We start from the raw sequence: 244,554 nt of genomic DNA, 5'->3' as shown, positions 1-244,554 counted from the left end.
TAATAATTAAACTGGACTCTGTGACTTCTTGCTCTATTGGGTTGTCTTATCCACCAATCACAGTGCTGTCTTTATCAGCCAATCAGAGTTTCAAGAAACAACTCTACACTTAGTAAAAGCCTCTTCAGTGCCAGCCTTATGCTGGACTCTAGGGATAGGCAGGAAAAGGGGAGATTCTTTGCCCCTTCTCTGATCACCTGAAGATTTTACTAAGTTGACCCAGGAGTTCTTTACCCAGCCTAGTGGAGGCTCCTTAGAATCAACTGGGAGAAACTTTCTAAATATTGATGCCTAGGCTTTACTCCCAGAGGCTCTGATTCAGTAGAGAGTGGGCTCTGGATATGGATGTTTTGAACCTATGGTGATTTTTATTGGGGGTGACATGGTGTATATACATAATGAAATTTCTATAAGGCCTTTTGAAATAATAAAAATCGCCTGTGAACTGAGGGTCCACTTGGTTCAGTTTCCCTTCCAGGCGTAAGGCTGTCTTCTGCAATAACCCTGAGGCCAGTCAGCCTCAATTTGAACATGTCCCTTCCCCCAGAGACAGGTTACTCAGTCCCCATAGAGATAGCGTGATCAGTCTCAGAACACCTCTGCTTGCCCCTAGCTTTTCCCTTGCCTTTCCGTGTAGCTTCCTTGTTCCGCTTCCTGCCCAATGGCTCCTCAGCAGCCAAGTGGAGTTTCTGCTAAATGAACATCTGGCCTTAAATTCTACCAGTGCTAGGAACAATTACAGGAAGTTTTCCTGAGGGAGTGAACTTCCAGCATTTGATGCTTTATGCCATGGAGATCAATGAGGGGCTCTTATCACACACCCTTAGGACTGGAAGGGGCCTCAGAAGTTTTACACACACACACACACACACACACACACACAGAGTCGGTTCTCAGTTTTTGGTGGTATTTATGTTCTGAAAGTTGCTGTGAACACAAATTAGTGAATACTGAACAATTGCTCCTAGGGGAAATACAGGGTTAGGCTCCTGCCAAGTTTCTGCCCACAGCATTTTTTGTCAGCTGATCAATACATAACCTTCTTTTATGTGTGTTTCTGTTTAAAGACATCTTATTATTCACATATATATATTAACATTGAACTCAGAGCCAATAGCACTATAACATGTTTGAACTAAGTTCATGTATTTTCTTCATAGTGCACCTCACACCCTTCTTGTATCTAGGTATACCAGATAGCATTTCAGGCACCATGCTTGGGGACCACTTTTAAACAGTGAAATCATCAACAAAAAACACAAAAATGCGAATAAGGTGGCACTAAATAAATCATGAGAAGCACCTTGGTTTACAGCATGAGGTGAAACAAACAGAGCATGGTTCTTGCTTAACCTCAGCTGCGAACAGGCACGTGGGGCAACTCACATTTTCTGCCACCTCAGGGGTTCTTCTAATATTGATTTGGGGGTTACAAACACATTTTTGTGAGCAGGAAAATCTGCAAATTCAAAATCAGCCAATAAAAAGCATCAACTGTATATATCCACAGTATACTTACATATATACATATTCCTTCTATTCAGTGCGAAAGGCTTTGTTTCTATCACCTCGTTTAATCCTCACAAAACAACACATGAGAATGAGTTTCAGAGAGGTTGAAAAAGGTCACAGAGCTAGTGACAGAACTTTGGTTTTCGTTTTAGACATTCATGTAATAAAATCCGCCCCCCTCCCCCCAGTGTACAGTCCTATTTGTTTTACCCGTGCAGTGACTCTTCTAACTACTATGACCAACAGGATACAGAACAACTTCAACACTCCGAAATTCTTCCTGAGGCTACCCTTTTGTGAGTCCGGTTTCTGGCCAAGCCCTGCCCTCAGCCTCAGGCCTTGCTCCAGGCCACACTCCCTCTCAGCATAGAGAACCTAAACCTGAGGGTCTGGTACCAGGCTATAAAGCTTTTTTGCAAAGGCTGAGTGGGCCTGGGTCTCCAGCCCACCTGTGAACTCCAGCCTTGTCCCCAAAGGATTCCCTAACCCGCCCCGCCCCGCCAGGCCACCGTACGCCCACGCCGCAGGCGCCTCGGTGCACGCGCACGCGCACGCGCGCGCTCCCACGCCTGCCCGCCCCGCCCCCTGGCCGCCTCCCGCCCCGCCCCCGGTTCTAATTGCTCCGGCGCAGCAGAGGTTTCAATAGGTCTGCGGGCGCGTTAGGCCAGTCTTTCCTACATTAGCTGCGGCTCCCGTGCCCAGAAGTGTCCGAGCCATGCATGTGGACATCTCACAGTCTCCGCTCCGGAACCGGGTGTTTGTGGTGGGCGTTGGGATGACCAAGGTAAACAGAGCCGTGGGTCCCCGGAGGCGGGCTCCCTGCTCTGCTCTGTCTGGGTGAGGCCTGGGGAGATTCGAGGTGACCGGGAACCGGGGGTGGGGGAGGGTGAGAATCAGATTTGGGGCTGTGCGTCGGTCTGTCCTTCCTACCCGGAGGGCGCCCGGGGCGTCCCACCGCGCAGCTTGGCTTCTTGGCCCTGGGGGCATCAGAGTGGCGACTCGGGTGGGTTGTGATGTAGGGTCTGTCTGCGGGATCGTAATATCGCAGGGTTGTTCCAGCGGCCATATCTTCCTCCTTTTTTCCTTTTCTCCCTGGGGCGCAGTTTGTGAAGGACGCCCTAAGATGACCCAAAGTCCGCACCTCCTTTGAATCTGGGTGGAATCCTAAGATGTGTGGACCTCTGACGGAGGCAAGGTCCGCCTCACACCCGAAAGGAAAGCAGGTCGTGAATGTCGCCAGCTCTGCACTTCCAGTAATACTCCTTGTAGGATCCCTTCTCAGGGACAGTTCCAGTGTAGATGAGGAGGAGAATCATTAGTGATGCTCAGCGTCTCGGCACAGGTGGCAGGTTTTCTGGATCCTCCGACCTTTGTTGTTCCTCAAGTGGTACTCTTCTTGGTACTCAGGAGGCCAGAGACTCCTGCAGTCTCACTTCTTGACATCCTCACCACCTCTGTGCTCTAGTGATGCCAAACTGCTTTTAGTTTCACCCCAAACTTTTTTATGCCTCTGTTGCTTTGCTTTCTAGTGTTTTCTAGTGTTAAGTAGTGTTTTTCCCACTACTTAAGACCGTTTGTCTTCACTGGTTAACTTATTTGCATTTTTATTTTTTTTAAATTAATTTATTGACTTTTGGCTGCGTTGGGTCTTCGTTGCTGCACGCGGGCTTTTCTCTAGTTGCGGCGAGCAGGGGCCAGTCTTCGTTGTTGTGCGCCGGCTTCTCACTGCGGTGGCTTCTCGTTGCGGAGCACGGGCTCTAGCTGCACGGGCTTCAGTAGTTGTGGCACGTGGGCTCAGTAGTTGTGGCTCGCGGGCTCTAGAGCATAGGCTCAGTAGTTATGGTGCACGGGCTTAGTTGCTCCGTGGCATGTGGGATCTTCCCGGACCAGGGCTCGAACCCATGTGCCCTGCACTGGCAGGCAGATTCTTAACCACTGCACCACCAGGGAGGCCCTTATTTGCATTTTTAAAAGATCAATTCAGACCTTCTCCAAGAAGCCTCCTCTGATCCTCCTGACTTTCCCACATGTTAACTTAGTACTTACTATTTTATCTTGAAATTCTGTTTTTATGTCTATATTCTTCTTTTGCACGTAAGCTCCTCCAAGGTGAGTACCATGTCTAATTCATTGCTGTACCTCTAGCACCTTGAAAATGCCTTGTGCCTGAAGACCTCAGTGAATGTTAGTTGAACAATATTAAATGGATATGCTTTATGAAAGAGAGTTCCTAGGGGAAGTTCTCTTTCTGAGAAAACAGCCTTAAACTTGTTCTTATCTTACCCAGTGGGCTGAGAGTACACAAAGCAATCAAGACGTGTAAGTAGAAAAGTCAGCTAATATGTTATGAAGCAGATACTTGGAGATCATCTATTGTTTCATGGGAAAGGGGACTTCTGGTATAGGTGGACAGTAAAACCTTTTAAAGTATGGTATAAATACAGTCAGATCCTCCACCACTGGCTGTTAAATGTCTGGTTATATTAGCTATATAGAAAAGCACTGAGCTTTGGGAAGTAGGAGATGTATTTATTTTTCCTCAAGTCGGGAGGTGGAGGTGTGGGAGGTGTTAGTTACAATCTTCAGGGAAGAGGTTGGGACTATGGAGAGCAGCTTTATTGATGTGCTTACTAGGCCAGTGTACTTCTCTCTGGGTTTGATCTTTTGGAACTTGGGGGAGGGTTTAATGAAGAGGGAGAAATTTAGCAGATAATACTTTAAGCTCTGTTGGTAGATCTCAACTGGTTGTGGTTCTTAATTTGAATAGCTGAATTCCTAGACAACTTGAAGTTCTCTTAGTGAGGTTTTATTATCCGTGTAGGAAATTAATTCCTATGGTAAATTAGAATTCTCATGATGCATGTCAAGAGGTTTTAACACAACTAAATCACAACTACTACCTGGCTGACAGCAGGCCGAGTCCCTTTGCTTATGCTGCCTACCTCCTGATATGCCCTCTTTTCATCAATTTAAATTCTAGCTATCTTCAAGAACTGGTCTCTCTTAGTCTGTTAAGGCTGTATAACAGCAATGCCTTAGACTGGGTGGCTTAAACAAGAAATATTTATTTCTCACAGTTCTGGAGGCTGGGAAGTTCAAGATCAAGGCACAGGCAGATTTGGTGCATGGTGAGGTCCTGCTCTCTGGTTCATAGACAGCTGTCTGTGGCAGAAGGGGCAAGGGAACTCTCTGGGCTCTTTTTTATAAGAGCACTAATCCCATTCCTGAGGGCTCCATCTGCATGACTTCCCAAAGGCCCCACTTCCAAAAATGAAGAATTAGATTTGTGAGTTAGATATCAATATATGAATTTTGAGAGGACACAGACATTCAGTCTATAGCAAGAGTCCAAGTCCTGTATTTTCTTAAAACTTCCTCAGACTGCTCTAAGTTACGTTGGCCACTTTTTTTTTTTGGAAATTCTGGTGCCATTATAGTCAGGACCATATAATTAAGCATTTGATTTTTCTATACTTTTATATATAATTCCACAGCCCACAGAAAGAAATATATCTTACATCACAACTCCGTACACACATGCACTCACAAAACTGAAACAAGCTTGCTAAAGCAACACTTATTATTATGTGTGATGAACTCTTGATATTTCCTATTTTGTTTCATTTTTTAAAATGCTGATCACAACCCACAACCCTTAAAATTAATTTTGTCACCCTCTACAAACCTACGGTTTAAAAAATATTACATTATCTTGTTTAATCCTCACCATATAAGGGATTATTATTATCTACATTTTATTGTCCATCTTTGTGGCTCAGAGGGGCTAAGTAATTTATCTATCTTGATACTGCTCCTAAATTTTGAAACTGCATTACTTAAAATCTCATGTTTCTTCCATGCTATCTCTAACACACATTAATGTTATAGGGTAGTTAATTCATCATTTAAGAATATATTCAATAAACATAGTATGTGCTATATGCTAGGAGTACAAAGATGAAAAAAGCAAGGTTCCTGTTCTTAAGGAATGTATAATATGGAGGAGGAAAGGATAAACAGGTAATTTAAATACGATGTATTAGGACATTTGGATAAGAATGGCAGGTTGAAAATATGAATTTATCTCTATTGATGCTTTCCAAATACCACTAAAATGGCAGTAAGGGTGAAGTGACTAGGAGAGGAAACAATAGCAGAAAGATGTCAGAAAAACATTGGATGATTAAAAGCTGATGGAAAAGTGGTCATTGACTCTGAACAGAGAAACCCACAACCCAAGTTCCTGAAGAGGGGTTATATTGGCTGAGTCTTCCTGCAGAACTCCAGAAGGCTCAGAACCTGCATGTACTAGATGCCAAGTAAGGTGGGGATGAGAGGAGGGAAGGAAAACACTTCTATGGAATAATTGGATTCCAAGATCCTTTTTACCACTAGGTGACTATCCCTTCCTTGTCAGGGTATTGGAGGCTTGTTCTCTGGAGAAACTGAACAGATGAGTCTCTAGAATCATCTGACCATTAGGCTTACTGGAAGGCGGGAGTGAGGCCCAAGTTGAAAAAAAGGGAATCAAGTGAAATTCTGGATACTAAATGATGGTACTTCCCAGCCCTGTTCCCAGAACACTGGCAATCAGACACATACCAGCTTCCTGGCAGAGGTTTGGAAAATTATGTGAAATGGCTCCAGAGAAAAGCCAGATTACCACTCCACTCAAAGTGCAGGATTTTCTTGCTTCCTTGGAGGGATATTGCTTCCATTCCAAAGCATACCAGACCACCACGGTATTTCTGAGAACCCTCTTGCATTCTTCCGTGAACAAAATGTGGGGTTTTGTTATCCTTTTTTTCCGTGCCTGCAACTGGTCTGGCACCAGGACTTTGATTCACGGTGCGTGGTGGTGAATCCTGACTTTACAGTGTTTCTCCTCTTTGCATCACCCGGCCTTCTGCTGCTGTCACAGCCACCGCCCCAGCGTCTCCTGGAGACCTGGGTTTCCAGATCTCACTGCATGCGCTGGAGTGCTGGAGTTAACCTGTTGGTGCCTCAATCTCGGCTATTTGGGGTTTTCGCACTGTGGGACCCCCGCCCCCTCTTGGCCTGGCTCCAACCCAGCCCAGCCTCTCGGGGGTGTCCACCCGCCTCCCTGCCTCCGCAAGCAGAGCTCTGGCATCAGCCTAAGGCAAGGAGAGCAGACGCCTGGTTGCTTTTGATCTCATGTTTTACTCTTGGACCTCTGTTCTTCCGAGGATCACGTCAATTCCCCGGGTGTCACGCACCCCAGCAGGCCTCAGCACAGACACCGGCCCACCCCATGCAGGGATCCGTCTCACCAGGAAAACCCCACTTGCCTGCGATATTTGGGACCTTCAGGATGACTGGATTGCGGGCTCTTGATCTTCCTAAGCAATATTATGGAGAAAAACCATATTTATTGTCATGTAGGATTTGGTTCTGTGGGTCTTTTTTTTTTTTTTTTTGTAAGAGAACAAAAACTGGTTAAATGAGGTCTGCTGAAGTTGTGACTTGAACCACACTTGACCCTCCAGCAGGTAGGAGACAGACCACTTCACAGTCCTGCCTCCCCATAAGGGCGGGAGCCCACACCTTCTTCCTCCCAGGCAGGAAGTGGAAGCCACCTTGGCTGGAACAGCCTGCCACACCAAGCAGACCCCAAGAGCTGGTCATTGTCCTTCTGGGCAGGTCTCTGCCCAGCACATCAGCTTCTCCATGCTACATGTTGCCCAGTTCTTCCGTTTGCTGCCCCACCAGAAACACTGAAGACTGAGGACTGGAGCGTCTCCTTCACGGGTCAGCTGCTCTCAAGAAGGACCATGTTGGCTGGGCCATTAAGCTGCTTCCCTACTGCTGTCCCATAAACCTGTCACTGGAGGGGCTCCGGGACAGCCCCACCCTGCATCCTACCCGTGTGGACTGATGCTTTTGCAGAAAGGAGATGCCAGCCATCATCGGAGCACTCAACCGCCAGCAACTCAGCTGAGACCCCAGCAGGGGTGCGGGATGGCCACTCCCACCCCACTGGCTGCCGTTTCTTCTTCCTCAGTCACTTGCTTGGGCTAAGGGGGACTGCAGGATGGAGTGTGAAGCCCAAGTCTGTTTCCCGACCTTATTTATTGAGGAGTGCCTCTTCCCTGTCCTCCCCAAGACAGTCCCCAAACCCAGTGTGCACCAAGTGGGGCTTGAAGGATGAAGCTGCTAGGCCCCAGGCAACTCTTCTGCAAAGTGACCTGTCCTTCCACCACAGCGTCTCCAGGACACTCCTGTTACAGGCACTGCAAGGGACCGACTTCCAAAATGTACATCCTGGTTTACAATTAGCCTTGAGGGACACATCTTCCTGGGAATTTCTGTACAGATGTTAGAATGGCTGATATGGTAACTTAAGTTTGCCTGTTTATGTAGTGAGAATTAGTCACTCACCAAACCCGTCTGTACCTTCCCTTTAGTGTGTTGCTTCCTTTTTAATAATGTCAAGAGCTGCCACTGTGTGGTACTCAAGTGAAGCCAGTATTTAAGGTATTAAACTTCAGCCTGAACTCTGTCACCCCCTAGAATCAGCCCAGACAGCTGTATCCAGGGACATGGGGCCACTCCCTCAGCTCCTGGGAGGCGCCGTGGACTTAAATGTGTGCTAGGTGGCTATCTGACCTCACTGTCTAGTCCTGTGTCATGAATCTCTTTGCAGAAAGTAATGTATTTGTGCTTTAAGTAAAATTTGGTTTTGCAAAAAAAAGTGCAAGATTTTAATGCACTTGAATATAACAAGAATATGAAAAGTTCATTGATATTGTTTTAAATGCAGCATTGCAACTAACCTGTAAGAAACTCCCACTTGTCAAGTTTTAGTGTAGTATAAAAGAATATCCACAATTATGTAAAAAGGCTATTAAAATGCTCCTCCCTTTTCCAATCACATATCTGTGTGAGGTCAGATTTACTTCATAGACGTCAACCAAAATAGCATAACGCCAAACGCTGAATGAAGAATCAGCTGTGAGAATTCAGCTGCCTCCTGTTAAACCAGACAATAAAGAGAATTGCAGGGGACTTCCTTGGTGGTGCAGTGGTTAAGAATCCGCCTGCCAATGCAGGGGACATGGGTTCGATTCTAGGTCCGGGAAGATCCCACATGCCATGGAGCAACTAAGCCCGCGAGCCACAACTACTGAGCCTGCGCTGTAGAGTCCGCGAGCTGCAACTACTGAAGACCGCGTGCTCTAGGGCCCGCGTGCCACAACTACTGAGTCCGCGTGCTGCAACTACTAAAACCCATGCACCTAGAGCCTGTGCTCCACAACAAGAGAAACCACCACGATGAGAAGCCCCTGACCGCAACGAAGAGTAGCCCCTGCTTGCTCGCTGCAACTAGAGAAAGCCCGTGCGCAGCAACAAAGACCCAATACAGCCAAAATAAAAAGAGAGAATTGCAGAAATACAAAACAATTCCACTCATCACTTTTTCGAGGGGGAGATATAGTTATTTTTCATAAAAATTATGTTAACATGTAATGGGTTTTTTTTTTTTTTGAGTGAGTTGAAAGTTATTTTTAAATGTCCTATTTTAAGTGCCAAGAGGGTAAATACTGGTAAATATAATCCTCATAATCAAAAGCTCTTTGGTATCTTCAGTGATCTTTAAGAGTGTAAAGCGGTCTTGAGACCGAGGGGTTTAGAGAATTGCTGGATCTAGTCATTGAGCACCAACAACTGTTAGCAACACAAAGAGCAAAAATAATCAGATGTTATATGCTTCCTTATGAAAGAATACACCACCACCTATAGTTTTGTCAGGGAGATAGAATGTGAGTCTGCAAGCTTCTGGATCCAGCTGCCAATGTGTGGGAAATAAAGAGAACAGAGGAACATGTTGAACTGCATGAGTATGCAATCTATAAAATCAGACTGTGGGAAGCTACAGGCCAAATGCTCTGGGTTCTTTAACAGATACATTGAGAGGAAAAGAAAGTAGTGGAGGGGAACCTGTAGATTAAAAGAGAATTTAAAAGGCTTATAAACACTTTAAAAAAGGGCTGAACTATAGTGTCTACAGATAGACACTTGGGTGATAAAACTATGAAATACTAAAAGGAAGTGATTATTGTAAGAATCAGGATAATAATTACTTTAGGGGTGGAGCGGGGTTGAGATTGGAACAGAGTGCTTAGAGGAGTTTGTGGAGGGGCAGGCAGGGTTCAATTTTTTAGTCTGGGTGGTTGGTGTCAAAGATAAAGGTAGACACTAGGTAAAGTTTTAGGACAGATTTTCATTAGTAATGTGCTATTGCAAAAGGGAAAAAGTCCAGTGTGAACTGAACTAACTTTATACAGATGTGACTGGGTATTTTAAAGGGATAATAAGGGAATAGGGAGGGTGGTGAGTAGGGACACAATACAGTAGTCCCTTGGTATCCCTGGGGGATTGGTTCCAGGATCTCTCTTGGGTACCAGAATCCGTGGATGCTCAGTCCCCTTAGTTGGCCCTCTGTATCTGTGAATGCAGAACCCACGGATGCAGAGGGCCAGCTGTAGGATCAGGGAAGTGAAAACTTAAATAAAGTGGGGAGAGGGGAGGCTAGTTCACATGAAACCCATCTGGATTTGCTAACTGGCGCTTACCCAAGCTTAGGCTCCTACCCTCCCACAGAGACTGGGAGACCAGCCCTATATTCAGGCTGGAAGAAGCAGTAAATTCTTTTGACAGCCTTGAGTTTTCTCAGGCAGGTACTTTAAGCGGGGCTAGGGTCCTCCTAGGGACTTGGCCTTGAGCAAGTTAGAACTCATAAAAACTATGTTAGTGTTTCAGTTTTTAGGCCAAGGTTGAGACCTAGTAGAGAAGAGGACTCAGAGGAGCTTGGCTAGAATTTGAAGGAGAGAATCTTTGTCAATGGTTACAAGAGTGTTTGCCTTAAAATAATTCATTAGGAGATACATGTGTGTGTGTGTGTGGTTTTCTGTATCTCTGTTATTTACAATAAAAAGGTTAAAACTTTAAAAATGAGGCAGTTAACTCCAGGAAAAACAAAGCAAAACAAAATTGTACAATAAAGCACATGTAATCATAGTATACAACCTGCCCCAATACTAAGAAACATTAACTTTATAAGGTAAGCACTATGTACTGATTTAATAAAAAAAATTGTGATTCAACTGTATAAGGAGGATGGGGGAACTGTAAATGTATATGTGAGGTGGCCTGAGAGACCTAATTCTCATTGGCCCTTATTAGAGACTATGATATAATTTCTTAAATTGATAAATAAAAAAATAATAGTATAAGAATATTTAGAAACATGGCATTTTATAAAAGAAGAAATATCTAAAAGAATTGAAAATGGATGTTTTGGGAGCAAGTAAGACTAGTGGGTGGAGAGTAGTGGAACAAGATTGCTGTGTTTATTATAAGCCTTGAGGTAGGTTTTTATTTTTATTTATTTTTTGCATTTCTTTGATTAAAAAAATAAAAACTAAAAAACAAATATAAACAGAACATTACCAGCACCTCAGAAATTACTCTGTGCCTTCTTCCAGTCACTGACTCCTTGCCTGCAAAGTGTTACCATTATCCTGACTTCTGACCTTTAATATCATAAATTAGTTTTGGCTTTTTCATTCAATATTATGTTTCTGGGATTCATCCTTAATTTTATGTGTAGTTATAGATTGTTCATTCTCATTGACATAACATAGTCCATTGTGTGGACATTCCATAATATATCCAATTTATTGTTAATGGACATTTGGTAGTTTCCACCTAAACATGCTTTTCATTTTGAAGGAGTAATGTTGTATGTGTTTGTTTGCTTGACTAATCTTTTAAAAACTGCCTTGATTTCAGTAAGAAATGAGAAAGTGCAGTCATTTCACTACCTGGATGATAATGTGGTTATTAATAGGTATTACTTGGTGGAGCCTAGTAGCACAGTACTCTCTCCTTACAGTAAGTGCTGTCTATACTACATGCTCTGATTGTAATTAGTGAACTGAAGAGTAACTACAGGGGAAATAGGTAATTTGGGGCTGCTGAATTAGGGAATTATGAAGGATTCCCTAATTCAGAAGTTATGAAGAATTGGGGTGGGTAAGAGGAACAAATGTTAAACGTTTTGTTTTGGTTCAGTTCAACAGATGTATTTTGGCACTGTGCAATAAAGTGTGGCATTTAAGTCTAGTATCTATAAAGTGTTTCAAACTGGGTTTTGTGATCCATTGCAGGGGTAGTGACGTCTGTTTAGAAGGTTGCCTCTAGCATTAAAAAATTGAAATAGAATCGAAAATACTGTATCAGTATAACAAGGATAAGTATTTCATGAAAATTTTGCTTCAATATGTGTCTACTGGGTCATGTTGTATGTTATTGTGGTTTGCAGTTAAAAATTTTTGAAAGCCAATTCTCGTTAGCACAACCTCTGACTAGCAGACCACTCCATCTTATCTAATTGATCACTGTATTTGGTAGATTTACTTCACTTATGCTTCTCAAGTCTCTCTGCTTCTTTCCATTTTTTCTGCTGCTATCTTAGTTAACTCTCACTTGGGCTATTTCAGAATTATGCCATTTGGTCTCACTGCCTCCAGCCTTGCTCCGTTCATTCATTTCTCAACATTGCATTTAGAATGATCTAACGTGCACGTCTTCTCAGCCCAGTCTCTCTCCCTCTTTTTTAAAGTAGGGCTTTATTTTTCAAAGCAGTTTTAGGTTCACAGCAAAATTGAGCAGAAAGTACAGAGGGTTCCTACATGCTCACTGCCCCCGACCCCTCCGAAAAGCCTTGCCCACTATCAATAATCAGCACTAGAGTGGCACATATGTTACAGTCAGTGAACCTGCATTGACACATCATTATCACTCAAAGTCCCTAGTTTACATTAGGGTTCACTTTGGTGTTGTATATTCTATGGGTTTAGACACATATGTGGTGACACGTATACATTACATCATCATACAGAATAGTTTCACTGCCCTGAAATCCTCTTGCTCTGCCTCTTCATCCCTCCCTCCCCTCAGTCCCTGACAACAACTAATTTTTTTTTACTGTCTCCATAGTTTTGCCTTATCCAGAATGTCATGTAGTTGGAATCATACAATATGTAGCCGTTTCAGATTGGCTTCTTCACTTAGTAATATACATTTAAAGTTCCTCCATGTCTTTCTGTGATTTGGTAGCTCATATCATTTTAGTGCGGAATAATATTCCATTGTCTGGTTTTACTACAGTTTACTTAACCTTTCACCTGCTAAAGACATCTTGGTTGCTTCCAAATTTGGCAATTATAAATAAAGCTACTATAGGGCTTCCCTGGTGGCGCAGTGGTTAAGAATCCGCCTGCCAATGCAGGGGACATGGGTTCGAGCCCTGGTCTGGGAAGATTCCACATGCTGTGGAGCAACTAAGCCTGTGCGCCACAACTACTGAGCCTGAGCTCTAGAGCCCGCGAGCCACGACTACTGAGCCTGCATGCCACAACTACTGCAGCCCGCGTGCCTAGAGGCTGTGCTGCACAACAAAGACAAGCCACCGCAATGAGAAGCCCATGCACCGCAAGGAAGAGTAGCCCTTGCTCGCCGCAACTAGAGAAAGCCCACATGCAGCAATGAAGACCCAATGCAACCAAAAATAAATAAATAAATAAATAAATTTAAAAAATAATAAATAAATAAAGCTACTATAAATATCCGTGTGCAGGTTTTTGTGTGAACATAAGTTTTAAACTCATTTGGTAAATACCAAGGAGCACAACTGCTGGATCATATGTTAAGAGGATGTTTAGTTTTGTAAGAAACTGCCAAACTGTCTTCCACAGTGGCAATACCATTTTGCATTCCACCAGCAATGAATGAGAGTTCCTGCTGCTCCACATCCTGTCAGTGTTTGGTGTTGTAGTGTATCTCATTGTTTATTTCAGTCTTTGTTTTTTATTTTTATTTTTAAAAATCCACTGTCTTCAGGATAAAGCCCAGGTGTCATAGGAGGGCATATAAGGTCACTTGTGAATTGACTCTAGAACCAGGTTGAAGTTTCAGCTCCACTGATTATTAGCTGTGTATCCTTGGGCAAGTGACTTAATCTCTGCCCTTGTTTTCTTATCTTAAAATGGTGATAAGAATAGTACCTACCTCTGAGGGTTGTTGTGAGGATTAAACAAGTTAATACATGTGAAGTGCTTAGTACAGTGAGTAACAACAGTAAGTGCCCAATAAATGTTAGTAATTATCATCGTTTGGTCCTCAGTAATTTTTCTGTCCTTATCACTTGCCATTTCAAATCATGTGTTTCAGCCTCTGCAATATAAAATTGTTTGCATGTAAAATTGTTATATTCTGTCATTTCCAGGCCTTTGCTCTAGAATTTCCTTTTCTTTCGCTTGGCTAACTCCTACTCATCCTTAAAGACTTAATTTAAACGTCAGTTCCTCTGGGAAGCCTTTCTAGTCCTCCAAAGCTGGGTAATTGTCTCTCCCAAATCATTCTGTACTTATGACACTGTGGTGTAATTGCCTGTTTTCCATTAGACGGTAAGCTCCCGGAGGGTACAAACTGTATATTATTTATTATTAGAGTCCAGAAACACGATAGGTGCTCAGTATGTTTTTGTTTAAGTGAATAGACGAATGAATTTCTGCAGTTCTCTGTTGTGAAAAAATCTAACTATATTTGTTTCTATTTATTATCTCCTTCTATATTTCTAGTTCACAAAGCCCGGAGTTGAGAATTCAAGAGACTACCCTGACTTGGCAAAGGAAGCAGGTAATACAGAACATTCAGATCTTTGAACATTGTAGTTTATTGTGTGGTCTGTCTTGATTGTGGAGCAGCCTTGCAACCTTAACAGGAAGCTGGGTCAAAGGAGATGTTTTAATTTCAGGGCCAAGCAGTCTAAGCTTAGGTATCAGCTGTTTAAGGGAGTGCTGGGAAACACAGGCTTCCCACTCATGGAGACCTTGGGAGCTTGGTGGTCCCATGAAGTTGTTCAGGTACAGTCCTCCTCCTAGGAAGCCTTCCGCTTCCTCCTATTCTTGCCAGCTTGTTGCCAGCAACCCAAAAAGGGTTACTGTGATTTTTAATTAGACACTGCTTGTCTCTACAAGTACCTTGTGCACTCAGTGTTCATAAATTAGGTTTCATTTCAACTCCATCATTCAACTCAGTATTTAGATATTACTATACAGGGAATCAGAAATCTCTGTCCCCCAAAAGGAAGGTTCATGAGATTTGATTAACTGATGCTGATTTTTCAGGTATACACTGTTCATTTAATGTTTTTTTTAATTTTTATTATTTTTATTTTTCTAAATTGGTTTTCTTTTTTTTAATTTTTAAATTTTATTTATTTTTTTATACAGCAGGTTCTTATTAGTCATCAATTTTATACACATCAGTGTATACATGTCAATCCCAATCTCCCAGTTCATCACACCACCACCCCCACCTCCCCGCAGCTTTCCCTGCTTGCTGTCCATACGTTTGTTCTCTAAATCTGTGTCTCAATTTCTGCCCTGCAAACCGGTTCATCTGTACCATTTTTCTAGGTTCCACATATATGCATTAATATACGATATTTGTTTTTCTCTTTCTGACTTACTTCACTCTGTATGACAGTCTCTAGATCCATCCATGTCTCAACAAATGACCCAGTTTCGTTCCTTTTTATGGCTGAGTAATATTCCATTGTATATATGTACCACATCTTCTTTATCCATTCGTCTGTCGATGGGCATTTAGGTTGCTTCCATGACCTGGCTATTGTAAATAGTGCTGCAATGAACATTGGGGTGCCTGTGTCTTTTTGAATTGTGGTTTTTTCTGGATATATGCCCAGTAGTGGGATTGCTGGATCATATGGTAATTCTATTTTTAGTTTTTTAAGGAACCTCCATACTGTTCTCCATAGTGGCTATATCAGTTTACATCTTGGTGTATTCTATTTTAATGTTTTTTTCTTGTGGCTATCTGGGATCATATTCTATATGTAGTTTTGTATCCTGATTTTTTAAAACTTATTATTATAAACATTTCTCCACTTAAAACTGGAAAAAATTAATTTTTGCATATTTCATTATATATTTATGCCGTAATTTTTGTTGGATATTTGCTTCACAACTTTTTGATATTTTAGAAGAATTATAGTAAACATATTATAGTAAACATATTTTAGAAGAATTATAGTAAACATATTTGTTCTCATCTCTAGTTATTGTTGAGGACAAAGCCTAGAAGTAGACTCACTGGAACAATGAACATAAACAGTTTTAAGACTCTTGTCAGATTATTTTTCAGACTGTTTATATTATTAGTTTCAGTAGCAGCATATGAGAATGCTCTTTTAAACATAATCTCATCAACGTTATTATAAGTAAAACATTAATTTTTTTGCTCATACATTAAGCAGGAAAAGATAACTAGTCTGACTAAACCAATCCCATAATCAATCATATATCTTCTTAAGTTATAAAAAACTTCAAAGTAATACATTCATATGGTTAAAACACACACACACACAGATGGCTTATACTTCCCAGGCCTCTTCCCCAGCGGGCAACTTCTTTTAACAGTTTTGGCTGTAGTTCTTCTGGTGATTATCTCCATATCTCTAAATATTTGTTCCACCACACTTATTCCAGTTTTTGATTTATCAGTTTTAGACGTCTGTTTGCTTCTCACTATGGTAGATGAGGATTTAGGTTACACCTGATCTCTAGTTTCCACTCTCCTCTTCCTAGTTTATTTTCATGATTTTTCTCAGTTCCTCCATTGGTCATTTCTGTACCTTTGGATAGCATCCTTAAAGCTTCATTTCTTTTTCCATAGAGAGGGTCATCTCTTGATCCTGGCTTTGTAAGATGACCGTATGAGTGCTCCCATACTCCCGCTCCTCAACAATAACATTCTATCCTATTTTGTCCTCTAGATGTACGATAGAGCCACAGAGATGAATAACACACCTTGACATTAAGGAGCTTTAAGACTCTTGGGATTTAATATATTGATATTTATAGTTAGGTGTACAGTTAGAATAGGAAATGTTAAATATCAAAAAGGCGGTATGAAAAAGTGTTACAATAGCTTAGAGGAAGAAATGATAACTTTTGAAAGGTAAGATAACTTCTGAAAGTCTGAGATGATTTGATGAAGGATTTGTCATTTGAATTGAACATAGACTAACTAGAGGTAGATTTATTCTGGGAAAACTCTAAACTTATTTTTACTCACTTAAAGTGCTATGTGATAATTTTTTTTGTTTTTATAGGCCAGAAGGCTTTAGCAGATGCACAGATCCCTTATTCTGCAGTAGAACAGGCATGTATTGGCTATGTTTATGGTACGTAGTAAACTATATATTCTAAAAATTACAGCAACTACATAAACAATGCAGAGGAATTTGTGAATTTAACCCTCAAAACTCAGAGTTCAGGGTCTTATTCTCATCATTCCTAGATTTCCCTTATGTGTCAGCCTAGTTTAGTATGTGTGTGTGTGTATATATATATATATATATATATATATATATATATATATATATATATATATATGCCATTATTGTACTGCCAAAACAGTACACTTTTTATTAAATTAAAACACTTTTTATCTTTTTGTTCTTGTGTTAAAATTTGTATTTATTGATTTTTTGTGTCTAGTAAAATTTTTTCATTAAGATTTTTTTCTAATTAGAAAAATGATATATACTATTGTAATTAAAAAAAGGAAACACAGAAAAGCACAAGAAAAAATAAGTCACTTGTAATCTCATTATCCAGAGATTATTACCATTACTTTTTTGGTGTAGGTCCTTCAGTGAGTATGAATGTGTGTGAATACGTATGTACACATAATTTTCTCTTCAGTTTAGGTCCTAGTTACATACTTTTTGGTAACCTGCTTTTCTCATTTTATTGTATTCAATATTTCCCATGTTATTCAGTCTTCTTTCATTTCATCATTAATATTTTTCAATTTTTTTTTTCTGGAATAGATTAAATATTTACATGGTACAAAAATACAAAAGGTAGATGGTTATGTAGTGGAAAGTCTCACTCTTATTCCTGTCTCCCTGTCTCATGATTCCCTTTCCTTAGACAACCAATTTTACTAATTTTTTTTTATTGAAGTATATTTGATTTACAGTATTGTGTTAGTTTCAGGTATACAGGAAAGTGATTCAGTTATATATATATTTTTTCAGATTATTTTCCATTATAGGTTATTATAAGACATTGAATATTGTTCCCTGTGTTATACAGTAAATCCTTTTTGCTTATCTATTTTATGTATAGTAGTGCAATTTCACTAATTTCTAGTGTATCTTTTCATAGGTAATTTATCCATATAAAAATAAGTATATGTGGTTGTATAAATACCCCCTCCCCCTTTCTTTTGTTACACACATGGTAGGATAATATACACATTATTTTGTATTTTGCTTTTTTTAAAAAAATTATTTATTTATTTATTTGGCTGCACTGGGTCTTAGTTGCTGTGTGCAGGATCTTAGTTGTAGCATGCGGGATCTTAGTTGTGGCGTGTGGGATCTTTTAGTTGCGGCATTCAGGATCTAGTTCCCTGACCAGGGATTGAACCCAGGCCCTCTGCATTGGGAACGTGGAGTCTTAACCACTGGACCACCAGGGAAGTCCCTATATTTTGCTCTTTTTAACTTAGTAGTTCTTGGTGACTATTCCAAATTGTTTCATAAGGAGCTTTCTTGGTCTCTTTTAATGATAGCATAGTGTTCCATTGAATAGATACATCATGATTTATTTAATCTATCCCCTTTTAATGGACATTTAGAATGTTGCCAGTCTTTTTACAGCATTTTAAATTATCTCATGATATTCTAGTCTTGGGGATTTACTACAGTAAATTATTTAGCAGTAGGAATGATACCCTATTCTTGGACATTTTAAATTATTTCTAATTTCTAGTTATTATAAAAGGCTATAGTAAGCATTACTGTAGATGAATCTTTATTTATATCTATGATTATTTCTTTGAGATTTCAAGATATCAAGAGAATTCTTGAAGGGAAATTTACTAGTTCAAAGAGATGCACAATGTATTTATGAAAGGGAGGTCCTGAACCTTACTGTTTTCCCTGAAGACTTCTGGAGAGTCTGTATCTTCAGGTGTTTCCATCATACTGCTCCAGCATGTCTGCCTTGGTGGACATGTTCCTTGGGAAAGGGAGTCAAATGTGTTTTTACTTGGATTACATTCCTCTGGAATACCCTGGCATGTAGAATCTTTTAACTTTTTGAAGTTATGAAATTTTACATGAAGAGAAAAATCATGGCCTTTTAATCAATTAGTTTAGTTTTAAAAGATTTATATCTGACAGTATACATGAAATATTGCTGCCTATCATGTAGCCCTAGCCAGATTGAATTGTTTGCTATTACTTGGTCATGTCTCTACTTTCCTACCTCTGTATTGTGTAAAGAAAGTGCATATATATTCTGTGTTTTGAGAATTTTTATATTTGCAGAGTAAATGATGCTTCATGCTAAAACTGTTTCTGAGTAAGATGTCAATAGTATATTTATTGTTCTGCCCATGTTGTATGTTAGACAAAGACATAACACTGGAAAAACCATAATGTAGTATTATGTTGCTTTGCAGCTCCATAATTCTCATGTTGCGTATATAAATTTTTTTTTTTTTTTTTTAATAGGTGACTCTACCTGTGGCCAGAGGGCTATCTATCACAGTTTGGGACTGACTGGAATTCCTATAATCAACGTCAACAATAACTGTTCTACTGGTTCAACTGCTTTGTTTATGGCCCGGCAACTGATTCAGGGTGGTGAGAAGTGCCTGTTTGTCTAGTGAACTTAAATAGATGTGGGGTTATTGCCCCCCTTTTATTATTTCTCCATACGACCATCAGAGGGATTGCTTTATAATGTATTTCTTTTTTAAAAAATAACAATTATATTGAGAGGTACTTTATATAACATAAAATTCACCCTTTTAAAGTTTACAATTCAGTGTTTTTTAGTATATTCACAGGTTTATGCAACTATCACCACTATCTAATCTTAGAACATTTTTATCACCCCAAAAAGAAAGTGGTGCCCATTAGCAGTCACTTCCCATTTCCCTCTCCCAGTAGCCCCTGGCAACCACTAATCTACTTTCTGTCTCTATGGATTTACCTATTCTGAATATTATATAAATGGAATCATATGATATATGGCCTTTTGTGGCTTCTTTCACTTAGCATAATATTTTCACAGTTCATCCATGTTGTAGCATGTATCAGTACTTCATTCTTTTTTGTGGCCGATTAATAATTCATTGTATGGATACACCACATTTTGTTTATCCATTTACATGTTGATGGACATTGAGTTGTTTCTACTTTTTGGCTATTATGAATAATGTTGCTGTAAACACTTGTGTACAATTTTTTTTGTGGCCATATGTTTTCAGTTCTCTCGGATATATATCATAGTCTATATTTCCAAATATTCTAGGCTCTTTTATTAGGCCCTCTGTTCTTTCTTCTGATTGACTGTTGATTATTGCTCTACTCTTTGGTGTTTTAATTGTTGGAGCTTTATAATGTCTCACTATTGGATAATACTAGTATCCCCTGTGCCCCCTACGTTGTTATATTTTTTTTCTTTTTTTTTAGGAAAAATTTTGGCAATTCTGCTTGTTTTGCTGTTTAGTTGAACTTTAACATCATTTTTAGGTGCCCCCTCCCTCCAAAAATAATTCTGTTGAGATTTTGATCAAGATACTTTAAAATTTTTAAAAATTTTACTTAATGTTTAAAAATTGAAAATTAGCTATTTATATTTGTTCTTCACTGGAACATATTTCCACATTAATCAAAAGTCTTACTAACACTGAGAATCAAATAAAGAATTATATACTTTATTAATTTTTCCTCTTATTTAGAAGCATATAAGAATTTTCTCTGTAATTTTTCACTTATTAAAAATTTTATAGGATTATACCATGTTTTTACATTTTGTATAAATTGACATGCTTATTTAAATTGAAGTATTTAATGATATTTTGTTGGGTGTCTGGAAATTTAATTTTTCAAACTAATTACATTTTCTTTCAAGGTCTGGCAGATTGTGTCTTGGCTCTTGGGTTTGAGAAGATGGAAAAGGGACCCCTTGGATTAACAGTGAGTCTCATTTATTCTTATTTTGGAATTGTTGTAACACTATGAGAAAACTTTGCCCATCTGACTACCATAAATGGAGCTTGCAAAAGCTGAAAGGTGACATTGCATATATATGCAATAGATCCTGCTATTTTAGACAATAAAGAATCATAGAGATAATTTTGTTCAACCCCTTTATTTTGTGAAACTGATGTTCAGACAGGTTAGATGATTGAATCTGAGGGTGACATGTCTGTTTAGTTTGAAAGTCATTCGTTCATTCATTCAAAAATTATTTCCGTTCAACAAACTGAAGAGCGTTAATAAGGTTTGGGACTTCTGTTTTTGGTAATGGCAAGCCAGGTTTTTGAATCATTTCTCCTACTAATGACAACTAAAATATTTGAATGGAATAGAAACAAGATATCCTAAAGACACTGAAGAGCTAACGAGAGAGGAATTGCTGTTGAATGTCGGAAAATTAAGATCAGCATTTGAAGCTGCTTTTGCCTTGAAGGCCTTCGCTGATCAGGAAGCTGTGAACTTCAATTTTGATGGCCCCCTACATGAAGAGGAAAGTAGTCACAGCTCAGGTGCCCCCAAGATCAGAAGTTTATTACCGACTCTCCACATTAAACTGGTTAGGGGTAAACCTTTTTGGTAAGGGTGAACACAAAAGTAAAACTACCCCCCTCCCCTACGCCCTCTTTTCCCCACTTTCAGTAGATTACAGGGAGAGTTGCTTTGGCACTGAGCAGAGCAAGGGAGAAAAAAAAGAGAAGAAAAAAATAACCAGAAAACCTTTCACTGAGAATTAATAAACCACTGGGATTGCTGCCAAAATTCTCATTTACCTGGGTGGTCAAAGAAACGTCAGACCATGAATTGAGTCTTAAATTGGTTCCAGTTAACCTAGGCACTTAACAGAAGCAACTGCAAATTTTCTTTTGGAGGAAAGCTTTGAGAACTCAAGAAGGCTTTGAGAACTCAAGTAAGCTTTCAAGGACATGCAATTAAAGATAATCAAGCATTAAAGAAACAAGGCACCATATTTGAGGACCAGGATAAAGAAGGAACAGTAAAAAGTAATCTCTGCAGACGTCAGAAACTAGATTTATTGGATCTAGTTTTAGGCATGCTTGCTATGTTTAAAAAAATAAAAGGCAAGCTTGGAAATACCTCAGGGGTATAAGAAACTGCAAAAAGGGACATTACAGGCATTGAAAAAAAAACCAAATAGGATTTATAGAAAAGAAAAATGAAATAATTAAAATTAAAAATTCAAAAGATAGGTTTGATAGCTGATTATGCATGACTAAAAGAGAATTAGTGAAACTGGACTAGAAGTGATTATTTAGAATACACTATAGAGAGAGAAAAGATTGAAAATCGGCAGGAAGTTATGTTATATGGAGGATAGTGTGATAAGGTATAATAAATGTGTAATTGGAATTAATGAAGTGGTGAGAGAGAAAACAGGGTGTAGGTATTTTGTTCATCTTTTCAGAAAATCAGCTCTTAGTTTCATTGATCTTTTCTATAGTCTTTTTATCTCTATTTCATTTATTTCCTCTCTAATCTTTGTTATTTTCTTCCTTCTACTAATTTTAGGCTTAGGTTATTCTTCTTCTAGTTCCTTGAGGTGTAAAGTTAGGTTGTTTATTTGAGATCTTTCTTGTTCTTAACGTAGGCGTTTATTGTTACGAATTTCCATCTTAGAACTGCTTTTGTGGTATCCCGTAAGTTTTGGTATGCTGTATTTCCATTTTTGTTTGTCTCAAGATATTTTATGATTTTTATTTTGATTTCTTCTTTGACATATTGGTTGTTCAGTAGCATGTTGTTTAATCTCCACATATTTGAATTTTTTAGTTTTCTTCCTGTAATTGTTTTCTAATTTTAAACCACAGTGGTTGGAAAAGATGCTTTCTATGATTTCAATCTTAAATTTATTGACTTGTTTGTGGCCTAACACATGATCTGTCCTAGAGAACATTCCACGTGTACTTGAGAAGAATGTGTATTCTGTTGCTTTTGGATGGAATGTTCTGCAAGTGTCTGTTAAGTCCATTTGGTCTGGTATCTTGTTTAAGGCTGATGTTTCCTTATTGATTTTCTGTCTGAATGATCTATCTATTGATGAAAGTGGAGTATTAAAATCCCCTACTATTATGGTATTGCCATCTATTTCTCTCTCTTTTTTTTTGGCTGCGCTGTGCTGGGGCTTTCTCTCTATTTGCAGCGAGTGGGGGCTACTCTTCGTTGTGGTGCTGGGCTTCTTATTGTGGTGGCTTCTTTTGTTGTGGAGCATGGGCTCTAGGCACGCGGGCTTCAGTAGTTGCAGCATGTGGGCTCAGTAGTTGCAGCACGCAGGCCCTAGAGCATGCGGGCTTCAGTAGTTGCTGCGCGTGGGCTCAGTAGTTGCTGTGCGCAGGCTCTAGGGTGCATGGGCTTCAGTAGCTGTGGCTCGCAGGCTATATAATAAATAAAGATAAAAATAAAGTAAGGATAATTAAAGATCGGGGAAGACAAGATCTTTCTGGGTGTTGGAGAAAACATCATAAGCCAAGTCATGAATGTTGGAGTGAATATAGTATGTTCAGGGAACAGTTTGAAAAACTGGATTGGAGGGTGGCAACTGGAGAAGATGCAAAGTAAGATGATTAGGTGTTGCCTAACAGAAGTGCCTAACATTTATGACACATGAAAAATAGATGTTTTTCTTCCGTAGTTAATGGCAGGTACCTTGATAACTTTTATTTGAAAATTATTAAAAACTATAAAATAGTAAAATTCATCCATAGTCCCATAATTTTAAAAAGGATATATATTAAAAATCCTTATTTGCCTGTTTAATCTTGTTCTTCAGAGGTAACCAGTGTATCTATATGTCCTTTCTTTTTTCCAAGTTTATACAGACATATCTAACTAAGCATTCATACACATATACATGCATATACATGTTCACAATGTTAAAAAACACTGATATGTTCATGAAGAAGATTAATGATTTTATACATGTTGCTTTTTCACGTGGCAAATGGACAGCTTTCCTGGCTAGAACATATTGATATACTTCCTTATTTTTAACAGCTGCCTAGTATCCCATTACATGGCTATAGGGTTTTCAATCAGTCCCTTCTGCTCTTCTGATGAGGTTGTTTAATTTTAGTTTTACATGTTCTTTTTTTTGCTATTGTAGTGCTCCAGTCAACATTCTTGTACATGTATCTTTACTTTCTCAAGCCATTCTTTCTTTTTTTTTTCCCCCTCCCACCCTCCTCAAGCTATTATTTCTATAGGATAGATTCCTGGGGCAGGCAAGCAACTTAGACAATGTTTTAGCTAGAGATGGTCCTGAAGATATTTTATAGGTAAAGTGAATCTGTGAAGCCCAGAGTGAAGTAATTACCCAGTGACATTGGACCCAGTTAGCAGTTAATGATTCAAGTGAGACCAGGTCTTTTAATCCAAATAAACTTTTTGCTGTACCTGGAGAACCTATCATTTTCTCCCTTCTCTTTCACTATGAGTTTCTTCTCCATTTCTCTTTTGTACTTTGTCTTTTCCTCCTTTTTATTTCTATCCGACATGAAATCCTTTTGTTGGCATTTCACTACCCCCCTACTTCCATATACATCTGCACTTCTCCTTTTTTTCTTGCTCTTTTTCTTCTTTTCTTCCCTTATTCATTTATTAATTATAGCAATTTGTAACAGAATTTATTAAGATTTTGTATTTAGAATCCTAAATTTAAAAATCAGGTGATTGAACAATCTATTTGAATGTAACAAAAATAACTTGCTGTTTCTGTTTATGGCCCCTAGGTGGCTCTCTATAGCAGAGGGCTTAACTTCTCACTCCTGCATTGCTGTTTTGGTTTCTATCTTTGTCCTATGTCTTTCCCTTCAGATCATGTGTCCTAACTTCCCTTTTTATGGGTATGCTGCAAACAAAGGTAATAATTTCTTATACAAGAGAGAATTATTACTTTGAACTAAAAAGGATACTTGTTCCACTGGGAATACTATTCACAACAAACAATATATGTGGCTACTTACCTGGATCAAATATTTCTGATAAAAATTTAGCATCCAAGTTGAGATGTGTTGGAACCATAGAATATACATGAATTTTAAAGATTTCATATGAAAAAAGAATGTAAACTGTCTCAACAATTTAAAAATATTTCTGTATATTTGTGCCAGCACAATACACATAATTGATATTGTTTAAATAAACTACAACATTGAAAAAAATAATTTTGGGACTTCCCTGGTGGCACAGTGGTTAAGAATCCGCCTGCCAATGCAGGGGACATGGGTTCGATCCCTGATCCGGGAAGATCCCACATGCCACGGAGCAACTAGGCCCGTGTGCCACAACTACTGAGCTCATGTGCCACAAGTACTGAAGCCCGTGTGCCTAGAGCCTGTACTCTTCAACAAGAGAAGCCACCGCAATGAGAAGCCTGTACACCGCAACGAAGAGTAGCCCCCACTTGCTGCAACTAGAGAAAGCCCACGCGCAGCAACAACGACCCAACGCAGCCAAAAATAAATAAATAAACAAAACCACTCTTACTTTAAAAATATATATATATATTTAAAAAAAATCTTTCTTTGAAATTATAATATTTTGGATATATTGGGTTAAATTAACATATTCAAATAAATTCTACCTGTTTCTTTTTTTTTAATGTGGCTGCTTGAAAATTTATAATAACATATATGGCTTACACAGTATTTTTTTCTTTATTGACCTGAGTGTAGCCAAGAAAGGGACTTAAGAGGCTGCTGCTCTTATGAGATCAAATGGATCTATGGTTCCCATTGTTGGCACTTCCTACCAGTTGATTTATTTTGGTTAGTTTTATAATTTCTTCAGAGCTGGAATGTTGCCACTCAATTTGGCCTCTGACCACTTATTTTTCGGTCCATCTAAGCATGTGATTTGATGTGATTTCGATCCTCAGGTCAGCAGCAGGCAAGGAGGGAGTGCTGAAGTCAGCTCTTGGTTGAACTTTAGGCATCAGGAAAAGCCTGGGATTGGCTGTTCATAGCACAGACAAGCATAGGAGAAAATTAGGAGTTAAATTTACCAAAGAAGTAGAGGAACAGTGTATTCTTGTTCTTTATTTTTTGCCAAGACATCTCTTCATTATCTCTTTAAGCTGAGAACAAGGGCTGTTGCTTTGCTTTTAACTTCCTAGGGTGAACTAAACGTTTTTATCCCCTCAAAATTCAGATGTTAAAACTCTAATTCCCAAGGTGATGGTATTAGGAGGTGGGGCCTTTGGGAAGTAATTAGGTTGTGAGGGTGGAGGAATCCTCATGATGGGATTAGTGCCCTTATAAAGACATGAGAGAGTTTGTTTCCACTCTGCTGTCTGCCATGTAAGGATACATTGAGAAGACAGCCATCTGCAAACCAGGAAGTGGGCTTTCACCAGATGCCAGATGTGCTGACACCTTGATCTTGGATTTCCCAGCTCTCAGAATTGTGAGAATATGTTGGTTAATCCACCTGGTCTATGGTGTTCTATTATAGAAGCCCAAACTGATTAAGACATGGGGTGAGGAGCAAAAGAGATATTTCATTCCCAGATATTTAGAATGACAGATGCCAAACATTTATGAGTGTTTGTATATATGTTTGGAAGGATTTGCATAGTTACTTCTTACATTTTCATGGCCCACTCTTACAGGAGCTGCTTATTTTAAAATTTTTATTTTCCTGGAACTTCCTTGGTGGTCCAGTGGTTAAGACTCTGCACTTCCAATGCAGGGCACCTGGGTTCCATCCCTGGTCAGGGAACTAGATCCTGCATGCCCCAACGAAGATCCTGTGTGCCGTGACTAAGACCTGGCACAGCCAAATAAATATAAAAACTAAAAAAAATAAAAATTTTATTTTCCTTGTTGTAAAATCATAAAAAATGGAAGAATACAGAAAAAATAAAGAAGAAATAATCATCTGTAATGACAAACGTCATTAGTGATTTGCTAATTTAGCAAAAAAAAGTCGAGATTGTGCTGTATCTATAATTGGATTTACTTCATTTTCACTTAACGTTATTTTTTGAGTATGTCATGTTAAAAATTATTTATAAGCAAAAAATTTTTAATGTCTGCATTACAGTTTATCACATGGCTGTGTTATAATTTACTTAGGATTGCTCCTATTATTGGACATTTAGATTTTTCTTTATGATTATTGTAAAGTATGCTGTGATGAACATAACATCAGCAATATTTTTCTGCACTTGATCCTTTTCTTGTGACAGATCTCAAACATATTATTTAGTAAAAGCTATGAACTTTTTCTTTTAAAGACTAATGACTTTATTATTTTCAGAAAGGAATTCATGCTAATTATAAAGAAATTCAAACAATACAGTAAAATCCAAAGGGGAAAAAAAGTTTTCCCAAATCCCAGTTTCATTAACACCTATTACGGGTGAGAGAGCGAGAGAGACAGAGAGAGAGGGAGGGAGAACAAATTATCTTTTCCTTTTCTTCAGTCCTAAGGAGGAGGACCCCACCCTTATGACCTCATTTAATCTTTACTTCTGAAAAGCCCTTTTCCCCCCAAATACAGTAACATTGGGGGTTAAGGATTCAACATAACTGTTGGGATGGACAAAATTCAGTCCATAGCAATGAAGGTTCCAATTTTGCCACATCTGCCAAAATTTGTTATTGTCTGTCTTTTTTATTATAGCTATTCTAGTAGGTGTGAAGCAGTATCTCCTTGTGGTTTTGAGTTGCATTGCCATGATGGCTAATGACGTTGAATATCTTTTCATGTATGAAAGGCCATTTGTGTATCTTTGGAGAAATGTCTACTCAGATCCTTTGCCCATTTTAAAATTAGGTTGTCTCTATATTATGGAGTTGTGAGATATATTCTAGATACAAGTCCTTTATCATATAGATGATTTGCAAATATTTTCTCCCATTCAGTGGCTTCTCTTTTCACTTTTTTAATGGTATCCTTTAAGGCAGCAGTCCCCAACCTTTTTGGCACCAGGGACCAGTTTCGTGGAAGACAATTTTTCCACGGATGGGGTTGGGGTGGGGTGATGGTTCAGGTGGTAATATGAGCAATGGTTCAGGCGGTAATGCGAGCGACGGGGGGCATCAGATGAAGATTCGCTTGCTTGCCCACCGCTCACCTCCTGCTGTGTGGCCTGGTTCCTAACAGGCAGAGGACTGATACTGGTCCACAGCCCAAGGGCTGGGGACCCCTGCTTTGAGGCATAAAAGTTTAAATTTTGATGAAGTTCAATTGATCTATTTTTTGTTGTTGTTGCTTATGCTTTTGGTGTCATATCTAAGAAACATTGCCAAATTCAAGGTCATGAAAATTTACTTTTATGTTTTCTTGTAAGAATTCTGTAGTTTTAGCTTTTACAGTTAGGTCTTTGTTCCATTTTGAGGTTTTTTTTAAAATATAGTGTGAGGTAGGGGTCCAGCTTCATTCTTTTGCATGTGGATGTCCAGTTGTCCCAGCACCATTTACTGAAAAGACTATCCTTAACACCCATTTACTTGTCTTGGTACCTTTGTCAAAAATAAATTGATTTTGGGACTTCCTTGGTGGTCCATAGGTTAAGACTCCATGCTCCCAATGCAGGGGGCCTGGGTTCGATCCCTGGTCGGGAACTACATCCCACATGCATGCTGCAACTGAGAGTTCGCATGCCGCAACTAAGAGCCCACATGCTGCAACTAAGACCCAGCGCAGCCAGATAAAGTAAATAAATAAATAAATATTTTCTAAAAAAACAAACCACACTGTCAAGGGTAAAGACTTAATAAAAATAATATTTTAAAAAATTGATTTTAATTGTAAGAGTTTATTTCTGTACTCTCAGTTCTATTCCACTGATCTATATAGTCTTATGCTAGTTAATACTACAATGTTTCGGTTGCTGTTTTTTTGTTTGTTTTTTGTTTTTATTTTTGGCCACACTGTGTGGCAGGCGAGATTTTAGTTCCCCAACCAGGGATCAAACCCATGCCCCCTGCAGTGGAAGCACGGAGTCCTAACCCCTGGACCACCAGGGAATTCCGTGGTTACTGTTGTTTTCTAGTAAGTTTTGAAATCAGGAAGTAAGAGTCTTCTAAATTCTTCTTTTTCCAGATTGTTTTGGCTGTTCTGTGTCCATTGAATTTCCACATGAACTTTGGGATTGGCTTATCAATATTTGCAAAGAAACCAGTTGCGATTCTGATAGGGATTGTGTTGACTGTATATTATTTTGAGGAGTACTACCATTTTAACCATCTGAAATCTTCCATTCATGAGCGTGGAATGTCTTTTCATTTATTTAAAAATAGATCTTTCATTTCTTTCAACAATGTTTATAGTTTTCTGAGTGTAAGTTTTACACTTTTTTTGTTAAATTTATTCCTAAGTGTTTTAGTGATGCTTTTGTAAATGGAATTATTTTCTTTCTTTTTAATATTTATTTATTTGGCTGTGCTGGGTCTTAGTTGTGGCATGAGGGATCTTCGTTGCCACGTGCGGAATCTTCATTGCGGCATGCGGGATCTTTTAGTTGCAGCATGTGGGATCTTTTAGTTGTGGCATGTGGAATCTTTGGTTGTGGCATGCGGAATCTTTAGTTGCAGCATGCAAACTCTTAGTTGCGGCATGTGGGATCTAGTTCCCAGACCAGAGATCGAACCTGGGCCCCCTGCATTGGGAGCATGGAGTCCTAGCCATTGGACCACCAGGGAAGTCCCTATTTTCTTAATTTCATTTTGAGTTGTTCTTAGCAAGTGTATGGAAATATATTTAATTTTTATATATTGATCTTATATCCTGTAATCTTGATGAATTTGTTTATTCTAATAGATTTTAGTGGATTCCTTAGGATTTTCTATTTGCAAGATAATGTCATCTACAAATAGAGATAGTTTTTCTTTTTTTTTTTCAATCTGGTTGCTTTTTATTTATTTTCTTGCCTAATTCCCCTAGCTAGAACTTCTAGTACAATGTTGAATAGAAATGGTGAGAGCAGACATTCCATCTTGTTCCTGCTTTTATGAGGGAAACATTCAGTCTTTCACCATTAAGCATGTTATCTGTGGTAGATGCCTTTTATCAGGTTGAGGAAGTTCCCTTCTTTTCCACACTTTAAAAAAATTTTTTTAAAATTAATTAATTAATTAATTTTTGGCTGCATTGGGTCTTTGTTGCTGCGTGTGGGCTTTCTCTAGTTGTGGAGAGCGGGGGCTACTCTTCGTTGCGGTGTGCGGGCTTCTCATTACGGTGGCTTCTCTTGTTGCAGAGCACAGGCTCTAGGGCGCGTGGGCTTCAGTAGTTGTGGCACACAGGCTCAGTAGTTGTGGCGTGCAGGCTCTAGAGCACAGGCTCAGTAGTTGTGGTGCACGGGCTTAGTTGCTCCGCAGCATGTGGGATCTTCCTGGACCAGGGATCGAACCCGTGTCCCCTGCATTGGCAGGCAGATTCTTAACCACTGTGCCACCAGGGAAGTCCCTCCATGTTTTTTTTAAAAGTGTTATTTTTTTATCAGGAATCTGTTTAGGATTTTGTCAAATGCTTTTTCTGTGTCTGTTGAGATGATTGTGTGGTGTTTGCCCTTTATTCTATTGATATGGTGTATTACATTAATTGATTTTTAGACATTAAACCAACCTTGCATTCCTGGGATAAATCCCACTTTGTCATGGGGTTTTTTAATGTGTTGTTGATTCAGTTTGCTAGCATTTCATTGAAGATATTTTCATATACATTCTTAAGAGATATTGGTGTATAGTTTTCTTGTGATCATCATTCTTTTAATTTTCTTCACACAGTGGGTGTACAGTGGTATCTTATTGTGGATTTAATTTGTATTTTCCTAATATTTCATGGTGTTGAGCATCATTTCATGTTTTTATTTGTCATTGGTATATCTTCTTTGATGAATTCAATGACTGTTCAAATATTTTGCCCAATTATTAGTTGGTTATTTTCTTATTATTGTGTTGTAAGAGTTCTTTATATATTCCAGATAGATACAAGCTCTTTTCAATATGTTTTACAAATATTTTCTCCAGCTCTCTGGACTTGCCCTTTCCTTTTATAAATGGTATCTTTTGAAGAGCAAAAGTTTAAAATTTTGATGAAGTCTAGTTTGTCTGTTTTCTACTATTGTGCTTTTTGTATCCTATTTAAGAAAATTTTAAGTTTATTTTTGTAAGTGGTAGGAAGTAAAGATCAAAGTTTAAAATTTTTTTAAAAATGTGTATCCCATATTTCATACAGCCCCATTTGTTGAAAAGATTATCTTTTCCCCATTGAACTGCCTTGACATCTTTGCTGATAATCAGTTGACCATGTAGTGTGGATCATTTTTTGGACTCTTCCTTGATCAGTCTTTATGCCAATACTTTACTTTCTTGAACACTGTAACTTTATAATAGCCTTGAAATCAAATTGGAATGCATATTCTCCAACTTTGGTTTTCTTTTACAAAATTGATTTGGCTATTCTAATCCTTTGCATTTCCATATACATTTTAAGAATTGGCTTGTCAATTTCTGTAAAAATGCTTCCTGTAGTAGATTTATAGGTTAATACACAGGAATCTCCACATTTTTAACAATATTAAATGTTCCAGTCCATGAAAATGGTTTATCTCTCTTTATTTAGGTCTTTGATTTCTTTCAGTAATGTTTTTTAGTTTTCAATGTATAACTCTTTTACATATTTTATTAAAAATTTCCCCAGGTATTTCAAGTTTTTTATGTTATTAAAAATAGCACTTATTTTAATACCAGTTTCCAAATGTACATTGTATTTTGTGATCTAGCTAATCTCTCTTCCTAGTCTAGTGGCTTTTTTAAGATTCTGTAGGATTGCCTGCATAAACAATCATATCATCTATGTACAAGACAGTTTTATTTCTTCCTTTTCAATCTGTATGCCTTTTATTTATTTTTCTTGCCTTATGATTGCACTGGCTAGGGCTGTCACAACAAATTGAAATAGAGGTTGTGAGAGCATTTATCGTTTCCTTGTTTTTTTTTTTTTTTTAATTAATTTATTTATTTTTGACTGTGTTGGGTCTTCGTTTCTGTGCTAGGGCTTTCTCTAGTTGCGGTGAGCGGGGGCCACTCTTCATCGCGGTGCGCGGGCCTCTCACTATTGCGGCCTCTCTTGTTGCGGAGCACAGGCTCCAGATGCGCAGGCTCAGTAATTGTGGCTCACGGGCCTAGTTGCTCCGCGGCACGTGGGATCTTCCCAGACCAGGGCTCGAACCCGTGTCCCCTGCATTGGCAGGCGGATTCTCAACCACTGCGCCACCAGGGAAGCCCCTTTTCCTTGTTTTTGATCATAGGGGAAAACATTCAGATTTCACTATTAAATATGTTAACTGTAAGTTTTTCACAGATGTTCTTTTATCAGGTTGAGAAAGTTACCTTCTATTCTTAGTTTGCTGAGAGTTTCTGTCCTGACTATATGTTGAATTTTCTCACATGCTTTTCCTGTACCTATGAGAGATCCTTATTTTGTTTGTTATTCTTAATTTAGTTGGTTAATATGGTGAATTATATTGATTGATATTTGAATATTAACCCATCCTGTATTCCTGGGGTAAATGCTTGGTTGTGATGTCTTATCTTTAAATGTTGTTGGATTTAATTTGTTAAAATTATGCTAAGGATTTTTGTTTATATGTTTGTGATGGTGTTGATTTGTTTTCTTTTTTGTTTTAATGTTTATTTACTTTTGATATCAGGATAAAACTGGCCTCATAGAATGGTTGAGAATTGTTCACTTCTCTTCTTTTTTTTTTTAGGAAGAGTTTGTTTATATAATTGGTATTTTTTTCCTTAAATGTTTGGTAGCAATAATCTAGGTCCTGTATTTTTTTTCCTAAATTATTATTAACTAATAATTTTTAATACTACCCGTATATTTCACATATGGGAAGGTTTTGAAGTTCAGTTTCTTTAGTAAGTATATTACTATTCAGGTTATCTATTTCTTTTTTTTTTTTGAGTGGGCTTTGACAGTTTGTGCCCTTTAAGGAATTGTCCATTTCATCTAAATTGTTGAATTTATTGACAAAAACTTGTTCATTTTATTCCCATAGTATCCCCTTAAGGTAGGATCTTGAGATATGTCCTTTCTCTTCTTCTGATGTTGGTAACCTTTGTCTTCTCTATTTTTTCCATGATCAGTATAACAAAAGGTGTTTACCAGTCTTATTGATCTTGTCAGAGTACCAGCCCTCGTTTTCACTGATTTTTTCTCTTTTCTATTTCATTCTACTAGGACCAGCCCTTGTTTTCATTGATTTTCTCTATTTTTTTCTCTTTTCTATTTCATTCTACTAATTTCTATCCATTCTATTTCATTCTGCTCATTTTCTGTTTATATCTGCTGTGATCCTTAATATTTCAATTCTTACATTGGGTTTAATTTACTCTGTTTTGTAGTTTATTAAGCTGGAAGCTTAGGTCATTGATTTTAAATCTTTTCAAACATGGGCATTTAATGTTATAGATTTCTTTTAAAACATTGCTTAAGCAGCATACCACAAATTTTTTATGTCATGATTTCATTTTCATTTAGGTCAAATTATTTAACAGTTTCCATTGTGATTTCTTCTCTCACCCATACATTAGAAGTGTGTTGCTTAGCTTCCTAACATTTGGGCATTTTACAGATACCTTTTTGTTACTGATATTTGTTTCTATTTTAATTATCTGTGGTCAGAGAATATACTTTGTATGATGTGAATGCTTTTTCATTTATTGAGACTTGTTTTTTGGCTCAAGATGTGGTGTGTTTTGGTAAATATTCTTGTGCACTTGAGAAGAATGTGTACTGTACTGTTGTTGGGTGGGGTGTTCTATAAATTCTAGGTCAAGTTGGTTGATAATATTGGTTGCCTTCTATATCCTTACTGGTTTTTCTGTCTACTTGTTCTATCAGTTATTGAGAGGGAGGTATTGAGATCTGCTGCTAAATCTGTGGATTTGTCTATTTTTTTTCAGTTTTATCAGTTTTTGCTTCATGTACTTTGAGGCTCTCATATTAGGTGTATTACCATTTAAGATTGTTATGTCCTTGATAAATTGACCCCTTCATCATTGTGAGGTGATGTGAGGTGTATTATATCATGAAACTGAAAACACATTTGTGAAAGTTTTTATGGATCCCAGCCAGGTACTCCCTTTGTCAGACCCTGCCTTTTGAAGGATCTTAGGCTACTTATAAGAATTTATCTCTTGTAGTGTTCTTTGATGTTATATCTATTTTGTCTGATATTAACATAGCCATTTCAGCTTTCTTTTGAGTAGAATTAGAATTGTTTATCTTTTTCCATCCTTTTACCTATTTCTGTCTTTATGTTTGAATTATGTTTTTTAGGCAGCATTTAGTTGGGTCTTGCTTTTTAACAATATAATAATCTTTGCCTTTTAATTGGGCTTTTTATATCCTTTCCACTTAATGTGGTTATTGATATAGCTGGGTTTAAATTAGTGGTTAGCTGAAACTGATGCCTACTGGCTTGTACCAGCTTGCAAGATCTGATTATGCATATCTCTTCTCATCTTTGCTTTCAGTGACATCATGCTAGTAGATTCAAATTGGCCATGGTGGGAGTATTTACAACACAAAAATAGACAAATGCTATCAATAAGACCTCCCTCACCCCCCATGAGCCTATTAAACATTTACTAGGACACCACTGATTTAAATCTACCATCTTTCTACTCGTTTTCTTTTTGTTCAATATCTTTATTCCTTTTTTCCTCTTTGTCTTCTTTTCTGTTCATTGAGAATTTTTTATAATTTTATTTTGTCTGTTTTATGAGCATATTAACTATGCCTCAGGTGTTTTGCTTTTAGTGGTTGCTTTAGGGTTTACATTCATCTTTAACTTATTCACAAACCACCTTTAAGTAATGTTATGACTGTTCACTATAGTATTACATGAACCTTACAAAGTATTTTTTTGTTTACCTTTTCCTAGAAGCACATTTTACTTCTATACATGATATAAACCCTACATCAGCTATTGATTTTGCTTTAAATAGTCAATGATGTTTAAAAGAATTCTTAAAGTAGAAAAAAACCCTATATTTCTCCACACGTTTATCATTTTCAGTGATCTTTATTTCTATATTATTGATTCCAATTTTCCTCTAGGATTATATTCCTTCTGCCTGAAGATTCTCCTTTAACATTTCACATAGTGCTGGTCTGCTGGTGATGAATTTTCTCAGTTTTGTATGTTCTAATAAGTCTTTATTTACCTTATTTTTTTTCATTTTTTTTACCTTATTTTTTTGAAAGATATATTTGCTGAGTACAGAATTCTAGTTTAGCTTCACTCTTTTTTTTTTTTTGGCTTTCATTGTTTTCGATTTAAAGTCTGCTGTCATTCTTATTTTTTTTGTTCTTCTATACTTAATGTGTATTTTTCTTTGGTTACTTTTAAGATTTTTCTTTATCACTGGTTTTGAACAGTTTTATTATGACATACCTTGGTGTAGTTTTATCGTGTTTCTTGTGCTTGGGGTTTGTTGAGGTTCTTGGATATATGAGTTATAGTTTTCATCAGATTTGAAAATTTTTCATCCATTATGCCTTAAAATATTTTTTTCTGACTTTTGTCTCTCTCCATTTTCTCTGTTTCTGGGACTCCAATTACATATCTACTAAACTTCTTGATTGTTGTTCCATAATTCACTGATTTTATTCATTTTTTCTAGCTTTTTTCCTCCTCATATTTTAATTTGCTACTTCTCCAGGTTTACCAATCTATGCTGCATTGTCTAATCTGCTGTTAATTCCACTGAATTTACTTTTCATTTCAGACAATGTATATTTTATCTCTAAAAGTTTCATGTGGGTCATTTATTTTATATCTTCCCTATTTTTCTTTGTCATGTTCATGCTTTCTTCTACCTTCTTGAACAGATGGAGTATATTATAGTAACTGTTTTAATGTTTCCATCTAATTCTATCAGCTATATCATTTCTGTTGATTGATTAATCCACTCTTTACAAGTTGTACTTTTCTGTTTCATTGCATGCCTTATAACTTGTGATTGAATGCTAGACATGTTAAATTTTACTTTGTTGGGTGTTGACTTTTTATGTTCCGTTAACTACTTAGGGGTTTGTTCTGGGGTAGGTGTTTTTTAGAGGTGGTTTGATACTTTTGAGATTTGCTTTTAAGCTTCGTTAGGTAGAATCAGAACAGCCTTTATTATTCTAAGACTAAACTGACCCTGCTACTCAAGCAGTAACCTCAGGATTCCATTGATGCCCCATATGTTAGGAGATATTTTCCATTGTGATTTTGGGAATAAGAACTATTCCTGGCCCTGTGGGAACATTGGGAATTATTCTGCGTGCTCCTTTCCAGTGATTCTTTCCCTGGTCTCAGTAGTTTCCTCATGTTCCTGTGTTGATTAGACTCATTGAAAACTCAAAAGGAACTCTCTTCAGATCTTCAGCTCTCTCTCTCTCTCTTCTCTCCATTACTCTTCTCTGTGAGTTCTTTCAGAGATCGCTATACTAAGCTTTATGTTGTCCATTCTCTGAAAACAGTTGCTTTGTATATTTTGTCCAGGTTTTTAGTTGCTTAAGATAGAAGGGTAAATCTGGTTTCTATAGCGCATCATGACTAGAAGCAGAAGCTGTATATCATTGTTTTCATTCACATTCCTTTTTAACTTAGGTATGAACATTTTCTGTATTTTTTAAATGTTTTTTTTAGATTTCTTTTGACAGAAAAAAATTTACATCTATGGAAATCCAAAAACATAATTATATATACTTGTTTTTAAGATTTCTGTGTTCACAGATTCCACAGATCCCATTTATCAGCTCATTTTGTCTTTCTCCTTTGGATTGTCAAGTTGCTTATCATATCTAACTAAATAATTTTCCTCTTGTAAGCCTATTTTTTCTTAATCTTAATTTTTTCATAGCATTCCCTTTAGAACCCCTTTGTGCACCAAAAAAAATCTTCATTTATTTCATTCAACAATTATTTATGGAATGTTTACTATGTAACAGGCCATATGCTAGGCATTGGATACACATACAGAAGTATATGAAGCAGAGTTCCTGCCCTCAGGGTGTTCATAGTCTAGTAGGTAAACTGGTAAGAAACAGTTAGCTTTCCCTTTGTAGAATGTTTGCAGTAGGAACTGTGTTTTTCTATCCTAGAACCATGGAAACAGAGGTGATTGCACTCTGAGTATCACTTTATCCTAACCCTAATTCACTGTTTTTCTCAAATACCCAAGCCTGCTTCTGCCTTAGGGTCTTCATTCTTGCTGTTCCCTCTGCCTAGAATGCTCCTCTCCCAAAGGTGTCCAAATGACTTGCTCCTACTCCTTCACATCCCTGCTCAAATGTCATTTTATCAATGTGACCTCCCTTGACTATTTTCTATAAAGTAGCACTTCCCACTTTCAATCTTTATCCCTTTACTTGAATTTATTCATTATAGCATTACTATTTACATTTTAATTAATTTTCATCCCCATTACTTTCTGTCCCCTCCTCCCTCAAATGTAAATGCCAGATGAGCAGGGACTTTATCTGTTTTGTTCACTATTTTATCCCCAGCACCTTGAGTAGTTATTTGCACATATGGATTCTTTATACATGTTTCTTGAAAGAATTAATACCTCTTTGGTCACTTGATTATTTTTCCTTCCCATGTTTCCCTGCAAAGCGTTTTCTGACTGATTTTATTCACATTGTCCATTTTTGGCTTACTCTGCACTTCAAATAAGCAAATGTCTTAGTAACGCTGTAATAGTTAAAAGAGACACCTATCATGTCAAGTACTTATTAAATTTTGTTTTTTCCCCTCTCTTAGTTTTCAAATAGGACCAATCCAATTGATAAACATCTCGAAGTCCTGATCAACAAGTATGGATTGTCTTCCCACCCAGTTGCTTCTCAGATGTTTGGGTTTGCTGGAAAAGAGCACATGGAAAAATATGGTATGTTAAAAAACGTTAAGTCTTATTGGTAGTTATATACATGTTTGAGAAACAATAGGTATTTATTAAGAAACTGTGGGGGATGCCAAGATATATAAAATATGAAATGGTTTTTCAATTAAGTTGAAGAAATAGTCTGTATAGAATTCAGTTTTCTAAAAGTATTTATACATAGGACATCATATGAGAAGTACCTAGAATGCTCCAAAACAAGACATTGAAATAGGAAAAATAACATAAATCTTGTCTCCTTTAATCATAGACTATAAATTGAAGCTCATTAGTTCTGAATATGGTAATGAGACTTAAAGCTAGCTCTTGGTAATAGATTTATGTAGCCAAATTTTATTCTCAGTACTTGAATCCATCAGGAGTCCATTATCATCTGTCAATCCATAGTGTTTTATGAGATTTAAAATTTCATAGTTGATTTTTATTTTGTAGGTAAACATCCTAGCTTTTTGACTGATGATCAGTGATTGGCCTGCCTTAGCCAGTTAGGTAAAACATGGGATAGTGCAGACAGAGTTTTTGATTTTGTTTTTGTTTTTATTGTATGACCCTGAACCAGTGCCTTGTTGTGTACTGTGAGATAAGAAAGAAAATAGTTGTGCTTGAAAGTTCAGCATTCCTATTCTTTGCAGGAAATATATCCCAGGTTTCATAGCCAAGATCAAGTAATCAGAAAGGAAAGAAATCTTCAAGGAAGAATGGTAGGATGGTATAGAGGAGCACTGCCAGTTTGGGGCCATGGAAATTTTCTTTCTTGTAGCTATTTCTTGCCATTTTAAACTCAGTCCATTCCAATCTGGCTTCTCTTCTTTCTCAAGGCTACCACTGATCACTGTGTTGCCATATCAAGTAAATGCTTTTCAATCCTATTTTAATAGACCTCAGCACCATTAGTCCCTTTTGATCATTTCTTTCTTAAAACATTCTCTTCTCTTGGCCTCTGTGACATCTCGTTCTTCTGGTTTTCCTTACCTCTTTGGCTATTCCTTGTCCATTTCCTTTTTAATTTTTTAAAATGATTTTTTAAAAATTTATTTATTTATATTTTTTATTTTTGGCTGTGTTGGGTCTTCGTTGCTTCGCATGGGCTTTCTCTAATTGCGGCGAGTAGGGGTTACTCTTCGTTGTGGTGTAGGGGCTTCTCATTGCGGTGGCTTCTCTTGTTGAGGAGCACGGACTCTAGGTGCATGGGCTTCAGTAGTTGTGGCTCGTGGGCTCTAGAGTGCAGGGTCAGTAGTTGTAGTGCACAGGCTTATTTGCTCCGCGGCATGTGGGATCTTCCCAGACCAGGGCTGGAACCTGTGTCTCCTGCATTGGCAGGTGGATTCTTAACCGCTGCGCCACCAGGGAAGTCCCTCCATTTCCTTTTGAATTAAATAATTCATTTAAAATATTGAGCTATTATTATATTGCAGGCACTATTCTAGGCACTGGAATATAGCAGTATATCAGTTAGCTATTGCTGTGTAATAAACCACTCCAAAACTCAGCAATTTTAAACAATGATTATTTATTATTATAGCTTACAAGTTGGTAGATTGACTGGGAATCAGCAGATCTAAGTCATGCTCAGCTCTTTTTGTCTGGGTTGATCATATGACTGTAGGTTGGTTGGAGGCTCTGTTTTAGTCCTGTTTAGCTGGGTCATATGTCCCTCATTTTCCTCTTGGGACCGGAGGGCCAGCTCTGGCATGTCCTTTTCATGGTCACGGCAGAAGCACAAGAGAGTGATCTGCAGCATGCAAGGCCTTTTGAGACTTGACTAAAGCAAGTCACATGGCAAACTTGGAATCAAGGGATAGGGAAACATACTCTACTTCTTTTGTGGTAGGAAACTGCAAAGTCAGACCATAAAGGATATTCAGGAGGGAAAAAGAATTAGGGACATCAGTGTATTCATTCACAAGCAACAAATAAGCAAATGAAATGTGAGGTTTTTGCTTAAATTTCTAGTCGGGGAGAGACAGTAGCATATGAAAAAAACTACGATAATTTCAAACAATTATTAGTCCTGTGAAGAAAATAAAACAAGGTAAGGCACTTGTGGGGAGAGGGAGGCAAACTTAGGATAGTCAGTGATGGACTCTATACTTGTGTATCCAGTTGGCATCTTTGCATCTCTGCTTGTGTATGTAACAGATGTCTCAAATCTCACATGTTTAGATGCAAACTCTTCATTCTGTTCCCCCCATATCTTAAATTTGCTCCTCCTCTACTTTTCCTCATCTCAGTAAGTGGCATTTCCATCCATTCAGATGTTCAAAACAAAAACATGAGTCATCTTTGACACTTCTCCTCGCTCTTCCCCTACTCCAGTCCCTCACTATGTCCTATCAGTTCTACCTTCAAACTGCAAATTATGGTTTTTTTTCCCCCAGTTTCTTTTACTATCACAGCTCTTATCCCAGACCATAATTTTTCAAACTTTGATCTGTGACCTGCTAGGAAATTAAAGAATCAAAGTAGTGATTGAACCCAGCATTTTAAAAAAATATGACATTTGTTGTTGTTGTGTATTATAACTCAAGTCAGGGAAATGCACACAACATAAATATACGGCTTCGTGAATTCTCACAAAGCTCATAACTGTGACCTGAATTACCTCCCAGGTCAAAAATAGAATGCTAACACTTAAGAATCCTCTCTGTAGATAATTTTTATCTTAAGAACTTTGTGGGTCTCCTGTGAATCTTGTTTGGTCATGCCATTAGTCAACAAGCTACACCTCTCTCTTAGCAAATCTCTTTGGGCTAAGTGCCTTTCTACCTTGGGTCCTTTCTGAGGTGGCTGAGGAGCAACATTCTTAAGCTTCCTAGCAGCCCTTTGATTGAGAGGATTTGTGAGGCACAGGTTTTTTCTCCTTAGAGGGCTTTTTTCTGTCTGAACAATATTCTGAGGCATCACCTTTGATCTTTCTGAGGTCTTAACAAAAGATTTGTCACAACATGGGCTTCAGTTTTGGACCATGTTTTCCTGGCAATGCCCTGGATTTGATCTTTGCTCAAAGACTATTTCTTTTTTTTTTTTCTAACATCTTGATTGGAGTATAATTGCTTTACAATGTTGTGTTAGTTTCTGCTGTATAACAAAGTGAATCAGCTATACATATACATATATCCCCATATTCCCTCCCTCTTGCGTCTCCCTCCCACCCTCCCTGTCCCCACCCTTCTAGGTGGTCACAAAGCACCGAGCTGATCTCCCTGTGCTATGCGGCTTCTTCCCACTAGCTATCTATTTTACGTTTGGTAGTGTCTATATGTCCATGCCACTCTCTCACTTTGTCCCAGCTTACCCTTCCCCCTCCCTGTATCCTCAAGTCCATTCTCTAGTAGGTCTGCGTCTTTATTCCCATCAAAGACTATTTCATCAAAGACAAAAAACATCTTTTACCACTTTGAAAGGCTGAGAATTTTCAAAACTATCAAGTCCTGAATCCTTTTTGTTTAATAGTCCTTTCTGCAATATAGCATTATAGAATTTTACTATAAGCAGCCAGAAGAAACCATGTGGCAGTTTCAATATTTTGCTTATTAACTAGTTTCTACGTAACTGCAAGTAATAGTATTACTGTAATCTCTGCTTCTATTTTAAGAGGGCTCTCCTTTCCTCCAGTTTTCAGTAAGATTTCGTCCTTTTGCAAACTCTCACCTGCAGCATCCTCAAAGGACTTCGAGGCTACTACTAATGGTTTCTTCAACGCACTTTACGCTTTTGCTAGCAATTGTTCCAAACTTTGGAACTAGAATGGTTCCAAAGCCATTCACATATCTTACATTTTTGTTCAGTGTAACTCCATTTCCACTATATTAGTTTGCTTGGGCTGACATAGCAAATACCATAGACTGGGTGGCTCAAAGAACAGAAATTTATTTCTCATAGTTTTAGAGGCTGGGAAGTCTAAAATCAAGATGCACGATAGGTTTTATACTGAGGCCTTTCTTCTTGGGTTATAGGTGACTGCCATCTCACTGTGTATTCACATGATCTTTTCTTTTATGTGAGTGCAGAGAGAGAGGGAGAGAGAAACATCTTTGTCTTCCACTTTTTGTAAGGATTCTTATAAGGACACTAATCCTATCAGGAGGGACTCACCCTCATGACCTCATCTACCATAATTACCTCCCAAAAGACCCATCTCCAAAAACCATCACATTGAGTGTTAAGACTTCAATAAATGAATTTTTTTTTAATATAAATTTATTTATTTATCTTTGGTTGAGTTGGGTCTTCATTGCTGAGCGTGGGCTTTCTCTAGTTGCAGTGAGCGGGGGCTGCTCTTCGTTGCGGTGCACGGACTTCTCATTGCTGTGGCTTCTCTTGTTGCGGAGCACGGGCTCTAGGCACACGGGCTTCAGTAGTTGTGGCTCACGGGCTCTAGAGTGCAGGCTCAGTAGTTGTGGTGCACGGGCTTCGTTGCTCCGCGGCATGTGGGATCTTCCCGGACCAGGGCTCAAACTCGTGTCGCCTGCATTGGCAGGCGGATTCTTAACCTCTGCGCCACCAGAGAAGTCCAACAAATGAATTTTGAGGGGACACAATTCAGTCCATGGCATTCAAGTACCAAAATATGTATCAGTATTTTCTATTACTTTGTTACGGTGAGACTCTCTTTTTTTTTTTTTTTTTAAAGATTTATTGATTGATTGATTGATTGATTGATTGCTATGTTGGGTCTTCGTTTCTGTGCTAGGGCTTTCTCTAGTTGCGGCAAGCGGGGGCCACTCTTCATCGCGGTGCGCGGGCCTCTCACCATCGCGGCCTCTCTTGTTGCGGAGCACAGGCTCCAGATGCGCAGGCTCAGCAGCCGTGGCTCACGGGCCCAGTTGCTCCGCGGCATGTGGGATCCTCCCAGACCAGGGCTCGAACCCGTGTCCCCTGCATTAGCAGGCAGACTCTCAACCACTGCGCCACCAGGGAAGCCTGAGACGCTCTTTTTAAAAATCATTTCTTGTTTTAATTCCTGTTGTATAGTCTTCCTATGTGTAACCTCACTGGCTTCAGTGTGTTCGGTAAGCCAAACTTATTCCCTGTGCCCCAGTCTCATATTTTCTTTGGCTACAGTGCTCTTTATTCTTTCAAGGTCAACTCTTTTCATGCTTTAGGTCTTAAAAAATCTTATCTCATATCTCCAACACTTTACAAAAGTATTTCTGCTTGGATGTCTAACAGGCCTTTCAAATTTAACAGGTCTAAAACTGAAGTCCTAATTCTTTCCTTGAACTTCTACCTTCCCCATCTGTTCCTCCTGAAGTTTTTCCTATCCGGTAAATGATAACTCCATCTCTTTAGGACCTTTGGCCAAAAAGCTTAGAGCCATTCTTGATTTTTCTTATACTCAACATTCAATATATCAGCAAACCTTTTTACACGTTTCTTAAAATATCCAGAAATATGAGAAGGAGAAATGTTTCTCCACATTTTCCCCACTTCTACTGTAGTGAAAGCTATCATAATTTCTCACCTGGAGTATAGGAATCTCCTAAATGGTTTTACTGCTTCTGCTTGTGTACCTGTACAGTCAATTCTTCACTTTATGTCCAGAGCAACGCTTTTAAAATATAAGCAAGATCATTTCACTCCTCTGCTAAGAACTCTATTGTGTTCTTACCACACTCAGATTGAAACCTACAGGTCTTATTATGGCCTACAAGCTTCTATATGATCTGACCCTCGACCCTCATTAGCTCTCTGACCTCATCTTTTACCATTTTTTCTTTCACCACTCTGCGCCAGCCACACTATCCTTTTGGTTCCTCAAACACAATAAGCACATTCCTACCTCAAGCAGGGCCTAAGCCTTGCTATTTCAACTTCTGGAATACTTTACCCTAAGATATCATCAGTGCTAGCTTTCCTACTTCCATCAGGTCTGCTTAAATGTCATCTTCTGCTTTCTTTCATCACCCTCCTTCCCAGAACTCCCTATCCTCTGTCTCTTACCTTATCATTTTTTTTTTTTTTTAATTTTTGGCTGCATTGGGTCTTCGTTGCTGCACGTGGGCTTCCTCTAGTTACGGTGAGTGGGGGCTACTCTTCATTGCGGTACATGGGCTTCTCATTGTGGTGGCTTCTCTTGTGGTGCACAGGCCCTAGGCGCACGGGCTTTAGTAGTTCTGGCTCATGGGCTCTAGAGCGCAGGTTCAGTAGTTGTGGCGCACGGGCTTAGTTGCTGCACGGCATGTGGGATCTTCCTGGACCAGGGCTCGAACCTGTGCCCCCTGCATTAGCAGGTGGATTCTTAGCCATTGTGCCACCAAAGAAGCCCTTACTCTATCATTTTATAGAGCACTTATGAAAATCTGGCATATATATTTTTTCTTATTTATTGGCTGTCTCTTCCAACGAGAATCTAAGTCTACAGGGGCCTGATTTTTGTTTGTTTTATTCCCTGCTCTTTGACTGTTACCTAGTAGAGTGCCTGGCACAAAGCAGGTATTCTGTAATTAATTAATCTTCAAAGAAAGACCCTCCTTGATCATTCAATTGAAGTGAATCCCTCCTGTTATTCTTTTTCATAGATAGTTTCCTATTGCTTTCCTTCATAGCACTTAGCACTATTTATATTCATATATTTATTGTGTGTGGTTTTACTTGTTTAATTTTTGTCTTCCTTATTTGTCTTATAAACTCCATGAAAGCAGGAACCATGTCTGTTTTGTTTACCTTCAGTATATCCAGCCTAGCACAGTGGTTGGCATGTAATCTGGCCAGAAGAAAGTTTTTTCCCCCTTCTCTTCTACAATCCCTAGCATATTTAAATACTCAATAAATATTTGTTGAATGAATGAATGATTTTCCATACCCATATTATCTCATTCAATTCTCACAACAGTCCATTATGGGAGGTGTTATATTAATAGTTATTGATACTACTTTTAAGTACAATTCTGGCTTCAAGATCTCATATATATATTTATTTATATATATTTATTTATTCATTTATTTATATATTTATTTATTTAATTGTGTTGAGAAAGTATTCAGCAATTTTTATTTTCTTGAGTTTCTTTTTCTTTCAGGAATGGGTATTGAATTTTTTCAAATGCTTTTCCAGCATCTGTGGATTTCATTATGTCCTCCACTTAGATCTAGTAGTAGAATATTTTATTAATGGATTCCTGATATTGCATCAACGTTGCATGTCTGGAATGAATGCCACTTGGTTATGATGTATTGATTTTTTTTTAATGTGGAGTTAGACTCTGTCACTATTTTATTTAGTACTTTCAAATCAACATTCATAAGTGATATTGGTTTTTAATTTTCTTTTTTTTAATGTCTTTATCAAGTTTAGGTGTTAATTTTATACTTACTTCATAAAAGGAAGTAGGAAGCGTTTCTTCATTTTTGATGCTTTGGAACGATTTATGGAGCATTTGGACTACTTGATCTTTGTAGGTTTGCTATAATACCCTGTGAAATCATCTGGGCCTGTTTTTTTGGTGTGTATGGTTTGTTTGTTTGTTTGTTTTGGTAGTTGCTTGGTAATTATCTATTTCTTTATGTTTAAACATTCCATCTCCAGTGGGGTCAATTTTGGTAGTCTTTATTTCTCTGGGAAATTATCCGTTTCATTTAGAGTTTCAAATCTGTTTGTATAGAAGTCTGAAAAGTAGTCTTTTACATAAAATTTCTATTTCAATGGTATTTCTCTCTTGTTATTTCTTGTTTTTGTATATATATGCTTTCTGCTTTTTTTCCTATTAAATTAGGGTAGCAGTTTGTCTCTTTTGTTAAATTTTTCAGAACAATAGGATTTTGATTGATTAATTTTATCTATTCTTTCTAATTCTTTATTCCATTATTTTCTGCCTTTATCTTCCTTGTGCTTTTTATTGGTTTATGTTGTTGTTTTTTTTTTTAGTTTTTTGAATTGGGAATTTAATTCATTTTTTATCCTTTTAGTGAATAACAGCTTTATTGAGATGAAATTGACATACCATAAAAATTCATTCTTTTAAAGTGTACAATTCAGTGTTTTTTAGTATATTCACAGAGTTGTGCAATCATCACAACTATCTAATTTCAGAACATTTTCATCATCCTCAAAGGAAACCCCATACCCATTAGCAGTCCTTTCCTCTGAGGCACCTGGCAACCACTAATCTAATTTCTGTTTTTATGAATGTTTGCTTATTATGAACACTTCATTTAAATGGACCATACAGTATGTGACCTTTTGTGACTGGCTTCTTTCACTCAGCATAGAAAACATTCACAGGGGGCTTCCCTGGTGGCGCAGCGGTTAAGAATCCGCCTGCCAATGCAGGGGACACGGGTTCGAGCCCTGGTCCCGGAAGATCCCACATGCCGCGGAGCAAGTGGGCCCGTGAGCCACAATTACTGAGCCTGCGCGTCTGGAGCCTGTGCTCCGCAACGAGAGAGGCCGCGATAGTGAGAGGCCCGCGCACTGTGATGAAGAGTGGCCCCCACTTGCCACAACTGGAGAAAGCCCTAGCACAGAAACGAAGACCCAACACAGCCATAAATAAATAAATAAAATTTAAAAGAGATAAAAGAAAATCAATAATTAAAAAGAAAACATTCACAGTTTATTCAGGTAGTAGCATGGATCAGGACTTCATTCTTTTTAATTGATCAATATGTTCCATTTTAATCATTCTTAGTGTTTAGTGCTATGTCCTTGCTACAGCTTTAAACATATCACATTGGTTCTGATATGTAGTGTTTTAGTTTTCAGTATCATTTTTTTCAGAAGCTTTGCAATCATTTGTGTTTCCTCTTTTTGCCCAAGAGTTGTTTTATGGAAATAGTTAAAAAATTTCCAGGTAGACTTAATTTTTACATTTTATTAATAGTTACTAGTTTTATCACATTGTGATTTGAGAGCGTTCTTTTAAATTTGGAGTGATTCCTAATTCTCTGATGTCCTCTTATGTCAGTATAGTAAAGTCTTATTTCTGTAGTGGATTTTTTGAAAGATGGACTGTGTGTCCTCTGATTTCTTGTTTCTTTTTTGTTTGTTTGTTTTGTCTTGTAGGACCCCAGAAATTTCCCTGTTTGCTTCTTTTCTCTTTCACCATCCAGTTGCCAAAGGGACCTTCCCCTCCACATTTTTTTTTTTTTTGCCCTCTTTTCTTCTCCTAGAAGCTATACCTTTCAAAGATTACCGCCTTGAGTCTCCTGTGCTTTTCTAACCCTTCCTTGTAGTCATGTTTTGATCTACAGGAATATTTTTTCAATATTTTCACTCTTGTGGGGAGTCTTTTTCTTCCTGGTGGTAGTTTCAGAGCAATTGTAGGCCTGCCAGTAGCTCCCCTCTTCTCTCCTGTGCAGTATTTTTCAGACTGCCCTTCTTCCCTAGGAGGCTTACTGTGGGAGCGTGAATGATTGCTGGCAGGGATTTGGTCACTTTTTCCCTTTCCCTTTTTTTTTTCACTTACAGATAATTTGAAGTTTTGTGTTTTCTTTTGTCTAGTTATGCTGAGGGTATGGTTTTTTGCAGTTTTATATGTTTTTCTTGTTATTCTATATTTTTTTAGAGGATATGAAGAGAGATTTAGGCAGCTTCCATTGCCCTCAGCTAGCTGGAAATCTGTGTTTGGTGTGTTTTCAACCTTTTCTCAAGTTTTACATTACTCAGAGTAGTTGGACAGTTTTTTCTAGTCTAAAGTCTGAAGTGTAAATGTGCAGTATTTTAGTTGAAATGTTATTCTTCATCCAACAGATTTCTAATGGATTGTAGAATTTCATAGAATTTTAAGTTGTTGTTTGAAATTGCTGTTTGTGAATGTGCTCTAGAAATGAATATGTAAGAATGTTTGTAGTAGCTTACATTCTGCTATAGAATCAGGAGACTTTTGTGGCTTCAAGGTTTGATTCAAAGAGATTGAGATCTTTTTATACCACTCATATTCTTAGAATAGCCAAAAATCTGAATTGGCAGTTCAGAATCAGTAGTCAACAAGCCCTTCATCAGTGTCCAGGATTAGTAAATACATGGTAAGTGATTGGCAGAATATTTTTCAAAGGGCTCCTATCTTCTGTAGATTAACTGGATCCCATAGTAAGGAAACAAGAAGAAAAGACATCAATACCTACTGAGTGTCTCCTATGTCAGACACTATGCCAAGTGCTTTTATATAGTTTAGCTGCCCTTCTTCCTACAAATCCGTTTGTGAATTGCTTGTAAATCTAATAGATGACAATAAAGCATTTGTACTTCCTGTGACAAGAAACTTGCCACAGAGGCTACTCATTCCATTTTTTTGGTGATTCCAGTTGTTACAGTGCTCTTTTTCATGTTGAACTCAAATCTCTCTCCCTATAGTTTCTGTCTTCTGAGACTCATAGAACAAGCCTCTTTCACCTTACAGCCCTTCAAATATCTGAAGCCAGCTTGACCTTGTTCCCTTTAACTGTTTCTTATTAGACTTGTTTCATGACCCATCATCCCAAGACTGATTACTGTACTGTGATCGCATGTAAGCTTTTCTGGTAATCACATCACACTGTTGAATCATATTGAGCTTATCATCGAACAGAACCTCAGAGCCTTTCTCATGATTGCTGCTCCTTTTCTTAGGTAGTTTTGGGTGGTCAAGAATAGAACTGGGCATTTAATTAATTATATTCTGATCCATCTCATTGATAAACCTCACTGAAGTCTATTTGGATCCAACATTATAGCAGTCTCTCTCAGCTTCAGGTTTGGTGAGCATACCCTTTAATTTTCTTTATTTTGTTTTAAATAAATTTATTTATTTATTTATGGCTGCGTTGGGTCTTTGTTGCTGCGTGCAGGCTTTCTCTAGTTGCGGTGAGCGGGGGCTACTCTTACCCTTTAATTTTCTAATCCAATTTTTGGTAGAAATATTAACCAGAGCATGGCTGAGGTTAGAAGTTAGCAGTAGAGACTTTGTTCTAGGTTAATACTTTGATCAGTGCCTGTCATTGATCAGTGCCTATGTGTTCTGTTGACTCTTAAGATGCTCCATGACGTAGGTCAGTTAAGTTGGAAAATGCTTCATACTTTAACTCTCTTTTGGGCAATCATAATACACACGCAATAGTAAAGGAAAGTCTCTTAATGCTCTGCCATAAAGAAATTTGTTTAACTTTGTTTAAACCAGTGTTATGTAAACCTAACAGAAGAACCCTCATTTTTATAGTAACACCAAAAAAAACCCTGAAAAACAAAAGGGAAAAAACGCCACACTACAGTATTTCCTTGTCTTGTCCCAAAAGGTGACCTTAAAAATTTTGTCTCTTGTCTTGCTGATACTAGATACTATGTTTCATTTGATCTACTAGCCAATACAATAAAAAAGATAATTAATTTGGGTGGATTGGTTCAAGATGGCGGAGTAGAGGGACGTGTGCTCACTCCCTCTTGCGAGAGTAGTGGAATCACAGCTGACTGCTGAACGATCATCGACAGGAAGACACTGGAACTCACCAAAAAAGATACCCCACATCCAAAGACAAAGGAGAAGCCGCAATGAGAGGGTAGGAGGGGCGCAATCACAATAAAATCAAATCCCATAACCGCTGGGTGGGTGACTCACAAACTGGAGAACAATTATACACAGAAGTCCACCCACCGGAGTGAAGGTTCTGAGCCCCACATCAGGCTTCCCAACCTGGGGGTCCGGCAATGGGAGGAGGAATTCCCAGAGAATCAGACTTTGAAGGCTAGCGGGATTTGATTGCAAGACTTCAACAGGACTGGGGGAAACAGAGACTCCACTCTCGGAGGGCACACCCAAAGTAGTGTGCGTACCAGGACCGAAGGGGAAGGAGCAGTGACCCCATAGGAAACTGAACCAGACCCACCTGCTGGTGTTGGAGGGTCTCCTGCAGAGGCAGGGGGTGGCTGTGGCTCATGGTAGGGACAGGGACACTGGGAGCAGAAGTTCTGGGAAGTACTCCTTGGTGTGAGCCCTCCCGGAGTCCACCATTAGCCCTACCACAGAGCCTGTAGCCTCCACTGCTTGGTCGCCTCAGACCAAACAACCAACAGGGAGGGAACTCAAGCCCACCCATCAGCAGACAAGTGGATTAAAGTTTTACTGAGCTCTGCCCACCAGAGCAACACCCAGCTCTACCCACCACCAGTCCCTCCCATCAGGAAGCTCGCACAAGCCTCTTAGATAGTCTCATCCCCCAGAGGGCAAACAGCAGAAGCAAGAAGAACTACAGTCCTGCAGCCTGTGGAATGAAAACCACATTCACAGAAAGATAGACAAAATGAAAAGGGAGAGGACTATGTACCAGATAAAGGAACAAGATAAAACCCCAGAAAAACAATTAAATGAAGTGGAGATAGGCAACCTTCCAGAAAAAGAATTCAGAATAATGATAGTGAAGATGATCCAGGACCTCGGAAAAAGAATGGAGGCAAAGATCGAGAAGATGCAAGAAATGTTTAACAAACACCTAGGAGAATTAAAGAACAAACACCTAGAAGAAATAAAGAACAAACAGAGTTGAACAATACAATAACTGAAATGAAAAATACACTACAAGGAATCAATAGCAGAATAACTGAGGCAGAAGGAAGGGTAAGTGACTTGGAAGACAAAATGGTGGAATTCACTGCCACAGAACAGACTAAAGAAAAAAGAATGAAAAGAAATGAAGACAGCCTAAGAGACCTCTGGGACAACATTAAACGCACCAACATTCGCATTATAGGGGTCCCAGAAGGAGAAGAGGGAGAGAAAGGACTCGAGAAAATATTTGAAGACATTATAGTTGAAAACTTCCCTAACATGGGAAAGGAAATAGCCACCCCAGTCCAGGAAGCACAGAGAGTCCCAGGCAGGATAAACCCAAGGAGAAACAGGCTGAGACACATAGTAATCAAACTGACAAAAATTAAAGACAAAGAAAAATTATTGAAAGCAACAAGGGAAGAATGACAAATAACATACAAGGGAACTCCCATAAGGTTGACAGCTGATTTCTCAGTAGAAACTCTACAAGCCAGAAGGGAGTGCCATGATATATTTAAAGTGTTGAAAGGGAAGAACCTACAACCAAGATTACTCTACCCAGCAAAGATCTCATGCAGATTCGATGGAGAAATCAAAAGCTTTACAGACAAGCAAAAGCTAAGAGAATTCAGCACCACCAAACCAGCTCTACAACAAATGCTAAAGGAACTTCTCTAAGTGGGAAACACAAGAGAAGAAAAGGACCTACAAAAACAAACCCAAAACAATTAAGAAAATGGTAATAGGGACTTACATAATGATAATTACCTTAAATGTGAATGGATTAAATGCTCCAACCAAAAGACACAGGCTCACTGAATGGATACAAAAACAAGACCCATATATATGCTGTCTACAAGAGACACACTTCTGACCTAGGGACACATACTGACTGAAAGTGAAGGGATGGAAAAAGATATTCCATGCATATGGAAATCAAGAGAAAGCTGGAGTAGCAATACTCATATCAGAATAGACTTTAACATAAAGAATGTTACAAGAGACAAAGAAGGACACTACATAACGATCAAGGGATCAATCCAAGAAGAAGATATAACACTTATAAATATATATGCACCCAACATAGGAGCACCTCAATACATAAGGCAAATGCTAACAGCTATAAAAGAGGAAACTGACAGTAACACAGTAATAGTGGGGGACTTTAACACCTCACTTACGACAATGGACAGATCATCCAGACAGAAAATTAATAAGGAAACACAAGCTTTAAATGACACAATAGACCAGATAGATTTAATTGATATTTATAGGACATTCTATCCAAAAACATTGGATTACATTTTCTTCTCAAGTGCACACGGAACATTCCCCAGGATAGATATCTTGGGTCACAAATCAAGCCTTGGTAAATTTAAGAAAATTGAAATCATATCAAGCATCTTTTCTGACCACAGTGCTATGAGACTAGAAATAAATTACAGGGAAAAAAAATATAAAAAACACGAACACATGGAGGCTAAACAATACGTTACTAAATAACCAAGAGATGACTGAAGAAATCAAAGAGGAAATCAAAAAATACCTAGAGACAAATGACAATGAAAACACGACGATCCAAAACCTATGGGATGCAGCAAAAGCAGTTCTAGGAGGAAAGTTTATAGCAATACAATCCTACCTCAAGAAACAAGAAAAATCTCGAAGAAACAATCTAATCTTACACCTCAAGGAACTAGAGGAAGAAGAACAAACAAAACCCAAAGTTAGCAGAAGGAAAGAAATCGTAAAGATCAGAGCAGAAATAAATGAAATGGAAACAAAGAAAACAATAGGAAAGATCAATAAAACTAAAAGCTGGTTCCTTGAGAAGGTAAACAAAATTCATAAACCTTTAGCCAGACTCATCAAGAAAAAGAGGGAGAGGACTCAAATCAATAAAATTAGAAATGAAAAAGGAGAAGTTACAACTGACATTGCAGAAATACAAAGCATTATAAGAGACTACTACAAGCAACTCTATGCCAATAAAATGGACCACCTGGAAGAAATGGACAAATTCTTAGAAAGGTATAACCTTCCAAGACTGAACCAGGAAAAAACAGAAAATATGAACAGACCAAACACAAGTAATGAATTTGAAACTGTGGTTAAAAACCTTTCAACAAACAGAAGTCCAGGACCAGATGGCTTCACAGGTGAATTCTATCAAACATTTAGAGAAGAGCTAACACCCATCCTTCTCAAAATCTTCCAAAAAATTGCAGAGGAAGGAACACTCCTAAACTCATTCTATGAGGCTACCAATACCCTGATACCAAAACTAGACAAAGATACTACAAAAAATGAAAATTACAGACCAATATCACCGATGAATATAGATCTAAAAATCCTCAACAAAATACTAGCAAACAGAATCCAACAACACATTAAAAGGATCCTACACCATGACCAAGTGGGATTTATCCCAGGGATCCAAGGATTCTTCAATATATGCAAATCAATCAATGTGATACAACATATTAACAAATTGAAGAATAAAAAGCATATGATCATCTCAATAGATGCAGAAAAAGCTTTTGACAAAATTCAACACCCATTTTTGATAAAAACTCTCCAGAAAGGGGGCAATGAGGGAACCTTCCTCAACATAATAAGGGGCATATACAACAGACCCACAGCAAACATCATTCTCAATGGTGAAAAACTGAAAGCATTTCTTCTAAGATCAGGAACAAAACAAGGATGTCCACTCTTGCCACTATTATTCAACATAGTTTTGGAAGTCCTAGCCATGGCAATCAAAGAAGAAAAAGAAATAAAAGGTATACAAATTGGAAAAGAAGAAGTAAAACTGTCACTGTTTGCAGATGATATGATACTGCACATAGATAATCCTAAAGATGCCACCAGAAAACTACTAGAGCTAATCAATGAATTTGGTAAAGTTGCAGGATACAATAATTAATGCACAGAAATCTCTTGCATTCCTATACACTAACAATGAAAGATCAGAAGGAGAAATTAAGGAAACAATCCCATTCACCATTGCAACAAAAAGAATAAAATACCTAGGAATAAACATACCTAAGGAGGTAAAAGACCTGTACTCAGAAAACTATAAGACACTGATGAAAGAAATTAAAGATGACACAAACAGATGGAGAGATGGACCATGTTCTTGGATTGGAAGAATCAATATTGTAAAAATGACTATACTCCCCAAAGCAATCTACAGATTCAGTGCAATCCCTATCTAATTACCAATGGCATTTTTTACAGAACTGGAACAAAAAATCTTAAAATTTGTATGGAGACACAAAAGACCCCGAATAGCCAAAGCAAACTTGAGGGAAAAATACAGAGCTGGAAGAATCAGACTCCCTGACTTCAGACTATACTACAAAGCTACAGTAATCAAGACAATATGGTACTGGCACAAAAACAGAAATATAGATCAATGGAACAGGATAGAAAGCCCAGAGATAACCCACGCACCTATGGTCAACTAATCTATGACAAAGGAGGCAAGGATATACAATGGAGAAAAGACAGTCTCTTCAATAAGTGGTCCTGGGAAAACTGGAGCGCTACATGTAAAAGAATGTAATTAGAACACTCCCTAACACCATGCTCAAAATTAACTCAAAATGGATTAAAGACCTAAATGTAAGACCGGACGCTATAAAACTCTTAGAGGAAAACATAGGAAGAACACTCTTTTTTTTTTTTTTTTTTTAGGAAGAACACTCTTTGACATAAATCACAGCAATATCTTTTTTGACCCACCTCATAGAGTAATGGAAATAAAAGCAAATGGGACCTAATGAAACTTAAAAGCTTTTGCACAGCAAAGGAAACTATAAACAGGACAAAAAGACAACCCTCAGAATGGGAGAAAATATTTGCAAACGAATCAATGAACAAAGGATTAATCTCCAAAATATATAAACAGCTCATGCAGCTCAATATTTTTTAAAAAAACCCAATTGAAAAATGGGCAGAAGACCTAAATAGACATTTCTCCAGAGAAGACATACAGATGGCCAAGAGGCACATGAAAAGCTGCTCAGCATCACTAATTATTAGAGAAATGCAAATCAGTACTACAATGAGGTATCACCTCACACCCATTAGAATGGACATCATCAGAAAATCTACAAGCAACAAATGCTGGAGAGGGTGTGGAGAACAGGGAACCCTCTTGCTCTGTTGGTGAGAATGTTAATTGATACAGCCACTATGGAGAACAGTAATGGAGTTTCCTTAAAAAACTAACAACAGAATTACCATATGACCCAGCAATCCCACTACTGCCATATACCCAGAGAGAACCATAATTCAAAAAGACACATGCACCCCAATGTTCATTGCAGCATTATTTACAATAGCCAGGTCATGGAAGCAACCTAAATGCCCATCGACAGACGAATGGATAAAGAAGATGTGGTACATATATACCATGGAATATTACTCAGCCATAAAAAGGAACGAAAATGGGTCATTTGTAGAGACGTGGATGGACCTAGCGACTGTCCTACAGAGTGAAATAAGTCAGAAAGAGAAAAACAAATATCGTATATTAATGCATATATGTGAAATCTAGAAAAATGGTACAGATGAACCAGTTTTCAAGGCAGAAATAGAGACACAGATGTAAAGAACAAATGTATGGACACCAAGGGGGGAAAGTGGGGGATGGGGGTGGTGCTGGGATGAATTGGGAGTTTGGGATTGACATGTATGCACCAATATGTATAAAATAGATAACTAATAAGAACCTACTGTATAAAAAAAATAAAATAAAATTGAAAAAAAAAGATAATAATTTGATGTGGCTTGTTCTTACTGGACCCGTACTGACTGCCTTTGGATCAGTCACTACTCTCATTGGTATGAGATCGCTAGTGTGGTTTCTACCTTTTTCCATTTTTATTAGAATTGAGAGAAGATTTGTTCAATTACATGTATGTCATTTCTGCTCTGAAGATCACCCTCCTTGACAGAAAAATAGAGATAAAACAGAAATGGGGACTCTCCACTTTATTGTGCTGTGTATTAACTTAATATTATCAGCTCCGATCAGTGCACTTTTTCATTCCTTGGTCTTTCTAGTTCCAAAGGAGGATTCAAAACCTATTTTATTCTGTTTCATCTTCTTAAAAATAGTAAACGAGGTTTTTGCAAATTTTACTTCATTAACGCGCTTGCTTTTATTTTCCGACACTACTCTTTAAACTTTCTGTTAAAGAATTTAAAAAGTATATATACACTTTTCTTTTTTTTTTTTAAATTAATAGCTACTCTATTTATTTATTTATTTATTTATTTAGAGCTGTGTTGGGTCTTCGTTTCGTGCTAGGGCTTTCTCTAGTTGCGGCAAGCGGGGGCCACTCTTCATTGTGGTGCGGGGGCCACTCTTCATTGCGGTGCGCGGGCCTCTTACACTTTTCTTGTTAGACTGTAACTCTTCTGAAGACCCTTCTGCCTTATCATAAGGAAAAAGAAGTTCAGGCCCTAGAAGGTGTGAATTGTAAAATTCACTTAATCCAGGGATGTTGGGATGTTTTGGCAGACTCCTTGAAGTATTGCTGGCAGTGCTTTCCTGCCTTATAACCACTGTGGTCCTAGGCTATATTTTCTGGGTTTTGAAAGTATACCCTAGTTGTACTAGGTAGAATAGGCCAGTTTGAACTATTTTCATATCATACAGTTATTTGTTGATTCAATTCATTAAATGCACCCAAGTTTAATTATAAAGAAATGTTTATGTGAGGGATCAGTGTTGAAGTTTCCAGTACTGGTATCTATGCATGGGAAAATGTGGAAATATTAGGAGGATACTGAGTATCATTGCAACATTTGTTAACAAGCAACAGGAAAGCATTAACCCACTAATAGAAGTTTGCTTTCTCTACAGGAACAAAACTTGAACACTTTGCAAAAATTGGATGGAAAAATCATAAACATTCAGTTAATAACCCGTAAGTATTTCAGAGATACGAAATAGTGAGAATCTGGGTTATCCTGCTATGTAATATGCAACTTTATACTTGAAAAGCAAATGTAAGACCTCAAAGATGTTAACTAGAATGGTTTTTTACTTATGAAAGGCTTGTGCCCACGTAAACTTTTGACTACTTTTCAGTTTAGGTTTTGGTCTATTTATGTTTAAAATGCCATTTAAGCTTAGTTGCTCTTTTAAGAAAGAATGTGAACGGCTGGAGTTAAAAGATGTAATTGGTCATAGGTTCTAACTCTAGTAAATGAAATTTATTATAATAATTTTAATTGGAAATAACCAGGCCCCATTTTAAACCATTTTTTAAAACTTTTCTTAGTTTGTTTTGATCAATTAAAATGTTTGTAAAACACGTATTAGTGGTTGTTTTAATTATTTTATATTAAATTATTTGCATTTTAATTATGTTAGTGTCATTAACTCTTACTCTGATAGAATAATATGGTTATTTATATCCTAAAAAGTAGTCTGAAGTAAAATTACATCATGTGTATTACTGGTAATTAATCTTTGAATCCCTAGTGCCTAGGGCAATGCATGGCTCATAGCATGTACTTAATGGTTGCTGAATAAAATTGGTTCACTGGGAATTGAATTAGTGCCACACAACTAGAATCTCTGCAAAAGCAAACCACTAGGCAATAAAAGAATAGTAGCTAACTTTATTAAATGCCAACTCTGTGTCACTGTGCTAGGTACTTTTATGTACATTTTCATTTAATCCTCTCAAGGACCCTATAAGGTAGTTATTTTTATTCTTATTTTATAGATGATGAAAATGAGGCCTACAGAAATTAGGCAACTTGCTCAGGCTCATTCTAAATAGTGGTAATATAATGTTTATATTTTTCCTTCTACTAGATTATAAACTCCTTGAGGGCAAGAGCCATCTCTTATCTTTATGTTCTTAATGCTTAGCACAGAATCTGGAACATATTTGGTGCTCAGTAAATTGTTTCTGAACTATTAAACAAATTTTGCCATGTTTAATAAACATAAAAACATGACAAGGGACATTTTATACCACAAGTGGGTCATTACCACATATTTCTAATACTTCATGCTACTACTTGTTCTCCTCATTCTTCTGATTCTGAATTGATGTTTGAATTCAGGATATACCTAATTAACAAATAATATCTACTCCCATGCCCTAAATTTAATGGTATTCTGTGAAAGATCTAAGGGTATTGTGGAAGCTTTGGTTAATTCCCTTGCTTATATAATAAAATAGAAATTCCTTCATATGAGATAACAAACCTGTTATAATTTGGCCTCATTCTACTTTGCTGGTCTTATTTCCTACCACTTCCCTGGTTATTCTCAATCTCATCTCTCACAAGATCACTTGGTATTTCTTAAGTGTATTATACTGTGCTTGTTTCTGTGTTTTTAGTTATGCTGTTAACTCTCCCTGGAATATCCTTCTGCCTTTCTTTTGTTTGGCAAGTATCTACTTACTCATCAAGTCCCAACACAAATATCATTGCTTCTCTTAGTACCTTCTTAAATGGGCATAATTATTTTTTCTCATGAGCTTCATTGTACTGTCTGTATATGTCTGTTATAACATATCACACTGTATCATACTTATTTATAAATCTTTCTCCTCTGATGATGATGATCCTTGAGCAGAGATTATGTCTCATCTTTATATCTTCAGTACCTAGTAGGGTATTGGAACATAGTATATGCTCAATAAAACTTTGCTGTTACTGAATAGTAGTTAGGATAAGCAGTCTTAAACCCATAAATATGATCTAGAGCTGATTTCTTTGTCCTTAGAACTTGGAGAACCATTAAAAATCCTTGTGATTTCCTGAAACTAGTAAGGAACTGTACCAACATATTGAGGAGTTGACAGTACTGCGGTTTCCTGGCTTTGAGGCTCCAAAGAGCAGCTCTTGACCTTCCCCAGAGAAGCAAAGCTTCCAAGTCTTTCTTTTACTTAACTCCCTGCCCAACCAGGTACTCACTTATCCACTCATTACAGCATTCTTCTAAAGGATTTTCATTCACTCAGCTATTTATATATTCAGTAACCTACTATGTGCAAGACTCTGGTAAAGCTGCTAGTGATATAGCAGTGAACAAGATGGATTAGTTCCTTGTCCTCATGGATCTTCTGCTATGTATTATAAGTTCTCAATTATGTTGAATAGGCAAATGTTATTTCTGAATGTCAGCTTCATCATTTAAAACTCACTGAAACAGCCAAGAATAGCCTTCTAGGTTTGGCTCAGAAATTTCAGATGCTAACTTCTTACACTAGGTTTTGCTTGACTAGTGAAGAAAGATAATTCTGTGTTTGCTGACCAGTCATTAGAGATAACCTGTTACATATTTCTAAGAAGGTTGAGTTAAGAACCTTCTCAAGTGCTTCCTCACAGATTATAAGAATACCTAAAGGCAGTGAGAATCTGTGATCAATAGTATAAGATTAGGGATAGCTTCTGCCACTTTAGCCTTCAGACCTGTGTCTATAACTCTCCCTCCTTACTATCTCTTGAATTCATTACTTCTTTCCATCTTTTTTTTTTTTTTTAATTTTATTTTTTGGCTGTGCCACGCGGCATGTGGAATCTTAGTTCCCTGACCAGGGATCGAACCCGCACCCCCTGCATTGGAAGCACGGAGTCTTAACCACTGGACCTCCAGGGAAGTCCCGCTTCTCTCCATCTTTTACTTCCAATTCCCTATTTTAGGCTCTTATCATTTCTTGCCTTAATTATTGCCCCAATCTCTTAGTTGGTTTACTTGCTTTTGGTAATGCCTTTTTACTGTCCCTTTTCCATACCACAGCTTTCTTGCTGAAATACAAATCTGGTCATGTCACTCCCAGCTTAATATCCTTTAGTAGTTTCTCATTGTTTTCAGTATAATGTAAACACCATATACTGGCCTTTCATGATCTGATCCTTGTTCATGTCTCCTGCCCCCTCTTCTTCATCTTGCCTCCATATTCCTTCCCAAATGTCACACTCTAGCTTCAATAAACTATTTCACCTCAAGAGGCTTTGCATGTGCTGACCCTTGTGCCAGGAATTCTCTATCTCCTATTTCCTCTTATTTGCCTAACCTCAGAGAGGAAGCCCCCTTTAGTATCTGGGTTTGATGTGTATCCTGTTGGTCCCATGGCACCCTGTATAACATTTCTATCATGGCATTTATCATACTAGAATGGTGTATTTATTGCCATGGATTCAGACTGAGCTCCTTGAGGGTAGGGACTGTGTCCATGTCCCCACTGTCTAGTACAGGATCTGGCTTAAATAAAGCATTTTTTTGAAAGTTGGTGATGGTCAAAGTTAACTTTAGAAGCAAAGGTGCAGACGGTAGTATGCAGATCTAAGTTACATGGGCTTGATTTCTAAACACTGTAATTGCTTAATTTCCATACCAGTTGAAGTTTGCTTTTAGAAACTCCCTTATTGTATCTATTTGTGCTGCTGTCTTTCCAGAGCAATTTCTGAAACCATCTGATTATATTGTTAGAGGCACCAAAGGGGATGAAAATAAGTTTCTTCTTGGCAGTGATGAGAAAGGAAATGTTTTGAAGAGTGCAGATATTTTATTATAGGTTTTATAAAAACCTATAGGTATTATAGGTACATTTATTTAAGAACGCCATTAGCCTTCATTAAATGTAGTTGTATAATATTATCACCACAAAAGTTGGCTGAATTGCAAGTCATTTAATTTTGCTTTTAAGGAACTAATATTTTTGTAATTCTCCAGGAAAAAAAAAAGGTATTTTATTTTAACCTCCAACTGGTTTGACACCAACTGGGTGTACTGCAATTTAATTCTGGCACCTGCCACCCAGAGTTAATGCAGACTCTATGAATTAAGACTCCGCAAGACTGCCCTCACTTTAGATGCCAGTTGAAGTAGGATCCCCAGGCCACCTGCACTTCTGACCAACTGACTATAAATTTAGGGGTTCCCATGATCCTCTCATGTTTGATAATTCACTAGAATGACTCACAGAACTCAGGAAAGTACTGTACTTACTGAGGAACAGCCAAATGAAGAGGCACATAGGATAATGACTGGGAAGGTTCCTAGTGCAGAGCTTCCATGCCCTCTTCCCATGGAGTCAGGGCACATCACCCTCCTGGTATGTGAAGGTACTCAGCAACCAGGTGGCTTCACCAAGCTTCAGTTTCTAGAGTTCTTATTGGGGCTTCATTATGCAGGCATATTCAATTAAATCATTGGCCACTCGATCTCTAGGCCCCCCTCTTCTCCCTAGGGGTCAAACTGGTTCAAAAGTCCCAATCTTGTATTTGCATGGTTGATCTTGCTGGTGACCAGACCCCTGGCTCATCCCTCCCTTATCCCCCAGCTAACAAGGGGACCACCACAAGTCACCTAATTAGCATAACAAAGACACTTCTATTATTCAGGAAATTCCAAGGGTTTTAGAATCTCCATGCCAGGAACCCAGGACAAAAATTAGACAAAAGTTTTTTTATACAACATGATATTTTGGAGTTAGGAATTTAAAAAATTCAATTCAAATAACTTATTTATTGTAGATTGAAATGGTTTATGAAAGCCTATCTTTCGTTTGTGGAAAGAGTATTTACATATTATTCTCTCTTTAACTTCTGGACCAGAACATCTTCAACAAAAATTGTGATTGCTACCTCACATTCTGTAACTACTTATTTTATATTTAGGTATTCCCAGTTCCAAAAGGAGTACAGTTTAGATGAAGTGATGGCATCTCCAAAAATTTTTGATTTTTTGACTATCTTACAATGTTGGTAAGAAAAACACATTTTAATATTTAATAGAAGTACTGTGCCTTCTCCCCCCCACCCACCCCCTCTATCCCTTGGGTAGACTGTAGGCTCTGTATCTGGGTGTATCGGTATCTGTATCTGCTTTTATAGAACTCCTACCAAGTATAGTCCTTACCCTGGAGTGAGCACCCCTGCTTCCTATTCCTGTCTAGACACAGATTGTCTTTTCTCTTGGAAAATTATATATTTTACTTCCTTTTCTCATGACTTCCACCTCCCCTGTTTTAATAGTATTTATTCATTTAAATGTGGCTTGGGAGGCCAGTGGAGTCCAAAGGTTTTTCCCTTGACCATTTTGTTTCCTCTGCTGTATATTTCTACTGTAGGAAATTTTACTCAATCATAGTAACTATGAGTAAAGGTAAAACAAGAAAAACAATCAAAGCTCTAATAATGATAGTAGCTCTGTCTTGAAAATTGCTTGACAATATCTGTCTCCTGGAAGACTGAGTTAGTATTGCATAGCTCCTACCTGTGCCTAACTCTCACCTGGATGTGTCCTGGAGTTACTGTCTGGGATGCAAGTGAACAAGTGACGTCCATTTTTATCTGTTGCAGTATGAGCGTCTGCCCATTTTTAAAGTACAGCTCAACTCACAGAAGGCTTCTTGTGTCTGCTGCCTTCCTTCACAGCTGCTCTAAGAAAAAGGTCTATTTTGAGGAGATCTCAAGAGTCTTAACCAAACCATGGGCTTTCTGGTATCTCCTATTCCATCCTTTCCCAGTTTCCAAAAGGATTCCAAGACCGATTATTTGGGAGATAGCAAAGTTGGAGCTAGTTAGGCCTATACTAGAATCTTTATTAGCTCAGGAATAACCTTGTGGGACTCCTCAGAAGTCACCAGAAGATACCTTATGTATCTGCAGAGGCAAATCTGGGATTCTTTGCAATAAGAACTTTTTGGGAGAGACCCTTAGAGATCAAGCAGTGACTGATAGCATTTAAATTCTTGATAGAAGTTCAGTCTTCAGGTGCGAAGCATGTATAATTTTTAACTGCAGATATTACAAAGACAGTCCAATGACCAGTAAGCATACCCTGCCTTTCCACACTGAAAGAACTCCTAGACTGAAATTCTAGGATCGAGGTGAACCAGGTGTAAATAACTATTTTCACCTCCTCTTAGTCCCACTTCAGATGGTGCTGCAGCGGCAATTTTGGCTAGTGAAGCATTTGTACAGAAGCACGGCCTGAAATCCAAAGCTGTGGAAATTTTGGCTCAAGAGATGGTGACTGATATGCCAAGCTCGTTTGAAGAAAAAAGTATTATTAAAATGGTGTGTCTGAGATTCTGTTTTATTAATCAGTCAAGGGATTTCTTTTTCAAAATTTCAAGGTGACATCATGTCATCAGCTCTGAACGTTATTTACTTGAAAAAAATTGGTCTAGAAAATTTAATATTATAACCCATCCTTAAGAATCTGTTAAGGGAAAATAACTGATAAGAACATATGCATGCACTTTTAACTAACTAGTGTGCTATTTTAAAAAATTTTGAGTTGACTAGATATGCCCAGAACTCCAGTCTTACAGAGTTAAGGGAAAAACAAAGATATTTTCAGGAACTTTTTTGCACTTTAAAAATCACTGATTGAAGATTGAGTACAAAATGGAGGAAGTAAAAAAGATGAGAATTCTGACCTAGAGTTAGTTGAATATTTGAAGATACATACATATATACACATATAAAAATGTGCATTATGTACACACACATATATAAGTAAGCATATGGTTTACGTTAGAGTTTACAAAATGATTTTACAACAATGCTTTGAATTTTAAAATGTTTCTGTAACTTGCCCAAGATCACACAAGCTAGGGTGTGGCAGAGGTAAAACTTATACTCAGGTTTTCTGATTGTAGTACATTTTCCATCACATCACAATTTTATTCCTTGGAAAAGAGGTGAGTTTGCATGTTATTATCTGAGACCAAAAGGGTGTTAATAGCATGAATATTGGAAAAATGGTTTGAATCCTATATGATCTTCTAAAAGAAGATTGTTTATTTTCATATAGAAATTCACCCATATTTTTCAGTATATCTGAATCATAATGATCTCTTGATAAATCTCTTCATCCTATCTACCACAACTATATATTGTGGTTTGATAGACTTTTTGTAACTTAGCACAGGATATGGCATGAGGAATTGTACGTCCTTTTTATAGTACAAAATGTAATGTGTATGTTCATTCTCCCTCCTGGATATTCTTTTATTTGGACTTTCTGTGTAATACAGAATTAACTGAGATTTCAATATTTATGGTCAGTTTTCAACTGTTAAGGTTATACATATTAATCTCATATAAGCCTTATATAAAAGTCCCAGTTTTGATGCCCTTTATTTATATATGGTTTTGGTTTTAGGTTGGCTTTGATATGAGTAAAGAAGCTGCCAGAAAGTGCTATGAGAAATCTGGCCTGAGACCAAGTGATATTGATGTAATAGAACTTCATGATTGCTTTTCCACCAATGAACTTCTTACTTATGAGGCACTGGGACTCTGTCCAGAAGGTAATATCTTTGATGAGATGCAGATTAATTTACTACATGTCGCTGAGAACATTTCACTTTCATCATTAAACAAAACAATTCACTAATTGCCTTTCCCTCCATGTTGGCTCTGCCACACTGTGCAAAGTGAATGTAAGCTATCTTGATCTTGGACTTTTAGAACATGTAGTCTTGGACAGTACCAAATGAGATGACAGAGTATATAAATAATTTGTTTTATGTAAATCAGGGGTACTTGTAATGCACTGTTAAGTAAAAAAAAAAAAAAAAAAGGATAAAAAAAATCACATATGTAATTCCAGCTATTTCAAACTGTGTTTGAATAAAGACCTGCAGAAAGGAAAATGGAAAAACTAGTTGGTGGGATCTGGAGGATTTTTTTTTTTCTTTTTGTTTTTAAAGTGGTTGTACCATTTTCCATTACTACTAGCAGTGTGTGAGATTTCAGTTGTTTCACATTCTCATCAACACTTGATGTGGTCAGTTTTTAAAATTTCAGCCATTCAAAAGAGTATACAGTGGTGTTTTATTTTAGTTTTAATTTGCATATCCCTCATGACTAGTGATGTTGAGCATCTTTTCTTGTGCTTATTGGTCATTCATATATCTTTTGTGAAGTGTCTGTTCAGATCTTTTGCCCTTTGATTATTGGGTTACTTGTCTTCTTTATTGTGTTGTAAAATTTATATAAATGTATATTCTGGATACAAGTAATTTGTCTGATATATATGGGCTGTAAATGTTTTCTCCCAGTCTGTGGCTTACCTTTTTGTTTTATTAATAGTGTCTTTTGAAGGACAAATTAAAAATTTTTTGATTATCAATTACATATTTTCTTATCAATTATTTTAATGGTTCAGGCTTTTTATATTCCAAGAAACTTGCCTACTGCAAGGTTGTAAAGATTTTCTTCTATTTTTATTCTAGGAGTTCTGTAGTTTTAGATTTTACATTTAAGTATATGATCTATTTTGAGTCAATTTTTATATTTGGTGTAAGGTAAAGGTTGATATTACTCTTTTTTTCCCCATACACATATTCACCATTTATTGGAAAGACTTTTCTCTCCCCATTGAATTGCCTTGGCACCTTTGTCAAAAATTGCCCATATATGTGAGGGTCCGTTTTTGGATTCTCTGTTCTATTCCAATGATCTACATGTCTACCTTTTCACCAATACCAAGTTAGTTTGGCTACTGTGTTTATTCTACTACACTCTACTATACTATATTATATCAGATAGCATAAGTTCTCCAATTTTGTTCGTTTTAAAAATCATTTTGGTTATTTTAGGTCCTTTGCATCTCCATGTACATATTAGAATTAGTTTGTCAATTTCTACAAAATAAAAAGCTTGCTGGAATTTTCATTGGGATTTCATTGAGTCTGTAGATTGATTTAGAGAGAATTGCCATCTTAACAATGTTGAATCTTCCAATCCATTAGATGTGTATATGTTTCCATTTATTTAGCTCTCCTTTAACTTCCATTAGAATGTTTGTAGTTTTCAGTATAGCTCTTAGGTGTCTTTTGTTAGGTTTATTCCTTGGTATTTTATGGGTTTTGGCATAATTTTTTTTTTTAACCTTCATTTTCCAATGTTTGCTGATAGTATATAAGAATACAATTGATTAAAAAAAACTTAGAAACTGTAACTTTGCTAAATTCATTTGTTCTAGTCGTTATTTTGCAGATTGAGTGATTTTTCGTATAAATAATCATGCCATTTGCCAATGACAGTTTTATGTCTTCCTTTCTGATCTTTTTTTTTTTTTTTTTATAAATGTGATTCATTCTGGTATTTTCCATTCTATTTTTTTTTTTAATTTTTATTTATTTATTTATTTATGGCTGTGTTGGGTCTTCGTTTCTGTGTGAGGGCTTTCTCTAGTTGCGGCAAGTGGGGGCCACTCTTCATCGCGGTGCACAGGCCTCTCACTATCGCGGTCTCTCTGGTTGCGGAGCACAGGCTCCAGACGGGCAGGCTCAGTAATTGTTGCTCACGGGCCTAGTTGCTCCGTGGCATGTGGTATCTTCCCAGACCAGGGCTCGAACCCGTGTCCCCTGCATTGGCAGGCAGATTCTCAACCACTGCGCCACCAGGGAAGCCCTCTGATATTTTTATTTTTTCTTACCTTATTGCAATGACTGTGAGCTCTAGTACCATATTGAATAGAAGAGGTGAAAATGGGCATCATTACCTTGTTCCTGATCTCAGGGGATGCACTTTAATCTTTTACTATTATGTATAATGTTAGCTATAGGCTTTTTGTTGATACCATTTATCATGTTGAGAAAGTTCCCTACTATTCTTAGCCGGCTGAGGTTTTTTGTTGTTGTTGTTGTTGTTGTTTTGTCATCAAGGGGTGTTGAATTTTCAAAAAATTCTTCTGCATCTATTAAAATGATCATATGGGTTTTGTCCTTTATTCTTTTGACATGGTGAATTACATTAATTTTGAATGTTAAACTAACCTTATTTTTCTGGGATTAATCCTACCTTTTAATATATTGTTAGAATCAATTTGCTAGCATTTTGTTAATGAAATTTGTTTATATATTCAAGAAGGATATTTGTCTGTAGTTTTCTTTTTTTCCAAGTTGTTTTATTCCGGACTCATAAAATAAATCGAGCAGTGGTCACTCATTCTCTATTTTCTGAAATAGTTTGTGTAATTTTAGTGTTAGTTCTTCCTTGACTGTTTCATTACCAGTATAATCAAGTAGATTAAAGTTTTCTTTAGGGGAGATGTTTTCAATAAATTAAAATTTCTTAATAGATATAGGCCTGTTTATAATTTTATTTATTTACTTATTTTTTAACATCTTTATTGGAGTATAATTGCTTTACAGTGGTGTGTTAGTTTCTGCTTTATAAAAAAGTGATTCAGCTATACATATATGTATATCACCATATCTCCTCCCTCTTGCATCTCCCTCCCACCCTCCCTATCCCACCCCTCTAGGTGGTCACAAAACATCGAGCTGATCTCCCTGTGCTATGTGGCTGCTTCCCACTAGCTATCTATTTTACATTTGGTAGTGTATATATGTCCATGCCACTCTCTCACTTCGTCCCAGCTTACACTTCCCACTCCCCGTGTCCTCAAGTCCATTGTCTACATCTGCATCTTTATTCCTGTCCTGCCCCTAGGTTCTTCAGAACATTTTTTTTTTTAGATTCCATATATATGTGTTAACATACAGTATTTGTTTTTCTCCTTCTGACTTACTTCATTCTGTATGACAGACTCCGGGTCCATCCACCTCACTACAAATAACTCAATTTCATTTCTTTTTATGGCTGAGTAATATTCCATTGTATTTATGTGCCACATCTTCTTTATCCATTCATCTGTCGATGGGCACTTAGGTTGCTTCCATGTCCTGGCTATTGTAAATAGAGCTGCAATGAACATTGTGCTACATGACTCTTTTTGAATTATGGTTTTCCTAGGGTATATGCCCAGTAGTGGTATTGATGGGTCGTATGGTAGTTCTATTTTTAGTTTTTTAAGGAACGTCCATACTGTTCTCCACAGTGGCTGTATCAATTTACATTCCCACCAGCAGTGCAAGAGGGTTCCCTTTTCTCCACACCCTCTCCAGCATTTATTGTTTGTAGATTCTTTGATGATGGCCATTCTGTCTGGTGTGAGGTGATACCTCATTGTAGTTTTGATTTGCATTTCTCTAATGATTAGTGATGTTGAGCGTCCTTTCATGTGTTTGTTGGCAATCTGTATATCTTCTTTGGAGAAATGTCTATTTAGGTCTTCTGCCCATTTTTGGATTGGGTTGTTTTTATTTTTGATATTGAGCTGCATGAGCTGTTTATATATTTTGGAGATTAATCCTTTGTCAGTTGCTTCATTTGCAAATATTTTCTCCCATTCTGAGGGTTGTCTTTTCGTCTTGTTTATGGTTTCCTTTGCTGTGCAAAAGCTTTTAAGTTTCATTAGGTCCCATTTATTTTTGTTTTTATTTCCCTTTCTCTAAGAGGTGGTTCAAAAAGGATCTTGCTGTGGTTTGTCATAGAGTGTTCTGCCTATGTTTTCCTCTAAGAGTTGGATAGTGTCTGGTCTTACATTTAGGTCTTTAATCCATTTTGCGTTTATTTTTGTGTATGGTGTTAGGGAGTGTTCTAATTTCAGTCTTTTACATGTAGCTGTCCAGTTTTCCCAGCACCACTTATTGAAGAGGCTGTCTTTTCTCCATTGTATATTCTTGCCTCTTTTATCAAAAATAAGGTGGCCATATGTGCGTGGGTTTATCTCTGGGCTTTCTGTCCTGTTCCATTGTTCTATATTTTCTGTTTTTGTGCCAGTACCATACTGTCTTGATTACTGTGGCTTTGTAGTATAGTCTGTAGTCTAGGAGCCTGATTCCTGCAGCTCCATTTTTCTTTCTCAAGATTGCTTTGGCTATTCAGGGTCTTTTGTGTTTCCATACAAATTGTGAATTTTTTGTTTTAGTTCTGTGAAAAATGCCATTGGTAGTTTGATAGGGATTGCATTGAATCTGTAGATTGCTTTGAGTAATATAGTCATTTTCACAATGTTGATTCTTCCAATCCTAGAACATGATATATCTCTCCATCTGTTTGTATCATCTTTAATTTCTTTCATCAGTCTTACAGATTTCTGTATACAGGTCTTTTGTCTCCTTAGGTAGGTTTATTCCTAGGTATTTTATTCTTTTTGTTGCAGTGGTAAATGGGAGTGTTTCCTTAATTTCTCTTTCAGATTTTTCATCATTAGTGTATAGGAATGCAAGAGATTTCTGTGCATTAATTTTGTATCCTGCTACTTTACCAAATGCATTGATTAGCTCTAGTAGTTTTCTGGTAACATCTTTAGGATTCTCTATGTCATGTCATATGCAAACAGTGACAGCTTTACTTCTTCTTTTCCAATTTGGATTCCTGTTATTTCTTTTTCTTCTCTGATTGCTGTGGCTAAAACTTCCAAAACTATGTTGAATAATAGTGGTGAGAGTGCACAACCTTGTCTTCTTCCTGATCTTAAAGGAAATGGTTTCAGTTTTTCACCATTGAGAATGATGTTGTCTGTGGGTTTGTCATATATGGCCTTTATTATGTTGAGGTAAGTTCCCTCTATGCCTACTTTCTGGAGGGTTTTAATCATAAATGGGTGTTGAATTTTGTTGAAACCTTTTTCTACATCTTTTGAGATGATCATGTGGTTTTTCGTTCAATTTGTTAATATGGTTTTTCACACTGATTGATATGTGTGTATTGAAGAATCCTTGCATTCCTGGGATAAACCCAACTTGATCATGGTGTATGAGCCCTTTAATGTGCTGTTGGATTCTGTTTGCTAGTATTTTGTTGAGGATTTTTGCATCTATGTTCATCAGTGATATTGGCCTGTAGTTTTCTTTCTTTGTGACATCTTGTCTGGTTTTGGTATCAGGGTGATGGTGGCCTCATAGAATGAGTTTGGGAGTGTTCCTCCCTCTACTATATTTTGGAAGAGTTTGAGAAGTATAGGTGTTAGCTCTTCTCTAAATGTTTAGTAGAATTTGCCTGTGAAGCCATCTGGTCCTGGGCTTTTGTTGGTTGGAAGATTTTTAGTCACAGTCTCAATTTCAGTGCTTGTGATTGGTCTGCTTTTATTTTCTATTTGCTCCTGGTTCAGTCTCGGAAGGTTGTGCTTTACTAAGAATATGTCCATTTCTTCATGGTTGTCCATTTTATTGGCATATAGTGGCTTGTAGTAATCTCTCATGATCCTTTGTATTTCTGCAGTGTCAGTTGTTACTTCTCCTTCTTCATTTCTAGTTTTATTGATTTGAGTCTTCTCCCTTTTTGTCTTGATGAGTCTGGCTAATGGCTTATCAATTTTCTTTATCTTCAAAGAACCAGCTTTTAGTTTTATTGATCTTTGCTACCGTTTCCTTCATTTCTTTTTCATTTATTTCTGATCTGATCTTTATGATTTCTTTCCTTCTGCTAACTTTGGAGGTTTTTTGTTCCTTTTTCTCTAATTGCTTTAGGTGTAAGGTTAGGTGGTTTATTTGAGATGTTTCTTGCTTCTTGAGGTAGGATTGTATTGCTGTAAACTTCCCTCTTAGAGCTGCTTTTGCTGCATCCCATGGGTTTTGGGTCGTCGTGTTTTCACTGTCATTTGTTTCTAGGTATTTTTTATTTCCTCTTTGATTTCTCCAGTGATCTCTTGGTTATTTAGTAGTGTATTGTGTAGCCTCCATGTGTTTGTATTTTTTACAGATCTTTTCCTGTAATTGATATCTAGTCTCATAGCATTGTGGTCGGAAAAGATACTTGATACGATTTCAGTTCTCTTAAATTTACCAAGGCTTGATTTGTTACCCAAGATATGATCTATCCTGGAGAATGTTCCATGAGCACTTGAGAAGAAAGTGTATTCTGTTGTTTTTGGATGGAATGTCCTATAAATATCAATTAAGTCCATCTTGTTTAATGTGTCATTTAAAGCTTGTGTTTCCTTATTTATTTTCATTTTGGATGATCTGTCCATTGGTGAAAGTGGGGTGTTAAAGTCCCCTACTATGATTGTGTTACTGTCGATTTCCCCTTTTATGGCTGTTAGCATTTGCCTTATATATTGAGGTGCTCCTATGTTGGGTGCATAAATATTTACAGTTGTTAATATCTTCTTGGATTGATCTCTTGGTCATTATGCAGTGTCCTTCTTTGCCTCTTGTAATAGTCTTTATTTTAAAGTCTATTCTGTCTGATATGAGAATTGCTACACCAGCTTTCTTTTGATTTCCATTTGCATGGAATATCTTTTTCCATCCCCTCACTTTCAGTCTGTATGTGTCCCTAGGTCTGAAGTGGGTCTCTTGTAGACAGCATATATATGGTTCTTGTTTTTGTATCCATTCAGCCAGTCTATGTCTTTTGGTTGGAGCCTTTAATCCATTTACATTTAAGGTAATTATCAATATGTATGTTCCTATAACCATTTTCTTAATTGTTTTGGGTTTGTTATTGTAGGTCTTTCCTTCTCTTGTGTTTCCTGCCTAGAGAAGTTCCTTTGGCGTTTGTTGTAGAGCTGTTTCAGTGGTGCTGAATTCTCTTAGCTTTTGCTTGTCTGTAAAGTTTTTAATTTCTCTGTCAAATCTGAATGAGATCTTTGCTGGGTAGAGTAATCTTGGTTGTAGGTTTTTCCCTTTCATCACTCTAAATATGTCCTGCCACTCCCTTCTGGCTTGCAGAGTTTCTGCTGAAAGATCAGCTGTTAACCTTATGGGGATTTCCTTGTATGTTATTTGTTGGTTTTCCCTTGCTGCTTTTAATATTTTTTCTTTGTATTTAATTTTTGATAGCTTGATTAATATGTGTCTTGGTGTATTTCTCCTTGGATTTCTCCTGTATGGGACTCTCTGCGTTTCCTGGACTTGATTATTTCCTTTTCCATATTAGGGAAGTTTTCAACTATAATCTCTTCAAATATTTTCTCAGTCCCTTTCTTTTTCTCTTCTTCTTCTGGGACCCGTATAATTTGAATGTTTGTGTGTTTAATGTTGTCCCAGAGATCTCTGAGACCGTCCTCAATTCTTTTCATTCTTTTTTCTTTATTCTGCTCTGTGGTAGTTATTTCCACTTTTTTTTCTTCCAGGTCACTTATCTGTTCTTCTGCCTCAGTTATTCTGCTATTGATTCCTTCTAGAGAATTTTTAATTTCATTTATTGTGTTGTTCATCATTGTTTGTTTGCTGTTTAGTTCTTCTAGCTTCTTGTTAAACCTTTCTTGTATTTTCTCCATTCTATTTCCAAGATTTTGGATCATCTTTACTGTCATTACTCTGAATTCTTTTTCAGATAGACTGCCTATTTCCTCTTCATTTGTTTGGTCTGGTGGGTTTTTACCTTGCTCCTTCATCTGCTGTGTGTTTCTCTGTCTTCTCATTTTGCTTAACTTACTGTGTTTGGGGTCTCCTTTTTGCAGGCTGCAGGTTCATAGTTCCCATTGTTTTTGTGTCTGCCCCCAGTGGGTAAGCTTGGTTCAGTGGGTTGTGTAGGCTTCCTGGTGGAGGGGACTGGTGCCTGTGTTCTGATGGATGCGGCTGGATCTTGTCTTTCTGATGGGCAGGACTCCGTTCGGTGGTGTGTTTTGGGGTGTCTGTGACCTTATTAAGATTTTAGGCAGCCTCTCTGCTAATGAGTGGGGTTGTGTTCCTGTCTTGCTAGTTGTTTGCCATAGGGTGTCCAGCACTGTAGCTTGCTTGTCGTTGAGTGGAGCTGGGTCTTAGTGTTGAGATGGTGATCTCTGGGAGAGCTTTCGCCATTTGATATTACGTGGAGCCAGGAGGTCTCTGGTGGACCAGTGTCCTGAACTCAGCTCTCCCACCTCAGAGGCACAGGCCTGACACCTGGCTGGAGCACCAAGACCCTGTCAGCACATGGCTCAGAAGAAAAGTGAGAATAAAGAAAGAAAGAAAGAAAAAAATAAAATAAAGTTATTAAAATAAAAAATAAAAAAATTATTAAAAATTAAAAAATTAAAAAGTATTAAAAATGAAAGAAAGAAGAGAGCAGCCAAACCAAAAAACAAATCCACCAATGATAACGAGCACTAAAACCTATACTAAAAAAACAATAAACAAGAAAAACACACAAAAAACGGACAGACAGAACCCTAGGACAAATGGTAAAAGCAAAGCTATATAGACAAAATCACACAAAGAAGCATACACATACACCCTCACAAAGAGAGAAAGAAATATATATGTATATATAAAAAAAAAAAGGAAGAGAGCAACCAAATCAATAAAAAAATCTACCAATGATAATAAACTCTAAATACTAAACTAAGATAAACATAAAACCAGAAACAAATTAAATGCAGAAAGCAAACCCCAAGTCTACCGTTGCTCACCAACTCAATTTTGGGATGATTCGTTGTCTATTCAGGTATTCCAGAGATGCAGGGTACATCAAGTTGATTGTTGAGATTTAATCCGCTGCTCCTGAGGCTGCTGGGAGAGATTTCTCTTTCTCTTCTTTGTTCACACAGCTTCTGGGGTTCAGCTTTGGATTTGGCCCCGCCTCTGCATGTAGGTTGCCTGAGGACGTCTGTTCCCTGCCCAGACACAATGACGAGGTTGAAGTAGCAGCCCATCGGGGGCTCTGGCTCACTCAGGCTTGGGGGAGGGAAGAGTATGGAATGTGGGGTGAGCCTGCGGCAGCAGAGGCCAGCGTGATGTTGCAGCAGCCTGAGGCATGCCGTGTGTTCTCCCGGGGAAGTTGTCCCTGGATCCCGGGACCCTGGCAGTGGCGGGCTGCACAGGCTCCCGGGAGGGGAGGTGTGGATAGTGACCTGTGCTTGCACACAGGCTTCTTGGTGGCTGCAGCAGCAGCCTTAGCGTTTCATGCCCGTCTCTTGTGTCCGCACTGATAGCCGTGGCTCGCGCCTGTCTCTGGAGCTCGTTTAGGCAGTGCTCTGAATCCCCTCTCCTCGTGCACCCCGAAACAATGGTCTCTTGCCTCTTACACAGGTCCAGACTTTTTCCCGGACTCCCTCCTGGCTAGCTGTGACACACTAGCCCCCTTCAGGCTGTGTTCATGCAGCCAACCCCAGTCCTCTCCCTGGGATCTGAACTCCGAAGCTGGAGCCTTAGCTCCCAGCCCCCACCAGCCCTGTTGGGTGAGCAGACAAGCCCCTCGGGCTGGTGAGTGCTGGTCGGCAGCAATCCTCTGTGTGGGAATCTCTCCGCTTTGCCCTCTGCACCCCTGCTGCTGCACTCTCCTCCGTGGCTCCGAAGCTTCCCCCCCGTCACCCCCCGTCTCCACCAGTGAAGGGACTTCCTAGTGTGTGGAAACTTTTCCTCCTTCACAGCTGGCTCCCAGAGGTGCAGGTCCCATCCCTAATCTTTTGTCTCTGTTTTTTCTTTTTCTTCTTTTGCCCTATCGAGGTACGCGGGGAGGTTCTTGCCTTTTGGGAAGTCTGAGGTCTTCTGCCAGTGTTCAGTAGGTGTTCTGTAGGAGTTGTTCCTCATGTAGATGTATTTCTGATGTATTTGTGGGGAGGAAGGTGATCTCCACGTCTTACTCCTCTGCCATCTTGAAGGTCTGATCTATAATTTTTGTTTCTTCCTGTACCTATTAATTTTGGTAAGATACATTTTTCAAGAAAATTGTCCATTTCATTTAAGTAGCCAAATTTGTTCACTGAAGTTGTTCAAAGTATTCTCTTATTATCCTTTTAATATCTGTAGAATCTGTGGTGATAACCTTTTTTTAAAATTCCTGATATTGATGGTTTTTGTTCTTTCTCCTTTTTTTCCTTCATCTGTCTAGCTAGAAGTTTGTCAATTTTGTTGAGCTTTACAAAGATTCAGCTTTTGCCTTTGTTACTGTCTTTTTTTCCCCCTCCATTTCACTGATCTCTGCTCTTTATTATTTACTTACTTTAACTTACTTTGGGTTTACTTTTTTTTGTTTTGTTTTGTTTTAAGTTTCTAATGATAGATCCTTAGATCATTTATTTTAGATATTTCTCCTTTTCTAATGTAAGTATGTAAAGCTATACGTTTTCTTCTAAGCAGTATTTTAGCTGCATTCCACAGATTTTGATATATTCATTGTCATTTAGTTCAAAGTATTTAAAATGTCCCTTTAATGTCTAATTTTGTCTTTGACCTGTAAATTATTTAGAAGTGTGCTGTTTAATATCCAGGTATTTGGAATTTTCCTAGGTATCTTGTTGTTATTGCTTTCTATTATAATTTTGCTGTAGTCAGAGATTATGCTTTGTTTGATTTTGATTCTTTTAAATTAATTGAAATTTACTTTATGGCTCAGCATATGGTATATATTGGTGAACTTATGCACTTGAAAAATAATGCAGATTCTGCGGTTGTTAGATGTAGTGTTCGATATATGTTAATTAAATCAAGATGATTGATAGAATTTTTAAGACCTTCTGTGTCTCTACTAATTTATTTGACTTGCTCTATCACTTGCTGAGAGAGGGGTGTTAGAATCTCCTACTACAATTGTGGAACTATCTCTTTCTTTCTTTAGTTCTGTCAATTTTTGCTTCATTTATTTTGAGGCTCTCATTTATAATTGTTATGTCTTCCTGATGAGTTGTGTTTTTTTTCATTATGAAACATTCTGCTTTATCTCTGGTTATATTCTTTGTCTAGAAGTCTCTTTTATCTAACATAGCATGCCAGCCTTCTTATGCTTACTGTTTACATGGTATATCTTTTTCTATCCGTTTGCTTTCAACCTATTTGGGTTATTTATTTATTTACTTATTTATTTATTTGTCTGTTTAAGGTGTGTCTCTTGTAGGCAGTAGTGTATTGTTTTTTATCGACTTTGTCAGTTTCTGCCTTTTAACGGAGTATTTAACGGAGTGTCGTCTAATACAGTAGCCACTAGCTCTATGTGGTTATTGAATCCTTAAAATGTGGCTGGTCCAAATTGAGATGTGCTGTAAGTATGAAGTACACATCAGATTTTGAAGATTTAATATGAAAAATAGAATATAAAGTATTTCATTAATAATTTTTTATATTGCTTACATTTTTAAAAAAATTTATTTATTTTTGCCTGTGTTAGGTCTTCGTTGCAGTGTGTGGGCTTTCTCTAGTTGCGGCGAGCGGGGGCTACTCTTTGTTGCAGTGCGCGGGTTTCTCATTGCGGTGGCTTCTCTTGTTGTAGAGCATAGGCTCTAGGCACGTGGGCTTCAGTAGTTGTGGCGTGTGGGCTCTAGAGCGCAGGCTCTGTAGTTGTGGCACACGGGCTTAGTTGCTCCACAGCATGTGGGATCTTCCTGGACCAGGGATCGAACCTGTGTCCCCTGCATTGACAGGTGGATTCTTAACCACTGTGCCACCAGGGAAGTCCCTATATTGGTTACATTTTGAAATGAAAATATTTTGGATATATTAGGTTAAACATTATAAAATATATATTAAATAAAATATATACTAGAAAATTTTAAATTACATATGTGATTTGCATTATATTTCTGTTGGGCAGTGTGATTTAAAGAGCATTAACATTTAATGTAATTACATATTTATATAGTAGGATTTAGGTTGACCATTTTATTATCTGTTTCCTCTATTTGTCCCTTTGTTTTTTGTTACTCTGTTTTCTGTCTCACCTGCTGCCTTTTGGAGTATCTGAATATTTTTAGTATGACATTTTAGTATGTATTGGCTTTTTGGCCATATCTGTTTATTCTTAGCTTAGTTTTTGTTTAGTTTTGTTTTGTTTTAGTGGTTGCGGGGTTTCTCAACCTCAATACTGTTGACACTTGAGCTAGATCATTCTTTTTTGTGGGGCTTGGACATTGTAGGATGTTTAACAGCATTCCTGGCCCTCTACCGACTACATGCCAGTAGTACCTACCCCCACAGTTGTGATAATCAAAAATGTTTCCAGACATTGCCAAATGTCCCCTGGGGGACAAAATTTCTCTGGGCTGAGAACCACTGCTGTAGGGGGTCTCCTTAGCGTTAATATTGTACCACTTCACATAAAATGTAGAAACCTTGCAAACATATATGTCCATTAACCAATTCCCTTCTGCCTTACACCCACCTTTATGTTAAATTATCATATGTATTACATCTATGTACATTAAAAAAAAACCCCAAAGACAGTGTTATAATTTTTGTTTTCAATAGTTGCACATATTTTAAAGACCTTAAGAGGAAAAAAGTCCTTTATATTTACCCAGATATTTATTATTTCTGTTGTTTTTTCCTCTTTCTTGCTGATCCAAATTTTTCTAGAGAATTTACTTTAGCATTTCTTATAAAGCAGGTCTTCTGGAATGTTAATTCCCCAGTGGAATATTCTGATACTTCATAGGATTGTATGTATTATGGAAAATCATGCAGTAAATTATTCACTTCTTGGGGTTGGTTTGTGTTCAGTCTGCTATTACTCGGTATAGTGACAATATTTAACAATATGAAAGCAGTAATAGCAGATAGTTTACTTGTTATGACTAGAGCCTTGTATCAGGTTCTATGTTAGAAACACATCAAAAAATAGAAGAATGTCTCAATGGATGGTTTTTAATCTACAACCTAGATTTAAAATCAAATTAAAAGTGTTAAGTCATCTAAAATTCTGTGATTAGTATGTTTCATTTTGCCAGTAGAGAAACGCTCTTGTTTTTGAAGGCAATAAAATGTGTTGGCTAAGAACACAGGCTATGGAGCCAGGCTGCCTGAGTATTCTAGATCCCCTGCTTTGGCCTTAGATTGGTTACTTAATATCTATGTGTCTCTTTCCTCATCTGTAAAATGGGAATGATAGTACCTACTTCATAGGGTTGAGGATTAAATTAAATTATGTAAATATATGTAAAATAATGAGAACAAGGCCTGACCCAGAGTGAGTACATAAAAGCTATTAGCCACCTCTGATAACACCACCACCACTACTATCATCATTTGGAGATTCCACCTCTCATTACCAGAAATATCATCTGGAAGAATATTTTATACAGTACATGCATTTTTATTTACTTCTTAACCACCTGGAAGTATGACCAGGGAACTGATAGGAATGTTGAAGCTGTCAAGCATGTGATGTAATTTTTTTCTTTTAAGCTTACATTTATGCTCAATGGTATTTTCAGTCATCTTCCTTCATTTCATGAAAGCACTCTTTTTTTTTCTGTCCCTCTCCCCCCTGTTGTTTACTAAGAATATTTATATAGAATGTAATAGTACAGTTGAAATGGAAATGAATACATTTTGGCAAAATTATGAATTTTTAAACCTAATATTATTTTACAGTACTGTATCCATTTCAGTGCTTTTCTTCTGGTTCTCTGAATCTCAGTTATATTTGTAGCAATTTTGGAAGCAGAGAGCTCTTAGGAGCTAATAGGAGCTTTGTTTTATGCAGGAATTGTTCTGAAAATATAAGCCTTTATTACTCAATATTTATTACCTCACTTTTAGAAGTGCTTGTATCAACTTGAAGTTAGTTTGAGCCATCAAGAAATGTTTGCTCCAAGAAATTCTTGGCTATCTGTAAGTTTAAAAAAAACAAACGTATCATTTGTTCCAATGTTATTTTTAACATTTATGAACATTATTTTTCCTTCTATAGGTCAAGGTGGGAAACTGGTTGATAGAGGAGATAATACTTATGGAGGAAAGTGGGTCATAAATCCTAGTGGTGGATTGATTTCAAAGGGACACCCACTTGGAGCTACAGGTAATAATACACACAGATTTTATAATTTTTCAGTCATTTTTGGCATAAGTGTGAATGATTTGGTCATTGATTTGAATGAATGATTGTATTCTCTGATTTTGGTAGCCAGTGTTTTAAATGATTATTTAGCCACAGTATCTTCGATTTTCGTTAAGTGTAGTATAGTTCAATAATCTTGATTAACTGATGAGAATTTGAATTAGTTGAAACTCTAAATTCAACAATAGGCATTTTAAACAGTTTGATTATTTTAAAATTTGTGTACAATTTAACAAGATGTTTCTAGATCTGCTAGATAAGAATCATTTGAAATAAGCACGTTATTTATACATAGTTGCATAGAAATTTTTTTCTCTTGAGAGAACTGGACTAAAAGATATGAAATAAGAATTTTACTATGGCTCTACTGCTGACTGGCCATGTGACACTTTTGATTAATTGTCAATTAATCAGATAGTCACTTTGAGTTTCCTTAATTGTAAAATGAAATTGTACAAAGTGGTTTCTGAAATAACTTAACACTAAAATTCTGAGATTTATTTTATGAAGACAGGTGAGTTTTGTATTTTTTCATAGTGTCTTATATATTAAGTAAAATTTTATAAATTATCACAAATTCGAAAATAGAGAAGTTAGAATTTATAGTGTATTTATTACAGCAATTAACTTTGACTTGTTTCTGTTTATCACTCAAATTAGGTAAGTTTATAATCTAGTAGAGAAAATGGGTATACATAGATAGAGCATAAGAGAGAGATAGGTAGACAGGCACATACAGTTGCAGTATAATGTGCCACCTTGTTATTTGTTTTCTGTCCTGTCTGTTCTTTGGTTCTTTTCTGTCTTTCATAATATCTTTTATTAATGGGTATTTTTTAGTATTTTATTTTCTCTCTTCTATTGAATTATTTCTTTTTCTCTCTCTTTTTTTTTTTTTTTAGTGTTTGCTCTAGGATTTACAACATCCATCTTTAATTTACCGTAGTCTACCTTCAAATAATGTCATACGATTTCACTTATAATGTAAGGGATTTTTACAACAGCATATTTCCATGTACCCCCCTCCTATCCTTTGTGCTATTATTGTCATACACATACTTCTAAATATATTATTAACACCACAATATACTATTATTATTGCTTTAAATAATTTAATGTCTTTAAAAGTAATCTTAAAATGAGGTGAATGAGAGTGATGTTACTGAGAGTGGCAGAATAACCACATCTGAAAATACTCTGTTATAAAATTACCAAGAACACTTGCAGAAATTGTCAAGATCAACTTTTTCAGAACTTTGGAAATTAACCAAAGGCTTACAACGATCTGGGGGAGCATTTATTAAAAACAAGTCAACAGCGTTATCTCTGTAAGAACAGCAAGCTTTGTGGCATTTTTTACTTGCTCTGATAACAGTCCTTTCTCTAGCTCCATGGTAGCCTTGAAAACCAACAGCCTGCAATCATGGTGAAAACTAGCATTTTACCCAGCACTGGAGGAGTCAAAATGGAGTTGGAGCTCTTTCAAAGCCCCATATTCAGAGACTTGTCCTTATTTGACCTGTCTGGAAGTTCCCTGGTAAACCAGTCTCAAAAAGCTTGTCTTTATGTAACCTGACAGAGAACTTGTCCAGTGTAAACAGTATTTTCCTCAGAGTCATTTGTCAAGAACAATCAGCAACAACTGTTTAACAACATAGCTGCCTGAGATGCCGAAAGCAACTGGAGCAAACGACAAATTAACCAAGGAAAAAAAAAGCTTAAAAGAAGAAGCTGGTGAATGAAATGTCCATAGAAACTGAGGTAGCCCAAATATTGGATTTGCTAGACAAAGACCTTAGATCAGCTATTTAGGTATGTTCAAAGAAGTAAAGGTATAAAAGTATACTTTCTTTTACTTCTTTATATATAGTAAAGAAGTAAAAGAAAGTATAATAATGTTTCACCAAACAGAGAGTATCAATTACTAGATAGAAATTATAGAAAAGAACCAAATAAATTCTGGCATTGAGCAGAAAAGTAACTGAAATGAAGAATTTACTAGAGGGGCTCAATACCAGATTTGAACAGGCAGAAGAAAAAAATTGGTGAACTTTAAGATAGGTCAATTGAGATTATTCTGTCTGCGAAACAGGAAAAAAATAAAGAATGAAGAAAAATGAACAGAGCCTCAGAGACTTGTGGGACATCAGCAAAGTGTAGCAACATGTACATACTAATAGTCCCAGAAGGAGAGGAGAGGAAAAAAAGGGGCAGCAAGAATATTTGAAGAAGTGAGGGCTGATAAACTCCTTAAACTTGAAGAAAAAACATGAATATACATATCCAAAAAACTTAACAAGTAGGAATACCTCAAAAAGACCCACACCTAGACACATAGTCAAACCATTGGAAGCAAAAGACAAAGAGAATATTGAAAGCAACAACAGAGAAGTGATTCATCACGTACAAAGGATCCCCAATAAGACTTAACCTCTGATTTATCTTCTGTAACCATTAAGGCAGTGTGATGAAAGAAGCTGCCAACCAAGAATTCTGTATTCAGTGAAACTACCTTTAAAAAATGAAGAAGTTAAGACATTCCTAGATTAAAAAAATTGAGAAAATTATCACAGACCTCCCCTATAAGAAATAATTTTAAAGAGAGTCATTCAGACTGAAATGAAAGAGCACTAGACAGTGAAATAGAGAGCACATGAAGAAAGAAAGAGCATTGGTAAATGTAACTACCTTGGTAAATATAAAAGACAATGTAAGTGTATTTTTTTGTTTGTCACATTTTCCCCCCTCCTATCTGATCTAAAATACAACTATAAAGGGCAATAATCTGAGTTGCTTTATACAATGCATAGAGATATAATTTGTATGACAATAACACAAAGGAGGAAGGAGGGAAGAGAGTTATATAGGAGCAAATTTTTTGTGTATGCTATTGAAATTAAGTCAGTATTAATTTGAACTAGATTGCTATAAATTAAAATGTGAATTGTAATCCCTAGAGCAACCACTAAGAAAATAACTAAAAAATACATAGTAAGAGAAATGACAAAGAAGTAAAATAGTACATTAGAAAATACTATTTAACACAAAAGAAGGAAATAATGGAGAAATAGAGGGATTAAAAAAGACTAAAGTTCAAGAGAATGAGAAGGGAAGCCGCAGACTTAAAAGTAAACAATAAGACAATGAGCAATCTGATTTAAAAATGGGCAAAAGATCCAAACAGACACCTGTCTAAAGAAGATATACAGGGGCTTCCCTGGTGGTGCACTGGCTAAGAATCTGCCTGCCAATGCAGGGGACACGGGTTCAAGCCCTGGTCCTGGAAGATCCCACATGCCGTGGAGCAACTAAGCCCGTGTGCCACAACTACTGAGCCTGTGCTCTAGAGCCTGCAAGCCACAACTACTGAGGCCCACGTGCCTAGAGCCTGTGCTCCACAATGAGGGAAGCCACTGCAATGAGGAGCCCGTGCACCTCAAGGAAGAGTAGCCCCTGCTCACCGCAACTAGAGAAAGCCCGTGCGCCGCAACAAAGACCCAACGCAGCCAAAAATAAATCAATAAAATAAAATATATTAAAAAAGAGAAGATATACAAATGGCAAATAAGCATATGAAAAGATCCTCAACATCATATGTCATTAAGGAATTGCAAATTAAAACAGCAATGAGATACTACTACATACCTATTCAAATCTGCAAAATCCAAAACAGCAACAACACCAAATGCTGGAAGATTCTTACAAAATGGAACATCCTCTTACCATAGGATCCAGCAGTTGTACTCCTTTGGCATTTACCCAAATGAGTTGAAAACTTATTTACACAAAAACCTACACGTGGATGTTTATAGCAGCTTTATTCATAATTGCCAAATCTCGGATGCAACCAAAATGTCCTTCGTTAGGTGAATGGATAAATAAACAGTGGTACATCCAGAAAATGGAATGTTATTCAGCCCTTCCCCAAAATTTAGTTATCAAGTGATGAAAAGGCATGGAGGAACCTTAAATGCATATTGCTAAGTGAAAAAGCCACTCTGGAAAGGTTACGTACTATATGATTCCAACTATATGATATCCTAGAAAAGGCAAAACTATGGAGACAGTAAAAAGATCAGCAGTTGGAGAAGGAAGGGTTGACTAGGTAGAGCACAAAGGATTTTTAGGGCAGTGAAACTGTTCTTTATGATGCTTTAATAGTGACTATGTGTCGTTTTACATTTGTCAGATGTATACAACACCAAGAGCAAACCTTAATGTAAACTATGGACTTTGGGTGATAATTATATGTCAGTGTAGGTTCTTCAGTTGTAACAAATGATCCGCTCTGGGGCAGGATGTTGATAGTGAGGGAAGCTATGCACGTAGTGGGGACAGGGAGAATATGGGAAATCTCTGTACTTTCTGCTAAATCTTGCTGTGAACCTCAAACTGCCCTAAAAAGGAAAGTGTAAAAAAAGTTAATCTCTGTTAACATACATTTATGTTAGACGATAGATAATGGAAGACAGGAAAACAAAAGCAATTTGGTTAATATATACAAATATATTTATGTCAAAGCAAGGAAGATAGTCCTGTTAAATTGTTAAAGTCCTTTTTCTGCTACTTGTCACTATTAATGTCCTTATTTCTGCAACTTGTAGGTGGTGATAGCTGGTATTTGTAATTTCCTTCTTTCACTACCCATTCTATACTGCTTTTGCCCTTAGTAAGTACCTCATTTGTAGTTTCTCATCTGGTGCAATAAACTAAACCTTCATTCCTGAATAGTCTGTGCTGTTAGCAGTCCTGCTTCTTTGGGTTATTGTAGTAAACTAACTTTTATTACAAGACATGAGAGTATTAAGAGGCACCCCATAGTACTTTTGGGTTCCAAGCTAATCCTTTTTGTCCTCATTATATAGTAGCAACCCAATATTCCCATGATAATCAAGTCAGTCACCCCAGTCAATAAATCCCCTTCTTTGCCTATTAGTTCGGTGTCATGAAGAACCCTAAGTGTCCAGGTGGCAGTCTCTGCTTCCAGTTCAGTGTAACCACTGTTTTGTCTAAGACTTCTAAACCAGCAGAGCCCAAAGTTTCAGGAATGGCAAATAAAATGTTGCTAGTGGATCATTCAGGATAGTAGTGAGAGGAACTGCTCCCTTTTCTATCCTTTGATCCTTTTTGCATCCTGGCTATGGAGAAACAGCGTCATTGATTCAGAGCATGTTCCACATTTTGGAGGATATTTCCCCAGCCCTGCAAAGTGTTGCTGGCACCATTATTGAGTCTTCAAAAGGCTTTTATATTATTCTATCAGACCAACTGCTTCAGGGTGATAGAATACATGGTAAGCCCAGTGCATGCTATAAGCAGGAGTCCATTCCTGCATTTCATTTATTTAGGCTGTTAAATGAGCTTCTTAATCAGAGAAATATGTGGAATACCATGTTGGCAAATCCACCCAGCACAAAGGTCAAGTATAAAACCCTAAGGAGTATAAAAATTAGAGGTGTCGGTGGAGAAGAGACGTTTAAGAATGTTGAGAAGAAATGGTCAGTTATCCAAGGGAGGAGAATGTTTCAGAAGTTAGAGGTCAGGCCAGAAAAGTTAGATGGATGAAGAGTGAAGAGTGTCCTTTGGATTTGGCTATTATCAAGTCATTGGCAACCTTGGAGCAATTTTAGTGAAATGTTTTGCACGGAAGCACATGGGAATTTGGAAAGAATTAGAAGTGAGAAAGTAGCAACAGCAGTGCAGATAAACTGTTAGGAGCAGTGGCTGTGACTGGAAAGGGATATGTAGAGGGTGTACCTCAATTGCAGGTATATGTTCTATATGAATGAAGTCATGGCTTTGATCTTAACCTCTTCACTCTTTTCGGCCTAGTCATTTTATCTGTAAAATAGGAATAAAATATAGTATCTACCTAGGGTTGTGCTGTGGATCAAATGAGTAAATATGTGAGTCCCCAAAACAGAGTAGAAAAACAATAATTGCTAGTATTCTCTTCCCACCATTCCTACAAAAGAAAGCCAAAATGGATCCAGTTAACTGTTGCTAGTAATAAAGCACTTGTTTGTATCTCAGTATGAAAAATAATTTATAACCATTTCAGGAAAAGAACATTGTTAATTTGTAAAGAAAATAATTTTCCTTCTAGTATGACAGCCTCAAGGCACCAATTTCACTCTGTAAATATTGTGCCCAATACTACACAGACATTATTTTAATACTATGCTCTGTCTTTGGTAAATAGACTAACCCTTTTCCTTTATCCCTCAAAAGAATGAGGTCATACTTCAGTGTTGATTTTGTTGCTAATGGTATGTGCAGAAGTCAGGGTGATAATAAATATTTCTGTGGTATGATCATTGAAGCCTTAAAGAGTTACAGTTTGCATTTGAGACAGTGATTAAATTCTCCTTTCAGACAGCTTCCTCACTCTCATATAGGAAACTTCTGTTTTCTTCAGGAGATGAATGTGACATTTCAGTTAGTTGTTGTTATTGACACATAACTTTTTTCTCCTCTGAAAGAACATGTTTTTATTATAATTCACGTGTTGGCCATTCCGAGGTATTTTTGTTCTGTCATCCACTAAAACACTCAGAAATAATGATTTGTTGTAACAATATGATTTTTCATATCCATATTCTTTCTCAAAATTGAGGTATAATTTTCATAAAATAAAATGCACAGTTCTAGCAAAAACACAGTTGTTTATAGCAGCATTATTCCTAGTAGCCAAAAGGTAGAAACAACTCAGATGTCTGTCATCCACTGATGAATGGATAAACAATATGTGGTATATTCATACAATGGTATATTCTTTGGCCATAAAAGAAATGAAGTAATGATACATGCTACAACATAGATGGACCTTGAAAACATTTTGCTAAGTGAAAGATGGCAGTCACAAAAGACCTCATATTACATGATTCATTTATATGAAATGTCCAAAATAGGCAAATCTGTAGAAACAGAAAGCAGATTAGTAGTGGCCTAGGATTGGGAGAGATAGCTAAAGAGTATGGAATTTCTTTTTGAGGTAATGAATATGTTCTGAAATTGATTGTGGTGATGGTTGCACATATCTCTGAATATACTAAAAACCATTGAATTATAATCTTTAAATGGATGATTGGTTTAGACAATTGTGTACATCCATGTAACTACCAGCCAAAACAAGACATTAGAACATTTCCATCACCCCAGAAAGTTCCATTGTATCTATTTCCAGTAAATCACCGACTTCCCTCAATCACCTCTCTCTAACTCTCCAACCCTGCCCCGCAACCAAGCTAAGACTTATTGACTTCTATCATGGTAGATTAGTTTTGCTGATCTTCGAACTTCATATAAATGGTACAGTATAGTGTGTATATTTACTCTTTTGTGTCTGGATTCTTTAACTCAGTAGTATGTAAGATTTATAAAAAATTTTCTTGTATCAGGAGTTCATTCTTTTTTATTGCTAAATAGTATTCTGTTGTTTAAATATATCAGTTTGTTTACCCATCCTTCTGTTGATGGGCATTTGGGTTCTTTTCTGTTTAGGGGTATTATGAATAAGGATGCTATAACTATTTTTGTACAAGACTATTTGTGGACATACCTTTTGTGTTTTTCTTGGGTTAGTAACTCAGAGTGAAGTTGCTGAGTCATAGGGCAGCATATGTTTAACTTTATAAGAAACTGCCAAATAGTGCTCCAAAGGGTTGTCATATGCTTTTTAATATTATAGCTGGATGACAAATTTTAACATTTTTTAAATTAGTTTTTAGTGGAGTGTAGTTGATTTACAGTGTTGTGTTAGTTTCTGCTGTACAGCAAAGTGAATCAGTTATACATATACATATATCCACTCTTTTTTAGATTCTTTTCCCACATAGGTCATCACAGAGTATTGAGTAGAGTTCCCTGTGCTGGACAAATTTTAACATCTAACAAGTATTTCTCTTTCTCCTTAGGTTTAGGTCTATTCCTCAGAGTCAACCCCTTTTAAAATTTCTTTTGTATTTTTCCAAAAATTGTTACACTTATACAAATACATATGTATATGTGTATTTATAGTCTTTCTGAATGTATGTTTGTATATGTGTATATTTATCACATTATAGACTGCTTTTTTACTTACATCTTAAAATTTTTTCTATATTATCACTTATAGCTAGTCTTTATTCTTTTTAATGCCTGCATAGTATTCTGATTATAAGAAATTTACCTAGTGATTCACATATGGGTAGACATATAGGTTATGTCAAGTTTGTTATTACAAACAATGTTGCACTAGCCATCCTGTGTCTTTGCATACTTTTTCAAGTATACCCATAGGATAAATTCCAAACAGTGGACTTGTCAAAGGATAGTACGTATTTTAAAATGGATGGATATTGCCCCATTTTCTTCAAAAAGATTATACCAACGCACATTCCCAACAACAGCATATGAGAGTGCTTTTTTTTCTACAACCTTGTCAACGTTGGATTTTTAAAAATCAAATGTAAACAATTTTGCCAATCTTGACAGGTCATCCAGTTCTTTCCCCTGGGCACTAAAAAGCTAACCTAAAACACCCAGGAAGGTAGAATTTGCCCAATTTTTAAATACTTCGAAGAGAGACTCGTACTTTCTGCAGTATTCTTTGAAAACTCTTTTCAGTATTTGAGTCTACACTGTTGGTAACATTTTCCTCTTATCAGTCTTTGAGGGATAGTGTTTAGTGGTGGTGTAGCATTTTGGGAGGAAAATTTATAAATCTTGATGACTTTATTGGTAGTCTGCATAAAATGAGGAATTACTGAAGAGTAAATGTTTACTTGCTACACACTGAGGATTTGGATATATTTCAAGTAAATCTGACACGTGGCCATTAGCTGTAGCCCAAGAAAGAATTCAGACTCCTGGAAAATATATCAGAATGACAGCTCAGAGTTGTTTAAATATTTTTGCCCTAGTTACTTGGATAACAAACTGCAATAGGATTCTAAGAAAATCAGAAAACAGTCAAGTAAGTGTTTCCAAAACATGTTAAGGTGGGGTGGGGAAGGTTTAAGGTTCTCTTCTACCAATGGTATTCTTTTAATTGTATGATATTGCTACTTTGGTGGGAACTCAGCATTGGAGAATTAGCTTTAAAATTAACTTTCCATGATACTGGTTTCTGATTTTAACTTGTTAAGGTCTGGGTTAAAAAAAGCTTCTAACTTCCATAATGGCACTTATAATAGAAAAAGAGGTTTATGCATTTGAATTGAATGGTCTTTTGTTCATTGTCAGTTTAAAAACATGAATTCCTTTTGGATTTTCCAATTAGAAAAATCACAATAAACCTTAGGGTTTTTTTTTTTTGGTTTACTTTGCAATTGTCATACGACAAAAAGCAAATTAGTGTCCAAATAATAGTATCATATTTTATTCCAGTTTTTAAAGTTCTTTCACATATATTGTTCAACACATTGAACGTTTGTTTAAAATGAATAAGTAAAATTTGACTTTAGCTCATTTTTAGCCATCTCTGATTTATGAAAATGCATATTAGTGTCTGGGATCTACTGAAAGGGCATGAAAGTGCTTTTGAGATAAAACTCCTGATAAGGGATTGTTGCTTTGAAGCTGAAAGTTGGTTATTTAGTTTGGCCTTTTATATCAATTCAGCCTAGCATTTAGTGCCTTTCCAACGAGGCTTCAACCTCGTTTTCTGTCCTGATCTTCCATTTTTCAGTCTGTGAAAGTTCAATAAATGCTTATTGTATGTCTACATTATCATTAGGTGCTGTAGGTAACTGGTATTCAAATATGGTGTCTACTGATGGACTGATTCAGAATCCCCTGTGGCTTTAAAAAATATGTATTCCTGCCCTACCATTAGAAATTCTGATTCCTAAGCCTGGTTGATCCTAACAGCTCATGTGTTTATAAAGTTCCCCCAAGAGCTTTTCATACACAACCAGGTTTGGGAACTAGGGCTAGGGTACACAAGGTAACCACTGCCCTAAGGAAGCATACAAGAGGCAGATAATGTAATACAAATGATTAGAATCCAAGGCAGAATATAGGTGCCTTAGGCAAAGCACAAACCAGAACTATGAAGAAAGGAAAAAGGGAAAGGAGAATGGGAGGGGTGATGATTTACTAAATACCCACCACATGTCAGATTCTTTGCTAGCATTTATATCTAGTTGGGTTTTGGGGGAGGAGATGTAGAAAGAGGAAGCATATTTAAACAGAACTGGACTGTTTGCTTTTTTCAGATGTGTTTAATTCCTTCTCACCTCTACAAACTCTGGCTTTGCTGTTTTCTCAATAATAGCAACAGCCAACACGTATACAGCGCTAATTTCTAGGCACTGTTCTAAGTATTCTTCATGTACAAATGCATTTAATTCTCACATCTATTTTTTTATATTTTATAAAAGAGGAACGTAGAGGCACAGAGTAACTTGCCCAAAGTCACCAAGGTAGAAAGTAGCAAAACTAGGATTCAAACCCAGGCAGCGTATTTTAGGGTCCAGGCTCTTAACCACTACACGCTACTTCAGTGCCCTTTTCCTCAGTGGAAATGCCCATTTTCAAGGTCGATCTCAAGTGTTATCTATCTTATGAAGCTTTTCCTGATTTCTTGATCCTTTCCATAGATTAATCTTTCCCTTTTCTGAACTCTTGCTATACTTTCTCAGTACTTCTCTTTTGACATATATGCGTGTAGTGCATATTATAATTATTTATGGCCTTTTAAAAAATCTCCTCTGTTTGACTAAGAGCCTGTGAGGGCAGGATCCGTATTTCATTTGTCTCTGTACCCTGAACAGTGCCCAATACAAGACGTTGCACATCTAAAGAGGGTTGAATAAATTATTTCTCCTTTAATATCTGAAGGGTGGTATGGGGCAGAGGGGATAAACTTGTTTAGTGTGAGAAGACTTAGGATCATTGGGAAGAATTCATGGGAAGGTAGATTTTGGGCTGTGGCAGGAAAGAAACTTTGTTAATTGTGGTAAAATACACATAGCATAAAATTTACCATCTTAACCATTTTAAGTGTACAGGTCAGTGGTATTAAGTACATCTACACTGTTGTGTCACTGTAACCACCATCCATCCATAGAACTCTTTTCAGGTTGCAAAACTGAAGCTCTGTATCCATTAAACAATAACTTCCCATTCTCTTCTCCCCTCACCCCTGCCAACCACCATCCTACCATCTGTCTACATGATTTTGACTACGCTAAGTACCTCACATAAGTAGAATCGTGCAATTTTTGTTCAGGAAAGAACTTTTTAACATGGCGTTTCAAAAATGGAATAGATTGCCTCCTGAGAGCATATATTGCCTGTCACAGAGGCTGTGCATGAGAAATACAAGTTAACAACTTGATGGGAATGTTGTAAGGGGAATTGCCCATCTGTTAGGGCCTTAGATTTGACATACTCTTAGATCCTTCCTAATTCTAAGGTGCTCTAATATCCCAAAGGGATGTAATTATGTCTCCTCCTGAATTCACATAGTTCTTAATATTTTTAGTGGTACATATATTATTTTATTGTGTGACTTTTTTTTTTTTTTACATGTTTCAGTACCTTTAAAGGTATTATAAACTTGGGTTTTAAGGAGTTGGGTGAAAATGAAATGAGAGTAAATGGAATTTTAGCCAGGGGACCTAGCATACTCAAACCATGGCCTGGCTCTTCTTGTACTCTATAAGGGGTCACCAAAAGAAGTACATTCTAGGATGATGACTGACAAAACCTAAATCCAATACTGACTCTAAAAAGTCAGTAAGTCAGTAAGGACTAAATAGCATTTTACCAAAGTATCTATTTCATCTCTCATCATATCCTAGAGGTCACCTGTCCTCATTCCCATTGCCCAGAATTTTGCACATTTATCACTGTGTTGTGAGGGGAGGTAAGTTTTATCATTAGACTCTAATGAACACTATTCAGTGCCAGGAGAAATGGAGCCTAAGAGAGAATGTTTACTTTTGATACCTGTTGCCAGGTAGAGATAGCTAGGAGCAGGCCCTGGCTTATATTGCTCCTGACAAGAAAAAGGAAGACAGAGAAGGAATATCGTGCCTATATATCCCATATTTTATTTTCTTATTTTAACAGCTCTTTTGAGGTAAAATCAACATATAATCAGCTGCACATATTTATTTATTATCTTTTTAATAGATCTTTATTGGAGTACAATTGCTTAACAATACTGTGTCAGTTTCTGCTGCACAAGAAAGTGAATCAACCATATGCATACACATGTCCCCATATCCCCTTCCTCTTGAACCTCCCTCCCATCCTCCCTGTCCCACCCCTCTAGGTCATCGCAAAGCACCGAGCCGATCTCCCTGTACTATGCTGCTGCTTCCCACCAGCTGTGTATTTTACGTTCGGTAGTGTATATATGTCAATGCTACTCTCACTTTGCCCCAGCTTCCCCCTCCCACCCCAAGTCCTCAAGTCCATTCACTATGTCTACCTCTTTATTCCTGCCCTGCAACTAGATTCATCAGTACCATTTTTTTTTTTTTAGATTCCATATATGTGCGTTAGCATTTGGTATTTGTTTATCTCTTTCTGACTTAACTTCACTCTGTATGACAGATTCTAGGTCCATCCACCTCACTGCAAATAACTCAATTTCGTTTCTTTTTATGGCTGAGTAATATTCCATTGTATAGATGTGCCACATCTTCTTTATCCATTCTTCTTTCGCTGGACATTTAGGTTGGTTCCATGTCCTGGGTATTGTAAATAGTGCTGCAGTGAACATTGTGGTACATGTCTCTTTTTGAATTGTGGTTTTCTCGGGGTATATGCCCAGTAGTGGGATTGCTGGGTCATATGGTAGTTCTATTTTTAGTTTTTTAAGGAACCTCCATACTGTGTTCCATAGTGGTTGTATCAATTTACATTCCCACCAACAGTGCAGGAGGGTTCCCTTTTCACCACACCCTTTCCAGCATTTATTATTTCTAGATTTTTTGATAATGGCCATTCTGACCGGCATGAGGTGATACCTCATTGTAGTTTTGATTTGAATTTCTCTAATAATTAGTGATGCTGAGTATCTCTTCATGTGCCTCTTGGACATCTGTATGTCTTCCTTGGTGAAATGTCTATTTAGGTCTTCTGCCCATTTTTTAACTGGATATTTGTTTTTTTTGATATTGAGCTGCATGAGCTGTTCATATATTTTGGAGATTAATCCTTTGTCAGTTGCTTCATTTGCAAATATTTTCTCCCATTCTGAGGGTTGTCTTTTTGTCTTGTTTATAGTTTCCTTTGCTGTGCAAAAGCTTTTAAGTTTAATTAAGTCCCATTTATTTATTTTTGTTTTTATTTCCTTTACTCTAGGAGGTGGGTCAAAAAAGATCTTGCTGTGGTTTATGTCAAAGAGTGTTTTTCCTATGTTTTCCTCTAAGAGTTTTATAGTGTCTGGTCTTACATTTAAGTCTTTAATCCATTTTGAGTTTATTTTTGTGTATGGTGTTAGGTAGTGTTCTAATTTCATTCTTTTACATGTAGCTGTCCAGTTTTCCCAGCACCACTTATTGAAGAGGCTGTCTTTTCTCTATTGTATGTACTTGCCTCCTTTGTTGTAAACTAGGTGCCCATATGTGCGTGGGTTTATCTCTGGGCATTCCATCCTGTACCATTGATCTATATTTCTGTTTTTGTGCTAGTACCATACTGTCTTGATTACTGTAGCTTTGTGGTATAGTTTGAAGTCGGGGAGCCTGATTGCTCCAACTCCGTTTTTCTTTCTCAAGATTGCTTTGGCTATTCGGGATCTTTTGTGTCTCCATATGAATTGTAAAATTTTTTTTCTAATTCTGTGAAGAATGCCATTGGTAGTTTGATAAGGATTGCATTGAATCTGTAGATTGCTTTGGGTAGTATAGTCATTTTCACAATATTCATTCTTCTAATCCAAGAACATGGTATATTTCTCCATCTGTTTATGTCATCTTTGATTTCTTTCATCAGTGTTTTATAGTTTTCTGAGTACAAGTCTTTCACCTCCTTAGGCAGGTTCATTCCTAGGTATTTTATTCCTTTTGCTGTAATGGTAAATGGGAGGGTTTCCTTAATTTCTCTTTCTGATTTTTTCATTGTTGGTGTATAGGAATGCGAGAGATTTCTGTGCATTAATTTTGTATCCTGCCACCTTACCAAATTCATTGATTAGTCCTAGTAGTTTTCTGGTGGCATCTTTAGGATTCTTTATGTATAGTATCATGTCATCAGCAAACAGTGACAGTTTTACTTCTTCTTTTCCAATTTGTATTCCTTTTATTTCTTGTTCTTCTCTGATTGCTGTGGCTAGGATTTCCAAAACTGTGTTGAGCAAGAGTGGCGAGAGTGGACATCCTTGTCTTATTCCTGATCTTAGTGGAAAAGATCTCAGTTTTTCACCATTGAGTATGATGCTTGCTGTGGGTTTGTCATATATGACCTTTATTATGTTGAGGTAGGTTCCCTCTATGCCCACTTTCTGGAGAGTTTTTATCATAAATGGGTGTTGAATTTTGTCAAAAGCTTTTTCTGCATCTATTTAGATGGTCATATGGTTTTTATTCCTTAATTTGTTAATGTGGTGTATCACATTGATTGATTTGCGTATGTTGAAGAATCCTTGCATGGGATAAATCCCACTTGATCATGATGTATGATCCTTTGGAATGCTGTTGGATTCTGTTTGCTAGTATTTTGTTGAGGATTTTTGCATCTATGTTCATCAGTGATATTGGCCTGTAGTTTTCTTTCTTTGTGACATCTTTGTCTGGTTTTGGTATCAGGGTGATGGTGGCTTCGTAGAACGAATTTGGGAGTGTTTCTCCCTCTGCAATTTTTTGGAAGAGTTTGAGAAGGATCGGTGTTAGCTCTTCTCTAATTGTTTGATAGAATTCGCCTGTGAAGCCATCTGGCCCTGGACTTTTGTTTGTTGGAAGATTTTTAATTACGGTTTCAATTTCATTACTTGTGATAGGTCTGTTTATATTTTCTAATTCTTCCTGGTTCAGTCTTGGAAAATTGTAGCTTTCCAAGAATTTGTCCATTTCTTCATGGTTGTCCATTTTATTGGCATATAGTTGTTTGTAGTAGTCTCTTATAAGCCCTTGTATTTCTGCGGTGTCAGTTGTGATTTCTCCTTCTTCATTTCTAATTTTATTGATTTGCGTCCTCTCCTTTTTTTTCTTGATGAGTCTGGCTAAGGTTTATCAATTTTGTTTATCTTCTCAAAGATAAACAAAAAAAGCACCAGCTTTTAGTTTTATTGATCTTTGCTAATGTTTTCTTCGTTTCTATTTCATTTATTTCTGCTCTGATCTTTATGATTTCTTTCCTTCTCCTGACTTTGGGTTTTCTTTGTTCTTCTTTCTCTAGTTGTTTTAAGTGTAGGGTTAGATTGTTTATTTGAGATTTTTCTTGTTTCCTGAGGTGAGATTGAATTGCTATAAACTTCCCTCTTAGAACTGCTTTTGCTGCGTCCCATACGTTTTGGGTCATTGTGTTTTTGTTGTCATTTGTTTCTATGTATTGTTTATTTCTTCTTTGATTTCTTCAGTGATCTCTTGGTTATTTAGTAGTGCACTGTTTAGCCACCATGTATTTGTGTTTTTTACAGTTTTTTTTCCTGTAATTGATTTCCAATTTCATAGTATTGTGGTCAGAAAAGATGCTTGATACAATTTCAGTTTTCTTAAATTTTCCCAGGATTGATTTGTGACCCAAGATGTGATTAATCTGGAGAATGTTCCATGTGCACTTTAGAAGAAAGTGTATTCTGCCACTTTTGGGTGGAATGTTCTATAAATATCAATTAAATCTGTCTGGTCTATCGTGTCATTTAAAGCTTGTGTTTCCTTATTTATTTTCTGTTTGGATGATCTGTCCATTGGTGCAAGTGGGGTGTTAAAGTCTCCTACTATGATTGTGTTACTGTCGATTTCCCCTTTTATGGCTGTTAGCATTTGCCTTATGTATTGAGGTGCTCCTATGTTGGGTGCATAAACATTTATAACTGTTATATCTTCTTCTTGGATTGATCCTTTGATCATTATGTGGTGTCCCTTCTTATCTCTTGTAACAGTCTTTATTTTAAAGTCTATTTCATCTGATAGGAGTATTGCTACTCCCGCTTTCTTTTGATTTCCATTTGCATAGAATATATTTTTCCATCCCTTCACTTTCAGTCTGTATGTGTCCCTAGGTCTGAAGTGGGTCTCTTGTAGACAGCATATATATGGGTCTTGTTTTTGTATGCATTCAGCCAGTCTGTGTCTTTTGGTTGGGGCATTTAATCCATTTACATTCAAGGTTATTATCTATATGTATGTTCCTATTACCATTTTCTTAATTGTTTTGGGTTTGTTTTTGTGGGTCTTTTTCTTCTCTTGTATTTCCCGCCTAGAGAAGTTCCTTTAGCATTTGTTGTAAAGCTGGTTTGGTGGTGCTGAATTCTCTTAGCGTTTGCTTGTCTGAAAAGCTTTTGACTTCTCCATCAAATCTGAATTGAGATCCTTGCTGGGTAGAGTAATCTTGGTTGTAGGTTTTTCTCTTTCATCACTTTAGGTATATCCTGCCACTCCCTTCTGGCCTGCAGAGTTTCCGCTGAAAAATCAGCTGATAACCTTATGGGGATTCCTTTGTATGTTATTTTTTTGTTTTTCCCTTGCTGCTTTTAATATTTTTTCTTTGAATTTAATTTTTGTTAGTTTGATTAATAGGTGTCTTGGTGTATTTTTCCTAGGGTTTATCCTGTATGGGACTCTCTGTGCTTCCTGGACTTGGGTGACTATTTCCTCTCCCATGTTAGGGAAGTTTTCGACTATAATCTCTTCAAATATTTTCTCAGACCCTTTCTTTTTCTCTTCTTCTTCTGGGACCCCTATAATTCGAATGTTGGTGCATTTAATGTTGTCCCAGAGGTCTCTGAGACTGTCCTCAGTTCTTTTCATTCTTTTTTCTTTATTCTGCTCCTCGGCAGTTACTGCCACCATTTTGTCTTCCAGCTCACTTACCCGTTCTTCTGCCTTAGTTATTCTGTTATTGATTCCTTCTAGTGTATTTTTCATTTCAGTTATTGTGTTGTTCATCTCTGTTTGTTTGTTCTTTAGTTCTTCTAGATCTTTGTTAAACATCTCTTGTATTTTCTCAGTCTGTGCCTCCATTCTGTTTCCGAGATTCTGGATCATCTTTACTATCATTACTCTGAGTTCTTTTTCAGGTAGGTTGCCTATTTCCTCTTCATTTATTTGGCCTTGTAGGTTTTTACCTTGCTCATTCATCTGTGACATATTTTTTTGCCATCTCATTTTTTTTTTTTTTTAAATGAGTGTGATTGTGTTCCTGTCTTAATGGTTGTTTTGCCTAAGGCGTCTAACACTGGAGTTTGTAGGCTGTTGGGTAGAGCTGGGTCTTGGTGCTGAGATGAGGAACTCCATGAGACGTCACTCTGATGAATATTTCCTGGGGTCTGAGGTTCTCTGTTAGTCCAGTGGTTCGGACTCAGAGCTGCTCTACCGGAGGAGCTTCGGCCGGACCCCTGGCTCGTGAACCAAGATCCCGCAAGCCACGTGGGGTGGCAAAAAAAAAAGAACAATAACAAAGTAAAAAATAAAATTAGATTAGGAAACTAACAGGTATGTTAGAAAGAATATAAAAATAAAAAATATAGATGAATCAACAACCGGAAGGTATATCAGTAGCCAATAGTAAAAAAGAGGAGGAGGGAAAAGAAAAGAATAAAAAGGAGGGAAAGGCATTGGCTGTGGAGGGCGGGGCCTAAGCAAGGGTGAGGTTTGGGCAGTGGGCAGGGCCTATGCCTAGGACCCACAGGGCTGGAAAGGCCCTGGGGAATGTGGGGGGTGGGGCTTAGGCTCAAGGAACAGAAGGGGTCCAGGCGTGTCCCCCACCCCTGGTCTCAGAGGGCAGGGGACCTCAGCTGGGAGCCCAACAGGCTTCCTGGGTTCGAGTGGGCGGGGCAAACGCCCTCCTCTCCTCTCCTGCTCCTTGGGTCTGGGAAGGCCCCTCCCGCCTGCCTCTCCTGATCTCCCTGGCCTCCTTCCTATGCTCCCAAGGACCCACACGACCTGGAGGGGGCTTTGGAGGGCAGGGGACCAGCCTGGGAGCTCAGCAGGCTCCCCGGGCCCCAGTGGGTGGGGCAATCACCCTCTGCCTCTCCCCATTCTCCCGGATGGCTCCTCCCACCTGCCTCTCCTGATCTTCCCAGCCTCAGGGGCACTGATCCTGTCTGGCCTCCAGTTTTCCTCCCCACTGAGTCCCCCTACATCCTCCCAGTTCACTTTGGGGTTCCACCCGTCTCCTTGGGCATCAGAGTCCCCCACCAGCAGCCGGCAGGTGCCCTAGTTGTGGGGAGACACTAACTCCGCGTCTTCCCACACTGCCATCTTCAACTGCACATATTTAAAATGTACAATAAGTTTGACATATATATCCACCTGTTAAACCATCACCATAGTCAAGATAGTGAACATGTCCATCAACCCCAAAAGTTTTGTCATATATACATCTTTGTAATCCCTCCCTCCAACTATTTCCCACCCCGCATCCCAAAGCAGTGTTTTCTGTCACTGTAGATTAATTTGCATTTTCTAGAGTTTTGTATAAATGGAATTCTACAGTATGTTATCTTTCTTTTTGTCTGCCTGAGATTTGTCCATATTTTTGCATGTATCGATAGTTCATTCCTTTTTATTGCTGAGTAGTATTCCACTGTATGGATATATCATGTTTATTGTTGATGGACATTTGGGTTGTTTCTAGTTTCTGGCTGTTACAAATAAAGCTACTGTGAACATTCATGTGTAAATCTTTGTATAAACACAGATTATATTTTCTCTTGTGTAAATACTTAGGAGTGGAATGACTGGATCATATGCCAGGTGTAGGTTTAACTTTTAAGAAACTGTCAAACTGGGGACTTCCCTGGTGGTCCAGTGGGTAAGACTCCACGCTACCAATGCAGGGGGCCCGGGTTCGATCCCTGGTCAGAGAACTAGATCCTGCATGCATGCCCCAACTAAGAAGTCCACATGCTGCAACTAAAGGATCCCGCATGCTGCAACTAAGACCCGGCGCAGCCAAAAGAAATAAATTAATTTAAAAAGACAACAAAAAAAAAACTGTCAAACTGATTTCCAAAGTGGTCATACTGTTTCACCTTCCCACCAGCAGTCTATGAGAGTTCTAGTTCTTCCACATCCTCGTCAGCACTTGGTATGGTCAGCTTTTTAAATTTTAGCCATTCTAATCAGTATGTAGTGGCATCTTTTTGTGGTTTTAATTTGCATTTTCCTACTGGCTAATGATGTTAAACAGTTTTTTATGTGCTTATTTGTCATCTGTATATCTTCTTCGATGAGTTTTGAGAATTCTTTATATATCCTGTATACAAGTTCTTTACCAAATATATGCTTTGCAAAGATTTTCTCCCAGTCTGTGACTTTCCTTTTCATTCACTTACTAGTGCTTTTAAAGAGCAGAAGTTTTAAATTATGGTTAAGTCCTATCTAAGACATCTTTGTCTAACCCTGGGTCACAAAGATCTTTTCCTATGTTTTCTCCTAGATGTTTTATACTTTAAGCCTTACATTTAGATCTGTGACCCATTTTGAATTAATTTTTATGTATGGCACAAAATATGGATCCGAGTCCATTTTTTACATATGGATTTCCTGTTGTTGGAGTGCCATTTATTTATCTGTACTTTGTCCACTGCATTGCCTTTGTCAAAAATCAGTTGTTCATAAATATGTGGGCATTATTTGTGGTCTGTCTTTTCTGTCCAGTTAATCTATGTGTCTGTCTTTACATGAGTACCATACTGTTTTGATTACTTTACCTTTATAATTGTTCTTGATATTAGGTAGCCTTAGCCCTCCAACTTAATTCTTCTTTTTTAGAGTTGTTTGGCTATTCTAGCTCCTTTGTATTTTTATAGAAATTTTAGAATCAGCTTGTTGATTTCTACAAAAAATTCTCCTGGGATTTTTATTAGGATTATGTTGAATGTATAGATTTATCGGGGGAGAATTGAGATTCAAACAATAGTGAATCTTCTGACTCATAAACAAAATATATGTCTCCATTTATTTATTTAAAAAAGTCTTTAACTTTTTTCAGAAATATATTATAGTTTTCACTGTACAGGTCTTGCACATATTTGTCAGATTATGGGGTAAATACTTAGGGGTAAATATTTGTCAGATTTACCCCTAAGTATTTCATATTTTTGATGCTATTGTGAATGGTATTTTTTCAGTTTCAAGTTTTCATTGCTAGTATGTAGAAATACAATCAATTTTTGTTTATTCATCTTATAGCCTTGCTAAAACTCACTTATTAATCCTAGTAGTTGTTTAAAAACTGCATCAGGTTTTCTATATAGACAATCATATTGTCTGTGAATAAAGACAGTTTTATGTTTTCCCCTTTATCTTCATGAAATGGCCTTCTTTGCTCTGGCAAGTCTTTGCTCTGAAATCTACTTTGGCTGATTTAATATGGCCACTCCAGCTTTCAAATTTTAACTAGTGCTAACATGGCATATCTTTTTCTATCTTTTTAGTTTTAACCTATTTGTGATTTTATATTTAAAGTGCATTGGCAGCATTTAGGTTGGGTCTTGTTTTTTTTCTCCACACTGACAATCTCTGTCTTTGATTGGAGTGTTTAGACTATTTATATTTGATGTGATTATTAGTATGGCTATTTGTGTTCTCTTTGTCCCAGCTGTTCTTTATTCCCATTTCTCTCTTTTTATCATCCTACTTTTGGATTATTTTTTATTTCTCCATTTTACCTTTATTATCATAACCTATCTTCAAGTGTTATTATACGAGTTCACTAATAGTAGAAGAACCTTACAACAGTATACTTCCATTTCTCATGTCCAGGCCTTATAATACTGTAGTTGTAAATTTTTCTTTTACATATGTTTTAAACCCCACAAGAAATTATTTTTGTTTAAATAATCAGTTATCTCCTAAAGAGATTAAATAATAAGAAAACCTTATCTATTTAAGGTTAATGTAGTTACCACTTCATTCCTTTGTGTAAATTCATATTTCCATCTGCTATCATTTTCTTACTGCCTAAAGGATTTCCTTTAACATTTATAGTGTGGGTGTTACAGTATGGTGATGAATTCTTTCAGCTTATTTTGTCTGAAAATATCCTTGTTACTTTTGTTCTTGAAATATATTGTACATTTGATAGCATTCTAGGTTGATAATTTTATAACTTTTGGAGGGAAAAACTGATCTTAATAAATGTGCATTTTTCAGTGTATGCTGAGTCCATTAACGCTTTTTGCCCTTTAAAGGTCAACAAATCTTTGCTTTCTCAAAAAGCCAGGCTCCAACAGTAGAAAAACATGCTTTTTTATGCTGTTTATGCTAAGGTCTTTAGATGTCTAATTTGAAACTAAAGCTAAATTATGACTTTTTTGTACTTGACTGTCTTAATGGTATAGGGAGAGTTATGGGTTCAAGGAAGCAGGAGGAAGAAAAGACCTTGGGTAATATCTCAAGATATTATTCCCTGTAGTTTTTCCATTCTGTGGATTTCCATAGCACTTAGTACTTATCTTTATTAGCACTTCATATTACACTGTGAATTCTTTGTATCTTCAATACTTAGTGGAGTGCTTGATACATGTTTGAATAGTTTATTTTCAATAGCAACCAGACTATATAACTATGTAGCTGAGTCCTAGGCTAATTATTTTTATATAAAAAGATTGACCAACATCTTGTTAGGAAATTTTTGCAGCAAGATGGTAGTAAAATGAAGTAACAAGGTTAAACATTTTTTTTTCCCTTCATAAGAGACTTTAAGAAGGACATTACTGTTTGAATATACTACTTTGACAGGATGCCCATTCCTATGTCCCTCCACAATTTATAAGTATATCATGTTCATGTTTGATAGTTTGTTTTTTTCCCAAGGAGAGGAAAAATATGGTCTTTAATTCAGTGCCAGAAGTTATCCAAGGAAGGAAAACTTTTAAAAAGTGTTGCTCATATAGTTTATGCTTTCATAACTATCTTCTGCATCTTCTTGGCAAGTAGATTTCTGAGGCCAACTTTTGACTTCCACCCTTCACAAATCTAGATTCTAGAAATGCAAGAAATGCCAGGTTATTCTGAAAGCAGATAACCAGAAAGCTCGTATAATCAGTATGTTTTCTCACTGTCGTCTTTTGTTAAAAGTGAATAAATAAGTTAACATGGATCTTTATTCCCTCCCTCCCTTCTTCCTTTTTTTGCCACATGTGAGTTAAGCAAATCATGAGTAGAGATTTAACACAGTGTACCACATCTTCTACAGTATCAGTGGTATGGTGTGACTGAGATTATTGCAAAATCTGGTGCTTCCAGTACATTCATGTTCTCTCTCTCTCCCTCCTTCTCTCCCCCTCACTCTCTCCCTTTCTGCCTGCCTCCCTCCCCCAACTCCCTCTCTCCCTCTTCACCCCCTTCTCTCTCACTCTCACTGGCTGTCTTGAGCACTCTCTAGCCTCATTCACTTAACTTTCTATTCCTTAAGCAGGCTGTGTACCTTTATATGCCTATCTTATTTATTAGATCGTCTGAGCCTTGAGCAGTGTCAGCACATATTAGGCATTCAGTAAATATTTGTTGGATGGATGGGTAGATGAATATCTAAAGGGTTCCTTGCATTTTTACTAAGATTATATCATAAACATTTTCCTAAATTATTAAAAATTTTGTATATATCATTTTAAATAGGAACATAGTACTTTGTCATATGGATAGATCATAATTTATATAACCATTCCCCAGTTATTTCACTTGTAGATTATCTAGTTTTTCACTGTTCTAAGAATGTGATAAACAGATAGCTTTGTGTGTAAGACTTTTCCTATGCTTGATTATTTCCCTAGAATGGTTTTCAAGGCATTTTAAATGCTCTTAATAATTTTGTACATTGCTTTCCAAAAAGGTTGTACCAGTTTGAACTTTTACCCTTACTGTATGAAGGTGGCTGTCATGCCATAGTCTCCCCAGCATTGATTAGTTCCATGTTTAAACATCCTGACCAATGTGATTGGTTAAAACAGTATCTTTCTATTTGATCAAGGTAAAGTTGAGTATTTTTCTCAAATATTTGTAAACTATGTATATTTACTCTTTGGGGAAGAGAACTAGCCCTATTTCCCCACCCACGTATACATAAGACCAGTCTGAATACTTTCTTTGGTCTTATGTATTCATAAATGTTTAAGCTTTTTGTATGGCAGATTTCAAGTAAAACGGATTGCCCCAAAGTTTGGATATATTAGTAGAATTATTTACTTTGACCTTAATATTCAAAATGTTCACAATTCAAAAAATCATTACAAGATGTAGAATTACCTATTTTAAAACAGTGTTTAAAATATATATTCTGTAAAAATATGTAGACATTGCTTAGAAAGGAGAAATGGCAGTTAAATTTCTTGAGAAGGTTGGGGTTATACAGAAAACTGTCATAGGTATTTGGGAATCAGACGTTGTGATTGGGGGTGTGGGTGGAAGAACAGACATGATAGGTAGACCGGTTTGCTCTGCCTCCAGGACAATGAAACCAGTCTATCCAACATTCTTAACTAAGCTATCCTTGAATAGCTGGTGTGGGAGAAAAACAAATGTAAATCAGGAGACTTGGCTTCTAATCTCAACTCTGGAATTAGCCTGCTTTGTGACCATTCACAAATTACTTAATCTTACAGTTTCTCATTGCTACCTTTGTAACTAAGCAAGGGCTCCTGTGCCCATGGCTTGGTGCAGAAAGCAAACTCTGATAGTGGGTGTTTGCAGCAAAGTAAGGGTTTATTTGTAGGGCGAGAAAGGGAGTGGGAGACAAGTCTCAGATGCATTCCATCTTGGTCTTTGAGTTAGGGATGTTTTAAAGGGGAAGAACAAGGAAACTGGAATTAATCATCGTCTCAAGACATTTCTGTGACATTTCTTTTTTTTTTTCCATTATTGAACACGTGTATTTTTTTATTAATTAATTTTTATTGGAGTATAGTTGATTTACAATGTTGTATTAGTTTCTGCTGTACAGCAAAGTGAATCAGTTATACATATACATATATCCACTCTTTTTTAGATTCTTTTCCCATATAGGTCATAACAGAGTATTGAGTAGAGTAGAGTGCTATACAGTAGGTTCTTATTAGTTATCTATTTTATATATAGTAGTGTATATATGTGTGACATTTCTTAATCATGGTTTTGGGAGTCAGAATGTGTCTGGTTTATGATTCTCTGGCCAGGTGGTCCATGGCTCTGGGGGTTGTGAGCTCATCTTGCCTGGAAAAACAACTTGAGTTTGTATGATGGTATCTACAACAGCAATTTTAATACAGTGATGATGTTATTAACAGCAGCAATCTTAGTCAACTGACTCTGATTAATTAGTGTTCAGTTAGCACAGGATTGAGGGGACAAGAAAGGGATTGAGGTCAGAGGAGACATGTAAGGGAATAAAGTTTTGGATAGAGAGATTAATCATAAACTCGGTAAGGGAACTCAGTTTTAGGGGGGCTTGGTTTCAACATTATTTAGTTCTCTCCAGCTCTAAAAATCTCTGATTTTATTATCCAGAGGACAAAATGCTATTTTTGTGAATCCAGTGCTATTTTTGTAATAGCTGTGAATAGGTCTGGAAAACCTTCTTTCTAGGAACTTTTTGAGGAGAATAATAGGAAAATTTGCCATACCAGCTAAATATTTTAGGGAAAGTCAACTCCCAAGTCCTAGATTATATTCTTTTGATACATTAAAAATGGTAAAATTAAATTATTTTTATGCTGTTTTGCCTCAGCCAGAGAACGGTATATTCAATGTTTTCTCTTTCAACATTGCCAAAAAATGGCAGGTTGGATAAATTTAAAGAGCACAAGGAATTTCTGAAGCCTGAATATTGACTAAATACAGAGATTACTTAGGGAGAAAAAATAGCTAGCTGCAAAAACCCTCCAGGCTTTTAAGAGAAGTTCTTACTCAGGCAAACGTCGTCTTGGCTGAATAAAATGGTTTAGTTAAAAGTCACAATTAAACGTTAGCCCTTGTCTGCCTTTAGCTTTCTAAACCAACGGAATCTGACTGTTCTGCGTTCGATTTGTTAGGTCTGGCTCAGTGCGCTGAACTCTGCTGGCAGCTGAGAGGGGAAGCCGGGAAAAGGCAAGTTCCTTGTGCAAAGGTTGCTCTGCAGCATAATTTAGGCCTCGGAGGAGCAGTAGTTGTCACGCTGTACAAGATGGGTTTTCCTGAAGCTGCCAGGTAAGTGACATTATGGGTTTTGTCTGGCAATGAACCCTTCTGACTTTTCACAACTGATGACGTTGTACAAGTAAAAAAAAAAAGTCCTAATTTTATTGTCTTAGTACTCAAAGAACAAATATTTTATTACCTTGCTTTAATAGCATGGTTTTAAAACTTTAAAACTGGCAGTTAACTTTTAAACTTAACTAGCCTTAGGAAAGTTTTGTTTAAAAAGAAGGCAGCATAGTCAAAAGAGAGTGCTGAACTAGAAGCCAGAGCTGGCTGGGCACTTGTCTCAGCCCTGCCAACCTGAGTAATTTTAATTCAGGCGAGTCATTTTTGGTTTCCTTTCCCACAATTTGCTTTCTCCCCCTAGCGTCCCGGGCTTCTGAGGTTATTGGGAGAAAGTCATCAAATATGCTGATTGTATCTCTGCAGATTTCTGTTTCTGAATCCAGCTAAGCCCTCACTGCTGCTAGAATCCTGTTTGTGTCCTGCTGATTTTCTTCCTGCCCTTGTCAAATGCCTGTGCTCCTCCGATCTCCAAGCACTTTCTTTTCCAAACCTTTTCAGGATCCCTCAACTTCCTTGCTCTTCTCTCAGAGAAGTGCTCATCCTTTTCTCCCCCAAGGAAAAAAGTCCCTTTTCCTTTCCAAGGCCCATCTTTCCTCTTTGCATGCTTTTGTTTCCAACCACTTCTGTAACTTTGTTCCAGATATTAAGTATACCTTCTTTCTTTTGAATATTTCCATTTTTACCTTTCTGTTGACTCCTTTCGCTCTGTCAGCAAACATGTTCAGGTCTTCCATATTCTAAAACTCTGTTTTTCTCCTTACCTTAATTATTCTCTTTCATGATGAGCCTTTTATATTGAGCCACTTTTGTTTTTCTACTCTGAAATGTCTTTAGTTTCTGATCTCACCACTGAGGTCAGGTAAGGCCACCAATGATCTGATTATGATATGTTCTTGATATTTTCTATCTTTATTCTCTTAACCCTGCTGTAGCTTTCAACACTAATTGGCTCCCTTTTCTCTCCTGAAGTTCTTGGTAATTTTGTATTCATTTTTTCACACTTTTGGTTCCACAAAGGATATGTGAACACTTTTTTACAGAGTCCATTATATTCTCATGTTTTGTAAACTCTTGAATCTTTTCTCTCTGTCCTTTCTTCTTTCATGCCTGGAATATTAGTTCTGTGTGAAAATTCTATCTTCCAATTAAGGCCAGTCTTAGGTACCATCTTCCTTTGAATATCCACAGCACTTTGTAACTCTTGGGTCCCTAGCCAATTTTTGTTTAGTTGTAGAGTATCTACCTTGTTTTGTATCCTGTTTGTTATGTGAAATCCTTGAGATCTAAGACTTTGATTCTCCTCACCCCTCTGAGGATCTCTCTTATAGTGAGTAAATGTTTATTGAATGGGATCAAATAAAAAGATGTTAAGATGTTGAATTTTAAGTTTCCTCCTAAATCTGATTCATTGGTTCTGTATCGTCCTCTCGAATTCCATCTAGTTCACATTTGGAGTTGAAAACCCTCAGTAAAAGCCAAACTATAAAGAGCTACCAGAGTCATCATATAGTATAGCTATCTAATTTGCTCAGAATAAAAGATCATGCATTTAGGGCAATAAATTCTATTTTAAACATGGAATTCTCATAGTTCTTTTTTTTTTTTAACATCTTTATTGGAGTATAATTGCTTTACAATGGTGTGTTAGTTTCTGCTGTACAGCAAAGTGAATCAGCTATATGTATACATATATCTCCATATCCCCTCCCTCCTGTGTCTCCCTCCCGCCCTCCCTATCCCACCCTTCTGGGGGGACACAAAGCACTGAGCTGATCTCCCTGTGCTATGCAGCTGCTTCCCACTAGCTATCTGTTTTACATTTGGTAGTGTATATATGTCAATGCTACTCTCTCACTTCATCCCACCTTATACTTCCCCCTCCCCGTGTCCTCAAGTCCATTCTCTATGTCTGCATCTTTATTCCTGTCCTGCCCCTAGGTTCTTCAGAACCATTTTTGTTGTTTTTTCTTTAGATTCCATATATATGTGTTAGCATACGTTATTTGTTTTTCTCTTTCTCACTTACTTCACTCTGTATGACAGTCTCTAGGTCCATCCACCTCACTGCAAATAACTCAATTTTTTTTCTTTTTATGGCTGAGTAATATTCTATTGTATATATGTACCACATCTTCTTTATCCATTCATCTGTCGATGGGCACTTAGGTTGCTTCCACGTCCTGGCTATTGTAAATAGTGCTGCAATGAACGTTGTGGTACTTGACTCTTTGTGAAGTACGGTTTTCTCAGGGTATATGTCCAGTAGTGGGATTGCTGGGTCATATGGTAGTTCTATCTTTAGCTTTTTAAAGGAACCTCCATACTGTTCTCCACAGTGGCTGTATCAATTTGCATTCCCACCAACAGTGCAAGAGGGTTCCCTTTTCTCCACACCCTCTCCAGCATTTATTTTTTGTAGATTTTTTGATGATGGCCATTCTGACCAGCATGAAGTGATATCTGATTAGTGATGTTGAGCACCCTTTCATGTGTTTGTTGGCAATCTGTATATCTTCTTTGGAGAAATGTCTATTTAGGTCTTCTGCCCATTTTTGGATTGGGTTGTTTGTTTTTTTGATATTGAGCTGCATGAGCTGTTTATATATTTTGGAGATTAATCCTTTGTCAGTTGCTTCATTTGCAAATATTTTCTCCCATTCTGAGGGTTGTCTTTTTGTCCTGTTTATAGTTTCCTTTGCTGTGCAAAAGCTTTTAAGTTTCATTAGGTCCCATTTGTTTATTTTTGTTTTTCTTTCCTTTTCTCTAGGAGGTGGATCAAAAAGGATCTTGCTGTGATTTATGTCATAGAGTGTTCTGCCTGTGTTTTCCTCTTAAGAGTTTGATAGTGTCTGGTTTTACATTTTTGTCTTTAATCAATTTTGCGTTTATTTTTGTGTATGGTGTTAGGGAGTGTTCTAATTTCATTCTTTTACATGTAGCTGTCCAGTTTTCCCAGCACCACTTATTGAAGAGGCTGTCTTTTCTCCATTGTATATTCTTGCCTCCTTTATCAAAGATAAGGTGACCATATGTGTGTGGGTTTATCTCTGGGCTTTCTATCCTGTTCCATTGATCTATATTTCTGTTTTTGTGCTAGTACCATACTGTCTTGATTACTGTAGCTTTGTAATATAGTCTGAAGTCAGGGAGCCTGAGTCCTCCAGCTCCATTTTTCTTCCTCAAGATTGCTTTGGCTATTCAGGGTCTTTCGTGTTTCCATACAAATTGTGAAATTTTTTGTTCTAGTTCTGTGAAAAATGCCATTGGTAGTTTGATAGAGATTGCATTGAATCTGCAGATTGCTTTGGGTAGTATAGTCATTTTCACAATGTTGATTCTTCCATCCAAGAACATGGTATATCCCTCCATCTGTTTGTATCATCTTTAATTTCTTTCATCAGTGTCTTATAGTTTTCTGCATACAGGTCTTTTGTCTCCTTAGGTAGGTTTATTCCTAGGTATTTTATTCTTTTTGTTGCAATGGTAAATGGGAATGTTTCTTTAATTTCTCTTACAGATTTTTCATCATTAGTGTATAGGAATGCAAGAGATTTCTGTGCATTAATTTTGTATCCTGCTACTCTACCAAATTCATTGATTAGCTCTAGTAGTTTTCTGGTAGCATCTTTAGGATTCTCTATGTATAGTATCATGTCATCTGCAAACAGTGACAGCTTTACTTCTTCTTACCGATTAGGATTCCTTTTATTTCTTTTTCTTCTCTGATTGTTGTGGCTAAAACTTCCAAAACTATGTTGAGTAATAGTGGTGAGAGTGGGCAACCTTGTCTTGTTCCTGATCTTAGAGGGAATGGTTTCAGTTTTTCACCATTGAGAACAATGCTGGCTATGGGTTTGTCATATATGGCCTTTATTATGTTGAGGTAAATTCCCTCTATGCCTGCTTTCTGGAGGGTTTTTATCATAAATCGGTGTTGAATTTTGTCAAAAGCTTTTTCTGCATCTATTGAGATGATCGTATGGTTTTTATCCTTCAGTTTGTTAATATGATGTATCACATTGATTGATTTGTGTATATTGAAGAATCCTTGCATTCCTGGGATAAACCTCACTTGATCATGGTGTATGATCACTTTAATGTGCTGTTGGATTCTGTTTGCTAGTATTTTTTTGTTGTTGTTTAGGATTTTTGCATCTATGTTTATCAGTGATATTGGTCTGTAGTTTTCTTTTTTGTGTGACATCTTTGTCTGGTTTTGGTATCAGACTGATGGTGGCCTCGTAGAATGAGTTTGGGAGTGTTCTTCCCTCTGCTATATTTTGGAAGAGTTTGAGAAGTATAGGTGTTAGCTCTTCTCTAAATGTTTGGTAGAATTGGCCTGTGAAGCCATCTGGTCCTAGACTTTTGTTTGTTGGAAGATTTTTAATCACAGTTTCAATTTTAGTGCTCATGATTGGTCTGTTTTTATTTTCTATTTCTTCCTCGTTCAGTCTTGGAAGTTGTGCTTTTCTAAGAATTTGTCCATTTCTTTCAGGTTGTCCATTTTATTGGCATACAGTTGCTTGTAGTAATCTCTTATGATCCTTTGTATTTCTGCAGTGTCAGTTGTTACTTCTCCTTCTTCATTTCTAATTTTATTGATTTGAGTCTTCTCCCTTTTTTTCTTGATGAGTCTGGCTAATGGTTTATCAATTTTGTTTATCTTCTCAAAGAACCAGCTTTTAGTTTTATTGATCTTTGCTATCGTTTCCTTCATTTCTTTTTCATTTATTTCTGATCTGATCTTTATGATTTCTTTCCTTCTGCTAACTTTGGTGGTTTTTTGTTCCTCTTTCTCTGATTGCTTTAGGTGTAAGGTTAGGTTGTTTATTTGAGTTGCTTCTTGAGGTAGGATTGTATTGCTATAAAATTCCCTTTTAGAACTGCTTTTGCTGCATCCTGTAGGTTTTGAGTCATCGTGTTTTCGTTGTCATTTGTTTCTAGGTATTTTCTGATTTCCTCTTTGATTTCTTCAGTGATCTCTTGGTTATTTAGTAGTGTATTGTTTAGCCTCCATGTGTTTGTATTTGTTACAGATTTTTTTGTGTAGTTGATATCTAGTCTCATAACGTTGTAGCCGGAAAAGATACTTGATAGGATTTCAATTTTCTTAAATTTACTGAGGCTTGATTTGTGACCCAAGATATGATCTATCTTGGAGGATGTTCCATGAGCACTTGAGAAGAAAGTGTATTCTGTTGTTTTTGGATGGAATGTCCTATAAATATCAATTAAGTCCATCTTGTTTAATGTGTCATTTAAAGCTTGTGTTTCCTTATTTATTTTCATTTTGGATGATCTGTCCATTGGTGAAAGTGGGGTGTTAAAGTCCCCTACTATGATTGTGTTACTGTCGATTTCCCCTTTTATGGCTGTTAGCATTTGCCTTATATATTGAGGTGCTCCTATGTTGGGTGCATAAATATTTACAGTTGTTAATATCTTCTTGGATTGATCTCTTGGTCATTATGCAGTGTCCTTCTTTGCCTCTTGTAATAGTCTTTATTTTAAAGTCTATTCTGTCTGATATGAGAATTGCTACACCAGCTTTCTTTTGATTTCCATTTGCATGGAATATCTTTTTCCATCCCCTCACTTTCAGTCTGTATGTGTCCCTAGGTCTGAAGTGGGTCTCTTGTAGACAGCATATATACAAGTCTTGTTTTTGTATCCATTCAGCCAGTCTGTGTCTTTTGGTTGGAGCATTTAATCCATTTACATGCCAGGTTATTATCGATATGTGTGTCCCTATTACCATTTTCTTAATTGTTTTGGGTTTGTTATTGTAGGTCTTTTCCTTCTCTTGTGTTTCCTGCCTAGAGAAGTTCCTTTGGCATTTGTTGTAAAGCTGGATTGGTGATGCTGAATTCTTTTAGCTTTTGCTTGTCTGTAAAGTTTTTACTTTCTCCATTGAATCTGAATGAGATCCTTGCTGGGTAGAGTAATCTTGGTTGTAGGTTTTTCCCTTTCATCACTTATTTAAATATGGCCTGCCACTCCCTTCTGGCTTGCAGAGTTTCTGCTGAAAGATCAGCTCTTAACCTTATGGGGATTCCCTTGTATGTTATTTGTTGGTTTTCCCTTGCTGCTTTTAATATTTTTCCTTTGTATTTAATTTTTGATAGTGTGATTAATATGTGTCTTGGCGTGTTTCTCCTTGGATTTATCCTGTATGGTACACTCTGTGCTTCCTGCACTTGATTGACTATTTCCTTTCCCATATTATGGAAGTTTTCAACTGTAATCTCTTTAAATATTTTTTCAGTCCTTTTTTTTCTCTTCTTTTTCTGGGACCCCTATAATTCGAATGTTGGTGCGTTTAATGTTGTCCCAGAGGTCTCTGAGACCATCCTCAATTCTTTTCATTCTTTTTTCTTTATTCTACTCTGTGGTAGTTATTTCCACTATTTTATCTTCCAGGTCACTTATCTGTTCTTCTGCCTCAGTTATTCTGCTATTGATTCCTTCTAGAGGATTTTTAATTTCGTTTATTGTGTTGTTCATCATTGTTTGTTTGCGCTTTAGTTCTTCTAGGTCCTTGTTAAACGTTTCTTGTATTTTCTCCATTCTATTTCCAAGATTTTGGATCATCTTTACTATCATTACTCTGAATTCTTTTTCAGGTAGGCTGCCTATTTCCTTCTCATTTGTTAGGTCTGGTGGGTTTTTACCTTGCTCCTTCATCTGCTGTGTATTTCTCTGTCTTCTTATTTTGCTTAACTTACTGTATTTGAGGTCTCCTTTTTGCAGGCTGCAGGTCTGTAGTTCTCGTTGTTTTTGGTGTCTGCCCCCAGTGGCTAAGGTTGGTTCAGTGGGTTGTGTAGGCTTCCTGATGGAGGGGACTGGTGTCTGTATTCTGTTGGATGAAACTGGATCTTGTCTTTCTGGTGAGCAGGACTGCGTCCAGTGGTGTGTTTTGGGGTGTCTGTGAACTTATTATGATTTTAGGCAGCCTGTGTGCTAATGGGTGGGGTTGTGTTCCTGTCTTGCTAGTTGTTTGGCATGGGGTGTCCAGCACTGTAGCTTGCTGGTTGTTGAGTGGATCTGGGTCTTAGCGTTGAGATGGAATCTCTGTGAGAGCTTTCACCATTTGATATTACATGGGGCCAGGAGGTCTCTGGTGGACCAATGTCCTGAACTTGGCTCTCCCACCTCAGAGGTTCAGGCCTGACACCGGGCTGGAGCACCAAGACCCTGTCAGCCACTCACCTCAGAAGAAAAGGGAGAAAAAAAAGAAAAAAAAAAATAAATAAAATAAAGTTTTTTTAAAACAACTATTAAAAATAAAAAAGTAACCAAAAAAAGAAAGAAAGAAGCGAACAACCAAACCAAAAAACAAATCCACCAATGTTAACAAGTGCTAAAAACTATACAAAAGCAAAAGTAAAAACAAAAAGTGGACAGACAGAATCCTAGGACAAATTGTAAAAGCAAAGCTATACAGACAAAGTCAGGCAAAGAAGCATACACATACACACTCACAAAAAGGGAAAAAGGAAAAAATATATATATTAAAAAAAAAAAGGAAGAGGGCAACCAAATCAATAAACAAATCTACCAGTGATAATAAGCTCTAAATACTAAACCAGAATAAACATAAAACCAGAAACAAATGAGATGCAGAAAGCAAACCCCGAGTCTACAGTTGCTCTCCAAGTCCACCGCCTCAATTTTGGGATGATTCGTTGTCTATTCAGGTATTCTACAGATACAGGGTACATCAAGTTGACTGTGGAGATTTAATCCGCTGCTGCTGAGGCTGCTGGGAGAGATTTCCCTTTCTCTTCTTTGTTCTCACAGCTCCTGGGGTTCAGCTTTGGATTTGGCCCCGCCTCTGCATGTAGGTCGCCTGAGGGCGTCTGTTCTTTGTTCAGACAGGACGGGGTTAAAGGAACAGCTGCTTCGGGGGCTCTGGCTCACTCAGGCCGCGGGGAGGGAGGGGTACGGAATGCGGGGCAAGCCTGTGGCGGCAGAGGCCAGCGCGACGTTGCAACAGCCTGAGGTGTGCCGTGTGTTCTCCCAGGGAAGTTGTCCCTGGATTACGGGACCCTGGCAGTGGCGGGCTGCACAGGCTCCCGGGAGGGGAGGTGTGGGTAGTGACCTGTGCTTGCACACTGGATTCTTGGTGGCTGCAGCAGCAGCCTTAGCATTTCATGCCTGTCTCTGGTGTCCACACTGATAGCCGTGGCTCGCGCCCATCTCTGGAGCTCATTTAGGCGGTGCTCTGAATTCCCTCTCCTTGCGCATCCCGAAACAATGGTGTCTTGCCTCTTAGGAAGTTCCAGACTTTTCCCCGGACTCCCTTCTAGCTAGCTGTGGCACACTAGCCCCCTTCAGGCTGTGTTCACACAGCCAACCCCAGTCCTCTCCCTGGGATCTGAACTCCGAAGCCCCAGCCTCAGCTCCCAGCCCCCGCCTGTCCCGGCGGGTGGGCAGACAAGCCTCTCGGGCTGGTGAGTGCTGGTCGGCAGCGATCCTCTGTGCGGGAATCTCTCCACTTTGCCCTCTGCATCCCTGTTGTTGCGCTCTCCTCCGTGGTTCCAAAGCTTCCCCCCCGCCACCCCCTGTCTCCCCCAGTGAAGGGGCTTCCTAGTGTGTGGAAACTCTTGCTCCTTCACAGCTCCCTCCCACTGGTGCAGGTCCCGTCCCTATTCTTTTGTGTCTGTTTTTCCTTTTTTTTTTGCCCTACCCAGGTACATGGGGAGTTTCTTGCCTTTTGGGAGGTCTGAGGTCTTCTGCCAGCGTTCAGTAGGTGTTTTGTAGGAGTTGTTCCACATGTAGATGTATTTTTGATGTATTTGTGGGAAGGAAGGTGATCTCCACGTCTTAGTCCTCCGCCATCTTGAAGGTCCCTCCTCATAGTTCTTTTATTTTCAGGAGACTAAATAATTGGGAGATAGAATTGTTCATGATAACTATAGTTGATATTTCTGGGAAGCCAGAAGAATGAAAAAATCCAGATGATATATTAATGACTGAAAGAAATTGGCTTCAACTATTGAAGATATTTTTGATAGTTTTAGTGATAGAACATATCCCACTTCAAAGGCCAAAGTTGGGAAAATAATTCTAACTCTGCTGGTGCAGATATAGTTTTAAAATGAGGATTTGTTTTAAACAGTAATTTTAAGGTACTCATTGCACATGATCTGATTTCCTTAGTTTCTCGTTTAGCTAACTTTGATGGAGCAGCTGCTACATGCTTAAGCCCCTAAGTATGGTCCTCTGAGTAGATGGGGAAGGCAGACATACCTTTTTCAAAATGCTATAGAAGCCCGGAGGAAGAAATTAGTATGAAGGACCTAAATTTGAACTGGGATGACTAGGATTGCCCAGCAAAAGGGTAGAGGAAGGGCATCCCAGGCCTGTACATAGGTACAGCGATTTGAAAATATAAGAGTGGTTGTCCTGTGTGGGTAGAGGGTAGATTATTTTGTTGTGCCTGGGTAGAGGGGCAGTAATACATAGGTGACAGCAGATGCAGCTGTAACAGTAGATTGGATCAAGGTTTTGAAATGCTTCCAATGTTATGCTCAGGAGTTTGAAATTTATCCTACAGAATATGAGTTTTAGCAAAAGATTATGTGATTATATTGCACTTTACTTTAGGTAGATCAGTCTGGTATTACTTTGAGTTGAGAGGTGGAGGGACCAGAGGCCAGGAATCCTTAGGAAGCAGTTGCAGTAGTGTGGATAAGAAATGTTTAGTGCTGCAACAGGGACCATGAAAATGAAGAGGAGAGGTCTTATTTAAGAACTGTGACCAATTGCATTTAATTTACAGTTAAACTTTCCTTTAGACCACTTTTGAATATAAGTATTGACTCTGTATTATAACATCCTATTCATTTTATGTAAGACACAGACTGAGGATAGATTTGCATTCTGTATTCTGTTAAGTGAAACCTGTTTTTAAAACCCAACTTTGTTTTGTTTTTTCTGTTTTTAATTAAGGTATAAAAATTTACATACAGAGAAAGTCCCCCTGTTTAGTGCATAGTTCTATAAGTTTTGACAAACATATACAGTCAAGTAACTACCACCATAATCAAGATACAGGACAATTGCATCACCCACCAGAATTCCTTGTTCGCCTTTGTAGTCAGCCCTTCCCCCTGTCTTCCATTCCTTGGCAACCACTGATCTATTTTCTGCCCCTTTCCAGAATATCATGTGAATAGAATCAAAAAGCCTTTGAGTCTGACCTCTTTCACTTAGCATAATGCATTTGAGATTCATTCATGTTATTGTGTGTATGAGTAATCTGTTCCTTTTTATTGCTTAGTGGTATTCATTTGTATGGATGTACCACAGTTTATCCATTCCCTGGTTGAGGTATATTTGGATTACTCCAGTTTTTCTTTTTTAATGGAAAATTGTCTAAGTTAGCTTGAAAGTTTAACTCAACAGGTGAAAACCCTAAGTGATATAAGAAGTTAAAAGTTAGAAGTAAAAATTGTACCCATGTATGTGTGCTCATAAACAAGGACTAGAGGAAGCAATGTGGAAAAAATGAATATAGGAAACTTGTTGGTAGTGGTGAGATTGTAGGTGATTAGCCTTTTCATTTTCTTAATTTTCTATTTTAATTAGAAACCTTGATTTTGACATAATTTCAAACATACATGGAAAAATTACAGGAATAGTACAAGGAACTCCCATATACCTTGTACTCAGATTCACTGATTGTTTAGATTTTGCCTCATTTGCTTCATCATTCTTTTACATGCATATATACATATATATGCATGTTTTTTCTGAAATGTTTGAAAGTTGGAGACATTATGCTCTTTTACCCTTAAATATTTTAGTATGCATTTCTAAAGACTAGGACATTCTATTACTCAACCACAGTATAGCTATCAAAATCAGGAAATTTAACACTGATAAAACGCTATTACCTATAGGGGCCCCAGGTTCCAATCTCTGGTTGGGGAACTAGACCCCACATGCATGCCACGACTAAGAGTCTGTGTGCTATAACTAAGAAGTCCGCATGCCGCAACTAAGAAGTCCACATGCCGCAACTAAGAGCCTGCATGCGGCAACTAAAGATCCCACATGCCACAACTAAGCCCCAGCACAGCCTAAATAAATAAATATTAAAAAATAAGTAAATTTTTAAAAATGCTATTACCTAATCCAAAGAACGTATTCACAGTTCGACAATTATCCCAATAATATCTCTTTAAAAGATACTATAAGCTTTAGTTTTTCTCCTTGTCCAGGATCCAATTTAGGATCCTGAGTTCATTTAGCTGTCATGTCTCTTTAGTTTCCTTTAATCTGAAACGATCCCTCAGCCTTTCTTATTTCTTGACTTTGACTTTTTTGGAGAGTATTAGTAGATTCTTTAAGAATGGAATGTCCCTCAATTTGCATTTGTCCCATGTTTCCTCATAATTAGGTTCAGGTTACACATTTTTTGCAGGAATACCACTGAAGTGATGATGTGTCCTTCTTAATGCATCATGTCTGGAAGCACATGATGTGGATTATCCTATATTGGTGATGTTTAGCTTTGATTTCTTCACTAAGGTGGTATCTACCATGTTTTCCTCTGAAAAAGTTACTGTTTTTTCCTTTGTAGATTATAGGTAATTTGTGGTGAGATGTTTTGAGATTATGTAAATATCCTGTTCCTCATCCAACTTTTACCCATTACTCATTCATCTTAGCATCCACTGATGATATTTTTCTAACTTCGTCATACCTTATATTTATTAAGTGGCATTCTGCTGTAAGGGAGATTCTCTTCTCCCCCATTTAAAAATTTATTCATATCCATCTATATCGATAAATGTATCAGTATGAACTCATGAATTCATATTTTATTCAGTGGGTTATAATTCATTAGTATCATTTATTTTGATACTCAAAATGTCCCTGCTTTAGCCAGCAGGAGCCCCTTCTAGCTGACTTGTACTGTCTTGTGATTCTATTTAATACTTCCTTGCTTTCTAGCTCAAGAAGGTATTCCAGGCTCATCCTGTATTTTCCCTGCCCCAGCCCTAGGATCAACCATTTCTTCAAAGAGCCCTGGTTCCTTTTAGTGGAGAATGGTATTTAGAAACCACAGTGTGGCTGCTGGCTGAGTGCTTGTTATTACCTCTGGGACTTCTCAGAGGACTCAGTGGACACACACACAACACCACACACACACACACACACACACACACACACAATTTTAGTTTCATTTATTTTTTTAAAATTTTATTTATTTATTTTTGGCTGCGTTGGGTCTTTGTTGCAGTGTACAGGCTTCTCATTGCAATGGCTTCTCTTGTTGTGGAGCACAGGCTGTAGGTGCGTGGGCTTCGGTAGTTGTGGCATGCGGGCTCAGCAGTTGTGGCTCGCGGACTCTAGAGTGCAGGCTCAGTAGTTGTGGCGCACGGGCTTAGTTGCTCCGTGGCATGTGGGATCTTCCTGGAGCAGGGATCAAACCCATGTCCCCTGCGTTGGCAGGTGGATTCCTAACCACTGTGCCACCAGGGAAGTCCCTTAGTTTCATTTAAAAAGAGATATTTAAGAACACATGCAAAAATTTTATCTGATTTTTATCTTTCTCCATACTAATGTAGCCACCAATTAATTAGCAGTTAGAATGAAGAAATTATAAAACTACTGAAATGTCACCTGTATACGACATCTTTTTAAATTTTTTTATAGGCTGGAATTATCAGAGAGGCAGTGTTGATCAGTGGAAAGAGCACCCCATCAACTTCTCCGTCACACTGCTTGCTTTGGACATGTCCACCTTTCCCTCAGTTAGAAAAGGGTGAAAATATCTACTTCAGGGATTAGAAAACTAAGAAAAAGTACCTGCCACTCATTGAGTTGCTCAATAAACTGTTGATTTCTGATTTATCTAGGCATTTTCCTTTTTTCTTTCCTATTTCTGTAGTTCACGTCACCAGTTAAATTGTTGAAAATGGTTTTATATATTAAATTATAAATGTCACCTAGAAGTTTGGAAAAGATGAACTTTAATTTTTAGCTCAGAGTGGGGGACATATCCAACCTGTTGAAGTCCACAGTTTGGCTTTCTGGGCTGGATTTCTGTCTGTGATGGGGCCATGTGCCTGTTCAGAGGTCACGGGGAGTTGCTGATTGCAAATGAACCCTATTCTTTAGTCCTGTGTGTGTTGCACAACCATTTCTAATTTGAACAGACTAATTACTGGTAAAACTGGTAAAATGTTAGATTTAGGGATGGAGATTTGATTAAAATGTAGGATCCTGTATTCTTCCTAAACACTACAAACAGCAGCAGCCACTTTAAAAATGATTTTTAACAGCTTTTTTGGGGATATAATTTACATGCCACAAATTCACCATTTTAAGTGTACATTCAGTGGTTTTTTAGTATATCACAGAGTTGTGCAATCATCACCACAATCAATTTTAGAACATTTTCAACACCCCTAAAAGAAACCGTGTACCCATTAGCAGTCATTCCCCAGTCCCACTTCTTGCAGGCTCTGACAACCACTAATCTACTTTCTGTCTGTAAGGATTTGCCTATTCTGGACATTTCATATAAATGAAATCATACAATATGTGGCCTTTTGTGACTGCTGCTTTCATTTAGCATAATGTTTTCAAGGTTCATCCGTGTTATAAAAGTGAATGTAGTGCTTCATTCCTTTTTATGGCTGAATAAAATTCCATTATAAGGGTTCTGATTTCTTCACATCCTCATTAACACTTGTTATTGTCTGTTTTTTTAATTTTAGCTATCCTAGTGGGTGTGAAGTGGCATCTCATTGTGGTTTTGATTTGCATTCCCCTGATGGGTAATGATGTTGAGCATCTTTTCATGTGCTTATTGGCCATTTGTATATCTTAGGAGAAATACCTATTCAGATATTTTGGCCATTTTAAAATTGGGTTGTCTTTTTATTATTGAGTTGTAATAGTTCTTTAACAACCACTTTTTGAGGGCCTAGTATGAGCACCAAGACCATGCTAGGTGCTTCGTCTGCACTTCTTTGTTTAATCCTCATAAAAGCCCATGCATGGTAAGTTTTGTACCTTGTTTATAGATGAGGAGATTGATGATCAGAGTTAAAACAATTTATCTAAAGAGAGTCTTCAGTGGTAGTGGTCAAGACTCTAACCTTCATCTATCTGAGTTCAAAGTGCCTATTTTGTTGGCTATTCTGTGCTTCTGATCTTTGACATTGTTGAAACAGTGCCTGTGTTCTAGGCCTTAGAATGAAAATTTCAGGAAGCATAGAGGGAATTCATACACTAAATAGTTAATCTTCAGAGTCCCTTCCTACATTTTATATACTAGATTTATTCCAGAAAACTTACGTATAAACCAAGGTTAAAAAAAAATAAAAATAATCAGACTTTAGTTTCTGCTAAAAGAACTTTGAATATAAAGAAATCATGAGGTGCATCCTTTTGTAATATGAGTAAGTTATTTTCTGAGTTTATGTAAGTTATATTTAGCTTCCCTAGAGCAGGGCACATATCAAATAAATTGTAAGATATGAGGGATTTTCAGAAAATATTGATATAACTTTATATATTAATTATTTTTCCCTAATCTGGATGAAAAGTTGGTTAATCATTAACTGAGTGAAATTTTCAACAGAAGCAAAATAAATATCTGTGACCTGTGAGAACTTGCCTGAACTCTGCCCCATAAAGTATCAAGATACTTTGTAGGTACGCTGAAAAGTGTCAGTTATTATTTTATCACATACAGTTAGGAAGTGGCAAGCTTGGAGAGGGCACAGTGATGTTTATGATTAAAGGCTGAAAAGTTGGACTATTAATGAAATGAAACTGGCTTGTGGAGGACTAGTTGTAGCCACTTGATTTTAGGTCACTCATTCAGACTTTTGACTGAGAAAATGGTGTACCATAGATAATTCTGCTCTAAATGGAACAGGAAAAAATTAGAATTTAGCTAAGAGAGAATTCAGTGTAATTCAGTTCTATTCAGTCACTATTTACTGAATACCTGTTGTGTGCCAGGAACTGGGGATATAAATAAAGATTATTTTTTTAAAAAGCTGTGGTATCTGCTCTTGAGAAGCTGACATTTGGTAGGGTTTCACAGAAAGAGAGTTTCCTGGCCTGGATCTTGAAGGGTAAAATGGATTTTGCTAAGACAGAGGTGTTCCAGACACAGGGAGCAGCAAGGGCAAAGGCATGGAAGTATGAAGTAGCATGCCATGCTCTGAGAATTGCATGTATTTCAGCATGGTGGCAGCTTACTTCCATTCCTTGTTGTGATATTAATATGATTTCTCTGGTAGGTTCACTTTTCAACCTCTTAGACTTTCCATACCCTCCTTTCACCCTCATTTTCAGCTAATTACTTTGCCTTGTATGTTGTTGAAAAAACAGAAGCCATTAGACCCAAACTCCCTCATCTTCCATCCCAAGACTTATAGACCTATCTAGCATTTTACCCATCTGATCCTCTTCTTCCCTTGAGTCTCCTCCTCTTCCTTCATAGGTCACTAGATCTCATCCCCCTTCACCTTCTCAAGACTTCTCTCCTATCTCTTTTCCCCTGGTTCATTACCATCATCAGGCAAACATGCTCTAATATGTTAATCTTAAAACAAAAACAAACTTTCCTTAATACCACCCTCCCCTCCAGAGACCACTCCATTTCACTGTTCCCCTGAAAGTAATGTCTCAAAAGAGACACACTGTTTCTATTTCCCTCTCCTATTCACTCTTTAATTTGCTGTAACCTTTACTGACTTCTGCCTTCCAACACTTGCTTAATATTGCTTTTGTCCAGGTCACCTGAACTCTTCATGTTGCCAATCCAGTGGGTATTTGACCTTTGGCAGCATTTGACATAGTTTCTTCCCCCCCTCCCTCCCTCCCTCCCAGATTCTTTCTCCCCTCTTGGCTTCTATGACATTATGTTCTTCTAGTTTTCCTCTTGCATCACTGGCTACTGCTTCCTCTTCCCTCCCAGACTTCTAAGTAATTGAGATCCACAGGGTATTGTCCTAGGCTTACTTCTTTCTCTAGAATTCCCTCAAGGTGAGCTTGTCTGTTCCCATGGATTTAAATACTTTCATTATGCTAATGATTATCCGACTTTATCTCCAGCCTAGACTGCTTCTGAGCTCCAGACTCTCATATCCAACTGCCTTCTTGTCTCACAAAGGTCGCATACTGACTGTGCCTGAGATGGGACTTTGATCCCCTTTACTCCCACTGCATTCTTCCTTTTGTCAATAAATGGCACTGTCATCCCTTCAGTTATTCAAGCCAAACACTTAAATCATCCTTGCTCTTTCCCCTCCCCCTTGGATCTCTCTCGTGCCCAGCAGCAAGGCTTATTGGATTCTATGTTTAAAATATATTTTGAATCCACTTCCTTCCCTCCGTCTCCACTGGCAGACTGCCTCCACTTCCTATCTGGACCACTCCAGCAGCCTCGTAACCCTCTCCCCACCTAAATTCTTGCATCCCAACCCCACCAATTCATTGTCTGCACAGTTGTAAGAATAATCACAAATCAAACTATTTCACTTCCCTGTTTAATCATTTCAGTGGTTTCCCAAATTCCCTACTTTGACCTGGATGGTCTGGTCCCTGCCCGGTTCTCCAATTTCATTTCGTGTCATTCTCCCCCCACTTACTGTACTCTAGTGACTAGTCCTCTTTTACTTTCTTTTAACATGCTAAACTCTTTTCTCTCTCAGGATCTTTGCAAGTTTCCTCTTTGAATGTCTAGCTCCTTTTCTTCCTTTAATTGGGTCTTAGCTTAAATTCACATACTAAGAGACATCATTCCTTGACTGCCTTAACCTAAATTAGGTTCCTCTTTTTGTCGGCTTCCTAATACTTGTAATTATTTTGTCTGTTTACTTCTTTTTTTCCTGGAAAAATATAGACTCAGTGAGGACTGGGACTGGGTCTGACTTGTTCACCATTGTACTCCCAGTACCTTCAACAATGCTTGGCCTGTAGCAAGCAGTCATTAAATATTTCTGAAATGATAGGAAGAAGGGAAGGGAAGGGAAGGGAAAGGAGAAATGGGTGGGGTGGGTGGGGAGAAAGAGAGAAGGAAGGAGAGGAGGTAGAGAAAGAAAGAAAGAAATGCTTTGCTTACTGAGCAGCTGCTACGCTCTTGACTCCTTCAAGTATATCCTTCCCATGTTTGTTGTTCCAGTCCTGGCCTCAGCCACCGCCAGGATGCTTGTGGTATGTCAGAGGAATTACTTAAAATCCTAAGGCGCCCTCATCTTCTTCAGACCTTTCAGTTTCTCTCAGCATCTAACGCTTGAGGCTCTGCAGCCTGTAATAGTCATGGCTGTCATTTTTTACCATGGGCCAGGGTCTCTGCTAGGTACCTTCCACACGGGATTCCACTTAATTCGGCAAAGTCACCGGCACCCTCCACCTTCTTCCCTGCCTCCCCACCAGAGGTTGCACAGAGATGAAGTAGCTTGCACAGAGATGAAGTAGCTTGCTCAGAATCGCATAGTTAGTGAGTGGAGGAAGCCTTGGGATTCTAACCCAGGCTTTTGTAGCTATAGGGACTATGTTCTTTCTGCCACATCAGGCCATTTATCTATGGTTGTTCCCCAAGTATCAAGCAACCAATAAACGGATGTTGGTAAATTCATATCTTGTATCATAGCTAAAAAATAAATCTAGAGTCCAACCTCTGCTTACTCCCCACTTCATTACACCCTGTTTAATCACCATCGTCTCTTGCCTGGACTACTGCAGTAGCCTCTTAATTGGTCTCCCTGCCTCCTCACTTGCCCTCTTATAGTCCATTTTCCAGCTAGCAGCCAGATTTATATTTTAAAACATGTAAATTGGATTGTGCTACTCTCCAGCTTATACCCTGCAGTTCTCAAGGTACTTAAAATAAAACCCAAACTCTTAACTGTGACCTATAAAACCCCTTGTTATCTTGCCCTGCATGTTTCTGTGACCTTAGGTCCTTCTCCTCTGCTCTGCTCCAGCCATACTGGCCGTCTTATAGTTCCTTTAACTGCGAAGCTAGTTTCTACATCAAGTTCTTTATACTGGAAGTATAGAGCTGACTTCACCTAAATCTTTACATGGCTGGCTCATTTACATAATTTAAGACCTAAATTAAATATCACCTCCTCAGAGAGGCCTATCTGACTAGGCTATCTAAAATAGACCACCCGGGGACTTCCCTGGTGGTCCAGTGGTAAAGAATCCGCCTTACAATGCAGGGGACACCAGTTCGATCCCTGGTCAGGGAACTAAGATCCCACATGCCTGCGGGGCAACTAAGCCTGCGCCACAACTACTGAGCTCGTGTGCCTCAACTAGAGAGCCCGCGTGCCACAAACTGCAGAGCCCACGTGCTCTGGAACCCACACGCCATACTACAGAGCCTGTGTGCCGCAACTAGAGAGAGAACCTGCACGCCGCAACGAAAGAGCCCGCACGCCTCAAAGAAGACCCTGCGTGCTGCAACTAAGACCCGACGCAGACAAAAATAAATTAAATAAATAAATAATAAAATAAATCTTTAAAAAATAAATAAAAAATAAAATAGACCAACACACATAAATATACTTTCTTTATATCCCCTTAATCTGCCTTATTTTCTTCATAGTAACTATATTCTTTATTTTTTGCATGTTCATTGTCTCCCCCAGTGGCATAGAAGCTTCATGAGGGTAGGTTCGTTGGTTTAATATATTTTCAAGGACAAGGCCTACCACCTAGTGAGCACTCAATATTTGTTGAAAAATGGGAAGAAAAGCTTAATTGTTTTATTGGCTTAATAACAGTTTCCTTTGGGTAAAAGGCACAACATCTCTGTTAGGGTTTTTGAAAATTACTACTGTATAAATGTTGAAAAACCTAGTACCTGTATGACTCCATGGATTGAAATCAATTCTTTTCCCCAGTTCTTTTAGAACTCATCAAATTGAGGCTGCTCCAACCAGCTCTGCAGTTGATGGATTTAAGGCAAATCTTGTCTTTAAGGAGATTGAGAAGAAGCTTGAAGAGGTAAGATTTATGTAAAATATTGGGATATTTCTTACGGAAAAACCCGAACGAGCTTTTTGGTCAACCCAATACTACCAGGAGGACCCTGGGGCTAGAGGAAGCAGATATAGATTTCAGGTGTTGCTATGAGTGGTACCAGTTGAAAATTTATATCGTACTGTCAAGTATTGAGTGTATTTTATATTTCTTCGTGTCTACTATGGCTTCCTTGTAATTCTGGTAAGAGTGCATTTCAGAGATGAATAAATCTCCAGATTTGAGTTATGTAAAGGAATTCTAATTTATTTTGGTGTAATTTCCTTCTGAATTAAAAAGATCTTACTTAGAACCATTCGAAAGAATAATATTTAAAGGAGCCTTAAAGGTACCTAAAATCAAAACTCCTTTTAAAAAGAAATCTTTTGTGCTTGAGTTTTTCAGTTTTAAAATTTGTTTTTCTTGTTGTAAAAATGAGCTAATTAAAAGGATTATACAGAAACATATAAAGAAGAAAAATTAAAAATCTCCTGAAATGCCATTACTAAGAGTTCACTAAACCGTTCACAGTGGTTGACATTCTTTCAGACATCTCTCTGTGTGTATTAACAACATACAGTTTTACATAACTAGGATCATATATGTTGAGTTTTTAAATTTATGTTATATATGCAACTATGTTTATGTACAGTACTTAGTTCTTAAAAAAAATTTTTTTTTATACAGCAGGTTCTTATTAGTTATCCATTTTATACATATTAGTGTATATATGTCAATTGCAATCTCGCAATTCATCCCACTGCCACCACCCCCCGTCCCCGCTTTCCCCCCTTGGTGTCCATAAATTTATTCTCTACATCTGTGTCTCTATTTCTGCCTTGCAAACTGGTTCATCTGTACCATTTTTCTAGAATCCACATATATGTGTTAATATACGATATTTGTTTTTCTCTTTCTGACTTACTTCACTCTGTAGGACAGTCTCTAGGTCCATCCACGTCTCTACAAATGACCCAATGTCGTTCCTTTTTATGGCTGAGTAATATTCCATTGTCTATATGTACCACAACTTCTTTATCCATTTGTCTGTCGATGGGCATTTAGGTTGCTTCCATGACCTGGCTATTGTAAATAGTGCTGCAATGAACATTGGGGTGCATGTGTCTTTTTGAATTATGCTTTTCTCTGGATATATGCCCAGTAGTGGGATTGCTGGGTCATATGGTAATTCTATTTTTAGTTGTTTTTTTTTTTCTTTTTTTTTTTCACATCTTTATTGGAGTAAAATTGCTTTACAATGGTGTGTTAGTTTCTGCTTTATAACAAAGTGAATCAGCTATACATATACATAAATCCCCATATCTCGTCCCTCTTACGTCTCCCTCCCACTCTCCCTATCCCATCCCTCTAGGTGATCACAAAGCACCCAGCTGATCTCCATGTGCTATGTGGCTGCTTCCCACTAGCTATCTATTTTACATTTGGTAGTGTATATATGTCCATGCCACTCTCTCACTCCGTCCCAGTTTACCCTTCCCCCACCCTGTGTCCTCAAGTCCATTCTCTACATCTGCGTCTTTATTCCTGTCCTGCCCCTAGGTTCTTCAGAACCTTTTTTTTTTTTTTTACATTCCATGTATATGTGTTAGCATATGGTATTTGTTTTTCTCTTTCTGACTTACTTCACTCTGTGTGACAGACTCTAGGTCCATCCACCTCACTACAAATAACTCAATTTCATTTCTTTTTATGGCTGAGTAATATTCCATTGTATATATGTGCCACATCTTCTTTATCCATTCATCTGTCCATGGACACATAGGTTGCTTCCATGTCCTGGCTATTGTAAATAGAGCTGCAATGAACATTGTGGTACATGACTCTTTTTGAGTTATGGTTTTCTCGGGGTATATGCCCAGTAGTGGGATTGCTGGGTCGTATGGTACTTCTATTTTTAGTTTTTTAAGGAACCTCCATACTGTTCTCCATAGTGGCTAGGTCAATTTACATTGCCACCAACAGTGCAAGAGGGTTCCCTTTTCTCCACACCCTCTCCAGCGTTTGTTGTTGTAGATTTTCTGATGATGCCCATTCTGACGGGTGTGAGGTGATACCTCATTGTAGTTTTGATTTGCATTTCTCTAATAATTAGTGATGTTGTGCATCTTTTCATGTGCCTCTTGGCCATCTGTATGCCTTCTTTGGAGAAATGTCTGTTTAGGTCTTCTGCCCATTTTTGGATTGGGTTGTTTGTTTTTTTAACATTGAACTGCATGAGCTGTTTATATATTTTGGAGATTAATCCTTTGTCCATTGATTCATTTGCAAATATTTTCTCCCATTCTGAGGGTTTGTCTTTTTGTCTTGTTTATAGTTTCCTTTGCTGTGCAAAAGCTTTTAAATTTCATTAGGTCCCATTTGTTTATTTATTTTTTTATTTCCATTACTCTAGGAGGTGGGTCAAAAAAGATCTTCCTGTGATTTACGTCAAAGAGTGTTCTTCCTATGTTTTCCTCTAAGAGTTTTATAGCGTCCGGTCTTACATTTAGGTCTTTAATCCATTTTGAGTTTATTTTTGTGTATGGTGTTAGGGAGTGTTCTAATTTTATTCTTTTACATGTAGCTGTCCAGTTTTCCCAGCACCACTTATTGAAGAGGCTGTCTTTTCTCCATTGTATATCCTTGCCTCCTTTGTCATAGATTAGTTCACCATAGGTGTGTGGGTTTATCTCTGGGCTTTCTATCCTGTTCCATTAATCTATATTTCTGTTTTTGTGCCAGTACCATATTGTCTTGATTACAGTAGCTTTGTTGTATAGTCTGAAATCAGGGAGCCTGAGTCCTCCAGCTCCATTTTTTTCCCTCAAGATTGCTTTGGCTATTCGGGGTCTTTTGTGTCTCCATACAAATTTTAAGATTTTTTGTTCTAGTTCTGTAAAAAATGCCCTTGGTAATTAGATAGGGATTGCACTGAATCTGTAGATTGCTTTGGGGAGTATAGTCATTTTCACAATATTGATTCTTCCAATCCAAGAACATGGTGTATCTCTCCATCTGTTTGTGTCATCTTTGATTTCTTTTATCAGAGGCTTATAGTTTTCTGAGTACAGGTCTTTTACCTCCTTAGGGAGGTTTATTCCTAGGTATTTTATTCTTTTTTTGCAATGGTGAATGGAATTGTTTCCTTAATTTCTCCTTCTGATCTTTTGTTGTTAGTGTATAGGAATACAAGAGATTTCTGTGCATTAATTTTGTATGTTGCAACTTTACCAAATTCATTGATTAGTTCTAGTAGTTTTCTGGTAGCATCTTTAGGATTTTCTATGTGTAGTGTCATGTCATCTGCAAACAGAGACAGTTTTACTTCTTCTTTTCCAATTTCTATACCTTTTATTTCTTTTTCTTCTCTGATTGCTGTGGCTAGGACTTCCAAAACTATGTTGAATAATAGTGGTGAGAGTGGACATCCTTGTCTTGTTCCTAATATTAGAGGAAATGCTTTCAGTTTTTCACCATTGAGAATGTTGTTTGCTGTGGGTTTGTCGTATATGGCCTTTATTATGTTGAGGTTGGTTCCCTCTATGCCCACTTTCTGGAGAGTTTTTATCATAAATGGGTGTTGAATTTTGTCAAAAGCTTTTTCTGCATCTATTGAGATGATCATATGGTTTTTATTCTTCAATTTGTTAATATGGTGTATCACACTGATTGATTTGCATATATTGAAGAATCCTTGCATCCCTGGGATAAACCCCACTTGATCATGGTGTATGATCCTTTTAATGTGTTGTTGGATTCTGTTTGCTAGTATTTTGTTGAGGATTTTTGCATCTGTATTCATCAGTGGTATTGGTCTGTAATGTTTTTTATAGTATCTTTGTGTGGTTTTGGTATCAGGGTGATGGTGGCCTCATAGAATGAGTTTAGGAGTGTTTCTTCCTCTGCAATTTTTTGGAAGAGTTTGAGAAGGATAGGTGTTAGCTCCTCTTTGCATGTTTGATAGAATTCACCTGTGAAGCCATCTGGTCCTGGACTTTTGTTTTTTGAAAGGTTTTTAACCACAGTTTCAAATTCATTACTTGTGATTGGTCTGTTCATATTTTCTATTTCTTCCTGGTTCAGTCTTGCAAGGTTATACCTTTCTAAGAATTTGTTCATTCCTTCCAGGTGGTCCATTTTATTGGCATAGAGTTGCTTGTAGTAGTCTCTTATGATGCTTTGTATTTCTGCGGTGTGCATTGTAACTTCTCCTTTTTAATTTCTAATTTTATTGATTTGAGTCCTCTCCCTCTTTTTCTTGATGAGTCTGGCTAAAGGTTTATCAATTTTGTTTATCTTCTCAAAGAACCAGCTTTTAGTTTTATTGATCTTTGCTGTTGTTTTCTTTGTTTCTATTTCATTTATTTCTGCCCTGATCTTTACGATTTCTTTCCTTCTACTAACTTTGGGTTTTGTTTGTTCTCCTTTCTCTAGTTCCTTTAGGTGTAAGGTTAGATTGTTTCTTCGAAATTTTTCTTGTTTCTTGAGGTAGGATTGTTTTGCCATAAACTTCCCTCTTAGAACTGCTTTCGCTGCATCCCATAGGTTTTGGATCATCGTGTTTTCATTGTCATTTGTCTCTAGGTATTTTTTGATTTCCTCTTTGATGTCTTCATTGATCTCTTGGTTATTTAGTAACGTATTGTTTAGCCTCCATGTGTTTGTGTTTTTTACATTTTTTTCCCCCTGTAGTTTATTTCTAACCTCACAGCATTGTGGTCGGAAAAGATGCTTGATATGATTTCAGTTGTCTTAAATTTACCGAGGCTTGATTTGTGACCCAAGATGTGATCTATCCTGGAGAATGTTCCGTGTGTACTTGAGAAGAAAGTGTATACTGCTGTGTTTTGATAGAATGTCCTATAAATATCAATTAAATCTATCTGGTCTATTGTGTCATTTAAAGCTTGTGTTTCCTTATTAATTTTCTGTCTGGATGATCTGTCCATTGATGTAAGTGAAGTGTTAAAGTCCCCCACTATTATTGTGTTACTGTCAATTTCCTCTTTTATAGCTGTTAGCATTTGCCTTATGTGTTGAGGTGCTCCTATGTTGGGTGCATATATATTTATAAGTGTTGGATTGATCCCTTGATCATTATGTAGTGTCCTTCCTTGTCTCTTGTAACTTTCTTTATTTTAAAGCCTATTTTATCTGATATGAGTATTGCTACTCCAGCTTTCTTTTGATTTCCATTTGCATGGAATATCTTTTTCCATACCTTCACTTTCAGTCTGTATGTTTCCCTAGGTCAGAAGTGGGTCTCTTGTAGACAGCATATATATGGGACTTGTTTTTGTATCCATTCAGCAAGCCTGTGTCTTTTGGTTGGAGTATTTAATCCATTCACATTTAAGGTAATTATCAGTATGTATGTTCCTATTACCATTTTCTTAATTGTTTTGGGTTTGTTTTTGTAGGTCCTTTTCTTCTCTTGTGTTTCCCACTTAGAGAAGTTCCTTTAACATTTGTTGTAGAGCTGGTTTGGTAGTGCTGAATTCTCTTTGCTTGTCTGTAAAGATTTTGATTTCTCCGTCGAATCTGAATGAGATCCTTGGTGGGTAGAGTAATCTTGGTTGTAGGTTCTTCCCTTTCATCACTTTAAATATATCTTGCCACTCCCTTCTGGCTTGTAGAGTTTCTGCTGAGAAATCAGCTGTTAACCTTATGGGAGTTCCCTTGTATGTTGTCATTTTTCCCTTGTTGCTTTTAATAATTTTTCTTTGTCTGTAATTTTTGTCTATTTGATTAGTATATGTCTTGGCATGTTTCTCCTTGGGTTTATCCTGCCTGGGACTCTCTGTGCTTCCTGGACTTGGGTGGCTATTTTTTTCCCATGTTAGGGAAGTTTTCAGCTATAATCTCCTCACATATTTTCTCGAGTCCTTTCTCTCTCTCTTCTCCTTCTGGGACCCCTGTAATGCGAATGTTGGTGCATTTAATGTTGTCCCAGAGGTCTCTTAGGCTGTCTTCGTTTCTTTTCATTCTTTTTTCTTTATTCTGTTTCCACGGCAGTGAATTCCACCATTCTGTCTTCCAGGTCACTTATCCATTCTTCTGCCTCAGTTATTCTGCTAATGATTCCTGCTAGTATTTTTCATTTTAGTTATTGTATTGTTCAACTCTGTTTGTTTGTTCTTTAATTCTTCTAGGTCTTTGTTAAACATTTCTTGCATTTTCTCAATCTTTGCCTCCATTCTTTTTCTGAGGTCCTGGATCATCTTCACTATCATTCTGAATTCTTTTTCTGGAAGGTTGCCTATCTGCACTTCATTTAGTTGTTTTTCTGGGGTTTTATCTTGTTCGTTTATCTGGTCCATAGTCCTCTGCCTTTTCATTTTGTCTATCAGTCTGTGAATGTGGTTTTCATTCCACAGACTGCAGGATTATAGATCTTCTTACTTCTGCTGTCTGCCCTCTGGTGGATCAGTAATTAGTTCTTGATAGATAATAATCATATTAAAGCAATCTAACAGTAACTCTCCAAAATAGAGAGTTATTCTCTACAGACAAAATTAGGTATTTACTTCATTGTTTCAAACTTAAAGATATCTTAGAATTTCATAATTGATTTTAATTATGACCAACAAGGCACAGTTACAGCCACAGTCACATAATTCCAATTACACATCTATTAAGCTGACCAGTGGGCTGAAATAAAGGATTCAAAACATTTAAGGTGTGCGTTTCACTCATGTTAGAGCCACAGTGTGAAGGCAAGCATTGTGCATATCTTGTAACTCCCTTATTATAACACAAAGGATTTCTTAACACCTTAAGGTGATTGTGCTGTGGATGGGAAAATAGCTAAAGTGATTGACGTGTCTTGACAAAGTACCCTGCATTTCTAGAATTCTCATAATGATCAACAGTCTTCCTGAGGTAGAGGGGGCCAGGGCTGACAGTTCCTAGCAGGCAGGCAGTGGCCCAGGAGCTTGCAGACCTATCTTGCCGCCATCTTGAGGGATACACCCTCGTTAGTCTACCTGTTTTTTTTTTTTTTTTAATATTCATTTATTTATTTATATGGCTGCGCCAGGTCTTAGTTGCGGTATGCGGGATCTTTATTTGCTGCATGTGTGATCTAGTTCCCTGACCAGGGATTGAACCCGGGCCCCCTGTGTTGGGAGTGTGGAGTCTTAGCCGCTGGACTGTCAGGGAAGTCCCTACCTGTTATTTTATAACCTGCATTCTTCTCTTGATAGTATGTTCCCTACCCATAAATATAAATCCTTACCATCAGTTTTAATGACCCCATAGTACACGTTTGAATATAGGTATCATAATCTATGTAACTAGCCTCCTGTGATGAACATTGCATTGTATTTAAATCTTGCAAGTTAAAAAAAAAAGGTATAATAAATTTCCTTTTGCCCTCATTTTTAAATACTTAATGCCATGATTACCTTAGCACAAATAGTTAGAAGGGGAAATTGTAGGGTTGTTGGATATGTATGTTTAGCTTTTTGATACATGTTGCCAAACTATCCACCAAAAAGAGGGTACTAATTTACAAACTTAATGACAGTTCATGAGAGTGACGGTTTTTTCTTCACACTATCTCCAGTGCTTTGTTGGCTGGTTTTAAAAAAATCTTTGCCAATAGTAGGAAAATATATCTCATTATTGTTTTTTAAATTTCTTTTATTACAAGTGTCCACTAAAGTGAAGCTAGACTCTCTAAGGGCTCAGCTTGAAAAAATTTTTTTTCATGCCACCAGTATTTGCCTGCAGAGTAATCCATAGGATGGTTGCTTCTGCCAGGTTGTCCCTTTTTTTTTTTTTTTTTTCAACTTTATTCTGTCAAAAAAAAAATAGAGAGTATCTGGTATGTCAAAAAAAAATAGTTTAGAGAGTATCTGGTATGGCTATATGTCAACAATTGCATATTTCATTACTGGGATTAACAAAACAGTGCTGTTTTTATTTCACAGTTTTCTTTTAGCTTTGCAAATGTATGCCTCTTGCTCCCATTTTAATTCTTTTCTTCTCCTTCTGTAACCTCACTTGCATGGACCTTGTCCCCTTGTTTCTTTTCTCCTTCCCACGACTGTCAGTTTCCTAAATGTTTGCAGTACTAGAAAGTGAAAGTCTTGAAATCTTTTGTCATTTCATGCATTTTCTGCATTGCAAAGGCAGCCTGGCAAGAGATTTTATTTCCACTTTTGTTTTCGTTAGCAATACCCCATTGCCCTTCTTTGAATTCTGTCTTAATTTTTTGTTCCTATTAAGTTTACAACAGGACCTACTCCTTGACCCTTTGCCTACTCAGAAAGAAGTACTTTTCTTCAAGCAAGGAGGCACTTAGAACTTTCTTAGAATTAGTGATCTCTAGTGTTGCAACAGATGTGTATTTTCCTTACCCTTTTAACTCTCTCCTCGTCCATTTCCTTGCCCTCTCTCACTCCTTCTTCAATTGAAAATGTTTTATTGACCAAAGGATTTGATTTTATAAGAGGATCAGTTGGTTGTCAAAAGTAACAGCAAGTGCAAAATTAATCTACATCTGTCTTAAGGAAGTGGGAGGAATTTCCAGGTATTCAGGTAGAATTCCTAGACGTTTGCTGGTGATTTCCTGCTCTAACTTGTTGGTGTCTACCATAACTATTCCTGAGCCATTGTGCAAGCAGATGACGTGTAGATGCAGCTGGAAGTAGCCCAGTTCATGGGCTGTTGGCCCCAAAGGAAGCCTGGCTCCTTGGGTGGCCCAGCACACCAGCATTACTACGTACTCTTCTAGATTATCTCCACAGAACCTTGAAGGATAAAGGTTTTTAAGGAATGTGGAAAAGACTTGAACTTTCTTTTAATTGATTTATGGTGACAGAAACTACTTTTATAGGCTAAAGTTTGGAAGTATTGATATAACCTATTTTGCCATATGGTATGAGCAAATGGAAAGAGCATTGAATTTGAAGTTAAACCAACCTGAGATTGATTTCTGGTTGTACTGCTTACTTGTCATATGTCCTTGCCCCTCAGGGAACATTGAGTTCAGTGGGAAAATAGACATGGAAAATTTTTCCCAGAAAAAAAAAAAACTGCTTTAGCAAGAAACTTGCAGGTGGGTGTATGTGCAAAGGGCTATCAAAGTGTCCAGTAGAGGCAGAAACGCCTTTCCAGAAGAGTTAGCATGTGAGCTGAGACTTGAATTGATGAAGTTAGGTGGGAATGGAGAGTAGGAGGAGGTGAGTGAACTGGGACAGGGCATGAGCAAGGGCATAGAGGCATGTATGTTCATGGCATTCAAAGCGGTCAGAACAAAAAAACCTGGGGAGGATGAAAAAGGGGCTGAAGATAAGAATATATGAATATCCTTCAGATTATGAAGAATTTTGAATGATATATAAAGCCAGACTTTATCCTGTAGGCTGTGGGGAGCCATTTAAATTCAGACCTGAAAGTGATATTTATGTTAGCGTTAGGTGGGTTATATTAGATGGATTAGTTGGCAGTAGGATAGAGAATAGTCTAAAGGGTTCTTAACCTTTTAGAGCCTCAGCAATTTTTTCTGCTTAATGAGCTAATATTAACACCTGTGCAACTACTTACAGGGTTTTATGAAAATTAAAGAAATAATGTATATAAAAGCACTTGAAAACTTTATAGCCCCCAAAAGATTATTGTTGTTGTTAATAGTTTTTCCGAAAGTTAACTTAATTTGAGTGAGATGTTTTAAGGGAAGCCAAAATAAGAGAATTTCTCTCCTTCGCTATAAAAATTTGACAATCATTTTGATTTCTTGATTTAATTAGAAAATGTTGGTAGTTGATTTCAGGACAATCACATGTAAGAATTGCTTCCATGTCTGTTGAGATAAGTAGGCCTAGACTAAATATTTTTAGAATAGCTTCTTTGGAGTCCTAAGACCCATGGTTCATTCTAGATAGGTTCAGGTGTGCTATCTATGTACAAGAAAAAGATTGACACACCCACTAGGATAACTAAAATAAAAAAGACAGACAAAAGTGTTGGTAAGGATGTAGAGAAATTGGAACCTTCATTTGTTGCTGGTAGGAGTGTAACATGGTGCAGCCACTTTAGAAAACAGCTTGATAGTTCCTCAAAAGGTTAAACATTACCTTATGACCCAAATTTTTACTTCTAAATATAAGAGGAATTAGAGCCTATGTCCATATAAAAACTTGTGCACAAATGTCCATAGCAGTATCATTGATAATAGATGAAAAGGGGAAACAGCCATCAACTGATGAATGGCTAAACAAAATGTGCTGCATCCATACAATGGAATATTATTTGGCCATAAAAAGGAATTAATTACTGATAACGTGCTTCAACGTGGATAAACCTTAAAAGCATTATACTAAGTGAATGAAGCCAGTCACAAAAGACCATATACTGTATGATTCCATTTGTGTGAAATGTCCAGAATAAGCAGATCCATCAAGACAGAAAGTAGGTTAGTGGTTGCCAGGGGCTAGCAGGAGGGGAGAATGGTGGGGGTGGGGGGTGACTGCTAATGGGTATGGTTTCCTTTTTGGGGTGATGAAAATGTTCTAACATTAGATAGTGGTGTTGGTTGCACAACTCTGAATATACTAAAATGCCACTGAATTATATACTTTAAAAGGATAAATTTTTTGATATATAAATATCTCAATGAATTTGTTATAAAACAAACAAAACACAACAAAAAGAAAGAACTTAGGCCAGACTCTCTGCATTCATAGAAACAGAGGTTAGTATCTGATAATAATTATTTGAGTATTTCAGGTATTTAGCACAGTGCCTGAACATAGTAAACACTAAAGTCTTTGTTAAAAGAAGAAATATTATGATACCAAAAGGAAGAATCTTGGATATAAATTATTGCAGGGATGTAAGGCTGAAAAAAAAAAGGTGGTAAATAAAAACTCTATTAGAAATTATAAGAAAACTCAAAAGGTAGCCGATTCCAGAATAAATATGTAAAGATGAATATATTTTCTATATATTTGCAATTACCTAGTCATGAAATATAATGAAAAATATATTATTAACAAGAGTAATGTAAAATATAAAAAAATGTAAGAATAAACTTGGCAAGAAATGTACAAAAGCCTGTATGGGGGAAAATGACAAAATATTGCCAGGGACATCAAGGAAAACTTGAAGATACACCATATTCATGGATGGGAGGACTTAATATTGTAAAGATATTACTTTTCCTCCAAACAGATCCATATATTGTATGTAGGCCCATTTATTTGTTTATTTATTTATTTATTTTGGCTGCGTTGGGTCTTTGTTGCTGCGCGCGGGCTTTCTCTAGTTGTGGGCGAGTGGGGGCTACTCTTTGTTGCCGTGCATGGGCTTCTCATTGCGGTGGCTTCTCTTGCTGTGGAGTATGGGCTCTAGGCACATGGGCTTCAGTAGTTGCAGCACGCGGGCTCAGTAGTTGTGGCACATGGACTCTAGGGCGTGCAGGCTTCAGTAGTTGTGGCGTGCCAGCTCAGTAGTTGTGGCTCGTGGGCTCTAGAGCACAGGCTCAGTAGTTGTGGTGCACGGGCTTAGTTGCTCCGTGGCATGTGGGATCTTCCCGGACCAGGGATTGAACCCATGTCCCCTGCATTGGCAGGTGGATTCTAAACCACTGTGCCACCAGGGAAGTCCTATAGGCCCATTTTCGGGGGAAGAACTAACTAAATGATTATAATGTACATCTAGAGGAAAAAATGTCCAAAACAAATCCAAGAATAGTCAAGAATCTTTCTAAGAGAGGAATTATGGTATTTACTGTACCAAAGAGTAAAGTACATTTATAAAGCTATAATACTGGCACAGGAATAGCAGACAGATCATAGAGTAAAATAATGGGAAAAAAATGCCAGCGTTTATTGAGCATGTACTCTGTGCTTTGTGGGTATTTAAATACCATACAACTCTATGAGGGTAGCTATATTATTATCTCCATTTCACAGATAAGAAAACTGAGATTCAGAGAGATTTAGTAACTTGCTCAGGGTTATATAAGTAATGGCAGAGCAGGAATGCAAACCTATGCTGATTGCAAATTCATTGTTATTAATTAGTAAAATTTAATTCTTGGAGATTAACCTTAAGTAAATGAGGTTATGTAAAAATACTTAGATATAAGAACGTTATGTACAGCATTGTTATAAGAGCCAGAAGTTAGGACTAACCTTAAACATCAAGCAGCAGAGTATTGGTTAAATAAAGTATAGTACACGTCTACAATTAAACACTATGTATGGTCATTTAAAATTATATGAAAGAATTCTTAATGACACAGTAATAAGGATAGCTATATTAAACCAAAAAGTAGATTACAAAACAGTATATACACTCATTTAAAAAATATATATGCAGAGAAAAAAGATAGAGGAGATTTATATCAAAATGTTATTTTCTCTGAGTGGTGAAATTATGAATGATTTGTTTTCTTCTTGCTTCTCAATATTTTCTGTTTTTTCCGCAGTACAATATGTTTTTTTCTCTAAAGAAAAATAATTGCAATAAAATTATTGTGTGTGTGTTTTTTTTAAGGTGTGTGAGTTATTCACCCTGCCAGCCGGGTTAGCGGGTCCTCTGTGCTCCTGTAGGCCCCTGTGTTCCCCTTTTTCATAGTGATCATAGTGTATTATCATTTACCCTTCTAACTCCGTAGCGTCTGGAATAATGTCTGGTGCCAATCATTGTTTCGGTCAATCAATATTTCAGTAAGGAAAGATGAAACAGAGTGGGAATGAAGGGGAGAGGGAGGGAGAAAGGAAACCAACCTACGGAGATGTGGATCTGAGGTTATTTTTCCAGCTTCATTCCTCAAGATACAAAAGTAGGTGGTGGATGGTATATTACTTGTATAATTCTTTGTACTAATCCAGGAAATGAGTTGAACCACTTATCTTTAAATTCTGATTGTGGAACACCAAAAATATATGTGAAGGAATTTACCTACAAAGAAAAAGAGGAGTTAGGCTTCTTACATTTAGAGAGGCCAGAGTGAATCTTTCAGAAATTATTGAGACAAATGAAGGCTATTTCAGTAGAAAATGCTGCTGTGCCACCCACTCTCCCATTCTCCCTGTCCTTCCACCAGTTGTATCCAGAAAGCCATTTTCAACAAAAGATTTGGCAGATGACGGAGTTGTTGCCTGGTTGCCTTTCAGACTTTTCTGGGTAAAAGATCCTAAGGGAGCTTGGGGACTGTCTGCTGGCCCAGCTGCTCACGTCATGTATCTATTTAAACATTTAATTTGGGGAAAAGCCAGAGGAATGAGCTTCATATAACTCTGTGTTATTTTTCTTTCCAGGAAGGGGAGCAGTTTGTGAAGAAAATCGGTGGTATTTTTGCCTTCAAGGTGAAGGATGGCCCTGGAGGTAAAGAAGCCACCTGGGTGGTGGACGTGAAGAATGGCAAAGGATCAGTGCTCCCTAACTCAGGTCAGTGCAGTGATGACTTCATTTACAGCAGCACTGACAAGTTCACAAAGAAAAATGGGGACCTGCTTTGGTGTTCTCCAAAAGGGCTGGCTTTAGATTTATAGGACCTTGTTAAAGAACTAGGGAATCCTTGGGAACAGGAATAGGTCACAGCTGCTTCCTCCCAAAGACTGGGAGGCTCCATCACTGTCACCAGCCATAGGCTTTGGAATTAGACAGACTTGGATTTGGAGTCCTGGTCCTGCCACTCACAGATTCTGGCCTTGAACAAATTATTTCACTTCTCTGAGCTTTGTTTTTTTCATTTGTAAATGGGAATAATAAATGGTACCTATTTCATAGGGTCATGTGAGGATTAAGAGCATTATCTCCTAATTAGCCTGTGAAGCACATGGTTCAGTGTATGGTTATGTGTCCTCAGAAGACCTGTCTGTACTCACTACCTCCACTTCTCTCACCCAGTCTTTCTCTCACCCATTCCGGTCAGCTTTGGTCCTCATATTATCCCAAAACTGTTCTTGTCAAGGTCAAGTAACCACCTTGTTGGTAAATTTAGTGGTTAATTCCCAGCCCTCATAATTATATTATTCTTCCAGGCTTTCTTCTTACCTACTGGCTGTTCCTTCTTGGCCTCTCTCCCTGTTTTTTTCTGCATCTCTAAAATTCTAAATGTTGCAGTGCTCTAAGGCTCAGTTCTATCTACATTTAGTCCCTGGGACTCTCATCTAGTTTCATGCTTTTAAAACCGTCTCTACACTAATGACTCCCAGGTATCTTCAGCGTGAACTCAGATACTGAACTCCAAGGTGTATATCCAGCTGCATAATTGACAAGTTTACTTGGATCCTTAGTAGGTAGCTCAAAGCTAACATGTATGAAACTGAACTGCCGATCTTCTTCCCACTCCCCTTTAATTATGTTCTCCTTGAACTGTCTTCTGCATCTTGCTAAATTGCTCCTCTGTCTTACCAGTTCCTCAGTCTAAAACCCTTGAAGTCATGCTTGGCTCTTTTTTTTTTTTTTATTGAAGTATAGTTGATTTACAATGGTGTGCCAATCTCTGCTGTACAGCAAAGTGACTCAGTTATACACATATACACATGCTTTTTTTTAATATTCTTTTCCATTATGGTTTATCCCAGGAGATTGGATATAGTTCCCTGTGCTATACAGTAGGAGCTGTTGTTTATCCATTCTAAATGTAATAGTTTGCATCTACCTTGGCTCTTCTTTTTCTCACACTCTACAGTCTAATCCGCCAGCAAATTCCATCCTATACTACTACCACCTTGGTCCTCCATCATTTTTTGCCTGGTCTCCCTGTTTCTAACCTTCCGCCCTATTTCTCCACACACCAGCTGGAGTGATCATTTTAAAACTCAAGTCAGATGTGACCCTTCTCGGCTCAAAACCATCCAGTGGCTTTCAGCTCACAGGGTAAAAACCAGGGTTCTTACAATCACACCACATGATCTGGCCCTAGTCTTCTCTGTCTTATTATACTCTCCCTCACTTTGCTCCAGTCACACTGGCCTCCTTGCTATTGCTTGAACGTGGACGTTCGCAGTTCAGGGGCTTTCTACTGCCTGGAATCGTCATCCCTCACATATCCTCATGGCTTGTTCTCCCATTTCCTTTGGGTTTTTGCCCAAATGTCACCTTCTCAGTGAGCCTTTCCCCAACCACACTTCTAAATCACACCCCCATTACCATTCCCTATTGTCCTTTTCTGCCTTATTTTTCTTTATAGCGCTTACCGCCATCTGATATACCATATCTTATTTCTTTGCTTATTGTCCATCCCCCCCACTGGAGTTGTAAGCTGCATGAAGGCAGCGCTTTTTGCCTCTTAGGTTCACTGCTGCATTCACAGTGCCTAGAATAGTACCTGATACATGGTAAGCCTTCAGTAAAATAAATAAATAAAAAATGAACAGCAGAATGAATCAATGATGCTCAGTAAGTGGTAGCTATATTGTATGTTATGTTTCTCTCAGAGAGAGCCTGGTGCAATTAAGAGATGCGATGGATAGGAACTAGCTTTTTAGAGGGCTATACTATGAACGTTGAAAACAATTTGATATATAATCAATCCCTTAAATCTTTTTGAGTAGAAAAGTGAAAGTCAGAGCTGTGTTTTAGAGGATGAAGCTGGTGTATTCGACCTGATGAATTAGAAATGAAGAAATCAGAAGCAGAGAGAGCAATTAGGAGGATGGATGGTACCGCCATCTAAGTAAGCAAAAAGGATAGCCGAGTGTTGGCAGTGAGAAAAAAGAATGTTGTTACATGGTAGTTGCTAGGGGTTTGGGGTGAAGTTGATGGTACTTGGAAGCTGTGAAGGAGAAGGAGATCTATCAAAGATGGTAGAGTTCATTATTGCTACATTACTGAGGAAGGTCCTGGAGGAGAGAATGACATCAGGAGCACAGGTGGAAGGAGGGTTAGCCTTAGCAAGGAGGGATGGATACTTCTTCCTCTAAGAGGGGGTAGATAAATATTCAGGGGCATTTTGAGGTACAGAGGGGTTTGGCAGAGATCCTGGAATAGAGTTTAGAGCTTGGAGAAAGGAGAAGATGTTAAGAGCAGTGTTATATGTACTGTTGAATAGGGAATCAACTAGAGATTAATGAAGGAAAAGCTGAGTGGTAGTAAGGGCATCTGGTGTGGGCAGCATTTTTTTTTCTCAAAATGAGTGGGCAGAAAAATGACTATGTTTGCATTCTGTGAGCTGCCATCTAACATGATGTACGAAGAAAAACTAAATGCCTCATCTAGATTCTAGCTTTTAGAAATAAAAAGAACTTTGGGGAAATAATGCCAATTTTTAAAAATGACTGAATGTTAATGCTTACTTCAGGATTATATATTGACATGTCTAGACAGATGTCAAGGTGATTTTTTTTAAAGTTTTTATTTTTCTTTAATTTTTATTTTTATTGGAGTATAATTGCTTTACAATGTTGTGTTAGTTTCTGCTGTACAATGAAGTGAATCACCTATATGTATAAATATATCCCCTCCCTCTTGGACATCCCACGCACCTAGGTCATCACAGAGCATCAAGCTGAGCTCCCTGTGCTATACAGCAGGTTCCCACTAGCTATCACTTTTATGCATGGTAGTGTATTTATGTCACACCTAATCTGCCAATTCATCCCACCCTCCCTTTACCCTCCTGTGTCCACATGTCTGTTCTCTATGTCTGCGTCTCTATTCCTGTCCTGCAAATACGTTCATCTGTACCATTTTTCTAGATTCCACATATATGTGTTAGTATATGATATTTGTTTTTCTCTTTCTGACTTCACCCTGTATGACTGACTCTAAGTCCATCCACATCTCTACAAATGACCCAATTTTGTTCCTTTTTATGGTTGAGTTATATTCCATTATATATATGTACCACATCTTCTTTATTCATTTATCTGTTGATGGACATTTAGATTGCTTCCATGTCCTGGCTATTGTAAATAGTGCTGCAATGAACGTTGGGGTACATGTGACTTTTGTTTTTGTTTTTAATGTAACTTTTTTTTTTTTAACTTATTTAATTTTTTTGGCAGCGTTGGGTCTTCATTGCTGCACGCGGGCGTTTTCTCTAGTTGTGGCGAGCGGTGGCTACTCTTCGTTGCGGTGCACGGGCTTCTCTTTGTGGTGGCTTCTCGTTGCGGAGCACGGGCTGTAGGCGCGTGGGCTTCAGTATTTGTGGCATACGGGCTCAGTAGTTGTGGCTCACAGGCTCTAGAGCTCAGGCTCAGTAATTGTGGTGCACGGGCTTAGTTGCTCCGCAACATGTGGAATCTTCCCAGACTAGGGCTCGAACCTGTGACCCCTGCATTGGCAGGTGGATTCTTAACCACTGCACCACCGGGGAAGCCCACATGTGACTTTTTGAATTATGGTTTTCTAAGGGTATATGCCCAGTGGTGGGATTGCTGGGTCATATGGTAGTTCTATTTTTAGTTTTTTAAGGAACCTCCATACTGTTCTCCAGAGTGGCTGTTTCAATTTACATTCCCACCAACAGTGCAAGAGGGTTCCCTTTTCTCCACACCCTCTCCAGCATTTATTGTTTGTAGATTTTTTGATGATGGCCATTCTGACCGGTGTGAGGTGATATCTCATTGTAGTTTTGATTTGAATTTCTCTAATAATTAGTGATGTTGAGTATCTTTTCATGTGCCTCTTGGTCATCTGTATGTCTTCTTTGGAAAAATGTCTGTTTAGGTCTTCCGCCCATTTTTTGATTGGCTTGTTTGTTTTCTTGATATTGAGCTGCATGAGTTGTTTGTATATTTTGGAGGTTAATCCTTTGTCCGTTGCATCATTTGCAAATATTTTCTCCCATTCTGAGGGCTGTCTTTTCATCTTATGCTTTCCTTTGCTGCACAAAAGCTTTTAAGTTTAATTTAGGTTCCATTTGCTTATTTTTGTTTTTATTTTCGTTATTCTAGGAGGTGGGTCAAAAAAGATCTTGCTGTGATTTATGTCAAAGAGTGTTTTTCCTATGTTTTCGTCTAAGAGTTTTGTAGTGTCTGGTCTTACATTTAGGTCTTTAATCCATTTTGAGTTTATTTTTGGGTATGGTGTTAGGGAGTGTTCTAATTTCATTCTTTTACATGTAGCTGTCCAGTTTTCCCAGCACCACTTATTGAAGAGACTGTCTTTTCTCCATTGTATATTCTTGCCTCCTTTGTCATATATTAGGTGACCATAGGTGCGTGGGTTTATCTCTGGGCTTTCTATCCAGTACCATTGATCTATATTTCTGTTTTTTGTGCCAGTACCATACTGTCTTGATTACTGTAGCTTTGTAGTATAGTCTGAAGTCGGGGAGCCTGATTCCTACAGCTCTGTTTTTCTTTCTCAAGATTGCTTTGGCTATTTGGGGTCTTTTGTGTTTCCATACAAATTGTAAACTTTTTTGTTCTAGTTCTGTGAAAAATGCCATTGGTAATTTGATAGGGATTGCATTGCATCTGTAGATTGCTTTGGGGAGTATAGTCATTTTCACAATATTGATTCTTCTAATCCAAGAACATGGTATATTTCTCCATCTGTTTGTGTCATCTTTGATTTCTTTCATCAGTGTTTTATAGTTTTCTGAGTACAGGTTTTTTGTCTCCTTAGGTAGATTTATTCCTAGGTATTTTATTCTTTTTGTTGCGATGGTAAATGGGGTTGTTTCCTTAATTTCTCTTTCTGCTCTTTCGTTGTTAGTGTATAGGAATGCAAGAGATTTCTGTGCGTTACTTTTGTATCCTGCAACTTTACCACATTCATTGATTAGTTCTAGTAGTTTTCTGGTGGCATCTTTAGGATTTTCTATGTGTAGTATCATGTCATCTGCAAACAGTGACAATTTTACTTCTCCTCTTCCAATTTGTATTCCTTTTATTTCTGTTTCTTCTCTGATTGCTGTGGTAGGACTTCCAATACTATGTTGAATACGAGTGGTGAGAGTGGACATCCTTGTCGTGTTTCTGATCTTAGAGGAAATGCTTTCAGTTTTTCACCATTGAGAATGATGTTTGCTGTGGGTTTGTCATATATGGCCTTTAGTACATTGAGGTGGTTTCCCTCTATGCCCACTTTCTGGAGAGTTTTTATCATAAATGGGTGTTGAATTTTGTCAAAAGCTTTTTCTGCATCTATTGAGATGATCATATGGTTTTTATTCTTCAGTTTGTTAATGTGGTGTATCACATTGATTGATTTGCGTATATTGAAGAATCCTTGCATCCCTGGGATAAATCCCACTTGATCGTGGTGTATGATCCTTTTAATGTGTTGTTGGATTCTGTTTGCTAGTATTTTGTTGAGGATTTTTGCATCTATATTCATGAGTGATATTGGTCTGTAATTTTCTTTTTTTGTAGTGTCTTTGTCTGGTTTTGGTATCAGGGTGATGGTGGCCTCATAGAATGAGTTTGGGAGTGTTCCTTCCTCTGCAATTTTTTGGAAGAGTTTGAGAAGGATGGGTGTTAGCTCTTCTCTAAATGTTTGCTAGAATTCACCTGTGAAGCCATCTGGTCCTGGACTTTTGTTTGTTGGAAGATTTTGAATCACAGTTTCAATTTCATTACTTGTGATTGGTCTGTTCATATTTTCTGCTTCTTCCTGGTTCAGTCTTGGAAGGTTATACCTTTCTAAGAATTTGTCCATTTCTTCCAGGTTGTCCATTTTATTGGCATAAAGTTGCTTGTAGTAGTCTCTTAGGATGCTTTGTATTTCTGCGGTGTCTGTTGTAACTTCTCCTTTTTCATTTCTGATTTTATTGATTTGAGTCCTCTCCCTCTTTTTCTTGATGAGTCTGGCTAATGGCTTATCAATTTTGTTTATCTTCTCAAAGAACCAGCTTTTAGTTTTATTGATCTTTGCTATTGTTTTCTTTGTTTCTATTTCATTTATTTCCGCTCTGATCTTTATGATTTCTTTCCTTCTGCTAACTTTGGGTTTTGTTTGTTCTTCTTTCTCTAGTTTCTTTAGGTGTAAGGTTAGATTGTTTACTTGAGATTTTTCTTGTTTGTTTAGGTAGGCTTGTATAGCTATAAACTTCCCTCTTAGAACTGCTTTTGCTGCATCCCATAGGTTTTGGGTCGTCGTGTTTTCATTGTCATTTGTCTCTAGGTATTTTTTGATTTCCTCTTTGATGTCTTCATTGATCTCTTGGTTATTTAGTAACGTATTGTTTAGCCTCCATGTGTTTGTGTTTTTTACGTTTTTTCCCCTGTAATTCATTTCTAATCTCATAGCGTTGTGGTCAGAAAAGATGCTTGATATGATTTCAATTTTCTTAAATTTACTGAGGCTTGATTTGTGACCCAAGATGTGATCTATCCTGGAGAATGTCCCGTGCGCACTTGAGAAGAACGTGTAATCTGCTGTTTTTGGAGGGAATGTCCTATAAATATCAATTAAATCTATCTGGTCTATTGTGTCATTTAAAGCTTCTGTTTCCTTATTTATTTTCATTTTGGATGATCTGTCCATTGGTGTAAGTGAGGTGTTAAAGTCCCCCACTATTACTGTGTTACTGTCAATTTCCTCTTTTATAGCTGTTAGCAGTAGCCTTATGTAATGAGGTGCTCCTATGTTGGGTGCATATATATTTATAATTGTTATATCTTCTTCTTGGATTGATCCCTTGATCATTATGTAGTGTCCTTCCTTTCCTCTTGTAACATTCTTTATTTGAAAGTCTATTTTATCTGATATGAGTATAGCTACTCCAGCTTTCTTTTGATTTCCATTTGCATGGAATATCTTTTTCCATCCCCTCACTTTCAGTCTGTATGTGTCCCTAGGTCTAAAGTGGGTCTCTTGTAGACAGCATATATATGGGTCTTGTTTTTGTATCCATTCAGCAAGCCTGTGTCTTTTGGCTGGAGCATTTAATCCATTCACGTTTAAGGTAATTATCGATATGTATGTTCCTATGACCATTTTCTTAATTGTTTTGGGTTTGTTTTTGTAGGTCCTTTTCTTCTCTTGTGTTTCCCATTTAGAGAAGTTCCTTTAACATTTGTTGTAGAGCTGGTTTGGTGGTGCTGAATTCTCTTAGCTTTTGCTTGTCTGTAAAGCTTTTGATTTCTCCATCAAATCTAAATGAGATCCTTGCCGGGTAGAGTAATCTTGGTTGTAGGTTCTTCCCTTTCATCACTTTAAGTATATCATGCCACTCCCTTCTGGCTTGTAGAGTTTCTGCTGAGAAATCAGCTGTTAACCTTATGGGAGTTCCCTTGTATGTTATTTGTCGTTTTTCCCTTGCTGCTTTCAATAATTTTTCTTTGTCTTTAATTTTTGCCACTTTGATTACTATGTGTCTCGGCGTGCTTCTCCTTTGGTTTATCCTGTATGGGACTCTCTGCGCTTCCTGGACTTGGGTGGCTATTTCCTTTCCCATGTTACAGAAGTTTTTGACTATAATCTCTTCAGATATTTTCTCTGGTCCTTTCTCTCTGTCTTCTCCTTCTGGGACCCCTATAATGCGAATGTTGTTGCATTTAATGTTGTCCCAGAGGTCTCTTAGGCTGTCTTCATTTCTTTTCATTCTTTTTTCTTTAGTCTGTTCCGCAGCAGTGAATTCCACCATTCTGTCTTCCAGGTCACTTATCCGTTCTTCTGCCTCAGTTATTCTACTATTGATTCCTTCTAGTGTAGTTTTCATTTCAGTTATTGTATTGGTCATCTCTGTTTGTTTGTTCTTTAATTCTTCTAGGTCTTTGTTAATCATTTCTTGCATCTTCTCAATCTTTGCCTCCATTCTTATTCCAAGGTCCTGGATCATCTTCACTATCATTATTCTGAATTCTTTTTCTGGAAGGTTGCCTATCTCCACTTCATTTAGTTGTTTTTCTGGGGTTTTTTCTTGTTCCTTCATCTGGTATATAGCCCTCTGCCTTTTCATCTTGTCTATCTTTCTGTAAATTTGGTTTCTGTTCCACAGGCTGCAGGACTGTAGTTTTTCTTGCTTCTGCTGTCTGCCCTCTGGTGGTTGAGGCTATCTAAGAGGCTTGATGGGAGGCTCTGGACATGGGTAGAGCTGACTGTTGCTGTGGTGGTCAGAGCTCCGTAAAACTTTAATCCACTTGACTGTTGATGGGTGGGGCTGGGTTCCCTCCCTGTTGGTTGTTTTGCCTGAGGCAACCCAACACTGGAGCCTACCGGGGCTCTTTGGTGGGGCTAATGGCAGACTCTGGGAGGGCTCACGCCAAGGAGTACTTCCCAGAACCTCCGCTGCCAGTGTCCTTGTCCCCACGGTGAAACAGAGCCAGCCCCCGCCTCTGCAGGAGACCCCCCAACACCAGCAGTTATGTCTGGTTCAGTCTCCCCCAGGGTCACTGCTCCTTCCCCTGGGTCCCGATGCACACACTATTTTGTGTGCGCCCTCCAAGAGTGGGGTCTCTGTTTCCCCCAGTCCTGTCGAAGTCCTGCAATCAATTCCCACTAGGCTTCAAAGTCTGATTCTCTATGAATTCCTCCTCCCGTTGCCGGACCCCCAGGTTGGGAAGCCTGACGTGGGGCTCAGAACGTTCACTCCAGTGGGTGGACTTCTGTGGTATAAGTGCTCGCCAGTCTGTGAGTCACCCACCCAGCAGTTATGGGATTTGATTTTACTCTGATTGCGCCCCTCCTACCGTCTCACTGTGGCTTCTCCTCTGTCCTTGGACGTGGGGTATCCTCCTTGGTGAAGTCCAGTGTCTTCCTGTTGATGATTGTCCAGCAGCCAGTTGTGATTCTTGTGCTCTCGCAAGAGGGAGTGAGAGCACGTCCTTCTACTCCGCCATCTTGGTTAATCTCTTAATTTTTTTTTTGTTTTTTGAATTTAATTTTTGTTAGTTTGATTAACATGTGTCTTGGTGTGTTTCTCCTAGGATTTATCCCGTATGGGACTTTTTGCACTTCCCGGACTTGGGTGGCTATTTCCTTTCCCATGTTAGGGAAGTTTTCAACTATAATTTCTTCAGTTGTTTTCTCAGACCCTTTCTCTTTCTGTTCTTCTTCTGGGACCCCTATAATTCGAATGTTGGTGCGTTTAATGTTGTCCCAGAGGTCTCTGGGACTGTCCTTAATTCTTTTCATTCTTTTTTCTTTATTCTGCTCCTCGGCAGTTATTTCCATCATTATGTCTTCCAGCTCACTTATTTGTTCTTCTGCCTCAGTTTTTCTGCTATTGATTCCTTCTAGTGTATTTTTCATTTCAGTTATTGTGTTGTTCATCACTGTTTGTTTGTTCTTAATTCTTCTAGGTCTTTGTTAACATTTCTTGCATTTTCTGGGTCCGTGCCTCCATCCTATTTCTGAGATTTTGGATCATCTTTTTTTTTAAGTTAATTAATTTATTTTTGGCTGCATTGCATCTTCACTGCTATGCACAGGCTTTCTCTAATTGCAGTGAGCGGGGGCTGCTCTTCGTTGTGGTGCGCAGGCTTCTCATTGCGGTGGCTTCTCTTGTTGCGGAGCACGGGCTCTAGGCACATGAGCTTCAGTAGTTGTGGCACACGGGCTCAGTAGTTGTGGGTCATGGGCTGCAGAGCGCAGGCTCATTTGTTGTGGCACACGGGCTTAGTTGCTCCACGGCACATGAACCTGTGTCCCCTGCATTGGCAGGCGGATTCCTAACCACTGCACCACCAGGGAAGCCCGTGGATCATCTTTACTATCATTACTCTGAATTCTTTTTTCAGGTAGGTTGCCTATTTCCTCTTCATTTATTTGGTCTTGTAGGTTTTTACCTTGCTCTTTCATCTGTAATATATTTTTTTGTTGTCTCATTTTTTTGACGGGTGGGGCTGTGTTTCCTGTCTTACTGGTTGTTTGGCCTGAGGCGTCCAGTGCTGGAGTTTTTGCAGTTGGATAGATCTGGGTCTTGGTGCCGAGATGAGGACCTCCGGGAGATCTCACTCCTATTAATATTCCCTGAGGTCTGAGGTTCTCTGTTAGTCCAGCGGTTTGGACTCCGCGCTCCCACCGCAGGAGCTCAGGGCTGACCTCTGGCCTGGGAACCAAGATCCCTTAAGCTGCACGGCGCAGCAAAAGAAAAAAAAAAAAGAAACAGTACAATAACAAAGAATAAAAAATAAAATAAAATTAGAAAAATTTTAAAAAGTTAGAAAAAATAAATATATGAGTGAAACAACAACAACAAGGTAAAACACAACCACAAACCACCACCCCCCCCCCGAAAAGAAAAGAAAAAAGGGCTGGAAAAGGGCTTGGCTGTGGGGGGCAGAGCTTAGGTGGGGGTGGGGCCTATGCTCAGGATCCACGAGGCAGGAAAAGGCAGCATGGCTGGAGGGGGCCTCGGACAGCAGAGTTCAGAGGTAAGGCCCTGGGTGGGAGTACAGGGGCGGGGTTTAGGCCCAGTGCAGCTGGAGGGGGCCTTGGAGGGCAGAGGATCTGGCCTGGGACCTCAGCAGGCTCCCAGGGGCCCGAGTGTGTGGGGGAAAAGCTGGCCTAGTTCCCTTCCCATCCTCCCAGTCCCCGCTGATCCCCTCACTGTGAGTGGGCCCCTCCCGAGCATGGAAACCCCACCCTTCCCCAGCCACCCTTCAGCACACCGTCCTGTCTGGCCTGTACTCCACACCCATGCCCTCAGGACCCGGGCGGCTGGAGGGGGTCTGGGAGGGCAGAGGATCATGCCTGGGACCTCAGTAGGCTCCCCAGGGCCCAAGTGGGTGGGGGGAACGCTGGCTGACTTCCCTTCCGATCCTCTGACCTCTCAAGGGTCTCTCCCCATCCCCGTTGCTCCCCTCACCGTGGATGGGCTCCTTCAGGCGTGAGAACCCCTCCCCTCCCCAAGCCGTCTCTCAGGGGTGCCAGTCCCGTCCCACCTCCACTTCTCCTCCCCGCTCCCTCCCCGCCACTTCCCACCTGGTCATTCGGGGTTCCTCCCGTCCCCTTAGGTGTCCGTGGTTCCCCAGCAGTACCTGGTAGGTGCCCTAGTTGTGAGGAGACACGAACTCTGTGTCCTCCTACTCCTCCATCTTGACTCTGCCCCCAAGGAGATTTTTGAAGAAAAAGTTTCCTGTTTTGTTGTTATTGTTTGTTTGTTTTGAAAGATTATATGCTTATGGAAACATATGGCAAATTTTCAGAAAAACCTTGCTCTCTGCATATGGACTCTGGCAGTGAGCTCTCCCCACATTAGGTGCCCCATCCCATACCCGAAGGGGTTTTACCCTGAATTTCTGCTGAAACTGATACTTGTTGGCAGCCAGGAGTGGCGTTGAAATATGGACTTACCAGTAAAAGCTACCATGGGAAATTGCCAGCTCCTTTTACATCAGCCAACAAATGACCATTTGTTAAGAGATCAGCTATGTTAAAGCATTAATAACCTGTCCTAGTTTGAACTGGCATCTTAAAGAGAATTGCTAGATCTTTTGACATGTACATACTATTGAGAGGTTTACTTTCTGTTAACAGAGTAAGATTTACTTAAATGTATTTCATTTGCTTGTATTCTAAGAGTTTGGTAATGATACAGATGGTTATATCAAGGACTTTTAGGCTTTGTGCATTTTTCCATAATCTTTTCTTGCTGCCTGGTGTTTCTCCATGAATTCGGCCCTTCCCTCCTCTCCTTTGAAATGACTCACATATCTCCAGGAAGCCAACTTTAATTAATTTAACACGATATATTATTCTTTCATTCGTATATTCTTCCCTCTCAGCACCTGTTTGAGTTCTCAACCCTACCCCTTAATGGGGAACATGATACAGAAAGCCTCAGAGTCTCTCATCCCCAAGGTACAGGGGAAAGAGAATAGCCTTTGGAGATACCGAAACCTGGGTTCAGACCTCGGCTCTGTCACTTACTAGGTATAAACCTTCCCTGAGTCCAGTTGTCTCATCTAGAAAATGGTGGGAATAATGTCTATCCATGGAGCTGTTGTGGGGATTAAATGAGATATAAGGTATGTAAAGCCCCAGCATGGTAAGTGCTCAGTAAATCATTGCTTCCTCCCCAACCCATATATTAAACATTAATTTTGCGTAAACACATTGGAATTGTCTGTGACTCCTCAAAAGGACTAGGGGAGCTGAGAAAGCATCTGGGATACATCAGATGCAGATGAATTGGTGAAGGCTCAATTAAAACTGAGCTGTTGAATGTTTGTATTCTTCCTGTAACAGGGGGAAGCCATAGAGCTTAGGAGTTGGGAGTGTGGGCTTTGGCAGCAGGAATCTGCTTTCATACCTTGCTCAGCCACTTAGTAGCTGTGTGACCTTGGGCAAGTTGTTTGACCTCTCTGACCCTCATAGGGTTATTGTAAAGATTAAATGACTCCAGGTATGTGAAGTAATCGGCATAGTGAGAGCTCAGTAAATGCTGATATAGTAACAGCAGCAGCAGCAGCATTTATTTCCTAAAGTCACCTTTTTATTAACTATGAGTCCTTTTTTTGGCATATTAGGATCTAATCCAACTATGAATCAAGTCCAGTTATCTCAATTTGCTAGCTTTTTTTCTCCCTGCTCTTTGATGTTATATATCTACAAGAGAACTGGATTTTCTAGGTTGTAAATACCTTAATTTTTAAGACTTCAGACCTGTTTTCAAGTAATAAGAGAAAATTTTGTTACAGGCAAAGATGGAGTGGCTATTGAATCACAGTCTTTTTATGGGCTATCTCTGCATCCTAAGACATATAATAAAAACTTTATTTTCAATCTTGTTTTCATTATTTAATAATATAGGCATGCTGTACTTTCATAGTTTACCCCCATCTTAGGCTGTTTGGGCTGCTATATCGAACATACCACAGCCTGGGTAGCTTATAAACAACAGAAATTTACTTCTCACAGCTCTGGTGGCTGGAAGTCCTAGATAAAGGCATCAGTATGGTCCCGTTTGGTGAGGGCCCTCTTCCTGGTTCATATCCAGTGCCTTCTTGCTGTGGGCTTATATCATGGAAGGAGCTAGGGGTCTCTCTGGAGCCTCTTTATAAGGCATTAATCCCATTCATAAGGGCTCTACCCTCATGACCTTCCAAAGGCCCTCCCTACCAATACCATCACATCAGGCATTAGGATTTCAAAATACGAGTTTTGCAGGGGATACAAACATTCAGACCATAGCAACTCCTATCTTTTTTTATTAAGGCACAGATTATCTAACTATTGGACCATAATTTGATATTATTACTATTAGTGGTAGTAGTACTATTAGAGTACTATTGTTATATTGATTGCCTGAAACACTGACTACTGAAAATTTTGATTTCTTGGTGAATTTTTCCTTTTGCACTTGTCCAAGGTAGACATTGCTGATTTAGCAATAAGATATTAGAGTCTTTGTGGTATGGCCTTTTTTACGTTATACTTTGGTTATACTACTAAAATTAATATTTTAAACCTATTTGCAGGGCAGGAATAGAGACGTAGACGAAGAGAACGGACATGCGGACACCGGGGAGATGGGGAGGGTGGGAGATTAGGATTGACATATATACACTACCATGTGTAAAACAGATAGCTAGCTCGGTGCTTTGTGATGATCTAGATGGGTGGGATGGGGGGTGTGGGAGAGAGGTCCAAGAGAGAGGGGATATATGCATACATATGGCTGATTCACCTTGTTGTACAGCAGAAACTAACACAACATTATAAAGCAACTATACTCCAATAAAAAAATTAATATTTTTAAAACTTTGTTTTTATATAGTAATACATACTTAAGTGCAAAAAAATTGGGAAAGATAGAGAAACAAAATGAAAAAATTACTCTCCTGTAATCCTACCATCTATATCAGGGGTTGACAAATTATGACCTGTGGGCCAAATTCATCCCGCCACCTGTTTTTTTTTGTTTTGTTTTGTGTAAAAGTTTTCTGAAGTCTAGCCTGTAAGAAAGGGCATGAATCTGTAGTGTACAGCCTGATAAATGTTAACAGATGAATACATCTCCCAGATCAAGATGCATAATGTTGCCAGCACTGTAGAAACCTCCCTGACACCACCTCCCATCACTATCCACTCCCAAAAGGAACCACTATTCCAAATTGTCACCATAGGTTGATATTATTTATTTTGGAAATTCATATAGATGGAACCATACAATATTTACTCTTTTAGGTGTGGCTTCTTTCACTCAGCATTGTAAGGTTTATTATATTGTTGCATGTAGCAGTAGTTCATTTTTACTATGTGAATACACCAGAATTTATTTATTCAGTTCATGCTTGCTGTATCTTCGCAGTTTTCCATTTTGTGGCCTTATGAATAAAGGTGTTACAAACATTCTCATATGTGTCTTTTAGTGGACACATGTACTTATTTCCATTTGGCATATAACCAGGAGTAGAAATACTAAGTCATGAGCTACCATATAGCCAGTTTTTTGATATGGATATACTATTTTACAGTCTCTTCCATATTATATGAGAGTTTCATTTGCTCCACATTTTTGACAGTACTTGGTAATGTCAGTTTTTTTTTTTAAGTCAGGTTCATTGAGGTATAATTTACATACAATAAAATCTACCTTTTTTAGGTGTACAATTCTATGAATTTAGACAAATGCATACAGTTGTATAGCCACTACCAAAAATCAAGATATAGAATATTTCCAAAAAATGTCCTCATGTCCTTTTGTAGTCAACCCCCTTCTCTCACCCTCAGGCCCTGGCAACCCCTGATCTGATTTCTGTCCCTGTAGTTTCACTTTTTCCAGAATGTCATAAACTGCAAATGGAATCATACAGTATGCAGCTTTTTGAGCCTGCTTCTTTCATGTATTATCAGTAGTTTGTTCCTTTTTGTTGCTGAGTAGTTTATCCATTCACCAGCTGGAGTATATTTAGTTTTTTTTCAGCTTTTGGCAATTTGAATAAAGCCACTATGAGCATCCACATACAGGTTTTTGTGTGGATTTATGTTTTCATTTCTCTTTGGTAAACACCTAAGAATGGGATTGGTAGGTCATATGGCATGTGTATGTTTAGCTTTCTAAGAAATGTCCAGACTGTTGTCTAAAGTGGCTGTACCATTTTACAGTCCCTCCAGCATTGTTCTGACCTTTTAGTTGTTCCTCATCCTCACCAGCACTGGGTATTATCTTTTTTTTTTTTTTAAGCCATTCATTCTAGTAGGTATGTTGTAGTATCTCAACTGTACTTTTAATTTGCATTTTCCTGATGACTAATGGAATTGAACACTGTTTCATGTGCTTTTTTTGACCATTTGGAGATCTTTTGTATGTGCCTGTTTATGTTATTTGCCCACTTTTGTATTGAACTATCTAACCTTTTCTAATTGAGTGATAGGAGTTTTTTATATTTTCTGGATACAAATTCTTTGTTAGATCTGTGAGTTGCAAATATCTTATCCCTCTTGGTCTGCTACCTGTTTTGAAAATAGTTTTATTGGAATACAGCTACATTCATTTGTTTATGTATTCTCTATGGCTGCTCTTGTGCTACAGGTGCAGAGTTGAGTAGTTGCAGTAGAGACCTAGTGGCCTGCAAATCCTAAAATATTTAGTGTCTGATCCTTTACAGAAAAAGTTTGTTAACCCCTGATCTAGATAACTATTCATCTTCTAACAAATTACCACAAACTTAGTGGTTTAAAAAAACGCACACATTTATTTATTACCTCACAGCTTCCATGGGTAAGTTGGCTGAGGACAGCTTAGCTGGGTCCTCTGCATAGGGCGTCGCAGGCCACAGTCAGGGTGTTGGCCAGGGCTGAGTTCTCATCTAGAGACTTGACTGGGGAAGTGGTTCGTGTCCAAGTTCACTGATGTTGCTGGCAGAATTAACTTCCTTGTAGCTGTGAGAATGATAGCTTTAGTTTTTTACTGGTTATTGGTCAAGAGTCTGCCCTCAGCTCCTAAAGGTCAGTACCCTGCCATGTAGCCCTCTCCATATGCAGTATGCAGTTCACAGTATAGCAGCTAGCTTATTCAAGGCCAGCAGGAGAGTGAGAGAGAGCCAGCAAGACAGAGTCTTATACAGTGTAACAGAACACAGGAATGACAGCCCATCACCTTTGCCACATTCTGCAGGCTAGAAGCAAGTCACAGGTCCTGCCCACACTCGAGAGTAGGGGATTATACAAAGGCATGAATACCAGAAGGCAGGGATCACAGGGGTCACCTTAGAGTCTGTGTGCCACAGTAGCTATTACTAATATATTGGTCTCCAAGTTTACAGATGTTTTTCCTATACATACATAATTGAATATCTGTTTTTGAGCAAAACTTGGGTCCATTCTTACAGTTTGTTTTGTAACTGGCTTATATAACAGTATCATGAAGAGTATAACATAAATATCTTTTCAGGTCAATAAAATGTAGATCCACATCATCTAATGACTGCATTGTATCCCATTATATGAATATACCATGATTTATTTAATAAATTCCCTCTTGTTAAATACTGAGGTTGCTTGTGATTTATGTCACATTTCACCAGGCTGCCATAGAGTGTATGTGAGTGCCCATTTGCCCACACTAATTCTGGATGTGATTCTGTTGCAGTCAGTGGCTTTTGACTAAAATGTATACATGAAACTGAACACTCCCCTTTTCTCCTTCCTTCTGCATGTCTCTGTTTTAGATAAGAAGGCCGACTGCACAATTACAATGGCTGACTCGGACTTACTGGCTTTGATGACTGGTAAAATGAATCCTCAGTCAGTAAGTATGATGGCGCTTATATCCTTTTCTTAGGTGGGTTTTAGCCCGTTTCACTTCATCACCTACCTCAGCCTCATCCCATAAAGTGCAAAGTGGTCAAACCCACAAAACTCAGTGTTCCCCAAATGTTCACTTAACAAATGACAGACAGTTGTGAAGCTAATGATGTGCCAGACGATGCCCTGTGTGCTGGAAATGTCCAGATGTAGAAGAAATAGTTCCCATGCTCAGGGCGTCCACAGTTTGGTACGAGACAGGTCTGCAAAAGAGTAAGTGCAGGGCTTCCCTGGTGGTGCAGTCATTAAGAATCTGCCTGCCAATGCAGGGGACGCGGGTTTGAGCCCTGGTCCGGGAAGATCCCACATGCTGTGGAGCAACTAAGCCCGTGCGCCACAACTACTGAGCCTGCGCTCTAGAGCCCGCGAGCCACAACTACTGAGCCCGTGCACCACAACTACTGAAGCCCGCGTGCCTAAAGCCCGTGCTCTGCAACAAGAGAAGACACCGCGATGAGAAGCTCGCACACCGCGACGAAGATTAACCCCTGCTCATCGCAGCTAGAGAAAGCCTGCACACAACAACAAAGACCCGGGCTTCCCTGGTGGCGCAGTGGTTGAGAGTCTGCCTGCCAATGCAGGGGACACGGGTTCGAGCCCTGGTCTGGGAAGATCCCACATGCCGCGGAGCAACTGGGCCCGTGAGCCACGACTACTGAGCCTGCGCGTCTGGAGCCTGTGCTCCGCAACGAGAGAGGCCGCAATAGTGAGAGGCCCGCGCACCGCAATGAAGAGTGGCCCCCGCTCGCCGCAACTAGAGAAAGCCCTCGCACAGAAACGAAGACCCAACACAGCCAAAAATAAATAAATAAATTTTAAAATAAATAAATAAAAAAATAAAAGTAACTACATAATAAATATAAAAGATTATAAAAGAAAAACAAAGACCCAATGCAGCCAAAAATAAATAAATAAATAAATTTTTTAAAAAAACTTAAAAAAAAAAAAAGTAAGTGCAGCCAAATATCCAAGGTGCCCTGCCTTACTTGTGGTCGGGGAGGATGGATGAAGGAGAAGCCACATCTTCCTGGGCCATCAGAGAAGGCTTCACAGAGGAAACAATGCTTGGCTGAGTCCTGGGAGTGATTAGGAGTTAGCAGTGCACAGATGGAGAGTAGGAGCCATCAGATAGAAGGAGGGACCGGTGTGAACAAAGGCATGCTCTTTTACATTTCGTATCTTTGCCCGTGCTCTTTTTTTTGCCTGAGCTGTCCTTCCTTGACGAACTCCTTGCCTTTCAAAATGAACTTAGATGTTATGTCCAAAGACCTCCTACCACATTGTTGGGGAGCTATAGTCAGTCCCTCTTCTGGGCCACTTACTGGACTGCTAGCCTGGCTCTTGTCTCATTATACTAGTCATAATGTGCCTATCTCTTCCCTATTAGATTGTGTGTATCTCAAGGGAACAAAGCACATCTTGTTCATCTTTGTGTCTCCAGAACTTAGCATGATGCCTTGCGTTTTTGGGTTTTCACAATTAATTTGCATTTGTCTAAAATGTATTTATGCCTTGTGTAGATTTTCCAGGCCCCCAGATTGTCAAGGGTCTTCTTTAGTTGTACAGTGTTGAACAGACTTGATATACATTATCCATAGATAACACAAAGGAAGCTAAAATGCTGCTTTCCACTGTAACCTTATTTTTTTGTTGTTGCCTCAGCCTGATTTGTTTTAGGTCTTGTTCCTGTGGTACCCTAGTAATTTGAAAGATTGGATAAAACAACTAAATCTGACTCCTACTCGTATTCCTTTTAAAAATGCTTTTTCTAAGCAACTAAGCATATTTCAGCTGATGCGTGGACAAGTGAGAGACTTGCATCTGTGATGTTTCAACTGAATACACACCATTGACATTGACATTTCCACCCACTGCGCCCTCTCCAAAAATCTGGACAGAACAGAGGCCACCAATCTCGGAGCTGGCCGACGTCCTCCTTCCCACCCACCGCTGCTTATTCCACGGTGCACACCATGCACCTCCTTGGCAGTGTGGTCAGGCTTCGCACTCAGCTGCCCTCGTTCTCTCAGTTTATCTGTTTACCACCCATTTTGGGGAGTGAAGTGTCAGCTTACTTTTCCTGAACACCTGTTAGCACCCAAAGGAATTAAAGATAAAAATAGGAGACGTTTCTGTTAATGTGCTGATGGCCTTCCCTTATGCTCAGTAGAAGATTTGACTGGAAACCATTAAATGCAGTGGAAATTATAATTTCAGTGTTTGGCTACAGTTGAAACAAAGCAATGTGCTCTCCAGCAGAAAGCACATGAAGAACACCTTAGGGGCCAGATTTAAATGATTCTTATGTTCGGATTCTCTAAAAAGTGAAGACTCATTTATTAAATGAAAAGTCATTTCCTCTTTTAATTAAGAAAAGGGAAATATGGTGAGTTTCTCTTCTAGGTACTACTGGTCCATATTTTTGAAGGACATATGTTAAATATATTGTGTTCTGAGACACCTGACCTTAAAGTCATCAGACAGAAGGCTGTGTGCCATATAGAAAGAAATATTTAGTTTGTCCAGACAGAGGAGAAAAAAAAAAGGAATTAGTCACCCTCACCAGAAGGTGTAGAGAAAGCAGAGCTCTGAGATTTCCTATGGATGAGGCAGAAGAGCCCTCACTTCTTAATGAATGTACTTGTTAGGAAGCTAAGACTACCAGAACTTTTCCTGTAGCTTTTCCTTATTTTAAGAATTGAGTTAAAAGACTGAGATCGTAGCAGGGAAATCATGCTATGTTCCCAATTTTGCTATTTCTTTAAAGTTTTCCTGGGATTTTGTTACATGATAAATTTAGCAAACATCATGTGATCTAATCCCAGGCAGTTGTTAAATGGAACAAACTGTGGCTCTGCACTTGGGATTGGTTTGATTCTTCTTATTGAGCCAAAGATTAACACAGGCACCTCAGTCTCAGCAGTCTGCCTGGCCTCCCTCTGTAGGGAATAAATCTTTATCATGTAGACCAAAAAAGGGAGAAAAATGGTGACATTTCATCTGCATTGTATTGAATCCCAAGAGTTCATAAGTGTGTTATGCATGTGCTTTTTCTCTCTGCTAGCAGACCCACTGAACAAATGTGTAATGTTTTTAAACAAAATCGGTCTAGTATGAATCCACTCTGCCTAATATTTGGAAAATTTACCACCTTTGAGGAAGGCAGGTAAAGGCAGGCTCAATTTTTAAGAGAACACATTTGGGAAAGATGCCTTTTGACAGCTCTATAAAAAGCATGACTTTTACAAATTCGTCCTTTTGAAGACTCTGGTTCTAAATCTATTCCTGAAAGCCAAGTTTCATATTTTGAAGAAAGTTTAAGAGACCTGGATAAATAAATCATCTCAAGGCTGGATAGTCTAGAGATATCAGCGGTCTCAAAACAAAAAACACCAAATGATAAATTTTCTTTCTTCTTCCTCGCAGGCCTTCTTTCAAGGTAAATTGAAAATCACTGGCAACATGGGTCTGGCTATGAAGTTACAAAATCTTCAGCTTCAGCCAGGCAAAGCTAAACTGTGAAGAACTCTCTTTGCCTACCTTTGAAAATCAAGATGAGATATATAGATATATATCCATATATTTCATTGTCAGAACTTAGATTGAAACTACACATTGGCAAATAGCGTATTTGTTTTTAAATGGGTGTGACCAATCCTGTTTTTCCTAAGCTCTGGGTGAATAGAACCTGATGGTGTACTACTGCTTTGCTGAATTGCATACAACTGTGCATTACAAAGTTAATATGGTAATTATGGTTTGGGGTAAAATTGAGTTTTAGAATAAAATTAGGAATAGCAAAATCCAAAAACTATGTAAACAAAAGCTCTCATTTTGCTTATAAAGTATATTTGCTGAAGATTCAATTTAAGTTTTCCTTGGGAGAACTAGGGAAGAAACAGAATACCAGTAGCTGGCCAGTAATTAGTGTTGTGCACTTAATGACCTTAATCTGTTTTCCATTGATAATTTAAAAAATTCTGTACTGGGACGTTTTTTTAAAAAAATCTTTACAATTTTGCATTTCATGCCATCAAAACAGTATTTTCTTCCCAAATCAAAGAAATATGATCAAGGCTTGGGAGAAAAAATATATAGCTGAACACAGGCCTATTTTTTAAAACAAAAATATTTTTAAGTGAGTTTCCTTCTTGGAAAAAAATCAATGTATTAGAATCATAAAACACTGTTGTTAAAAATAATTGAACAAATAAAGTTTGCTTTGAGATGCACAGTTTTCAAATTATAATCTCATATTAATTTAATTAAATTTGTAAAACTCTCCTTCCTTTGTTATAATTTTCCCTTTTCATATGTTTAGTTTAACAAGCCACATTTAATTTACCTTCCTAGTTTTTTTTTATTCAATTTAAAGGAATATTGCTTTTTATTCCTTTTTTTTAAAAGGTAAATTTCATATCAGACTTTGGCATGTGATGTGTTTTCCCTACTTTTACCTTCCTAGTTTTTCTAATGCTAATGTTATTTCTATTAACTCAGTAAGATATGGGGTAAAATAATGTTTTTGGAAGAATGTTTAATAGAAAATTAAAATAGCTCTTCCTCATCTCCTTTGTTTTTATTGTGTATGTTCTTTTTGTTCAGGGTTTTCTAAATGATAGAGAGTAAGAGAAACATTGGGGATTTACAATCTGTGTTATCTAGACTACTATCTACTGGTTACTTTGGCATAATCAGTCACTAGCTCTTGATTAGGGAGGTGATGTGTTGTGGTAGAAAGAGCACTTGACTAGGAGCCAGGAGTCTTGTTTCTCTTAGGCAAATAAGTAACTGTCTGCTAGCTTGCTTGCTAACTGTTTGCTAGCCTGTTTGCTAACCTGTTAAAAGAGGGCATTTAAGATGGTCTTTAAGGTCCCTTCTGTTCTGATAATCCTGTGAGTCTACTCAGAGCCCAGTAGAACTGTTTGGGAGTTATCCAGGTCCCACCTTTCTGCTGTTAACACGTTTACTTCACCCAAAGGTGGTCAGAGGTAAAAAGCCAGGTGGTTTCATTTTGCTTGTTTAGATGTTTGGAGCCTCTACTAATCAAATCAGGACTGTGGATCCGATCCTCCTAGGCCATTTAGCTTTGCATGTTCTGTGACCAGCAGAACAGCATTTGGGGATGGGACAAGATGGTAAATTAAGGCAGTATAAGTTGATCTCAAGTCCCATAAAATCAGTTCAGAACACAGACTTCCTAATCATAGAGGCTTTTTACTCTGAGAAGAAAAAAGACTTCAAGAAAAAAGTTCCAACAAAATGTCTGATTTATTTGTAGTTTGGATTTGCTGCATTTTTCTGCCTTCACTTGTCCCAGATAGCAGGAGATGTTTGTTTTAGGCTTTAGGATGAACCTGAAAAAAACAAAAACAAACAAAAAAAGAAAAACAAAAACTTGTTCTTGGGGTAGAGATGTATCCATATATAAATACAATTTATATGTATAATAGAAAAGTACTTAATGATAAAAATATAGTAGCAGTTTAATTTCTAGGGAAGCATCATGGTTTGGAGGAAAGAGGTTAACAGGTCTGGGTTAAAACTGATACTGGTTTTGCTGCTTGCACAGGTTGAGCCTCAGTTGCCTGATCTGGAAAGTGGAGATATTAATATTGACTTCCTAGGATTATTGAGAATCTAGAGAGGTAACATATGTAAAGTACCTAAATTAGTGTTAGGTGTACATCGTAGTCATTCTTAGTTCCCTTACTGGAAATGTGAGTTCCCTTCCTCTCCCCACCTTTTGCCTCTGTGATATGTGATAAGATGTCTGTAGTGTGTTTGTTTTTTTTTTTATGTCCCACTTTTTGAGTCTTTTCTCATTTGTTCATTCACTGAACAAATATTTCTTAAGTGCCTATCATATATTGGGTACCATATTGAGGGTAATGCTAAGCACTGGAGACAGCAGTGAGCTCCTCAGTCAAATCAAAAAGATGAATAATTATTACAGACTGATGTGCCGTGCAGGAGATGGTCAGAGTGCTGTCATGGAGAGTCATAGTGACTTTGACTCACTATGATACAGTGGTTAAGGGAGACATCTCTGAGGAGGTAATATGTAAGCTGAGATCTACAGGTTGAGGAGTGAACCGTGCAAAGAACCATGCAGGAAAGGGGGAAAGACACCTGGCTTGTTCTAGAAATTGCAAGAGGGCCAGTGTGAGTGGAATATAATGACCCAGAAGGACAGGCCCAAGATGAGGCTGGATAGATACACAGAAGCCAGTTATATTGGAATCTGTTCATTACGGTATGGCATTTGTATTTCATTCTTAGTGCAGTTGGGAGCTGTTGAAGGTGTAGCTTTACATGTGTTTCTTTCTCACTCATGCTGCATATCCACTTCACCTTCATATCCTAAGTCTAGAACCCAGGCTAATGGAGCACTTCTGTCTGGAGCACTGCTCCCATTTCATTGTCGGAAGAAAGTCACATGCCTCACCTAACTTCACAATCTTACCATGTATCAGAAGAAGAGAATGGAGTTGGATTATTTCTGAAGGAACTGATGACCATCACAGAAGGGCTCTAGGCAGGGGAATGAAATAATTTAAACTGTCACTGTAGCTGCTGTGTGGAGAATGTACTGGGAGTACAGGGCTGGAGAATGGAAGGTGCAAGAAGATGGTGTCCTGGACTAGGGTGTCAGTGGTGGACTTAGATGTGGAAATTAGGCAGAGGTAGAGCTGACAGAACTTGGTGACTGGATATAGGGGCAAGAATGGCTTCCAGTGACTGGCCAGGTGAATGGTGGGTCATGACTGGAATGAGGAGGGGACAGCAGGTTTTAGGGAGAGTGGTTGAAATAATAAACTCCACTTTTGAACTTGTTAACTTTGAGATGCCTGAAAAGATTTCCAGGTGGAGATATCAAGGAGGCAGCTGCATTTACAAGACTGGAGCTCAGAGGTGGGGTCAGCTTGCAGATGCACTTTTGGAAGTCATGAGCATATGGGTGGTATTTAAAGCCACAGGAATGGATGGTGTCACCTGGGGAGGGAAGAAGGGGGATTAGAGTACGCCTTGAGGAACCCCAGCTGTTAGAGATCAGGTAGAGGAGGAGGATCTGGCAAGGGGTATGAGGACAAAGGACTAAAGAGGTGGAGGAAAATTTCCTGAGAAAAGATACAGCCTAAAAGTGGCAGTGGTCAACTGTGTCCTGTGCTGCTTGTGAGGTCAGTTAGGATGATGTCTGAAAAGTGTCTACTGGATTAAATTTGGCAACATGGAAGTCATGGGTGATTACTACAAAATCAGTTTCAGTGCTGGATTGGAATTGGTTTCATAAAGAGCTACGAAAAACAAGAACAGAAAAGTTCCATTTGGTAGTGATATGTTCAGTTTCCAAGTGATTAGTACAGAGCAAGCACATTAGCTAATACTTTCAGTTCTAGATTAGGTCATCTTGCACAGGCTGTTCTCTGTGCCCACCCTCACCATTCTCTCTCTGCTGCCTGCCACTTTATCCACTTGGCAAATTCCTTTTCATCCTTTTCATGCCTTAGCTTTCAGGAAGTTGTCCCTCTTTGCCACACACATACACACATACACACACACATACACACAAAAACAAAACAAAAAAACAAACACTACGTAATCATTCCTTTGTAGTAATATGTTTCTGTCTCCCACCGAACAGAGAGCTCCTTAAGGGCAGGGACTGCATTTCATGCGTCCATTTTGATACCCCCGGTGCAAAGTCTTGGCTTACAGTCATAAAGTGAATGAATGAGATAAGCTGAATAACAATTTCATATTCACAGGGGGTTTTTCTGAAGATAGGAGCCTCATCATAGCAATGCATTCTCTATGACAGTGACCTTCTGTTGCCCCGATGTTGAAAGAGAACATTAAAAATTCCTCTTTAGCCGGACTTATCTTGCTATTTCTTTTTTTTTTTTTAAAGACTCAGTTTTATTTATTTATTTTTGGTTGTGTTGGGTCTTCGTTGCTGCATGCAGGCTTTCTCTAGTTGCGGTGAGCGGGGGCTACTCTTCGTTGCAGTGCATGGGCTTCTCATTGCGGTGGCTTCTCTTGTTGCAGAGCACGGGCTCTAGGCGCGCAGGCTTCAGTAGTTGTGGCACGTGGGCTCAGTAGTTGTGGTGCACGGGCTTAGTTGCTCTGCGGCATGTGGGACCTTCCTGGACCAGGGCTCGAACCCGTGTCCCCTTCATTGGCAGGCGGATTCTTAACCACTGCACCACCAGGGAAGTGCTATCTTGCTATTTCTTTGAAAATATTTGCAGCTTCTCAGAACAGTCTTTCAACTTAAGATTGAAGCAGCCTGAAGTAATCAGAAAAGTCAGTTTATTTGTAGTTTTATTACATGTTTGTAAAAAACAAAGTGGCCTAGTTGGTTCTGGGTACATTAAAATCATTAGTCTTCTTGCTGTACTTGTCCAGATGAATTAAAAATCTCAGGTTTCTGTAATCCTTGTTGCATATGTAGAAGAACAGTAATGGAGCACATGATTAGGAAGTTGAGTGTGGAGGTGACGGAGGAGTCACTGAGATGGGATCAGAAGAATCTCAGATCAGGTCCTGTCTGCCTCCTGGAAGCTAAGTTAGGACAAGGCTTTAAGCTTCGTCAGACTTTAGTTTCTTCCTCTGCACAAGGGGGGCACTGTTCATATTTTTTAAAATAGTCTCATTAGACTGTGAACACCTTGAGGGCAGAAACTGTTATTCACCTCTGTCTCTAGTATTAATACCATGTCTACCAAAGTAAGCATCAGCAAAGGTTTCTCAGACAAATGAGTAGACAACAATCCATTAAAGTTCTTTAAAATTGTAATATACCTTGTAAAAGGTTCAGTTACATATAAACATACACTCCTTCTGTTTTCTTCATCTGTGTCACCCTAGAAAAAAGAAACGAAGTTAAATCCTGTAAGTAACCGCTTTATCTTCTGAAACTTTAGCAGTTTGAGAAAATAATACATTTAGAGCAGCCTGGTATAGTGGGAAAACTTGGGGCCTATCAGATGAGGGTTTTGGTCCTAGCTCTGGCACTTAAAGATTGGGACCTTCCTTGAGCTGATAATGACTCTGAGCCTGTTTCTCACTCTGTAAAAAGAGAATAATAATGCCTACCTTGCTGGTTGTGAGGATTAGCAGTTGTAGCTGTAAAATGTCACGTACTCAATAGATGGTGCCTAATGTTATTTGAGAAATTTTTTTAACATGAAGGAATTTATTCATTGGAACATTTTGTGATAATCCTTTGAGTTCAGATAATCAGCTAACTTCAGGATTGGGGACAATTTGCATTCCTCGTTGACTGTCATCTTACATTTTTCTCAAGATTCGTTAAAATTTAATAGTCTCTGTAACTGAGTGAATATAGGATTGTGTAGACTTTCAGAAGGTTTGCATTTCATCCAAAGATTACAGTTCTAGCTGTCCATGGCATGGTTGCTTTTTGAACACAAAGAAGTTGCTTGATTTTATTGACTGGGGGAAAAAAGGGTAATTAGCCAGATTGTACCTCTGGGTAACTTGCTCTGTGGGATTGAGTTTGTTTAGAGACTTACTCTGGGATTGAGTTTGTTTAGAGACCACACTGATGTGAATTAAGAACTTTGGGTATACTACTAAACAGCTAATGAGGGCCCTGAAAGATTTATGTGCTATCAGGAACCACAGCCATGTCTGGCCAAATTTTAGAGTTTTTCTCAATAGAGAGTTACAAAATCTACTGGAAAGGTCCAGTATTAATATCTATCTGGAGACTGCTGCAAACAAACAGCTCTTTAGTTCTTGGTAAGAACAGAGACTATTGGGCCAGATTTCTGGCCCTTAAGAAATGTGGTGTCTGATTCCATTTGGCAGGAAGTTTACTCTGGTACGGAAACTTTAGCCAGACTTCTTGGAGAAATATTTTTTTAATGTAACATATCCAAAACTTATTGCAAAAAGCAATGTATTGCAAAAAGCAATGTCCACTTAGTCTATCTATTCTATTAATAATCATTTAAATACTTTGTAAATATTCACAGTGCTGTTTTCAGCAACATCTAGTAAATGCTTGACCTTTTAATTCCTGAATTTGTGGCCATAAACTTTTATGTAAAATTGGGGGAAATTCATTGTAGTCTGCTGTTTATTTAAGCTGCAGGCAGAGAAGCAGTAAGTGCTACAGTTTTCTAATCAACTACCAAACAGTGGTAGGTTTTCTTTTTCTTTGTAAGTTATTGTATAATTCACTTTTTAGAATATGGCACCTTCTATAGTGTACAGAACACTCGGTTCAAGATTAAACACCTCATTTAGAACTGGAATATATGGACACGAATTTTGGACAGGAAGGCAGAGCAGTATAAGAGAACGGCTGACTTAGGCAGGCTGAAAGGAGCCTTCCCCTTGGCAAAATGATACCCAAGGGCAGGGTGTGATAACAGTTCACAAATACTTGAGAGGTGCAAAGACCAAAGGGGGAGGGGATTATTTTGCTTAGTTATTAGAAGTAATGAGAAGTATAGAAAGGAAAATTTCAGACTGAAAATCAGTTGAATTTCCTGACAGTAATAATTGGTCATGAGAGGACTGAACGCACCAACCACAGAGAAGATCCTAAACGAATCTGGCAAAGCAGGGCATTTCATTGCGGAAGATGTACCTCAACAGTGGCCGAAGGAGCATCTGAATGGGAGGAAATATTTTATTGACAGCCAGTCTTGAGGATTTCTCTTTATCCCATTTATCAAAATCTTTTTTCTTCTATGTGTCAGAAAGAAGACTTTGATATCTTTTTATATGTACTTGTTTATACCCTGACGGGTTCCCTGACTTACTAGATACCTTCGGAAGAAACAGAAGGAAATGAGTATTCAGAAGCTTTTAAGTTTTCACAATGTAAAAGCAGCCTGAATTTTTGTTTGTTTGTTCTTTTCTTTTTTTTTTTTAGTCTGTTTTTTATTTAGCTTAAGGTAGGAGAATCTGAAAGCCACCAAATGGTAGCTGCGGTGTAGGAGACACCTCTCACTGGAGTTGGAACCAGAAGGCCTGAGTTTGAATTCTGACTCAAGTACATACTCATTAGCTGGTCACCTGAGCAGGTTACTTATCCTCCCTGAGCATCAATTTCCTAAAATAAGGGGGCAATAATCCCATCATGCTTGGGAAGATTAAGTGAAACGATGTGTAGGAGAATGCTGCTGTACAATGAACCAGTTCTAGTTGTGTTTGTGTTAGTTTTTTTTATTGCTACTGTGACAAATTACCACAAACTTAGTGGCTTAACTTCTTATCTAGAGGTTCTGGGAGAGAATCTGCTTCCATGCTCGTTCAGGATGTTGGCAGAATTCAGTTGCATGCGGCTGTGGGACTGAAGTCCCCGTATCCTTGCTGGCAGCCAGGGGTAGTTCTCAGCTTCTAGAGGCTGCCTGTGTTTCCTGCATCTTTAAAGCTAGTCAAGTCCTCACATTTCAGATCTCTCTGATCTCCCCTTCTGCCTCATCTCCTACCTCCAGCCAGAGAAAGTTCTCTGTTTTTAAGAGCTCATGTGATTAGGTTAGAACCACCTGGTTAATCCGGGATGATCTCCCTATTTTAAGGTCCATAACCTTAATTACATCTGCAAAATCTCTTTTGTCATATAATGTAACTATTCACAGGCTCTAGGGATTAGGGTTTGGACATCTTTGGGGATTCATTCTGCCTACTACAATGATGGTATTTTAGGGCTAGAAAGGGACCTTACAGAACATGAGATGGGGTTCTTGCCCTGGAGGGTTTATAATCCAGGGGGAAAGAGATGAGAAATATAATATTCAGCAAGAAAAGTCCAATAATAAAGAGTTTGTATGGGATGTTATAGGAGCCCAGAAGACTTTTTCTGTACCTGACTAAGCCTGTGGTTTTTTCATCATGCCTTGCTTGTTCTTTGATCTCATTTATCAAGATCCTTCAGATGGAATCCATATACACAGAACACCACCATGCAATTTGATTTCTAAATGTCCACAAAATTAAGCTGCTGCCATAGCTCAGTATTTGGGACTCTGCTACTTAGTAAGGAAAGGTCTTGAGCCCTTGAAGTCTTGAGTAAGAGGAGTTATTTTCTTCTCTGATGATGAAGTATAACACCACCTTATCTCCCCTTATCTTGTCCCTTATCCCCGATTTTTCCTCATCAGACCCCCCTTTGAGAGCCTTCCTGTCCCTCACTCCTAGTTCTTTCCGTCCATGTATATGTCTTTACTCCTACCCTCTTTTGAGTTTTCTTGCTTCATATTGTTTTGAAATAGAAGGCACTTACGCGGGGCAATGCAAAGGTTTATGTTTAATTCTTGTCACTTGTCATTTCTGCTTTAATAATGTTCCGTGAACGTTCAGTCAGATCTCGGTGATAGTTTTGTAGTAATAGCAGCTGCCATTTATTGAGCACTGACCATGTGCCAGGTGCTGTGCAGAGTCCTGTACTTCCACCTTCTCATTTAATTTAGACATTCTGTGAGGTGTAGGTAATATTTATCTACATTTGAACCGGGCTGGGATTTGAACCCAAATCTAAGTCCAAAGCCTGTACTTGACACCATGCACTACAGTAATATTAGACAGGAGCTGAAACTGAGGGGCAGTATGAAGGCACCAAAGCAGCACAAGCAGATTCAGGAAACCGAAATTTCAAACTCTACTCTGTCTTGACAGCCCATGTCAAAGTTAGAGGATCTGCTTCGAGAGCACCAGGATTGTCTCCATTTCCCACCAGAGACACTCAAAGTGATTTCTGCATATAAGACTTCAGCCAGGTGAATTTAGCTTGTGCCTACAGCACCGGGCAGCCACAGAGCATGTGTGGGCCCTGGCTTGGCATTCCACAGAAGAGCCTATTTCTCTGAGGGGAGGGGGTGGGACAGGCAGGGGGAAGTGGTGTGCCCTGTGGCTGGAGAATACCTTCCCCACAGGGTTGGGATGATTAAGATCTTCAAGGATTTAACGTAGTAGGCACTTAGTAGGCACTCAGTATGTGCTGGTTCTCATTGTCCTTCTAGAAGGTTGTCTTTAGTTCATGGGTATTCAAACCAGTAGAATCGTGCTCTTCTAGCTCCACTTGAATCTAGGCTCAAGGAGAATTGAGGAGAAGACATGAGATGCATCTCTGTGTTGGCTCCTGTCCAATCCTGTGAATCATACCAACTCTCATAAATTTAAGCTGGAATCTGAGGCCAAAGAAGGCAAAATATTTCCCTTTCCCCTTCTTGAGTTCTTGAGTTACTGATGTAATGGAAACAGACAGTCCAGGGTTCAAATCCAGGCTCGGCACTTGGCTGCTCAAGTTACGTGCCTGTCTCCATCATGGAAAGAACTTGGACTGTGGGGAAGAGTACACTTGGTCATTTTACCCAGTCACTTATCCTTTCTAAGGCTGTCTCCTTACCTGTGAACGGAGGCAACAGCAGTTCTTCTCTTACAGGGTTGTGAAGATTAGAGAGTAATGCATGTGGTACAATCAGGATCCGGTAGCAGAAGCAGTGAAAGGTCTGGAGCCTTTACACCAGCTGTTCATTCATTCAGGGCCCTGGCAATTTAAGTTGAGCGAGTAGTCCCAAGTTTCAGTCATTTATCCTTTTCCCTCTCCAGCAGGAGGGCAGCCACGTAAGGTAGCTGGGGGTGCTCTGTCCACAGGCCAGAGCAGGTATGGGGGAGAGCCTTGTTAGGCCGTGGAGGTGCCAAGTACCACCTAAACCCAGCCTGACCGCGTTCTACCACCAAAGACCCTGGCGCCAAACAGTGTTGCTTCAGCTGCTAGTAGTTAATGCTCCTTGACTTGGAAACGTTTTCAGCTCCTGGGAGCAGTATGGTGCCACGAGGGCTCACGGGTCACCCCCCTAGTCTTCCTGCGACTGGGATCCGCATGCACCCTACTCCCAGCGCAATTTATCGTCCTTCAAGGCTCAGCAGGCTGTGGGCCCAGGGCCGAGGTGGACGTGGGGGGAATTTTCCGGGAAGGGGCCCAGCAGGGTCTTGGCTGGAGGCCCCGTTAGCCACGGCCCAGGACCCCCGGGTGGGAGAGTGAATGGAAAGGTACTCGCGCCTGGAGCGGTTGCAGAATCCTCTGTCGTGAGGAAGGAAGAGCTAAGAGGCACTTGGTGGAAGGGGCCCTCTCTCCAGCCCTCCTTTCAGGTGCTGGGGCCTAGAGGGGGTCCAGTTCCACTTGGGAAGGCTGGGAACTAGGAAGCGTTGCGGGCTAGACACCCCGCCTTCCCAGTCTCCTGGAGCGGGGGCGGGGGGACGGGGGGAGTACGGCGGCCCCGCCAGGGCGGAGAGCGGGTGAGGGGTCCGTGCGGCGGCACTGCCTCCCTGGGAAGTGCGGCTCGGCCCAGTCCAACGCGGGGAGAAGCGGGCCCTCCCTTGCCCCCGCCTGCGGGGACCCTACGCCTGTGTCCCGAGGAGGCCGGCGTCCAGCAGATGCGCGCGGGGCGGGTGGGGGGCGGGGGAGAGGCGGGGAGGAGAAAACCCACAACAAAACTTGCGTCGCAGAGCGCACGGCTGGACTTGAATGGAAGGAGCCCGCGCCAGCGGAGCGCAGCCGAGACTCGGGAGAGCGCGGTCGGCCGGCGGGGCGCGGCGCGGCGCGGGGGCGCAGCAGGTACCAGGCTCGGGCGGCCGGGTGGGCCGAGGGCCGGGCCGAGCTGGGCAGCGGACTCGGACTTCCCGCCTGGTGCGATGGCTCCAGCAGCTGGCCCGGCGGGGCCGCGCATCTCGCCCCCTCGGTCGGAGCCCTACACGGAGGGCGCGGCCGGAGAGCTCTCCCTCGGGGGCGCGACCCCCCGCGATCCCCACCCGCAGGGGCCTGTTCTCCTCTCCGGCCAGAGGCTGGTCCCAGCCCCGGCCCCTCCCGCTGCGCACATCTGGAAAGAATCTGAGGGCGGATGGGGTGGGGGGTGGAGTGGAAGGACACGGGCAGGCAACAGGGAATGTGGGGGGCAGGTGGAACCGGGGAGGGTCGAGGACCCCTGTACTTAGAGCCTGGGCGCTGAGTATGCCCGTGTCTTTGCACGTCAGCTCATCCCAGGTAGCCCACCCTTCGACCTCTTTACAGACAGAGAAACTGAGGCCTATAGAGGGACAGAGATCTGCCCCCAGGGCGCGCGGACAGCCCGTGCGTCCCCCTCCCGACCTTCTCCTGGCTTGGCTCCCCGGCCCCGCGCCGCGCAATCGCTGAGCCAGAGCTCTCAGCTGGGGGCCTGGTGTCAGTCTGTCTGTCTATCCGGCTGCCTCCCCGCTGGACAGCAGGACTGAGGAGGGGGCAGGGGGGTGGCCGCGGAGCGCGGGGTGGGGGGCGAGGCCGGCGCTCGCCGGCGAAAGCGGCCAAAGCCCCCAGCCTGAAGGTCTTTGAACCGCCAGGCTGGCCTGGGCTGAGGATAAGATCGTGGCGTTAGAATACCTGATGCGCCGTCAGGTGGAAGAGGGGGCGTCGGCGAGCTCCTGGCGGCCCCCGGGGCTGGGGCCGAGGCTGGGGGTGGGAGGCAGCTGCAGCCTGAACTTCAGGAGAGGAGCAGACACAAGCGTGCATGCGTGCGGCACTGACCTTCCCGATCCGGTCCGGGAGGTGCAGAAGGATACGCACCCTGCGCTTGCGGGGCATCACGGAACGACGGAGGGTCACGCAAACTGAGCGTCTGCCCTACGACTTCGGGCTGGCTGGGGAAGGTGAAGCTGTGGTCGACTCAGCTACACAAGGCACCACGGGAGCTCCTGGGTGGTCGTGTCCCCTTTTAGGGCCCCGGGCCCAGCCGATTCTAAACTAGAGTGCAAGTTAAGAAATGTCAGATTCACATGAATGCTTTCATGAAATCTTGTGGGAGCATACTTTGTCCCTTCTAACTGAATCTTGGGACAGGGGTGACTAATGGTGGCACCTTTAGGCCTGGTAGAGTCCTACGTAAGAGCTCCAACCATAAGAGCTTAGAACCCTTGATAGCTCCCTATCATCAACCCGTTAGCAGAGTGCCTGATGCCCTTGTAGACTTGGACATCCCTTCCCTGTTACCCTTCCTTAAACATACCTCCCTCTTTGCCCTCCCCATACTGTGCCTTTGCTCATGCCTTGTCCTCTGCCCTGAGTGCCTTTCCTCCCCTTTTTCCACCTGGAGAACTCCTCCTCAGTCTTCAAGACCAGCTCAAGGCTCTGAGCAGGAGTCAGAAGACACAAATTCTAATCCTGGCCTTGCCTTTAAAATACTAATCAGTAAACTGAGGGAATCAGACCAGATAATAATGCTGTAGCTCTTTCCAACTCTGCCTTCCACAAATACATTCCTTCATTCAGCAAACATTTCCTGAGCACCTGCTCCTTGCCTGGGGAGTCAGTGAAGGCTCAGCTGAGCCCTGAAGGGTGCTGTGGGAGCATCAAGGAACTCCCTAACCCCGCCAAGGGGGCAGGAGCAGCTTCCCAGGGCAGGAGCAGCTTCCCAGGGCAGGAGCGTTTGAGTAGGAGCTTGCTGGGGATGGGCAGCGGTGGGAGCCTCTTTGTGCTTTAGTTTCCTCATCTGCAAAATAGGAAAACTAACTCTTAGTCTTGGGATTTCTGTTATAGTCAATAAGAAACAGCTGTTCAGGGCCCAGCACAGAGCAGGTGGTCAGCAAATCTTCACTAAATTTGAGTGGAGAAGGAAGGTGGTGCTGGGGTTTGAGGATCTACCTCCTGATTTGGATCTCCCTTCCCCTTTCTTCTTCTAGTCCTGCCTTAATCCCCCACTTAAGCAGTTCAGGACCTTAAGGTTTGGCTCCCTGGGGTGAGTGGGTGGGTGGGTGACAGCGGGTCCCAGGTACTTCCTCAGTAACAGTAACCCCAAGTATGTTGCACTTGCTGGGTGCCAGCATCAGCTGGGCACGTCATTTCATTTACACCTCATGAGGAGCTCTCATCTCCATTGCCTAGACTAGTTAACAGAGGCTCAGAGCAGTGAAGTGACTTGTCCAGGCTCACACAGCAGTCAGGATTGGAGCAACTCACCACAGACTGATCTGCCCTTCTCGCCCAGCACTTGCTGTTGCTCACCAGGGGGATTCCTCACTCTGCAGACTTCCAGAGACTAGGAAGGCTCTCTCCTCTGTTCTTCCACACCCAGCTCCAACATGGCTAGGCACAAAGAAGGGGCTTTGGGGGCTTATCTTTCTCCACATTCTTGGAGAAACAAAAAAAATTGAGACTCAGGTGGGTCAGTGATGTCGCCAAAGTCACACAGTAAACTAGGTGATGGAGCTGGAGTTGCCCAGGATCCCAATATCCTGAGGGTGACTGGCCAAGCTAGGAGGAGGGGGACGTGGCAATGGGGCCACCACTCTCCAAGCCCTGTCTGTTCTTCCTCCCTCTCCCTTGAATCCACCTCCTTCTCTCCATCCCTGCAGCCCAGCACCTCCCTCTGCCCAGACCAGGCTTATTATCCCTTGCCTGCACCACAGCACAGCCTCTGAGAGCTCCCCACTGGTCCCTCCGTAAACCTGCCTATGCCACACTCCAGCTCTTCAATGGCTCCTCATATCTCCTAAGATAAGGGTCAGTCTTCCTAGCCTGGCTTTCAAGTTCTTTCTTGGCTTGGACTGTGGCCGCTGCCCACTTGCATCTCTCCCAGTCCCCACACCACACCAGACACTCTAGTGAGCTTTGTAGAGGTAACATGGGCTCTCTTGCCCCAGGGCCTTTGCACATGCTGACCCCCTTGCTTATATCACCCTTTTCCTTTTGCCTGATATTCATCCTTCGTGGCTAAATAAAGCATCACTTTTTCTTGGAAGTCTTCTTGGCATTGGGCAGACTTAGGCCTCGGGCACACCTAGGCCTTCTCTGGGTCCCTATGGATGCTAGATTCCCTCTATCACACCTTTGATGACACTGGGATTATAATACTTAATTTACACATAATGTCTAGACCACCGCTGACCATTAGAAATATAATGTGAACCACAAATGCAAGCCACAAGTGTGTAATGTAAAATTTTCTAGAAGCCACGTTAAAAAAGTAAAATGAAACAGGCAAAACTTTAATGATTTAACTCAAAATATCCAAAATATTATCATGTAATCACTATAAAAATAAATGAGATATTTTATAAGATACCATTATTAATGAGATATTTTACTTTTATTTGTACTAAGTGTGTGAAATCCATGTACACTACATTTTATACTTATAGCACCTCTCAATTTAGAGTAGCCACATTTCAAGTGCTCAGTAGCCACATGTGGCCACCACATCCGACAGTGCAGGTGTGAGCTTTTTAAGGATAGCAGACATACCTGAGTCGTCTGTCTGGGTCCTTGGTGCCCAGCTGTGCTTGGCCCAGGGAAGGGCCTCACAGCTTTGTGGTTAAGACTCAGGCTGGGAGCTCAGCCTTGCCACTTAACAGCTGTGTTACATTGGCCAATCCCACTGGGCCTCAGCTCCTCATCTATAAAGTGGTGAGGATAACATTTTCAATATGGTTCATGATGTTAATATAAATTAAATATTTTTACAGATACAGTTTAGAGATCTTTACAGATATGAAACTGAAGGTGAGTGTACAGGGTACGTGGGGAGGATCCTTCTCCTTGGCCTCCTGCCCTGATTGAATCTGGGGCCTGGGCCTGCGCCCATACTCCGCCTCCCAGAGTCTGGATCTGCAGTGGGGTCAGGCAGGCAGGCAGGCAGGGTGGGGAGACTCTGGTGTAATGCTGGTGGCGCCAGGGACTGAAGGCTGTTGACCTAGCTGGGGGGTTATAACGTGCCCTGGGAATGATGGTCTGTAGACTGGCCAAGGATTTATTGCCCATTTGGTCAGGGCACGGAACAGCAGGGGTGTAGTAGGGCAGGCAGGGCCAGGCTGCAGCATGCATCGCTCACTGCTGCCGATGGAGCCTGGGAGGTGTGTGTGCTGGGCTCCCTGGTGTTCTGCTGGGCCAGTGGCTGGGGCCCAAGTCTGCTTAGGCCTTCTGGACCTACCTATAGGGTCAAGCAATCCAGGCTGCCAGCCCTCTTCTCTCTCCTCACAGCTTTCTTTCTGAGGCCTTGTGCACCTTGGGGCCCCTTTTACAGGGCTCATCCAGTCTGGTGGGCAGTGGTTATTGTACTGGGGTCTGCTGCCTCCTGACAACAAAGGGCAGGGGCCTTGTGTACTTTACCTGTATCTTCCATGCCCAGCACAGGGCTGGGGGCAGATGGGGCCTCAACTTCGAGAGCTGGCTGAGCCAACGAGTAAGGCAAAGCAGTATCTGAAATACCACAGCAGTCACAGGGCAGCAGGAATTCACAGGAGGCTAGGAGGAGGAGGGCCACATCTGGGAGGAGGTGGGCCTGGGACTGGACCGGAAAAGCACAATCAGGAGCTACACGGGATAGGGAAGAAGCAGGGGGTTCTGAGGCGGAGAGTGGTGTGGTTGGGATGTGAACAGTGCCCATGGATCAGATATTAGTGGTAGAGCTAATTAGCAGAGAGCTAACATTTATTGAGCACTTACTGTGTGCAGTACGTGCATCCCACTGACTCTCCCAGTATCCCCAGTAGGACAGCTCTGTGGCCACCCAATGGACGGGTGAGGAAGGTGAGGTTTAGAGGGTGGCAAAACTTGCCCAAAGTCACACGGCTGATAAGAGCCAGAGCCGAGCTCGAAGCCCCGGCTCTCTGGCTCCAGAGCCTGCTTTCTTAACCAGACATCAGTGTCATCATCAAGCTCCCAGTGTGCCCAACCCTCCCAGGCCCAGCATCTCGTCAGACCCTTCTAACCACTCTGGGTTGTGATCCCTGCTGTAATGGTGGGGAGAGAGGCTCAGACAGCGGCAGGTGCCCCCAGGCCTGGACGATTGTCTTGTACCTGCATTCATAATCACTGCAGCAGTGATAGCAGCGCCTCATCACCTAATGGGTGCTAGGTGCTTTGCATCTGCTATCTTGCTGACTCCTCCCTGGAGCTCTGAGGTTAGATATATTATCTGCATTGTAAGATGAGGAAACTGAGGCTCAGCAAGGTCAGAGCCACTAAGTGATAGAGGGGGACTTGAACTGGGGTGTGTATGACTCCAGAGTCAGTGTACCTGAGCTACCACCTGTTACAACTTACCACACCCCAGACATGTTTTCTAAGTGAGTCCCTGTAAAGAGAGCTCCAGGGACCAGCCCAGAGCCAAGCCACGCCCATGGCTGCCTGGAGGATGAAACCCCAGCATCTTCCTCAATGGCCTGAGGCCATCCCTATACCCCCTCTCCCTGCTGTCCCAAGGGAACATGCTGGGGAGTGGTCTCTTGCAGGTGGCAGTGGTCACGTGAGCAAAGCTGGCCCTGGTGAGGGCAGCTGAGGGTGTAAGCAGGAACAGGACTTGGGGGGCTCTGGGGGCAGCAGCAGCTCCATTCACTAATGACTACTCTGTGCCTGGCACACAGAGACAGAGAGTGGCTCACAGCCCTGTGTGGGAGAAAGACAACATCACATACTCAAAACCCAACCGAACTCATGCAAAGCCCTGGGGCAGCAAAGTGATGCAGAGCCCTGGGACATCTCAGAGTTATCTCAGGGGATCTAACACTGGAGTTGGTTCTTGGAGAAGTTGCTGATTGCGCAGGGGAGGGGGAGGGTGTTCTAGGCAGAAGGAAAGCACATGCAAAGGCCTGGAGGGAGGAGCTACTATACTAAACAGACCTGTGTAAGCGGGGCAGGTGAGGGGGGGAATTGGAAGAGAGGTAGGGCCACGTCCTGAAGATCCTAGAATGGCAAGCTGAGGAGCTGGGACACACCCTGCTGGTGCTGGCCCACCATGGCCTGTGGCTGCTGGAGGAGGGACAGGGCCTCAGCACTGCCTGTGCCAGGGCAGCGAGAGCTCAGCAAAGTCCAGGCCAAGCCCTGCAAGTCACAGTTCTTCCTGGGCCTCAGCTTTCCTTTCTGTGAAATGGGGGTACAGATTCCTTGAGGCCAGGCCCGGTGAGGGTTGTGGGAGGCTTTGCAGACCTGCCTAAGGACAGGGCTTCACTTCACCCCGACCCCTCCAGAGGGCAGCCCTGAGGGGGTGGGTGGAAGGGGAGGGCAGCAGCCAGCAGGTCAGATGCATGCTGAGGACAGGGTCCAGAGTGGGCTCTGCCTTGTGGCCTGGAGGGCCCCATTATGACTTTCGTGGGCCCTGGCCCCCTGCCTGCTCTACCTGACAGGTTAAGTCAGCCCTGGCGCCCAGGTGGGTCTGACTTGACCCCTCCTGCAGGCACCATGGCCCGGAGCAGGCCGCTGCTGCTCCTGCTGCTGTTGCCGCTGCAGCTGCAGCTGGGACTGGGGCTCGCCGTGAGGGCCCCGGTGTCTGGCCGAAGTGGAGCCCACAGCCTGAGCCCTGAAGAGAATGAATTCGTGGAGGAGGAGCCGGTGCTGGTCCTGAGCCCTGAGGAGCCGGGGCGCGGCCCGCCCACCATCGACTGCCCCCGAGACTGTGCCTGCTCCCAGGAGGGGGTCGTGGACTGCGGTGGCATCGACCTGCGCGAGTTCCCAGGGGACCTGCCTGAGCACACCAACCACCTGTCCCTGCAGGTGAGGCCGGCGCGGCGCCAGCGGTCACCAGGGCCCGCCCCCCACGCGGTGACTCCCGCCCCAGAACCACCCGCGCCGCCGCAGCCCCGGCTCTTGCCCGGGTCTCCCCATCCCCCAGACGCAGGGCAGGTCAGACTCGAGGAGGCTGGCTCCACCACGGGGCATGCCCCCAACCCCACCCGGCCCGTGTCCCAGGCACAGAGCACAGTGACCTCATGACCTGCTTTGTCTCACGGGAGGAGTCTGGGCTGAGGCCCTGTCAGCAGAGTCAGGCCCTGAGAACAGACACAGACCTGTCCGGCAGCTGACCCTCTGGACAGACAGGGCACCTCAGACTCCATTACAGGCCAGGAAAGTGAGAGCAAAGCAGACCCCCCCGGGGCGCCCTGGGGGCTCAGGGGACAGAGTGCTCTCCCCAGCTGAGGCACAGGCTAGATTTTAGAACCTCAAGAAGTGGGACACGGCATTCCAGACGGGGACTCTGGGAGTGCTGGTGCGCCCATGACACCCTCGTGCGGCCCAGCAGCCCTGTGGGAGAGGGAGGGTCTGTCACACCCATTTCCAGAGGAGACCAGGCCCAGTGAAGGAAAGTGACCGGCCCACGGTCACGTATCCCTGTGGGGTCTGGGCTGGCCAGTGGTGGGAGCCCAAGACCGGGGTAGCCTGTGAGGGAAAGGGACGAGCTGAGGGCAGCACTTATTGTTGCTTCATTCATCAAATAGCTCCTGTGTACCTGCTGTATGCCTCTGCTCCTATGTGGGGTGCTGGGCATGTAGGGAGGTCTCGGACATGCCCTGCCCTTGAGGCTCTCACAGTCTGTGAGGGAGGCAGAGACCTAAACAGGTAGAGATAACAAATAGAGATAGAAGGACTAGTGCTGTGAGGCCACGGCAGCTCCTAACCCAGCCCCCTGGTCCAACCCAGGAAGGCTTCTGGAGGAGGTGGTACCTGACCCAGGTTTTAAAGCATCCCAAGGGAAGTGGGGTCTACAGGGCATAGAAAGGGAACTAAAAGTGGTTTCTGGCTTGGGGGAGGGGAGAATGGGCTGGGACACCTGTCACTAAGTGGGAACATGCAGGGAGCAGGTGGGGAGGGTAGACCACATTCCAAGTTTGAACTGCCTATGGATGCCCGTGTGCGTGTGCGCGGTGCTCCTAGAAGGGGGACCCACACCTCTGTTGTGGTTACCGCTGAGCCTGCAATGCCCACGTCTGGGCCTGCTTCAGAGCCAGTCCCCAGGGTTTGTCCACCACGGGGCAGAATTCCAAGGGAAGTGCCCAACAGAGGGACTGGCTCCTGGGACTCTGGCTGAGGGTGGGTGCAGGCCTCTAATGGGTCAGGAGTCCTGGGCACCCCCTCATGCTGCCTCCTCACCACCCCCATCCCCCTACTCCCCAGAACAACCAGCTGGAGAAGATCTACCCCAGGGAGCTCTCCCGGCTGAATCGGCTGGAGACTCTGAACCTCCAGAACAACCGCCTGACTTCCCGAGGTGAGGGATCACCCAGAGCTGGGGACCAGGACCCCAGTCCGGGAACTGGGTGCCCATGGGGAGAGCCCCGCCCTGCAGACCCTGGCATATGGGAAAGAGCAGGCCTAGGCTGGGCTGGCATTGGGGCCCCATGGCAGGGGCTCCCTGTGGTTGCCTAACAGCCGCCACTGGGTGTTTCTGAGACCCGGGAGTCCGATCAGGGGAGCGGCTTCAGAGCAACTGAGACTCCAGGGCCTGAAGAGTCACAGACTCTTCAGTTCACAGAAGGCCTTTAGAATCAAAGAGTGTAGAGTCCTCAAATTTTAAAAAGTTATTTTTCTGATGATGAAAATAGTTTCTGATTATAGTAGAAAATTTGGAAATATAGAAAATAAAATGGAATAGAAAAAACCCACTCATAATTCTGCCACTTGGAGTTTAGTCACTATTGACATTTTGGTATATTTCTTTCCATTTTAAGAAAAAGCATAATTTATATACCATAAGGTTTACCCGAATTAAAGGTACAATTTGATGAGTTTTAGTAAGTTCATATGTTGTACAACCATCACCAGAATTCAGTCCAGTCCTTTTTCTTTGTGTTTTTAAATTCATAGCTGGACTGATAGTATGGATATTATAACTATTAGAACTGCTTTGTTTCACTTAGCAATTAGCTCAGCCGCAAATCTCATGTTGCTAAAAACTCTCCGTGGCTATTATTTTACACAGGGTAGTCTGTGGAGGGATGCTGCACAGTTTATGTAACTGTTCCCTCTAGTTAGATACTTGGGTGAGTCCCAGCATCTGAGGGTCTGGGAGCCCAGAACCGAGTGTCAGAGGCCGACTTCAGGACTGGAGAAGGGCCAGCCTGGCCGGGCTCCCAGTGACAGCCCAGTTCTGACACTGCATCTGCCAGATGGGGCAGGGGAGGGCCAGGTGGGGTGGAAGCTCAGAGGCCACCGCCCTGCCCTGCCCTGCTGTGGGGCTGGGTATGAAGAGGACCCTTCTGAGGCTGCCCCCAGGGAGCACTCCTTCCTGGCAGGTCCTCTGCCCTGTGGCCTGACCTTATGGGGGCCCATTCCCACCCAGGCTGCCCTGAGTAGGTGAAGGATCAGTCATTTCTCAGTGGACACTTCCCATCTGCTCGTCTCAGCTTGGGCCCCTGAGAGCCAGGGGAAGGAAAAGGGGCTGGGCAGGACTGTTGGGAGGGGCTGGGAAGGGGTCAGAGCCACACCTGCCCCAGGGAGTACCTCCCTGTCCTGGCAAGTGGGGTGGGTGCGGGGGCGGTCAGTGCTCACGTGCTCCCTTGTAGCGTCTCCTTCATCCAGGGCTCTGACCGATGCCTGTCCTTTGAAGGGCTCCCGGAGGAGGCATTTGAGCATCTGACCAACCTCAATTACCTGTACCTGGCCAATAACAAGGTGAGGGGCCTGCAGCAGGGCAGGGTGTCGGGGGCTAAGCTCAGGGAACTTTCACCAGGGCCTCTTCTGGGCTGGCTGCTGGGTTCCTATTGCTGCTCAGACATGGCCCAGACCCAGGGCTTCAGAGCGGTCAGATAATGGCAGAGGCTGAGACCTACATCGGCGTAGTGGGGTGAGAGCTCATCCCCATGCGGAGGGGGCACTGGAGGGCTTCCTGGAGAGGATGGCATTTGAAGGGCCATGAAGGGTAATAGGATTTCAGCCAGAGGCCTCAAGGGGGAGGGTACCACAGTAGAAGGGACAGCATGAGTGAAGGCATAAAGGCACTCAACCTCAAGATATTTGGCCTGCCCCAGGGCTCTGTCCTGGCCCCCTCTCTCTGAACTCTCAAGGAGACTGTCTCTCCTCCCTGGTCTGTAACACCCATCTACATCATGGCCACGTCCAGAGGCGGTCTCCAGCCTTTCCCCTACTCCCACTTGAGACTCAAAGGTCCACCTGCCTCCTCAGCATCTCCCCCAGATGTTTAATAGAAGTAGAACTGGTGCTTCCTGCCACAGCCCCCAAACCCCAGTCCTCCCATTGTCTCCCCACCTCTGGAAAGGGCATCTCCAACTACCTGCAACACCACTGGTCAGAGCCACAAATCCAGGAGTGCTTCGCTCACGCACGTGTGGTCCCACTGCAGGCCCTCAGCTCCTCCCACCCACCAGCCCAGGACCGCCATCCCGCAGCGGGACACAGACGTGGAGCCCCTGCCTCCCTGTTTGCTGCCCCTTCTCCTCAGAGCAGCCAGAGGGGCTTTACAAAATCGTGCCTCACTTCTACCTCTCCATCTCCCCTCCCCACTTAAAACCCTCCTGTGGCTTCACCCTCGGCCCAGGAAGAAACCCACACGTCTCCTCAAGGCCCGCAGATCTGTGTGGTCTGGGCCCGCCTGCTTCTCTTATCTCCCCACTGGCCCCCTCACACTCCGCTTCACCCCCAGGCCTGGCAGACCCCACACACAGGGCCTCTGCTTGCTGCCCCTGCTGTGTAGGTGCTCTCCCCGCAGACAGCATTTAGGGTGCTGTCATGCCTTAAGTGTTACCTGTTCTCCAAGCACCCAACCCAGTTGTTCTCTGTCATCAGTCTGTTTGAATTCCCTGCAGAGCAGTGATCACTCTCAGATACTTTTATTCCTGTTTATTTACTAGGATTTAAGCTTTGGTGGTGGAGGTGGAAGCAGGTATCTCTGTATCTTGTTCCCTAGGACATGTCCAGTGCCTGGAACTGTGCCTGAAATATTGCAGACTCAGGGACTACTATTGAATGAATGAAGGGTAGACACTATGAGCCGGGTCTGGGGAAGTGTGGGTGCTCACTGTGGCTGCACAGAGGGCCAGTGTCGGGGGGCAATGAGGGGAGAGACCAGGAGAACAGGCAGGGCAGGGGACGGGCTGGAGAGCTTTGAATGCCAAGCTCAGGACTATGGGGAGCTGTAGAGTTTCTGATTTTGTGTTACTGGGGATTTTAGAAAGATGGCTCTGGTTGCAGCGAGGAGACGAATTGAAGCGGCTCAGATGAGCAGCAGGTAGTGTAACTCAGCGGCAGCCTCTGACCTGCCACTGGTCCTTCTACCCAACTCTTCCCTTTCCAGCTGACCTTGGCACCCCGGTTCCTGCCAAACGCCCTGATCAGTGTGGACTTTGCTGCCAACTATCTCACCAAGATCTACGGGCTCACCTTTGGCCAGAAGCCAAACTTGAGGTCAGAGGTCAGAGGGGGGCCCTGGGCTTAGGCTGGAGAAAAGGGAGGAGCTGAGGCAGAGGCTGCCAGCCCTGAGTGGGGCCCAGGGGCCCAGACAGGCCCTGGAGGAGGGGCATGCTGTGCAGAGCAGGCATGATGCCCCATGCTCAGGGCTGTGGTGACAGACGCCCAGGGCTGCAGGGGCACAGGATCTGGAAGACTGACCCCTAAAAGATGAGGAGAAATCAGTACAGGAGGCGAGGACAGAGGGTGATGTCTGGGGAATTGCGGGGAGCCGAGTGAGGGTGTTTCCCTCCTTCCCCAGCCCCCGGGGGGAAGGGAGCATCTTTCAACAGGCAGAGCCATCCCTCGCTGAGAGCTGCTTTGGGAGGAGTGAGGCCCCCCAGCACAGGTGTGTGAGCAGCGCAGGGTGGTGCTGGGGAGGGAAGGTGCTGACAACCTCCGGTGCCACTCTGTCCCTGAATCTGTCACCTCGATTCTCTCCATTCCCTGGAGGAGCCAGAGTTGCTGTGCATGGCCCCTTCCCACAGATGAAAAGGCTGAGGCCCAAGAGAGGCCACACAGCAAGAATGAACTATATTGCCTATGGATTTCTCTTGTTCCTTATCTTCTCTCCTTGTAGTATGGTGGCTCCATGAGGGCAGGAGCTTGTTGGTTCTGTCCACTGCTATATCTTTAGGATCTAGAACAGTCTTGTCACCTGGAGGCACTCATTGTGTATTTGCTGAATGAATGAGGGGTCACCTCCTCTGAGCCAGGATCCTGTGCTGGGCACTAGGGACAAAGAGGTGATAAGGATAGGACCGTTCTCAGGAAGTCCACAGAACTCAGAGCCAGCTGTGTAAAGCCGACAGGCAGGGACTCCAGGGCTGCAACACTAGGGGAACAACTGAGAACCTTGAAGGATATGGAGGAGCAGGGACTTGGGGTCAGGAAATCCTGTTTCTTCCACTGACTTGTGGGGTGGGTCCTTGGTCCCCTCGGCTATGTAGGGGGGACTGGATTTGGTGGGGTCTGAGATTCTTGAGATGGGAGGAGGGTGCCCTGGGCCCCAGGCCCAAACTGAGCAAGGTCTGGAGCCTCACCAGGTGAGATGGTGCCGGGGCTGGGAGGCCTGGGTGGCTGAGCACCTGTGCCTCATCCCCTAGGTCTGTGTACCTGCACAACAACAAGCTGGCAGATGCTGGGCTGCCGGACAACATGTTCAATGGCTCCAGCAACGTGGAGATCCTCATCCTGTCCAGCAACTTCCTGCGCCACGTGCCCAAGCACCTGCCACCTGCCCTCTACAAGCTGCACCTCAAGGTGGGAGGGAGAGGGCAGGGAGGAGCACTGCCAGAGCAGGGACCCACAGCAGGGGAAGAGCCCAGTCCCACATGGGCACAGCAGTAAGGCTGTGGGGCCTTGAGCACGTGCCGGCGGGCACAGCGTCTGCTGAGGAGAAACAAGCAGAAGCCCGGGCACCTGGCTGTCAGCCCCACATGGAGTACTTTAGGCCTGGGCCCCTCCCCGTGGCTCTGCCAGACCCCTCTCCACACCTCATCCCAAAGCTCTACCCTTGCCCCTTGGCTGTCCCTCATGCTCCCCTCCCTACCATCCCACCTCTCAGAACAACAAGCTGGAGAAGATCCCACCAGGGGCCTTCAGTGAGCTGAGCAACCTGCGTGAGCTGTACCTGCAGAACAACTACCTGACTGATAAGGGCCTGGACAACGAGACCTTCTGGTGAGCCCCTACCTGCGCCCTCAGTGTGAGCTCGGCACCCAGGAAGCCCTTCCCAGGGCTCACATGGCCAGGCCCTTGCCCACCTGCCCCTGGCCAGTTTTCACAGAGAAGGAACTTTGAGACTTTTGCCTTTACTGACATTTCTGTCCCCAAGCATAATGATATGTAAGGCCTGCCAAAATTCTAGTAAGGCAAGGAAGTGTTTGCAGAGGCTGTCTTCTTCGTACAAAATAGAAACTCAAACATTCTTGTTGAAGGCAAATCTATTTTCAGTTTTTAGGGCCCAGGTAGCCTAAAAGGACAAAAGGCGCTAGTTAAACAATTAGTCTTCAAATAAACTCTTATGTGTCAGAAACCATGCTAGATCCTTCCTATACCAATATATCATTGAATCAAACCAGTGAGAGCCTCGGACAGGATTGAGGTCCCCCAGTCAGCTAGCGGCAGAGCTGGGATGAGTTAGAGGCAGGTCCCCCGCCACCTCCCTTGGGAATAATGTTGGAAACAACTGCCATGTGGGCTCCTGCCCACTGGCCTGATCCCCCGCCTCCCTCCAGGAAGCTCTCCAGCCTGGAGTACCTGGATCTGTCCAGCAACAACCTGTCGCGGGTCCCGGCTGGGCTGCCGCGCAGCCTGGTGCTGCTGCACCTGGAGAAGAACGCCATCCGGAGCGTGGACGCAGACGTGCTGACCCCCATCCGCAGCCTCGAGTACCTGCTGCTGCACAGCAACCAGCTGCGCGCTCAGGGCATCCACCCGCGGGCCTTCCAGGGCCTCAAACGGCTGCACACGGTGCACCTGTACAACAACGCGCTGGAGCGCGTGCCCAGCGGCCTGCCCCGCCGCGTGCGCACCCTCATGATCCTGCACAACCAGATCACCGGCATCGGCCGCGACGACTTTGCCACCACCTACTTCCTGGAGGAGCTCAACCTCAGCTACAACCGCATCACCAGCCCGAAGGTGCACCGCGATGCCTTCCGCAAGCTGCGCCTGCTGCGCTCCCTGGACCTGTCAGGCAACCGGCTGCGCACGCTACCGCCCGGGCTGCCGCGCAACGTGCACGTGCTGAAGATCAAGCGCAATGAGCTGGCCGCCCTGGCGCGCGGGGCGCTGGCCGGCATGGCCCAGCTGCGGGAGCTCTACCTCACGGGCAACAGGCTGCGCAGCCGGGCCCTGGCCCCCAGTGCCTGGGCCGACCTCGCTGGTCTGCAGGTGAGGGGGCGGGGCGAGGCGGGGGCAGGGCCGTCCCCGTGTGGGGGCTGGCTACTGGTCTGGCTGCCCTGAGCCCACCCATCTGCTGGGCCCGGGTGAGGGGTGGGCAGGAGGGTTGGGCCGTGAGGGAGGTACCCGCTGGGCAGGCTGGGCCTTAGGGTAGGGGGTCTGGGCCATACCCAGGGTATGGCGGGCTCGCGGTACAGGAGCGCAGGGCAGAGCTCAGCTGGCATGGCTAGGCAGAACTCACCACCTGCAGAGACAAGCTTGAGGAGCCCTGTGGGGATAAGGGGAGGTCATGGCTGCAGGTGCGGGGGGCACTGGGCATTGTTCAGGAGGACTGGGGGCAGGGACAGTTCAGGTGGCATGGGAGAGTGGAGCTCACCCACCTGTGGGCAAAGGATAGGTGCCTGGAGAAGGCTGGGCTTGGGGCAGGGGAGGACGGCAGGCCCGTGAAGGGTGCTGACCTCACCAGTCTGCAGAGTCTAGGGGGGTGTACTTGAGGCTTCTGGGACTGGTCAGTGGGCGTGGCTCCCGTGGCCAGAGTCTGAGACAGGAGGGCTATCTGGCCATGTGAACTGAGCCTCCTTGGTTACAAGTGAAACCTGCTGACCCAATGAGGGGCGGAAAGGGAACTTCATTAGAGAAACCTGGGAGGCTCTGCTGCCTTACCAGGCCCCTCTCTCCCAGATGTCCCCAGGCCTTGCTCTTCCCTTTTCCTCAGGGCTCTGCTCAAATATAAGCTCCTTGGGAGGTCTTCCTTCACCGCCTGCCACCTTTCTCTGCTTTGTTTTTCTTCATAACCCTCATCCCTTCCGACAACAGATCATCGGTTTGCTTGTTTGTTGTCTGCTCTTCCTGCTAGAACAAGGGGCGGGCATTTTAGTCTGTTGTGTTTCCTGCTGGACCAGGGCCCTCGTTGTGATAGGTGCATAGTACATGCTTGTGTGGGGAGCTGTCAGAGTGGGGATGTCTGAGGGGAGTACAGGGGAGAGGCCCTGAGAGTGGGAGGCTGGGAGGTGGGGCAGAGCCCTGAGGGTGGAGTTGGGGGTTGGCAGCTGGCCCTGCAGGAGCAGCTGGGGTCTCTCCCAACCCAGACAGCCCGGCCGAGTGCCAGACACCAGGATCCAACCACCTGTGCCGGTCTCTCTTGGGTATTCTTAAGCGGCCCAAACCCCATTATCCTCTCTTCCACACCTGCTCCTTCTGCTGCATTTTCTAACTCGCTGAAGGGGGCAACATCCACCCAGGTGTCCACAGAAAACGTGGATGCTGCCCTGACACCCCCTTTGCACGCTGTCTGCCCTCCAGTGCCCATTGTCACTAAACCCTGCCAACTCTACCATCACATCTCCCCATCTCTCCACTTCTCTCCATCCCTACTGCTCATACCGCCAAGTCAAGCCTTCCCCATTTCTTGCCTGGACCCCAGCTTCCTAGGAGCTCTCCACTCCTAGATTGCACATGCAGTCAGAGGGTATCTTGAAAAAAACATGCTCACCTAACACTCCCACCCAGGACCCTTCTGTGTCTCCCCGCTGCCTTTAGAACCCAGACCAGCACCCTTGCCACAGCCTTCAAGGCCTAGTCTGCCCCTGCTCCCAGCCTAGCGTCTCAGTTTCCCAGGTGCACTGGGCTTTGCTCATACTGTCCCCTCTGCTGGAAGCACCTTCTCCACCCTGGTGGCACCTACTCATTCATTCATTCCACAAGCCTGTACCGAGCCTCACCATGTGCAGACACAGCTCTAGAACTGAGGACCCAGAGGGAAATAAAACAGATCCAGGGTCACTACCCTCCTAGAGCTTACAATATACATAGGACTCAGCTAAAGTGTCACCTCCTCCAGGAAGCCACTGGTGATGGGCATGTTAGATGCCTGCCTGGGTGAGTCCAGTCGGGGATGGGGTGTCTGGTGGAGGGGGTTCTTCCTCTCACTGTTGGATCTTTCTACAAGCAGCTGCTCTTGTTGCTTCAGACCCCCACCTGCGCTGGCTGCCATCTATTCCCTCGACCCGAGGCTGGATCGGGCCCCTCCCCCAGGCTCCCTTATCACAGCCCAGTTCCACTGCTGCTATTGTCAGATTGTTGCGTCCATCTCCCCTGCCAGCCTGGCTTCCTGAGCACAGAGGCAGCGTCTCAGTGGATTCCATGTCCCCAGTGCCCATGGGCAGGCACTGAGGAATGAATGAGGAAGTGCTGGAACCATGTGGAAGGAACCCAGTGGGGAGCAGGGAGCCCTGCTGGGTAGGGGAGGTGACAAGGAGGCTCCCTCAGGTGACTGAAACAAGTGCCCCCCTTGAACCTTGCATCTGGATTCATGGCCCCCAGTTTCCTGGCCCTGAGCCCCAGCCCGTCAGGGTGAGGAGGGAGCTTACAGATGATGGAAGCCCACCTGTGGCTGCACAGGTGTGTGTCGGGGCAAGGGTGCTGACAGCCCGAGGGGCAGGCAGTGAGTCGGGCCCAGGCATGTCCGGGTCTCCTGCCTGCTGCAGGTGTGTCCTTCTCCCTGGGAAAACGACCCCATTTTCCTGGCCACCTGCTTCCTGGACTCTAGGCCTGTGGGGACTCTGAGACTGACCAGCCTGGGGCCTGGCTGCCATGCCAGGGTCACTGTGGACTTTGAACCCTTGCCCTGGCCCCTGTCCACATGGCCCTGAGATCCACAAATGAGCAGCCCCATCTCCACCCTCTTCTGACACCACTGAGGTGAGATTTAAAGACTGGAGGACCCCTAGCCCCTGCCCTTCTGGGGTCTTTAGTCTGATGGTGGTGACAGGTGTGTTAAGGAGGGAAGACTTTGACACCTAGACATCTTGGCCGTGAATTCCTGTGGGAAGGCAGAAGGAGCGGAATAGGATGTACATCAATTAGAACAAGGGTTCGTAGTCAGGCGCACCGGCTTCCAGCCCGTACAGGCTGTATGGCCTGGGATAGATCTCTGAACCTCTCTAAGCCTCTGTTTCCCCATCTGGAAATGGGTATAATTATAGACCCCATCTCACAGGGTTATGAGATTTAGATAGGCTCTGGGGTTGGTGGGAGCTTGGCATGCTGTTAAGTGCTTTGGCTCCCCTGGTCGCCCCTGCAGCTGCTCGACATCGCCGGGAATCAGCTCACGGATATCCCCGAGAGGCTCCCCAAGTCGCTCGAGTACCTGTACCTGCAGAACAACAAGATTAGTACTGTGCCCGCCAATGCCTTTGACTCCACACCCAACCTCAAAGGGATCTTTCTCAGGTAGGAGGTCCTCTGGGGCCCTGCACGTGCCCCTCTGGGGACTGGCCCAGCTCCAGCAGGATAGTCAGGGCACATGGGAACCACTTGCAGGTAGAGGTCAGTATTTGAAGGCTAGCTTTCCTGCTGACCAGCTGTGTGACCCTGGGTACATCACAGAACCCCACTGAGCCCCTGTTTCCTCAGTGCTCAAGGGTTGGGACATTCCTGGCCAGGCCTGGTGAGGTTCATGGGTTTGTGAGAGGGCTTTGGAAGATTTAAAAAGCAGAGCATGTGGGTGTTATTGATGTTCCTGTGGCAGGAAGGGACCACAGAAATCATCTTCCCAATTTACAGCTGGGAAGGCTGAGGCCCAGAGAGCATAGGTGACCACTGTGTCCCACATGCGCACAGCTGGCCAGGCTGGGCCTGGGCCTCAGATCCAGGACAGCAGATGTTCAGGTCCTCGCTGGGTTCTGGGGGTTTAGAATGATTCAGGGGACCCAGCTACCCAAGGAGCTTCCATACAGTAGAGCCAGGGTGGTTCTTCCCACCATCCCCACCCCCCAAGTCAGAGAGAAGGAGACAGATCAGAGTAAGGCAGTATGTGCACTCCCAGGGGCTTTGTGACCCAGAAGGCCAGGCTGGGTGACATTGGGGTGCAGTGTGAACTGTGCCTCTCGGCTCCTGCAGGAGACTGAGGTGCAGAGAGTTGAGGGGGCCTGAGATCAGAGCCCAGCCTCCCCCTTCCCAAACCTAAGTGTGTCCCTGGCCCAGCTTGGCCCTGGCCTTGTCTGTGTGCCCCTCCACACCTGGCACCAAGGCGACTCCAGGCTGGCAGCACAGGAGCCTCAGGCCTAGAGGTTAATGCCAAAGGGCAGGCAGAGAGAAGGTGTCTGTGTCTGCCCCCCCCAAATCATAGAGCACAGATGGGGGAGGCCTTCCCTCCGCTGCCCTGGGTCACCCCTACCCCCCAGCAGCAGCCACGTTGAACAGCTTGAGCTCCCTGTGACACCCGTGCTCCTGAGCCGCCTCCTTTTGTGTTTGCCGCGCGTCTTCCTGGAGGGCCCGTCCCCTCCGCTCCGCTTCTGGGCTGGGTCAGTGTGGGGCGCGGTCAGGCCCCGGCGCTGACCCCACGTGGGTGGCCTGCACAGGTTTAACAAGCTGGCCGTGGGCTCTGTGGTGGAAAGTGCCTTCCGGAAGCTGAAGCACCTGCAGGTCTTGGACATAGAAGGCAACCATGAGTATGGTGACGTTTCCAAGGACCGGGGCCGGTTGGAAGAGGAAAAGGAGGAGGAGGAGAAGGACGAGGAGGACGAGGAGGAAGAGGAAAGGCGGTAGTGACAGGGTAACCGGATCTGACATAGGTAGGTGGTCTGTGCAGGGTGCACTAACCTGCTTCACCAGTTTCCTGCCCCTGACCCCGGTCTAGGTCTTTCTGTCCTTTCTTCACCCTCTGTCCCCTGCTTCATCATTCATTTTGCAAATCTGTTAGAGCACTTGGTATGCTCAGGCCCTGAGTGAGAGGTCGGGTATGACAGTGCACCTGTGGGAGGCCGGCCGGTGCCGGGGGCCTCCATGCAGGGTGATGCATCCCTGATGGGACCCGCACAGGGGCTGGGATGGTGGAAGCAGGAAATGAATGTGGGGACCCGGGAGGAGGCTACTGCTGTATCCAAGCCAGAGATGCTGGGGGCGGGCGTTGAGGATGCAGACAAGCAGATGGGCCTGAACAGAGTCTGGGGGTGCACACTTGAGGAGCCCAAGGAGTCCTGCTGGACATGGGGTGAGGGAGAAGACAAGATGCCAGTTCTAGCTTGGAATTCCAGGTGGACGACAGTACTAGGAGGAGCAGGTTTGGTGGGGGGAATGATGATTTTGGAGGGCGCTGGAGGAGCTGCCCAGGGTGGGCTGGATATGTGGGTCTGGGGCTCAGGAGCGAGGTCTGGGCTGGAGATGGGGGTCCAGGCATTGTCAGCCTTGAAACAGTCACTGAGGCCACAGGAGGCTGGGGGAGCTCACCTTGGGGGAGGGAGAGAGAGAGAGAGAGAGAGAGAGAGAGAGAGAGAGAGAGAGAGAGCATGGCCAGCCGGAGGGGAACGGAGGAAGGAGCTGGGACAGAGCACCGGGGCACCGAGACAGGAGGCATGCAGACAGCCCAGAACAGAGGGTGATTACACACGCATGCCACACAAACACCTGCATGTGCACACAGCACACCAACCCACATGTACCCACGCTCACGCCCGTCTAAACATGTACACATATGCACAAAGCACACACTCACACACCACACATATGCACACACAGACACACATATACTCCATCGCACATTCACAGATGCAGGACAGGTGCACCATTGCATGCACATGTGTGCATGCGAGTATATGCGCACATGCCTCCCCAGGCACACGTGCCCTGTGTGCACGCGTGCACACACACATACATGTGCATGCCCATTATGCCTCCATGCACAGGCTTCTCTGGAAGTAGAGGGAATCAGCCGTGCTTCTGACAGACTGATGGAGCCGAGCATGGCCACGGACTCACTGGATTTATCCACAAGGAGGTCACCAGGACCTTGTGGGGAGCGGCTTCAGGGGCAAAGAGGGTGGAGAAAGCGGCTGGAAAGGTGAGGGTTCAGGGAGTGTAGACAATTCTAAGAAGTTTGACTGTGAAGAGATGAAAGAGGGTGGTGGTGGGAAAGGGGGTGTGAAGTTCAGGCAGGGCTTTGTTCACGTTATGCCTTTTTTAAGGGATAGAGCTGGCTTGAGGGCTGATGGGGAGGGGCAGTGTGGAGGGGGGAGTTAAAAATATAAGAGAAGAGAGCTGGGTGTAGCCATCCCTGTGGAAACAGGAGGAAGGACTGGCTTGGGCGGGAGGGTCAGTGCTCCTTTCACTGTGGCAGGAGGACGGAGGACTGAGTGGCTGCAGTTACACACAGATTAGTGGCTTGGTAGCTGGACATGAAGTCACACCTGCCTGATGCACACCTCTGTGTGCAGCAGGAGGTGCTCAGCAGATGGGGGTGGGTGTGGAGACGATGACCAGTTGGATCCATCCATGGCTGGGGTTTTGGCCAGGTGTGTCAGACAGGAGGGCAAGGAACAAGGAAACTGAGGGTACTGGCAAGAGAATGGCTGCCTCGCGGAGGCTGGGGGTCAGGCTGGGAAGGGAAGAGGGTGCAGACAGGAGGGGTTGGTCTCCTGGGGGGGATGTTGGAGAGTGGGCACAGTGGTGGCGAGTAGACAGGAGGAGAGGTGTGGTCAGGAGGGAGAATCAGAGTGAGCCGAGCTGGGGGTCCTGGGGCCAGGGTGTGGCCATGGGAGGAGGCCACTGGGCCACTGTTCGGATGCTGAATTGAAGTGGGGCCTGGGTCAGAGAGAGGCCTGAGGGGGGTTGAGGATACCGTGGGTGGATGACAGAGGGAGGTGGGGAAAGGGGTCCAGCTGATGACAGAGAGAGAAGTGTGCTGGGCTGGCTATCCAAGGGTGGAGGGCAGGCCCAGAGGCAGTGCTCGGGAGTCATCTTACTTGACTCCTGGGGCCCTGGGCCATGAAGCTGGAGCCCCTTCTCTCCACGCATTGTCCTCAGGCAGAGCCAGGGGTCAGCGACTGGGGTGACTGGCCATTCAGTGAGGATGCTGTGGCCCTCACGAGGGGTACCCTGGGTCCTGGGGTGGAGAAGATCTGCCCCCTCTAGAGGACATTGGCCGTGGTCAGGTGTGCTGAGCAGGACCCTAGGAGAGGCCCTGGGAAAGGCCAGAGAGATCCGAAGTCCCTCCAGTCCACACCAGGCCCCCCAGGAGCACTTCCTAGTGGGTGACCCGCTGGCTCTGGACCCCCGGGGCACCTCCCCCTCAGGCCTGCAGTTGCCTGACCCTCCCAGAGCCCCCAGCTCTAATCTACCTGTCCCTGGCTGGTCGTGGTTGGCGGGTCTGCCCTGGCCTCCCCTGACTCTCCCGCGTGTTCTGCAGGATGACGGACCGCTGGAGCCTTTCTGCAGCACGTGCCTGAGCCTTGTGCGTCCCCACTCTGCCTCGCTCACAGACACACCCGACACAGCACCTGCCGGGCCCCCGCTCCGCGCGCAGGCTGGACCCAGTCTCCCACACCCACCCCTTCCTGCAGCTCATCCGCAGCCAGACACATGCAGACACCACACCCACACACACCACACAGCTGCACATCATCTTCCAAATGCCCCACTCTCGCCCCACACCCAACACCGCCATCACTCCCTGAGTCCTGCAGACTCGATGAAGGATCTGACCTGCCCTGGCACTCATGGCTGCCTGTTCCCTGCCCTGTGGACACACATGTACATACACACACATACACGAGTCACATGCAAAGAGCCCTCCTTGGCCTATGCCGCCAAGAGCTCTTGCCCCAGCTAGAAATGGCCAGAGCAGCTTGCTGTCTGACTGTCTGCCCGTCCGTCTGTCCCTTGCAGAAGATACAGAGTTACCTCCATCCTCTCTGCGGCCAGGTGCCTGCACCCTCTGGAATTCACAAAAGCTGGCTTTTGTTCCTTTCCCTGCATTTGGGGACAGGAACCTTCAGGACTGCTGCCCTGGCCCGCCCACCCTGCTCCCCACCACTGGGGCCGTCACTCCCCGCCAGGCCCTGGCTGGCTGCAGGCACGTCTTTGATGGGCCAGCCCCCCTGAGGCCAGAGGGAAGGTCTGGGGCTCCTAGGGCCCTTGGGCTGGAACTAGGCGGAGGCCATGGGGCTGGGCAGAGCAAGAGCGAAGGGCCCAGCTGCACCGATGAGAGAACTTTTTTATTCTTTGGGCCTGAGGGGAGTTCTGGGTGCCTTTGGTTTTTTTATTCTTTTTTAAGGAAAAAAAAATGATAAAAACTTCAAAGCAGATTTTTCTTGTTACAGAAAAACTAATATAAAAGCATTACCCCAGTCTGGCAGCCTGTGGCCGTGTCTATGTGTGCTTCCTGCCAGGTGCTGGGCTCATGCCTGGCCGGGTGGGCAGGATCCAAGCACCTCAGCACCTTCTGGACCAGCAGGAGTCAGTGCAGACTTCAGTTCTTGGGGCCCACAAAGTAATCACACAGGCAGAGGTCCAGGGACGCAGGGTTTAGTTGCAGGTAAGGCGGCCTGGAGGCAGGTGCAGCCCCTCAGCTGGGTGGAGGTCAGCGGGTTGGGACCAGCACACTAGGCCGTGAGCTCACTCTGCACTCCCAGGGTCTGAGCATCCAAGCAAAGGACCTGCCGGCTTCAGGCTGCTCAGGGCTCCTGTGCACTGAGTGGGCATTCCTGATCGGGTCTGTCCCATAGAGGATGCTGGAGTGGGAAAGGGGCTGCAGGCAGGCCTGGGAGCTGGGGCTCTGGTCTCTGCAGACCTGCCCAGGGAAGAGGTTGCAGACATGCCCAGTGCACCACCACCAGCAGCAGGGCCAGAGCTGGACCAGAAGGCAGTACCCGGCTTAGGGCAAAGAAGAACCTCTGACGGGCAGAGCTGCCCCACAGTGGATGAGATGCCCAGCAAGTAGTGGCCCCTCACTACTGCAGGTGTGTAAGCATGCTCCTGTCAAGCCCAGGAAAGAGCAGGTTCCTGCCTTGTGTGGAGCATATACCATTGCTCCCAGGCCCTTAGAGATGTGACACAGGGAAGGGGCCAATAAACCAGGCCACACCATGTGGGGAGTTAGGATAGCTTGACATCTGACCTCTCCTAGGTGATTGATTGGGCCTTAAGGAGGGAAAGATGCTCCCATGGTGGATACTACAGCCCTCAGCCCTGCAGTGGGAGGGGGAGCTGGGGGCCCTTCCTGGGCTCCTCAGACTATGGCCCTGGGAGGAGGATGGAAGTAGTTCAGGAGCGGGGGCTGGGAGGCAGGTACCCTCCTGATTCTCGGAGTGACCCTGGAAGGCCCCTCCCCTACCCCAGCTTCAGTGTCTCCAGGGCTCCACAGTGCAAGACCCTGGGGCTGCATCTTCTCCCCAGAGTACATCCAGAGCAAGCTGTGTGGCCAGGGCTCTTCTGTGTCCCCTGCGAGCCTCCTGGAGGCACCATGGGGCTGAGGAGAACGACGGAGGGAGAGTCTGGAAACTTCTTGGGCACATCCCCTCCTTAAAGCAAAGCATTCACTGAAAGGAGCCAGGCTGGCTGAGGAAATGTATTTCTTCTGTGAGGACTGACCTCAGGTCCCTGCCTGCAGAGCAGAGCCCAGGCTGCGGGCAGAGTGGTCTGTCCACACTGTGGCTGTCCAGACAGGCCCCTGGGAAGCCTGGTTTGCGCTCTACCTCCTGCATGTGATGGCCCAGGCAGGCCTGTCCCCACTCCAGCCACCAGGATGGGCTCATTTGCACGCTGGCTGCCCAGGCAGGCCTGTCCACACGCTGACAGCCCAGGCAGGGCTGTCTACACTCCAGCTACACGGACAAGGCTGTTGACATTCTGGCTTCCTGGACAGCCCTGTCTGTACTCTGGCTGCCCATACAGGCCAGTCTGCTCTTTGACTGCCTGTATTAGCCCAATAAAGAAATGCTGGCCAGAGTATGGTCACTAGGCCCACAAGATTGAAAAACAAAATACCTTTATTTAGTCATCACTGAATTTTGCAAACACAGAAGGGAATAGAAAATCTAACTCCACTTCATCACATGGGCTTTGGGGGAGCACTGACCCCAGGGCCACATGGGTAGCTTGACTAAAGCATCCCAGGTGAATCTGCCTCCCCAGTCCCGGCCAGCCCACCTGTTCAGTGGGAGGCTAGCCCTGGTGTTTCCAAGGGCCCTGTGGCTCTGATGAAGACATCCTCGTCTCCACATTGGGTGAGCTTTGTGAGAGATAACTGGTAGGATGGGAGACGGGACGGGCTGTGGCACATGGAAGGCAGCGGTCTTGGCCTTAGGCTGGGCCCATCCTTGGGGAGAGCAGTTTGTTTGAGGCCACGTGTTACGGGGCAGTGTGGGGGCTGGCCTGGGCTGGGACACAGCTGGGGCAGAACCAGGACATTGCTATGTCTTCATAAATTGAAAGCAGTGGTGGCTCTGGGGCTCCTGGGGAGGGGCAGAGCCTCTCTCTTGGCATCTGGCCTTGCAGGCATCCCTATCCTCCGGGAGGGAGGGGCTGAGGCTTGAAAGCCTTGAACTAGAGTCCTGGCCCTGACATTATTTGCTCCGAGACCTGGCGCAAGTGTTTTCAGCTCTCAGAGCCTCAACTCTGTGTTCCAGAAAGTGGGGGCCATACCCCTGCCTGCCGCCCTCACAGGCCAACACGATGGAAATGTTACAGTCGGGGCTTGGGCTACGCCTGCCTGTAACTCTCCAGCTGGGGCTCCCACATGCAGGCTTTCGCCTTTCTGAGACTCCACGTTCCGTCAAGTGGATCTCATTCCGGTCTCTCAAAGGGCGGGCAAGATAGTGTGAGCCTGGTCCTTGTGCCCAGGAAAGTCGTGAGTTGAGATCCTGCCCTTGGCCCCTAATCTTGGAGGCCTGCCCTGGCCCCTACAGCTCCGCAGGCTCAGACGTTGGTCTCAAGCTCACTGATCTCAATGGTGCAGTGGTCCAGGCTGGCAGCAGCTGGCTCCTCATCCTGCTCCACCTGGATGGGGACGTGGTGGGGACAGGTGGGGCCCAGGGTCAGCTCTGAGGCCTCAGCCACGCTCTTCACACAGCCATTCTGCTGGGTCGCCACGATCTCCTGGAGGCTCACTGGCTTGGTCTCGCAGGGCGGCAGTTTCTGGTGAGGGGAAACAGGTTTTGGCAGCAGCAGGCGAGACTGAGGTTAGGCGGTAGGGAGGACTGAAGGAGCAAAGGGCTGGGAACAACCTGATTGGTTTTCCTACAGACGTGCTGGGGGATCTTGATAGGTCACAAGGGCTCTCTGGGCTCCAGTTCCAGGCTGTCCTGCCTTCTCCTGGGACTGTCTTAGTAGAGGAGGGCACCTGGCCCACGGGGTCCAGTGCGGGAATGGGCGGCTCCCCTGCCTGGCCACAGCGTCCTCCCCATGGAGTGGGGCAGCCTGCTACACGTGGTTACGGAAGGAGCCCTGAGGACCGTGAAGCCCCAGCAGACGTGTGAACGCTGGCATTGTTGTCGGCAGGACACTAGGGTACTGCTCCCTGAGGGCACTGTGTTCACCACTGCTGCTCCTGTGTCTAGATCAGCACTGGCCACAGTGGGTGCTCAGCAATTTGCTGTTAGAGGAATCTGTCACCCGGGTGCCCACGATGAGAACAAGGCATGGAGGGATCAGGCGAGGGCTGCCCAGCTGGTGGGTGGCCGATGTGCTGCCTTGCCCCCCGCCACCCGACTCCATCCCCGGGTCTTTGGGCAGTGCGGCTGGGAGGGAGGCACCGTTCTCACCTCGGTGCCCGTGTCCTGAGCGAAGTCCTTCCGGCAGACATGAGCCATGATCCCGGCGGCCAGTGCATCACCCAGCACGTTAATCATGGTGCGGAAACGGTCCCTGGTGGGCCAAGGTGGGCAGTGAGCGGCAGGCCCTCTGCTGTAAGGGGAGCTGGAAGAGGACAGTGCTCACTCCAGCAGCACCCACAGGATGGGCACCTTCCTGGTCCTCCCAGCCCACCACCCCCTGGTGATGCTGAAGTGGGTGATGCAGGGCCGGCTTTGTAGGCATGTGACTGTGCAGTGGCTCAGGGCCTGTGTGTAGAAGGGCCCGGACTTGGGCTAATGCTCTGCTCCCACCCTCTTGAAATTCTTCATAATTTTTGAACAAGGGATCCCACATTTTCATTTTTGAAAACTGGGCCCCGCAAATAATGCAGCTGGGCCGGTGTCAGCGAGTACCCACTGTGCCAAACCACAGCAGTTCCCCAGCCCACCCCGAGTGCCTACCACCCAAGGGATAGGGGTGGGTGGGGCGAACCCCACTCACAGAGCCCAGTCGACAGCGATGATGAGGGTGATGTCATCAGTGGGAAGTCCCACAGAGGTGAGCACGATGACCATGGTGACGAGCCCGGCCTGGGGGATGCCAGCTGCCCCGATGCTGGCTGCGGTGGCTGTGATGCTGCAGGAGGGGCAGGGAGCATTGCTGGGCCCTGGACCCAAGGAGGAGGCCAAAATCCCAGGGCCTCTGGGGACAGCATTGTGGAGCAGGAATTGTTAGGAATGCCACATCAGGGAGTTCCCCGGGTGGGAGGCATGTCTCTGCTTAAGGTCCTGTGGTCCCAGAGGCCCCCATCCCTGGCCTCAGCAGAACCTCCTGAGAAGTCTGTGGAAAACCCTGTGTCTAGAGCCACTGTCTCTGTAGGTTTCCAGGAAGCTGCCCACAGATTCTGATTGTCCACTGGCACAGCTCTGCCCAGCCTCCCTCTAGGACTGGGTCCCCAGGGTCAGACTTGTACCCTCGGGGTGGCATGTGAGGCCTTCCCCTTGGCCTCTGCCCCTCACCTTAGCACCCTTCCCTCAGCTCTAGCCACACCAGCAGCTCTTCCACCGTCTCTCAATCCTGCCCCTGGCCTCTGCTTACCCTGTGCCTGCCTGCAACACCCTCCCTGCTCTGCATGTCCAGACTGCAGGCCCTCTTCTGGCCCCAAGCTTCCCAGCCTGCTCAGATCTCCCCCTCTGCAGGGCAGCGCTGGGGAAGGAGCCTGGTGCCCTGAGTCACGAGGCCAGGTCACGTTTCAGCCCCAGCACTGGCTTGCTGTGTGGCCTGGAATAAGCCCCTTGCCCTCTCTGGGCCTCAGAGACTCCATGAGATCTGGGAGCTCAAGACTCCTGAAGGCCGTTCCAGAGTACCCCCCGCCCCAATCCACACTGGGTGCAGGGTGTCAGGAGTGCACCTGATGGTGATGATCTGGCCCAAGTCCAGCTCATAGTTGTTGACCTGGGCAATGAAGATGGCGGCCACAGCCTCGTAGAGTGCGGTGCCATCCATGTTGATGGTGGCGCCCACGGGCAGCACGAAGCGGGCAATGCGCCGGTCGATGTGGTTGTTCTCCAGCAGGCACTTGAAGGTGATTGGCAGTGTGGCTGAGCTGTGGGCAGAGGGGCCAGTGTCTGCTCATCACCCTCCTCCAGGACGGTCAGGGCCCCTGGGTTGCCCGCTAGCCAGTGATGGAAGCTCTCCCCACCCCCCAACGCCAGGCAGTTGGCCCATCTGGGGTGGGGGGAGAACAGGCTGAAGGGGCTTTGAAAATGGTCCCATGGCCAGACTTGCCCAGGCCCAGGGCCTCAGAGACCCACATACACACAGGTCAAGAAGGGAGTTACCACCAGCCGAGCTCCTACTATGCGCCGGGCACTGTGCTTTATACATCCTCATGGCTTCCTGCGAGGGAGAGGTTTTAAGTCCCTTTTACAGGTGAAAAAACTGAAGCCCAGAGGGGAGGAGGGGCTGACCCTGTGTCACACGACTGTGCCAAGTGCGGATGAAGAGGTCAGTCAAAAGCAGGGCTCTGGCGGGACCGCTGGCTTCAGATTCCGGCCTCCCACTAGCCCAGTGGCCCTGGCACCTCCTTAACCTGCGTGTGCCGTAGTTTCCTTGTCCCAAGCAGTCCATACATTACAGAGCTATTAGGATTCAACGAGTGGGCCCTCAGGACAGCGTCTGCATACTGTAGGCGCTCAACCAGTGGTAGCCACTGCTCACGTTGCAGCTGTGTTGTTACCGAGCTCCCAGTGGCAGCGTTGGGACTGAAACTCAGGTTAGCGTGGCCCCAGAGCCCTTCCTCTACCACAGGCCATTGCCTGGGAAGCCCACTGGCACCTGCCAGAGCCCCTCATGGGCCCCAGGCATGCTGGGCCCGAGGCCGTGGTTCCTGCCAACAGGAAATGGCGAGGGCTGCCGGCTCTGTCATGGGGGCCAGCAGCTGCTTGGGGCTTCGTCTTTCCCTCTCACCTCCTCCCTCAGCCCTGGGTGAGGGTTCCTGGACAAGGCTTCTAGGGCTTCTCCTCACTGGGCTTCTGCTCCTCCTGAGTCCTGTACGAGGTGCTTCTGCTGCCAAGGGTGGGCCATGTGGCTGCCAGGGAAGGAGGTCTGTGGTGGCCCTCATTCCCATTTTACAGATTGGGAAGCTGAGGCCCAGGGAAGAGAAGGCAGCAAGGGATGCAGGGAAGAGCCAGGCCTTTGGCGCCAGGGACATGGGCTCAAATTCGGGTGACTTCTTCCATGCGGAGCTTGGACATTCACTGTGGGGAGAACCACCCTTTCTTCACAGGGTTAGATGCCCAGTAAGTGACCACCTCCTTTCCCCCACCCCACCCCTTGCTCAATAGCCAAGTTTGCATGACTCTACCTCCCTGGGTCTCCTGCACTCGGCTGTGGTCTGGGATCTTTCAGGGCAGGTGCTGCTTCATCAAGCCCAGACCGGCCTTAGTGGGTTATCTCCGTTAATCCCACAGTGACCCTATGTGGCAGAGGCTACAATGATCCTCAGTCTGTGTCTGAGGAAACTGACAGGGAGGTCACCAGGGAGGTCAGGTGACTTGCCCACAGCCACACAGCTAGTGGGTGATGGAACCATGAGGCAAGTTCCTACTGTCTGGAGACACCACCAAGGTTGTGACAGGGCAACTTGCCAGGCTGTCCCAGTGACAGTAGACAGGCAAGGTCCCTAAACAGCACAGGGCCTGACTTCAACAGAAGCACCACGTGGCAGCGCAAGGCGACAACGATAGCGATTGCAGACTCAGCACTCTTCAGCTCTCCCTGCCCCTGTTGCGTGGAAGCCGAGCCCCATGTGGACTGAGTGAACCCGGGGTATGTGGGCAGGTGGAGGAGGGCTTTCTGCCATTTGGGCAGGTAGTGCCTCAAGCATTACATTTTAAGAATACGTCTTGTTACCGTAGCGTCTCCCAAGTTTGTGAAGCAGGTCACGCTGACACTTTCCGTGGTTCTATGGCTACAGACAAATGATGGCTGGACAGAAGGACAGCATTCAGCCATGGTCTCCTCCCCCATCCTGCCCGCTGCCCAGGGCTACCTGGAGGAGGTGGCCAGCGCGATGAGCAGGGCCTGGAGAATGCCGCGGATGAAGACGATGGGGTTCTTTTTGGTGATGAAAAAGTAGAGCAGGGGCAGGATGAAGAGGCCATGCACCACCAGCCCGCACACCACGGTGGCAGCGTAGAAGCCCAGCTTCTTTCCCACGGTCGTGGGGTTGTCCATCTCCAGGATCTTGCCAGCGATGAGGAACACGATGCCAAAGGGGAAGTACCTGGGGTGGGCAGGGCAGCCGGCTCAGTGCTGGGCAGACAAAGGTCCTGGGAGGCCCTGGCACTGCCTCACTGCTTAGCCTCACCCTTCTAAGCCTCCCGGGGCTCCTGTGAGGACAGAATGAGACTGTGTACCCAGGTGCCCGGCACATGGTGAAACGAATGCCACCTCAACCAGCCCAGCAATGCACAACCTCCTGCCCCTCTGCCTTCCTCCGTCCAGGCCTTTGAGGAGCTCCACTGCCCTCTGCAAGCCCACGTTTCAGCCCAGCAATGCCACAGCCTCTGGGGGTGACCTTGGCAGGCCTCTGCATTTCCCCATCTGACTGTGCAAGGTTAGATTAGAAGATTCCTAAGGTCTGAACTCTGAACAAAGAAGGGGCATCTGGTTGTCACATCCAGTGTTTCCTTTCTCCAAAACCTGAGCTGATGAGGCCCCAGGTGATGGGGAAACTGAGGCCAAGAGCGCAGGGCCAAGTTTATTAGCTCTTAGCTTGCCGCCAGTGGGCCTGATGGGGCCAGAAGTGGCAGGCCCAGGGCTGGAACCCGGCCTGGTCAGGGCTGGGGGGACCCAGGGGAACGCAGCCACCCGGGCAGCTTTCTGCTCCCTCCTCTGGGACCACGGTGTCCCTCCAGCTGCCCAGGGCAGAGCGGGAAAGGGGGTGGAGTGGGTAGAAGAGAAGCCCCCTGCACCCCTACGATGAGGCTTACCACACAGCCACTGCCACGATCTTCATGACGGACTCATTGAGGCACTGGCAGAAGCTGACCAGGGGGGCCCCGCTGTCACCCATACGGCCCAGCATGATGCCTGTGGGGGGCAGGGACACAGCATGTCACAGACGCCGCAGACGGTGGCAGATGTGCACGACGCCTACGTGTGCCAACACACGCTGGTGGCCAGGCAGGGACAGACCACAGGCACACGCAGATCTCGGCGATTAGCCGACTGCCCAGCAGCCTCTGATGCCCCAGCGCTTCCCCCGCGCCTCCCCTCTCCTCCCCTCTGGAGCAGGCTGTGACCTCCCCACAGGGCTCTCATCTCTTCCTCCTCTCTCACCCCGCTCTACCCAGCAGCAAGTGCCATGTTCTAAAGATAAAAATGCTCCCTGCCAACACCCCCGACTGGCTTCCCTGCACACACACAGCATAACCAACACTCCCACACCCTCCGCTTCAGGCCCCACTTGATCTGACCCCATTTACAACTCCCGCCTCTGTCAGGCCCTGCTTTCCCTTCCTCACTGTGCTCCTGCGTTGCGGCCTTCTTCACGTTTCTAGTCTCATCAGGCTCTTGACTGTGCCCTCGTGGTACCCGACGCCTGAAGCCCTGGCCTGGCTGGAGACCCGCTCCCACTGCCCTGGCAGACTCCCCACCTACTCCCCTCTATTTCACCTCTTTCTGATCCCTTCATATCACTTATTACAACAGTCTGGTGTTTTTTTCTGTCTTCTCCAGTAGAAGGTTAACCCCATGAAGGCAACTCATCATTGGATAGATGAATGTATGAATGGACAAATGAATGAATGATAAAGACTTTTCCGGAGCCCCTGTTACCCTCCCCTTGGGGTTCTGGGCTCTCCTTCACTCAGGAAGCATTCATGTGTGTGCTATTCTGCGGGGTGAGCTCATGCAGGTGAGCATGGTGAGGCCACTCCTGGAACAGTGACAAGTGACTGCTCTCCCTCTGGTGACACAAAAATGGAGAGCAAATCACACCCTGTGACTGCCCTCATGGAGCTTACTGTCACTGTGTCTGAGAGGCTCATCCACTGACTCAGCTGGGGAGGGGCAGGATTTGAACCCTGGTCTGTGGGACTCCAGAGAAGAGCTCTTTCCCTGCCCATGAAGCCCGAACACACACTGTCTGGGGAGCAGCTACCACGGGTGATGGGGAGCGGTGGCGCCCTGCCGGGGTGGGCAGGAGAGGCCGGAGATGCGGGTGACACTGGGCCCAGCCCTGCGCTTCTGGCCCACGGAAGCCTCACTGAGCTCAGAGCCAGGTTTCCTGCTGGCTCGGTCCCTTGTCGGCTATTCCTGTTCCTCATCAGGCTCCCTGGGGCACCCATGGGCTCCGGCTGGCTGGGTGCTAGTGTACATGGGACGCAGGCGGTGGCAGTGGGCTTCCTCCGACAGGCAAGGCCAATGACACCTTAGCATCAGCTACATCCCAACACCAGGGAGGAAATGGGGAAGGAGGTTGCAGTGAGGGGAGCGGCCTTGCAAGTGTGCTCGCTCACGCTCAGATGTGGGCACACAGATGTGGGTGCAGCTAGAGCTGGGCACACACAACAAATATACACCGACACGTGGACAGTTGCATGTGCTCAGCAAACAGTGAGTTGAAGGGTCTCAAAGGTTTCTTTAGCTCTGCCAGTAGATGTCCTTTTAGTGTGTTCCCACCCCTAAGAGAGAGGCGATGGCTGGGAGGAGGAAGAAAGTCCAGGATTGGGGACAGATTATCAGATGTACTGAGGATGCTTCCAAACACCATCTCCTCACACACTCGGGTCTCTGAGGTCCTGGCCCCTCTGTGTGCCTGCCTGGCCTTTTGACCACGACGATAAGTGCTCCATTACCCATTACATTCATCCATTCATCCAGCCATCTACCCATCTCTGGAAGATTTTACGGAGCACCAGCTCCAGCCAGTCCCGTGGAGGCTATGGGGCTAAATGGAGAACGAGCCCTGTCTCCGCCTGCACGGAGCGTACACAGCTGCCGTGCAGGCGTTAAACATCACACAAACAATTATGTAACTGCATTGGGTCAAACATGTGAGTAACACAGGGCACCTGACTTGGGGGGTCAGGTAGACTTTCCCCAGGACGGGATGCTTATACAGAGGCCCCTCAAGGGTGAGAAAGGTGCAGGGGAGAGGGAGGGGCAGGAACCGCCAGGCTGAGGGAGGTGGGAAGGGCCCGGGAGGCGCCTTCCAGGAACTGACGGCAGCGCGGCGGGGGGAAGTGAGCAGGACGAGAGGGGGCAGCCTGGCCGGAGCTTGCAGGCTCTGCGGGCTGCGCCGCGGTGTCTGGACCCCTCTTGGAGTACAGTGGAGCCAGTGGAGGCTTTATGTGGGGACTCAGTGACCCCGTGAGGAGGACACACCAGGACAGGGAATGCTTGAGGCGGCATTTGCAGAAACCAGGTGAGAGATGACGACGGCCTTGGCTGGGGTGGTGGGCCGAAGGTAAATGCACAGACTGGAGAGAGATTTCAGAGGCAGGCCTGACTGGATTTGGGTGTGGGCTGAGGCAGAAGGCGGGGTAGCAAATGACCCCCAGGTTCCTTGCCTGAGAAGCCAGGAGGATGGGGAGTCTTTCCACTTGAGAAGAAAACCCTGCAGAGGAGTCGGAAGCCAGAGAAGCCCTCCCAGGCCTGGGGCTGGGGCGACGGGGGCTGATGTGATTTTATAGTGAGACTCGTGATGACCCCTGGGCTGGCCTAGAAGGACGAGGTGGGACTGACAAGCTAGATTGCTGTGGAGGGGTTAGGACTTCCTAGGCTCCAAAGAAGGGAGAAGGTCGTATGCGTACGTTGGCGGGGCTGGCCATGGGCGCACAGGCAGGGGCGTATCCAGAGGTTTTATGGGATCTGAACCTTACACAGTTTGCGGACCTCTTCAAGAAAAAGAATACAAAATTAAAAAAGAAAAAAAGGTACAGGCCTCAAAAGGGGCCTGTGCAAGTTAAGCATTACCAGCTTCCTGGTCAGTAGCCTGTGGTGGGCCTTGGGGACCCAGAGAAGAGTAGCAAAGGGAAGGGTATGGTCAGGGGGCCCCAAGAAATGGCACAGACAGGTCTGCAGAGAGAAGGCCCCATGGTTGAGGGCGGAGGGGAGGAATGAGGGCTTTAAATAAACAGCCGCTGGGACGGGGCTAGAGGCATGCTCTTCTCATAGGGAGGGCCGACACCCCTGGAGGCAAACAGCACCCAGGGATGGGGAATTCCGAGTGAGGAACATCAGCTCTAACTTGAGGGAGGGCTGGGGACACCCCCTGCCCCCGTAATGGAATGGGGACATGAGCCACTCCCTGGGGAGACGCCAGGCTATTCAGGTTACTGGACGCAGGGATGCCGGGAGGGATAAATGCAAGGAGGGCCAGGCTCCAGGGCACGCCGGGGCAGGTGGGCAGCACATACCCATGGTGGCAGAGAAGATGACGATGCCCAGCACGTTCATGCCGTCGCTGGTGCCAGGCTCCGACTTGTAAATGACCTCGGGCGGTGGGGTCAGGTCCAGGGCGAAGTTCTGCACATGAGAGCCATTCTCCTCCTGGACCCCATAGATGAGGATCCGCCGAGGAGGGGCCTCCTCCGGTGCCACCTTGGGGGACTTCACAACGGGGGTGGTCTTGGTGCGGTACTGGTGGGCGACATCCCAACCCGGAATGAGTCCAAGTGTTGTTATTAATATCAACAACAACAATAATAATAACATCTTGGAAGCACATTTGTATCTACTCATGAACTATTTGATTGACAATAACCCTGTGACATAGGCAGGACAGGGATTATTATCAATCATTATCAATATTTTACCAAAAATAAAACTGAGATTCCTTTATCCATCCATACACTACCCAGCCACACCTCCCTCCATCCCGCCTTCCCTCTTCTTTCTATGCCTCATTACACCCACCTGGGACCCTCTCTAATCATCCATCCATCTCCTACCTGGATAATCTACTTGGATAATCCTCCTTTCACCTGTTTATCCCCTTTCAACCATCCATTATCCATCCATAGCAGCCAGCCAGCCCTGCCTTCCACTGATGGAAACTTGGATTTTCTATTTGAAAAGCTCAGATTGTCCCGAGCTTTCTTGACGAGATAAGGCCCCAGCTGGGAAGAGTTGAGTGGCTGAGTCACCTACCTTTCCTCCTCAGCCCTCAGGGCATTCCTGAGTCTTTTCCTCTCATTCCTCAGGTACTAGGAGTCCAAACAAGGGCTCCTATCCTCCCAACACCACAGTATCAATAAACCAAGTCTTCTAGTGGGGGAAAAAGGGAACCACTCAGGATCTGTGCTTCAGTTCCCTCATCTGTAAAATGGGGTCTTAATAGTTAATCTATCTCGTTAGATTAAATGAGACAATATATGTAAAGTGTTGACAGCAGGGCCTGGCACATGGTAAGCCTTCTGTAACCAGTAGTGCTATCACCACCACCACCACCATCACCATCATAATCATCATCCCAACGTTGAACACTCTGTGCTGGGTGCTGGGCCTTGAAGGATGGGTAGGAGTTTTCCAAAAGATAAAGGGCATTCCAGGCAGGGAAGTGAAGTAGAGCAATAGTCTCTCTTTCTCTCTCACATCTTCAGTAATTCCCCGTCACTGTTGGAATAATATCTAAACTCCCTAGCCTAGCATTCAGGGCCCTTCACCACCTGGCTCATTTCACAGATGAAGACCCAGGAGGTTAGGAAAGATATAGTGATTAGCTCAGGGTTTCACAGCTCCTTATTTCGGAGCCTCTTCCGCAACCCTCAGCCACCTCCTCTGTGTCTCCAGGCCCAATACAGGGCCCCAGCACAGGGAAGAAGATCAGGAAATGCTTGTTGGACTGAGTCAACCAACCGGCTGACATTTTAGAAGGGGAAAAGAATGGGAAATTATTAGAAGTGCAGACAAAGATTGGTGTACAAGGTTGTTTACCATAATTTCTTGTTTTGGAAAACAACTGAAAGGGGAAATGGGCAAATAAATTATAGCCCAGCCTTACAAGAGCCAAACAGTTGCATCATCACTAAATATTATATTTTTAAGAAACATTTAATAACCATGGAAAGTACCCATGATATAATGGGAGTGGGGAAAAAAAGCAAGATGCACACCATATATGTACTATGATCCTAATTTTATTTTTTAAAACATTTCTGCAGAGAAAAAAAGACTAGAAACATACCTTCTACTATCGCTATTGCTAGGTGCTGGAACTACAGGTGATTTTTATCCTCTGTTTTATATTTTTTAGTATTTTCCTAATATTTTACAGTGAATGTTACTACTGTTTTTATTAGGGGGAAAGAATTATTCTAAAAAGATAGAGAAAACAGGCTTAGACGCAGACAGGTCTGGGTTCACCTACTAGCTCTGCCATTTACTAGTGGTATAACCTTGGGCAAATCCTTTAACCCTCCTGAGCCTCAGATTCCTCGTCCAGGAGAGGGGCTGGCCCTACCCCAGGTCAGGGTTATTATGAGGACTGAAGGGGATGGCGTGTGCGAGCACGGGTGTAAACGAGGGCAGAGCAGGCACTCAGCAGGGGCTTCCCTCCACCCTCATAATTCTTCCTCGTGAAAAGTTGGAACCCAGGGCAGGAGTGTGGCCACAGGAGGCTCTAAGGATCCAGGTCCTCCCATCACCTCTCCCTGTAGCGTCCCAACCCCAGGGACAGGGAGACTGGCTGGGCAAGCCTGTCATTCCCTAGTCGGGGCCAGGCTGGCCCTGCCTGCCCACCCCTCCATCGCCCGGGGAACCACTCACCTGTTTGAATGTGGCTTCCACCAGGTTGGCTGGGAACATGTTCCTGGGAAGAGAGTCAGTAATTGAAGAATTCCAGGATAGGAGGGCCCTTGGGGTCATCTGAACACTTCCCTTGGCAGTGGAGGGCTTCTATGATCCTGCCCCACCTCCCTATGCAGTCTTACTTCTTCCCACCAACCCCATCCCAGGACTTAAAGCTCCAACACCATCTGCCTAAGGTTCCCAAAACATGCTGCATACTTTTCCAGCTCCAGGCCTTTGACCACTGTTCCTTCTGCCCGAAATGCACCGCCTACTTCTCTGGCTGATTCCTACTCCAATCAAGCAGAGGCCAAGCCTTCTATGACTGCTCCAGGTGGACTCCATGGCCCTTGCCCTGTGGGTCAACTATGCTCCAGCACGCTGCTGGATGGCACTGGTCATGTGATTGCTTCCCCCACAGACTGGCTTCCTTGAAGGTGGGACTTGGTCATTCATATCTTATCTGTGGCTCCCAACACAGGACCTGGCACATAAATGGGATCATTATTCTCGTTAATATAATTTTCATAAAGCTAAAGGAGGAGGAAGTCTTGTCCTACCAGATATGAAAGCATACTATAAAGATGTAACTGTCAAAACAGTGAGATACTGACACAGCCGTCAATTGAAAAATCAATGTAATGGAACCTGTAGCCTGGAGACAGAACCTGGGACATCTAAGTATTTCATATTTGATAGAAGTTGCTTCACAAATCAGTGAAGAAAGGAAGGACTCATTCTAGAGAACTGCATAGCTAACCAACTATTCAGAAAAATAAAAACTAGATCTTTATGTACACTGCACCAAAATAAATCCCAGATGGCTTAAAGAAACAAATAATTTAAAAAATGAAACCATAAAAATCTAGAAGAAATACAGGTTAATGTTTTATCAGATCTCAGTATATGGAAGGACACTCTAAGAACAAAATAAGCAATAAAAAAAAAAAACCAATAGATTTTACTTCATTAAAATTAAGAATTTCCTAAGTGCAACTTAGTATCCTGCATTGGATTCTGGAATAGAAAAAAAGAACACTAGTGGAAAAACTGGTGAAATCCAATGAAGCAATTTAGTTAATAGTGTGTACTAATTTAATGTCTTACTTTTGACAAATGTGCTAGATGTAAGTCACTAACATCAGGGGAAGACGGGCACAGCTGGGAACTCTCTTTACCATCTGTGCAACTTTTCTATAAATCGAAAATTATGCCAAAATCAAAAGCTAAAAAAATTAAGAAGCTCTCTAAGACAGATTACAATACAAATAAAATAAAGCAAATGACAAACTGGGGAAACTATACAACAAAGTGTTATCATCCTAAATCTTTAAAGAGTTTTTACAAATCTTGGCCTTGTTTCCATGTTCACTGTCTGTCTTTTCTCGCCAGAACATCAGCTCCCTGGAGGGCAGGGATCTCTGTTTTGTTTTCCGCCATGTCCCCAGCACCTGGAAGAGTGCCCGGCACGTAACTGGCACTCAGTAAATATTTGCTGCATACATAAATGGACCACAGAAACATTAATACCTCAATAGAAAAATGATGGAACGTCCTGACCAGGTTATTCACTTTGCAGAAGAAAAAAAACATAAGTAGCCAAAAAAGCTTTTAAAAAATGTTCGGGGTGGCGCAGTGGTTAAGAATCCGCCTGCCAATGCAGGGGACACGGGTTCGAGCCCTGGTCCGGGAAGATCCCACATGCCGTGGAGCAACTAAACCCGTGCGCCACAGCTACTGAGCCTGCGCTCTAGAGCCCGTGAGCCACAGCTACTGAAGCCCATGTGCCACAACTACTGAAGCCCGCGTGCCTAGAGCCTGTGCTCGGCAACAAGAGAAGCCACTGCAATGAGAAGCCCGCGCACCGCAACAAAGAGTAGCCCCCCGCTCGCCGCAACTAGGGAAAGCCCGCGCGCAGCAACGAAGACCCAACACAGCCAAAAAAAAAAAACCTCATTAAAAAAAAAATGTTCGGCTTCACTGAAAAAGACATTTTCACCTATCAAACTGTTAAAGAAATTTTCAAATGACAGTACACACTGCTGAGGATGTTTGGTGAGTCCCTCACATGGTTCTGGCAGCAAACTGTGTAAAGCAATTTGCAGTTCACAGCGAGGGTCTTTGCCTTTATAATCTGCTTTAGGAATCTAACCTAAATCAGAGATGCTAACAAGGATTTTTGTTCCTGTGCTGGCACTTCCTTGAACAGGCCATGCGCCTCGTGCTCACGCTGCCTCCTCTACCTGGACCCTCCTTCCCGCTCACTCTTGTTCTTGGCAAGTCTCTCCTTTTGCGAGACTCAGCTCACACATGCATGGAGTTATACACATGAATATGAGTGTGCGTTCTTTCTTAACTTTACACCCTGGCAGCCACTGTTGGGAAGCAGAAACTATAATTTTTTTCACTGCTGCTAAAATACAGGTTCAGGGTTAGCATATGGCAGGAGGAAGAGGGCTTAGAATGAGCTACCATGGCAGAAAACTGGTAGAGAATGGTCTTGGCTTTCCCCACTGATTTCAGCTTTGTCACAAGGGAGAGAAGAAGCAGGGTCAGGAGCTGAGATCGCAGAAGCTCACATGAGGCTTCTTTTCGATGAGTGGTAAGCAGATTTCTGCCACCAGAATAATAGCTGCCTGCAAGAGCCTTGGACAGCAAACAGAGCCAAAGTCACACCAGGCACACAGCCTGCCAGAGTGCGTGGCCTACCGGCCCTGGGCGCTCCTGACCAGAATGGAGGAGGCCTACACTGCATCGCGTGGTAACAGTTTGAAAATGTCTCCTGGGTACACTTCCAGTAGGTTCGAGTGACAAAGTGGTTCTCTAATGAAACTTAGAGGGAAGGCTGCTTTAGCATGAGCAGAAACCAAGGGCGTTCAAAAGGCCGTACATAAGAAACCGAATGGAACTTATACCTCATACATACATCTCTCTACAACTTCCTTTAAAATGACAATAATTTAAATTATGTGCTGCAGCAAGGATGACTAGTTGTCTGCCCAGTCTCCATGCTCTCTCCTTACTCACTAACAGAAACCCAGGCATGTTACAGGGACCAAGAAGGCCCTGCCATCAAGCCCTGTTTCCCAGCCTCTCTTGCCAAAGGGGTGGCCAATGTGATGTAAGTGGGAGTCATTGGGTGGCATTTCCTGGAAAAAGCTTTGAAAGATGCCTATGCAGCCAGGACCCTTTGGTCCTTTCCTCCAGCTCTTTTCTTTCCGCCCGGAACATGGACATAATAGCTGGAGCTTCAGCAACCTTACTGAACCATGAGACACACTGATGATAAAAGCCAAGTGCTTAATAAGCCCAGCAAAGCACAAAGGTGGAGGGAGCATGGGCTCCTGATGACCACGAGCTGCCACCTCTGGTCTGCTTATTTGGGAGAAAATGCAGGCCTTTACCTTACTTAAGCCTCTGCTGCTTCAGGTTTCTGTTAAGTAGCAGCCAAAAGCATTTCCTAATACATGTGGTCATACTAATTATCAATGAACTTACCCTCAGATTTTAATAAAGACGTACACCTTTGATTATTAAATGAAAAAATATGCACCATTTTCTTTTGGCTTTGAAGACCCATGGGAAGCCTTCCTGTTTGCCCCATGAGGCCTGTGTCCCTGGTGGTGGTTACGTAAAATGCAGACATAATGTGCCTGGGAGACACTGGCAGCCAAGCCCATCAAGTATACACACACTCTGCCCTGGGCCTCCCCACACATCTCTTGCGGCAAGGCCACAGTCCACCTCACTTACTATTTGTAAGTTCCCACTGTGACGGTTCCAAACTCACCCCCATCCCCAATCCAAGCTCCAAAGGTGGGAATTATTCCTTTCCAAGCACAGCTCCCAAGAGCTTCATCCAATCCCTGAGGGGGTAACTGGGAGCTATAAATAGACCCAAGTCATTACTTAATCTCTCTGGTGTTTTTGAAAGATTGGAAAACAAAGAAGGGGCCCAGCTCTGACTGGTGTTCCGCTTGGGTTTGTTCTGTGAGGCTGCTCTGTGAGCAGACATCAGTCTTCTGGAACCCCCGCTTGGAGCCCTGGGAAATGAACTCATGTCTTGGAGAGTCATCCAGGGTCATGGCCTATTGTGTTCCTCTGGATCATCTTTGAGAGACGGACGCGTATCTTCCCTCCCTGAAGGATGCAGTGGGCCTTACTTCCCTGTTTGGTTGGACCCCTCATCTTTCTGACTTTTCCTTAGGCACACCTGCCTCCATTTCCCAGTTCCCTGCCCTGGTCCTCTGTGTTCTTGGTTGGTAGGCAACTGCTCTGGGCCAGAGCAAGGGTGAGGGGGCCGCTGGTACCCTCATCGCTGGTGTCCTCATTTTCTGCACAGCCTCTCAGAATGTCAGAGCTAGAAAGGGTCGCAAAGAGTAGCTGTCCAGGGCACTCTTCTGGTCTGTCTGTCCTAAGATGGTTGACAGCTGGACGCAGGGACCTGTATTTCCCCCCTCTCCCTCCCCACCAGCTCTCAGCACAGTGTCTTTGCCCTGAGCAGTTACTTAATAAAAGTGGGCTGAATGGAACAAAAGTGACTGCACCCACTCCCAGGGCGTCTCCATGCCTCCAGGCACATCCTGCCCACTCCACGCTACCCTGCTCCAATCCGTCCTTCCCAAACTCACCGCCGGCCTCCCCCTTCTCGAGGGGAAGAGCCACCCCCTCAGCCTGGGATCAAGGTCTGCAAGGTTGAGCTCTGCACCGTCCTTCCAACCTCGTCCCAGAACCAACCCGCCTCCAGAACCTTCTGCTCGTGCCCAGAAGCCTCCTCACTGGCCTCTAGGCCTTTGTGTTTCGGAACCACAGAGCTAGAAGGGATCTTGAAACCCACGGGGGAAACAGGCGCGGGGAGAGGGCTGGCCTGCCTGCAGCCACACAGCGACCACACAGAGGTGAGGCGAGCTTCCCTGCAGGAAGCATGTGATCTCCCCTGCAGCTCTGCTCTCTGACTAAGAAATGGTGACAGTGATGTCCAACCACCCAGCTTTGCAAAACAACTTGCTCAGAGTTGAGAGCGACTGGGGGAAAAACCTCAAACCAGAAGGATCAATTTTCACCACGTGAAAAGCAACTGAGAGCAGGAACTCCTCCTGGAACATTTGACTCTGACATGTGTGTTGGATCCAGAGCCCTCAGCCCCCAAGCAGGGGAGGCCATTGGGCAGGGCGGGGGCTCCCCGAGCGCCAACAATCCTTCCACCACAAGGAAAGGCTATTTCAAATCATAGGATCCAAGAAATGATGAATCATAGTCACCCAATCTTAGAAATAGTGGATCTTAGACGTGAAGCTTCTCAAAATTCCTCCTCCCTTGGCTTCCAGGATATCAGCTTTCCTGGTTCTCCTCCTGCTCCAGCAGCTTGACGCAGCCCTCCAGTGCGGCTGGGGCTCACCCTGGCCTCGCGCCTCGTGCTCAGCCACTCTCCCTGTGCTGGTGCTTCTTCCTGCGGCTTCAAACCCCGGCGTCACCGATGCCCCTGCATCCCACGTACGCAATCAGCAGACACTCAGCACCTCTGCCGTGCAGTTGCTGTTCTAGGCTCCGGAATACAGCGGGGTGATTTTTTAAAGAGCTGGCCCTCCCAGAGCGTATTTTATTCCAGTGGGGGAGACAGAAAAAGAAATACAGAAATACACAGATAGGGTAGTGTCAGGTAGTAATCCAAGCTATGAGGAGAGAGGGTGACGGAGGCTGGGAGGTCCCTCTGAAGAGGTGACACGGCAGCGGTGTAAATGGAGGGAGGGAAGGGCCATCCAGGCAGAGGCAGCGAGGAGGACAAAACTCCCAGACGGGACCCTAAGCACTTTGGAGGCGTGCACAGAGGCCAGCAGGCTGCAGTGAGGGGAGGGAGAGTTGGAGCAAAGGTCAGAGGCTAACCTGTGCATGGTGGGGGGATCATGACGGGCCTGTAGGCCATAGTGAACACTGTGGATATTGTCGACCTGTGACAGGTTGTGGGCAGGTTTTTAAAGGATCCCTCTGGCTGTTGTGCTGAGAACAGACTGTAGGGAAACAGAGAGAAAGCAGGTGACCATACGGGACCCTCGAGTGAGAGGCGATGGTGGTCTGTGCGATGGTGGGAGTGGCAGAGGGGGACAGAAGGGGCAAGGTTTAAGATATTATTTTGAAGGTAGAGCTGACAGAATTTGCTGACAAACTGGATGCAGGATATGAGAGAATAAGAGAGGCATCAGACTAAGATGGGCAGGACGGAGGAAAGGACAGATCTATGGGGAAAATCAAGAGTTTAGCTTTGGATGTGCTAATTTCGAGATGCCGTTAGACAAGTGTATGTAAGAATCTGGAGTGCCGGTGAGAGGTTTCCACTGGAAACAAAATTCAGCAGCGTCAGTGTACAGGAGGTGTACAACGCCATGGTACTAGATGAAATCGCCAGGCAAGTAAGTGTAGATACAACAGACCTTGCCTGGGTCTCTCTGGCTCTTGACCCTGTGCGTGAGAACCACACAACAGGAACAAAACTGCAGGTATTTTTGTGATCTTTAGTTCATCACACATCTCAAAGGATGAAAAGAACCTGGAGAATGGAGAAAATGGAGGGAGCGGTAGCTTGATTGCACTGAAGGCCCTCATTCGTGGATGCCTTTGCCTTGTCACACTGCCAGCCCTTCCCACCCTGAGTCTGGGCGTGGCCACATGGCTTGCTTTGGCCAATAGGATGTTAGCAGACTTGACAAAAGCAGAGACTTGGAAAAATACTTGTATGTTTCTTTTTGCCTCTCTTGTTCTTCTACCTTCCTCGTAAGAACATGCCCAGGCTAGCTCTCTCTTGGAACCCTCTCACCACCGTGAAATAAATACAGGCTGGCCTATGGGAAGATGAGGGACCACGAGAAGCCCAGCTGGATTATCTCAGCCAAGATCATCCTGGAGCAGCTCTTCCGCAGTTGAGAGCCAGCTGCCTGCAGACACATGAGCACGCTCAGCTAAGCCCAGTCCAAGTCAGCAGAAACTTCCAGCTGACCTGTAGACTTATGGTTGTTGTCTTAAGGCACTAGGTCTTCAGATGGTTCGTCACACAGCAACAGCTAACTGATGCAGAGGGTGAGGGTTTTTCAAGAGAAAGGGAAAGGGAGAGAGAGAGATTGTATGCTGAGGACAAGAGGAGTGCTTCTCCCTAACTTGAAGCCAAGAGAACTACTCGAAGACCTTGGCGGTGTCCCCTAAGATATGAGGTATGTAGGGGCTGGTGCCTGACTCATGTCCAAAGGCCTCGGGAAGGGGCTGCGTTTCCAGCAAGGATGTGTGTGTTTTTCACGGGCCAATGCGGACCTTGCAGAAGGGACACTGCCTAAGAGGATCACCGGGGCGGGGGGCGGTGAGGTGTCCCCAGCAGAGGAGCTGAGCAGAGGTCAGGCCTGTGGAGGGCACTGCGAGCAGCCAGATGGTGCAGGGAGTGCCTGAGTCAAGGGGATAACAGGTGAGAGACACCAGTGACAGGAGGGGCCCCAAAGAGCCCACAGAAGCTCCGCTGAAGAAAAACAAGCAGGGAGCAGCTACCCCACTACCATAAAGGAGCACCTTTCTAGCTCACTCCCTCTCCCTCTTCACTGCACCCCCCCTCCCCACCCCCAGGGCTAGCAACAGGGAAGTAGGTGGAGCAAGAAAGAGAGAAAAACCTGCTAGGACCTTCTTCCCACTCCAGCTTTCCCCGTCTGAATCAGATGCAAAAGGCTAGGACAGGATTCGCTTTAAACTGGATGAGTCTGGAGTTTTACTGTTAGACTGGACTGGATTTCTTATATCTGAAATTGGTGAGAAAGTGGGAGGGACCAGAAGGAGCCCACAGAGCAAGTTTAATGGGGCACCCTATTGAGCCCAATAAACTGTTTCCAATGGGGTGCTTCCCCGAGCTCTGTCCCAGCCCTGCTGTCCTCACCCACACTGTCCTGGGAGACCCCTCTGCCATCAGGGCCTCCCTAACACCTCTACCTGCCGCTCTCCCAACCTCCATCTCCCGCTCAGACTTCCCCACAGGATTCAGATCCACCAGCCAACCATCAGCTGACGCCTCCCTCAGGAGGTCCGCACCTGCTCCAGCACTGTCCTCTGGCCCTGTGACCACGCTGCTGTCCACTCAGGTGCTCAGGCCAGAGACCTTCATGCCCCTTCAATCAGACTCCCACCGCCTCCGCCCTTCCCCCCTTCTCACCGTCTCTTGCAGACTGATTTTACCTCCTGAGCAGCCTTCAGTCTTTCCTCTCCCCCCAGGCCCATGGCTACCACCCTGGCCCAGTCCCTGCCTCTGTTTGCCCCGCCCGCCATGCGCCCCCAACTCCAGTCCACCAGCACTCTGGCGGACAGAGGGAGCCTTCTGAGTTGGATCATGCCACTCCTAGGTTTAAAACCCATTTCCTGGGGCCTTTAGGATAAAATGCAATTTGGGCCCTGATTCCCAATGCTCTTCATGGTCTGGCCCCAACCGACTTCTACAGCAATGACTGTCCACTCCCTGCTCACATCTCAAGCTCCAGTCACACTGAATGGGCCATAGCTTCTCCCCATAATACTACCTCCCAGCTCAGGACCTTTGCACAGCTGTTGCCTTCTTCGGGAATGCTCTTCCTGTGTCCCCTATGCCCTCCCACTCATCGCATCTTGATGGGGGTGGACAGTTCAGTGTGAGCCCAGCAGGAGGCACGGGGGCTGAGGGGGCAGAGAGTGGCCTCTGTGGCTGCCCCCCTTGTTACCATTAGTGATCAAGAGCAGACCCCGAGCACCCCATCCCCACACCCTCTTCTGCCCCCTGGGTGACATGCGGGGCTGGGCCTGTGAGGTCAGCAGCCCCAGCCCAGGCATGGCGCTCCCAAGCAGGGTGCCGGCGGCAGGAGTTACCGAATGAGGTCCAGCAGGGGGTCTGCTGAGCTCATGATGGGCTTCCCACTATGCTCCGTCGTCTCCTTCTGGGCTGCGCTTCCCGGGTGGATGATGGAGACCATGACGATGCCCACGATGACTGCCACGAAGGTGGTCCACAGGTAGTACGCTACAGTGAGGATGCCCAGGCGGCTGGAGGTCTTGGCATCCAGGGAGGCGAGGCCGGACATCAAGCTGGGAGAGCGATAGGGGTCAGCGTCTGTGGGTGGGCAGGCCAGGCACTCAGGCGTACCCACTCTCGCCCCCTCCTGGCTCTGCCTAGCACCCTCACAGCATTCCAGGGAATGTGCAGGCATGGGGATCCCCCCCACTAATCCGGTCCCCGAGGCTCCGTCCAGCCTCTCTATGCTCTGCTCTGCTCTCTCCCCCTTGCCCAGTGTCATCAGCCAAGCCCGTTCACACCTCTAGACCTTTCCATGTTTGGTGTCCTCTTAGTACCTCCTTTCACTTGCCCAAATCCTACCCAGCAGGTAAGACCAAGCTCAGTGCCTCCTCTTGGGTGAAATCTTTTAGGAGCCCATTCTGGGGGTCCCACAGCTCCCGGCCTCCTCTGTCATGACCCTGGTTGTCACTGTCACTGTCTGTCTCTCTCATCAGACTGAGGACATGTGAGAAGAGGAGCAGATCTGACTTCTCTGTGGGCCCCTCGTGCCCAGCATGAGCTCTCTGTCCTGCCACCAAGCAGGTGGTTACTGCAGGCTTTTGAATGAACTAATGAGTGAGAGTGAATGAGTGAGTGAGTTAGAGCCCTGGGCTGGGACTTGGTGACCTGGGTCCTAGTCCCAGTTCTGCCCATTGGCTATGTGACCCAGGCAAGCAAGTCACTCCTCCATCTTTAGGCCTCAGGATCTGCATCTAAAAAATGGGGCCATGGTTAGATTTTCCTTGAGAGGTGCCACCCTGTGGCCATCTTGGGTTAGTGCCCCGGCCCAGACTCTCCTCTCGGGAGACTGTATGGAGAGGCTTGTGGGTCTCTCTCCTCTTGGCTCCTCCCCACTCCCCGTCTGCCCTGACCCTGGCTCTCTGCCCACCAGAGCAAGTCAGCCTTGGAGCTATTTTTCTCATGGCTGTTTGGCTGGGGATGGGGGATGGGGGCAGGTGGGGAGTGAGAGATTAGTTAAGGAGATGCTTGCACTTTGCTGCCAAAAGGATTTTTCCCCAAAGCCTTTTCATTCTTTCAGATAAAGGAAGTATTTGTCTGGTTTTAATCATGTAAACAAGAGCAGATAATCCCTCCCCATCCACCTCCTCTTATCATTAGGCTACATCTAGCATCAGGGCTGAGCACAGAAAGCCTCTCCTGCACCCCACGGTAACTGCTGCCTGTGAGCACACTGCTCTTCCCTGCTTGCTGTAGCAAAGCCTCACTCCTCTTTTAAGACACAGTTAAAGGGTCCCCTCCTCCAGGAAGCCTTCCCTGACCATCAGGCAGGGGTAAGGCCCCTTCTCTGGGCTCCCATGGCCCCTGTGCTGCCCTCTGTCCCAGCCCCACCTCACTGAACTGTTGACTATTTACTGGAAGCACCGCCAGGGCTGGGCCTGGGTCTGATTCAATGCTGGGTCCATAGAGCCAGAATCAAACTACACTGCTGGAGTGTAGTTTGCTGAATGAAGGAGTGAATGAATGAATGAATGAGTCAATGTTTACAACCTCCATTCATGCCTATCTGCCAGGACACCATATGTTAGTGATGGGCTTAGGGTGGGTCTTAGATACAAATCCTGAAGGGCTCATAATGAGATTGTGTGGCCAGGAGAAATGGGGGGCCACCCTGCAACATCATCCATGAGAGAGATTATCCCCAGACAAGGGCCAGCACCTCGGCCCAGGGCCAAACAGGCCTCTGACCATAACAGAATCTCCTCACAGCCAAGTCCAACTACTTCAGGCCACAGGGAAGCCATGGCCCTGAGAGGAGGCCCTGCTCGAGGTCACACAGGACACTAGTGGCCAGCTGGACCGGAACTCATTCCCCAGCTCCAGGCCTGTCCTCCTTCATCCATGTAGTTATTCAATCCTTTAGCACGTGCCCACTCTGTGCCATGCCCTGTGCCCACAGAAAGAAATCAGAAATCAGTCCCTGACCTCAAGTAACTCCTGGTCTGGCAGGGGGGGTTGGGAAGAAGATGGAAATGGACACTCGGGACAGAAGTGGACTCAAGTAACCAAGGGTCAAGGTGTTTGCATCAGTACCACAAGGGAGGGGACAAGGACGTACTATCTTTATTCAGAGGAGTGAGGGATCACTTCTAGCTAGGAGAATCAGGAAGGGTTATGTGGAGGAAGGGTCACTGGAAGATGAGGCAGATTTGGAGATGGAGCAGACGTGCCAGGCAGTGGGACACCAGAAGACAACAGGGAGGCTGGGAAATGTGGGGACACTGTGGTGTTTAATGTGGTCAGAGCTCAGGTCGTATTTGAGGTAGAGTAAGATATGGGGCAGAAAAGATGGACTGAACTCAGGAGTAGGAGTGGCCTTGAGTGCCAGGCCAAGGGGGATACGGGGGAGAGTGGGGTCCAACACAACACATCTAGCAGAATTTGCTGGATGTCTGAGAAGGGAGAACTAAGAATTCCTTAGATCTGAGAATATCAAAGTAAACAAAGTATACAGGGAGGGTCACTGAAGTGGTATTTGTAAGAGCAAAAAGCTGGAACCAACTTCAATCATCAAGGCAGATTAGATTAAAAGTTACAGCATATCCAGGCAGTGGGGTTCTAAGCAGCCATTAGAAGTGATGGTGTCATTGGAAAGATGTTCCTATTTTATGTCAAGTGGAGAAAGCAGAGTACAAGATAGTTTGCAGCTCTGCAGGGTGCCCTGGAGCTCCTGTGACACAGACCTCTCTCGAGGTTTGTGGTCCAGATAAACACAGACATGCTTGAGGGATTGTGCAGGAGAGGGGTGCAGATGAAAATCAGATCTCAGAAAGGGGCAAAGGGCTTCTCAGAAGGCCACCCTGAGGAGGAAGAGGTCTAACATGGGGGTGGTGCCAGCTCAGGGACAGACCAGATGTGGTAAGGAAGGGAGTGCAGGTTCTAGATATAGCAGGAGTGGACCCCTGACACAGGGGCTCTGGAAGGGAGAGGGCTGATGAATAAAATGGAAAGAATTCCATCACCCGGGACACAAGCAGTTCCGCTGTGGAACCTCGCTCCCGCCCGCAGAATGGAAAGGGTTTTTCTACTGGCTGAAGAGAAAGGGTAGCAGCAGAGGTGGCAGCGGTTGGGCAGGAACTGCTGACAGTAGACAGAGCAGACCCTCCCCTCCCCAGGCCGGTGCCGGCAGTGCCAGGGTGACCGCAGGTGATGGCAGAGGCCGAGGAGAACGGGAGCTAAGTGCTGGGTGGGCCTGGATTCCACGTGAGACAGCGGCCACTCCCGGAACTCACAGTCACAGGAAAGGAAGTTCAAGTGACTTCCTTGACAGCCTGCCATTTGGCTGGAGGGGGCTCCTCGAGGTCTAGACTTTTGGGCCAAGCCGTTAAAGTGACCTTTCTGAGAACCTACAAGCCGGGGTGGTGTGGTCTGCAGGGAGTGTTAGGTCACGTGGACGTGCACAGGGGAAAAACTAAAGTTTAACAGTAGCTGTCTTTGGGTGGTAGGATGATGGGCAATTTTTGGTTTGTTTTTAATGTTTTTCCGCATTCTCTATTATTTCTAGAATAAGCACGTCTTGCTTGTCTGATGAAAAACACAACCCCTCAAGTACCAGCAGCCACAGAAACCGTAATTCATCTGGAGCTTAACTGTCCCCAAACACCTGAACATCCACCTCATTTGACCCTTAATGTTCTGTCGGTGCTGCCCAGTAGGATGATAATGTGAGTCACTGTAATGTTAAACTTTCTAGTAGTCACAGTAAAAAAAAAAAAAAAAGTCAAAAGAAACAGGTGAAGTTCATTTTTGGTAAAATTAACTTTAATAATACTTTAACCCAGTATATCCAAATTATTATCATTTCAATGTGTAATCAACATAAAAATGCTTAGAAAAACGGCTTCTGGTTTAAAATTTTAATTTAAATTAATTAAAAACAAAAAGTTCAGTTTGCTCCATTGCACTAGCCACATTTCAAGGGTTCAGTAGTCACTTATGACTAGCGACTGCCTTCTTGGGTTGTGCAGTTTGAGTTACAGATAAGGAAAATAAAGCTCAGGGGGTGGAGCTAATTGGCCAAGCTGCCTAGTTGTGAAGTTAAGACTGGAACAGGGATTCAGCCCCGTGGGGTTTCCCTTCTCCCACAGTGACTCTCCGTGGTACAGACCTGGTTTAACTCCTGTGGAAGAAAAGGCCTTCCGGTTTTGGCTAACCATGATTTTAATGTGATTCACCCCATGTAATGCCTCTTTAGTTCAACTCTCGGAGTTCATGACCTGCCCCGTGGCTACAGCCCTCAGATTTGTGGTGGTGAGCTCCCCATCTTTGGAGGTATCCAAATGCAGGCTGGGTGGCCACCTGTTGGAAGGCTAGATCAAGGCTTCCAGACTGAGTGGGAGATTCCATGAGGATGACTTCAAATGCTCCTTCAGGCTCTGTGATTTATGGTGAGAGGAGAATAGGTAACCTTGCCTCCGTAACTCCCATGATGGCCGGGTGCTCCTGGGAGTCCCCCACATCCTCGAGGGCCCTGGCAAAGAGCCTCAAGAAGCCCAGAAGTCTGGGACTCCCTCCTAAGCCATCTGGCCAGCCCCCCCGCCCCGCCCCCAGGGCCCGGGATTATGGTTCAAGAGATTGATGTGACTGGGGAGCCGGCTGGTTCCCGGGCCCAGCCTGTTTCCATCTGGTAATCCCTCCACTTGCAGGGGGCGGGGAAGGGAGGGAGAAAAAGGCCACTACTGACCCTCACCTGTTCTCACGCCAACCCCTCAGGCGGGTATCGTGACCCCATGTAACACCAGGAGGCACCCACCGCTGCCTGCACACTTCACTGTGGAGGGCGGACAGGCTGCTGAGACTGCTGGGGGACCCTCGCTGTCTGAAGTCCTTGGTGGCTCCCCTTCGCCCTCAGGAACTGTCCACACTCCTTCAAGGCCTTGGGTCACTCTCTTCCTCCTCACTGGCACCTCTCCAGCCGCCCCGTTCTCCCTGCTGCTCCTTGCACCATCTTTGTGCTGGTTGTTCCTTTAGCCTGGTACTCTCTACCCACACCCCCCCAACCCCTCACATACCTGCCCAGCCCAACCAATTTCCACTTGCCCTTGCCAAGGTCAGCTCAGACATACTTCCTCTGGGAAGTCTTCCCTGATACAGCGATCTCACCTACCTCCCCAGGGCACCCTGTGCTTCCCAGTTTCTTACAGGGCACTCTGCCGGCATGCTCAGCCCTGAACCCCCATGGCCCAGCCCAGCTCTGGCGCAGGGCAGGCTGGCGGGAACACGTGCTGAGCGAAGCAGTGAACACTGAGGGAACCCAGTGCCCTTGCCCCTGCCCTCCCTGCTTTACTTTCCGATCCTCTCCTGCGGCCGCTACCCATCTCTCTAGTCTCCACTCAGGTACTTCCTCCCTCTGAGGGCCTCCTGAGCCCGCTGACTAGGCCAGGCAGCTCCCGGAGGCTCCTGCACACAGCCCTCACTAGCTGGGAGCCTTGGGCAAGTTCCTCAGCCTCTGTGCGCCTCAGTTTCCATTGGAGGATAAAATGGGGATAATGATGGTTTATTGTGAGCGTTGATATAGGTTTAGAACAGTGCCTGGTACACAGCAAGTATTCAATATATTCCAATAATTAGCATTCCTCTGTGATGGCATCGTCTGTTCTGTGATCACCTGCCCCAGCAGACTGTGAGCTCCTCCAGGGAAAGGCTGACTCTGGCTCAGTTCTAGGCCCTCAGAGCCCAGGGCCTGGCCTGGCCTGGGTGCAGGTTTGCTGGTGTGTATGTGTGATGTTAAGCCAGGGTGGAACTCTAGACTAGTTGTGAAAAGGGGTGACTTCTGAGCTCTGATGACCATGAGCACCCACTGTGGGTTCCCGGAGGAAGAGTCACCTGGACCAGCCTTGGGCCCCTTGCCAGGTTTAGAGAAATGCCCCTGGCACTGTGTGTCCGTGTGACATCAAGCAGTTGACACCGGGTCCTCTGAGAACTTTGGGGAATGATTATCACAGGCAGTGCCCTCTTCTGAGTGCTGAGAACCTGAGAGGGTCTCTGGAGGTGTACTTTGGGGCTCTCCCTTCAGCCCTCTCCTTCCTGGTTGTTTTTATCAATGCCTTGGCCAAGGGCATTGACAGCATGTGGACCAGATTTGTAGAGGCTGGGAAGCTGGGAGGAACAGCTAATGGATGAGGGAGTTGGAACTAAGCTAATGGATGAGGGAGTTGGAACTAAGCAGACCTCAGGCCAGTTCTGACTGACATGATGAAGATGAACATGGACACGCGCAGAGCCATACTTGGCTTCAACAGCTCGGAGAGCACAAGCTCTGGGGTGGAGGGGGGCCTGAGCCGCAGTGGCAGTACATGGGAGGGGGACTTTGGGGGTTTTCTGCCAGCTTGGTGAGTCACTGGGGAATAAGGGTGCCAAAGGGGTGGGGGGCCCTCAGCCTGTGGGGCTAGAAGCCCGGAGGGTTTGCTGAGGAGGCCACGGACCTGCCCTGACGTTAAGACCCCCCTGGGAAAGGGACAGGGGAGGGAGGTGTGTGTCCCATAGAGGGCAGCTGGGGTAGGTGGCAGGGGACAGTGCTGCCAGCTTGGAGGGCAGGGGCTGTGGAGCACAGCAGAGCAGACCCCTGGAACACTGAGAGTGATGCGGAAAGCCACAGGGAAGCAGATCTCAGCTCAGCACCAGGAATAACTTTCTAGCAAACAGAGCTGTCCCATCCTGGAAGGGACCACCTTGAGAAGTAGTGAACTCCCAGTCACTGGAGGTGTGCAAGCAACTTGCTAAAGTCACACAGTGAGTAAGTAGATTTGAACCTTGGTCTACTAGCGTGACAACATCCATAGTCACAACATCCTGCACTAGGAAGTTAAAGGCAGGAAGGAGCCAAATCCTTGGGCTCTGGCTTCGTGTGACCTAGTCAGGGAGGCTCTCCCAAGCTGGCCCATGGGTGCAGCTGCAGGCAGTCCACCTGACAGGCAAGTGGACGGAGGCATCTGGGGCTCCATGGGAGTCTTGTCAGCCCTTCCAAATATTAAGGTTTTTCCCTTCCCCTGAGCAAATGACAGGCCCAGCAGTTGACAGCAAGTGCTACGTTAGCACCGAATTACTCTTCCCAGCTGTCCCTGCCACAGTCCCACCCTCAAGCCAACTCCTTCTAAGACCTGAGGCAGGAGGCCCAGACTCCCACTTGGCTAAGGTCTGGGTCATCTGGTCCCAGCACTCCCTCCCAAGGGCAGAAATTCCTCTACCACCTCTGATTGCGCACCTCAGAGGACAGAGAACCCACTACCTGCACTGTGGGCTAGTTATGCTTGTTAGTATGAAATCTGCCTCCAGGAAAGAGAATTTCCACACTGGGCCCAGCCCTGCCCTCTGGAGCCACACACACCAAACTTCTTTGGTTCCGCCTTAGATTCCACGGGGTGGAGGCAGGTAGCAAGGTGGGGAGGGAGTGCAGGGCTCAGAGGGTGGGAGGTGGGGTGGGAGAGGGAGGAGTAGGAGGCGGCACAGAGACAGGCATGGGCCTGGGGGGATGCTGCCACCCTGGCATCCCCAACTGCCTTCTGCAGGTCTCTCTTTCCCAGGCCCCTGGGCATGGGAAGGGGATCGATTGGGAACTCAAAAATAACAAGCTTGAACTCAATCAAAAGCAAAAGCTGGAGGAGCCACAGCTGCAGCCCTCCGAGAGCTCGCATCTGACCATCGACCAGTCTCAACCCCTTTCCACTGGAAAGGCTGCGTTCCCGAGTGTAATAAGGGTCGATCCAGTTCCCAATCCACGTGAGTGGAACCCCTACCCCTTTCTTTCCCACAAGGCAAAGAATGGCAGGTGGGAGGGAAACAGTGTTCCCACGGGTGACCGTTACTCTGCTCTACGGTCGCAGATTGTCGCTTCCACCATTAGGAATGACTTCCCTGGGCTGCCTGTCACGGGTTTTTACGACCAGTGCCACTACGCCATGGTTAGGAGCCCTGCTCCAGCGGGAGGGAAAGACCCCACCCAGAGGGAACACAGGTCCCCTGCCTCCCTTCCCTCCTCCATCAGGGCTGCTGGTGTCCACTCCCCAGAGGCCCCTGGCTGGGCCTGCCTGCCCCAGGCACTCAAACGAGACCCTCTCCGCGCAGTGTCTCCACAGAGAAGAGTAGCAGGAGCTTTTCCAAAACCTCACCCACCTCCCCAGGCGCAGCGAGGTCCCCAGCACGCCCCATGTTGAACACTTGCCCTGTGTGCTATGGGGTCCCAGGAACGAAGGAGGTGTGTTTGTGGTCCTCAGGTGGGTGGAGAGACCTGCAGTCTGGACAACACAAAACCCTGGATCGTGGCTGGGATTGAGAGAGACCAGAAGCAGGGTCTAGCCCGGCCTGGGAATCAGGCTAGTTTTCCCAGGGGAGGTGGCTGCTGAGTGGATCCTTGAAGGATGAATAGGAATTCTCTAACTGGAAGGGGGAAAGAGCATGGGAGCCTGTGATGGGTGATAAAATCTGGGAGTTTTTCAGAGTCACCAGGCTGACGGTCTGATCCCACCCGCAGCCCACAGCTGGGCCATGTTTCCCCTCCTGATGAGTAAGGCAATCAGCTGACTGGGCAAGAGGGCCAAAGAGCGATCCCAGGGCTCCCATCAGAGAGGTCAGCAGAGCTCTGCTAAGAACAGTTGCCCCATGGCTTGCAGAAGCTGTGGCTGCCCATTCCTCCTGCCCTCTCCCACTCACTGTCTATCCTGGGATGCCCACGGCAGCTGCCCCCGGCACACTGGCTCCCAAACCAGACTCCGACGGCTGCTTGGCCCAGGACCATCTCCAGTAAGCTAGAACGTGGGTGTCTGGGAGTTTTCTGCCAAACTAGAGTTCCTCAGGAAGGGGGAGAAGGGAGTGTTGGGTTTCTTTGGCCAAACGTGACTTCCTGATTCTAAGAAAAATCAGTTTAAAATTCTTACAATAGAAAGACAAGCAATACATACAGATGCACACACATATACACACAACATACATATATGTAAAGACCCACACCGCACATTCACATACCAACCCACACACACCCTTGGATTTCTCTGCTGCGATGTAGCGCTTACAAAATATTCTGCCATGTTCAGCATCAGTGAATCACAAACACATGGATTCAGTTTTCCTTGAATGATGCCTGGTTTAAGAAATTGAAGAATGAGGGGAGAGGAGGGTTTGGCAAAAAGCAAGTGGAGACTTGGAGGCCCTAGCTGGATCCAGATGCTGGTTTGACCCACCCCTGGTTCCTTGCATTGCTCTTGCCTGGGGGTGTGTGAAAACAAGGTTCAGTTGACTTCCCAGCATTAGAAGCAAACTCCAGCCTCAGTGGGGACAAAATGCCCGCTGGCCCTAACACACACAGCACCTACTGGGAATTTCTTTGTAAATCTGCAGATGGCGTTGTGTCCATTCTATGGCCGAGGTGAAGAGTGTGGTAAATAACAGAGGCTGAGGTACATCTAGAATCCTGGGGCATAGTGATGCCCCAGCAGGGTATCCAGCAGCATCCTGAGTGTCTAGTAAAAGGAAAAGGGCTTTGCAACCTCTGCTCCAGCCTCTGAGTGGAACAGTGAAATGTGATTACAAAGATGAGGGTGCGGCATGGGCATTTTTATATCATGTTGAATGAAAAAAAAAAAAGCAGATAGACATACTTTTGCAGAAGTAGCAGTAAGGTTTCCTCCAAGAACTTAGAAGAACAGAAAGTTGCCAGTATTCTTTGGGTTAAACCATAAATTAAAAGCAAAAGGGATCAGAGTAGCAATAAGCGGTGTTACAGGGAGAAAATGGGAAAGGAAGGCTCCAAAGGCTTGACTTTCTAATGAAGGAAGGTGTAATCAGCATGGAATCAGTCAGCAGTGGAGCAGAGAGAAGAGAGTGGAGAGTGGCAAAGTACTCAGCACCGTTCAAGTACCACCCATGGAAGAGGGGCCCTAGTTCAAGGACATGACAATGCCATGGCAGGTCCTAATCATCAGACTACTAGTTCCTATGCCAATGTAACATGAGGCAGAGTTTTCTAAATTTTGTCTGAGGCTTTTGTGTTCAAAGGTAGAGACAGCAAGTCTCCTTGCAGTTGATTTTGTTTTTAGAAGAATTTTTCAAATGGCAAATGTAAGGCAAGAAGGCACACATTGTCCAGGGGAAGGGAGAGATTTGCAGTTTGATAGAAGTACCCCTCCTTGAGACTTAAGATCTGTAGAGTGATGGAAAGGGGCACCAATCTGCATGAGAGGCTCAGGAGCCTTCTGAGAAAAAAGAGACTAAGACCCCCAACCCCTGCTCCTTGCAATTTGAAGTTAGAATCAGGGTATACTAGAGTGCCCATGACCAAGGTCTGTCAGCACTAAAGGTCTCCAGGGCTAACCCACCAGGATGGAAAATGGACTCAGGGAACAACCCCAGGGAGCTAAGCTCAGGGCATGACTGAGGTTGCTTTGAGGAACAACAATTGAGCTCTTTGGTATGATCTAGGGACCAGAGCAGAGCATCCCTGTGGCTTGAGCAGGGACATGTAACTGCAAGGGGCCATGTTCAGGCTTGAACCAAGCCATGCAAGACCTGTGTTCAACAGCGACACCATATGGAAGGAACCAGAGCAACAGGGCTAGTGGTAATATCAGATGTTCCAGTTCTCCCTTTACCTACTTATAAGCTGACCTTGGCCCATGGATGCAGGCCTCAAGAGGAAGACACTGGGCTTTCTCCTTGTACAGAGGAGAAGTAGGACCATATTCAGCACATTCAGTTCTCAAGTCAGTATATAAAGCAAAAACCACTCATAATTAAATTTGCCCTTGAAGATCCCTTAATTTGTTCGTTAAGTTCAGGAGGTATATAATTTCATTCAAGACAGGTTTCCTCCCAGTTTTGGAATGGGCTGCTGTTTCTTAAGGTGAACACCAGCTGAAGCAGTCAGCATACACTTAGAGGCCATGATGTAAAAAGGAAACCAAACAACCCTCTCTTCATGGCCTAGAATCACAATAACAATGTGGGGAAATGCTCACTCTGAAAGGCACTTGGGAACTGAGACTGGCTTAGAGTGAGGCAGACCCAGCTCTCCCATGGTACACTCACCCTGGACATAGCTCTTCGAATGGGGGAAGCCACTTGTCTCCTTTAAATGATTTTCTCTCTTTTTCATAGCATATGTAATTGAATTCACTAAATTTAAATGCACATAGGATGGAACTCCACCACCTGGGGCCCCAGAAACTAACTGAAAATGGCAAACCTGGACCTATACTGGTTGTACCATTAAATAATTAAATTGTCCTGCCAGCAAACAGATTTAACCAGCGGGGTCCCCAAGTGATGAGCCTATAGGGAGAAATGCTCTGGCCAGGGGCTGTGTGCATCCATCCTCCTTGGCAACTGTATTTATCTCTGTGGATGAATAAATTGGCATTTGGTTTATTTGGTTGCCTCTTGTCAGCATCAGAGGACAGGCGTGACCAGCTCAGGGACTCAGATGAGGTTGAGCTTCTGAACCAGTCAGCCAGGGACCACACCCTGGGCCTAGTGAATTCACTACTAAGAATGACAAGAACAAACATTTACAGGAAGAAGAACAGTGGCAGAATTAGGGTTGTGGAATGATAGGATTTTTTGTTGTTGTTATCCACAATGTTTGTAATTTGCTTATATAACTTTTTAAAGTACCAGCCTTTTAAAAAAGACAACTCCTAATCATCCTCCAAGGGTCATTTCAAATGAAGGTCATAAAACTTCCCTGAATTCTGCCTCAACTTTCCTTCCACTGCTCTTTATTTATTTAATAAGCAGTTCTTAGGCACTTACTATGTACCAGACCCTTGATGTCCCTGAGAAAGAGGTGAATTCAAATTCTTCAGGATTCTTTTTATGGTAAGGGGGTTCAGAAGAAATTCCCTGATGAGCCACTTGGACCAGAAGCTGAGCAACACGTCCACCTAACCCCACTCCAGGAACAGGGCATGAGTGGAGGTGACTTATAAAGACAAGGAGGGCAGTATTTCTGGCTGGTCTTGGAAGAAGGGTAGAGAGAAGGAAGGTGTGGAGAGAGAAAAGAGGTGGACACACCCTAAGGGTGACCCCCAGTGATCCATGCCCTTCTGTAATCCCCCTCCCTGTGTGGGTGAGACCTGTGACTTGCTTCTAATAGAATATGGCAAAGGTGATGGATATTACTCCCATGATTATGTTATATTAGACTTTGTCTTAGAAGACTGGAGAGAGAGGATCCTCCTCCTGGCCTTGACAAAGCAAAGAGGCATGTTGGGAACTGCCTTTGGAGATGGCCAGAAGGCAGGGTACTACAGGTAGCCTCTAGGACCCGAGGGTGGCCTCCAGTTGATAGCCTTTAACAAGGAAATAATTTCTGCCAAGAACCTGAATGGGCTTGGAAGTGGATTCTTCCCTGGCTGAGCCTTCAGATGAGAACACAGCCCAGATGATACTTTGATTGCAGCCTTGTGAGACTCCGAGCAGAGGATCCAACTAAGTCATGCCTGGGCTTCTGACCCATGGAAATTGGTAGATAGCAAATGGTGTTAAGTCACTAAGTTTGTGGTAATTTGTTACACAGCAATAGATAGCTAATATACAGAGAGAGAAAGAAAGAACCAAGAGACAGCTGAAGGGCTTACACTTCTAGATGTGATCCTCACCTGTGATCTTGCTCCCAACTGTTGGTGAAGTTGCAAAATTTAGGAACTGCTTGAAGCAAGGGAAATATACTTGAATGGGAAACTGGCAAAGGCTGTGCCTCATGACTGCTTGTAGGAATGTGAGGGCAGAGAAAATCAAGAGGCAGTAAGAACTAGGAATTCATGGAAAATGAGGAGGCTTTGACAATCATGGCATGGGGAATGGTTCTGGGCAAGGTGACAATGTGCTATATGGAGACGTGTGGTCCATGCCCCTGCAAAGGCCGCTGTGAACACAGATGTGCAGGACTCAGATGGAGGAGTGCTACATGCACTGTACCTGTATCAATGTTGAGGGAGCACCCAAGCATACCTGAGTCAAGGGAGACTTTCTAGAGGAAGTGACAAGTAAGCTGCAGGTGCTAAAGGAGCATGAGGAAGGAAGAGGTCACCCCAAGGGGCTGCCTGCTTAGAGAAGAAACAGAGGTAGAAGTTTTCATGAAACATCTCATCTGGGCCTTGGAGAAGACTGGTGATGTATCAGGAGCTATGCTGGGTGCTTCAAGTGCGTTATCTTATTTCATTCTCAGAATAACCCTGCGAGGGAGGGAGGTGTTCTTCCCATTTTACAGATAAGGTCACTGAGGCTCAGATGCTAAGAGACTTGGTCAAGTTCACACATCTAGTGAGTGACTCCAGAGCCCCTGTTCTTCCCCTGGAACCTCTGCTGCCTGCTCACCCCCCTCATTGTGCCTTACAAAGCCACAACTGGCCAAGGGTAGGTGGCCCTCTGCTGGACTGCACGTGCCTGTCTGAGGAGGGTGTCAGGCTGGGGGCTGGTTTGGAGTGGATTCTAGAAAAAAGAGGCCCACGAGCTGGAAGATGCCAGATTGTGGGAAGAATGACTGAGTTGGGCTCTAACCCAGGCCACAAGCCCCACCTCCCTCCCCCTGGGGATCCATTCTCTGGAACAAAGTGTCTCTGTGGCTGTCTTCCTGCCGATGGTGAGACCCTCCAAGGCAGGCACAGGTCTTCTCTCCCCTCACATCAACCCCACCATTACCGCCCATACTTCTTTACATCTCATCCTCTCTCTTTGCTTGTCTATTAGATTTCCGTCTCCTGCAAAAATCTGTTACGCTGACCACCAGGTAGAGGTTAGTGTGAATGACAAGGGGGAAATGAACTGACCCCCTCCCAGTATCTCACATAAAAACACAGCAGTGCACATGGCTCTTCTCCAGACAGGGGTCATGGCGACTGGTTCTGCCCATTGGCAGGGCCACTTCTTGTTCAGCAGCATGAGTGGCTAGCCCAGATAAGAATGCTAATTTATTTCTATGATGTCACTACTGTGCAAAAAATGGTGTCTGTACTCCATAATGTGGTGTGCCAGCTGTGAGTGTGAATTCATTTAACTAACAACACTGTGTCCATCCAGGGTTAAAAGCAGCATCAGGGATGGAGGCAGGTCATCATCACTAGTTATCAGTAAATGAGGAGCTGGGAGGATTTCACGGAAGAAACTTGATCTAGGTCTTGAACACAGAGGGGGACTTAACTAATTAAGAGAAGAGGGCGTTCGTGGGAGGGGAGCAGCACAAGCAGAGGTGGTATGTGGCACGCTTAGAGACTAATGAGGTGACCAGCCTGATGCCAGAGGCTTGGCATAGGGAAGGGTGGCAGGTTCTACTGGAAGAGGTGGGAGCATTTAGAGTCATGGGTGCTAGGCTTTGGGACGCAGGCTTGCAGGTTATTGGAACCGAAGCAAACGTGCCTTGATGTGTATCCTCCCACTGCCCTGGAGCAATTTACACTGCAGGAAACCTCTGTCTCCTGGTGGGGGGTACAGCTTGGGGGTCCTGGGGACTGAAAAGCAGCAGTGCTCATGCCAAGGTCTTTAGCTATCCAGTCAGAAGCCCTGATCCCAAGACATCAGGGTTTCTTTTCAAATCATTAGAACACTTGTGGAGCTTTTAAAACAAACCTGTTTGGGCCCTTTGGCAGTTCTGGTTCAGTAGGCCCGGCATGAGACCTGACGTCTGAATTTCCAGAGTAGCTTTGGTGACTCTGCTCTGTCCGGAGTGACAACCGCCACACCAGAGTGGTTGCTCCTTGAGGATAGGGATGCCCCGCCCTGGGCTGGCCAGGAGCAAGAGATCAGGGGACCGTGGGCGATGGATGGATGGATGGATGGATGGATGGATAGATGGACGGACGGATGGACGGATGGATTATAGACCAGTTGAAGCTAAAGGAATGAGGGCTCAGGGATGGAGCGGTTTGGAGCTCAGAAATGTGTCATTTTCCCCCAAGAAGGTTTAATTCTCCCTTAGTAGGAAAGTTTTAAAGCACTTCCATTTTTCAGTGACACGATTGCTTTGAACCAGCCGAAATTGTATAATAAACAAATGAAACATATGAGCACACACTGGCTTTTCTCAAGTTAATACCACATTTTGTTTCCAGCCAAGAGAAAGCACTTGAGTCTGGTGGTGAGAGACCAAACCTTTGAGAGCCAGGACCCAGAGAGCTGGATGGGCCCAAAGTCACTGGGTAACCTGGGTAAACTGAGACTCAAGGTGAGGGTGCCTGCCCCAAGATCATGTGATTTGTGGAGAAGCAGGTCTAGGACCCAGGCCTTTGACTCTGACTTCAGGATTTTAAGTTAAATAACTTGCCCAAGGTCACACAGCAAGGAAATGGCAGGGCCAGGATGGGAACCCAGGTCTGTCTGACTCCAGGGTCTACTCAAGGGCCTCTGCCTTGGAGGCATTTCAGTTCTGAGTAAGAGGCAACGCCCTGGCAGTAAGTAAGGTCAACAATAAAGGATGATTGGGACTTCCCTGGTGGTGCAGTGGTTAAGAATCTGCCTGCCAATGCAGGGGACACTGGTTTGAGCCCTGGTCCGGGAAGATCCCACATGCCACGGAGCAACTAAGCCTGTGTGCCACAACTACTGAGCCTGTGCTCTAGAGCCTACGAGCCACAACTACTGAAGCCCGCGCACCTAGAGCCCGTGCTCCGCAACAAGAGAAGCCACGGCAATGAGAAGCCCACCCCAGCTCGTCACAATTAGAGAAAGCCTGCGCGCAGCAACAAAGACCCAATGCAGCCAAAAATAAATAAATAAATAAACAAAAAACACAATAAAGGATGATCAAGCTGCCTAACAATATTGCAATACAACTGGGAAAAAGGGAAACAACAAAAAAGAGTCCTGTGCTTCCTGCATCGACACGCTTACTTGGCTGTCGCTTACTTGGCTGTCGTGTAATTATTTACTTTCTCATCAGTCTCCCAGGGCAGGGCCATGTACCAGAAAGCACAGTGCATGATTGCTGAATTCATTAATCCACTTGGCAAGTATTAATGAGCACCTACGATGAGCCAGGCATTTGGTGTGAAGGCCAGAGTGGAACCTTAACAGAGTATTGTATCTGCCTTCACAGAGTTTACAGTCCAGTGGAAGATAAACAAGTTAACAATTGAATCCATATAGAATAGCAGTACAAAATAAGTGCTGTGCAGGAAAAGGAAGTGGGCATGGTGGGGGAGAGTGAAGGTGGTGGTGAAGGGGGACAGGTTGGGAGGGCCTTTCTAAGGAGGTGACATGGAAGTTGAGATCTAAAGGAAGAGGAAGGGGAAGACGTGTAAAGCATTGAGGAAGCGTGCTCCAGGCAGAAGGGACAGCATGTGTGGAGACCCTGAGACGGAGAAAGGGTTTGGTCTGCTTAGGAAACTAAGTCAGGGGACTGGAGTGAATGAGGCATGACATGAGGTGGGGCACAGGCATGGAGGATCCTGCAGGGCCTCCAAGGTTACGTTAAGGATGCAAGGGTTTATTCTAAATGCCATGGGAGCCACTGAAGGGTTTTAGGTGAATGAATGGCATGGCCCGCTTGGCTTTTCACAAGATCATTCTGGCCACCAGGTGGAGAACAGATGGGAGGGGAACAAAAACCAGAGCCAGGAGAGCAGTGAGGTCACTGTGGAGTCTGCACCTGTGGTAGGGATGATGCTGGGTTCTAGTTGCGGGGAAGAATCAGCTGGAGTCGCTGATGGAAGAGCTGGGGGTGGGGGAAGAGAATAAATACAGAGGCTTGAATAACTGGGTAGATGGAGCTGCCGCTTACTGACAAGCAGAAAACAGGAGAAGGAACTGGTTTGCGGGTAAAATCTCAAGTTGGTTATGCTAAATTGAAATCCTCGTGAGACATCAAGTGGCAATGTCAGGTAGGTAGCTTGAGTGGTACTCAGAGGGGAGGTTGGGGAGGGAGATCTATATTCGGAAGGGCTGGACTTGTAGGTGGTATGTTAAAGCCATGAGGACAGATGAGAAAAGGCCTGAGAAACTACAACGTTCAGAGGTTGAGCAGAGAGAGAGAAACTCGGCTCGGGGGGCAGAGAGCAGACAAAGCCGGAGAGTGGAAGGCCATAGGGAGGAGTGTTTCAAGAGGGAAGGAGTGACCAACTGCTGTATCAGCTGCTGTGGACAGGTCACGCAGAACAAGAACTCCGAGTGTCCTTTGGGTCTAGCAATATGGAGCCCACCGGTGACCTTGACAGATTCCCTGACTCAGTGAATGACTCAAAAGATGCATGAAGAGGAGACAACCACAGAAGTGGGTTGAGGAGTCAGGGAAAGCTTCTGGAGGGAGGTGGCCTTTCAGCAGAGCCTTGAAGGCTGAGTCCTGAGAGACCCAACTGCTGCCTGCACAAAGCCGAACCGAGCTTAACAAGGCCTCCTGGGGGCAGCAGAAAGCACCATTACCTGGCCTCCTGGGCCGGGGGAGCATTATCTCCACCACCCTAGAGGGAAAGGGTTAGGGTTCTCAGCAGGGAGGCTGAGAAGGCTGATGACCCTGTCCCAGGGGACAGAGCCCACTATGTCCCCCAGGACCCAGAGGCTTGTCCACTTCCCTCCCTGTGCACAAGTCCTGGGAAGTGAGGATTCCAAACCCATGGTCTCAGAGCAAAGGGCTCTTAGACACCATCTGGAGCCACCAACTCATTACACATCTGGAAAATCTGAGACCTAGAGAGGACCAGGGGCTTGCCCAAGGTCACCAGCACACCAGTGGTAGAGACCAGGTGACCTCCAAGGATTTGCTGTGGCCCCACCCTAGTGGGTAAAGACTGAATTCTTTAGCCTGGCATTCAAGGTCTTTCATGGTCAAGGAAGAACTCATCCTCCAACTTCATCTCCCACCTGTCTGCCCTCATACCCTGCGATCAGCCCCTGAACTTTTAGCAAATAGATAGTCTCCTATAGTCCTCGCAGCAACCTCTTGGAGTAGGTGTTACTATTATCATTTTACAGATGAGGAAACGGAGGCTCAGAGAAGTCTGACCTGTCCAAGGTTCCACAGCCAGTACAGCACACAGTTGAGCCAGGATATCATCTCGTGATCATCTCCAAGGTCATATTTTCCCCCATGTCTTGCTGCATTCACCACAAAGAGCCTCTCCCTGGGAACAGTGCGTGAACTCCCTGGCCCCGAGCTACCCTGGAGTCAGGTCACGTCCTAGGACTCCAAATCACTTAGTCAAGTCACTCAAATGTCCACTGAATGGGACTGAAACAACTGGTGTCACTGAACGACCCAGACTCCAGCGGCCTGTGCCACAGCCTACTCCGCATGAAGGCCCCAGAGTCACACCACCCAGAGCCTGCAGTCCAGCCGCCCACAGCCGGAGGAGGGCACCTACAGAATCCGTACAGAATCCTCTTCCTGCAACCCCAGCCCAGACCTCCCAGCCAAACACCCGCCCCTCACCTGGAGACCACCAGTGGTAGGATCAGCATCTTCAACATCCTCATCAAGAGCTCTCCCGGAAACTGGAAGTAACTAATTTCCTGAAAACACAGCAGGAGCTGGGGTTATAGCAGGTAGTACAGACTTCACAGTTGCTTTACAATCTTCAAAGCACCATTTCATCCATATTCTCCCGTCTAGCCCATGGACAGCAGAGTCCATGGAGAAAACACTGGCTTTGGAGCCAAGCAGACTTGGATTCTAACCTTGGCCCCCTAGAAGTAGCTGTGGCGTTAAGCAAGTTCCTCGGCCTCTCTGAGTTTTTCTCATCTGTAACATGAGGGTAATAACCACTTCATAGGGCCACTGGGAGGCTTAAATGAGAGGATGCACGTAAAGCACTTGGCAGAGGGTCTGGATGAGCGTAAATGGTCAGTAATCACAGTAGATAACAGCCCTCCCCCACCTCTGCACCATTCACCTGCCTAGCCTTGCTACAAATCGGTCTCACGTAACAGATGATAAGTGGCGAGAGGGCAGGGCTGCGTACTGTTCACACATTCATTCAGCCCATACTTTGGCAGGCATCGTACTGGGCACCCAAGAGTGAATTAGGCACAGTTCCTGCACTGGAGGAATTGTCAGTCTACTTTATGAAAAGACTGACTCGTAAACAGCATTTTTGAGTCAGTTTCCCTTCTGTACTGGGTTCCCTCGCCCCACACTTTCGTAAATTCTTACCTCACCCTTGAAGCAGGGCTCACATTTAAAATGCTGAAAGAGAGAGAGAATCGGATTGGTTGGTGAGACGCCACTCTCAGTATTAAAGAGCCCTTACTGGGCAGAGTTCCCGCGTCGGGCTTCCTCATAGGCTGCAGGTTCCAGCCTATCTGCCGGCCCTTGGATTAGTGCGCCAAGTCCTTGCCCAGTCAGCTGTCGCCAGAGTAACAGGTCACATGACTGGAACCTGACAGCAGAAGAGGAAGGTGCTCCAAAGCCCAGTTAAGTTTGAATTTCGGATAAACAACAAATATTGGTTCTTTACTTACACTAAAAATTATTTGTTGTTTATCCGAAATTCAAATTTAACTGGATGTGCTCTTTTAAAATGTTTACATTTAACTTAGTTCAGTTTTGCTATTTCTGGCAATGCTAGCTTGAGTCCACTTTCCTCAGAGGGTAAGCTTCTGGGTGAGGCCAGTACGTGGACTTTCAAACACCATCTGACTTAAATTTTTGTACTTGTAACTTTTTTTTAAACACAAAGCCAAACATAACCCTTGGTTACTGGCCTGATTCTTTGAAAAGTCGCAAATTATAGAATGTTGGTGCTGAGAAGGGGTTTAAAAGATCTCCTAGTTCAGCTGACAGCTCATTTTTATAGATGAGGGAGCTGAGCCAGGAGAGGGAGGTGATTTGCCCACAGAGTGAGTTAGTGACAGTGCAGGACCGGAAAACAGGCCTCCTAGTTCCCTTCTACTACCATTTCCAACACACCAGAAAATCAACTTTTAAAAATATACCCATCGTGGCTATGTCTTTTGAATTAATTTTAATCCATGTGTATATTCTTTAATTTAGATAGCACTATAATGATAAAAAGGCAGCCGTTCCTCACCCATCTCTATCCTTAACCCCAACTTCCCAGGAGTGACCATCCCCAACTCCTCTAGCTGTTTTTCCTGTAGTATTGTTATTTGTAAATAATATGGTTATAATGCTATTTCCAGATATATCTTTTTGACATCTATTAACTTCCCTGCCATGACAGATGAGGACTTAGTTCCTACTCCTTTTTTCCTCCTACCATTTCACCATTATATCAATTTTTGGTTAAACTAATTGTCAAGGTTTAAAATATTTTGATCACAAAATATTGCTCACTGTTGAGCCAACCATGCCTCCTTTCTGTACAACCTTAAGTTTTTCCCTGAAGTTAAGAATTGACTGATTTTTCATTTACCTTGTTTACTGTGAGCCACTCGTTAATTTCTTCCAAGTGCTTTAACGTCGCTTTTTAAATGTCTAACAATAGTATTTTCTATATACTCAAACGCATAGGTCCGTTTCTAGGCCCCTGGGACCTCAGTGCAAGAGCTCTTCATCCTCTTGTTCCAGGTTCGACAGATTGCTCTCTAGGCCCAGTGGTTGTCATGGGTCTCTTCTTCGCTGTCATTCTGGGACTTTTTCCCATATCGGAACCCTTCTTTCCTGGATCCCTTGCCTTCTTGGCTTACTTCTTTGTTTTGCTGGAATATCTCCTTTGGTAGCTTCCTCAGTAAGTGTGAATGGGAGAGAAACTTCTGAGTCTTACATAGTAAAAATGTTTTTATTCTACCTTTAACTCTGATAATAGATTGGCTATATATAAGACTCTTAGTTTAAAGAATTTCCCCTCCAAATTTCAAAGGTGTTTCCTCTTTGTCTTCCAGATTCCAGTGTTGCTTAAGATGTTGGGAGCCATTCTTACTTCCTATTCTTTACATTAGACCCAGTTTATTCCCTCAGAACCATTTAAGGATCACCTATTTATCTCCAGTTTTTTTGTACTTTTCATGATGACGTACCATGGTATGAGATTTTCTCCTTTCTTTTTAAAAAATTCATAGTGCTGTGCATACCTTTTACTTCAGAGAAATGTTCTTGTTTTCTCTGTGAAATTTTTCTCTCCATTTTTTTCTGTTAGCTCTCTTTAAAACTCTTATTAGTAAGTTGAATGTTAGACATTCTAATTTTCTTACATTTTTCTATTTTTAGCTCATTTTGTTTTACTTTCTGGGAGATTTCTGCAGCTTTATCCCAACTATTGATATTTTTATCTTGGCTCATCTATTTTTAATTTCCCAAAGCTCTTTCTTGTTCTCGAATAGTTTCTTCTTTTTGCACCCTGTTCTATTTTATGGTCACTGTACCTTCTCTCATATCTTCAAAGAACTTGAGGAAAGGTTTTAAAAGTTTTCTTCTACTTCCTGCATTGCCTCTGCTTCATTAGAGACCTACTGTTCTGTTCGTTTGGTCTCTGTCTTCCATATTAGCAGCTTTGACTTCGGCTTCTGCTTGTGTATAAGTGTGACACACTAAATTTCTGTGTGCATGAGTGGAACTTGTCAACTGATGGCTCCTCAAGGAAGGCTAACAGGTGAAGATGTAGCTTTTTCACTGGGGGGAGGGTGGGATGGGGACGATTCCCCTTCACAGCAGAATTTGGAGGTCTTTCCTCTGAGGCTTCAGTGAGAGAAGTCCCTTCCTGCCTCTGGCTGTGTGTGGGGTGGGAGGTGGGGGGATGGGGCTGTGCCTAAGCCCAGCTGACAGCAGTCTTATGGGGACCCCACACTCAAGAGGCAGATGTCCATTAATTCACTTGAAGCATGCGCCTCACCACCTCCCCTCCCCCAAAACTTACAGGTGGGCCTAACATCCCTAAGTCAAGCTTCTCTGGTTCCTTGGGACAGGCAGGAGGATAGAGATAGTGGATGAGGTGTCCCCTGATTAGATGAACTGTAAGGGATCTAGGGGTCGAACTGCTCCAGTTACAAAATTCTAACCAACGTCCCTGATTTCAGCTGCATGCTTAACCCTTGCCTCCTGCAGTGCCTTGCACTTCCAGGTCCAGAGCCCTTCTGGAGTTCTCCAAGACAAACTCAGGTGGTATCTGCTGTCATTCTGCTTCTACAGACACAAGATGTCAGCTTTCTGTGCTCTACTAAATGAGATCATTCAACTCTATCCACTTCCCATCTAATTTATTGTAATTCCTCGACTTCTTTTCTCAGTTGTCTCCGTTTGTATTGTCTTTGTTCTTGGGAGTTTATATTTTTAAACAATTCCATTACTACAATTTTAGTGGTATCCCAGGAAGGAAAGAAAAATGGGTGCAATTATAAATTCATCATGGTTTAACTGGAACTCTCAAAATGACCTATATTTTTAAATGAGATACTCATTTCCAAAGATAAATCTTGTGATTTTGTAAGTTCTTTTCACAAATAGGACATTCTACCATTTTGCATATTGTTTATGATTTTTGCCTTGTTGCATAAGCTACAAAATAAGAAGGGTTTGGTTTCTGAGTCACAGGCAGAGATCAAATAAACAACTCCTGGATTTCAAAATAAGATGCTGAGAAAGCCAATTCCTGCCAAATAATTGTTCTAAGACTCCACATCTTTCCTTCAATTTATCTGGCAGGTTAATCCAGACCAGAACACGTTAGCGCTTCCAAACAGATGGGGAAGGCAGCTTTGGCAAAGGAGGCGGCAGATGAGTTTGGCTTTTAAGAATAGGCATTCCAATTTGTTTTCACAAAATAATCTTCCTGCAGGAAATATATTTTAGTTGCTGAGGAAAATTAAAGAAAGTGGCTTGCAAGTTGTTTGTGCCATTGCCAGTTTAATTCAGGCATTAGTTGAGGGTTCTCTCTGTGACACTGAGCTAGGCTCACCTTTTGGTTCAAGAAAGCCCATGTGATAGTCAGCAGGTCAAAGGCTGATGGGAGAAATAGACTCTGAACAAACAGCTCTGAAGCAAGACCTCCAGCAGCTGGGTTCCAGTGGAGGGATGAGCATGGGGTGAGCGTGGGAGGAGAGTGGGCAGATGTGGGCAGGTCTGGAAGAATTTTCATAAGATATGGGATCTATGAGGTGGTTCTTGACGTAGGTAGGACTTGGACAGGTGGGTAAGGGAGGGAGGAGTAAAGTAACACTCACTAAGCACCCGCTGTATCCAGGCACTGATGAATCCTTGTTTATTCCTCACAGCAATTCTAGCAGACATATAGTCCCACCCTCCTCCATTTTACAGATAACGAAACTGAGCCCCAGAAAGGAGACAGGAGTTGGCCTAGGGCCACACAGCCATTCACTAGTAGGGTCCAAGTTCAGGGTTCCTCTGACTCCAGAGTCTATGCTTCTCCCTAAATAACTGACAGCAGCTTAACAGTGTAACTATCATAATAGCGGGCTCGATTCCCAGAGAGGCGTGTTTTCCTTTTAATGGAAGATGAAATCTGATGCCTTGAGCCCCAGCTGTAGAGAACATATTAGATATCACTGAACTGCAGGAAGAGGAATATTATGAAATAAGGAATCTTCCAGGAGCCCACTGACAAAAACTCTTCTTGACCAAACTTTAGACCGGCCATTCTGAGCCCTCTTTTCAACTAAGCCTCATTCTTTCTTTGTCCTGCTTCACCCATTTGTAGCAAAACCCCGCTAAGTCAATTTAGTGAGAATCCCCCCAACTCTGCCTTCAACAAAGATCTTGTTAGTGGGTTTAGCAAGACTCCCCTTCCCCTATCCTTGACGTCTCCTCTTAGTAATTTTCTAGTCACTGACCTCCGCACTGCGCTCATTGGCTGTAAATTCCCAGCTGCAGTTGCCATATTTGAGTTGCTCCTGATCACTCTCCCCTGTCACCATAGTCTTAACACCTATCTCTGTAGTCCTGAATAAAGTCCTCCTTACCGTTTAACGGTGTTAGAAAAGTTTTGCCTTCGGCAGCACGAGTGTCGCTCCATCTCCCGCATGAGATGAGCGCTAAGTGAGAAGAGGGCCCTTCCCCAGGCAAGGCATCGTCACCCTTGCAGTTACACAGGCCAGAACCCTGGGGGCCTGCCTTGCCTCCCTGTCCCCCCCACCCCGCATCCAATCAGCCACCACATCCTGAAGCTTCCTCTTTGGGAAACAATTCTCAGATCTGCCCTGTTCATCCCCACTGTCATGTCTCACCCCTCACCTGGCCCCCTGCCAGTCCCGCCACTACCCCATCCTCCACTCAGCACCAGAGGGATGCCTCCAAGCTCAGGTCTGACCATATCACTGCTCAAAGCTTCTCGTGGTTGCCCCAAGCCCGTGCTCGGTGGTGGGATCTAGAGGCCTGATGGCCCCTGTGCTCTAGCCCCTGCCTCACAGCGTACGTTCCAGCTGCTGTGAACAGCTTGCTCCACCTGCCCACCCCCCAGCCCCCCGCAAACCTTTCATGCCCCTCTGCCTTGCTTTTGCTGTTACCTCTGCCTAGAATGCCCATTCCGGCTCTCTGCCCATGAGCTGCTTTAGGAGGTATTCTCTAATGCCTGCTTTGCATGCTTATAGGATCCCATTCTTCCCTCCCCTACAGCTCTTAGCCTGTGGTTATTCCAACAAGGCATCCTTACCTCTCTTTCACCTGGAGATGCTGGTGTGAAGCCACTTCCTCTCTCACTCTAGTCCTGCAATGCGTTTATCACACCCACTTTACAGAGGAGAAAACTGGGACCCAGAGAGGCAAAGTGACCCACTGTCATGTCATCAGGGAGCCACGGAGTGGGAATGTGACCCCCAGATCCCTCAGGCCCACCCAGCCCTCCGAGATGGGGACCCGTGATGCCCTGCATGGCTGACCTGTGGTGAGAGGTGCCGGGTCCTCAGGAAGAAGCCGAGGAGGCAGCCCACGGTGACAGAGAGCACAGACAGGATGAGCAGTCCATTCCGCCGGCACACGTCCCGCCCTCGTGCCAGGATGGCACCCAGCACCATGGCAAGCCCAGCCTGCTGGCCCGGGGCACAGCACCATTCCATGCACGGGAGGCCAGCCCGGGCACAGGGTCCTGGCTGGGGGCTCTGGCTCCTCAGCCGGCAGGTGGTCAGGGTTGCTAAGCTCTAGTTGCCAGCCCCACGGCCATGGCCCGCGTGGTTGCCCCAGAGGGAGGCCACAATCCTATTACCAGCTGCATCTTTAGGAGCCGGGAGCAGATTAGAGCCTGGGAAATTAGAGCAGGCCACGTGGTTGGGGGGGTCAGACCTCAAAGCCAAGTGCTCCTTTTAGAAAGGGGAGGGGACAGGGGACTGGTGGGAGGAAGAAGAGGAAAATTTGTTTGGTTGGTTTGATTTTTACCTCCACTTCATTCCAGAAAGCATTGAAGGCAAGGCAATAACTGGCAATAATAAATAACAATAAACTAGCAATAATAAATAACTAGCAATGCTAGCAATCATCAGCATTAAGCATTTATTGTACACCACGTGCTGTTCTAGACACACATTGCTTGTATTAGCACATTTAATCCTAACACTAAACCCAAGAAGTAAGTACTATAAGTATCATTTCACAGATGAGGAAACTGAGGCAAAGAGAGGTCGGGAAATGAGCAGGTTGTGTGGGAGTCCTGTTCCAGTTGCGTCACCTGTGTGAACCATTGGGAATCATCCCAACAACCCCAGGGTTCCAACCTTCATTTTACTGAAAGTAAAATGAGATTGAGACCCCAGGAGCCAGAGTCCCTTGGCCATGGGACTCTGGCCAGAGCTAGCAAGTAGCAGAGTGGAAATCAGGCCTACGTTGTTTGGTTCCCACCATGTGTACAGGTAGATGGGTTCAAAGGTGCTTCCCAATATTGTGGGGAATGTAGGATTTGAGTCCAGTGGACCCAAGTTCAAACTTGGGCTGTGTTACCCGTTGTGAGGTATGTCCTTCAGGGCTGCTTTAAGCCTAAAGCTGGGAACCCTGTAGGTTCTCAGGGCTTATTATTTTTAGAGACGACAGTGCCCAAGGGACCTACATTCAAGTCCCAGCTCTGCCACTTACTAGCTGTGTGATCCTGGACCAGCCATTTAAGAGCACACTGCCTCAGTTTCCCCAACCAAGCAGACATAACAATAGCATCTACTTTGTTAGGGCTGGTGCAACATTCCATCCAGAGAACATTTGTGAAAGCAGGAGTGAACCGCAACATGCCAAGCAGGGAAATGGCTGTTAGGGTCACCATCTATATTTAGCGTTTTTAGATAAAGGTGTTTTTTTGTTTGTTTGTTTTGGGGGGGGTTGTTTGTTTGTTTTGTTTTGTTTTTTGCTATTTCTTGTGGCCTGGCCTGCCCTTTAAAGCCAGAGGGAATTAACTCTCCTATTTCACCAGGAGTCTGTAATCTCATTAGGGGCAGTCAGATGACAGCAGGGAGCGCTGTCTGTGGGTCTGTGGTGGGCGGTGTGTGCACAAGGCTGCCTGCCCTGACAAAGGGGACAGGGCCAAGGAAGTGCCAGTGGTCTTGGTAGAGGGGACTGCAGTGCAGGCCCTGAAGCCATGGGCAGAGCCCCGGACTGGGAGGGGACCCTCAGATTCTGGTCTCAACCAGCTCTGTGACCTTGCCCTCTCTGGACCTCAGTCTTGCCCTCCTTAGAATGAGAGAAACAGCCTAGGTGCTTTCTAAGGATCCCTTGGTTCAACGAGCCAACCTTCCAAATCCCCTGCTCTTTGCCAGTAGCTTTGTGGGTGTGGGGATGGATACAGGCTCTGAGAGTGATTTTTTTCCCTCCAACTCTGACTCTTAAAAGCAAGAATCTACTGATGCACCTTCAACTCCAACAAATGCCGCATTTTCCAGTTGACCAGGTGGTTTAGCTGCTGTCTAAAAGAGAAAACATTCTGAGTAGATATTTGGATTTGCGTTTTGATCAATGTTCAGGCCTGGCCTTTAGCCGTGAAGTAGGTGAGTTTGGCTTTTGCATTTCAATTCCAAGACTCTGGTTCCCATGGTGCCCTCACAACGGTCCCTGCCTGCCTCCTGTCCCTCACACTCTGACATGACCACCTCACAGGCTCCAGGCCTTTCCTTCCGTTGCTCCCACTGTCTTCAACAGGGGAAGTTACAATTCATTCAAGCAAATGTTCTTATAGCACCATCTCATGTCATCCCTCCTGGGTACTGGGGAGGTAGCAAGACTGTTGAGGTGCTCTAGGAAAGGACTAATTCACACTAAAGTGTAAGTGACTGATAACAAGCATACTAAGGATATTTGCAAATCAAATAGAAAGCTCCTGGATAAGAACCCTTTAATAGCTCCCCATTGCCCACAGAATCAATTGTCTTGCAATGTTACTAGATGTGCAAAATTTTTTCCATAATTAAAAACAAGTCAGGAAAAGTTGGATGAAACAAAGTTAAACCCATTCTTTACTCCAGGAAGCTCAAAATCAGACTGCTCAAGTTCATATCTTAGCTCTACCACTTACCAGCTGTGTGACCTTTACCCTCCTATAAAATTTCTTAACCTCTCTATAAAATAGGAATAATACAACAGGACCTAGTTCATAGGGTTGTGAGGTGGGTCAAATTTGGTGATGCCTGCCTGGTGCCTTGAAGACACTCACAGGTAGTTACTATTAGTTTTAGCAAAACCTTTACAAAACTAACATATGTTGGAGGATGTCTCCACGTGGGGGACACAGAAACCCAGCCCTCTTCTGGAGCTGAGAGTTCCATGGGTCTAGTGTTTGGGGAATACACATTGGAACGCTGCAGCCTCCAGGATGAAGTCCCTGGTTCCGAGGTCCTCAGGAGCTTTGCTCACCTCTCCAGCACACCACCTCCTCCTGCTCATCATCATACCTCGAGTTCCTATAATACCAAGCAACTTTGAGTTCCTTGAGCCCTGCATCCTCTCTCAGGCCTCCACACCTATGCGCATGCTATTTCCTCTGCCTGGAAGGTCTTTGTCTCTAAAGTCACAAGTCAAACGCCCCATCTTCCCTGAGACCTTCGCTGACCACCCCAGATACACACCCCCTCCCTCCCCTCCCACTAACTCAGGCCCTTCCTCAGTCACCTCCGGGGATTAACCCCAGTTCCCCCCCCCCCTTTTTTTTTTGGCCGCACCACGTGCCTTGTGGGATCTCAGTTCCCCGACCAGGGATTGAACCTGGGCCACAGCAGTGAAAGCCCGGAATCTTAACCATTAGGCCACCAGGAAACTCCCCCTAGTTCCCTTTTAAGTGGCTCTGACAAGGAAGTAAAAATCTGTGAGAATAAAATTAAGTCTCTGTTATCGTGTTATTTGGAAACACCTTGATGGATCATCCTCAAAGTTAGAGGGGAGCCTGGGGGAGCCCCAAGGGGCAAGGAGTTGCCCTCCAGAGCAGCTGAAACAGATGGGCAGCAGGAAGCCCGGGAGATGCTTCCTGGGAGATTTGAGCTGCACTGATTAAGATGCTATGGACAGAGAAGATAAACAGTGTTGTCAAAAAAGAGCCCCAAATCACAAGAGCTGCCCCACTCTGCAGGAGTGAGTTTGCAGTCGGGCTGTTTCTCACCACGGCAACCCTGTGCAGGATGTGCCACGGTAGACAGCTGCAGGGTCAGTTTATTTGCTAATTATTCATGATTCTCCAAGGCCAGCAGAGGGGCCAACTCAGCCCAGGAAGGTGGGTGGAGGAAGGCTTCTCGGAGAAGGGGTCATTTAGTCAGAGACCTGAACAAGCCAGGAGTTAACCTGGGGGTGGGGGGCAGGCGCTGGTCGAGGGGGAGGCAAGAGGAGAGCTTGTTCCAAAGAGGGGCCCAGGCTGGAGATACAAGAGCTGCTTCTGGGAGCCCTCAACCCAGTGGGCTGGAGCGGCCAGCAGGCCTGGGGCCTCACTCCTTCCACCATGTATCAAAGTGAGTTTAGGTTGAGCTCTCTGAGCTCCCAGCTGGGTTTACGGTGTTGACAGCTCTGGGTTTGTTGGCTGCTTTTCAGAGACATACCAGAGGCGCCTTCATCTCCTCCCTGACACGTCTCCCAGCTCATTGTAGGCTGGCCCTTCTCGGAAGGTTTTCTGTGGACAACTAACCCAGCTGGGTGTGGATTCTTGTGAGCGTTAGTCACCGAGGGGCTGTCCAACCTCCGCTGAGGCTGGTCCTTTCCTGTGTTTGCCTCAGAGGATGGGGTAAAGTGACATTCCTGTGACAATCGCCTTCCTTCTTCCATTTCCAGCCCCCCGTCTAGATTCTTCATCTATAGAAATGGCCTCGAGCACCCACGAAACCACTCAGTTGCTGTTTGTTGAGCACCTATTATGTGTCAGGCTCTGCCAAAGAGCCTTGCACCAGAGGGAGCCAGTGAGTGATTCAGCCCCTCCATAGGCACTGCTGAATCCAGTCAAGTGTTGGGGTACAGGGGAAGGGCACAAGTTCTGGATCTGTTCAGTCCAATACAGTAGCACTACTTAAAATGAAATTAATGAAAAATAACGTTTAAAATTCAGTTCTCTGAGATGAGATGTCCCAGCTCAAGCAATAAGGCAGAAAAAAGGGGCAAATTCCTCTTTCCTCTCTCCTTTTGTTCTATCCCAGCCCTCAACAGATTGGAGGAGGCCCACCCACACTGGGGAAGGCCATCTACTTTCCTCCGTCTGCTGATCCAATGCTAATTTCAGCCAGAAACACTCTCACAGACACTCTCAGAAATCATGCTTAACCAGATATCTGGGCATCCGCTGATCCAGTCAAGTTGACACATAAAATTAACTATCGCAGTCCTTGAAAAGAGTTTCTGGTCACCTGGTGTATGGAGACTTTGACAAGGACAGCTGGTGCCAAACCAATGTTGTCATCACTTGAGCCATTGAATCAAATAAATGGACTGCTAGCCACACCTACATAAATTTGGGACTTGTTCAAGCACGCACACTTAAACTTGCTTCAGTAGAGTTTTCTTCACTGAAAACAACACTAATCAATTTGTAATGTGATTAAAATGTTACGATAACAAGGAGAATATATGTCCTGACATAAAAAAATAATAAATACAGTAAGAGGAAAAAAAAAAAAGAATTTAGAGGTGGTGATAGCAGAGCATTAAACCAAGCATGGGGCCCTTCTGATGCCCATGAAACCAGTCCTGTTTACAAGACTGGCTGATGAGGCTTTCACAGAACCCAAGGGCAAGAGTAGAACTGAGCTGCAGAGACCTTCTGAACTAGGTGCTCAATTGTTACAGAATTCTCTCTCTCACCCGCTCTCCTTTCTGCCTGCCTGATCCATTCATTCATTCTTCCTTCAGCACAGGTTTACTGACACCTGGTGTAGGATGGTGATTAAGAGCACAAACTCTGGAACCACATGACTGGTGTTTGAATCCCAGTTCCTAGACCAATGATCTATGTGACTTTAGGCAAGTTACCCTGTGTCTCAGTTTTCCCATATGAAATATGGTGATAATATTATTCTATCTTATAGGGTTGTTACGTGGATTAAATGAATTACATGTGTGAAGCACTTAGGACAGTTGTCTGATCATAATAAGCACTATATATATGTTCCTATTATTATTATTATTACTATGTGCCAGGCATATTCTAGGGATACGGCAATGAACAGAAATAGTCAACAATCTCTGCTCTCATAGGGCTTACATTTTGGTGGTGATATTTGTGCTACATTATTCTTTCTCTAATGGAGAAAATGGAGCATTTCCACTACTGCTCTGGTCCAGGTGGAGGAAACATGAGCTCCCTTTCACTCCAAGTCCAAAATTCCCAGGGAAGGTTCTGATTGGCCCTGCTTGGACCAATCATCTGTGGCTAGTAGGGGCAGGGGGCAGGGTCACATTGTTCAAAATTGCTACTTTCATGGAAACCCTGTAGATGTATGTGGTAGCAATAAGAAAAGTGCACTGGACAGACACAGCAAAGTAGTACATTATCCTAGTCATTCAGCTCTTGGCTTTCTTTTCTTTCTTGTATAAAATGCCTAACATCTTATCCCCTGTAAGGCTGCTCCAGAACTTAGGATCAGCTGCTCAACTTTCGTCATTGCTCTGCCTTCTCTGATGTCTACCTCTCCCCTTTATGGCAGCAGGCACCTGGGGCCCCACCCACAGTGGGCTCAGAACAGACTGCAGGGCACTGTCTGGTCCAGGTGATTTCTTACTCCTCAACCCACTGCTTCTCACTCGTTTGGGCCCACAAGGCCACCAACTTAGTGAACCAGCATTCAACACCCAGGCTTAAAGACCACAGGGAGCCCTAGACATTCTGGAACATTCTCTGAGGCCCAAAGAGAGAAAGGAACCTGGCAAGGTCACTGGAAACTAGGTGTCAGGTCAGGAACAGAATTGGGGTCTTCCTCTCCCTACTCTTCAGTCTTCCCTATACCTGGAAACACTCCTCAAAGAATTGTTCTGCTGTTGGCTGTTATTTTGCAGCCTCTGTCTCCTTTATGGTCTAGACTTTGCTTCCACCTCCTAACTTGCATGGCAGTAACTGTATGAACCCTCTTCTGGGACAAGCCCCCTCCCCTCCCCCTGCCCACTGATTCCTGTACAATCTGTGTCCAGGCTCTTGCTACCGCTGCCTCTGGCGGTCAGATGCTCTTTTCCTTTGGGAAGGTGCTGAGGTCAGTGGTTGCTGAATGGGAGAGGCAGGGTGGGGGACACAGGACAGCTGTCTGCAGAGCCACAGTGGTCAGTGACTGGGGAAAGACTTGGGGAGTTGGGACCACGGATGTTAGGGAATCAGATTAAGAAATTGAACAGGGGATGGATTCAGCCTTAGTTTCTGATGAAAGCTGAGGTGAGAGTAGGCCAATGCACAGAGGCTCAGGACAGAGGGTGAACAAGTCAGGGGAAGGGCAAAGATTTAGGTTCCTGTTCCAGTATTGAGGAATGCTTTCGGGGAAGTCATTTGACCTCCCAGAGTCTTAGCTTTCTCAACTCAAAGATGACTCCTTGCTTCATGAGGCTGCAATGGGGCTGTGAGACAGGCAAACACAGTGGTGGGGAAGAGGGCTTTGGTGTCAGACAGACCTGAATGTAAACCCAGCCCCACCATTAACTAGCCTTGTGACTTTTTAGGCATGTTGCCTCACTGCTCTGAATCTGTATTTCCT

General features: G+C 43.1%; 3 protein-coding genes across 6 annotated transcripts; 2 read left to right on the top strand and 1 right to left on the bottom strand.

The window, feature by feature from the left end:
- The first annotated feature begins 2,113 nt into the window (after positions 1–2,113).
- SCP2 (sterol carrier protein 2) lies at positions 2,114–157,102 on the top strand. Its single transcript, XM_061186583.1, has 16 exons — positions 2,114–2,296; positions 14,178–14,235; positions 16,736–16,807; positions 19,154–19,285; positions 20,562–20,626; positions 37,482–37,608; positions 55,963–56,026; positions 60,750–60,836; positions 62,003–62,153; positions 63,247–63,394; positions 77,496–77,603; positions 102,757–102,910; positions 121,861–121,963; positions 135,253–135,382; positions 152,455–152,534; positions 156,017–157,102. Exons 1-16 carry the CDS (start codon positions 2,228–2,230, stop codon positions 156,110–156,112), a joined length of 1,644 nt encoding a protein of 547 aa, XP_061042566.1. The 5' UTR covers positions 2,114–2,227; the 3' UTR covers positions 156,113–157,102.
- A 9,981-nt stretch (positions 157,103–167,083) lies between these two features.
- Positions 167,084–216,198, top strand: PODN (podocan). 3 transcript variants are annotated; one of them, XM_061186579.1, is made up of 11 exons: positions 167,084–167,189; positions 173,773–174,089; positions 175,488–175,581; positions 176,920–176,984; positions 178,624–178,733; positions 179,882–180,038; positions 180,343–180,458; positions 181,016–181,673; positions 184,765–184,913; positions 186,044–186,256; positions 216,119–216,198. In XM_061186579.1, the coding sequence occupies exons 2-10, from the start codon at positions 173,778–173,780 to the stop codon at positions 186,228–186,230; spliced, it is 1,848 nt and encodes a 615-aa protein (XP_061042562.1). In that variant the 5' UTR covers positions 167,084–167,189; positions 173,773–173,777; the 3' UTR covers positions 186,231–186,256; positions 216,119–216,198. The 3 variants fall into 3 exon arrangements, with proteins under 3 accessions (XP_061042562.1, XP_061042563.1, XP_061042561.1); XM_061186580.1 differs by lacking the exon at positions 216,119–216,198 and adding an exon at positions 203,777–203,903; XM_061186578.1 differs by lacking the exon at positions 216,119–216,198 and adding an exon at positions 188,866–189,800.
- Positions 192,286–237,468, bottom strand: SLC1A7 (solute carrier family 1 member 7). 2 transcript variants are annotated; one of them, XM_061186581.1, is made up of 11 exons: positions 237,319–237,468; positions 230,963–231,042; positions 212,412–212,627; positions 203,529–203,571; positions 201,179–201,401; positions 197,747–197,846; positions 196,804–197,037; positions 194,662–194,856; positions 193,752–193,886; positions 193,220–193,322; positions 192,286–192,593 (listed from the first exon to the last, which is right to left on the bottom strand). In XM_061186581.1, the coding sequence occupies exons 1-11, from the start codon at positions 237,451–237,453 to the stop codon at positions 192,375–192,377; spliced, it is 1,683 nt and encodes a 560-aa protein (XP_061042564.1). In that variant the 5' UTR covers positions 237,454–237,468; the 3' UTR covers positions 192,286–192,374. The 2 variants fall into 2 exon arrangements, with proteins under 2 accessions (XP_061042564.1, XP_061042565.1); XM_061186582.1 differs by lacking the exon at positions 212,412–212,627 and having other exon boundaries at positions 192,460–192,614; positions 193,222–193,322; positions 237,319–237,453.
- Between the last annotated feature and the right edge of the window lie 7,086 nt (positions 237,469–244,554).

Source organism: Eubalaena glacialis, chromosome 3 (assembly GCF_028564815.1).
Source record: "Eubalaena glacialis isolate mEubGla1 chromosome 3, mEubGla1.1.hap2.+ XY, whole genome shotgun sequence".
In the NCBI taxonomy this organism is placed as follows: Eukaryota; Metazoa; Chordata; class Mammalia; order Artiodactyla; family Balaenidae; genus Eubalaena; species Eubalaena glacialis.
The sequence above is the reverse complement of the archived record's forward strand: the minus strand, read 5'-3'. Positions and strand labels throughout refer to the sequence as shown.

Bases quoted from the DNA above. Each gene is read 5' to 3' on its own strand.
- PODN (XM_061186579.1), top strand. From the start codon at position 173,778: ATGGCCCGGAGCAGGCCGCTGCTGCTCCTGCTGCTGTTGCCGCTGCAG. The intron at 178,734-179,881 runs GTCAGAGGTCAG...CTCATCCCCTAG, and splicing joins GGCCAGAAGCCAAACTTGAG to GTCTGTGTACCTGCACAACA. The intron at 181,674-184,764 runs GTGAGGGGGCGG...TCGCCCCTGCAG, and splicing joins CCGACCTCGCTGGTCTGCAG to CTGCTCGACATCGCCGGGAA.
- SCP2 (XM_061186583.1), top strand. From the start codon at position 2,228: ATGCATGTGGACATCTCACAGTCTCCGCTCCGGAACCGGGTGTTTGTG. The intron at 14,236-16,735 runs GTAATACAGAAC...TTGTTTTTATAG, and splicing joins TGACTTGGCAAAGGAAGCAG to GCCAGAAGGCTTTAGCAGAT. The intron at 56,027-60,749 runs GTAAGTATTTCA...TTTTATATTTAG, and splicing joins AAACATTCAGTTAATAACCC to GTATTCCCAGTTCCAAAAGG.
- SLC1A7 (XM_061186581.1), bottom strand. From the start codon at position 237,453: ATGGTGCTGGGTGCCATCCTGGCACGAGGGCGGGACGTGTGCCGGCGG. The intron at 201,402-203,528 runs GTGAGTGGTTCC...GTCGCCCACCAG, and splicing joins TGGAAGCCACATTCAAACAG to TACCGCACCAAGACCACCCC. The intron at 197,847-201,178 runs GTATGTGCTGCC...TGCCCCCCACAG, and splicing joins CATCTTCTCTGCCACCATGG to GCATCATGCTGGGCCGTATG.